Below are 241,283 nucleotides of genomic sequence, written 5' to 3'. Positions count from 1 at the left end.
TCAGGCTCTGACCAGGGGTTTAGTACCCTTTAAAAATGCTCCACCGCCGCATTCCCGTCTAAAGGGTAAAAACGCAAAAGTCTGCTTGAATGAAATGAAAAGTGATAACGCAACGCCACTTTTGCATTTTCTCTTCAGAATCGTTTCCGTGTAAACATAGCCTTAAAGTGGCCTTTTATTGTGGCCATGCAGCCTAAGGCACACCTGTGCAATAATCATGCTGTCTAATCAACAGACATGCCACGCCTGTGAGGTGGATGGATTATCTCGACAAAGGAGAAGTGCTCACTAACACAGATTTAAACAGATTTGTGAACAATATTTGAGAGAAATAGGCCGTTAGAAAAAGACTAAGATCTTTGAGTTCAGCTCATGAAAAATGGGGGCAACAAGTGTTGCGTGATTAAGTTTGTTCAGTGTATGTACATTATGTGATTTTTTTATGTTGTGTAACTTTTTAGGACCTTTTTATTTAATCAAAACTCTCCCAGCGCTCTACCAGCAAATTTGGTGCTATATATATCAGTACAAAAATGAAAAAAAGGTCTGCACTCCAAGAATACATTATTTGCTACAAACAGGAGATAAAGAATATACAAACGTGTCTTCGAGACTGACGAAGGCAAAAGCTGTAACGTTTGTACATTCTTTATCTCCTGTTTGTAACAAAAAAGTATTTTTAGAGTGCAGACTTTTTTTTTTGCATTTTTTGGACTTTTTATTTAGAATCTACAAAGTCGAATGTAATGCAAAAACACATAATTCCAAGGTGGCGATCAGTCATTTGTCAAGCAAGCCTCAGTGGTGTGGTCAGGGTTCCTGAACTCAGACCATGGGACCCATGCAGCACACAGCAGCCATTTGACTGACATGGCAGACCTAGACTTCAAAAAGGTTAGCCAAGCTTGTGCAATGAATAGAGATAGCGTTCAGAGACGTATAAATCATTGTTGCTTATGTTCAAATGACAATTTGAAATTGGCAATCTATGACAAGTTTGCTGCCAGACAGATATATCAAGAGGCTATATGAAGTCACATGGGGGCAGAGCTGTGCAGCAGATTGACACTAAGCATGCCTTCTGAGTGACAAAGAACTATAGAATTCATAAAATCATAGATAAGTTCCTAGAAATCTTTGTCATCCCTCCTGACCGTCAGAGTGCTTTAAGTGCTAAACACCAGATGACCCACCACAAGAAAATATTAACTTTTCGGAATGAAACATGAAGGCGAGTATCTTATATGTCCCAACATAATTATTAATGTTTTGGTAACACTTTATTTGATGGTCCCTTTATAATTTTCTGTAGACTATAAGTGACTTTGCAACTACATGTCAACATTAGTGTATACAGTAATTAGTAGACTGCATGTCTGCTTAATATTTAGTAACTTTTTACTATGATGATCCCCTAAATAACAGACATTCTACTGACTATTTAGTAACTTTGCAACTACATGTCAACTTTTTCAAACCCTAACCCTATCAGTCTACTAATACCACTAACACTTTAATGCGAGTTTGTAGACATGTGCAAAGTTACTTAGTGAGCAGAATGTGACCATCAAAATAAAGTGAAACCTTGCTTTTCAGTAATAAGGCACATATTCAATAAAAATATATTTAGCCTATATATAAAAACATTAACTGGGATAAAGCAATTAAGCAAGGGGGAAATGTGGAAAGGGATTATGTGGCCACAAATCACTGTCTGGAATTAGAGGGAGGAAGGTGAGATGATGAGCAGACATTAAAAAAGTATTTAAAAAAAATATTTAAAAATTATATATATATATATATATATATATATATATATATATATAAATTAATTTAAACATAAACAATTAATTTAATTTAAAATTAATTTAAACATAAAAAAATCAAAAAATTAAAAAGAAAATCTTGGAATTCAGACGACATAAGTTGAGATGTGAGGAAACAAATAAATAATTCTTCAAGCAAATTTAAACTTTAAGCAAATTTAAATTAAAAAGTCCTTAAAATAAATTTAATGATGATTAAAATCTGACCTAGAAACATGATAGGGTGAGACTATACTGCCACTTAGTGGACACGAACAAGACATTTCTCTATGAATGTGGCAATGTGCTTTTGGTAACTTATGCAAAAGGAAAAAATAACTGGTCACCGGCCTAAATGTTTCTACATGTTATACACAACACTGAATACTTACAAAGAATTATACACAGGCTGAGCATTACAAAGTGTTCTTACTGTTACGATCAATCTACTTAGCACCAAAGAAAATAATCAAATTATCAAATTTTGGGTTTGTTTACATAACAAAACATAGCCAAACCTTTGTATTCGTGTGTTCAATAACACCCCCATCCACCCAAGATCCATGTGCATAGTTTTTTTTACTTTATTTTTTTTAAAATTAGAATTCAAGTTACGAATACAAGCATCACAGTTCGTAAACAAATATTATTCAGCGAAAAATGAATAAACACCAAAATAAAGTTAATTTATAAAATAATTAAATTAAATCAATCAAAATAATAATACATAAATAGACAGACTTACAAACTTCATTATTTATAAAAAGAAAAATATTTTGCATAGTGCATTTAAACCGATTTAAACGCAGGTTCAGCATGACGTCAGGAATAACGTTTTCTGTATAAGATGAGTAATCTTTGAAAAAAAAAAAAAAAAAAAAAGAGTAATCTTTGAGGTGAAAGTTTTAACTCCCCTTAAGATCTCCAGCCTTTTCAGACTTGTTCATATAAACTGACATGCTTTCAAAAGTGTGTCGCTATTGTAGGCTATGCATATAATTGAGCTCACTGTCACTGTTATTTTGAAAAGTCGGAGGATCCTCCCAACTGACTGTACCTCACGAGTGTGTATGGTGTGCACGAGAAATTTACTTTCCTTCCGGATTTTGCCCTTAAGTGAGCAGGTTTGTTTATGTTTACTGAATCTACGCACGTTTTGTCGGGAAAAACACCTTTTGTAGTTTGGTCATGACTCATGCAGCGCGAGCTTCTCTAAGCACCATGCAGCCCTTTGACAACTTTCAAGTTCGTTCAGCTCGCCTCCTGTTCTTAATGTCCAAATTGGTTTATTGCAGGAAGATGTTGGTGGATTTTGAAGCATAAAGATTTTTCGCAAAACTGCTTGGCACTAAAATGAGGAGTCGCAGCAATTCTGGAGTTAAACTTGACAACTATGCGCGGATAGTTCATCAGACTATTCTGCGTCACCAAGTGAGTGTTTCATTTCTAACGTTACACTGACTGACTAAAGAGCTTGTTTTCACTAAACATGCCTTCATTCAATGAAGTTCTTATAAGTAGTATCACATTGTTGATGTTCTTTAGTTATTGGATCTGTATTTATGTACATTATATAAAAAAATATATCCCATTTTTGTGTTCTGTTAATAACAAACAACCAAACACTTTATAAAATGTATAATAAAATCTACATCATGTATTTCAGGGCCGAGTTTGACTAGGGTTTGGTGCAAAAATAGGGTCTGGAAAGTGACAATATCGACCAATTAGGCTACTCAAACTTGTAATTCTGTTAATTACTCATTTATTTATCTGTGCTAGTGTGCTTATTTATTTTCCATTTAATTCAAAACTCAGACTGAGTGTTTGACATAGGCTAAGTAAAACACATTATGTGATTTTACATGGTTACAAATAATACACCGTCCTTCATAAAGATAAAAAAAACCCCCATGAATATAAATTCCAGGGCAAAAATTTGTGAAATGTTAAGAAAGGTCAGCAAGATTGTAATTGTTTAAAAAAAGGCTCACCATTTATTTGATATAAATAAGGTAAAAATAGTGATAATGTGAAATATTATTGCTATATAAAATAACTTTTTTATATTTTAATATATTCTATTTAATTTATTCCTGTGATGGCAGAGCTGAATTTTAAGCATCATTACTCCAGTCTTCAGTGTTGCATGTTGCTTCAGAAATCATTATACAGTAATATTCTGATTTGCTGCTCAAGAAATCTTTCTTACTATTATCAATGTTGAAAACAGTGCTGCTTGATATTGTTGTCGAAACTGTGATAAAAAAAAAAAAAAATCAGGATTCTTTGATTAATAGAAAGATTGAAAGAACACCATATTTGAAATATATTTTTGTAACTTTAAATACGCCTTTACTGTCAATTTGATTTAATGCATAATTTCTGAATAAATGTATTAATTTACTTAATATCTTTCTTACTGATCCCTAACATTGAACAGTAGTCTACATAATATATAGTTTACCATATACTATGTATTTGTGTTATACTCTATGTGGTAAAGGTAATTCTTGCTTATTGATTAGTTGGATAGTGTGCAAACCGAGGGCAATGGCAGAGCAGATTTATCATGTAGTTATTAATCATTTTAACTAACTGTATTGGAAATTTGCAGGACCCTGTGACAGGCCTGTTACCAGCAAGCAAAGAGCAGCCTGATGCCTGGGTGAGGGACAATGTCTACAGCATCCTGTCTGTCTGGGCTCTTAGTTTGGCTTACAGGAAGAATGCAGACCGCGATGAAGACAAGGCTAAAGCCTACGAGCTTGAGCAGGTACAACCTGGGACGGGACATGTTTGTTTAGATTTTTTTTGTTTTATTAATCCATTGGAATTTTTAAGATATTTGTTCAGTAATCACATTTGTTCATTCACATTTTGTTCAACAAAACCAACAAACTCAATATGTTCGACTGCATGACAGTCTGTGATCACGCGAGCAAACTCTAGCAACCGTTGAATAATCTTCATTCGAATGATCTTAAATTAGACGCCACACCAAAATATTCACCTGTGGCTATTTTAGAGGCTATTTCTGTGCGTGTTTTTTGTGTGTTTTTTTTAAAGAATGGTCAGTTGTCTTTTCATGCCCCATGTGTGTATGTATCAGTGTACCTAAGCTGTCTCTTTACAGTGGGCTCAGAAGTGTCATGTTACTCTTGCCTGTGCTATTAAACGATGAGCCGAAAGGTCACAGTCGAGCCTGTTCCTTGTGTTGTTTTTGGAGGCAGTCTGTGTGCACTGATTTCTGTTTTTCTTCTTTCAGAGTGTGGTAAAATTAATGAGGGCACTTCTTCAATGCACCATGCGACAGGTACCATCAGCTCTTAACACTGACTGCAGTAATGGCAGCTGAAAACTCAATTTTCCACAAATGTGCAAAACATATAGTCTGTTGACTATAGGTAAAGTTGCACCTAGATGTCTACTAAGTCTCATTAGAGTATTAGTTGACTATAGTAGACTGTTAGGGTTAGGATTAGTTGAATAAATTGGCATGTACTTGCAAAGTAATTTATAGTCAGTTAATGTCTGTTGGGGAACACCGAAATAAAGTGTTAGCAGATTTTAAGCAGACAGTCTACTATTACTCTACTGAGAGTAAGCTGACATGTAAGTGCAACATTACTTATATAATCTCTGTTTGGGGACCATCAAAATAAAGTGTTACCTAATTTACAATATTAATGTTTGTATTGTATTTTTGATCTAATAAATGCTGCCTTGGTAAACATAAGGGACTTTTTTCAGAAACATAAAACAACTATTACAGACCCCAAATTTTTGATTTGGGTCTACTTAAAGATGTAGACTCAAATATACAAATGCACGTACATAATTATGTATCATTATCTGTCAGTCTTGAAAGCACCCACTTAAGGGTCAAGATTAAATGTGCATAACATAAATGACCACTTGTCTGAAGTGTTCTCTCTTGTCCCCCCACAGCTGGACAAAGTGGAGAAGTTCAAATACAGTAAGAGCACTTTGGACAGCCTTCACGCCAAGTATAACACTCAGACCTGTGCCGCGGTGGTGGGTGACCGGGAATGGGGGCATCTCCAGCTCGACGCTACCTCCGTCTACTTGCTCTTCTTGGCTCAGATGACTGCCTCAGGTACTCCAGAGGAGAAATGTAGTGAATCACAAGTAATAAAATAACTTTCTTTATCATTATGAAAATCAACAACTAACATGGCTGTTAGTACTCACTAACAAGCTAACATATCGATACTGGTAAAGTTTAAAATATATTGAGTTCGGGTACGAGCTAGTAACATAAGGCAAAGCTAATAACAGGTTGCATTAATACACGTTTTCACAGGTGAATTTCGCGTAAGATTCATAACACATACGGTGTTTTGCATGTAAGAGTTTCCACAATGAAAGCACTGTTTGTTCTGATGAGGACTACACTCTGGAGACATCGACACCGGCTCAAGGACAGGTGGGCCGCTCCAGTAGCAGCAGGGTGGTAGCCATGGTGGCGCGGGACTGTCGCCCAGCCAATCATTTAATTCGTCCCGAATGGAATAATGAGCAGAGTTTATTTGCCTACAGACTCGATTTTTATAATCTCTTTTTCAGAGTACTTACAGTACATTTTAATTATACATTGATAAATAAAGACACTTTAAACAAATTTGGACCTAAACAAAAACTACCTACCATACCTTGTACATGTCTAACCTAAAACTACCTAGTACATGTCTAACTAGATTTACTGTTCATTGACAAAACAGCAGTGTGAGGAGAGTAAGAGTCTGATTGGCTGCGGTCAGTTGACTTCAGCCCAGCATTACCTTCTCCCACATATATACTTTGCTGTGTCTTATGTCCTTTTAGGGCTACATATAGTGTACACTCAGGACGAGGTGGATGTAGTCCAAAATCTGATGTTTTACATTGAAGCTGCTTACAAAGTGGCTGTAAGTCTCTCAGTATTCATCATTTAGGTCTTATATATGTTTTAGCTTGTGAGACGCTGTGTGTCTGTGACTGAAAGTTTTCTCCCATTACTGTTCAGGACTATGGGATGTGGGAGAGAGGAGACAAAACCAATCAGGGGATCCCTGAGCTCAATGCCAGCTCAATCGGGATGGCTAAAGTGAGTCTAACAAAACAAAATAAACAAATTTACTGTCCTTCTTTTTGTCTGTGTCTCTCTCTCTTGCTCTCTCTCCGTCTCTCACACACTCATTTCCACTTAATGTTGTCAGTCCTTTTTTGAGCAGCTGAGAACTCTCAGACGTGCATGGGGAGGGGTTCACACTGTGTGTTCATGAACACTGTCTATTAACGTCTCTCATGAACATAGCCCAATGTAACCTCTACGTGGCCTCTCTGGTATTAATGTTCCTTCCCAACTTACTCTGCAAGCTTGTGTCATTTCTATTTGTTCCTCTTGCGACACTTTGCTCTGAGAAGAATGGTCTGGTTGTTCTCTGTCAGAGAAGATGGTACCATTTTAAGGGCAAGGAACTAGCCCTTAACCTCATTTAATACAACACTCAAAAAAATTATATGTTGGCTTTAATTAATTTTATTTCATCAACAGGTTCCACATAACTGAATTACGTTAAACAAACATAATTTGTTCATGTAACTTCAACATCATGAAATTAAGTAATTTCAACCGACCCAATTTAAGTAGTCTCAGCGTGAAATTTTAAAGGCTTCCTGACATGATTCATTAATCCATAGTATTTCATTTATTTTAGTGACGCATAATTAAATTGATAGACTATAGCTAGCTATTTGCTAACAGTAGCACATATTAGCAATAGAAAATAGAAATAGAAAAAAACTAGCAATAGAAACTATTTTAATCATTCGACAACCAAACAAAATGTTCCACTCTTCTCCACAATGGTAAACCGCTGTAATTTAAATAGTTCTAGTAATTCTAATGTAATTTTACATTAAACACAATTACACACTATCAAGTCTTCGCCTTTTCCAAATTTCTCAAAAAAGATAAAATAACACTTAATTTTAACATTTATTCTCTCTTAATTCAACCATATGCAAAGCATGCAGAGAACTACTGTAACTAGCACCGCAAAGTTTCAGTTAATGCAACACAAATCAATCATGTAATCCAACACAAACGGATTAAGTAAACTTAAATTGTACATATATTTAGAAGCAGATTGAACACAATCAAATTAAGTTCTGGCAAAATGGCAGTTGGCACGCACTATACTGCCACCCTCTGGATGTACGCAATTTTTTACTCAACATAAATGGTTTGTGTTTAGACAACAGTGTTGGGAGTAACGCATTACAAAAGTAATACATTACAGTAACATATTACTTTTTGCTGTAACGCAGTAGTGTAAGGCATTACTAATCAATTTTCAGTAATATTTTACTCGTTACATGTTCAGTGAGGCTTGTATTACAGTTGTATTACAGTGTATTGTCTGCTTTTACTTCTTAAAGGTGCCCTCTGGGATTTAAAATCAAATCATACAACATGTTCCATACCAGATGGGGGCAGTATACCTCCAGAAATACCTCCACGGCCACGCGCTCTCTCATGTCTTCAAACAATATGGGCGAGTGCTGTGTTGCTCTGTCTCCCTCGTGCATATTAATCAAATCAATTGACACGATAGTAAAAGGTTGGAAGACCGCAGTTTCACGTGGAGCATTTGGAGATTTTCAGAGATTAGAGACTAAATGAACAACATCTCAATACTAAATTATAAGGTCCGTCTCATAGACAAGTCGGTGCATTTCGACGATATGGGAAAATTAAAGCCCAGGCTATTATTTCTAGTTTTATGATATTCGATTTGTTCATATTACATTTTTTATCATTAGTTTGAATTAATTTGACCGACAGCATTCCCTGATGTGGACCACGCTAGCGTCTTTCAGAGCTGCCAACTCTCACAACACTTTTCACACACTCTCACGCCACACATCAATTTTGTCATGCACAGAAAAGGACACGGAGACCGATGTCAACTCTCAGATTCTGTTCATTTTATTATGCAATTCAAACAATAAATACAGTATTGGCGCTTTACACGACAGATCCCTAGCACACGTGAACCGATCATCTCTACTAGCTAATGGTAAAAGAACACGAACACTGTTAAAAGATAAAGTATGCTACAACTTACCAAAATGTATTCCTCATGCATAATATCGACCAATTATTGTTTTTTTAACTCTTCCCTGAACTGAAATGTAGTAGTGGGCTGTATTTTCCACACGACTGACGTCAGGTTCAAGTAAACACAAGCTGGCGCGAGCGCGACTCACTCGTGTACTGCAGTTTGGCTGGTGCTAACGTTGCCCGCCCGCATACCGCCTCCCATGGTCGAAACTGGTATTACGACACCTGCCGGGCCGGGGCTAGTAATTTAGCATGCTAATTCAGATTAATATCTCGGCAGCACTATAACGTGTCAGTTTTTTAATGACATCATCAACCTTATTTCTTCTCAATCTTTTGATGCGTGTAGCTCATTTTTGGGATATTTTAACCTCAATTTTTACAGATGGCACCTTTAAAGGCAACAGACTATGTGAAAGTTTTAAAGCAGTCTTTTAGTGCCAGTTCAGAGCGGTCGCGTCTATAACATTGTTTTTTCCTCATAAATGCGAACACGAAAACTAAAATAAAATGAATATTTTAAGTTCTATGGAGACTGGAGAGCCAACCCTTCCTCATCCGATTTGCGCAGTGTAATTAACAGAATTACAAAAAATCGATTTTGCCTCCTATTTTTTTTGTCACGCATGAATGTGTGTCTTTTCCCTAATATTAAAAATAAAACAGACTGATATTTGTCTAATGTCTGGAGTCCTTTAAGGAAGTATATACGTTTCAATACATGTATTTTCTTAGAATTTTTATTTCAAGTTTTGACTGCAAATGTCATCATGTCCATAATGCTGGACTTCCCCAATTTTAAATAATTTACCCTCAACTAGTTTTGTGGTGTCTACGTATTTTATAATGTTAACTTCAAATAATACTAATAGCCTAATTTATAGATAAGGCAGCATTGGATATGGACGGTAAGGAGAATAACGCTGGAGTTGGTAGAGGTTTGTCGCGATTCTGTAGGTTCGTTGATCTGAGTCGTGTGGCGAATCGTGATTTCGGTTTCATATTGCATATCGTTACAGCCCCAAAGTTGAGTTCTACTTAGTTATTTTGGTAAAAGTAACTAAAAAGTAATACATGAGTAATGTAACGCATTACAATTCTGGGACAGTAATATTGTAAGGTAATGAATTACTTTTAAATAACAGTAACAAGTAATACCTAATGTATTACAGTTTGGAAGTAACTTGCACAACACTGTTAGACAACACGTAAGGATTTTGTACTGTTAAGTTGAGACATAATTACAGAGAACTTAATACAAAAAAACACAATTATTATAAGTAAGCTAAATATAAATATATTATGTAAAGTGCACAACCTTCCTAGTTAACTTTTTTGAGTGAATGTACCCATTTTAATTCAGAAAAATAAGTATTAAAAATTAAATTGTGGCAACCTCAATGATAAAACACTCATCTCTGGCAGAGAAGGCTATCCCTAATTTGTAGTCTGTAGCCCTGAATTTCAATTCACAGTGAATAAATATAGGCTTTGTTCTGACTATTGAGTTGAGATTCTTGCTAGGACAAAATACTGTAACAGCCCATGAATGGACCCTTTGTAACTGCAGGCAGCACTTGAAGCCCTTGATGACTTGAATTTATTTGGGGCCAAAGGGGGACCTGACTCTGTGGTTCATGCCTTAGCAGATGATATCCAGCACTGTCAGGTGAGACTATAGATATTCCAGTGCTTTGGATTTCCCTATGTATTGTTTTTCAGCATCAGCATGCTTTATAAAATTATGATTACTGTCCTCCTACTACCATATATTTCTCTCAGTCCATTCTGAGCTCCTTGTTACCCAGAGCTTCGACATCTAAAGAGGTGGATGCTGGGCTCCTGTCCATCATTTCATATCCAGCCTTTGCTGTGGAAGACATGGAGTTAGTCAATATCACTAAAGAGGAAATCATCTCCAAGCTCCAGGTCAGATCTTGATCTCCGACATGAGGAACTTGTTTAACAGCCGTCTGTCTCTGACACTAGGGTGGTTTATTCCTTTTACTTGCATTTCTTGTCTGTAGGGAAGATATGGCTGCTGTCGTTTCCTTAGAGATGGCCACAAAACTCCTAAAGAGGTCAGTATATTCAATAGTGTTGGGCGATATGCTCCATTTTCATATCGTCCTATCGTCAGCCTGTGAGATCGGCGATACACGATATTATCGTGAGGGGGCGGGGCTAACTTATTTGATTATTAACTTGATTATTTAGCCTACTCATTAATTTGCTTGTTTTATTAGCCTACTTCGTTTTATATACGAGAATCTTTTTTCTATTTTGCTAGCAAAGGTGGAGTGTTTATTAATAGGATCAGGTTATTTCCAGGTATAGTGAAGTAAAAAAAAAGAGATCCTAATAATCCTTTTGTTTGTCAACGGGAAATTTACGGACACATTAGCCTCATGCCATTACATGCAGCATTTTGGTCTATTTCTGCACGAGATGAAAACACGTTTTAATAATTTCTTGGGTCAGAAAGAGTCGGAGTTTGCGATATGTGTCCCCCTACCAGTGCGTTCTCTGCGCACTTCACATGCGCACTTCAGTAAGCACGAAGTACGCGGGTTAATGTGTTTTAAATGCCGATAGAAACAAGAGCAAGGGCCAAACGTCTAGCTGAGTCGATCGGTTTATACTTATACTTATGACTTGACTCTGATAAAGGAAACGTTTACATGACCACATGCATTGTCAAGTTTATTCAACATAATCAGGTTAAGAACGTCGTCGCATGTAAACGCGCTCTATCTCTGAAAGTGAAAGTAAAAACGGACTGCTTTCGGCATCTGCATTAACGCCGCGTTCCCTCAGAGACGACGATGATAACGGTAACTATAATACTATTTTAGTGATATTATTATTAATACTATTTAGTAATTGTATTGTTTTTAGTGTTAGTGTCATTAAACGTTTTGTTAATGTGTTACAGAAACAAATACTGACGAACAACGATGCCGTTTTCATCTTGGATCTGTAGGAAATTTAATTTTGCGTCTGTTAAAACGAGCACACTTGATAATTTGTGAATGGATCACCTTGCGATTGAATTTTGATGTGGGATGTTTTTTAGTCTGTTTTAAAAACATTCTCTTAGAGGAGTCCTCATTAGTGCGTGTGTTGTTGCAATTGTTATGAGGTGATGTCGTTGTAAATTTAGGCAAGGCAAATTAATTGTAGTTCCTAATATTCATTTAATAACAATACTAGCTTTATAATAATAATAATAGGCCTAATAATAATAATTTAATACATTATGGTAAAACGAGCCAATTATCGTATTGATATCGTCAAAGGCATCTGCCATCGGCGATATGTCAGACTATCGTCGATACACGATACTATCGTCTATCGGCACAACCCTAATATTCAACACACAGTTAAATCAGCTCACTTATAATAAAAATGTTCTATTCATAATTCAATGACCTACGTAATTGTGTTTTGTAAATATAATTAAACAAATATTTTGATGGCTGCAACACACTCAAAAAAAAGTTGAGACAGGTAAAATAAAAGTGAAAAGATTATAAAAAAAACAAAACCATCTATCAAACATGATATTGTGAAAAGATTCAGGAAATCCAGAGAAATCTCTGTACAGTAGGGCAAGGAAGGAATTTTCGAGCTGTCATGCTAATGTGTTAAATATTGCCACACGGGCTCGGAAGCACTTTGAAAAACGTTCACTTTAACGCAATCTGCCGCTGCATCAAGAAAAGCAACTTAAATCTTTGTTATGCCAAATGAAAACAATACGTCAGTTCTTTGCAGAGATGCCACTGAGTCCTCTAGCCCCGAGATCATGTCAGACGGTCCAAAACACAGTGCAAATGTGTGCTGTGTTCTGATAAGTCCACATTTCAGCTTGTTTTTGAGAAAAACTGACATCAAGGTATCAGTTCCAAAGACAAAAGGGACCATCCAGACTTTCATCAGTGACAAGTGCAAAAGCAAACATACTGTATGTCATTGTATGGATGTGCATCAGTGCAAACGGCATGGGTGACTTGCATGTATGTGAAGGGACCACTGACTTAGAGGCATTGGGATTATACAGAGACATCAAGATGACATCTTTCTTGGGAAGTCCATGGTTATTAGGGCAGACAATGACAGGCCTCATTCTGCACATTCAACAACAGAGTGGTTTCGTTGACACTCTACACCTGCAGTCTAGATCTTGCTCTTATTGAAAATGTATAGCCCATCATGAAAAGGAGACAACGACAACCATGGATTGTTATGCAGCTGTCTTGTATTAGGCAAAAGTTCCTCTTTTATCTTAAATTTTCCTAATCTTCAATTTTTTATCTTCAATTATCTTCAATGCCCAAATGATTAAAAAGGTGATGCTGTGTTAAACATAGACATATATATATATATATATATATATATATATATATACTTATTGCTGGCTGCGACACATTACAAAAGATTTGGGACATGTTTTTTTTACATTTACATTTACATAATACAATTAAGTTGGTCTGGGAAAAAATGGAAATCTTTTCTTTGTATTTTTGTCAGTTTTAGTAAAGGTTTAAAAGAATGAATGAATCACAGATTCATGATTTTACTGCATTTTACAACATGTCCCAACTTTTCTGCAAATGGGGTTGTACAAATACTTTATAATATACAGTATATATATATATATATATATATATATATATATATATTATAGCAGCAAATACATTAAATAATAGATTGAATATGACTTATTACAGAAATGTAAATATGTAGCTGTGTAACTTTAGTCTTCTCTAAATATGCCTTAAATGAACTAAGTTGATCATAATTGTCAAATGCATGACCTTTTTTCCCAATAGGACCCCAACAGGCTGTACTATGAATCTGCGGAGCTGAAGCTTTTTGAAAACATTGAATGCGAGTGGCCACTTTTTTGGACCTACCTAATCTTGGATGGCATCTTCATCAACAGTCCAGAGCAGGTACCTACATTCATTATTTTTTAATCCATCTCATTCTTGTAATATAAACGATTATAATCAAAATTTAAGGGTATTTCTACCCTACATTTCTACCAGACAGGGTTTGCCAAAAGAGAGCTAGGATTAGCACACAAAGCATTGAGTGCTACTGAATTGTTTGTCTATTCTTTAGTGCACTTTGTTTTCTAATCAAACCTATTACATGATATATTTTGCATAAGTTTGTTAATAATTGTCACTTGGCTAAATATTTAGCTAAAGATACTGAAATCACCAAAATACTAAGAATCAGTGGCAAGGGCTAGTGCAGATGCTAGTGTGATTTCAGACATAGTGAAGATACTGTTGCAGGAAGTTTAAAGTTACATTTAGTTAGTTAGTTATACTAGTAAAGGCTGGAATACTCTACACAACTTCAGTACAGATTTTTGCCCCAATTTGCAGTCTGAAGGAGTCAATGCTAGTTAGATCCAGTCTGCAGGTTTTGGGCAGTTGGAGTTGAAAGATTCGCAGGCAGCTGCGTAGTACAGTATGTGATCCTCGGTCATTTAGTGTATGATGCACATTTTTGTAACCATTTACAGTCACATTTAGAATGCCTAGTGTTTTAAAATCTGATGGTAAAAGTTGTGTTGTTTATTTCAAGTGGATTAGAGAGAATTCAGAAGGCTTCTGGCAGCAACTGTAAAGACTTTAGCAAAGGCAAAGCTTTAAGAGTGACTTTCTGGAGGTTAAAAATATGTCAAACAAGATCATTTCTGTCCTCTCAGGTTCAGGAGTACCGAGAAGCTCTGGAAGGTATCATGATCAAACAGAAAGATGGTATACGGCTGCTGCCTGAGCTCTATAGTGTTCCTCCTGATAAGGTAAGACACTATTAAATTCATTTTTTAAAACAAAAAATGGAATATCAGTGAAATTTCACTTCATGTCAACTTAGAATTTCATGTCAAAATTCTGATGAAATTTGCTCTTTATACTTTTGATAACATAGTTTTTTTTCCCCCATTTTTTCAGGTGGATGAAGAGTATGTTAATCCTCACACAGTGGAGAGGATCCCATTGGGAAAGTGCCCTCTGAAGTGGGGCCAGTCCCTTTATGTCCTGGGCAACCTTTTGGCAGAGGTGAGAGGTTACAGGTCATGTCTTTGCTATACTTACAGGTCAAAGCTTTGTACCAAGCACTAGTTGCGTTAGACTTTCTCGTAAATATGTAATCTTAATCTATAATTATTCTTCATTTTAATTTCCATATTTTAATGTTGAGACATTTGATTGAATTAAAAAAATGTGAACTGAAAAAAACAAAAAAAACAATCATTAACTTAAAGGTTGAGTTTATAGAGTGCCGAAGTGATGACGTCACTTTGTACGACAACTCGGAAGATAGCGGCGCATATGGGTTCCCTCGGTCGAAAAGCAATGCAATTTCCCCATAGACTTTTGGAAAATCGCAAAAAATAAGATCTGTGTTCAACAAAGGGTTGTGACCCTTACATGTTTTGTCTAGCAAGATAATCTTTACAAGTTAATCCAAAATGTATACATTTTGAAGCCTATATAAAGATTTAAAAAAACACAATCAGACACAATAAAGTTTAAAAAAACACAAGCAGGTTATTATAACTGTGTGTTCTATGTCATAGATCAAAACGTGAAAATATTTAGAGGCTTTGTTCACCACAGACCTTATTTCAGGCGATTTAGCAAAAACCCATTCAAAAATCCCATAGGCTTTAGAGCGAGGGAACCGTAGTGCTAAAATGCTAACTCACTTCCGCATTTTGGCCTACAGAGTGACGTCATAACTTCGGCACTCTATAGACTAGACCAGATTATGCAAATACAGCATGTCCTCCTTCTGCACCAGTGGCCACCAACTGGACAAGGGTGGGAATTACAATACAAGTTAGAGTAGATCACCCTCATAATCTGTCAAAATGACGGACCGCCTTCCAATAAAAAAAAAAAAAATCAGTCAATGATGTAAAATATTCGGTTAACACAGTCTTTCGTATCAAGTTATATTTGGGGAAGTATGAAAAACACCTCTACCTTTCCTATCCTATCCTTTTCAGGGTTTTTTGGCTCCAGGAGAGATAGACCCTTTAAACCGCAGGTTCTCAACCATCCCTAAACCGGATGTTGTTGTACAAGGTATTTTTCAACATTTTTAACCAATAGCTGATGTGATGCATTGCATGGTTAAAATTCATCTGGATGTTTGCATTTTGTTCTGATAAGTGTCCATCCTTGCTGAGAATGAAGATATTAAGGCACTCCTGCAGAAGAATGGGATTGATGTGGAGACAGTGGCAGACATCCACCCCATCAGAGTGCAGCCATCTCGGGTTCTCAGCCACATTTATGCTAGACTAGGTAGGAAGAGGTACACCATAATAAAGTCTCACTTGATACTAGTATGAAGAAATACAAAAACACGCTATTGCTTTTGACAGTCAGCTATATTTTCAGTAGACAGACACAAATATTTGTTTCATGTAATTAGGGAGTGTGTGTGTTTGCCTTTCTCCAAGGGCGTAATGAGAGACTGGGGCTGACCGGCAGACCTTACCGTAGGATTGGCGTGTTGGGAACCTCCAAGCTTTACATCATCCGCAACACCATCTTTAGCTTCACACCTCAGGTTCTTCATAATGTGCTGAACTAGGCATGTTTGAGCCTTATGTTGACTTAGAGAGCCACTGCTTATCACCCAGCAGAAGTTAAATAAAAATAAGTTGGCGAGGCAGAAATTACTCACATAAAGCTTTTAAAATATACCCTAAATGTTCTCTCTTTCATTTCACATGATTTTACATTACTTCATGTCTCTGGGTTTGTCACGTTGCTGTACTGTAGTTCATAGATCATCAGCAGTTCTATCTGGCCCTGGACAACAAGATGATCGTGGAAATGTTGCGCACTGACCTGTCTTACTTGTCTTCTCGCTGGAGGATGACTGGGCGCCCTACCGTCACCTTTCCTGTTTCCCAGACCTTGCTTAGTGAGTAAAAACTAGTGCCTCTGATAATGTAGGGTCAACGAGAAAACAATATTAAATTTGAAGTGTGTAGGTTTTTCCTAATTTTTTGTGTGTAACTTCTTAGACCATGACCACACAGACTTGGAACCTGCTGTGCTGGCCACACTTAAGAAGCTTCAGGATGGCTACTTTGGAGGGGCAAGGTCAGATAATGAGGATGTAAATAAATATCATATCATCAACAATACACATTCAATGGCCCTCTCCGCTCACTTGCTGCTCTCAATTTTGCTAGGATCCAGACTGGAAAGTTATCTGAGTTTGTGACCACGTCTTGTTGTGCTCATCTGAGCTTCCTCGATAGTGGTAAGACACGCTCCAGTGTGGGCTGGGATGAAGATGATGATGTTGAGGACAGCTACTTTAGTGGTGCTGTGCATGACCTGAACTTCAGTGATGGTAAGGGGAAAGAATGAATATTCTGGCAAAGAGATTTTGTTTGAAATGGTCAGATTACTGATGTTGGTAATGTGAGTTGAAGTCCTTGATGTAGGGTTGTGATTTAAACAGCACACGTTGGTAAACTCTGTTCCTTTGTGTGCTATTGTTATGTCGTTCTGAGGACGTTCTGTCCTCATTTTACATTGATATTATGCCTAGGCTACATTTTAGCATAAATGTTCCCACATTTTATTTATTTTAAAGAGGTCATGATCTGGCTTTTTAAATTTGATTATATTGTTGTCTGAGGTCAACTTATGACATTCGCTTGGTTTTTGCATTCAAAAACATCTAAATGAATAAGTAATAAGCTATTTTGTACCCAAGTTGTGAGCCAACCTGAAAAACGCTTGGTTTTTATGGGAATCTCGCACTGAAGATTTGGAGGTAAACGCCCACTGCTGTGAGTGGATAACAGTTTTGCATATTATAATGAGTTTCAACTTACCTCGTCGATGCACTTGGGGGAAATTGTTTTGACATCGTCCAATGTTGTAAAATGGCAACCGGAATGATTCGACCCAGAGTCCGTGTGTTGCACCATTCCTGTCAGATCCAATATAGACGGCACATCACCGTTCATTACTCTTAATTGGTCTGCAAATCCAGTCTTGTTTACAAAACAATCCTTAGGGAAATGAAGCGAACAGACGGACGATGTTTTACCTCATCAGCTGGAACGTCATTAAAAATATTCTGTATTGCTAGGTAGCTCGATCCGGATTGTCATAATGACTCAAGAGGTAGGCATCTATTTTATTTAGCTATGCGTGGATGCGCGAATCAGTGGGCGGGGCTAAACCTGCCACGTTGATCTTCTCCTGCGGGGGTGGTGTTTTATCCTCTTTGACGTCATAGTTCCCCACTTTTAAAAACGAGTCGTTTGCTGACCCTGGTGTCAATAAAAGCTTTTATTGGACTAACAAGGATGTTTTCAGTTCTGAAACTTACAGGATATTCTTATAATACGATGACCTCTTAGATGTCAAAAGCTCAAGGAAAATTTGATTTCTCAGTTCATCACCCCTTTAATCTTTTGAGTCTGATCTTTTGGGAGAGTTTGTGTAATGGATTTTAAGTACACTAAATGACCTTAACAGTATTTATAATGTAGAATTTGCTGGACGAAACATTTAAACATCTCTGACCTTCAACTCTTCTGGTTTACTTTGGCATCTTAGCCTTTTTTCTCCACCATCATTGCAAAATGTGTTATTTTGATGTTGATCATTTGCAGTGAGCACTTGCAGTGTGAAAACCGCATCATGTCTTTAAAGATTCTTGCATTGTTTATATTACTTTATTGTGATTTTTTTTCTCTTCTTTTCCAAATTCCTGTTAAAAATTAAATGGATGATTGATTTATAAAAAATCCCCCCGAATAATCTGTGTTCTCAAGCTTGAATGATTCTCCAAGGAATGCATTTACCCTTAAGGTGATGATACAGGATGATGTTCCTTGGGCACTTTCCCATTGAGAATGGGCAACAAATTTCTATCTGGATACTTTAGATCAGTCGTGGGCTCTGTCTCACCTGGTTGCCGTTGACGACAAAATTCGCCAGCAACATTACTCAAAAAGTTGCCCCGTGTATCATCACGTTTAGACTGCAGGCTGTAATGTCACATAATGCATTGCAAACTGCTTTACTTGAGCATCTTGCTGCTCCACATCCAACCCAACAACCTCTCTTTCTCTCGTCTCTTTCTTTCTTATCCTGAGTTTTCTAACCCTTTCTTTCTCAGATACAGATGATCTAGCACAATACTTGGACCAGCTGTTAACTGCAACGGTGCCTCAGCGGGGACTCAGAGTCGAGGGAGAGGCGAAAGGACTGAGTCGCTTCAAGGCTGCAGCCATTAAGACACGTGAGATGGTGTCTCTTATGAACAAAGCAAAGGAGCTCCAAATCCACGGTGAGCTGAAATAATGAACTCTTACATGTTGAAGGGGAAGTTTTAGGGATGCAACAACCAACCAATAAGGCAAATAGTCAGCAATGAATCAAAAATTGATTAGTTGGGTCTTTTGTGCTCATAGAATCATTGAAGTAGCAAATATATTTTTTTACTTTGAAAAATAGCATTGCAAGATGCAGTGGAAAAAAGAGCAGGATGCATGAATGGGATGATGTTATATTAAAAGCTTAAAGGTGTGTAGTTCCACCTGACCAGGCTGCCACATAACTTGCTTCAAGAGCCTGGTCCTTTTTTACATGAATTCTATCATTGTATACTCGCCCTGTATATGTTATCCCAAACTTGTCAGCAAAAGATATATATATATATATACTGTATTTATATATGAGATGTTTTTCAAAATATTGTCCTTTACTTTCCACAGAAGACAGAATATAATACAGGTTTGGAATGACATGAGCGTGATTAAATCATGACAGAATTGTAATTTTTGAGTGAACAAGCAACAGTTGAGGCAAAAAGAAAAAAAAAACTGTTATTTGGAAGCAAATCTGTCAGGCATTTGTCTTACAAGGCAAAGAGTATACCATTTGCATGTCTACATTTCTGTTCAGTTTTGCCTTGTCTTTTTTTGTTCCTTGTCTGTTTTTCAGATGTGCACATGTATCTTCCCAATAAGCTTTTCCGCTCCCCTCAGCCTGCGCTTAATCTAAAAGATTTCCCGGGACCACGGACCAGTCATGTGTGTATATGCAGACTGACACACAAAGGATCTTTTAAAAATGCAAAACTGAGATGACAGAAAACACTTTAATATGTTTAATTGAACTTGGTAGAGTCCAGATGTGCCCTCTGATTGTAACCTGCCTCGGGACACTCGTGGCGGCATTGACTACAGTGGTCTAGTCCAAGTGCTTAAAGACACAGAGAGCCTTCATGATCAGGCAGACATCCTCTTTATCCTTTTCAAAGACAAGTAAGACCCTTGCCACATTTTAATCAGAGTTATGAGTGTGGACAAGAGTTGTTTTTATTTTGTATTCAATCTAATGTTTTGTGTGTTTTCTCACAGGGGAATGGATTGGGATACTCAGCTGCATGGGAACGGCACCACTGTTAAGAGTTTGCTTGTGGAGCTCTATGAGAAGGCAGGAGAATTACGCTGCTGGGATCTCATCCGTATGATTTCAGGCATGCTCCGCAAGAAAGTGGAGGAACTGGACTGGGTAAATACAAGCTTGTGTTAAAAGGAACTATAATACCGGCTATTAGCACTCTTTCTGTTAGATTGGCACTCTTACTTTACAGGATAAGATTATTTTTGTGAATTGTTCTGTATTTGCTTGATGGTCATGTTTGTAGGCTTGCTCAGATTTGCTGGCCCATCAGAAACACTTGACTGTTGGTTTACCGCCAGAGCCCAGAGAGAAGACTATCACTGCGTGAGTTTTCATATTCCCAGCTCAGGTGACACTAAAATGCTGCACAATATTGGTAGATTGTGTGTGTAATATGGATGTTTCTCTGCAGGCCTTTGCCTCTTGACCAACTTGCCTTACTTATTGATCAAGCCAGCGAGAACAACATCACCATCGCCATCCTCACACAGGTTACACGCAAAAACATATGTTGATTTTCCACTACTGTTCAAAAGTTTGTGGTCAATAAGATTTTTTAAAGGAATTTATATTCAGTAAGGATGCATTAAATTGATCAAAAGTGACACTAAAGATTTAAAATGTTACGAAATTTTTTTTCTATTCATTAAACAATTTTGAAAAACAATGGATCACATTTTCCACAAAAATATAAAGCAGATCAATTGTTTTCAACATTGGTAATAATAGGAATTGTTACTTGAGCACCAAATCCTCATATTAGAATGATTTCTGAAGTATCATGTGACTCTGATGACTGGAGTAATTCAGATTTGCCATCATATAAATAAATTTCATTTTAAAATATGTTCAAATATAAAAATATTTCACAATATTACTATTTAAACTTTATTTTTGATCAAATAAATGCTGCCTACAGTAAGTGAGCATAAGAGACTTGCAAGAAACAATAAAAATCCCCCAATATTTTAACCAATAGTGTATGTAAATATTTTAACCAAAAGCACACAGAACATTTTCACTTATTCTGTTGATTGTGGGGGGAAACTATTTGAACATGATAAATTGTGAGGTGATATAACTACTCTTATGTCAGTAGATGAAAGCATTATTAAATTAGCCAAAATATTTCATAATTCATGTTTTCAATGAAATTCTGGGTGCTGATTCCGTTCAGGCCTTGCTCATAAAATATTTTTTGAGGTTTGTTTTCAGTGTATATGTTTGTTTTTGTATATGTGTTAGGAGATCATAGTGTACCTCGCAATGATCATCAGAACGCAGCCCAGTTTGTTCAGTGAGATGTTTCGGCTGCGGATTGGCCTCATCATTCAGGTTATGGCAACTGAGCTGGCCCAATCTCTAAACTGCTCCGGTACTGCATTTATCATGTGTTCATAGTGCATTTTAGGAGGTTTGAGGATGTTTGTATAGTTTTTAATATATACTGTATATTATGTGTATTGAAGGTGAGGAGGCCACTGAGAGTCTGATGAAACTGAGTCCCTCTGAGTTGAAGAATCTTCTCCACCACATTCTGAGTGGCAAAGAATTTGGTGTTCAGAGAAGTGGCGAGTGACTTCATGAAAATAACAGTTTTCTGTACTATTGAGCTGGAAAATGTTAAATATATGTCAGTCAGTACATTTAGCAATGCATTTAGCATTCTCTGGTTGGTTTGGTTGTCTGAATGTGTGCATATTCTCTGTTCAGTTCGTTCAGTTGAGCCCGGCGCCAGTCCTGTCATCTCCATCCATGAGGTTGGCAATGTTGGTGCCACCAAGAGTGAGCGTGCTGGCATCAGCAAACTGAAGAGTGACATGAAGATGGTAGGTGACTGCTCATCCAGAACCAAAAACATTCAAGCCAGAAACTACAAAAGCACAATTATAAGATATAAAAATTAAACCATGTAAACACTATAGCCATATGTTTAATAGTGTTTAAATGTTTTCAGCTGGAAGATCACCGATTGTCATGGTCGATCCAAAGTAAGGTGATGTGTCTAATGAGCCGTGACTCAGTCTCATGTTATGTGGTCTAGTCTCAAATTAAGTTCAAAAACTTAAAAATGTAAAGAGAAAACCTGACATCAGATGCTCAATTTGGTTATGGGATGTGTTGGGAAATCCACTGTAATTTTAAATCTGGATATTGCATTAAAGAAAAATGTGCAGGTTTCACGGGGTCTGAAGGTGCATGGCATGGTGTTTAATTCTTTGGGTAATGTGAACATAATTGTGGAAGGAGGCTCAAAATAGTTTTGTCTTGTAGAAAGTTTGTAAAACTGTCCATCCCTGTGTCTGTCTTTTCCCTTTGTAGACATTATCAGGTCAATCTTTCGACACTGGAAGTGAGTGGACAATGGAGTCAGGGGTAAGTGCTTAGGACTTCAAAGCCATATTTACTTTTCCCTTTGATTTTTTGAAGGGTAAGATAAGGCTACAAAGAGTTGCAAAATGTGCAAATAGTCTGTCCCTGAAAAATAATTTAACTATTCGATGTGAACCCAGAAAGGGTTATCCTAAAGTTATCCTTTTATCCTAAACCCCAGAAAAGAGTTAGTATTTTTGCTCTTCTGAAGCAAAGTTTTGGTTAAAATTCAAAGTTTTGGTTAAAAGCCTGAAATAAGGTCTGTGGTTAACATTAATTTGTGAATATAATGTGATATTTTTATGTTTTTTTGAATGACATAAAGCACACCAGTTAAATCGAGCTTGTGAGTTCAAGTGTCTTGAATAAGACTGTTACTACTGTGGTGTAGTTTGTTTAAAGCCTAACTTTAGCATTTTAATTTTGCAGATTGTATTTACGCTTCAAAATTCATAAAAGGTGTTTACATTTGTGAAGTTTATATTGATGAACAAAATGTATAAACGTTTGTTTTTTCACAGACCTTATTTCCTCAGTAATTTAATGGGAAAATCCTCTGGTCTTTTTTGTTGGAGGGAACCAGGTTGATGCTTAGTTCTGGGTTGGCCTACAAAAAATGTCATTACTGCTTCACTCTGTCTTTTTAATAAACTAGATGTTCAACTTGTTACCACCACCTTTCTTTAATGATGTTCCTATATAACCGGATGCAAATACTTCTAACCACTCTATTAAACCAAGTCAAACTTGGTGTCTGTAAACCCCAGAATAATGAAGTCACATGCCTTCCTAATCACCAGATCAAAGTTTTGTGAAGTAGATTTTCATTTTATTTATCATGAAGAAACCATTTCTTCAATAATACAGTACATCATACCACTAACCAAGAAATTGGTCAAATTGTTGACCTTAGCAGAGGAGCCGGATGCCTTCGTTTGATGGGCTTGACAGCTCTGTGAGTGTCGGGGCGTCCCGGGACAGTCGGCAGGGCCAGTGGCTGCGCAGAAGAAGGCTTGATGGTGCTCTCAACAGAGTTCCTGTAGGCTTCTATCAAAAAGTCTGGAAGATTCTACAGAAGGTTGGAAGAATTAAAGCTGTGTTTTGTTAATATCATGAAATAGTTAGAAAAAATACTTGACCTTGATCATCCTCATTTTGCAATGTGGAAGTAAGCTATTTTCTGTGATTTGAGACCTAGAAAAATAACTAGTGCTGTAAATATAGGCTCTACAAATAAGTGAGTTTATAATTACGACAATGCTTTAAAATAATATTGCAATATCATGCATCATAATGAGCTGCTTTGTACAGCTAAAAATAACTGGAAGCCGATGATCCTGGAAGCCTGGTACATTCAAATTACAAATGATCTTGCCTGCTCCAATGTTAAAAATAATGGATGGTTAAATATTTTAATGTAAAATAGTGAAATATATGAATTTTCTGTTTTCTCCCTGCAGTGTCATGGCCTTTCAATAGAAGGATATGTGCTCCCATCTTCTACTACAAGAGAGGTTTGGGCCCTTTTAAAAATCCTTTAAAGGAGAACTCCGGCGAACAATGAACCTTCGGTCTAATAAAACATCGGTACATAGTCAACCGTTCTCTGAGATTTGTTCTCATGATAATCGAATGTAAAGAGTTTTATCTCTAAAAACTGTTTAGCGTATAATGCTAGTAATGGGGGCATTGACTAAGTAAAAAGAAATTGCTGGTTTATACCACCAAAAAGGCTCAAAATAGCCCCACACTAACACAGTAACATAAGGCTCCATACATGCAAAACGAAGCATTGAGAACTTTGTAAGTGTACAGACCGTTTAATAAGAAGATACTTTATGAAGACAGTTCACTTCGTGTATACAGACAGGAGCCATCTTAAAAAATAGTCTTGATAAGTCAAACCACGAACATCGTGCTGAGTGATCTGAACTGTATGAACGGCGTTCGGGAATCGACTTATCGAGACTATTTTTTAAGATGGCTCCTGTCTGTATACACGAAGTGAACTGTCTTCATAAAGTATCTTCTTATTAAACGGTCTGTACACTTACAAAGTTCTCAATGCTTCGTTTTGCATGTATGGAGCCTCATTATGTTACTGTGTGAGTGTGGGGCCATTTTGACCCTTGTTAGTGGTATAAACTAGCAATTTCCTTTTATATGCCCCCATATACTAGCGGTATAATCTAAACAGTTTTTAGAGATAAAACTCTTTACATTCGATTATCATGAAAACAAAACTCAGAGAACGATTGACTAGGTATCGATGTTTTATTAGACCAAAGGTTCATTGTTCGCCGGAGTTCTCCTTTAACATGTTGCACTAATTGCTTTCTTAAACTTTGACTGCAGATTTCCTTCTCCACCACTCTCACTCTCTCCAGATGACCCCAGGTGAGATTAAGTTTGCGGTACATGTAGAAAGGGTGCTGAACCGTGTCCCTCAGCCTGAATATAGGCAGCTGCTGGTGGAAGGGATCCTGGTACTTACGATGCTGGCTGATGTGGACATACAAAGCATTGGGAGCATCATCCACATAGAGAAGGTTGTTCACATCGCCAATGACATGTTCTTTAAGGACCAGGTATGGGTATTTAACAAAAAAAAGTATGGTATATATATTATGGTATGTGTTATCAACAATGTATTATTAACAAATATTAAAAAAAAATATCTTCTCTCTCTGTCCTGCAGAAGGATCTAGGTGCAGAGGATAGTATTTTAGAAAAGGATCAGTCTACAGGCATCTGCCGGCTCCTATATGATACTGCACCCAGTGGCCGCTTTGGCACCATGACTTACCTCACTAAAGCTGTGGCTACCTACGTCCATGACTTTCTGCCTAGTGGCGCCTGTACCGTACAGTGATACCATGAAGTTTTTAAATACTATAGTTTTTATTGTATAGTGAAAACACCTGTTTTAGAGCAGTTATTGAGATGTTTGTGTTCGGTGGATGATCAAAGAAAATATGTAACTGTTTTGAACAAGACTGAATAAACTTGTTGACCACATGCTTTGGAAGTTCAGTTTGATGGTGTTGTCTTGTCACAGTAGTCCTTTAATAGGTTCTCCATAGACCTTATAGTCAGGGTTGCACCAGATTTAATTTGTGACAGGATCATAAATGAGCTAGTGAGGACAGTGTATGGGTAAAATAAATTAAGCAAAAATTGAAACAAATGCAGATTATTTAGCTGAGGAAAGTAAAACAAGTATTGTATTTTAAAAATCATTTGTGATCTAGGATGTTTATAGTGCCTTTGTAAAGACTGTAGGTGTATCCCTTACAGCCTAATTTTCATCCATGTAAAATTTTATATGGTGTCTATCCTCCTGACTTAGGTCTATTCAGCATGAAACTCAGTTTTGTTCTTTTTAGTTTTTATTTGCAGGATAAAAATAAAGGTACTGCATAAAATATGATGAGTAGTGTGTTTACATCCACGACTAATGGGGAGGCGTGACTTGTTTATAGATGTGTTTTAGACTTTTTGGCATTTGTTGTCTTTACTGTCATTTTATGAGTAATAGTAATTGTAGATGTTTGTTTATACTTTTATACTTGAATAGAAGCCATTATGGGATAGTAACTTTTATTTATTTTGTTTAATATAATACATTACAACTATTGCATTTAATTAAAATTATTATTTATTGAATTATCCAGATATTTGTCAGTTTTTACTGTCCCAGCACGTTATCTTGACAAACATTACAGTAAATTGACAACAAATTCGGGCTTTTATTTTGAAATAACGGACGATCATATTGTTGTAACGTTCATTGTTGTTGGAACATTCAGCCATAGCGCACCTGAGCAAGGCTCTCTGTCGATTTATGAGGAGCTTTGATTTTAATAGTTCGATTTTAAATGAGTGATAAAAGCGACAGTAATAATGACAAAAGCAAAAATCGCAGTGTGGTGTATGTTTACAGTCCGGAATACATCCAGACATGTGACTCGCTTTCTAAAGTGCCAAACCGGGTGAGATGAGCTGCACTTCTCACACTCCCAAACACAGCACACACATCTGTCTTCTGCCAGATTTATGCTTCATACTTCACAGCATTACAAACAGAGACATAGCTAAATAATTCAAATGGAATCGCGATTGACTTTGAACTAACGAAAAAAGTACCATGTTTTGGTCATCTTCCGTGGTAAATATTACTGTGGTGTTCTTAAATTACAGAACTTTGGAATGTAAATAACGTTACTAGTAACGTTAGCCTACATGAATGTGTTAATCAATTAGTTAAAAATATATATATGGAATATATAAAGACTACATGAATGTGTTAATCAATTAGTTAAATATATATGGAATATATAAAGACACATTCCTGAATTTCTTTACTATTTTCCTTCTCTCACAGGCGAGTATGGTGCATTCATTGATTGAGGCGTATGGCTTACTGAAATACATGAGGTGCAGTTTACATCGTTTTCTTTTAAATATGTGTTTTTTAAATACGTAACTAAATAATGTTAACTGATGTTTATGTTATTGAAACTGTTTTGTGTGGTTTTTAGGGTGGTAAAGCCACATATGGCTTCAATAGAGGAGATGGCCGTGTTTCACACAGACTCTTACTTGCAGCACCTGCACAAGATCAGTCAGGACGGGGACAATGATGACCCTCAGTCTGGTGACTTTGGACTGGGTGAGACCTGAATTCAGATGATCAGTCATCTTTTTTTATTTAGATGATAAAAACATTTAGCTGTTTCCAGCAGGTTTTGCTCTTCTGAGAAGACATTTCACCAGATGTTTGCTGAATTTTTTCCCACAAGAGCATTATTGAGATCAGGCACGGGCAGATTGGCCTCGCCTGGCTTTTGCACGACTTTTGGCATCTTCATAAACTTATTTTCATAACTTTTTTTTTTTTTTTTTGTAAAGTTTTCAAACTTTTTGAATCCAAGGACCCTAATATATGATAACCCACGCCTAAAATATAAAGGCAACTATATATTTTCATGTGAAAAGACAATTATATTATTATACTATGTGATAAAATGTAATAATGTGAATATATAAGTTCAACATGGATTTTGCAAAGTTAAATAATTGGATTTTATATTTAAAACATTATCTGGAAAATATTTTCCCAGCAGTAATAAAATTTAAGTGGAGCGTATATATATATATATTTTTTTTCTACCCATTTTAATGTTTATAAACCTAATGTGATATTTTCAGTTCAATTCAAATTCAAAAGCAAACTTCCATGTGGGCTGCAAGATTTAAAGTAATTGTAAAATAACTCATATAATATAATTATACACACACACAAGTAGCTTTGTCATCATTATACCAGGGGAAGTCTCAGATTCAAGAACTACTGCCATAACCGCAATTTTTTTTTTTAAATTACTGAAGGTTTATCTTATAAAATTGAATTCCGTTTTTTTTTTCTTTCTGGAAAAACCTATTAACATATTTTTAAAAAAATTCTCCCTCAAATTTTTCGCAGACCACCTAACAACTTCTCCCAGAGCCCAGTTTAAACCCCTCTGAATCAGAACTAGGTTTCCGGAATAGTCAAACAAGCCAATGGTTTCCCCTGTGCTAGTGCATGCAATGCCCTCTTACTTACAGCAGCGGGCAGTATTATACTTGTATCTTGAATCATGTTTAATTTTTGCTCTGGATCACAGCCATGTGTAATTTAAATTCATGACAAACTGACACTTCATACTAACCTCCAGGGTTAGAGAATAGTGTTATTGTTTTTGAGGGGGAAATAAAGCTCTTGCCAAAGGATCTATTTTAATGTAGTTCAGTGTTTATTGTTCTTTCTCACCCTCCCACTCTGTGACACAGTATCTTTCCTCTCAGTTTCCTCTCTACACCCCATCCCATTGTCTCTCCGTGTTATCAAACCCCGCTCTTGACGCTCTTTTTTTGTGTGGTGTTGTTCAGGTTATGACTGTCCGGTGGTGGAAGGTATTTTTGATTATGCGGCCTCCGTTGGAGGAGCCACTCTGACTGCTGCCCAGAATCTGCTGGATGGAAAGTGTGATGTGGCCATCAACTGGGCCGGAGGGTGGCATCACGCCAAGAAGTAATACAGCACAACAGGCCTTTTGCCCACCCTCTTGTGTTTCACCTCCACATCAATCATTGAGATGCCTGTGTCATCTTTAGCATGCTTAAACCAAGTTCAAATTTTTATGTCACAGTTTGTTTGCTGAAGCTTTTTAAACGAGCTTAGTGTTTAGTTTTATTGTAAAATGTTTATTGTAGATGAATGTTTACATATGTGTACGACATTGTTCATCAGGTCACTGGAGCATCTGATTGAATATGTGTTGTTATGTAAGGGATGAGGCATCTGGGTTCTGTTATGTGAATGACGCTGTTCTTGGAATCCTCAAACTGCGGGAGAAGTATGAGAGGGTTCTCTATGTGGATGTGGACCTTCACCATGGCGATGGTAATAACACTTCCATAACAATAACCATAACAACCTGTTGTCGTTAATAGCATTTAACATCCTTCTTTTCCACAAATAATTCACAAATTGGCTTTAAATTTATATCTGAAGTCCAAATCCACATTAATATCCAAGTGTGAATGTTAGATCAGTGATGCAATATTTATATTTTTTGGAAATTGGAAATTTGTATATTCAAAAATGCATACAAAAAAATGAAACTCATAAAGGATGAATATATCTCTTCTACGATTAGCATTTTTAAAATTTCTAAATAAAACATCATTTTGAGTTTGATAGGGGCTTTTTTTTTTTTTTTTAGAAACCTCGTAGTCTGGCAAATTCGTTTTTTTTTTTTTTTTTTTTTCTTTCTTTTTTTTACAGTACTGCTAATAAAGCTCAAAGTCATGTGTTGCAGTCAATGCAATATTCTAAAATAAATTAAATATAACCTGGTGTATTTTTTTTTTAAAAAAAGGGTTAAATTATATTGTATTTTTAGAGACTTATTGAACTTAAGACTGTCTTTTGGGTTAGTTCACCCAAAAATTAAAATTCTGTCATTATTTACTTCATGTTGTTCCAACCCCGTAAGACTTTCGTTCATCTTTGGAACACAAATTAAGATATTTTTGATGAAATCTTGGAGCTTTCTCTCTCCTTCATAGTCTGCTGGGTAATTTCATCTGCCGGCCCAGAATAGTTAGTAAAGACATTGTTAAAATAGTCCAAGTGACTACACAAGTGATGACAATACTTTTTTGTGAGCAACCCCCCCAAAAAATAATGACTTTATTAAACAATTCATTTTCTTCTGTGTTCATGAGAGCGCCACGACACATGTGCGAGAACTGAGAAGATGACGCAGATGGGTATTGATATAGTGTTTAAAATGGTTCTAAAGTGTGCATTTCCTGGATGTTCGAATCTTGAGAAACCAACAAGAAAATGTAAACGTGCCTTACCAATGCTGCAAAATTAATGGCTTACCTTTTACACTTTTCCATCAAATTATCGTGAGCGTATACATTGTGGCGCTCTCGTGAACTCACTCAGAGCCCCACACAGAAGAAAATGAATAGTTGAATGAAGTTGTTATTTATTTCTATTTTTTTAGCACAAAATGTATTCTTGTCGCTTGATAAACTTAAGGTTGATCCACTGTAGTCACTTGGACTATTTTAATGATGTTTTGACTAACTACCATTTCTGGGCCGGCAAATGAAATTACCCAGCAGCCTATGGAGGAGTGAGCTCCCAGATTTAATTAAAAATATCTTAATTTGTGTTCCGAAGATGAACGAAAGTCTCACGGGGTTGGAACGACATGAGTAAATACTGACAGAATTTTCATTTTTGGGTGAACTAACCCTTTAAGACAGTGTTAAGTTTAATAAGTCTTTAAAATATGATATAATTTGCGCCAGGTTATATTTCATTTCTTTTAGAATATTTAAATTTAATTGACCCAAATGTTTAGATAGTAGCAGGTCATATTCCTTGTTTGTATTCATCTGTTACCGGTTGTGTTTATTTCTCAATTAGAGCACAAATCCATCACTTCCTGAATGCTTTTCCTTGGACATGATTTAATATCCTTCCCATTAAGTAGACTTCGGCATTGTTTCCTCTCCAGGTGTGGAGGACGCTTTCAGCTTCACCTCTAAAGTCATGACAGTGTCTCTGCACAAGTTCTCTCCTGGCTTCTTCCCAGGTTAGTTCTGCATGCCTCTACGCCTCAGTGAAGACCAGCACGTCTTTTAATTCCCTTAATTGACAGTCATGTTTCAAGCCATGCCAGAGCTGGAGCTGCAGGCTCCACTCCAGCGCCCAGAGTCTGATTACCCAGCTGATAATGGAGACTGGAGCTCTGTGGCTTCTCGGAGACTCTGAGAGTCCCTTCACTAGTTTAACAATAGCACTTAGAAAGGTAACTGAGCAAATGCTCTATGAAGACAAGATATTTAATTATTGCAGGATAACTGAATTATTATTTACTTAATGAGTAAGTGTTGGCTTGTTTGGCTTGGCAAAACTTTGGCTTGGTTTTTCCATGCAGTTGCTCTTCACAAATATGACACATTCAAAACATTAATTCATATGTGGCCACACTTGGAATAGATTTTCTTAACATTAAATGAAATTATAAACTCTGCTCCAGATACTTGTAGTGGAAATCTGACTGAATTGAGTAAAACACAATAAAATTAGATTAACTGTCAAAACAACCCAAATGAATCTCTTTAACTAGCTAGCAATAGTGTACATACTTTTTTTTAAAACATTCTACTAAAGCAAGTTGGAAGAGACTGATCACTTGCATTTCAACAGTAATTGCTCTTTGAGTAAAGCGGAGTCATACATGTTATACATTATTCATATACGTTAACGCATAGCAGATGCTCCGCTCTTCACCACAGTTGTAACCCCTGAAATCCAACCCTAAACATAACAACATTAAGCTCCTCCCCATTTTTCATCATCAAAACACATAAAATAACATTTAATTTCAACTGTCTCTCTCAGTTCAGTTATATGCATAGCATGCTGGGAACTGGAAGTCCCCTGCACAGTTTCAGCAATGGCATGGTAATAGCAATGGAATATTTTCATGCAGTCCTAACACAATTGGATTAAGCAAATGTCTGCTTTGCAAACTTCAATGAACTGCACACCATGAAATTACCTTGTGACAAAGTGTCCTATAATTCTAGTTAAGTGAATTAAGCAAGTAGCAAAAAAAACAACAACAAAAAAACATCTGTTTGAATATGTACTGTGCTTAAAAATGTATGTGCTTGATCTGAAAGTACAAAGTAAAAGTTTGGGGTCGTTGAGATATATCTTTTTAAGTTTATGCTCACCAAGGCTGCAAAAATACAGTAAAAACAGTAATATTGTAATATATTGCAATTAATAACTAAAATAAATGGTCTATTTTAAATCAACACTAAAGAACTTTTTTTTTTACCTTAATAATGTTTCCAAAATCGTTTCAGTGGTTCAAGTAGTCGTAACAGGATGAAAGGCACTTATGCCTTCGCTTTGCGGCCTTACATCAGATCGGGTAGCATTTCTGTAGTTTGAATGAGACATAAGAAAACTACAAATTTGACTTGCTCTACGGCAAGAGTTACAATATCTTTGTTTGTTTTTCTTTGTTTCTGATGTCGCAATACATCATACTTTCATAAGATCATGCAACATACTGTACCTTGTCTGTGGACTTCATTCCAAAGCCAGTGCTGGAAAAAAATGCGAGCGTGTGTGCGACAGTATGCTGCGGTAGGTTACATTATTTACGACAGCGGTAATGGACAATTTTGCTTCCAACCTTTTGTGCGACTGAAGAGGAAAAGTTCTTTAGTTTTAAAATGTAATATATTCCTGTGATGGCAAAGATTGATGGCATCCCATTTACGACTGGTTGGAACACACACACACACACACACACATTTCACTATCATATCTGACGTTTACGGAGTATTTGTGAATCAGGAGAAGAGTTTTCGGGAAGGTCTCTTTACGTGCAAATCACTATCATATTTACTCGTATATTTACGAATGTTTCATGAATGAGACCCTTTGTCATGTTGGAAGACCCAGCTTCGACCCATCTTCAATGCTCTAACTGAGGGATGGAGGTTGTTCCTCAAAATCTCAGTGTGAGTGGGTGTACAATTTTGTCTCTAGTGTCTTTGGACAGCTCTTTTGTCTTGGCCATGTTAGTAGTTGGATTCTTACTGATTGTATGGGGTGGACAGGTGTACGACCTCAAACAGGTGCATCTAATTTAGGGTAATAAATGGAGTGGAGGTGGACATTTTAAAGGCAGACTAAGGCTATGTTTACATGGAAACGATCCGAAGAGAAAACGCAAAAGTGGCATTGCGTTATCACTTTTTATTCTGCGTTTAGACAAGCGTTATGGGTGGGAAATCGGTGTGCATATGGTGACGCAAAAGTATGTGAAATTTGATGTAGTATGCACTCCAGGCGGCTAGGTGGCGATGTGAAGCACTGCCACACAACAACACCAAGTCCGCGCGCCAGCGTACAACCTTCACTGTCTAGTAGATTTTTGCGTTTTTACCCTTTACATGGGAATGCGGCGGTGGAGCGTTTTTAAGATTTCCACTCTGGAGGGTGGTTTCCCTTTTTTGCGTTTTTAAGCTCTAAAAACGCTGTCACCGTGTAAACGAAAGGCACATCCGATAAAATATTTTTACGTTTTCACCCGCGAGCATTCTCGTGTAAACAGGGCCTAACAGGTCTTTGAGGGTCAGAATTCCAGCTGATAGACAGGTGTTCAAATACTTTCAGCTGTATCATACAAATAAATATTTATATATATTTATACAATATACATTTATTGTGATTTCTGGATTTTTGTTTTTTAGATTATGTCTCTCACAGTAGACATGCACCTACGATGACAATTTTAGATCCCTCCATGGTTTCTAAGTGGGAGAACTTGCAAAATAGCAGCGTCTTCAAATACTTATTTTCCTCACTGTGTATATATATTTACATACATACTGACCCCAAACTTTTGAACGGTCAATGTAAATTATGCAATATAAGTTTTTATATATACATAAGTGATATGAATGACCAAAGAGATCAGCGTAAGGGCTATCATTATTATGTGTTTCAAAGGCACAGGTGATGTGACTGACACTGGGCTGGGTAAAGGACGCTGGTACGCTGTTAACGTCCCCTTTGAGGATGGCATACGTGATGATCGGTACTGCCAGACCTTCACCAGGTTTGTAAAGATCCATTAACTAGCCATCCAATCAAGTTTCTTGCAATGTTTTGTTTGTCCCTGTTGCTCATTGTTATTTAAACATAAGCATTATTCCTTTTTTTGTTTTTCTCTCAGTGTGATGCAGGAAGTAAAAGCTCTATTTAACCCTGAAGCAGTTGTGATGCAACTAGGAGCAGACACAATGGCGGGTGACCCCATGTGCTCCTTCAATATGACTCCCGTTGGAGTTGGAAAGTGTCTAAACTATATACTGGACTGGGAGTTACCCACTCTGCTGCTAGGAGGAGGTGTGCGTCATTGTTTTTGTTCAATTGTATTATGCCCTCAATCTCTTAAAGGGATAGTTCACCCAAAAATGAAAATTCTGTCAGTAATTACTCACCCTCATGTTGTTCCAACCCCTTAAGTCTTTTTTTTTTTTTTCATTTTTGGAACACAAAATAAGATATTTATGACTAAATCTGAGAGCTGTTGGAACAACATGAGGGTGAGTAATTACTGACAGAATTTTTGGGTGAACTAACCCTTTAATGTTAGCAAACAATAGGATTGTGAGTGGTAATGTCTTTTTTTTTTAATTTTCTTATAGATTTTAGATGCGATGTTAAAGAATTTAATAGTGATATTTGTTGGAAAACTACAGTAATGCGAACAATAATCGATTACAAAACCAAGGTTAATTTTCCTGAGGGGTGGTGAACAGTCTTACAAAAGTGAGAGCTTACAATAGCTACAGTAAACACTACATCAACACCAGTGTTGGCTAAAGTTCGTCAGCCTTCGAAAGGTCAAACAAATACATTTTGGTAACAGGGTAACAGCATTTTTTCGACAGCGACAGCACTGTCTTCTCTAATGAGGCTCAACCAGGTCCCCTTTTTTTGTTTATTCCGTGGGCGGGACAAAAACGCATTGTTGTCCAGACGAGTCGTTCGTTGTACAGTAGTTCTTGGAAAGTGTATTAGAGCTTCGTAACCTTGCAGATCTTTTTTTTTTTTGCTCAAACAGCAACATTGCACTCTAACTAACATGAAGTTGAAAAAGTGAAAAAACATAATAGGACTCCTTTAATATCTAAAAACAAAAATTCTGTCATTAATTCATGACGTTCCAAACATAAACATATAAGACTTGCATTCGTCTTTGAAACACAAATCCATATGAATCGAGCAGTTTCATTTGCGTATTAAGATGACCAGATTTAATTTAGTCTTCTATTCGTGTCTTATGCAATGTTATATGTAAATAAAAGCCTAAATGAAATGTTTATTCTGTTTAACCACTCGATTCATAAGGATGCTTGTACTTTCTGAAGCATGATAAAGTTCGGTTGTGTAGACTTTCAGTGGATGGGCAAAGATGATGATAGAATATTAAATTATTTTCGTTTGTGTTTAGATCTCATTGGTTTTGTACGACAGGAGGATGAGTAAATGATGACAGAATTTATATTTTTGGGTTAACTGAATCGACAGACGTTGTCAGCAGTGTTGCCTCAGTTTATTCTTCCTCTATGTCTTAACACTGACAACTCCATCTTCTGTCATTGTTGCCAGCTTTCTGACTCGGCCAAAAAGTTTATTAGTGTGTTGTTACGGCCGGGTTGGGGTTGGGCTGAGAGAAGAAAGTGAACTTTTGTGATTTTAGCCCATTTTGAAATGAGCTCTAAGCTGCAGACCTGCCTAGCCAAGCTAGATGAAAGGTAGTAATTACACTTAGTACAATGAAGCCCTTTTGCTTACTTCAATCTCGCTTCTCTCTCTCTCCTTCGCTCTCTGCCTATACAAATGTGCCTCTCTCAGGCGGCTATAACCTTGCCAATACTGCCCGCTGCTGGACCTACCTAACGGGGACCGTCCTAGGACAGACTCTGTCTTCTGAGATCCCAGACCATGAGGTGAGACCCTGTTCCCTCTCTTCTTTCAGCAGCTGTCTAAAATCCCAGTCTCTCCTCCTCTTCCTCTTCCATTCCTGCTGAGTCACCCAGTCTAATCAAATATGTCCAAGCACCTCTCAATAACCGGGTTTGTTTTCATGAAGCGGGGGGGTTGTGCATGTGCACACCAGTGAAGGGGTCTTAACAATTACTACTCTGTCCCTACCGGTTGACTGAGAGGGACTTGTGCTTTTCTCTCCTCAACTGTTTATTCCCTCTCTCTCCTCTTTCTCTTTCCTTAGAGAAAGAGAATGTGTGTACCCAATTCTGAGTGAGTCTTTTTAAGGGCTTTTTCATTCCTTTTTGAGGAGCTTCTTAGGAGAGATGAAGGGCTGGAAAGGCCTTCTGGTTGGTCCGAGAGAGTTTGATATCTCTCTTTTCTTCTGACTCACAAAGAAGGTCTTTTAATGTTTATAGAGAGCGCTTTCATGGTCACTGCTATAAAAGATTCCCTTGTTTCCTCTTACATGACCTCCTGCATCATGTTGACCTTTGACCTCTCCACAGGACACGCAAACCAAAATAAGGCTGTGTAGATTGGGGTGGGCGATATACCGGTAGACACGATTAACCGGTAGAGATTTTGGACTCAATCGATTTTGGACTCAATCGTCTCAATGTTACGCTCCTGTAATGTTGCAGTGCTTCACGGTCAACGAAGCTTATCGCTTACATGCATTTTAAAGTGATTTTAAACTGTTGAAGTGTAATTTGCGGCAAAAGAGAATTCATTTCAGTATATGCACACACTATCGATGAGTGAGACTGTTTCTCAGCACTGACATGAAGCTGCTGCTGATAGAGCACTTGAGAACTGAACTGAGTGCTTTTTGCCACCTAATTGGGTTTGAACAGATAAATACACATACCCATGTGTAAAAGTGACCATGTATTTGCAAGTAAACAGTCATTTTCTCTTAAGTGCAGTTGGTTTTAAAGGGTCACCCAAAAATGTAAATTCTGTCATTAATTACTCACCATCATGTCGTTCCAAACCTGTAAGGCTTTAGTTTATCTTCAGAACACAAATTAAGATATTTTTGATTAAATACTTTTTGTGCACCCGGACCCCAAAATCAGAACCGTTGCTACATCAGAATGCCGTCTCACTATTGGTGCTATATTGATGCGCATGTCACGTGAGCGTCAGTCAATAGTCGGCCAATAATTCTGGCATTGCCACTGTACGGCTTTTAGTAGGCAGATAGCGTAGGAGATCTGACAAAGAGAAGAAATTGTTGAATAAAGTCATTATTTTGGGGTTTTTTTTGTGCACAAAAAATATTCATAACATTTAATTTAAACCACTGTAGTCATATGGACTACTTTAACGATTTATTTACCTTTCTGGGCATTGATGTTGCTGTCTATCATGGTGGGAACAGAAAGCTCTCATATTTCATCAAAAATATCTTAATTTGTGTTCCGAAGATGAACGAAGGTCTTACTAGTTTGGAATGATACGAGGGTGAATAGTTAATGACAGAATTTTCATTTTTGGGTGAACTAACCCTTAAAAGTGAGAGCATCATTTTTTTACACAGTGAAACACTATGCAGTGTTTTTTTTTAAAATATTTAATTTACACATTTTATGTAGTATTTCTATTGCTTGAAGTTAGGTCTAATTAATTTGTGTCTTGTTTTATTGTAGTTTGTTTTGTCTGCTCTTTCTTTTTCAGTTTACTTGTCTTCAGTAAGCTTGAGAGGTTTGAGAGGATTTTTTTTAGGCTAGTGTTAGTTTTTTATATTATATTGAAAATAGTAATATGAATTTTGATATTTCAGTGGGATTAAAATTGATATCATAACCCAATTTAAGGCAAACATAACTATATAATGATATATATACTGTATATATATATATAATTATGATATAGGTAATATTTATGATATAGGTATTTTGGTAATTTCACCCACTACAGGTGTAGATAATTGTCAGGGTGTTTGTTGATGACAGTGATGGTCGTGATGATAAGAGAAAATAAGAGATAAAGAGATTTGAGCTTTCTGGAATACTTTATTCATATTGATAAATAAGGGATTTTCTTTCTCCTGTTGGCTACAAAACACATTAAACTGTAATGATGGCAAATCTGTAATATAGTAACTTAACCATTTAGTTCTAGCAGTTCTAATTCTAAACTTTTTGAATCATTTATTATGTTTAACTAGTGCCATTTTTTGGAAGGCTCTTAAATCCATGAAGTGGACTTCACTTATACTATTCACCATTCAGAGGCCAGGGGTCAGTAATTGTTTTTATTTATGTATGCTTCTTACCATAGTAGACAATGCTTACCAAGGCTCCATTTATTTGATAAAAAAAATACAGTTTCTTACCTGTACAGGTATGTTTTCTATTTGAATATATTTTAAATATTATTTTTTTACTCCTGTGATGCAAAGCTGAATTTTCAGCATAATTTCTCCAGTCTTCAGTGTCACACGGTCCTTCAGAAATCATTCTGATTTGATGATCAACCTTCCTTATTATCTTCACAACTGAAAATCAATAAATTTATAAGTGTTTTACTTCCACGTTTAATTCAAGTTGGAATGCATCGCTGCTGAATAAAAGTATTAATAAAAAAAAAATATTACTGACCCCAAACTTTTGAACAGTGTATATTTTTCCATCTACTGCATTTGATTGATTGATTGATTGATTAACACATGCTAAAATGTACATTAAAAACCTATATGTAATATGATTTTATAAGCTACTTTACAACCTTTGAAATCCTTTTAGGGACATGGTCCGAACATGGTGATTTGGAGTTGAAGTCTGTTTGTCAGTGTTGTCCATATTGTCCATGTTGTCCTATAGTCCAATGTGACTTTTATTGAAAATTGTGCGCTAGTCCTCTTAGAAGAATGCTTGTCCATTCATGGGATGAACACAGTTCATCTCAAATAATCAGTTTGATCAGTAACTTACAAAAAGTACATTAGAGGACTTTTGTTTTCAAAATTGCTGGCATATAAAACAGTAATCCATTCTATATGAAATTGAAAAATGGGCACTAACTCTGTATCCTGGCATTTTCACACTTTCAAGGTAAATTTTCACCCCAATAGTTTTAAAAAACATTTTGTAATTTAAAACTTTTGTCATTTTAGATTTCAGCACATTGTAGTGTACCTTGTGTTTTCTATTCTATTCTATTATTATATTATTATTCACTATAATTTTATAATCATTTATTTGGTCCCTAATAAGTTGACAGTTTTAGGACTGCCACTCGTTCTCCCCCTTTCTCATTCCTCTTTCTCTATAGCTTCTCTTCTGTTATTGTTCCTTCCATCGGCTTTTCAAAGCATGAAACTCTCTTCTCCCCTCTTAGAGAGAGGAACCCCCATCTCCTCACCAGCACTATTATTGTGTGTCCATCCCAGCCAAACAAAACACTATTTAACTGTAGTGTGAGTCCATAAAGACAAAGAAGGTAGAGGGGGAGAGAGAGTGCGATAAGGCTGTTAAAAGACAGAGAGGCATCCACCAATGGGGGTATAAAAAAAGATAGAAGAGTATTGCAGCATAGAAGAAGCTGGGAAAGGAGAGGTGGAACAAGAAGCACTTTGTACCTGTGCAATCTCGCTCTCTCTCCTCGAGCCGGTCCAGCTGCTGAGACTCAGAGGCGGCTCAGTCTGGGTCTGCCCTGCCAGGACTCCAAACAATGAAGACAGACTGGAGTGGAGGCATACAACGAGCTCATTCAGGCCCTGTCACTGACATAGAGAGATGAAAAAGTGAGGCTAATATAGACAGTCCTCTCACAAGGGAGAGACCCAGAAAAAAAAAAAAACGCAGGGCCTTTTATTTAGACCTGAATTGTTTCTCTTTAAGAAGCTGATGAATTGGAAAAGCTTGGTCCAAGACAGCCCTGATATTGGTCTAACTAAACTCCATTGTTGGCATTATAGGCAGCATCTTCTGTGACAGCTGTGTGTCAATCCAGTTTTTTTTTTTTTTTTTTTTTGTCAACACATTTCCACCAACAAATTGTCTCTCTTCAGTGTCTAAATTTGACCATGGCACGAGACTAAACCTAGGGAATATATAGCTGATTGAGATGTTGTGATGATCTCTAGATAATCATACTCTTTATTGTATTTCATTTTTAAATAGAATAGAAATTTAGCTATAGATTTAGTGAAGTTTTCACCTTTTAGATCTCCATACATTGTGAGAGAAAAGTGCCTGAGATTTGTGACTTGTGGAATTATATTTGTCACTGATGAAGTATGTAATTGAAGTTGTTGTGTAAAGGTGAAGTGTGTAATTTTTGTGCCACTAATGACACCAAATAGAATTCCTGAGAGGATTGTCACACACTTCTTTTGCCCTAATTTCACAGCATTGATTGCGGTAGAATTAGGCACACACTGCCATTCAGAAGTTTGGGATCGGTCAGATTCTTTGTGTTTTTAAAAGAAATCTCTTCTACTCACCAAGGCACCATTTATTTCATTAAAAATACAAAAATATTTTTGTATTTGTACAGTTAAACAGTAATATTATCAAATATTATGACAGTTTAAAATAACTGTTTTTTTCAGCATTATTACTCCAGTATTCAGTGTCACATGATCCTTCTGAAATCATTCTAAAATGCAAATTTAATGCTCAAAAAATGCATTATTGTTATCAATGTTAAAACAGTTGTGTAATTTTTTTTTCACGATTCCTTGAAGAATGGAAAGTAAAATAAATCTTTTGTAACATTATTAATTTCTTTACTGTAACCCGATCAATTTAACTCATCCTTGATGAAAGTATGAGTTTTTTTTCTCCCAAAAAATAAAATACTATACTGACCCCAAACTTTTGAACGATAGTGTTCAATGTTACAAAAGCTTTCTATTTCTGAAAAATGCTGTTTCTTTTTAGCTTTCTATTCATCATATAATCCTAAAATAAAAATTTAAATAACTGTTTTCAACATTGATAATAATGAGAAATGTTTCTTGAGTATCAAATCACCATATTAGAATGATTTCTGAAGGATCATGTGACACTGAAGCCTGGATTTTTTGCTTTGCAGGAATAAATTAGAGGAATAAATTAGACTTTAATATATATTCACATAGAAAACAGCTGTTTTAAATGCTAATATTTCACAATATTACTGTTTTATTTTTTTTAAATCGAGCGAGCAGTGAGCAGAAGAGACTTCTTTTAAAAACTTTAAAAAATCTTACCTATCCAAAACTTTTGAATGGCAATGTATAAAATTGCTGAAACTTTATCATGGTATGTTATGACTGTACTAAATTACATTACAGATTCAGGTTAAGAAGATAAACTTAAACACTGTTATCCTCTTTATAACAAGTTTAATAACCTTTTCAAAACCCCCAAATCTTAAACCCATCTTAAACATGTAAATACAATAACACAAGAATACACAATAAAACTGCATCAAGTAAATGTTTCAAACAGATTAAAGTCCAAAAGAACCACTATAAAGAACAACAATTAAACCAGTATCTAGACCTCTTTCTTGGGCTGGCACATTTAAGTCCAGAATAAAAAGTAAAAATAATGTTAGGCAATACATATTCAATTTTATTGGTGTTTGTGGTTGTTTGATAAGGACCATCACAAAAAAACGTGGCTGTTTGAAATATGTAAATACTGTTTGACTTCCTTCTCCGTGTCAGGGGCATGTCATGTCAGAAACAGGAAAACTTTGTTTTCTGTGCTTACTGTGATATTTCTGTTTTTCTGTAAGCACCACCTACTGTCAGAGAGTGAATTTAGATTTAATCCCTATTATGCAGCATTTACAGAGTGTTGTAATTTTTACAAATTTAATGCAAATAATGAAGCTAACGTGTGTTCTATAAATCCAAAAAAATTGTACTTGAATTGTATTTTGAAGTGCTCATGATATCAATACTGTACTCCTGAATAGTTTATAATTGTCTCTATATAATTAAAAGTGATGGAAGAAAGTATTATAACATAAAATTTGCACATCTCACCTTAATAGGTGAACCCAATGTTGCAGACTTTCTCAGTAAGCTCTTTTTTTTATTTTTATCTAAGAAAGACAAAGCTGAAAACAGAATAAAGATTGAACAGTTGGCATCTTGGCATAGTTCTTTACTGGCAGCATCAAAATAGCTGCATTATATAAACCGTTAAAGGGATAGTTCCCTCAAAAATAAAAATTCTGTCATTTCTGTCACATTGTTCCAATACATGTATGACTTTCCAATGGAACATAAAATATATTTTGAGAAAATGCTTCTTTTTTTCATACAAATGAAAGTAAATGGTCACTAAAATGATATGAGTGTGAGTACATTTTTGGGTGAACTATCCTTTTTACATTATCGGTACTGGTTAACAGTAAAGGAAAGGGTTAAATCTGCAAAACGTCCCTGTTGATGGCCAGTTTGGCTAGACTGGAAACTTGTAGCTTTGTTCTGGTCAAATCTTATCAGCGAGTGGTAGGAAATTTGCTATGTTTTTGTTTGAATGCTGTCAGAGACTCTGCTCGGCTTGCGGGTGGAAACAGCCCTCACCGCTCTGTGGCCAGTCAACATCTGTACATCCTCTCCTTTTTAAAAACTTCTTTTCACTTGTTTCTGGCAAGCTATTTTCAGCACAGCCCAGTGAAATAACAAACATCCAGAGCTCTGTTTCCCCCCTGCAGTCAGATAGACATTTGTCTCTCTCTCTCCCTCTCTTCTCTCTCTCTCGTTCTTTCATTGAACTTGATTTCACTGAAACATTTAGAGTGTGGTTACAATAAATGGACAGTCTGCATCATTTCCCTCAATTGTACAAGCAGTATCTCTTACAGACAAAATTCAGCATACCAGCGTATGACCGAGTGACCGAAGTACTCCACCCATGATCTCAAACACTTATCCAAAGAGTTTACAGGTTCATACACAGGTGTGTTGTTAACTCTTGAGCTCAGCCAACACACACAATCATAAGATGACTGCTCTGGTGGTTACGCTAGTCAAACAGTGCTAAAGGGATTGTAAGGTCTTCTGTCTTGTCTGAATAACTTGAGGAGGGGGTAAAGACCCCATTGGGCAGAGCAGGGACAGACAGCGCAGACCCTTTAGAGGAGCTGTGAGTGGATTGAGAAAAGTAAAGATGTGTTAATGTGGAACCGTTTTATAAAAGCAAGCTCCGCATGCAAATTGATTTGTATGGAGGTATAATAATGCACAGCTGGATAGTTCGCCATCACAGTTCAGCTGGTTTCTCAAGTTGTGATGTCACTACCTTTTGTGAAATGTTTCTTCATAACGTACACATGCTCTTATTGGCTGCCAACTTTTTCATACCGAGTTCAACAGGATGCTGTGAGTGCCAGTAGTGTTATGTTTGCATTGTCTGTAGTTTTGCCCTTTGAACCAGGTCTTGTACTTCACTGTAAAGTGCTAGACAGACTGGCTTGGCTTGGCTCATTACCGCCTGCACGTACTGTCTGTTTTAGAAGGGAAGCGTTTCAGACAGTGCAGATGCTGTATGTCCACCCATGTTATTTACTTGAGATAATAATAAAATACACCCACTGTTCAGTGCTAATGACAGCTTATGATTTCATAATACTTACTATATATAGTGTTACTTTACGTCTCTAGTCTCATCTATCTCGAACAAAACGTGTGATGCCACAACATTAACAATCAGTGTGGCCTCTATATCTCCTCCTGTGGGTGGGACTTTTTGTGCCGTTGCGTCTGGGAAGTAGCTGGCTCCCAATATCCCGGAGTGGAATAAATGCTGGAAATGAGCTTTGGGGAAGTCCATAATGGAGGTTGGGTGGTGTTGATGGTTAAGTGGTCAAAGTTCAAAAGGTCAGGAGATGAAACCTAAACTCACCTTTATGATGAGCCACTCGAGGAGACAATGAAGTGCCGGTTATATTTTGACTCTGAGGATATCATTCTGTCTGCTGTTATGGATGGAGTTATTGACCTTTTTATGTTATGTCTAATTTGTCTAACTCTACTTTGCTGTTTGTCATGTATTGTTTAAATAAGTACATTTTTTTGAATGTGAGATTATTTTTTTTCCTCAATCAGTTACCCTCATGTCATTTCAAACCCTTAAAGGGATACTCCACCGGGTTTTCATATTAAACTATGTTATTCCCTTAATTAAGACGAGCTGATGCATACCTCTCTCGTCTCAGTGCGTGCACTCTATCGCTTTGTATTGCCGCAAAACTATGTTAGCACTTAGCTTAGCCCAGTGCATTAAATATGGGCCAGAAAGAGAAGCGACCAAACACTTCCTCGTTTTCCCTATTTAAACACAGTTACTCGATTAGTGTAACTCGACCTAGGCTGGTGACACAAAATAAAACGTTGTGTTTTTCTAAGCGTTTAAAATTGATGACTATATTGTATGGTGGAATACCATAAAAAAGTGCTTTAGAGCACTTCAACTTGGCGCAATAATACCTTCACTTGTGAAAAGTCCTCTTACCGGCTCCCGCTTTGTCGCATGTCACGTTGGCTGCATTGACGGAAATAAGAGGCAGGGGGAGAGCGAGGAAGCGGGAGCCGGTAAGAGGACTTTTCACAAGTGAAGGTATTATTGCGCCAAGTTGAAGTGCTCTAAAGCACTTTTTTATGGTATTCCGCCATACAATATAGTCATCAATTTTAAACGCTTAGAAAAACACAACGTTTTATTTTGTGTCACCAGCCTAGGTCGAGTTACACTAATCGAGTAACTGTGTTTAAATAGGGAAAACGAGGAAGTGTTTTGTCACTTCTCTTTCTGGCCCATATTTAATGCACTGGGCTAAGCTAAGTGCTAACATAGTTTTGCGGCAATACAGAGCGATAGAGTGCACGCACTGAGACGAGAGAGGTATGCATCAGCTCGTCTTAATTAAGGGAATAACATAGTTTAATATGAAAACCCGGTGGAGTATCCCTTTAAGACTTTTGTTCATATTTTATTTATTTATTTTAATTTCATTTTGTTGACGATAAACAAACCAGAATGAGAACATGAAAACACATCAACTCCCCACCTACCAAACCCTCCCTATTTGCAATGGCTATGCATAATGGATACATAAGTTAACAAAAACAAAGCCACGGGAATGATAAAACATGATTTCCATTACACGAGAGTAGATGTTAAAACTTCATGCTTATTTGTACTCGGCTTTCGCTAAGCAAAACTAAGACGTAGCTTTACAGTAAACTATGCTTCTCCATCCATTTACGCTTCTTTCCATATGGTGGTGTGACTCCCCTTGTGTACTTGATGCGTCAGCACACGCGACGACTGCAACTACAGGACGACAACCGTCTGGATTGAGCCGAGTAGGGGACATCTCTAGGGTCTTCAAGTGGGCACCTTCCATCCTCAGTGTTTCGTCGACTAGCCCACGACACCTCAAGAGGGCTCGACAGTGACTCTGGTGTCCCAGAGTCACCCCCCTCTGTCCACCACTCAACTCAGCCCAGCTTACTGACCTCTACATCCATCCTGCTGCAGAGACCTAATCACAATCTATCCGTTTGACTAAGGCTGTCGAGCTGCACTGGTGCGTTATAATGCAGTTTCAGTGGCAACGGTTCTGTATGGCATACCACCTACCGCAAAACACAATATCTGGCCTGCATCACTCACGCAATATCCACAGGAATGTATAAAAAAACAAAAAACAACAGACTCTTCAAGTTTTCCAGAATTCTACGAAACCGTAGCATGGCGGCCTGTACACAGCCAGCTAGAATCTTTCCGTCTCAACCACAGCCAGTTGCTGCTCCTTTCTGCTGCTTCAGATAAGTTCTTTACCGTGCGACACAACTCTTGGCCACTGTATCCGACGTCTCTGAGGAACCGGATTGTACAGTGTGCCACAAAACCTTGACAATCCACTTCCACTGGATAAACCTGGACTCTCCATCCTCGCTGCTCTGCCTCAGTGGCCAGATGAGCATACTGCAATTTCTTCCTCTCATGTGCCTCATCTACATCAGTTGAACAATGGGGTTGATCCAGACCACAAAACAATAACTGGTCGTAAGTTAGTGGTAGCAATCTCAGGTGGAAAAATTAGCCATTGATCAAGGTCAGCCAGCAGCTTCCAGTTGCGAGAATTGGTGTTAACAACTTTTCTTGGTGGTTGCTCGCCTGGGCGGAGGAATATTGTTTTCTGCGTATAATGCTTTGCTAGACAAAGCGGCAACTTATTGGTCATACTACGCTCGCCTTCCAATGCTAAAGCCAGACATCGCAATACTTGGTCATGGCGCCAAGTGAACCGACCTTGGCTAAGAGCTACCTTACATCATGTCAGAATGTGCCTTAATGTGGCAGGTGATGAACACAAAGGACAAGAGGGATCCTCTCCTACCCAAAGGTTTAGGTTCTGCGGTGATGGGAGAACATCAAAAATTAGGGTATTCAGTCTGAGTCCTTATTGCGCAATATACTTGGAGATCTTCTCTTCGGCTATAGTCCATATTTTTATTGTAGAAATTTGTGCCGAGTTCACCCGTGCTGTGGATATTTCCAACATTATAATGTCCTGAAGTTGAATCAGCCACATGGATGTATACAGTGTTGTTGAGCTATCAGTTTTTGCAGATGTGAAACCGGCCAGCCAGACAATTTTTTGCAGTTTAGAGAAATCGAACTGAGAATCACCATTCAGTAATAATACAGACAGGATCACCGGTATAGGATATTCAATGATTTTCGATAAGGTAGCACATACCTCATTCCAAATCTTTTTTACCTTTTCACATTCCCCCACATCATATGGAAAAGGGATCCAAGTTGTTGGTCAGGACATTTATCACAGAAGGGTCTAAAGGAGTTGTCAATACTCATTTTTGAAACATGGATGATGACATTTCTGTCCCTCTACTGAATGCCATTTTTTCCAAAACTTTGATGCTTCAGAAAGTAAAAAAAAAAAGACGTTGTAAACCTATTCCAAATAAACCAAGAATTTTCTGAAGAAACACTTAGGCTTTTATTCACATATAAACATTGATCACCGCACATACATAGACCACATCAAATACGGTAAAAGGAAGCTGAACCTGTACTTGCTTGACACATGAGAACAAACCTAATTGGTTCTCACATGTCAAGCACGTTTGAGCATCCTTGGATTAAACCACTCGATTCATATGGATAATATTATTACAATGTCTTTTTGAAACATCAGAGTTGTGGTGGAATTGACTTTCAATGGAGGGACAAAAATCTCTCAGGTTTCATGAAAATATCTCCATTTGTGTTTCAAAGATGAACTAAAGTCTTATGGGTTGTGTTTGGAACAACATGAAGGTGAATTATTGATGACAGAATTAAAATTTTTGGGTGAGCTAACCCTTTAAATAAAAAAGTTCCAATGTTATCCTAATGTGGTCCAAACCAAACAGAGATGTGGACACTGCTGTTTCAGATTAAGTGGAGTTCATGGGAAAACAAGTGGCACACTGTGGTGTCCTGTGTGTGGGAATGCTTACTAAAAGCATAGTAACGAATTATGTATGCACACATCAAAATATACTGTAGGCCAAAGAGCTCACATCAGTTTATTATACAGATGCCACAAATAGACTAAAGTGCGATGTGCAGCACAACGTTTTTGGGTTCAACCCTTCATTAGTGCCTTGTGCTTCCAAGCATCCACCTGCACAAATGTACAAGCTTATTACCGTAATCATTATAATACATCGCAGACGGACTTCGCCACAAACATTACAACTACACGGAAATACACACATACATTCACATTCATTCATTAAACAAGCATTTAAAAATTCTAAAAGCTTAACCATAGAAATTCTTGTTAGACATTGATTAATCTCATAATTTAAAACTCAATTTAAGTGTTAATTTTCTATATTAATCTCAATAAGTGTTTTATCACAACAGAAATTTCCAATACCACTTGATTAAACACTGACCATAGACTGTAAAAAATATGGACAAAGCGTCTGTGACGTCACCCATAGACTCTCTGAAGAACGGGTTTGAGGCTGTTTATGGGGGGTATGGGTGGCGCCATACTGGAAAACCTTGGGAAATACAAAATACAAATGTTCAGAAAGGATACAGAGGTGGTATGATGTGTTGTGTCAGATCATGGCCGAGACGTCAAATTCACTCGGCGCAGCCCGTTCTCAGCTGTCAATCAAAGTTAACCGCCCTAATTGTCATACAGTTTATATGTAAATACGATCTAAACTAACGAGTTAGAAAAAAATTCACCCCCCTCACAGTTGTCAGGAACATATTGAAGATTACAATAAAAGTCCATGGGACCAAACTGTAGAAACATGAATTTATGCTGTGAAAATGGACATTTTAACATGGGGTATATGGACATTTGCTCCCTTTTGGGACCGGCCTCTAGCGGATTTTCTATGTATTGCAGTTTTTCGCACTTCCGGGTAGGCTTCATGTTTCAGATTAGAATGTTGCTGCTTGACACTGACATACAAAAACAGTTGAATTTATATTTAATTTATGTATCTATATTATATAAATTCAATTGTTTTTATATGTCAGTGTTTAATCAAGTGGTATTGGAAATTTATGTTGTAATAAATAGACATTGTTAAAGTCCCCGTGAACCGGAAGTTGCAAACGACTTTTCTCCAGTGTTGTGACGTATTTCCGAGAGAAACGGAATACTAAATGAGGCAAAATAGTGGGCGTGGCTTTTTTCCCCCAACTAGCACCTGATTGGATCTAGAAAAATGGGTGTTTCATTCTGAAATGGAGCTGTCAGTTGGAGGGGCGTGGTTATGGATGTTAAGGAGACACCCAAAGCGTAAAGCCTACGTCATCGGGCAAGGTCCTCCAATGCAGAAGGGAGGAGAATTTTCAAAATTAGATTAAAGATTACGAAGCCAAAAAATTTTTTTGTGTGGATTGACTTGCGTGTATGAATTGTTCACCACAAAACGATCAATTTAGGCAAACAGAGTAAGTATGGTCAATTTTGATTTCATGGGGACTTTAAAGCTCTTGTGTTTTTCCTCTTTGTCGCCATCTCTGTTTTAAATCTGCAATTGCAGTCATTAGCGGAATTATCGACTTTACGTGGATTGTACTTCAACACCCTCGACACCGTACTGTGCGGATGAACACATGTTTGAGGAGACTGTGAGGCTGTCAGTCGCCGCACTGATGACAATACTGGCATTCAGAATCACAGATTATTCTTTTTGGTAGTATGACCAACATAATAATTTTCACTGGAAAATGTCATCTGAACTAGTAAGAAACATCCAACTTTGTTCTGGTTCTGACATTAAATCGTGCTGATTAAATCTAACAATCGCTTATAAGTTATCATATCACGCAAAACTGTGCAAATATACTTTGTTCTCAAATTGTTAACGTCAGCATTGCGTGACTACATGTAATGTCCTTCCGATATGTATACTTGTTTTCGCATGGGTCCAGTTGAGGTCTCTTTTTTCTGAAGCCTCTCCGAAATCTGAACGAAGTCTTCTGCATTTTACAGTGGGTGAATCTGTTGTCTCTGGTGATTGTCGTTTGAACCTTCCTGGATCCGTCATCAAATTGATGCGTTTAATTATATCAAGTGCTGTGAGAAAAGGTTAAAAATCTCCACCTCCAACATCCTCACATGCAATAGTTTACTTGCCGAGACTCTTCTTTATGTGTACAAATGTCACCTAATGACGCAAAGACATGTTCGAATCTCCCGTGGAAAATACCACAGGTACCACTGGAATTAAAAACATTATTACAAGCTTACCGCTTTGAATCGAGCTAAGGCAAGCAGAGACATACTGGCTGGTTATGTATTTTCTCAAATATGTATTTTGGATAATTTGTAACCCCAAAAAGGCTACGGACTGCAGCTTTAAAAATGCATGTGAATGTCATTAAATAAGCATTCACAAAAAAAAAACAGTATTATTTCTTCATGCCTTCAGAATATATACATCTAAGTTCAGAAATCCTTTTACGTTCTCTCTGTAGAAGTCTTCGTTCCATATTCCCACCTCTACGAGTGTTATTTGCTCTATAGTTTCAAAGTTCATTTCATAAACTAAGTGCGTCATTTCACTAAAGTGACGAGCAATGGGACGTTTCTGGTCTTTTTTTCTTATTGCCCTTGTGTGCAATAATACTTGTCCTAATTTGTTCTTGTCTAGCCCACATATTGTTTTTTGCACTAATAAGACAACAAATAGATTGCATTAGTAGAAGTGCATGTAGCAGAATTTGTTTTTTTTACATGCCAGACGTTTTTGGATCTACGCACCTAAAGCCTTTTTTTCATTAACTTCTCCTGGATGAGTATTTGTCTAACTATGTGCGCACATACGCGTAAAAAAAAAATTGCACACATTCACATATGTGAATGTCGTATAATCCCTTACATGTTAGAGCACATTGGGACCGGAGGTAAGCCGGATAAACAAAATAGTAATTGAAAGCAGAGTTGAGCTAATGCATGTAACATGCATACAACCAAATCTGATCTCTATCCAGTTTATACACCAGACACCCCACCAACACAATGCAGACCGTGTTTTTCGAATGAGCAAGGCAACATGCCTGACTGTCTTTTTGGCCTGTTCCTAGAGTTTCCATTTCAAAATCATAATGAATCGCTAATTGAAGCATATTCATGATAGGGGAAACTTTAACTGCTTTTGGCTTGACTTTTTGATCTAAAGGATCAGGACACTGATAGAGCTTAGCTATTCAACATTGAAAAGAGTTTATGTATATGTGTGTGTGTTTGGAAGAAAGTGGAAGTATGACTAAATCTTCCCAAATTTACTCAAGTATGTGCTGCTTCCTAGCTGAGAAAAATTGTTCAAGGAAACCTTGATCGCATTAAAAGGTCATTAGTGAAACTGATTAGCAAATCTCTGTCCTAGCTTGAGAAATGTTGGCTTGCAGCATACACATAATGCTATTTTGATCGACGTATTCTGAATTTCTGTAATTAATTATTTAAAGGGAGGTCGTTTTCCCAAAAAGGAATATTCTGGCATCTTCTGTGCAACATACAGTCAAAGAAGATATTTTGAAGAATGTTTCAATTGGTTTTGTTTATAAAAAAGTCAATGTTGTCCTAATCAACTCAGAATTGTCCATTTTGATGCTAATTTGAAGTAATTTTTTTATCATCTCTAATCCAGTACTTCACTGAATACGGCCCAGATTATTCCCTAGAGATCAGCCCGAGCTGCCGACCAGACCGCAACGAGAGCCAGCATCTGGAGCGGGTCATCAGCACCATCAAAGGTAATTGCCATGACAACAACCAATACCTCACCATACACAACACCGGACCCGAATATCACCCTTTCTCCACACTTAATCCAATACCATTTCCACAGATGGAATTACTTTCGTCCATTTCAAAGCTGGTTAAAATAGTCAAAGTAACGGTCTGTTTATTTAGAAAACCATTGATGATAGATATGATGGTGTGCCATTCATTCATTTATTCATTCATTCATCCAGCTGTCTCTCTAGCCTCTTCAAGAACTTTGCGTCCCACCCCCCACGAGTGACCAGGGAGACCTTTAAACAAACCGCAGTTGTCCCCTGTGACTGGCTGTCCTCAGCTGTAGAAAAGAGAAACATGTCTGTTTGATGTTCCCAGTCGTCAGTAAACAAATAAGCAAAGCATTCTTAGGAACTTGAAGCTGAAGTCTCAGGAGAGAAGCTGGGATGAGAATGAAAACAGCCTAAACTAGGAACATTTGCACACATGTACGTGCAGGACACGCACTTATCCAAACTAATCCAAACTTTCCTTGACAAAGTGTCTGGTTAATCCCTTTGTTCACTCAAGGTTTTGTTCTTTGTTCTTCCTACAAGTACAAGTTATCACTGTGGTTTAGTGCATTTTTATTGTGCTGAACTCTCTCTCTCTCTGTGTGTGCGTGCATGCGTGTATTCGTGTTTATTCGAGGTTTCAGTAAACTCTTGCCTTTTCACCTTCTTCATGGACAAAAGTCTTAAGACTCAAAACATGTTTCAAAGCTATGTTGAGAACATTTCAAATGCCCCTTGGATGTAATAAAATAGTTTTTTCCTCTTGAGCTCATTCAAACATCTGTGTGAATGGGTAAAAATCTGGCAGGGAAAAGGGAAAAGCTGTGTTCAGAATTTTAATACATTGGCATTGTTTGTGAATAAGAAGAAATGTAATTTAGAGAAGCCAAAAAGAAAAAAAGAAGATATTTTGAAGAATGTTTCAACCGTGAAAGCCAAAGGGGTTAAAGTCAACTTTGGACCCAGTGATTTTCATAGTCTTCTTTTTTGATCGTGGATAAACGATGCTAGAATTTTGAATGTTCATTTTCGATTGAACTATCCTTTTAAAGGAATAAGTGTCCCTCTCGTGTTTATGAGAGAGACGAGAGTGACTGTTTGTGTTCTTATCACCTCACTCCTCATGGGATGAAGCTGACCTGTTTAAACCACCCTTGACTTGTGTTCAACCCATGGGTTTTAATGTGTCAGTACTCCTAGCCACATCTGCTCCACCTTAGCTTCAGTCTATGTGGTGTTTTAACTGACTAAACATTTCTTATTGAGCTTATCTCTCCGGCTCCTGCTCTGGCTAACGTCTTCTCCACTTTTCTCTTCTTGACAAAAGGCATCAGATCTAAAGGTCTACCTAAAGGTCCTTCAGAGGTCACCACCACCTCACCGTAAGAGAAGCAAGTACAGTCTGACACCTTCAGATCAGCTTAGTTAGAATCACACTTGGTTAGAACCCCATTTGTTGCTTTACGCATTAGCCCCCTTTCACAAATACAGTCTAAAATACCATTTAGAGATCATGTGTGAAATGGACATTTTCACAAATACTGGTGAATCAGTTCTGTAAATTTTCCGTGATAAAAAGTTAATTAATGGTATGATGCTATGTATGAGGAAAGATTACTGGGACAAGATCAGAACGCACTGATGTAAGAGATTTGCAAAGATGTCAAGCTCTGTTGGAGCTGTTTACAGTAAGCTCCACTGCTTTTAATTATTTTTCTGTGTAAACATGCACTGAACGGACTTCTGACCATTGCACCACGTCTCGCGCTGAAGACCCTGTCTTATTTTCCATTCATCAGCGATGCAGGTCTGCAGTTATATTTTTCATACTGTAGCAATAACAATAACAACTGTATTATAACTACAATATTTTGAATCTTGTTTTTTTAAGAGCAAATTTGCATTCTGTTTGATCATTCTCTTAAAGTTAAAAAAAGCTTGCAGATAATTTGCTCAGCCCCACGTCATCCGAGATGTCCGTGTCTTTCTTTCTTCAGTCGAAAAGAAATTAAGGTTTTTGATGACAACATTCCAGGATTTTCTCCATATAATGGACTTCAATGGGAAACAAACGGTTCAGGGTCCAAAAGACAGTTTCAGGGCAAACTTTTCAAAGAGCTTTAAACGATTCCAGACGATGAATAAGGGTCATCAAGCGAAACGAACGAATCTTTGAACGAATGAACAAATCTCGTTCATTTCTCGTTCATCGAGTTGTTGAATGAACCAAATGACACGAAAAAAGATTCGTTCATTTTGATGAACGAGTTCGCACAGGAGAGTCACCATTTGAGCTTATAAAACTTAAACTTTGTTTTTTTTTTTTTAAATGAGCGATCGTTTTGCTAGATAAGACCGTTATTCATCGTCTGGAATCGTTTAAAACCCTTTGAACAGTTTGCAGTTTGTACTGAAAGTGTCTTTTGGACTTTGAACCGTTTGGTTCCCAGTAAAGTGCATTATATGGAGAAAAATGCTGGAATGTTTTCATCAAAAACCTTTTCTTTTTGACTGAAGAAAGAATGACATGGACATTTTGGATGACATGGGGGTGAGTAAAGTATCAGCAAAAGTTTTTTCAAAAGTGAATTACTCCTCTAAGACTTGCGTGCTCCACTGTGTGTGAATCAGATTGCAAACCATTGCTCACGGGCAATATCCAGCCAATTAAATATGGAATGCTCATGATTGGGAGTTTCGCGTGAGCGCGAAAAAGTTCCCCGCGCAGATTTCGCTGGTGTAAAAGCTCGTCTCCCGAATTTGCCGCATTGAAACCAAGAAGCTTTCTGTTGGTCAAAATGACTTCTGTATAAGCTGTGCATCATGCATCTCCTACACTATTGACAATAGAAAGTGGACCTTTTTTCCAATGACATTTTACTGAAATGTCACTGTGTGACCAAACATTAAGTGTGAAAGAGATTTAAAAACTATGACATATTGTCTGTGTATGTCAACTCAGAATTCAGTCCTTAACACTAAATAATTGATATCGGTTTTCAGAAGATTTATTCATAAGAAAGCATCACTTTTACTCCTTTTGCTTCAGCATTGTTTATTTCTATTTGCAATATGGGTGTTCTGTCTATTTCCTAAACAGTATGGGACAAACATGCTTATTTTCTGCGCCCATGCGGTATGTGTAGCATGTGCTACGTGTTTGCTCTGTCCCGCAGCTCTAATTAAAAAGGGCTTAAGGCGCAGACTGCTCAACTTCCATTTTAAGGTTTCCACCCATCTCTTAAGACCACTCTATGCCAAGCTATCACACTTGAGCACAGATTCCAGATCAGTTTGACTTTTAATATCTTCTGCTTAGAGGGGGTCACTCCAGAGTGAAATATTGTACTGAGGTCAGCTTTCGAGATGACCTTAACGGAGCTACGTTAAGTGTACTGTGCTGCACGCAACACATCACATCCTCAGTTTTATGAGAATGGACAAACTCCTCTACTTAGATTCTGTATGGCTTCTTTAGGTTAACCAATGTGTTTATATAGGCATAATTTTGCCTTCTGCCATGTTGAAACGGGTTTTACGTGTGGTGTGTGAAATGCGCTATATGCAAAACCTCTAACTATGTCTCAGATATAATTGTTTTTGGGTGTTTTTAGCATTTTGATGGAGCAATTATCTGTCTGTCATTTTACTTGTACGTGGCAAATCTTATGTAAGATGCTTAGAGTACATTCCTGCAATTGAATGAGTTGAAAAGACAAGCATCTGCGCTGCAAGAGTTCAAAAGATTGGGGTCAGTAAGATTTGTTTGAAAGAAATTTATTCTTCAATTCAGTTAAGATGCATTAAATTCATTAAACACTGTTCCTGAAAAAAAATCACCAAAATTTCCACCAAAATTTTAAGCAGCACAACCATTTTCAACATTGATAATAATAAGAAGTGTTTCTTGAGCAGCCAATCAGCATATTAGAATGATATCAGAAAGATCATGTGACACTGAAGACTGGAGTAATGATGCTGAAAATTCAGCTTTGCCATCACAAGAACAAGTTACATTTTAGGATGTATTAAAATTCAATGACGCTTAAATGTGCCAGGTAACTGTGGTGTTATACTTGGCATGTGAAAAGGTGTAGGCTGGCATGCCACTTATTTTGTGGTAATTGTTGTTGTTAATTAGATTAATTAAACGTTTGGGATTACTTACTCCAAATATGTAAGTAATTGTTTGTGATGAGATTTTATTAGGCACTAAATTACACCACAAGTGCAGGGTTTTCTAAAGTCTCCCCTGTCGTTTTTCAACAAGCTTGCACACCCCCATATTCTCCAGCTTTCAAATGAGTAGCTCACATCAATTAAGCCATTTAATTAGCCATTTTCTGTTGTGCTCTCTGGTTGTTTACGGTCTTATGTCACGTAAGCGTTGCGTTTATTAGGGAAAGGAAATTGTGCGGATGAGAGGAAGTGAGCGAGTGCCGTGTGAGTGAGGAGAGGTACCTGAGGTCTCTGTGCCTTCCCAAACATGCGCTGTTCTGATAATACGCGATTGATTAACGCAGGTAATAAATAGAGAGGCTTGCAGTTGTTACACATTACCAGAATTTCCAAGCACATCTGGGTAACATTTACGACACTCAGCCTTGCGTTATAAAACGCTGAGAGAAAAAGGAGCAAAAAAAATGTGTAAACACCATACATGGCTGTTCTGATGAGCAAATACTGCTGAGTTTATGCATCTCAGCTTGAAAGCCATATAATTTTAAACAGTGGGTGTTAATAGAGACCGTACGGTTTGTGAACATTGTAGCCAACTACAAACAAACTGGACATTTTTGTTGATTCCATCCCTGAAAACAATCAATATTTGAAAGGAACATGCATATGTTGGCCAGAAAGATGTAGACAGGCAGTCATCGGACAGCTGCTAAATGCTGAATGTACATGCGTTCATAAACATTTACGGTTTCCTTATTGTGAAACCGCTCGAGTTTTAGGATGGGAAAAGCTTGCTCATTTCAAATCAGAAAATTAGTTCCAAGGGCCTTGGGAACCACAACCTTCAAAGTCAAAGGAACATGTTGTGCATAAAAATAGTGTTAAAAAAGTCTCTGTAAATGTATGGCTTCCGATTAAATCTCTCAAAATGAAGAGACTTTTTTTTTTTGAATGCAGTTTTGAAAGAGCCACAACGTTTCATGACAAATGGGCTATATGCACGCATAAGTTCCGCATTTGACGTAAGGATGCTCGTCCATTTCCGGTTGTGTAGATTAAAGCGGAGGAAAACCGGAGAAAACGGGATTATGGCAGAGTCTTCAATATTTACTGTCCTCCCGTCTTTGAAACGAAACGTACATCCGTTTAGATGTAATTTTATATATAGTTATGTTTATTTAATATAATTTTAAAAAGAAGCATAAACACAACGAGGGGTGTCTGTTTTATCTGTTTTTGTGACTAACGTTTCTTTATTATAACCATGGAGTTTAAAATTCAATATAAATTCTCGGTATTGCATTGGACTCTTTGATCGGCGGAAGTTATCGAGCATCCTTAATCCTTCACCGGAAATAACGCCGTGCATAGAGCCCATTGTGGCCTTAGCATTTATTGAATGTTTCTCAGCTTCAACAGTTAAAGGAGTAGTTCACTTAAAAAAAAAAAAAAAAAAAACTTTTGCTGATACTTTACTCACCCCCATGTCATCCAAGATGTCTGTCTTTCTTTCTTCAGTCGAAAATAAATTAAGGTTTCTGATGAAAACATTCCAGCATTTTTCTCCATATAATGGAATTCAATGGGAACCAAACGGTTCAAGGTCCAAAAGACACTTTCAGTACAAACTGCAAACTGTTCAAAGGGTTTTAAACGATTCCAGACGATGAATAATGGTCTTATCAAGCGAAATGATCACTCATTTAAAAAAAAAATAATAACAAAGTTTAAGTTTTATAAGCTCAAATGGTCGTCTTGCTCTGTTCTGTGATGCGCGCCCGTGACTCTCCTGTTCGAACTCGTTCTTCAAAATGAACGAATCTTTTCCAGAGTCAACTCGGTCATTTCGTTTGTTGAAAGAACCAAATGACACGAAAAAAGATTCTTTCATTTTGATGAACGAGTTCGAACAGGAGAGTCACAAACGCTCATCACAGAACAGAGCAAGGCGAGCATTTGAGCTTATAAAACTTAAACTTTGTTATTTATTTATTAAATGAGCGATCGTTTCGCTTGATAAGACCCTTATTCATCGTCTGGAATCGTTTAAAGCCCTTTGAACAGTTTGCAGTTTGCACTGAAACTGTCTTTTGGACCTTGAACCGTTTGGTTCAAGGCATTATATGGAGAAAAATCCTGGAATTTTTTCATCAAAATCCTTAATCTCTTTTCGACTGAAGAAAGAAAGACATGGATATCTTGGATGACATGGGGGTGAGTAAATTATCAGCAAAAGTGAACTACTCCTTTAATGCAAATTTAAAGGACGTGATTTTATAAAATATTGTGAGATTGAATTACATTTTTGGCTTGATAAAAAAAAAAAAACTTGCCTTGTACTGTATGGATTCCTATTGATTTCTTTTTAAAACCAGGATTTCCTTTAGTGCCTTAAATTCAAATTCATTAGCAAGCCATAATGTTATCAAAACACCAGCTGGTGAGAACAAAAAGGGACGTCCTGTTTCAGCTCAACTGTATAGTGTTTGTGTGAGTGGAAGGCACAAATCCAATGCAAATTGTGGTTTGTAAATCCATGTAAATTGATTTAGATTGAAAAAAATATTTGAATAACTTGTGCTTCCTCAAAAGACGTCATAGGAAATCCTGTTTTTTCCTGATTGGCAACCTCTCTGCTTTGTTACGATTCATGTCATTGTGCCATTTGATTCTTTTGTACAGATGTTTAAATATCTGTAGATATTTAGGTTTGACACTGATTTCATCTGTATATTTTTTATTTCATTACACCACTTGTCTCATCACTGTATTAATATTTCTCAATATGTTTTCTGAAATTCATTTTGACCCATTTTTTATTTTATTTGTCTGTACCCCTCTCTATCTCCTCCCTGCTTGTTTACAGGGAATCTGAGGAATGTAGTTTAGGAGTGGGTTCCCAGATCATGTTTCCAAATCAGGCCCTGTTCCTCTAATGAAGACAGTATGTCGGAGCCATCGCCAGAAGGGAGTTTGGAAAACATTACTTGAATGTTTCCAGGGAACATTGTTTTAAATGCAGAGATGGACCAGTTGGATCTGGGGAAAATGTGTGTATTTTTTACAAAAATTCAAAGACATTTTCAGATGAAACAAAGTGTGAGTGCAACATGTTGCCAGGGCGATATGTAAAAAAAGTCACTCTTTATGGTTGCATCCTTCTTAATGAAACCATCCTGTACCTTTACTGCAATATCTTGACCAGTTATGGATTGGATAAATCAACTTTAATGGGCAGACTGACCAATTTACAAGTTAAGCTGGCTTCATTCATTCATGTTTTATTTTGCTTTTGCTTTACCACGTTTATTTTCTTGTTTTATGAGTGAGCAAAAATGTCAAATGTTTTCAAGCTGTCTATCAACTTTTGATTTTTGTATACATTTTTTTCAGTTATATATTAAATTCTTTTTTTTAAAAGTAATTGTGTGTGTGTGGGTGGTTTTTTTTTTTTTCTTCCAGCGAGTGTTGTTCTTGTGTTTCAGTGGGGGCTGCCACATGTGGAAGTCCTGCTCTTTTCAGTATGATCTTTATAGATTCTTGGTTGCAGAGTTTTCTCTGAATGGCACATCAAGTGTGATTCATTAAGTCCTTTATTAGCTTTGAGAGATGGGGCTTATTGCATTTTAGTCCAATAAACGGATCCATGCTACCAAAAGAGTGCCGTAAAACTTGCAGAATTAGGTGGAGAGACGGGACTGATTTTCAACGGCTCACCCTATTAAAACCCTAATGTGGGTAGAACCAAACAGTCTACTCAGTGATACATGACTATTCATTTTTCCTCTGCGCTTTCTGAAGCACGTTCCTTTTGAAAAACTAAACAAGATTGAAAAATTATTTTGTTTGCAGCGCAAAATGAAACGTGACACCCTTATATCCTGTTGAATTATTTTTAATAGTTTAAAATATGCATATTGAATACTTGCAGCTGTGTTTTGTTCTAAATTTTTTGGTCAATGACATACTACTAATTCAAATCCATAAAAAAGCAATTCATACAATGACCAGAGAGTTTAATTTCTAAAGTAAAAATTAAAGTCTTATTAAAAGTAGAACATTTTACTTATAAATTAACCAGTTTTGTTTTCACATGAATATCTGAAATGGCCTATTACATAAATGTGTCGTAGCCTACATCCCAGTCACCTTGTGTCATTGTCCCCTATACTGCCTGAGATAAGGTTGGCACATATAGGCTATTGTTTGATCGTCGCGTGCCTGGACTGGTTGACGTTCGTATACTGACACCTGCTCATCTACTTCTATTTTTGACATCACAACGAATTTTATGCAAAGTGTTCATCTGTCGACGTTGTCAACCGTTCACTCTCAGTCTGATCTTCTATTCACCCCATTAAGCACAAGCAGATTGTGTCAGTACTGGACTGAAATGAAGTATTTGAGGAGTGTGGCCCATTACTCCATACAAAAGTAGCCTTTATGACATTCGTTCTTGAGATGTGGCAAACAAAGGAAATGTCAAAACCGTTTGTCCTCATTTGCATAACGTTTCCCACAGGAGAAGAGCACATCCCTGCTCCTTTACCCGCCACTTCCCTCCTAATCTACATGTGAAGTGTCTTCATGAATGACGACAGATGCGGTCTTTAAACCCGTTAAAACGGAAAAGAAAGCAGCCGTTTGGCGTCTGCTCTCGTCAATATTGAGACGAGCAGCTCAAGTTTCTCTGACTCTGCGAAGATTGACAAATGTGACAAGTTCTCATTTTGTCCTTTACGTTTTGCAGCTGTATTTTTATAGGGGAAATTATCAAAAATAACTTTATTTGAAGAAAAAAAAATATTTGTGGTTTTATTTCCATATTCTGTTTAGAATACCTGTACGACTCGGGATTAATTGTCCCAGCGATGTTACTTTATTATGGCCTGTCTTGTGTTTATGATAATTATTAAGTGGGCTATTAGCCTATGCAGGCACTTTAGCAGGGTGAAAAGAAAACATGGAGAATACTCCAGTCTGGCACACGGAGCCCATATTAATCGGCACCACTTCGATACCATTTGAAACACATAATGTTTCCACATTATTGACATTTAAAAATATATATCACTATGTTAATACAAATAAACATAATTTTTCTTCAAAATCACGGACTAGTGCCAGTAGTACAGTGAAGAAAAGTAGAAAAATACTGTTTTCGAACAATATAAGGCTGCGATAATGTTAACAGAATATTAATTTTGGAGTCATTTAAACCTTCAAATGCTGTCATTTTAAATGATCGGTTTGTCTTGACACTTCTTCGTCTTTTCTCAGTCCGCTTCCGCAGATGCTCCATCCCATGTTTGTGAGCGGACTCGGATCCCTCTTGAGAGCGTCGAGTGTGTGTATTTAGGCTAATGCCTTTGATTCAGTAACAGTTCATTGAGGGTGCTCTCCTCTCCTGCAGCAGGACTGGAAACATTTCTCTAACTTCACGTCCAGCGTCAACTGTTCTTGCCAAATACAGCACTGACTTATTTCAACAGCTTTGTTTTCATGCAGTACCATTTTAATCCATATAGTATTATTAAAAATTATTTGTAAAAAGTTGGTCTTTCGTCAAACTGGATTCGCAACACGAAGGCAAGTTGACCATTACTCGTGTAAAGGTAAGTTATTTTATGGGGAAAAAAAGTAAATTAAGAAATTATTTTATTTATGTATTTATTTTTACATTTCAGTTGTGCAAATAACTTTTAAATTAGCCCCATGTTTACGGTTTAAATGACGCACGAAGACAAATTAATGATTATTCTGAAAGATTTTGATAAAACTAGGCTATCTTTCATATTTTTTGTTTCTAATATTAACTACATTTTCCACACTCGTTAATGAATATTAAAAATGGATATATATATGACGCAATACATTATATCGCACTGTTTTCGTTTAGCTATAAGTGAGTGGTTGTAAACCATGCTGTTTAAATCAGTTGAATACATTTTAGCAATAATGTTCTAATCTTGTTTTGACTGTTTAACTGACACCAACCCGCAACATCTCATTGGCTATAGAGTTATCTGTAGTTCACTAGACAGATTGTGACATAAATGATGCTTTGGAAAATGCTTATATCTGTATGAACTTTAAATAATGTATTCTTAAATGTAACTCAACTCTTCATGCACTGAATATTTCACCAGTCATGAAGTTAGGCTATGCATATAACCGCAAAGTTCGGTTTTACATTTGTCTTGGTCTAATTAAGTTTTAGGTTTCATCGTGTTGTATGTGACTGCTTCCAGGCCATGAATAATGAATACAATGAGCTAAACACAAAGATCTGGAGATGAATGCCCTACAGCTGTCAATGTCTGGAAGAGGCGCTGAGATGAGCCTGTGTGTTGCTCATTGCTGGAGGTCCACTGCAGCTGCATGCCAGCTTTCACCAATTATGCCTTCCCTCAAAGGAATGGCTTAAAGTGGGGATTGAGAGAAGAGCGGAGCAGCACATATGATTAAGTGCCTCATTACTTGTCCTCCGTGTGTAAGAGCACATGTGAGACGCATAAGGGTATGGAGTCAAAGGGCCCTGTCACATACTCAATAATTAACCCCACATATGAGCGGATTATGAATGGCTCATCTCTACAAATGGTCTTGGAAAGTCATATGACTTGCTGCCATTCTGAGCTATTGATAAACTCTTGCCTTGTGATCTCAGTTAATGGCATAGTTAAACTAAAACTCATTATTCAAGGCTGATTTTTTTTTTTTTTTTTTTTTTTTTTTTTTTTTTTGCTTCAGACTGAATTTGTCCAGTTGGAGGAAAAATCAAACATTTTTGATTTTTTTTTTTTTTTTTTTTGAGTCTCCTAGTGACGAGGCACATATTTCTGCATGAGTTTTGTTTTCAGAATGACTTGAAAGTCTGGGTAGTATGTGACTCTCTTTTTCTTTTTTTGGTCAACTTTGTACTTTAAGTAGCTTTTCATCAACTCACAAACTCCCTCCAGTTCCCGCATGAACATCCCCAGTTTTCCTCTGGAACCATTTTCAAAGTGTATGATGGCTAATATTTTAAAATCTGTGTAGTGTATTCCAGCAGTCATTCTAAACCTGTATAAATACCTTTCCGTGGAACACAAAAGAAGATATTTTTACTAGACCTTCATATTTTTGTCATGTTTTCCTTCAGGTGTGTCCATCTAAAGAGCCTGCTGTGTTCTCACCATGAAAGACCGTGACTCTCTCTCCCTCCTGCACTACTCCGGTTCAGGCAAGACGAGCCCTCAGTTCGCTTCCTCTGCTCTCCATCCCAGCTCCCCTGTGCTGGGAAAGCCCCAGCCTTTCTGCCTGCAGTCCGGCCAGCATCTCATAGCCTCCATGCAGCTCCAGAAACTCAACAGCCATTATCAGAATCTGTCCTCTGCAGCTCCAACCGGACCCGGCCGGGGGTACGGCACCACCATGCTGGGCACAGGACAGATTGCCACCCCTGGTGCGGCTCAGGCACCCGGGATCATTGATTCTGATCCGGTCGATGAGGAAGTTCTGATGTCGCTAGTGGTGGAGCTGGGTTTGGACCGTGCCAATGAGCTTCCAGAGCTATGGCTGGGTCAGAATGAGTTCGACTTCATCGCGGATGTGCCAGCTGGCTGCTGACCCTCCAGGGTGCTACCAAATCTCCTGCGTCTTTAAAATCAAAGCATCAAATGAATGGCCATTAACTGTGCCTATAAAAACTGTCAGATCTGAACTGTCAAGAGCTGTTATTTACAGTTTTGGAGGGCAGACTGGTGTTGGTTTGTTCGGGAGAGTATGATTCTTCTTGTGGAGGAAGAATCTCAGACATTTTCAAAAGTCAGAGGACTAAGCTTGCATACCAAAACGGCCATCCTTAAGATGTTTTCCGCTGCCTTAGGGACGTCTATTTTTCCAAAGCTCGTTCACACCCTTATGAATCCCACATCTTGATATGTGGAATGGATTTTAATAGTCACTTCAATGTGAGGGTGAAGGAGGAAGAGATCCACAGCAAATATGGTTTGTAGAGAACAGGGCTACTCCTGCCCGCTGCCTATTGTCCTAACTTGGTCCGACACTAAACTGTGGGATGGTATTACATGTGTGTAATGGAAGGTGAATGTGAAACTGGTGCGCTCAGCTGAGCCCCCCCATAATTTGTGAGATTCCCTCGAGAAGCTGTGTCATCGCAAGCCTCGCTGGTCACAGAGGAACTCGACCTGGCTGAAGGTTTTCCATGGTTAAATATATTAATGAGACGTGTCCGTTTACCCCACAAGTCAACCTGCGTGGTCTGATGGCCTTAATTTGATATTTTTGTCCAGAGATAATTGATTCATGCACTTATCAATATTCATCCAAAAAAAAAGTATTGCCTACTTTTTTTCTCTCTCTCTCAATTTACTTTAGTTCTGTTCTTTTTGTGTTGTATTGTAGGCTGATCGAATATAAGTTAATTGTAATGTAGATCTATGCAGGCCATGTCCAAAATCCACTAATATGTTAAACATTGTGCGTGCTTTAAATGCATTTGATTACCCATTGAATAGTGCTTTCTGTCAGATGATTTTCTTTGTCATTTTACTTTACTGTTTTTGAAATTTGTGACTTACTGAACCTTAATCAAAGATTTTTCGTTTAGCACTTTTTTTCATCCATTTATTTTTCTACAGAAGTTATTACCATATTATATTTAAAAGTGTGTACTTTTCTGTTTTTTTTCTTTCTAAATGTGAAAAAATAAAGTAAAATCAAGCACATCACCTTGTTTTTCTTTCCCATAAAAAACACAAGCAAAACACTTGCACTGCTTTGTAATTTAAGAACAATAGGTAGGAAATTGGTAACAACTGAGATGGAATATAAACCTGTTTATAAAACTCACATGATCACATTCCTGTAACCATTCTCAGTTAGATCCAAAGACAGTAAATGACAAACTCTGTTCTGAAAAGAACTCTGTTCTTTTCTCTTCCTTTTTTTCTCTCTCTCTCTCTTTCTTCTTTTTCTTTTTAATGCACTTTGTAATATTATGGTATATGTATAGGGCTATGGACCATCTTGTGTGTCCTGAATAAAGATTATCTAAACCCCGCCCGAGCTAGGCAGTGAAGATGACTTACTGGTCAGTACTGGCCTCTAGTGGCCAGCGCAATAAATACATCAACCCTTGTTGAAACATCAGTTCATGGTGAATTTAATTCTCCTTAACTTGCATCTACACGTTACTCAAGACGAAATGCTTAAAATATATACATGATATTAATTTAATGAGCAGCATTCATAAAGCAAACGGACAACGACAAATAAAATGTATATCAATGACCAAGAGGAGAAACTGCATTCAAGACCCAAACAGTGCACAGAAAGGTTAAGGTATTCAAGCCATTGTTCAGTGATTAGTGGATGACTATCCTTTATGTTTCTGCTAGCACAGCAGCCCCGCTTCACATCCTGGAATTTTCAAGCAATTGTTTATTAATTTGAACAATTAAAACATAGGCCTGCCCTGGTTTCACAGGACTTAGATAAAGCCAGAATTAGGCCTTAGTTCAATTAATTTATTAAGTAGCTTTTATAAGCATGCCTCAGAAAAAAATATATAAAAACATTATGGTGTGCATCTTGAGATAAAACAATGGCACTGACAAATTTTACAGTTAAAACTCAAACATGCATCTTCGGTGAAACCAGCGCTGTTTTGCCCCATGGAATGTAGTAATAGGCTACCACAAAACATCACAATTTATCAAACCCACTGCTAAATGTCATTCGTGTAGATTCAAGGAACTGGCTTTTGTAAGAGATTTTACAAAAGTCTAAAAGGATGGAAATTAAAAACAAAACAAGAAAATAGAGCACAAGAAAAAAAAAATACTAATGAAAATAATAGGCTATTCCCAAACATGTTTTGCTTGAAATAATTTTATTTGAGAAAGTGTGGGACATAAAAGTAATAATAATAGCCTAATAATAAATAAATAAACAGCAGTAATTTCCTAATAAATTTCCCATTTTTATCATAGCCCTAGAGACCAAAGTAGTCAAATTAGTTAAAATTCACCCTGATGTACACTAAGTTGTGATATTGTGATAAAATAATACAATGAACTGAACATCTTAACAAAGACGATTTTTTATCCAATATAGTGATGTTGACATGACGTAGTAGCCAAGCCTAGTATAATGAGAAATGAGGGAGTACGACCTGTACTTGAAGAAACATAGTTATAACATCGATACAAATTTCGAAGAAGGCAAAGAGATATTCTGTATTAGAAAAACACAATGTAAACGGATGCATCGCATGTCACAGTACCAATGCTGGGTTTAGAGTGTGATTCCAGACCTCCCCGCTTGATGGCACTCGTACAGCTTCTAGGCGAAGCTCAGATTGTCCTCTTCGGCACCGGTAGTTCAGCTTATCTTCCGCTGACAGGAAGTGGCTGGTCCTTTTCCCCAGACTCCAACATGGTGAGTGCATTTCATTTACGAGACCCTTCCAAAATAATCCACTTTCATCAACGTTTAAATAGAGCAAAGTATTTAATTTGTGTTCCAAATACTGCTCTTTTATCCCGTATAAGATGAACAACACACAAATTGTCTTGTTAAAGTGCAGATGGAATGATTAAAAGTTTAACGGAAAATGCTGAGCACAACCGCGGTCTGTCTTTATCGGTAGAGTGGGTTCCCTGTTAGATTTTGGTCGAAATGTAAGTTTTTAAACGGGTTCGCTGGTTTTACTACACTTTTAATCTATAGATAGTGGTATTTACACATCTTGTACGTTTCAAATAGCACGCTTTACGTATTTAAGTAGCAAGAAGGAATCTAAAGGCCTAGCCTGGATGAGTCGGTGTCCATCATGGTGTAGGACTAACGTTGTATGTTATGCATTTATATTGTATGGGCTGGTATTCTCTTTAAAACTGATTAAATGGTTTCTTTTTCAGGCTCGAGGACCGAAGAAGCATCTGAAGCGCGTCGCAGCTCCTAAACACTGGATGCTGGACAAACTCACTGGAGTATTTGTAAGTGATGCCTTGCTTTCATAAAGATGCACTCAGTATTTTTGTATGTGTTAAAATATACGTAGAGCACTTCTGAGAGAAAAAGTTTATAATGTTGAACACTCGAATCAGATGAAGATTAGGATCTTTTAGAAGTTTTTAAAAAACGTGACACTTCATGTAATGCAACAAATTGATGGGGGTTGATTTTGTTTGGTTTCTATAGGCTCCTCGTCCCTCCACCGGTCCTCACAAACTGAGGGAGTGCCTGCCCCTCATCATCTTCCTGAGGAACCGTCTCAAGTACGCTCTGACCGGAGATGAGGTCAAGAAGATCTGCATGCAGAGGTTCATCAAGATCGATGGCAAGGTCCGCACTGATATTACCTACCCCACTGGTTTCATGGGTAAGTTCTGCTACAACAGTGGTTGGTTTTCTTCACTGAAATTTTATATTAGTGGTCTTTTGTGGACCTACTGAGGGTTTCTGCTGGTCTTGAATAGGTCACAAGTCTTTCTTTCACCCTTACTCAAATTAAGACTTGAAATAATCTTGAATAAGGCAGAAAGTCATAATTTCATGTTATTTTGCAAACATTATATCCTGTTTCCAGTATAAAAGTTTCCTGTTTTCCAGCATAAAATCTAAATCTTTAAATTGAGATATGCTTACTTGGGATGCAAATGTAAAATTAAGTCTTGAAATATTATGAAAACTTTACTTTGACTTGAGTTGATTTTTTTTGCCTGTTTGCAGGTTTTTGTTTTGATCATGAATTCACTTAGTGCTTGGTGATAAATGTTAACGGTAATTATCATGCTATGGTTTTCTTTGATAAAATGTTAACAAGAGTTTGTTTATGTGCCAAATATGGAACAAAACAGCTGTACTCATTTGAACAGCGGCACACAGACCTTTTATGCTGGTTACAATCAAAGTCGGGCAACAAACATGTTTAGTGTCTTAACCATATCGGCTGTTAGTAGGGGTGTAAATCGGAGCCTATATGATACGATACCAATTTCTTAAGCCATTGATTCGATTTTCGATTCTTCAGAATTTCCTGCGATTCGATTCAAAACTCAAATTCAAAAAGATATTTTACATGATATCTGAGTTTCAAATAAATCAACAAAAAAAATCCTTGTAATAATAATCCTTTTATTAATACATAAAAACCTTTTGTGGCGAGCAGGATGCGGCCGACGTGAGAGAATGGCATGAGGCTGGTGGCAATATAATAGTTTTATATTGAGCTGTTCTGTTCATAATAAATTGGTTGCTTTTAATTTTTCTAGGATGGTAATGCTAGTTATGTTTAAATGTTTTCCCTGGTACATTTGCTTATTTACAAATTTTTACAAACAGTACATTTGCCATGTGCTTATAGAGGGGCTTGTTTTTCTCTCTTTGTGATATCAGTCAACCTGTCATCCTGAGCTTTAAGAAAGAAGTTCAGAAGTGACTAGAAGGAGAGCAGCAGTATGAAAACAAACAGCAGCTACTGTTAGTGTTGGCTTAATAGCCTAGTTTAAATTATACACCTACTAACTGCGTTTTTCTTTTACCATATCCCGGTGAACGGTGCACTCCCTCTCAGTGTGTGTGTGTGCACGCGCACCTCTTCTGCATCAGTAAAATGTGATCGGTTAATTTGAGTGTCAAGTTGTAATCGCGTAGTGAATCAAAGGAAGATTTTATCAGCTAGTTCAGCGGAGTTAGCAGAGTTAGAAATATAACTCGTGCTGCATATTTATTAATTTTGCCTCAGCTACAGGATTATACATCCACTTTTAACAAGCAGGTTGTTCATTACCACGGCAAACTGTGTGCATCATGCTTAATGCGATTTTGGTGTTTAAAAACTACGTAAGAGATGGAAAGATGTAGGTAACTATACATTTATTTAAGGTTATTTCTATTTATTATGATATTGATAGAAACTGTTGAAAATTAATGCTTTCCCTGTTGTGAGCGTCCACTCCTGACTGAACAGTAGCTTTTGGGTACTGCGCTGCTCTGACTGCTGTGCCTTTCCCCCAAAAATATCATGTTGTTAACAAGCCTTTAGAAAATGTAATTCCTTTGTGGATCCTCTTGATCTGCTTTCTCCGTGTTTCTTTGACAATTCTCAGTGCTTCTGTCTCACTCACGCTGCACGACAGAACCACTATAAAAAAAATCTGTTACAGTTGACATTTTCTACCGCGGTAATGATGTATACCATCATACCGCCCAGTCCTACATTAATAAAATAAGACAGTTGTCATTTAACTGGCATTCACAATTGAGCATGTGAGCTGTAGCTTACCAGATGGTAAGACCACAAACGTCACATCGAGTAACTAATCCCTCAGTGTTATAACACTCCTTCACATAGTGTTTCCACTGTGCACCCATATTGCCTAGTAAGTGCCAACAGGATATTAATCTGCTGTGACTGATTTTCCAGCTCAGGTGATGCAGCAGGTTGTTTGAGATGTTGTAAAACATGAGCTGAGGTGACAAAATATGGTGTTAATAAAATGTTTTGTGAAATCTGTCCTTTCAGATGTGGTCAGCATTGAGAAGACTGGAGAGAACTTCAGGCTGATCTATGATGTCAAGGGACGCTTTACAGTTCACCGCATCACAAATGAGGAGGCCAAGGTGAGCGTTATGTTCTTGTGTAGTTCATAGAAAAAAATTAAGTGACAAGATCACATTAGTTTGATATATGACTGCAGATCTTCTGAGCTAATGCTGTTGTCCTCTTATAGTACAAATTGTGCAAGGTGAGGAAAATCCTCATTGGCACAAAGGGAATCCCACATCTGGTGACCCATGACGCCCGCACCATCCGTTACCCTGATCCTCTTATCAAGGTCAACGACACCGTCCGTATTGACCTGGACACAGGCAAAATTACAGATTTCATCAAGTTTGAGACCGGTTAGTAAACAGACTGTTTTAAACTGTCTTTCTCCTTTTGTTTTTGTGATTGAGTTGCCCATCTCGATTTCCTTTTTCCTTGTGTAAATAGGCAACATTTGCATGGTGACCGGAGGTGCTAACTTGGGGCGTATTGGTGTGATCACCAATAGAGAGAAGCATCCTGGCTCTTTTGATGTGGTCCATGTTAAAGACAGCACCGGGAACAGCTTTGCCACCAGGCTCTCCAACATTTTTGTCATCGGCAAGGTGAGCACAGGGTTCAGAAGTTTGGGATGATTAAACTGTTAGCAAGCAGTTGGCTCTGCTTACTATGTGCTGTAATGCTCAAAAGGATGACTTTCTGCGCGCATTTCTATCCAAGACAATTTATGATGTCGGGAAAAATTACTTTTAAAAGTAACTCGTTACAAAATTGCGTTATTCTCTAAAGAGTGACATTGCGTTGTCTCTTTTTATAGGAAGTAATGCATTGTTTCTCGGCTAGGCTTGTATGTTTTTAATAACAAACATTGGTCGAGTGGTTTTTGGATATTTTACTGAAAAAATCCTACATATTGTACCTTTAAGTTCCCATGTGCAGTGTTATGGCCACAAATCGGCGTTAAGAATCGATTTAAATAGTACATTGTTTGATTGGTGGTTTAATGTTCTAATACATGTTCTTAGTAGCGAGGATTTTCACGTGAATAAATACATAGCTCCGACTTTTACATGCATGTACTTTAGTGGTCCAGTTGCACAACTTTTCAGAGTTTCTGGGTTCTAATCCGTATCAAACCCCTCATCAAAACGGATAGTTCATCAGTGGTTGTATATCAAGCAGGGACACATTTGTGTGCAATCGTTTTGTGATTTCACCATAATGAATAGTCTCTCCGAAACTAATAGAAAAGACTGCGCTGGCCGCAACAGACATGCCCCACATGCAAATGTGTTCAGGAAATAAAAAAACAACATAAATTTAATACATTTTATGTATACATCTCCGTGGTTAGTCATGGGTCATGTATGGCATTAAATTTAATAAATGACATTAATAAGGCAATTAAATTTAATGTGAAGATACCTGCAGAAACCCTGGAAATGAATATTGCCTAGCCTGGAGGAAATGCAAATTCACACATGTACAATAGGAATAACTCAGTTGTCCACGTCTGTCGCCATGGTTACTATGCCAGTACAAGCGGAAACCTTTTAGCTTTTCTGGATTGAAGAATAGGAAGCAAACAATGTCCACTTTCCTCAGCAAAAAAAAATGAGTCATTTTGGGTTTTGGACTTGTGTAATTGGATTATTGAATGTCAGCAACAAATACATTGGTTAATAAAGTGAGAATGAATACATTGGTGTGTTTTTATTCAACATTTAATAACAGTTTTGCGTAATCGGAGTTTGCATTTAACTGTTTTTATTCATTAAGGAATACTGAATCTGTTTGTGCAAGTGAGATGAATAAACGCCTGCTTACACTATTAGTCAAACTACAATAACCTTGTTTGCACAGTGCACACGACACCTCTACACCTCAGTCCTAATTCCTCTCAACATGGGTACAGGAGACATGTCCGTCAATAAATGGGGAAACAAAGTAACTTTTATTAGTTTAAAAAAATGAACGGATAATTTGATTTTAAAAGTAATGCGTTATCTAATCTGATTGTTACTCCCCAACGAGGCACCTGACCATCTTGAAGTTTGCAAGTCCTTCATAAGTGGCCATATTTGCATCCTGAAAATCATATGTGCCAAGAGGCTTTTTTAAAGCAGTTTTACAGATTTGATCTTGCAGTATTACAAGTTTATCTTTGTACTAATGGGCGTCTCTGTCATCAGGGCAACAAGCCATGGGTTTCCCTGCCTCGTGGAAAGGGTATCCGCCTGACCATTGCTGAGGAGAGAGACAAGAGACTGGCTGCCAAGCAGAGCAGCAGCTAAGTCAACAGGACTAGCGTACACCTTGATTTCAAATAAAAAGTTATTTACAACTGCGAATTGTGGTGTTCTTTTTAAATGAGTGTATGGTTCTGCGACGGTTCTAATCCCTTTTTGACTCTTCGGCCCACTACGCAGTAGTTTGAATATTCAATTTCACATCTTGACTTTTATTAGTTGTATTTATTTAGATTTAATATTTTGAATTCTTGTAGCCCTTTGCCAGTTTTTCATAGGCCTTTTTTTTTCCTCTTTCCTGTAATATACTGCTTGAACTGACATTAAACTAGTGTGTTGAAAAACTAGTGTTCATAAAGAGCTTTCTCAACGTTGCATGCATTTTGCCATTTACACTCTCCCACTAACCATATATAAGCAATGTATTGTGTGTCGTGTAATCAATTTCTACACACTTATGGTCTTAATGCACACTTTGACCAAATGCAGGAACTATTTAGTGCAAGTTAAGTGCAAATACCGGAAGTGCTAGTGTTGGGACTCTTTAACTAGTTTGAATGGTGGAGTAAGTAGTTGTATACTTACTGACACCTGGTGTCTGGTTGCGGTATGACACTAAAGGAAGCCTTTATTGATGGCATCATAGAAATGCACTGTTTATAGTCAATCATGACTGTTTAAAACGCTTACAGGTTACTGACGTAATCTTCATGTTTTTACCCCAAAATGCTGACCCACTCATGTTGAACACTAACAGAGTCTAAAATGATGACATTCAGACCCATTAATAATATACACTATTAATAATATTACTTTGTGTAATCAAGTCTTCCCAAATATAATATTTAGCAAGTTCAGGTGTGTTTTAGACTGGAACTAATAAACTTTGCAGGACCGTGGAATCTCCAGGAACTGGTTTGGGAATGGGCACTCCTGTTTTAATCTAATGTTTAAAGGAATAGTTTACAGTCATTTACTCACCCTCAAGTTTCACATCTGTATGAATTTCTTTCTTTTGCTAAAGAAAAAAATCTAAATTATTTTCTATCTTTTCTTTGATCGGATATAAAATGTTTGGAGTATAAATACAGGCCCATAGTTTGTGGAAAAGCTGCTACTGATGTGTTCAGTTTTTAAACTAAAGGAAAGTTTAACTTTGATAATAAAAGAGTTAAATAAGCAGGATGGTTTCAGCATTGTAATCCTGAACACTTATTTTAGAGTATCTTAGCATTTGCAATGTTTGAATGAGTGTGTGTTTATGAACTAGAGCTAATATTTATATAGATGGTTCTACTTTTGGATCTGTTGTTTCTATAAGACTGGAACACATGTGTGTATGTTTTCCTCTTGTGCCACATAGCTGAGGCTCGACTCCAGAAGGCCATATGGGCCCTGCTGAGCTTCAGCCTGTTCCTCCTACAGCCCTTGGCCTGCTGGTCCACAGCAGCTCAGCACGGCTCACCTCAACACACACATTGCAGGGGCTGTCTGCCAGAACGCAATACAAACTAAAAACACAGACTCTGGTGTCCTTGAGTTTAAACATTCTGCGGCATTTGAAAGCATAATCATCCTGAAACAACTCGCCCATCTCCTTGTCCTGATGGACTTTCTGCTAGGTGTTTCTCTCATCTATGGAAGCCAATTTCTGCCACATACGGAAAAAAAGTAGGATGAATCATAATAATGGCATAAGAAGTCTATTATTACACTATTTGGACTTTTTACATTTGTAACTCAATAATTCTGACATAGCATCTCATGATTCAGACTTTTTGTCTTATCTGACTAGTATATTTTTAACTTGTATAGCTATTAGTCATAATTATATATTTTTGTAATAATTTTAACTTGTCATTATTATGATTTACCCACAGCATGATTTTGTGGTGGAAATTGGCTTACATGGTTATCACAATGGAAATAAATAATGACAAGAGTTGAAACTGACAGAAATTAATATTTATGACATTTAATATCAACATTGTCAAAAACTTGAATTTATTACCTAGATAAATCAATTATGACAAAAGTTTCACTTTTTATAACTTAACACATTTTTGACTTAAGCCAATTATAACATTCAGTGTCATATATTATTTATATTTGTACAGTTATATAATTATGATTTACCAAAGCATGATTTTTTTTCCTCATGTAGTTGAAATTACCTTTCCATCATACTGAAATAAATCACTTAAATAAATAACTTAAATAACTTTAGGTCAGATTTTGAAGCATTTACTCATTTATCACCAGGTGGTCCCTCATTAAGTTAATATATCAGTCTGGCAATAGTCCAGGGACCTGTTTGCAAAAAATATAATATTATGAAAATGAAATTTGAATCTTGCCAGACCTCACTCCTCCCTCAAATCAAACTTGGCAGATACAATCTATCGCAGGAGACATGAAAAGAACCATGAACAGAAGAGCAGAAAATAGTCCCTTTCAACGAAGCGAGGGGGAGGAGGGTTGCCATGAAGAAAAGGTCCACCAGGAGTGGTTCCTGTCATGCACTCGGGCCATGTGGAGTGGGGTGGGGAACCAGGAACAATGAAGACAGTCATACAGTGAGGCAAAACAAGGCCCAGATGTTTCCAATCAATTCCCTGTATGAGATAAGGTTTCATATGAAGCCATAGAGAAACATGCCTGATAAGATTATTTAACATGGAGGACTCTCAGTCTCTCCCCTTCTCTCATCATTTTTGACTGTACGCCCTCTTTCGTCGTCCAGTGTGGAAAGACTGGATGAACAAAACATCTAGGTGAGCCAAGTTCTAGTTCAGGGTGGGGGAGCTTGCACACACACACTAGACCAGATGTGTATTTAGGGATGGGCAAATGCAAGGTTAGAATGTGACTGGAGGAAAGGATTTTTATCCCTCTCATTGTTCTCAGGTTTGTTGGAGTCACTTGAAGCACTTTTAAACCTGATTTTTGCGAGCATGCGCAGAGCAAGGCTGCTTACTAAACGCATAGTTGAGTTTTCGTGAAAGATTCAGCTCATAGGGTCTGGTTGCACGAGTGGGTGAGGTCTCTCAGGCGCAGTTCATGAGAGTTTTGGGCTGTGATTTTCAGTGATATAGTGAACTTGAGGGCTGCAGAGCTCCTCACAGTGGACAGTCAATTACAATGCATAAAATGCCTCCACTGTACGCGCAATCCCGAGCAAGAGTCTCCGCCAACACTCTTCAGCGCCGGCGAAACACGCACTTTTAAAGGGAGTTTACCAAAACAGAAGAAAAGATGCCCTTCTGCAAGAGGACCGTAGTCCCTAAAGATGTGTGCAGAAGCGGCGGCAAGAGTCGCGGTGCGATGTTCACGGATCTGGTGGATGTGTGCGGCTTGACTCTGTGCGCGGTACTCCGGCAGCTGTCGGATTTATCCCGTCAGTCGGTGAGCATCCTGGAGGAGCTGGAGGGAGAGCTCGCCTCCATCTGCTACCGCTCCGGAGCTCTGGAGAATAAACTTATCAGCCTGCAGAAACACATCTCAGCACTGGCCACCAAGCCGCCGCTCAAACGTAGGAACTTTTCAGTACTCTTGCTGACTTATTGATGTGCGTGGATGACTTGTTTACTCACTTAATTGTCAAGTTCAAGGTCTTCTTAATTGATGTTTACATTCACCATGCAACATAAAACATCTCTTGACTTTCGTTCCTGGGCTGCTGAGCATATTTTGAGAACAATAGGCCTAACGTATTTATGAATTATAGAGGTATTGTGTTTAGTCTCTAAATGTAGGCTAGCTGCTTCTCCTCTGGCTGTAGGCTAATGTAAATATAGATGGAGGGATGATGGTCCATGGAAGGAGCAACAATGTTCTTTTGTTCACCACATGAACCTTGTGTTTATTTATTAAAACAACCCGTTGTCAAGATATTACCATGGTAAACTTTGGTTTCTGCAAATACATAGGCCTACCTTAGTTACGACAGTTATTTTTTCCTCTAAAGAATCCCAGGGTCAAATTTGACCCCCTCTGAAAAAATAAAAACGAAAATTAAGAATTCCCAAATTAAGGTAGGCTAGGCTAACATGCAGGTTGACCGTGGTGTTTTTTGTTTGTTTGTTTTTGGTGCCAAAGTAGGCAAAATACTTTTTAAATACAATGTAAAACCTACATTACCCTATTATAATATATTGAATATTGATGGAGTAACACCATTTGACTAAAAAGAAATGTTAAAGAATTTTGGGACACAATTTCTGCAAAGGTGTTGGTTTTCCTGGTTAATTTCTATCACTTTTGGCATTTCATAATATCTCACATATTTTATATCAAATTTCGCTATCAGTTAGTATATGGCCTAATTGCAAACAAACAAACAAACAAAAACAATTTCTTTTATTATGGCAGTAATTTTGTGTCAGTAGGCTACAGGTGTTTAGGAAAGTGCCTAAAGTTTTTTGTTGTTGTTGCCAACTTGCCATGTAGTGTTTTAGGAGAAAGTTCCATCATAGAGAACAATATCGTAATGTGCAATTTTAGAAAATCTAAAGATATTTTTGGTTCATACAAAATTAATTACATGCCAAAAGGTCAAAAGTCAGAACTGGTTCTGGAATTATACAGAAAACCTTTAATTTGATAAAACGTTTTAAATAGCTTTTTTATTGTATTATTTAGTCTTTCTGTAATTTGTCTAATTACTTTTTATGACCATTACCAGTTTTATATCATCAACAATAATTACCATGGTGTTTTGGAAACTATGGTTACCATAATACATTTATGTAAGAGAATAAATAGCTCTAGCATCTTTTTGTAGATTAATTTGTGACATGCTAGTTTTTACTATTATAACCGCTATAGTTAATATCTAGGCTGTGTTGGAGTGCGGGGAAAATGCTGTAAAATTGCAATTGTACATCACTGCCACAAAAATACTGAACAAACAAGAGATGGCCTTAATGTTTAAACAGAAGAAATCAGTGTCATTTGACACATCTATTCAAGTATTAGGATAATGAACAACACTTCTCTTCTTAATGAACAGTAAACAAATGCTTTGACCATACCACAAAGACTGTTTACCAACACATTCACACTTGGCTTTGTGTTTAACTTTCACATTACAATGCGTTGTTTTTAAATCTTTCCCATTTGCATTGGAGACGCATTTGGCATGTACTCCCCCTGACACCTCCCACATTGCTCTGCGCACTGACTGAATCAGGATAAACCCTGCCAACTTTCACCATCTGAAGATGTGCAGAATATTTCCTCTGTCCATTTCCTTTGTCTTATCAGAGAAAGCCTCTCTGTATTGTTTACCTTAACCCTGAGCCCGGCACATTTGGCAGAGTGCTGGAGTCCTTCTTTTCCTCCGTCCTTATCATTTTCCAGTGGCAGACCACAGTGGAAACAAAACGTGGAGATTATCCTCCAAGTTCAAGAGGAGATCACTGGTACTGTATTTGTTTAAAACTGTAATGGTGAAGCATTAGCAGTTTGAAACTCTGCCATGCTTTGACATGTTGAAGATAAATGATGTGGATCTCTGTATGTAGCGGATTCTTTGGCTGGGAACCTTCTCCACTGCGGTGTGGGGACAGAGGTCAGGTCCCTCTGGAGACTGTATGATGGGAACAGGAGGTGAAGGAGCAGACTGGACGCTTGTTTTTACAGTGATTGAACCAATTGCATTAAAACTGTCAGTTGATTCGGCTCTTCCTGAGTGAGTGTCAGTCAACTCCACTGATTACTGCCTCATTCCTCTGGCATTCATGTGAAAGTCACAAGACCACGTGTAGGTATGTGTGTGTTAAGGCAGAAAACCAAAGGAGTTCTGACCCTTAAACATGTTTTGGTTGTTTTTATGGGCTTTTTTTTGCCTTTATTTGATAGGACAGTTGTGGACAGACTGGGACTTGAACTTGGGTTTCCTGCTTACAAGGCTATGGCTCCAAACCTTCAAACATTTATCTCTGATTTTTTATAGTAAAGTAAATAATGAATCAGTAATTGGTAAATATTAGAGTTTTTGTTTAATTGATCTTTTTAGTCGATATAGGATATTGAATTGTGATTTGCTCATTTCCCATATTTTCACATCTAGATCACCAAATAAATCTTACTTAAATCTTTAAAAACACTAATAATTTTAAAACACTGTCATAGTCTTTGGCAAACCAGTTAAAATAGTTGATGTTAATTTTCATACTGTACTTTATCCACCACCTTATTTTGAAACGTGGAAGTAAGCTGTTTTCTGTGATAAGTGCAAGACTTCTGACTCATTAGCTGCTAAAAGAATAACAAAATGTAACAGTAAACGGTGAAACTTGCCCTACAAACCCATGTGTTTATCATTATGATAATTAATAAAATAATATACGCCTGGTTTCACAGACAGGGCTCAGATTAAGCCAGGGTTAAGCCTTAGTTCATTTAGGGCATTAGGTTTTTTAAACCACATAGGTTTCTCAACCATTTTAAGACAAAACTTTTCTGTTGCTTTTCAGTAAAAACAGCTCAAACATGCATTTCAGTCTAGGACTAGCTTAAAGGAGTAGTTCACTTTTGAAAAAACTTTTGCTGATAATTTACTCAACCCCATGTCATCCAAGATGTCCATGTCTTTCTTTCTTCAGTCGAAAAGAAATTAAGGTTTTTGATGAAAACATTCCAGCATTTTTCTCCATATAATGACTGTTTAAATGAAATGGGGGTTAAACAACACCAGACGATGAATAAGGGTCTTATCAAGCAAAACAATTGCTAATTTAATAAATAAATGACAAAGTTTAAGTTTTATAAGCTCAAATGGTCGCCTTGCTCTGTTCTGTGATGCACGTTCGTGACTCTCCTGTTCGAACTCGTTCATCAAAATGAATGAATCTTTTTCCGAGTCTTTTTGTTCATTCAACGAACGAATTGACTCAGAAAAAGATTCATTCATTTTGATGAACGAGTTCGAATAGGAGAGTCACGAACGTGCATCGCAGAACAGAGCAAGGCGAGCATTTGAGCTTATAAAACTTAAACTTTGTTATTTTCTTATTAAATGAGCGATCGTTTCGCTTGATAAGACCATTATTCGTCGTCTGGAATCGTTTAAAGCCCTTTGAACAGTTTGCAGTTTGCACTGAAACTGTCTTTTGGACCTTGAACCGTTTGGTTCCCACTGAAGTCCATTAAATGGAGAAAAATCCTGGAATGTTGTCATCAGAAACCTTCATTTCTTTTTGACTGAAGAAAGAAAGACATGGACATCTTGGATGACATGGGGGTGAGTCAATTATCAGCAAAAGTTTTTTGAAAAGTGAACTTCTCATTTAAGCCTTGTCTGTGGAACCGAGCAATAGAAATGTAATATATTGAATATAGTTATTCGCTATAGCATGAACATATTAAATAATAATATTTATTATCTGTGCATCCCTGCTTGCAAGAATTCAGTATCTCTGTAAGTTGATGACATCATTGTTTGACGAACATTAGTGGACTGTTCTTCCTAAGCACAACCAATAAGCAATTCGGAAGTTTTCGAAATGTACTCCTACATGAATAAACATAATTTATTCTGAGCTTTATGAGTTTGTCTCCCTTGCTGAACGTTTCATGCAACTGTGAATGGTTATGTGTAGAGTGTCATGGATCTGGTGCAGATTATGATTGTAAATCCTGAAGTGACTTTCATATTAATGTTTGAAGATTTATACAGACAGAACATCCCTGACTTTTAGAGGCGAAGTGTGAAGTCGAGCCATTGCTTTTTTTTCAGTGTCTTTTATAGTCTGCAAGATTAACTGGAATTTTAATAAGAGTGTGTGAGAGAGCAAGAGAGGATAGATGGAATGAGTGAGATTGAAGATCAGAGAAAGAGAAGATGGAAGGAGAAAGCGAGTGGGCCAGAGTGATCATGCTCAAAGACAAAGTAGCAAGTTTCAATTCAGCTTGAAATGCAAAAGAAACTTGTCTTATTTTTGCTCCCTTGGACTTGCCTCCTGAGTTGCCATAGAAATTATCCCTTTGCTTTAAATGAATGCCTTTTCATTTCATAAACTTAATGTCATCACCTTATTATGACACCAAGCACAAAATGAATCACCTTGTCTGGAAATAAATCCAACAGTTGCTCAACAAGTTGAAGAGCTTCCACCTCCAGAAACTCAGTCTGTTTCTTTCTACCTTTAATGTGCTCCTCGTTTCTTGGGCTAGCGGCTAAGAAGAATCGACACTGAAGATGTATCGCAGCTGTGACAAACTCCATAACTTTGGTTGTGTCTGTCTACCAGATGCCTGCAGACATAACTGGAGAAAAATTCAGCTCTAGCACATTCTCTCAAGCCAAGGTTGTGCTGTTCAGACTTTTTGTGTGTGTTTTTATGTTGAACATATGTAAGTCACTGCTCGCCTTTCCTGTCCTGGCGTCCCATCTCTAGGCAGTTGTGCAGCTCTTGGCGAGAAAGTGTTTGGCTCTGAGACTACACCATAGAGAGTGTGTGTAATACACTACAGTCCGTCCAGCTCTTACTATGACACAATAGTGTTGTAATGTAGCGGAGGTCGACATGCTTTTGGCCCCCTGACACACTAAAACATTACTAAAACAGAACGCTTTGGCTTAACAGTATAGTGTTACAAAATTCACTTGAACTTATAGTGTACTTCAAACCTTAAAAGTATACTTTTAGAAAAAAACTTGAATTGCAGATAGTAAAATGTTGAAGTATAATATTAAAATACACTTAAAGGCCACTTAAGAGACTTTCATTAACACTGAAATAATGTTACTTAAAAGTCGGCATGAAATCAAATTTGACAAAACTTCTTTTTACATGTAATACTGTAATGTTTATTATAAATAATTTATCTGTGCACTTTATTATTTTTTAAAAATTGATGTACCCTTATAATCTTTAATCAAAGACATTACCCTGCCCTCCCCCATCGAAACGACTTCTCTTCTATTTCGGTCACGTGGAATGACGAAAGTGTGCGGCCAGATCCGATGAGGGTGCGGCTATCGGTGAACCGCCTCTCAGAGAATCGCATTCAAATCTGCCTCCATTTTGTATGCAACGCCCAACCTTCAGCAATCCAATCAATTCCTGAAGGACGAAATCAAGCCCTGCCCTACATTTTTTTCCCCTAATTTTAGAAGCTGTTTCACTCGGATATACGTCACGACAAGGAAAAAATGACAATCTCAACTTCCGTTTCACGCCGACTTTAAAGTAAATTTTCATTCACAATGTTTTAATAATCTTTCAAGTACTCTTTTTAAAAGAATGCCAAATTGTACTGTTTCACAAGGGTACAATGTGTTAGCTGTGCCCATTACTCAATATTTTACATTTTCATTCTTGACATTAATATGTTTTGAAAAGAGGCTGGAAAATGTCACACACAATATTCACACACTGTGTGAATCCTATTATGTGTTTACTCTGTCTTCTCCTTTAAGATTCCTATCGAGAGAGAGAGAGAGAGGAGCTACATTTCCTCTGGGCCTTGATACACACACACACATATCCCAAAGCCACTGACATTTGAAAAGTGTTTGTGTGAAGTTAAGCAGCTGTGTACTGTTGCATCACACTGTAATGTATTTCATCATTTCCCTCCTCGTCTTTGAGTATGATTAAACGTAACTATTGTGAAAAGCTGTGCAAAAGCATCTGTTTATGTGTGAAGGTAGCTGGAGATGCACCAGAGCTATCTATACCGTCTCAAAAACCATCCACAAGCAGACTGAAACTATTAGCCACTTGTTACCATGGCAACCAGACAACAGGTCTTCTTTTATGAGTATACTGAGCATTAGCTTTGACTGAAGTGACCTCATGTTAACTCAAAGGGGGAATAATTCTTGGTCATGTTGAACTGTGATAGATCCGTATATAGCAGCTGCTATTACTACGGAGACATTTCAGACTGGGATTTGATTGGAGGAGATCTTTCCAAGCAATGCTGTTTTACATGTTGTGCACATTTAGTCTCAGTCTCTGTTCATGGTCTCAGCAGCAAGCAGCCAAAGAAAACAAAATCCCTCTGTTTATACTGTATGGACTTCAGCTGACCCACCACTCACAAGCATGAGATAATGAGGATGAATAAACAGGGCAGTGCTCGAAATGTCACAGTGCCTTTTTTATAAACCATCTGCATCTACACCTGGTGCTGTAGTGTTTTATCAGCACACAATGACTTAACAAGGAAACAATCGATATTTAGTTGGAGAATGGCTCCTTGTCAAGATCAACAAATGGCCTGAGCCTGGCAGTGTTGTAATAGGTGAGAAATGATTTCCAGATGTAGGGGAGCAAGTGGAGTGGCTTATAGGAGAGGAAAAACGTGGAAGAACAAAAAAGAAACCAAATGAATAGAAACGCTGTAAGATCCATATGATACACATTTGTTTTACTGCTAAACCTTAACAAATTAAATACAATACTCAGAGAATTTGAGTAAATCCAGTGCCTTATAGTAGCTAATCTCTTTAACAGTAGTTATTGGAGTCGTCATTGTGGTGATGAGTGAAGACTGCGGTAAGGACAGTACAACATCCAATCAACCAATCAGGTTTAGGCTTACAAGCAGGATTAGGTGCTTCTATATCAGTGTTATTTCCCACGTCATTTCTCACTGATTTTAGGAATAGGTTCGGCTAGGGTTAGGTTTAGGGGTAGGGATAGGGTTTTCAGACAGTAATGTTGTTCCAGGATCAAAATGTTGATCCAGGATAATGTCTTACTTGGTAAAATCCCGGATAAGACCCGGTTTGGTGAAAAAACAAGTCTATAATCAGAAACTTTGTTGGTCTGGTTCTTAAGGGAACACCTGGGGAAGCTGCTTGGTACACTTTACGCGGCACACACTATCCTACAAGCTGTCGTCATCACTTTCACCCTGACTGCTTTCCTCACCATCTTCTTTTCCCTCAAACATAGTAGATAATGATGATTTTATTAACATTAAAGACAGGGTAGGCAGGTTTTTTCTAAAATTTGTTTAAACTTTCGATTCTGACATGATGTCACTACATGCACTGCGCTCATCTACTCTCGGCGCTGGTAAACACGTCCCCCAGCCCCTATTGAGTTTGATTCGGTAACGAGATAGTCAACCGATTGCACGCATGTGGGCAGGTCCAGTAGCAGTGGGGTGGTGTCCATAGTAGTAAGGGAGAGTTGCCCAGCCAATCATTGCATTCGTTCCGAAGGAAAAGATTAGCTGTGTTTATTACAGCCCTGAGAGGACACTCGATTTTTATACTCTCCTTATTAGAGTATTTACTATTAGACTATTATATTAAGTATAAATACTTGTATGTGTGCAGTACACTCTAAAAAATGCTGGGTTGTTTTAACCCAATTTTGGGTCAAATATGGACAAACCCGAAATGTTGGGTTAAAAATGTAATGTAAAAATTGAACCCAACGGCTGGGTTAGTCCATATTTGACCCAAAGTTGGGTTAAAACAACCCAGCATTTTTTAGAGTGTAGGTTTTGTGGGTCCATGGATTCTGTGTCTGTCCCATATTCCACTCTGAGAAATCTGGTCACCCTACCCGGCCCTCCCATCTGTGTCTGGCGACTGATTACAATTTTCATTATGTTCATAATTACATTATATGTAATTTACACTTTATAATGACCATTAATGCTTGTTTTAGTTTGTTTATGTATTAGCATAGCATTCATATACACAATTAGCCTGATAGCTTAGCTTATACTTTATGCATTTACCCTTACATGCATTCACAACAATCTTTAATGTAATTTGTTAGTTTGTAAGTTTGTATTTTTGAACCACATACTACCTAATCACACAATAAGTGATGAGAACAAATTTTGAAAATGTGATGGCATTGTTTAAAATACATAGAGCATAGTGTTTACAGTGTGTCATGTTCAATGCTGCACAGTGCTACTTAGGCTTTTAATTGTATACTTAAGCCTTGGATATACATACATCATTTCACACTTGTCAAATTAGAAAATGGATTTGCACTGCTTTCAACCCCTGGGGTGTGAATCTCTGGAGTATCGTTACCACTGCTCTGAAGCTAAAAGGGTACAATGTGAATTACATTAATCCATAACAATTAAAGCCCAAATTGTATTAATAAAACTAGAGTCTACTTAGTTTTTTGTTTTCTTGTGAGTTGTACCAAATATCTCAGCTCTGTACGGGCAGGTTCATCAGTGTGTTCTGGAGAGAGAGGTGTCAGAGTTTAATAAGAGAACAGACAGTACCAGCGCTGAGGCTCACACTGAGTTTTAATTCTGGTGACATAATGAGGACCGTATGTGTGAACGCACCCCCGTGCTGTGCAGCGCTACAGGCCTCGTGCTCCACCCAATCCACACACACACACACACCTGCTTGGTCGCACTGTGTAAACATTTCAAGGATTATGTCTTTTAATTATAAAGTCATCACAGCATGATAATGCTTTAAAAGTGACTTTGCACCGAGAGTGCAATGATTTTGTTTAGTGGTTTTTTATTCAACATCTCTAGCCAAATCACCAAACCCACATTCCTCTGGTGGGTCCAGCGTGTTTCATGTAAACGGGTTCCAATGGCCACTAATTTCCAGTCTTTGGAGCACTTCCGACCACAACACAAACACAGGGAACAGAGGCGGATACCATCACATCACTCAGGATGCCAAATTCTACTGTGAATTTAGCGTGAAAGACAGAGGCTTGCTCTGTCCTTCAGCCAGACACCATGAAGTGTGTAAAATTGTATTATTACTGCCAGTGTTGCGATAAATTCAGGTGACAGGATGTGCCTCGGTTTTAAATATATGATTTTATATTTCCTACTTGGTTACTGTTCTAAACTTATGGAAGGGTAAATCAGCTTTGATCTGTTGCATGATTTATGCTTTATTACTTGTTTTGTTAATCAAGATAATCTTCACAAATGAACACAACATTTATGATTTTTGAAGCCTGAATACAATCTACGGAAGTAAAAAGCAAAAGTTAGGCTATAAACTAATTACACCAGTCGCATGACTTAAATCTCAACTCCATTAATCTTCTGAAAACCAGAAAACAAGATTTATACAAGCTAGAAAATTTGAGTTATAATAGTTTGCGTGAGCAGGATTATAAACACAACAAGGATGTAAAAGTGGACTAGTGAGTAGATGATTTCACCTGTTCAATGTGATGATTTTTAACAACTTTTTGTAGTCCTATTTAGTCGCTTGTTAGCAAACACCTTTTTCGAGACATGTGAAAGCTTAAAACGTGAAATTATTTTAAGCTAGTGCTTGCCATAGAACATTTTTCAGGATTTTAACCAAAAACTCACTCAGAAACCAAAAATGCTCACTAATTTTCCAGCTTTCCTGCAGCACTTTTTTTTATATCTGTTGATGTCCTGCTGAAATTGAATTAGTGGACTGCAATTGCACAGTCTAATGTTTGGCACGTGCTCATGATGGTTCATGTTTCTGCATGTGAACAGGTGATTTCAGTGATTTTCTATTGGTGGATCACAACAAAATAGAGTGAGCTTTACTCTGATAGAGAAAAACAATGCTAAATGGAAATAATAAAATGCAACTCACCATATAATTATGTATAGTTTAAATCAATAGCTCTGGGGGAGATCATCTTCATGTTGTTTTTAATATCAAAGGCTGTGCGTCCAATCAATCTCAAAGTAAAAAATTGTCTGTCACATGATGGAAGTAGTCGAATTAGGCAGATGGCAGTTTGGACAAATGTAATAATAACAAACTATGAACAAACTATGCAAGGTAAAATGAGGTTTGTTTGTTTTTTACCACTGTATTGCATCACTATTTGATGTCCGATGTAAAATCCTTTCTGAAACAAAACCATTTGAGAACTGCTTATAGATGTTGTAGATGCATCAGCACATGATGCGAGAAAAGCAGGTGTTTCATAGGGGTGATACAGTGTGAATGTGCTGTTTGCTTATTTTCAACAGTGTTGCCGTGTGTGTGTGTGTGTGTGTGTGTGTGTGTGTGTGTGTGTGTGTGTGCATTGATTTGAGGCTGACGCCGCAGAATGTGCTGCAGTGAGGATGGAGAGCCACCAAACTGATGAGAGAGAGCGAAAGGGAGAAAGTGTGAAAGAAAATGCAGCTGCATCCTCTCGTTCTGACTCACTGTGAACTCCTGTGTTAGGGGTGTGTGTGTGTGTGTGTGTGTGTGTGTGTGTGCTCAGAGTATGACGCCATACGTGAGGGAAAACGCACATTCCTGACTTGTCATTTATTCAGCATATACAACTTTACAGAGCATCTGTGGGCAGGGTGTGTGTTGTCGGACTCTACAGTGATGCGTTGGAGGAGACGGAGGTCTCCGGGACAGGGCAGGCAGGGGGAAACGGAGGCGCCGTTCACCATGCCCTTCTTCAGAGGTAACAAAGCTATTAGTGTGCTCATCATTGCATTACTGTAGGTGATGCCGTGTGATATCTGAAGGCACTTTGCATGATTTGTAATGTTCGGTGCATTGCCGTGTGTTTGCATGTGTACGTGTTGTAGTTTAACGTGCTGTTTACTGATGTGCTGCAGTCTCAGGTAAGCATTCCATAAGGCTTGCTCAGTGTTTACACACACACAGTTTACTATTCAGCCAACTCATTAGCTGTAAAATAAAAGTTATATATTAAATTTTTATATTATATATTGCTGTATATTATTTCATATTTTAATTTAGTTTAGTATTTTTATTTAATTACATAATTATAATGAACATATTCTTTATAAAGATATTTTCCCTGGGAAAAAATACTTGTACTGTTAATTGTAATAAATTAAAATTAATTAAAAAATAAATAAAAAATAATATATATATATATATATATATATATATATATAAAGCTATATCAATCAATTACAATATATATATATAGAGATATTGTAATTGATTGATATAGCTTTTACACAGTTCTGAGAAGTTTCACATACCTTGAAAATGTTGTCAGTGATGCAGTAAGGCCAAGAAATGTTTTAATTGCACATTTGATTCGACAGTATCTAGCATGGAATGGTGGTGAGTCTTTCCTCCATCTCTTACATATGTTAAAGGGTTAGTTCACCCAAAAATGAAAATTCTGTCAGAATTTACTCACCCTCATGTTGTTCCAAACCTCTATGTGTTTATTTGCTCTGCTGAACACAAAGGAAGATATTTGGAAGAATGTTTTAATCAAACAGATCTCTATGGTAGTCAATGGGGAATGAGATCTGTTTGATTAAAACTGTCCTCCAAATATCTTCCTTTGTGTTCAGCAGAACAAATAAACACATAGAGGTTTTGAACAACATGAGGGTGAGTAAATACTGACAGAATTTCCATTTTTGGGTGAACTATCGATTGAGAGCTGGTATATTGGTCTCACGTCTGCACTCTCAGTCTACTGTTTATCAGCCAGCCAGGCCTCAGAGTTCTGCTCACTGACTCAACATCTGCAATTCTTTTCATACTTGCGTTGTGGAATAAAACAGATAGAAAGCAGCAGAATAAAGCAGAGCATTGAGCTGTACCCTCTGGGCATGGGACATGGAGACCTTCAGCTCCAATCATCATATGACACTATCAGATGGGAGTATTGCAGCCCAAACTGATTTTTTTTTAGTTTTTCATGTGTTCACTCAGTAATGGACTGAATTGTTCATGTGGGTATTTATCTTTGGTTCGATTAAGCCATTTGTGAGTGAGTACATTTGTTTGGTCTATATGTTTAAACCTCAATAGGGCTGAGAAACGTGTTTTGATCAGTTTAGATGTTTGTGTTTTGTAGACACTGAGAGACGATTTGGAGAACAGGATGTTTTTGGCTTTCTGGGTGAGATTCTTGCATTTCATTTGATCCATATTTCATGAAATAGGGTTCTCAAAGTCTTCTGATTGCGGTCCAGGCAACGGCTCCAGAATGTTGAAGAGCTGAGATGCTCTTTCATTCTCCCTGTTTGTGTTGCTGGATGAGATTAAAAGAGAACTTTAGCGTCTGGTTAGTGCTGTGTTTTTTTATTATTAACTCAAAACAGACGGTTTCGTAATTGGTGGTTTCTGCAGACACTGTTGTTATTCATTGATAGGATGTTTTTAATGGAATTTAGCAGCCAGGTTTCATTAGAAGTTATAGGTCATTACCTATTGTCATCATTATCCATTGTGATTCTGTATATCCACTGTAATTTGGATTCTTGATCACATAACAACAACAGGCTCACTCACTACTACATTTTTTTTTTAGTTTATTAGAGTACCCATGGACCACAAGAGAGAAGAAACAGATGTACACTACTGTTTAAAAACAAAAGAGAGAAATTTAGCAAGGATGCAGTAAAGGAGTAGTTCACTTTTTAAAAAACCTTTTGCTGATAATTTACTCACCCCCATGTCATCCAAGATGTCCATGTCTTTCTTTCTTCAGTCGAAAATAAATTAAGGTTTTTGATGAAAACATTCCAGAATTTTTTCTCCATATAATGCTCTTCATTGGGAACCAAACGGTTCAAGGTCCAAAAGACACTTTCAGTGCAAACTGTAAACTGTTCAAAGGGCTTTTAAGCGATTTCAGACGATGAATAAGGGTCTTATCAAACGAAACGATCGCTCATTTAATAAATAAATAACAAAGTTTAAGTTTTATAAGCTCAAATGCTCGCCTTGCTCGGTTCTGTGACGCACGTTCGTGACTCTCTTGTTCAAACTCGTTAATCAAAATGAACGAATCTTTTTCCGAGGCAATTCGTTCATTTTGTTCGTTGAATGAATGCTTTTGGACCTTGAACCGTTTGGTTCAAAAACATTTCATCAAAAACATTAATTTCTTTTCGACTGAAGAAAGAATGATATGGACAAAAGTAAACTACTCCTTTAAATTAATCAGAGGTGACAGTAGTAAAGACTTTACAAAAAAAAAAAAAACTTTCAAATAAATGCTGTTCTTTTGAACTATTCATCAAATAATACTGGTATAATAGTAAAATGGTTTCCACAAAAATATTAAGCAGCACAACTGTTTTCAACATTGATAATAATAAGAAATGTTTATTGAGCAGCAAATCGACATGATGGGTCATGTGACACTGAAGACAGGAGTAATGGTGCTGAAAGCTCAGCTTGGCCATCACAGGAATAAATTGCATTTTAAAATATAGTAAAATAGAATATTTTAAATGAAATAATCTTACTGTTTTACTGTATTTTTTATTTTAAATAAATGCAGCTTTGGTAATTGGTAAGCATAAAAGACTAATTTCTAAAACATTACAAAATCTTACAGACCCCACAATCTTGAACGGTATGTCAATACATTCAAAACGTCTTTCGAGTGAATATTGGATTAAACATCACTAGGCATTTTTGTCATATTCAAGTAAACCAGCATACCTTTAAGTAACAGAAAGGCTTTGGCTGCTCTGAATTTTGCAGGGAAAGTAGGTTATGTAGTCTGGGACCATTTCTTTACTCAGTTTAAGTCTTCATAAACACTGAGGTCTGGCCAGATCTGTGGCAATGCTTTGAAAGGATTTTACAGAGAATAACAGTGTTTTGAATCTTTAAATGTTTCTGGTAGTATTTAAATGAGTGAGGTAACTAGGCATGGCTTGGAATTAGATTATATATGCGGTTCAGGAATTGTGGTTGTTCAACTTCTTGAATTCCTCATGTTGTGCTAAGGTAAAATAAGATACTTTTTTGCCCTCCTGACTAATGGCATTAGCTCATATTTGGCAGATGTAACTCAGCGCTAACCCCAGCGTTTGTTGTTAACATTGTTTATTTTTAGAGGTAACCGCTGAGTGTTCTGCTGCCTTACTGCCATGCTACGACATTCACGGGCATGCTGGGATACTTAAATCCCCAGGCCTGCTGTCAAGAAGACTCAATAGTGTGTGCCCAGTGTGAGTCTTATAGCAGATTTGTGGATTCTTTTATCGTGATTAATATTTAGATAAGAAAAAAAGCATCCTGACAGGAAGGCAGATCTGAAAACACGTCTACAGGGAGTCTGAATCATCTGCTCTTAGTTGGAAGTTTGGTCGTTCTCTCTCCATGGAAACAGACGGAGTGACTTTCAGAAAGTCAATAGGATGGTCGTCTGATGTGAAATCACCTGGTGTGAAAAAATTTCAGTAACCGCATTACATGCCTGATGTCTCCATGTTGTCTACATTAACGAACGTCAAGAGCCAAGTTGTGAACACTCATGCTTGTAATTACATCACCTTCCACTTTAAGCTCCGCCACTCTTCACTTTCCCCTCAATTCGCTATGATGTCATCCTCTCCATTTTGTTTTCATTGGTTTTTCATTCCTCAGTGAGTTAGCACTGATCAAGTATCTGGTTGAATAAGTGTGTAGATGGCGTGCCTATGTTTTACTGTATTATAGTGCTGATGTGGAAACGCCTCTATAACTTACGAGTGGGGGGTGAGAGCGAAGGTATAGAACGAGAGTCAAGAAACGGTGCTGATGGCCTGGCCCCACTTTCCAGGCAGGAAATGAGCACCGTGTGGATTGTGCAAGTCGTGTGTCTTTTTGCACGTGTGTTTGTGAGGCTCCAAGGCGCAAGAGGTGCATGGGCGTCCCCCGACGGCTCGTAATGCTCAGCAGATGTTTTCCACCTTCCATGTTCGTATTAATCCAGTCATGTGGACAACCAAGAAGCAATCTTTTCCGATACAGCTCTCTCTTTTCCAGCACAAAACAACCCATTGCTCCATTCTCACAGCGTTGATAGTTATCTCAGCTAGGCGGCCATTCCAGAGCAAATAGCGTTCTCTCCATATTTCTCTCACTCCCTCTTATTTCCCTATGTGTCTGCACTCCATTGTTCCATTATCTCAAATATAAACCTGTTCCAGCTATCGAATTGTTGCTGAAGTTTGCCCAGTGGTAAATAACCCTTTTAGAGCAGATGAAGTCCTCAATATCAATATGGTCTGCAGCAAATTACGGGTATTTATTTTTTGTAACAAGTCCATCAAGTTTCTTCACTGTTCGCTTTGTTTACATTCTCCAAGAGAGTTGAGGCAGAGGGCGCGAGGGGCACCAAATCGCTTTTTCAGAATCGCCTTTTCGTTAAATACTGTTCCAAAATGAGTTTTGTTTATTTTGGATAAGAGGAGAGAGTTGACCACCCAGTGTAAAGAGAATATGGAAACGTTTTTGTCCGTACACTAGAGGGTTTAAATTGATTTGGACGCGTGTCATTCTCTTTAAAATGTTTTCGTCTTTGTGATGGAATGAATTCATAACCATGTTGGGTTTTTTTTGCCTCAATACGTTCCTTTCATTCCGCTCATCCTTTGAGTCTGAATCTTCGTGCTGGCTGCTTGTCCTGGCACATGCAGGCTCATCTTGGATGCTGCAGGCCCACATTAGGAGCTTTTCCCTGACCACACACACCTCTCAATGGTGTAGAGGCCAAGCCCTATTCTTGCTGGTTAACCCAACTCAGCTTCTTATATCACTGAAAATATATTTTCACTTCTGCAGGGGAACAGTGGAATCACTCAGTGCAAGTGAGTCAGTCATATTGATAAAGCACAATTAAATGTTTATTCGCTGTTCTTTTCTTTTCAGATGATGTAAATATAATTCTTCACTGCTGCAGAAAAAATAAATCATGACGATACTTATTAACCCACCAAAAAATATGCGTGTGTGTACATTTGGCTGCGTTTTTTGATAAAAAAAAGTTAAAACAATAATATTTTAAAACATTATTACAAATTAAAATCACTTTTAAATAATTTTATGTATTTTAAAATGTAATTTATGCCTAATTTTCACCAGCTATTATTTCAGTCTTTAGTTTCACATGAAATTATTCTAGTATGCTGATTTGGTTCCCATTTCTTATCAATAACTTTTTTTGAATAGAACGTTCTTTTAAATAGAAATATTTTGTAACATTAGAAATGTCTTTACTGTCACATTTGATCCTTGTTAAATGAAACTATTAATAAAAAAATATATATATATATATAAAAATATCCATCTTACTGACTCCCAAACTTTTGGCTGGTAATAGTTGTTAGAGCTCATGGTAGACCAGGAAGATACTTGATAAAACCTTGCAGATAATTTGTTTAAAGTTACACTGCCTCTGAGTGTGAAATGAGTGTTGTGTTTATATTTGTGTCACTCTTCTTGCATGTGTGCAATGTTGCGGTCTCAATTATATCTTTATTGTGGAATCTCTGACTCGCACACAGATCAGTGTTAGATTCAATGGTGGTGACAGAGGGTTATGTGAGTGGGTGTGTGGGAAGGAAAGGCCTTTTTCAATATGCCTTCTGGCTGGTTTAAGGGACAGGCACACACACACACACACGCACACACACACGCACAATAAAGAGCATCACTTAGCATGTGCTCCATTAGCTGTAGGTCCGAGTGAAGTGTTTAGTATCATAACATAATCAGTATCGAGTGTGTGTGCGAGCGTTCATGCATGCGTGTGTGCGTGTGTTTGTTTGGACCCATGAGGAATATGTATTACATGAGTGCTGTTGCACTGTAATTTAACTGTTGCAGTGAGTAAGTGTGTCAGCACAATAAGCAATGGACGAACTGGTTTAGGTAAATACTGGAGAACCTCCAGTGGAATGTAACCTATCATCTTAAATTCTCCAGAAACCATCTCACTAAATGCGTGCCACAGCTCAATCTTGATCTGCACTCATAAACTCACGATTGCATTTCACAAAGTGCATGTTGACTTTTCTCTATATTGATAAATGGATCGATCAACTTTTCCCCCAAAATATTTTTAGTGAATAAATATTGAGTAAATTAATGTTAAATCATACAAACAACATCGGAGCCCATTGACTTCCTTCATTTATTTCTCTTCTCTTACAGGTTTGGAAGAACATTAGCGTGAGTCTATGACAGAATTTTTGGAGAAAAGGGCACTACTTAAAATGCTTATTTTGCGTTTTTTTTTTTTTAAAGAAACATTCAACCTGTCAATAAAACGGTGAAATGATTCATTTCAAATGAGTCATTTGGATGTTCTCTTGAGAACCACTGATCTAGAAGCAGTTTGAATCAGTCCTGCTCAAACACTCGTAATTACAATCACATGATGCCTCTGTGGACCAGTGTTTGAATTCTCAAAAACAGCTTTGCACTTGAGCAGTCCAAATCATTAAAATCACTATTTCTATGTGTTAGAAAGAATGAGACCAAATCGTACACATATTAAAGCAGAAGAAATAAAATATAATTCTTCTGAGAAAGTATGAATCACTGGTTTTGCTCATCTGGTTCTGGTTGGGAAAGAAAGGGAGGTTGGGAGATGGATATAGGAGGAGGGAGAGTGTCTGACAGACTTAATTGAGTTTATAGGCAGTTGAGACAGAGATAGTGGCATCTTTATATACTGGAGAACAGATCAGCCCAGTGCTTAACTGAAAGACAGGCCAGCTGGAAGCCTATGCACAGCTCAGTCAAAGAGTCACACCACCTCTATGTGTGTGGAGGAGGTCTAACTCCTCCTCTCGCTCGCTCTCCCCAAACTTGTGGGTCCTATATATACAAAACGGTATGTGTATATGTGTGTGCAGGCCTGAGTTTATAGCCTATATGTGTTTGTCTTACTATTGGGCTTTTGTTTAGCTGCATCTGTTGATCCTTGTGAACAGGTTAGTCCATTTGTTTGCATATTTGTCATCTGTATACGTGTGTGTGTGTGTGCGTGTTCTTGTTCTTTTCATATCTGCAGTATATAGACTCAATCAGTGTTGCAGCTCTGATTTGCTGAAATGTGCTGAAAGCAGTATACAGACTGAAATCCACACACTTGTGCATTATTTAAGGTTATGTTTTACATTGTTGAGCATGAGTTTATTGATTTAGAGGCTGACTCAGATTTGTGAGGTGTTGCATGATTGATGGATCAATCACTGTTTAACAGTCTTTGGTTTGTTGTTTCTTCAGCGCGGTTCATCTGTCCATCAGTCAGTTTTGTGGGCGGGATTAGGACACTAGAAGCATTCCTAGAAGCAATGAACAATGGCCATGTAAACAGCAGGTGTGTGTTTATATACACCTAAGGGCTCAACACTAGTGCCAACCGCTGATATGTGGATGTTTTTAAATGACTTCTCTATTTCTCTCATACATTACCTTCCCATTCTGCCCTCCATTCTTTTAGTTTGACTGCTTCAGTGGCCATTTGTTGATTAGTATACAGAATAAATACACTTTCCTCGCTGTCTTTGCTGAAAGCAGCATCCTCCCGACACGCATTACTCTCTGTGAAGCCCTTCAGAGCTTTGATAGTGTTGTGTTTTACTGCTTGGCTTCCTGAAAAAAAAGAAGAAGCTCAGTTTGAATCAGTGACAGGGACATCTCTTAGGATATGAACAGCATCTATCATTAGAGAAATGGATGGTTGTGTTTAAAAATGCCCAGTAGAATTGTTGCATTGTTTCCCCTGTTTGGATACACTTCGGTGCCACTAAATAGTTAATCTTTGTACTTTTCTTCTCCATAGAAAGTCAAAACGTTTCCGTAATCCAAGCCATTTAGTGTGTACAATTAGGATTTGTTCCCCCAAAATTGCTTGCTATTGTGCATTCATCTCTTAATAAATGTTTCATAGATGTTCTCCTCATAACAACGCCTTGATTAATGGGAGATTAAAAAAAAATTATTTCATGCATCATTTATACACTTATACCTCAGTTTTATGCTTCAAAAGAATACTTTCAGAAACATGTAGCAATGAAATAGATGATATTAAAAACAAATGATTTGACATCATTGTGAACATATTCATGAATTAATTGTGAGGACTCTTTTAGGACTCTAATTTACTGAGAAATCTGTTCTTTGGAGGAGACTAAATATTTGAACATTTCTGCTGGAGCACGTGCAGTTCTATTCACCTCCACTAGAGGGAATAACAACATTGCTTATCACTGCTTTGAACTCTTTGTGGTCTGCCTAAATTTGCCCTACTCGTGTCCTTTTAACTTTGTTATGATCTTTATTTTAAATCTCTGCATAATTAAACACCTGGTGTAACCAATGGGTGGTTTACCCTGCTATATTTGTAAAAGCTGTAATGTACAGAGAGATCGGGTGAACGACAGACTCAATGACATAGCTGACAACTTTTGAGTTTAGCTTGGAGGGAGACCTTTCCCTGGGTGGGGTCTCTGCCGTGCGCGCGCTACGCGGTTTGTAGCACAGTCTCTGGCTCGCCCTAGCTAGATTCCGGGAGATTTTAACTAATTTTCGACATAACTAGTCGATCATGAGTGGGTCAACAGGTACATACATAGATAAACTCATCTTCCATGCATTTGACCGACCAGGTTGACAGACACTTCAGCGTGAGAAATCGGGGGTGTGACGTGTGAAACCAGTCAAATGCGTGTGTCTCACGGCCACGGCCAATGCGTGAGAGTTGGCAGCTCTGCTTGGAAAGAAGCCCTTTTTACAGAGAGAAAGATTATGGTGCCTGCACTGCTGTTTACAGTGTGGAGAGGAAGACAAGAGAGTGAGAGGCAGAGAGAATTTGCCCTAGTAGGATATAGGTTGAAGTAGAGGGATTGAGTTTTTCCTTCCTTTTAAGGGATTATAAACCAGAATGTGGGGTTGTGCATGGAATTGTATTGGAAAGTGTATTTTAATACTGTATTTAATAGTCTTGCCATGAGGAATGCAGAAGAATGATGTCATGCATGCACACATGCTCATTATTATGTATATGTACACAGTGTCTGCAAGCATGCATTCACATTTTGGTACCAATAACATAACAGGAAATGAGAGAGATTATGCTACTTTTGTCCCCTCTTCTCTTTCCTCTAGTATGGCTCTTGGGATTTGGAAAGATAAGACGCAGTTCTACATCAAAAGCTGTCCAAGTTGCGGCTCCAACTGTTGTGCTGTTTGTAGAGGACTGTGCGAACCAGTGGCGTGCAGTTAGTGCTGTTCTGAAACGAGGATGTTTTTTTAAATGTAAATTCATCTTCCAGTTACACTTAATGACGACACTTTTTCACGTTAAATAAATAAGCATTTTTTGCACTATCAAGAAAACAACAACAACAATCAATACAATTTTTTTTCCCAGTATATTTCCAGTATTTAAAACTAGGCATGTGACGGTCTCAAATTTACACGTTGTGATAATTGCTGAAGCTTTTATCACAGAATACGGTATTATCACGATATTGAAATAAGTTGCAAAAAAAGTGTTGTCATAGTGTAACAGGTTTAATAACTTTTCTTGTAACTAAAAGAACTGAACATTTAAATACAATAAAGCACAAAAATCTATAGTAAACAAATGTTTTAAACAGATTAAAGTGCAAGAGATGGGTAACATTTTACAATAAGGCCTCATTAGTTAACGTTAGATAATGCATTAACACATACACATCAACAATGAGCAGTTAATATTCTTTGTTTGTGCCCATGATGTATCATGCATGTTCATTATCGTAATATATCGTATTACCGAATACCAACACATATCTATTTGAAACTTTTTAAAACACCGAAAAAGACAAGATAGTTCCGCGGACTTCATGCTTTTAGTTACTGTTTGGTGCTTTTTACTTGTTACATCATTACATCAGTTGGTGGCAAAAACGGGCTTTCTTTATGATCAATTCGTTGAATAATTCACATAACCAATTCATTAAACACTGATTGATTCAAGAACAAATCACCATGACTATGTTGATTAGTGATGGGCGTTGTGTAACGGTTCTGCTTTGGCCTTGTTTGAAATTGTTTTCATTGGTTGTGCAAAAACAGAAGTTGTGTTTAAAATTTAAGTTAGGCTACACCCATTATTAACTTCTTGTTTATTGAACTATTGCTCATCATTCTGTTTTTTTTCTGAACACTGTTGGGATTACCTGCAGCACTGCCGATATTCATGATGAACAGCAGGACTCTTGCTTGTGTTCAATTGCAACTGACTTTACTTCAATATTGTGACGTATTTATGAATGAAATGGAATACTGATCGAAAAATAAATAAATGAGAGGGCTTGATCTATAGCTCACAAGTTGGAGTGTAATGCTTAAAAGGTTAATTTACCCAAAAATGGAAATGATGTCATTAATGACTCACCCTTCATCGTTCCAAGCCGATAAGACCTCCGCTCTTCTTCGGAACACAGTTTAAGATATTTTAGATTTAATCTGAGAGTTTTCTGTCCTTCCATTGAAAATGTATGTATGATATACTTTCCTTGTCCAGAAAGGAAATAAAGACATCATTAAAGTAGTACATGTGACGTCAGTGGGTTAGTTCGAATTTTCTGAAGCATTGAAAATACGTTTTGGTCCAAAAATAACAAAAACTACAACTTTATTCAGCATTGTATTGCCTTCCGGCTCTGTTGTCAATCCACATTCACGAGTCTGCAGTGACGCTGGTGACGTAAGATGCTTCTGACGTGTTATCTGGTGCGTCCGTGTATTCGGGTTCAAATAAAAATGGCAGGGCAAAAAAATACAAGTCTTCCTCTGTGTTGAAATCCTTAGACATGTTTGAAAAAATTGTTTTGTTTACAATGTGTGTCTCCCCCAAACTGTGAACGAAGCTCTTTCGCACCAGATAACACGTCAGTAGCTTCACTGAACGCGGATTGACAACAGAACCGGAAGAGAATACAATGCTGAATAAAGTCGTATGTTTTGTTATTTTTGGACCAAAATGAATTTCCGATGCTTCAAAACATTCTAACTAACCCACTGATGTCACATGGACTACTTTGATGTCTTTATTTCCTTTCCTGGACAAGGACAGTAGTATATCATACACATTTTCAATGGAGGGACAGAAAACTCTCAGACTAAATCTAAAATATCTTAAACTGTGTTCTAAAGATGAACGGAGGTCTTACGGGCTTGAAACGGCATGAGGGTGAGTCATTAATGACATAATTTTCATTTTTGGGTGGACTAACCCATAAGAATGTTTTGCCCAAGACCAATGACATCATCAGAAAACCAATGGCGTTCAGATTTTGACTAAAGGTTACAAAGACAATTTTTTTTTTGTTTACTAATAAAGTAAATGGGGCTAATTTGATTACTTGTAGACTTTAATAAAATACTAGCAATTTATATGTTTGCAATGTGAAGTTTCGGCACTGGGCACAGATGAAGGTGAAGCAAGGATCATCTCAGTTTAGAGAAAGGCATGTAAAAGTGAAGGAGGTGTGCAGAGATCGTATAAAAAAGAGAAGTTCTAGCTTTGACATCTGAGAGGATTAGAACTGCTCCAGAGGTTAGAGTGGAGGGCATTCTTTCTTTGGGTTTATTCATCCCTTTCTTCTCTTCTCTCATGTTTCTTCCTGCCTGTTGAAAAACTGAGAGGCTGACTGAAGGACCAGGTGCTGTTGCTGTAGGAAAGTTACACAGTGTAAAGTCTTCCTGGTTGGCTCTCTATGCACCGCACCCACCCAGGACGCTATAGTGGCTGCACACACCAAGCTACTAGAATCAGATCAGATGTGCAGCTTTTAGATTGATATGATCACATTCAGAATCGCTGCACTAGGCCTGAACTAATTTCCAGCTTTACGGTTGTGTTTTGCCTCTAGATGGTGTAGTTTGTGCGGCTGAGGTTTATATGTGTGTGCATCTGAGGTCTTCAGAGTTTTGGCTCGTCTTACAGTGACTGCGCTCACTACCTCACAAGCACCATAAACCCATCCATCACCCCTCCATCTCTGCGGTACTCATCTGTTTCTGCTTAAATACATTGTGCATTTTCTTTTCTGTTTGAGTTTCTAAGGTTTTAGCCTCATCATATAACACCCTCCATCGAAACAATATTGTTTTAAGTCTTAAAGCAACAAAGGCAGCCTCCTCCGCGTTGGGAATGCCGTCTGACTCGGAAGGCAGGAGCGTTTTATTCATTTACTACAAACAAATCTTCCGGCGGCTCCACATAGATTCTGGGTTTTCTTCGTAATTAGTTTTGGTCGGGTCCTCCATATTCTTTCTTTCTTCAATAATGTCTGTGTGCTGAGGAGCTTTAGGAGGCCTCAACCCCCTCCCCACTAATCTCTCCACAATATTGTTGGGAAAAGGCTCCAGAGGACGGAGTGAAAAGGAGGGAGCAAAACCAGGATAGGAGGAGTAAAGTGGGCGTTCCCTCCTCCGAGGCCCAGTTCATGGGGTTTTCACAAAGTCTGCCATGAGTTAAAAAAAAAAAAAACAGAGAAGTAAAGGGGGCTCTCTATCCTATTTCTCCTTCCGTTTTTCCTCTTCACTCCACCTTCTTTCCCTCCCACCACTCTTTTATTTTCTCTCTAAGCCCCCTAAATGTGACTGCGTTCTTCTGCACCCCTCACCCTCTGTTGCAGCAGAGCAGAACAGCTCATGCTAGTGTCCTTTTCCATTTGCTTTGTCAATTTGTCCTGTGGGAATCCTGGTCTATGATCCAGGTGAGTGTTGAACAGGTAACCATTGTTTTGAATTTACTTACAGCCAATGTTACTAGAAACTTACTTGTCAGAATGAGATGAAACACTCTGAAAGCTTTGCTTCCAGTGGCCAATTTTGTTTTCCTGCCAATGGAGCTTGCAAAATCTATGTGATGTGTCCTGGTAATTACTTCCACAGGGTGACCAATTACGTTTGTGGCGTTTGATGAAGCTTATTGATGAGGCTCTGAGAGAGAAGCGTAGATTTTCAGTCATGTTTTTATGACTGATGACTGGCTAATGACATAATATTCCCAGCATCTAGGCCTTTGGAGAACTTTGTGTATGGAGTTGATGATTGGCAGCCAGCATATTGTAAGATCCAGAGGGAAGAGAGATGTCATGAGAGATCTTCTGTGCTGCTGGAGTAATGAAACCTGCTGTGCTATCAGAGTTTCGCCTTCCTTTCTCTTTCTGGTTCTCGTGTAGGAATGAAGTAATAGTGATTTTCAGGCGACTCTGCAGGTTTTACAGAAGGTGCTGGAACTAAAAATGTTGACGCAGCTTTTATGATGATTGAGCAAGCAGAATATATTATGGTCATAGAAGAGAAGAAAAGCCAATTGAAACCGATGTGGTATGCTGGAAGAGATGGCATGTGCTACTGACACACAGTTTCATGGGGAAAATCTGATCATCCTTCTGTTCCATGTCTTGTAACATTAACTCGTTTTTATTAGCACAGTTCTGCTGGTGGTGTGATCACAGAAACACAGCTTACAGATTTTCCCTAAAGCATTTTACTCTTTAGCTGTTTCACTTGCTGTTAGTGTCAATGTCAATCAAGCATTTATATGAAGCTTAACAATATTGCTGTTGTCACATCTAATCATAGTAACAGTTGGTTGACGTGGTGCACAGGGTCACAATGCAGCTGGAGTCACTGCTGTCATTAAAGAAGTTGTTCACTTTTAAAAAACCTTTTGCTGATAATTTACTCACCCCCATATCATCCAAGATGTCCATGTCATTCTTTATTCAGTCGAAAAGAAATTAAGGTTTTTGATGAAAACATTCCAGGATTTTTCTCCATATAATGGACTTTAATGGTAACCAAACAGTTCAAGGTCCAAAAGACACTTTCAGTGCAAACTGTTCAAAGGGCTTTTAAGCGATTTCAGACGATGAATAAGGGTCTTATTAAGCGAAACGATCGTTTAAGATAACAAAGTTTAAGTTTTATAAGCTCAAATGATCGCCTTTCTTCTGTTCTGTGATGCTCGTTCGTGAGTGACTCCTGTTCAAACTTTTTTCTAGTCATTTGATTCATTCAATGAACGAAATGAATGAATTGACTCGGAGAAAGATTAGTTCATTTTGATCAACGAGTTCGAAAAGGAGAGTCATGAACGTGCGTCACAGAACAGAGCAAGGCGAGCATTTGAGCTTATAAAACGTAAACTTTGTCATTTATTTTTTTAATGAGCGATCGTTTCGCTTGATAAGACCCTTATTCATCGTCTGGAATCGTTTAAAGCCCTTTGAACAGTTTGCAGTTTGCACTGAAACTGTCTTTTGGACCTTGAACCATTTGGTTACCAGTAAAATGCATTATATATGGAGAAAAATCCTGGAATGTTTTCATTATAAACCTTAATTTCTTTTTGACTGAAGAATGAAAGACATGGACATCTTGGATGACATGGGTTTTTTTTTTTTTTTTTTTTTTTAAAGTGAACTACTCCTTTAAGAAACAGGTCCAGTTTCTTCTCATACCCACAATTATTAATGTGGAAAAAAATGACAATGGATGTGATGAGGGATAAGCTTTAGACAGGGCTATATGTTTTTATGACAAATTTCTGTGAACAATGTTTATTTAACAATTTGCATGTGGTACTGCTGGTGGCATAGAACAATAATTGTTGAAATGTTTAAAGTTTAAAATGCTGTTTGGCAGTCCATTTCACAGTTAAGAAAAAACTCAAGCCTCAAGACACAGCCTAAATAATTACTGGAAAAATGTATATATTTATTGAGTGTAAATGAGCTTTATTTTGAGGCAGAGGCAATAGGCAAAACTAAACGTACAAAGTGGAGCGGTGAGTCACAGAAATTAAAAAGACAGTAACGTTATTCCTGCAAAATCAGTCGGCAGACTCTTGTAGTCAGAAGTCTTGTTTATATGAGTGAAGTATTGGGTGAAGTGAATAGTACTGGTTTTCTCTTATTTTCTCTTTTGCTGTCTCTCTGAACAGTGTGTCTTTTGCTAACTGTTAGATCCTTCTTACGATCTCTTGTGTGTAAAAGTGTATGTGTGTGTGCTTCTGTGGTTCAGAGAATGAGTGTTTCAGTAAGGGTGAATGTCATTCTCTGACTATAGAGATCACATACACAAGGGCATAGTTGAGAAAACAGACATTTATCAGCAGTCTGTCATCAACGGGTTTATGTAATGGAGTATGTGAGTGTGCGAGTGGAGGGGACAGATCAGGATTCCTCTTGCATAACTAAATGACTGGGGCACCTGACCTGACCCCAATGATTGTGCCAGGAACTTCTGGTAGCACACAGATCCATCATTTCTAAGCTCCAGCTAGTTTAGTGAGGAGGATTGCTTCTCTGTGGAAATGTGGTTTGATAAAACATCTCAGCTAAAGATTTAGATCAGGGGTTTTCACATTTTTGGCCTGGGGAACCCCAGGTGGACAACGTAAAATTAAGAGAGACAGTGTTCTAGTAACTCAAACAAGAGGACATGGGTTTTATTTTGAAGAAATAGTGTGCGCATCCAGACACTTTTGGCACATGCTCGATCAAATAAAGCATAAACTCAAAATAAACAAAAATCGGCACACTGCTACTTCTGCTCACAAGAATTTATTAAAAAGAGCAAAGTTTTTTTTTTTTTTGCATTTGTGTTTATTTTGCTCCTTGCATTATTATTATTATAATTTTTTTTGACATGGTTTTGATTCCCACGGAATACATAAACAGCCATTACTCTCAGTTATACGTTTTTTTCAGGATTCTTTGATGAATAGAAAGTTCAAAAGGACAGCATTTATTTGAAACATTATAACATCATAAACATAAATAAATAACAATTAACATTGTAATATTATACAGTCAAGGTCAGAATTAATGGCACCCCTGGTAAATATGATCAAAACTGGCTGTAAAAAATAAATCTGCAGTGTTTATCCTTTTGATCTTTCATTCAAAAAATGGGCAAAATCCCAACCTTTTGGAAATCGCATTATAAAATAAAAGTTTTTCTCCAAAACACGTTGGCCACAGTTATTGGCACCCCTAGAATATTTTACGTGTAAAATATCTCAGAAGGATATTCCCTTTAAATTTTCCTTTTTTTTTAGCACACAAAGGTGACTAGGAACAGAAAATTGTCCAGTCATGACTTCTTGTTTCACAGGAGTTTAAATATGAGGAAACACAAAGGCCAAATCCCCTTAATCATCCATCACAATGAGTAAAACCAAAGAATATAGTTCTGATATGCGGCAAAAGATTGTTGAGCTTCACAAAATAGAAAGTGGCTGGAAGAAAATAGCTAAAGAATTGAAAATCCCCATTTTGACCATCAGGGCAATAATTACGAAGTTATAATCAACTAAAGATGTTACGATTACTGCCAGGAAGAGGACGTGTGTCTATATTGTCTTAATGGACAGTGAGGGTGAAAGTTTGAGTGGCCAAAGACTCTTCAAGGATCACAGATGGAGAATTGCAGAGATTAGTTGAGTCTTGAGGGTCAGAAAGCCAAAATAAATAAATAAATAAAATAAATACAAATAATAAACCTACATCACCACATGATGTTTGGGAGGGTTTCAAGAAAAGTCCTCCTCTCTCCTCCAAAAACAAACTCCATCAGGTGTCAGACACGACTGGATCTTCAAACGGCACAGGGTTCTGTGGTCAGATGAAACTAAAAAAAGAGCTCATTGGCAGCAAACACACTAGATATGTGTGGTGCATACAAGGATAAAAAGTACCCCATGTGTACAATTTAATATACCATTGGATCTTTAATGTTGTGGGCATCATTTTCTGCTGGAGGTCCTGGACTTCTTGTTCAGATACATGGCATTGTGGATTCTCTCAAATATCAACAGATAAAAAATCAAAACCTGACGGCCTCTGATGGAAATCTTATTATGGGCCGTGGTTGGATCTTTCATCAGGACAGCGATCCAAAACAAAAATCAAAATCAACTCAAAAACTAGTTGCTGTGCACAATGATTAAGCTTCTGCCATGATCATCCTAGTGTCCTGACCTGATGAGTGGAGTGAACTGAAACGATGAAGCACTAACTTGGATCTGGGAATCTGAAGGATCTGGAGAGATTCTGTATGGAGGAATGGTCTCTGATCTCTTGTCAGGTGTTCTCCAAACTTATCAGGCATTATAGGAAAAGACTCAGAGCTGTTATCTTGGCAAAGGGGGATTGCAAAAAGTATTTAATAAAAGGTGCCAATAATTGTGGCCAATGTGTTTTGGAGAAAAACTTTTATTTCATAATGTGAATTCCCCCCCACTTTCAATTCTTTTACTTCAATGAAAGGTTAGATTTTTGCCAATTTTTGTAATGAAAGATCAAAAGGATAAACAATGCAGATTTGTTTTTTACAGCCAGTTTTGATCATCTTTACCAGGGGTGCCATTAATTCTGACCATGACTGTAAATGTCTTTAGTGTCACTTTTGATCAATTTAACGCATCATTGCTGAATATAAGTATTAATAACAGACACCAAACCTTTAAGCGGTAGTGTATTTTATATTTACAGTAATGTCCCTATATTGATTGATTGATTTATTTGTTTGTTTTTAGAATAAATTGGTCTTTAAAAATGATATATAATATATAGCTGCCTTTTTTATTTAGGAAGCATGTCAGTCGTTAGAGGATCATCATATTAGGGGGTTTGTGGCATAGGGTTTGAAATCGTTGATCTAGATCATTGATTTTCTGGGAAGAACTTCTCTTTTCAGAACCATCTGCATTATTTCCACCTATTCATGCCCAACGATCCGCTTTACAAGTTCTTGTTCTGTGTCCCACCATTTTGAGCATCACAGACATGACTCAGAACCCATATTTCCACCTTTCAAAGATAAGATTTGATCATCCATCAAGCCATAAACAATAGTCAATTATAAGGGAATCAATCCACAGCTCTGGGTCTACTCTGTCAGTGGTTTTTGTTTGCATGTAGCGAATCCTCCTGTGCTTCCGTGTCTGGCAGCAGGACAGCTGTCCTCGTTTGTACAGAGACTTTTGATGTAGCGTTTTGAGCCGGTCCACCCCACTTTCCCCATCCTATCATAGCGTGAGCTGAACGACAAAACTGATGTCCCTTTAAACCTCCCCTGCTCTGCATGCACAGTCGTCCTCCTTCTCATTCAGATAAACTGAGCAGTTTAGCTGGAATTACAATCCCCTAATCCAGCGCTGCATGGAGGAGTTTAAAAGAGACGAACCAACGGATTAATCTAATGATTGAAATGAGAGTTCAAAATACATAAATAGATGAAAGAGAGTCTGAAAATGAGATTAAGGCACTAAAGAATGGTTTTCTATCTAGACGATTGTTGAGCACGGGAGAGTTGGAGAAGTGCTGCTGAAGCGCTGTTGGGGTGTGTGTGTAATCCAGTGGGTGGATGGACAGTTAGGGGTTGTAATCTGCCATGTTCTTCCTCTTCTATATGCCGCCAGCAATCGAGTCGGATTATTAATCCACAGCCAATTATTCCAAATCTCAATCTGCGGCCAGATGTCCAGTGCTCTAGATTCAGCCCCTCGATGATAAATCATGGACAGACATACACATACTACACACACATCTCAGTGACCGTACACCTGATTTCATGCTGTAAAACAGGAGCTACAGGATTGGAGCTGAATGATATTGTGGATTTGCAGCACTGATCTGAACACACTGGATGTGCGCTAAGGTACCGTAAAACCTCATTTACCCCCTTTGTTCTGTTTCCTGGGTCTATGAAACTGTGTTTTTCACCGTGTTTGTGTGGGGGAAGTCACACATCTAGATATAGCAAGACGGTAGTTTATTTGTTCTGTGGTGTAAATAGACCTGATTTGGTTAGCTGTTGTCATCTGAGGGGTGAGGTGCTCGCCTCGCACACACTGGCAGGCTTTAGGCGAGATGAGCGGTTCACATTCCAGAGAGGAAGTGTGAAGCTACGCATAATCCACTGATGGACCCCAGGAGATGCTTTTATCATTCTTAACTGATTTTTATTAACTCCTTAAAAAAACAAAACTCTAAAGCAGGTGATTTCAGAGTTTAGAGGGACAATATGAGAGGAAAAGCTCAGTGGAAGAGATATTCAGCAGACGATATCTTAGTATTTATTTATGATAGGATTTATTAATGTTGTGAGTTGGCTTTTATTTTTACATTTTTAGTTTTCATTTTCATTCTTGTTTGTTTTAGTCATTTTTCTATAATATTTCGGATAGCTTTAGTTTTAGTTTTGTGTAACTGTAGAAGTGTGAATTTCACAGGGTCACTCACTCTTGAAGGTGTGTGGTCTGAGAAAAGGACGAGAAGAAATGACAACGGAGCGGCTCTGATCTCATCTCACACTTTCTCTTCTGTCCAGTGAAAAACAATAGGATCAGTGCAGCTGTGAAGCCAGCTGTCACTTTCAGCTCGGTCAGTCAACAGTCAGACAGCTGGTACTGTACGAGCTCTAATCGTCCTTACTGTTTCTCCACGTCTATATGACATCTCAAGTCTTCTTTTCTCTCTTCTTATATAAGCACAGTCCAGTTAGACTTGAAAATCAATAGTAGCAGATTCAGCACTGGACACATTTGAGGTGATTATGTGAGCCTTTTTTTACTTCAAACATATTTAAAGGGGTCATGAACTGGCTTTTTAAATTGTATAATATTGTTTTCTGAGGTCAACTTATGACATTCTCATGGTTTTTGCATTCAAAAACATCAAAATGAATAACTAATAAGCTATTTTCTACCCTAGTTTTGAGCCCAGCTGAAAAACACTCGGTTTTTATGGGCGTCTCGCACTGAAGACTTAGAAGTAAACGCCCACTGCTGTGAGTGGAGAACAGTTTTGCATATTATAATGAGTTTCAACTCACCTCATCGGTGTATGTGGGGGAAATTGTTTTGAAAACGTCCAATGTTGTAAAATGGCAACCGGGATGATTCAACCATACATGTTCGACCCAGAGTCCGTGTGTTGCACCATTCCTGTCAGATCCAGTATAGATGGCACAGCACCGTTCTTTACTCTTAATCGGTCAATAAATCCAGTCTTGTTTACAAAACAATCCTCAGTGAAATGAAGCGAACAGACGGACAATGTTTTACCCTCATCAGCTGGAACGTCATTATAAATAAAGTTTATCCATGCAGTCCTATTGGAAACCATAGGAAGCTTATGCAATGTGCGAATCAGTGGGCGGGGCTAAACCAGCCGTGTTGAAGTAGGCGTTGATCTTCTTCTGCGGGGGTGGTGTTTTATCCTCTTTGACGTCATAGTTCCCCACTTTGAAAAACGAGTCTTTTGCTGAGAATGGTGTCAATAAAAGCTTTTATTGGACTAACAAGAAACTTACAGGATATTCTTATAATATGATGACCTCTTAGATGTCAAAAGCTCAAGGAAAATTTGGTAACACTTTAGAATACGGTTCCTTCGTTAATGAATAACTACACAAGAACTAATGAGTAACACAATATTAACAATCTAGTAACTATTATTAACTATCAAGAAACTCTGATTAACGAACTAGTAAGTAATAGCGCACAGACGAAAGTGGTAGTTCACTATTAAGTAATCAATATACATTTTTTTAATACTTCCCAGAGAACTACTGAAAAAGTTTATTAACAATTTAGTAACTACTATTAACTAAAATAAATTCTTATTAACGAATTAGTAAGTAATAGCTCACAGATGAAAGTGTTACTAGATACTTCTGTGGCAATTACTAATTATTTGGATTCGTATTATAAAGTGAAGATCATTGGAACTAACTAGTAATTACTCAAGTGTTACTAAAGACATTTTCTATACTAAAGTTCACCAAAAATCTCAAACGTTTGCACAAATCATGACTAGATCATGTAGTAACACTTCAGTAATTACTAGTTAGTTCCATCTTCACTTTATAATACGGATCCAAATAATTAGTAATTCCCACAGAAGCATCTAGTAACACTTTCATCTGTGAGCTATTACTTACTAATTATTTGGATCCGTATTATAAAGTGAAGATGGAACTAACTAGTAATTACTCAAGTGTTCCTACATGATCTAGTCATGATTTGTGCAACTGTTTGAGATTTTTGGTGAACTTTAGTATACTTTTAGAAAATGTCTTTAGTAACACTTGAGTAATTACTAGTTAGTTCCTATGATCTTCACTTTATAATACGAATCCAAATAATTAGTAATTCCCACAGAAGTAACACTTTCATCTGTGAGCTATTACTTACTAATTCGTTAATAAGAGCTTCTTTTAGTTCATAGTAGTTACTAGATTGTTAATAAACTTTTTCAGTAGTTCTCTGGGAAGTATTAAAAAAATAGTATATTGATTACTTAATAGTGAACTACCACTTTCGTCTGTGCGCTATTACTTACTAGTTCGTTAATCAGAGTTTCTTGTTAGTTAATAATAGTTACTAGATTGTTAATATTGTGTTACTCATTAGTTCTTGTGTAGTTATTTATTAACGAAGGAACCGTATTCTAAAGTGTTACCGAAAATTTGATTTCTCAGTTCTTCACCCCTTTAATATCAGATGATTTTGACCCTCATTAAAATCTTGCTCATTTGCATATCATCTGGATGCAAAAATGAATCTGTTTTCATTTGATATAACGAGGTGAAAAGAACAGCGAGCGAGTGCTGTGATCAGTGAGATGTGAAACCATGTTTTGTGTGATGTTTCAGTTAGAGTCATCATTGCGCAAGAAGTGTTCACCCAAATTCTGTCATAATTTACTCACCCTCATGTCAGTCCAAACCTGTATGACTTTAATTTTCAAGTAGGCGGTTCTAGATTCTTTCTCTGCTATTCCCTGGCACTTAAACAGCTCTATAAAAACAGTCAGTGTGACTCCATACCAATGTTAGTGTTGGTCTGCACAGACGCAGCCATTCATTCAATTTAAAATGTTTATCGCACTGAATTTTCGTACTGAAATTCCTCTTGGTGTGAACAAGCCTCACCCTGCTAAAGGTCAATTCACACTGCACCGACAGATGCCGACATAGGTAACAGATACTTTGCTGGATTTTGTCAGTGTGGGATCAGTGTGTTACCCCTGTTGGTGTTTTTTGGCGTCTGTCAAAGCTTGTTTTCGCCAATCAAACATGCCGAATCGGCACTTCTCGGGTCATGGAATGTCTGAAAAGTGACTTCCTGTAATCTGGTGATTGTCTGCATTGGTCGGCGTAATGTCGGTGCTGAATGAATTTGTCTTAACCAGAAACGTTCTCAGAACTTTGGCTAACGCTCTGGCAAGGTTCCCTAAAATTTATGAACAAACGTTATTCCAGACAGTGATGTTAAATTGTTTGTTTAAAGTTATCTGGTCTTTAATAATGTTAGCACAAAAACATTATTTATAAATCGCTCATGGAATTTTTTTTTTCTACAACGTTTCAGTTGGATGTTCGTCTAACATTTGTTTCTACTTGTTTCAGAATGTTTAGAGATCATTCAAAAGTAACAATCTCTCATGTTTGCAGAATTATAAAATGGAATGTTTCCTTAATGTTCCTATAACCAAGCTTTAAACTTTCAGAGAACATTTCAAAATAACGTTTGCATAACTTAATGGGAACGTTAGCAAAAAGTTTTGTTAGCTGGGTAAAGTCATGTTTTCTGTACAATATAAAACAGCTGATATATGTCATTCAGTATTTGGTTTGTCTCTTTTTTTGCTTTAATGGCAGCAGAACTCCAGCTGCATGACCTGATGATCATGTTCTCTAACATGAGATTGAGATCATCCAAAAAGCATCTTGCTCTTCAATCAGACTTTATGCACAGTCACATGATCTATGACTATGTGATTCAACTATTTGATAAGTTCCCAAGAAATGTGCGAGTATATTATTAATTTTTCAACATGTTTCTTAGTTTTGAAATGTTTCAAAATCCTAAAACATCCTGTTGAATTCCAGGCTTAAATTAGAATCACAGATTTTCAATGTGGTGTCGTTCTCTTGGACCCCCCTGTATATAACAGGCACATAAGTATTCATGAGTGCATATGAATGCGTATGAATAGGTCATGAAAATTCTTTTGTATGTGTAATGGAGCAGTGTGTGTTTACTCAGGTAATGTTATTGTCAGTGTGTGTGTTTGACCTCAGGTTGCCCTGTGCAAAGTGCTCAACAACTGAGCCAGTCTTTGCCTGAGCACTTCCTCTGCCCCTTCCTTCCTCTCCCTCCTGTTTTTAAAGGAAGACTGTTTGATCACTGCAGAGGGTCCTGGAAAAGTTGACGTGGTATTTGAGGTGAAAGAGTAAACCTGGCTGGCGTATGTCTGGGTTTGAGGGCGAGAGTGCCTCCAGGTTGGAGGGGGGTGTATTATAAATGTTTGAGAGAGCTAAAAGATATTTGAATCCTTCCACTCCATTGGAAATGTATTATAAATTGTGGTTTTATTATGTCGAAAAACATAGAAAGAACTTTGTGTGTGTGTATTGATGTAGGTAGTTTTTTTTTTTTTTTTGGTTAAATTTTATATGGACGTGTAAGGGAAAGAGTATGTTTTAGGTGTTGTAAATGACAAATGACTTTGACCTTTAAATATAAACATTTTTCAATTTAAAATAGATTTAAATTAAGTATAGAGACTAATTCAAATTTTGTTGGTGTTACCTTAGTGTGTTACCTTGAATTGGTTGCCACTTGGTATAGTGATTGTACATGTTCAATCAGCATTTGTCAAGTTATTGAATGTCTGAGAAGTGACAATGTAATCCGATGATTGTCCATGTCATGTTTAAATTTCATTGATGTGCACTAGTTGCTGTGAGGGCTAGGCTTAGGGGTTAGGAGATTTTAAATTTTAAAGAACATTTTAGATTTTAATTTATAAACGTCTGAATGTCTATGAGATGTCCTCACTAATATGAAACAAACCTGTGTGTGTGCACATATGCAGGTAAAATTTCATGATGACTTCAAGTAAAAAAAAAAAAAAAAAGAAAGAACTTCTATTGAAAATTCCTTCAAATAACAATAGAAAAGTAATGGCCAAACAAGTTCCTGACCACTCAGTCTGGATTTGTGTAGGCAAACCATGGGTGTAATGAAGGGGAGAAGCACTATGACCTTTACTTGCAGCTCTACTTGTAATGATGTCATGGGGGTTGTGCTGACATCATATCACAGTGTGTGTGTGCGTGTATTATCAATCTGCACAAAGCAGGCTGTGGTCACTTGAGTGTGTGCTCTGCTGATTAATCATTGTGCTGCTGCATGCAGTGTGTGTGTGAGAGAAAGAAATGTGTGTAGACCTCTTTTATGCCATGTCTGCTGTTCTTATAAATATTCTATTGCTGAGTTTTAAGCCTCATATGGAATTATTCTCTTATATCTTTTGCAAGAAGGCAGCTGCATTTGTGTTAAATTGCGTAGTATGCATCTATCGATCTCACTGCATCTGTTGGTCTGTGTGAGCAGGTGAGTGTACATATTTGTGGATGTGACCTCTGTGTGAGCGTGTGTGTGTGTGAAGGGGCGGGCATGTGATGTTTACCAGACAGATGTCTGTGATGAATTGATAATGGAGAACAGTGTTGTGGCTTTGAATGCTAAACCTCCAGTCTGCAGAGGGAGGGACCTGCCCTCTTCACTGCAGTGTGTGTGTGTGTGTGTGTGTGTGTGTGTGTGTGTGAGTGAGCGCACAGCCAGTCAGCAGATCAGACAGCAAGCTGCTCTCACACGCAGCCTAGGCTCATAACAGGATTTTACACTCGTTTATTATCCTCCTCTATTTATTATCTGTCCCTCATTTCCCATCTCCTCCTCTTCAAGAAAAAGTGGGTTGACAGTCATCTGTCCTTGGGAAGCATCCTTCCTCCACCAATCACACATTTTTCAACACACACATCATAACCTGTGTGTTTATTTTTGTCGGTGAGATCGCTGTCGTCGCCTTACAGCACCTTTCTCACCATGAGTCTTCTCTTACTTGCGTTTTTCCTTACAGCGTCTCCTCTCTCTCGCTCCATCTCTCCTCCTCTCAATATTCCTCTCCAGCTCTCTGCCTCTTGTCATTCTCATCTCTCCCTCTCTTTCCCCTCACTCTCTCCCTTTTTGCCGCATCTTTGCTCATCCTTCTCTCTATCATTTCACCCTCATCTCACACACATGACTGTGCTTGAGTGTTGCGAAAGCAATGACCATTTAAAACCAATATGATGAAGTCTCACTTACAAAATATCTGAAAAATGAAAAAAAGGTTAAAGTTGGCATGGAATGGAAATTCACCCTATCTATTTTCTAAACCCATCTTATTGTGAATTATGTTTTTCTGTTTTGTTTTTTTACCTTGTGAAACTTTGAGTTAAGATATTGTAAATGGACATTCCATTGAAACTAAAGACTTCTCTCTGGTGATGCTGCACTTCTCCAGTCATTTAGTCTGCTTAAACCCTGCCCTGTTCTTACAATCCACTGCAAACTCACATTCAGATCTGCCTCCATCCAATCAACAACCAGGGGATAGAACCAAGTCCCCATTCTACATTTTTGTCTTTTCATTATGCGTTTCACATATACATAGCCTACGTCTTGATACAGAAGAAAACTTATTGCTACTTCCGTTTTTCTATCATGGTTCTCAATTCAAGTTTTTATTCATAACTGATATCATAACAAATGTTTTTAGTTTTATTTTAACATTTTAACTAACACATTGTTCTGCACAAATATCAAACACTTTTCCGGACGAAAGTCAAATCAAGACAGATTTATGAATACAACGCTTTTCACAAGACACATAGTTTCAAAGCAGCTTCACAAAAAATCATAATGTTAATTTTTTAAAGCAGGCTTATCCCACGATGTCATAAAACTGACGCTTTTGACCATACGCCAATATCCGCCGTTTTAGGGTACCCTTTAACATCAGTTATATGACACTATCTAATCCTAACCCTACCCCAGACCTAAACCAACCCACGTCATCTAACTGGGTACCCTAAAACATCGGATGTTGACGTATGGTCAAAAGCGTCAGTTAGTTGACGTCTTGGGATGAGACTGTGTTAAATTTTTAGCAGGTTATTTCATTTTGCGATGATACAAGCAATTAAGCAGTTGAGATTTGCTATATCGCTTAATGTATAAATTTGGAAATTGATTTATGTACTGTATGTAGGCTACCGTATGTGGATCAAGTTGGATATTATATATCCAATAGAGCTGTTGAATAATATAGTTTACATTTTGCGACGATGTAAACAAGCAGTTGAGAAAGTATTGAATTGAAGAATTGTTTGTGTCCATAGACTACAATTAAAAACATCAACAACAAAAAACACTGAACCTTACAGACTTTCATATGCAAAAAAAAAAAAAGACATTTTTTTTTTTAAATATATCCTTTTGTGATCCAAAGGTCATAAAGGGTGAATAAATTATGGCAGCATTTTCATTTTTGGCTGAACTCCTTTTAAAAAGACCGATTGAATGGTTTGGTGATGGTCACAGTGTAGCATGTGAAAATGCTGTTCATGCTCTCTCGCCCCACTCTCTTTCCCCCTCCAACTGCAGCAGCTCCACCTCTCCTCAGAATCACTCAGCGGTGATAAAGCATCCACTCCCTCCTCTATGTACACCCTCCCTCCCTCTCTCTCTGCATCCCTCTCCTCGTTTCGGCATTCCCTACATCCATCCGTTCAGCCTTCCCTGGCTCTCAATGAAATGAACGTAGAGCCTGTACTCTGACTGGCTGGAATGGAACTGGATGGGGCGCATGCTCTCTTTCTCTCTCTCACACTCACACACATACACACGCACCCTCACACACTCACGTTCACGCAAACAAACTGACTCGGTCTCTCCGACTGCTCCGTATCAGGCGGGCAAGCTGCCGTGCTCACGCGCATAGACACACCAACTCAGTCATTGTCAATCTGTGTGGCTTCAACCTTGGGATGAGGTGATGTTTTGGGACAGGAAAAACGGAACTATGGGCAATTCCCAACGCCGGGCAAAAGGGAGGCATAAAACCAAGGGGGCAACAGGTAACGGGCACGCGCACATACCTGTGTCACAACTAGATGTGTGCACAGATTTGCTCGCACATGCACTCTGCCACAGATTTATTTGACTGTCACTTCAGGTGTTGTGCATGTCATCGTGTGTGTGTGTGTGTGTGTGCATGTGAGAGGATATCAGTGTCTGTGACTGGTTTCATGCGACTAATCAGTGTTCCTGCTGTAGTCTGGGTCACCGTTGGGTTTCAAACCACTGTTATCACTGTGAGCTCATTTGCGTTTTCTTCCCTTTATCCCCCCCAAAAAAAAGGATCAAAGAAGTGGCAAGCCTTGAGAACTGTGTAGCCCCACACGGACAGCCAGAGTCAGAGAGGACCAGAGAGAATGGAGATGAGAGGGGAAAGGGGTGGTGGTAAATGGATTGGGAGGAGAGAGGTTTAAGACAGATGAGGAGTGATGGCAGTTCAAGAAGACGATCAGGACGGGGAGATGAGAGGGAGCAGGGGAGTGTGGAGATGTGAGCTGTCACTCTGTCTCTTATCTGTGAATTAGAGAGGACACGCGCATGCACACTATATTGGTTCAAGCAAACATATGTCTATAACACTATCACGCTCTCTCAAGAACATCCTAGACATAGACAAACAGTGTTTATGGGGCTTAAAACAAGGCGCTTTCATGGGATATTTAAGGAGCAGAATCAAAAATACCTCTCTTTGTCTTGCAGTGTTGGCGTTTTTGTGTTGCTTGGCTGGCTTCTAATTCTGAATTCAGTGTTTTTGTGCTGGATCGTTCCCAAATATGTCTTAATTTATGAATCCAGCATTCATCGAGTGGCATTATTTTTTCCTGGACGGCGTTGAATCAGTGTTGTGTCAGGATAAAGGGATTCTGTTTGTCATTCTTATTCTGAATCTTATTTGATGTCTAATTCTGAATCCAGTTAAGTGTTTTCTTCGTATAGCGATCTAAATGGAAGCTAATTGTGACTTTTTATCCTTCAATTCTGACTTTTTTCCTAGGAAATCCCAAGATATAAACTCACATTTTTTATTTTATTTTTTCTTGTAATTGAGAGTTTATATCTTGTCATTCTGATTTTTTTGTCTTCCAAAATATCCGAAATTCAGACTTCTTTTGTCAGGATTGTGAGATAGACTTTACGAGTTTTGAAGTCCCATTCTGAGGGAAAAAAGTCAGCTCACATTGTATTACAATTGCGAGTTACAGTATGAAGTCAAGAATTCCTATAGATATAAACTTGCAATTGTGTATAATAGTCAGAATTGCGAGATTAAGAAAAAAGGTCAGAATTACACGATATAAACTTTTTAACATGCAACTGCAAGTTCAGATCTCGCAATTCTGACTTTATAAATCACGTGGCAGAAACAAGCTTCCATAGTGATCAGAATAAAGTGATTATTATTTAATTTCTGTTGCAAATTCTGATTCTGGATCCAGTGTCTGCTTTTTCAGCGTACTGGAAGGTTCTGATTCTGGATCCAGTTTCCAATACGCATTAGCTATATTTGGACGATTCAGAATCTGTAATGTGGAAGTGACATTGTGAATTTGTACTATAAAACTGTTGTATGAGATCAAAGTTATTGATGGTGTCAAATATTGAACTGCAAATGACTAGCGATATATGCGTGAGTTTGTGTAATGTCTGGAGTTCACAGTGCTCTACACGTTGCTTTCTATACACACATTGTTTTCATTCATACTTTTTCGCCTACAGTGACATCATGCTCTCAGAGAAGGGCCGTACCCTGACATTAACAGACAGAGAGAGAGAGCTGTGTGTTGCTGTGTGAGACTGGGCAGTTGTTGTCATGGCAACGGACAGGTGGTATTGCCAGTCAATTGAAAGCCTGTTTGATGCTGCCTGTATAAGTGTGTGTGTGTGTTCCCACACTGCTTCAGTGTTCCTGTGTCAACCCCTGTCTTAGATCAATTTACCTCATAAAACCACATAAATGATCATAAAATCAACAGAAATTCTCAACATTCAAGCAGACGCATCTGGTGTTCTTAACAGAAGTGTGTGAAAATACTTGTGACTTATGCACATCCACACACTGAAACCTGAATTAGTACAGCATGTGCCGTAGTTGAAAGAGTGGTTTTCTCACCGCCGGTTTATCAGATCTGATTGTTTTTGTACAAAAACAGTTTAATCTGTTGTGAATATTTGTGTTTTTGGTTTTGTGTATGTGAGATAGTGGACCTAATCCATGTGTTTTTGACCTTGTCACAAGCAGCTTGGACACATAAACACAGCTGTTGGTCAGATTGTGCAGCAGTCATATATATTCTCTCTCTCACACACACAAAACAACAACTTCTTACTGGCCCTGATATTTTGAGTATTTCTTTTCAAGGTCATATTAATTCGTTATTTCCATCAGCACAGGTCATTGTGTCTCTTTCCATCTCTCAGTGAAGCAGCACCTGTCTCAAAAACACGAAGACATCAAGATTTTGTTTTTCGAAAGAATCTTTTATGTTCACCAAGGCTGTCTTTATTTGATAAAAATACAGTAAAAACCAAAAATATTGTGAAATTACAATTTCAAAATAACATGATCACATGATCCTTCACAAATAATTCTAAAATGACATTTCTTATTATCAATGTTGGAAACAGTGGTGCTGCTTAATATATTTGTTGAGTAAAATTTGAAGTACAAAAGAATGTCTTCACTACCACTTTTGATCAATTTAATGCATCCTTGCTTGAACAATATACACATATTAGAAATCCTAATTACGTTTTGTCCTTAGAAGACGGATTTACCACAGCAGATGTTTGTTGTGCATATTATTATTTATTAAGTCTTTATATAAAATTACTATCCACGGGCAACAAACTCCCCAAAGCCAATTTTCACTCCTATTTGTGACTTGGTAACTGTTTTGCTTGAGTAGTTAGTTAATGTTCAGTGCTGTTGGACTTTATAACTGCTGTGATTGCCTGTGAGCGTTTCCAGACGTCTCATTGGTTGTTTGGCTGTCACCTCCAGCAGCACAGGAAGGCACTCGTAAGCATGGGAAGGAAAAAGCAGTGCTGCGTTGACAATAGAGTGGGGAGGGGGACGACCTAAAACACTGAGTGCTCATGTATCCTGCCTCTCTCTCGCCTTCCCTTCCTCTCTCACTCACTCCCAACTCACATTTTGGTAACTCAAGAGCTCCATGCCACTAGACCATTCCTTCCTCTAACTCTCCTTCCTTCTATGGATGGTATTATGGAGAGACTAGATGTCTTCCGAGGAAAAACAGGTAGGGTTAGCGATCCTGTGTTTTCTGTATGTTCTTTCTAGAGGCATGACTGACACAGAGCACTTAATAGGATCATTTCTTAAATATTTTAGACCCACCGTGACTGCTGGAAGTGTAAAGCGCTCCATAGAGCGACAGGGAGGTCGGACAGTAATGCAGGAGGACGTCTGTCAGAGGGTTTCTTTGAGATAGGAGATCATCTTCTCTCCTGAAGCAGGATTTGTGAGCTTACACCGTTTGCATTTGTGTTGCAAAGGTTGTAATCTGTCATATTTAATTTGAGTTTGAGTGTTTATGCTGTTAGTCTGCACTGTTGATGAATTAAAGACAGTATGCTTTGGTTGACAAATTTAATGGAATATGAATGCTGCATGTGAATGCACTGTTTTGTGCGCCATTGCATGAGTGTGTGAAGCACACCTTGGTCATGGAATCATAACACACCTCTGTGAAAGTGATCCTGGGTCGCAGAGATTCATAACAGTCTCACACACACACAAAACATGCTGAAGCTCAAGACATTGAGCTGGTGCCCATTTGCCAGTTTTCACTCTCCCTTGGGTTCATATTTCAGCACCGAATTCCTGCTTAGTCCCACAAATGCGGAATAATAACCATGACACACTCTCTCACTGTATTTTACACAGGCACACACTGCCAGTTTTAAACACAGACCCGCAAACATGCAGAAACTGAACACATTTATTCATGACAACATACACAAGCAGTTCACACACACACACACACACACACACACACACCCTCATATAGAGGGCTTTCAGAGCCCACTGGCTAATTATGCATGTAAAATGAATAGGAGAGAAAATTAAGCTTCACATAATTTTTTATGCAAACGAGTTTCTAAATGAATTCTTTGAGTCCAGGCGGCCACAGAGCCTGACTGACAGTCTAAATGGCTGAGAAGAGGGAGCTGAAGTGAGGGTTAAACTACTGTATCTGCATATGTGTGTGTGTGTGTGTGTGTGTGTGTGTGTTGTGCTTATGTTTTCCAGTGTGCGTTCAGACTTCTGCCAAACCTCTGTCTTTATCAGTCATCTATTGATCCTGCCACTGACAGATATGTTCCAGCAAAAGCCAGCTGCTTACAAGCACAAACTCTCTCTCTCTCTCTCTCTCTCTCTCTCTCTCTCTCTCTCTCTCTCTCTCTCTCTCTCTCTCTCTCTCTCTCTCTCTCTCTCTCTCTCTCTCTCTCTCTCTCTCTCTCTCTCTCTCTGTCCATCCCTACACTTTTTTAAAAAAAGAACTATTTTTATTTTTATAACAATAGTCTTTATTTCTGACTTTTCACACTTTGCTTCTTTACACATACCTTGTCTTGCACATGATCTTTCCATTTCTGTCTCTCCTTGCACCTTCTCTCCGTCTTGAGCCTGTATCGTGATTCGTGCTAGAAGCTGGAGGAGATGGACAATATTATTTGAGCAGTCACTATGATACTTTTTAGAGATTGGCATGGGGTACTTTTAACACAGTCTCATCCCAAAAAGTCATATAACTGACGTCTTGGGACGTCTTTTGACCATACGTCAAAATCCGCCTTTTTAGGGCCCCCTTAAACGTCGGTATATGGCGATCCCGGGCCGTCATACAACTGACGCTTTACCTTTAACGTCAGTTAGGTGAGGGGTTAGGTTTAGGGTTAGGTTTAGGTCTGGGGTAGAGTTAGGATCCCATAACCTCATCTACCGACATTTAAGGGGGCCCTAAAAAGGCGAATATTGACGTATGGTCAAAAGACGTCCCAAAACGTCCGTTATATGACGTCTTGGGATGAGACCGGGTTGGTACTTTCAATAAGATCATCTTTCAATGCAAATCAAACCAGCTATTAGGCTAACTGAAGTAAAACCATGCCAATCTCTAGGTGTGGTGGAAGGTGAGTGATGATGTGGGGATATTTTAATTCCAAAGGTCAAGGGAGCTTTATCAGGATGCATATTATCCTGGATCCATGAAATAACCGGCTTTAAAAAAAAAATCTGCCTGACTCTATGGGAATTTAACATAGGGGTGTCCTGACTTATGCATCCTGTATTTTGAGGAAGAACATTTATTTATTTATGAGACATTATTCATTCACGAAGAAAATTGGTGTACTTAAAAGGTTTGATTTTTTCCTTTTTTTTTTTTTTAATTAATGCATTAAGATCAATATCCAAAAGATGTTTTTTTTTTTTTTCTCTTTTTAGGCAACTTTAGCATGGGTGTCCAAACTTATTCACATCACTGTATTTACACCTCAGTATGTCAGTGTAAGGGCAGAACTTGTTCTTTTGTGTTGGACAAACTTTAGATGCCTAAATCCTGTTGTCAGCACATTAGAGCTGTGCCCTCCAGACTTTGTCTGTCTTTGACCTCTGTGTTCAGGCCCATGTGAGTCCTTCCCGGAGGAACGAGCTGACAGCTCACTCTCTCCATATCTACTTCTCATGTTACTCTCATTCATCTACACCTCACAGATCTCTTTTCATCACAGAGTCTGTGTGCTAGCTGTGACAGGAAGTGGATGAAGTGCACTTTCCGGTCAGTATTGTTGTTGGGACAATAGATCCTGGAAGTTATCTAAAGAGCATTGGTCTCTATTCTTCTTTATTGTCTGTGTATAAACTGTTTGTCAAAGTATTATCAGTGGTTATTACACGGCTCGCTGAAATACTTTATTTTAATTAGTCAGTTGAGGCATACTGAGGTTGAATATGTTTGTATAATGACTGTTAAACTGACCGTTAATTAACTGTTGTCCCGGGCAACAGTCTTCCTACATAGCTGTGCTAGTTTTATGTCTCTCATTTCACTCTGCGGTCTCTTTCTTCTCATGTAATGATGAAGTTATTTAAACTCAATTACTATTTATTTATTTATTTATTTGGTAAGTAGCTGAGTAAAAAGAGGAAAAACTTACAGTCAGCTTGATATTATCTTCCCTTAATTTAATAATAATGTGCATTTTATGGGATGGCAAGGGAACCTTTATCTTTATTTTCCCAGAAAATATAATTTTAAACTCCAGATTTGTTAAATCTTGACAGGCAGTCAAATTCGCCACTGGTTCCCTTGAGATTTTCCTATGGGGTTTTATAATGGTGTTTTTCAATAGGAGTAAAATAAAGTTTGTGGTAAACATAATTTGACAATTCTTTGCTCTACAATGTTACACACAAGCATATCGAATGTTTTTAACTAAGAACGTCTGGGGTGTGAGTGTGTGTGAAGTTTACTCTGTAGAGCAAAATGTTCGTTTATCGTCAAATTACAGTATATGTTTATCACGGACCCATTATAAAAACCCCATGGGAAAATCTCAAGGGAACCATTGATCAATTCGTCTTCCAGGTTTTGACGTTATCCCTGCACTACTCTGTCGTAATGTAGCAGCACCATCTTAATTCATTTAGTTTGTTTTTGTCCCGCGGCAGATTTTTAAATACTTTTGCATTTTTGCATGAACAAGATATTAAAAGATTATTTTGGATGCTTTTATTTTGAGCTTTCTTCAAGCTGCATCTGACAACTCTGTTGCTAGAGTTTATTATAGACCCAAGTGTGACATGTAAAGCATGTACTGTGTCAGAAAAAAAGAGCAAACCATGTACCCTTAGGCGGGGTACAACAGCTTGCCACTGAAACAGTACCCTGAAACACACAAGGGGATGAACCTTTCTTCCATGAACCTTTTAGGGTAGATAAGGAACAAAATTCCTTCAAGGTACTGCTCCAGTGACAAGTTGTTGTACCCCTAAAGGTTTTCTTAGAGTGTACACACACAGTGTAACGTGTGTTTTTTGAGCAAGTGCAGCATGCCAGATACTACTGTAAATGAGAATAAATGCTGTGCCTGTGAAAGCTCAAAGAAGCCTGGGATTTGTTGCCCAGTTTCAAGTCAGGTTAAGTGGATATTACAGGACCCAGAGCCAAAATAAACCAGGTCAACAAATGACATCATAATAAAGCTTTCCTGTGGGATTGTTTTAGATTTTTGTGTCGACAAGGCAAGGGACGGAAAACAGAGCTCATCTTAGCCAATCACAACAATCAAAACGTTTTTTTCATGTAATGCAAACTACTGATTTCACATGAGTTCACATTTCTTTTTGTTGTTGACAATAACTAGTGGTTGCACCAGAATTAAACATAGTTCCCTATCGTAGTCACTTCGAGTTACGTCAGAAGTGACGGAGATTGGGGGTTTCGCATAGAAAGCCAATCCTCTTCGAGTATTAAAACACGAGCCAATGGCATGCAATGCCTTGGGGCTGCGGAAATTTGCATAGCGTACTCCGCCCTACTCCGTGAGTATAAAAGGAGGAAGTGAACGCAACCGCAGTATGTTTTCGCTTCGGAGCCAAGAGAACCTCTTCACTCCTGAAAGCACTGTTCAAGACTCTTCGAGACGAGCGTCCTCTTCAGTGTTGGTGTGACGGCGGTACCCAGCGAGATTCTGCATCGCCTGCGATCTGAGCAGTGGTCTGCCAGACTTTGCGCTTCTCCCTGGTCGCTTCAGCGCTGAAAGAGTGAATTTCCTCCTCTCATTGAAAGAGCTGCACGCGCACGTCTTTTTAAAGACGGTTCGCCCGTGCTCTTCTGGGTGTGATTGATTTCTGTCGTCATCTGATGGTCACGATCGCTGCTTTGTATGCCTGGGCATTTCAGCATGCAGCAGCAGCGTTCGTGGATGACTCATTTTCCTTCTGTGGGAACATGACCATCTCTACACTGAGGTCGAGACTCAATGATCTCACTTGAGTGAGAGTCCCGGTCCCCCCCGCTCGATCGGTTTCCTCCATAGGGGGCCCGTCGACCCGGGGACCTGGTGATTTACGGTGATGGTGTGGGATAAGCCCCGACGATTCCTCGGGCCACACCTCCCGCCTCAGTGCGAGAGCCAGCGAGCGTTAGTTCGATTCAGTCGGTTGCTTCTTCGGTGGCACCGGCTGCTTCGGGCAGCGCTCCAGATGATGATGCGATGTCGATCACAGCATCACTAGGCGGGCTTGACTCCTCGGGAAGTGAGGATGCGGCCGCGTTGCCTCCCTCGGGAGCGTCAGCGCCGCCGTGTCTGATCCCGCGATGATGGCCGTGCTATCTCGGGCGTCCGTGAGCATCGGGTGGGGGTGGAACTCCGCCCCTCCCCGATCTCTCGCGGCTGAATAATTGGTTTTTGGGTAACGCTGCCGCCTTACGGCCACGGCCAACCCCAATTTCCTTTTTTCCCCGAGTTGCATGCGGAACTGACACGCACTAAAAAATAAATAAATAAAAAAAATAAATAAATAAAAAAAAAGCGTGCTTAGTTCCCCGCCCTTCCTCCCCTCGGCGATGCGGCTGTCTGTGGGTACGCTGGGGCTCCCCCGGTCAACCGGCGGTTGCTCTCAGATGCCCCTCCAAAGCCTATGGGCTCTCGTCGTCTATGGCGGCGCGATTCTGTAGAGCGGCGGGACAGGCAGCCTCCGCCCTGCATATGATGAGCACCTACAAAGCTAGCTGCTCAGGAATGTGCACGAGGAGGTGACGGACCAAGCGAGCTGCGAGCCTGTCGCCTACCTTGTCCTTAAACGGGTCACGGAGGCGGTCGCTCGCTCCCTTGGTCAGGTGATGCCCACCGCTGTGGTCCAGGAGCATCATAATGTTCGGCGGTGCGGTCCAGGACTTTGCCCAGCACTTCTCGACCGCCTAGGAGCAGACGAAGGCGGTTTCTCTGCCCCGACGGCCAGCTGCTGCCTCCAACCAGCCGTCGGCTCGGACGCCTCCGCCAGCTCGCCGCCGAGGACGCCCCCCTGCGGCTCCCTTCCCTCCCACGCGGCCCCAGCAGCAGCCTTCAGCCGGTTCGCGTCGCGGAGGAGGCCACAGGTAAGCGTCCCAAGAAAAGAGCCCCCCCTCAGGCCGCGTGCCCCGCTAGATGCCAGGCGAAGCGATGTTCCTGAGGCGGGCCGCTCAGTGATAGTGTCATGGTTTTTCTCAGGAGGCGGTGGCAGGGCCCCTCCTTCCCCGGTGGAGGGCCGGTGGAGAATCTTTTGTTCTAGCTAGCTCCCTGAGCTGGTTGAGGAAAAGCTGACACTGTCATTGAGCACACAGACTGGAATGAGCGCGCACGACGTCCAGTGCGTCGCCCCGTTCATTCCTCTCTGTCTCGGAGGGCGCGGAAGGGTGCGTGTGTCGTCCCCGGGCTACGCCAATCCCTTCCCCCTCTGTCGCCAGACCCCCGGCAGAACAGACCCCCGTGGAACGCTCTGCCTTCCCTGGTCTCTTCTGTCGGGGAGCGGGTTTCGACGGTGCATCCGGACGGGGTAACTCCTGCACGCATGCCGGTCGACCCGCCTCGCTGCCCCTCCGGGGGGACGTCTGTGGTTCGCATGACCCCGTTGGCTCACTTCCTGGAAGCCTGGCTAGCGCTTCCCGGGGTTCCCGCTGGGTCATCAGAACGATCGGATTCGGCTACGCGATTCAGTTCGCACGGTCTCTTCCCCGCTTCAGGGGAGTTCGCTCCACGATGGTTGGTGGCAATGCCCCAGTCTTGAGAGCGGAGATTGCGACCCTGCTGGCGAAGGGTGCAATCGAGACGGTCCCTCCAGCCGAGGTGAGGTCCGGGCTTTACAGCCCCTACTTCATTGGCCTTCGAGGGCCAGGCATACCAGTACGCCGTTCTCCCATTCGGGTTAGCTCTGTCCCCTCGCGTCTTCACGAAGATCGTCGAGGCAGCCCTTGTTCCCCTTCGCGAACACGGGGTTCGCATCCTGAACTATCTCGACGACTGGCTGTTACTAGCACACTCTCGAGCTCAGGTTTGCGAACACAGAGACCTGGTGCTACGGCACCTAGCCCGTCTGGGCCTTCGGGTCAACCGGGAAAAGAGCAAACTTTGCCCCGTGCAGAGGATCTCTTTTCTCGGCATGGAGATAGACTCGGTCGCCATGTCCGCGCAGCTCACGAACGAGCGCGCGCACTCACTGCTGGCTTGTCTTCGACAGTTCGAGGGCAAGAGTGCGGTTCCACTGAAACTATTTCAGAGGCTCCTGGGGCATATGGCATCCGCGGCCGCGGCAACGCCGCTCGGTTTGCTTCATATGAGACCGCTTCAGCTGTGGCTTCGCGATCGAGTCCCGAGGTGGGCATGGCATCGCGGCTCGCTCCGAGTTCCAGTGACTCCGACGTGCCGCCGATCCTTCTTCCCGTGGTCGAACCTCAGCTTTTTACGGACAGGGTCCCTATTCAGCGAGTTTCCAGGCATCTCGTTGTCTCCACGGATGCGTCTACCACGGGTTGGGGTGCCATGTGCAATGGGCATGCAGCCGCCGGTTCCTGGACAGGAGCCCAGCGCCTCATGCACATCAATTGCCTCGAGCTGTTGGCAGTACGGCTCGCCCGGCACCGCTTCCGAGCGTGCTCTAGGGCCAGCATGTGCTTGTCCGCTCAGACAACACTACGGCAGTAGCGTACATCAACCACCAGGGGGGGTCTACGCTCGCGCCGGTTGTCGCAGCTCGCCCGCCACCTCTTGATATGGAGTCAGAAGCACCTGAGGTCCCTTCGTGCAGTTACATTCCTGGAGACCGGAACCGGGCAGCCGCGAGCTGTCCCGGGCCCGTCCCATCTCCGGCGAATGGCGACTCCATCCCCAGTCGGTCCAGCTGATTTGGGACCAGTTCGGGGAGGCACAGTTAGACCTGTTCGCCTCTCGGGACTCGTCCCACTGCGCCCAGTTATTCTCTGACCCGCGGCTCTCTCGGCTCGGATGCGCTGGCGCACAGCTGGCCACGGGGCCCACGCAAGTGTGCGTTCCCCCAGTGAGCCTCCTTGCACGGGTGTTGTGCAAGATCAAGGAGGACGAGGAGCAGGTCTTGCTGGTAGCCCCCTACTGGCCCACCAAGACGTGGTTCTCCGAACTCTTGCTCCTCGCGACAGCACCTCCTTGGCCTATTCCTCTGAGACCGGACCTACTCTCTCAGAGACGGGGCACTCTGTGGCACCCTCGTCCCGATCTTGGAGGCTGCACGTGTGGCTCCAGGACGGGACGAGGCAGGTTTGAGTTCGCTGCCACCTGCGGTGGCGGCAACCATCACTTCCGCAAGAGCGTCGTCCACGTGACACCTTTATGCGTTGAAGTGAAACCTCTTCGTCAATTGGTGTTCTTCTCGCTGAGAAGACCCCCGGAGATGTTCGATCGGAGTCATGCTTCCTTCCTGCAAGAGGGGTTGGAGCGCAGGCTGTCGCCCTCCACCCTTTGGATTATGTCGCGGCCATTGCCGCGTCTCATGATGCAGTGAAAGGTAAGTCTATGGGAAGCATGACCTGGTCATCAGGTTCCTGAGGGGAGTGAGGGGGCTAAATCCGCCCCTCCCCTCCTGCCCTCTGGGGACCTCTCAGTAGACCTGGGTGCTCTGCAGAGGCCTCCCCTGGAGCCTTTGCAGTCGGTAGAGTTTTTGCCCTGTCCTATGTGACAGCACTCCTGATTGCATTGGTATCCATCAGGAGAGTAAGGGACCTGCACGCACTCTCTGTTGACGAAGTGTGCCTGGAGTTCGGGCCGGCTTACTCTCACGTATTCCTGAGACCCCGGCCTGGATATATGCCCAAGGTTCCTACCACTCCCCTCCGGGACCTGGTGGTGAACCTGCAAGCGCTGCCCCTGGAGGAGGCAGACCCAGCCTTGGCACTGCTCTGTCCGGTACGTGCTCTCCGCACCTATGTCGACAGAACGCAGTGTTTCAGGACCTCGGACCAGCTCTTTGTCTGTCATGGGGGGAGCCAGAAGGGAAGGGCTCTCTCAAAGCAACGGCTGTCCCACTGGATAGTGGATGCCATTGCTTTGTCTTACCAGCAGCAAGGCCTTCCGTGCCCCCTTGGTGTGACGGCCCATTCCACTCGGAGTGTAGCCTCCTCTTGGGCTTTAGCGCACGGCGCCTCGCTAACAGACATCTGCAGAGCTGCAGGCTGGGCGACACCCAACACCTTCGCCAGATTCTATAATCTGCGAATTGAGCCGGTATCCTCTCACGTACTCGTTTCGGCCAGTTCTGGATCCGCTCAGGTGTCTTCGCTTGCTCGCCACTCCACTCCCCGGACTGGATAAGTGCGATATTTCCTCAGTTCTTCCATTGAAGTCTTGAGTCCTCCAGCACCGACGATGCGGGCACCACTGCGTTGCTCTGGATGCTAGCTAGGTGCCTCCATGCGCACGGTTCCCCATGGTAACCGTCTCATGTGTATTATCCACTGTAAGCCTCTCTGAGCATGTGTCTTCCCTTGGCAAGCCATCTGCCACCCCTGGAGTTTAAATCAGTAGCCACCTGCGGTTGGTACTCCAGTGTTCCATATGCGTTCCTATGTGGCCATATGTGTATTCTTAAGTCCTCCCTTCGGTAGGCAGCTGGTAGCATGTCCCCTTCGGGATATGTTTCCCAGTGTACCTTGGTAATCCTGTGTCAAAGTCGGATCCCCAAAAAAAAAAAAAAAAAAAAAAAAGAGGTAAGGCTCGGGGGTTCAGTCTTTCGCAGGGCACTGGAAGACAGCTTGAAGATGGCGTGATGGCACAGACCCCCAATCTCCGTCACTTCTGACGTAACTCGAAGTGACTACGATAGGGAACGTCTCGGTTACGTATGTAACCCTCGTTCCCTGAGTAGGGAACGGAGACGTTACGTCTCCCTGCCACTTCTGCTGTATCGCTGGGTAGAGGCCGAGTTCAGTCTTGGCTCCTCAGCGAAGACATACTGCGGTTGCGTTCACTTCCTCCTTTTATACTCACGGAGTAGGGCGGAGTACGCTATGCAAATTTCCGCAGCCCCAAGGCATTGCATGCCATTGGCTCGTGTTTTAATACTCGAAGAGGATTGGCTTTCTATGCGAAACCCCCAATCTCCGTCACTTCTGACGTAACGTCTCCGTTCCCTACTCAGGGAACGAGGGTTACATACGTAACCGAGACGTTTTCTTAGCCGAAATGCTGGTAGCCAGTGTGATTCATTCCTTGTTTGGACATAAAGCTTCACCAAATGAGAGTTATAATGGTGCTAACTGCTATAAGCAGGAGATCAGGCTTTGGCTCTGACACCACAGTATGACTGTACAACATTAATCCCCATCAGCCACCACCAAACTCGAATAAAAGCGGAAATTGGACAAAAGTTCACAGCATTTGAGTGAGCTCATTCTGTTTTTCTGGGGAGAATGTCTCTTGCCTGTCGTTTTGATTGAGTAATTTCTAGCCCACTCATGCTTGGACACTAACTCTCTGCTTCAGAGCGCTGGACTTTCTGTTGGGAATTTCAAACATTTTGTCAGCTTGTATACAGTACGTACATATATCTGCTTCATCCTGCTATCTGCTTTCTCCTTCACACAGGCTGTCAGAGGTTGTACTGTCTGTTCTTTAAACTCTTTTTACTGCTAGTGACACAGCCTTTTCCTTAAAGTGATTTTCTCATCGGTTTAGCATGTATCCCCCCTGAGAAGAGGACCTGTGAGAAACACATTATCCCACTTTGAGTGAATGTGTGATCTGATTCTGCTACTTAGGCTATTTACAAGGTGAAGACATTTAGAACCAAACTCTCCATGTAAATCATATGGGACAGTGTATTTGCCAACCATGCTTTTAGTGTTTACTGAAGTACTGTTCATGTGTGTTTCATTCCAGTGCTGTAAAGGATGTGTGGCTATCAGATGAAGGATGTAATTTCAGATTTTGACATAAATAGTGTGTTTAGCTACTATGGACTAACATTTAAAATTAATAATAATAATCAACAATACATTTATTGTGTACATATGTGTTCACATTGTAAAAAAATACCTTCATGTAATTACAGCTTAAAGGTGCTATATGTATTTTTTTGCGGCCTCTATCGGTGATGTTTCAGATTGCAACCAATTTTTACAAGAGTGCTTGTGCTCTTGCGTGTGCTAGAACACAAGAGCGAGCACTCATGGTACATGGCCACACTTAGACTTTCAACACACCGGAGAAAGCATCACAAAACATGCTGGAAACTCATGTAAACTCCCACTGCAACGTTACAATAATAGGATAATTTTATCAGCTTGACTGAACTAATGCTCCATGCTCGTACCATGATAACGTTACATTTGTGGTGTTATCTAGCATAAGGCATTTCACTAACTATTCGTGTATCTTTCACAATCAGCAATGTCAACATAGGTGAATGAATAATATGATAACGAAAACGGTTAGTGAACTAAACTGAACAATTTCAGTGTAACAGTAAGTTCGTAGGAAGTAACATTACTGTACTGAACATGTCTGGAAATGTGTATTATAAACAATATGATAGTAGTGGGATGAGTGACGTTAGTCAGTAGATCTAGTACATGAAATAGAAGTTACATCCTAAAGTACCTACTTCTTGTTATCCTGGAACAGTCTTTTGTATTCATTTCATGTCTCATATACAGTATGTTGTAGTTTACCTTGCTATTTCATTAGTTTACCATTATTTCAGCATATCTAAAAACTTGTAATTTATCACAATACAATTAGCGGAGGTCTCTCCATAAATCAAAAGTCGATCCGATTCACGTTTGGCCTGACGAGCTTCTGCAGATAAATGTTTGTTTTTTTATGTTTATGTGGAGTAAGTGTGTGTTGGAGTGTGTGTTGTGCCTGGAGGCAGGAGTTTTTTGGGTGTTATCAGACTCCATGTCGTCAGCTCCAGTGCCGTCGCATAGACTGTATATAAAAAGGCGAGAGGCTCGGGAGCGCGCATGCACGTCACATCTGATGGATTTTGCAGAAAATCCGATCCGGATACTTCACATAGAAATAGGAATACTGGCCTTCAGAGGTAATAGCAAAACCCGACAAGTGGATCATTGTAATGTGTGATTACAACCCCTTCACACACAGGCACTAAAAAAGGATTCATTCAAGGATTCACAGAAGAAAAGTTACATATTGCACCTTTAAATAATTTGTGTTATCCCATCTATAATTACGATTGGCCCTTCCCTTACACTTTAACCAACCCGTAAACTAAACCACGAAACCTGTCCCTAACCTTAACTCTATGTTCTCAAGTGCAGAAATTGTTTCCATAGTGCAGAAATAAAGGTATGGGTACAGTACATGCAGTAAAGGCTTGTGCACACCGAGAACGGTAACTACAATGAGACATATTTTAGTGCTCACATGCACCAATGGATGACAAGCTTCTTTTTATAATAAGCATATGCTGCAGTTATGTCATCTGCCACTTTAAATGCTTTAGCTCTTTAAGGTTGGGTGGATTCTGATTGACTGTCAACTTTCCTTATATTATATTAGAAAAATATTGAAAAGCAATCATTATATTCATATTCTGTTTGTTTGTTGTGCACAAACACACTTCAGCCATGTGTCATTTTGAATAAAGGTCAGGCCTAATAAAAATGAATCACTGCCATTTTATTCTGTCAATAAACAGAAAAACAGCTTTTCCAATCAGTGCTGCAGCCTCTTGTCAAAGTGTTTTGTAATGCCTGTCTAATATTCACTCTTATGAATAATGCAACCACATTTGGGACTCATCTGCAAGACAGTTTGTACTCTTTATGTTCAGTGGAACATGAGTAGATGGATAAGGCCGAATGGTATATGAGGGGTAGAGTATTGGAGAGGACGAGAGGAGGATCAGGGAAAGATTAACTGCACTAGGCTAGTGGTCACATTTCCTTTCCTCTGCACACTTCCTCTTTGGGAAGTGTGTGAGCTTGTGCATGTTTGTTTATCAGACACACTGACACATAGACACACTTTCACTAATAGTCTGTCTTTCAGCACTTGTCGTTCACACACGCTCACTGGCACCGGAGGAAACAGACGGGGAGGGGTGAAGCGGCAGTCACACAGTCAGCACTGCTGGGAGCAACACTGCAGCATATGCAAACACATCACAGCCTCACAACACTCAGTGCCATGTTTCTGTGGAAAACATGTGGAATGGAGGAGGTGTCATGGATTCTGAGTGTGCTAACTCATGTGGTGAGATTGTGGCCATGAGAAAAATTATGCCTCTGTTGTGTGTGAGAGTAGAGTCCATCCAATTCTACATCCATCCACTATTCTACATCCATCCTATTCTATTCTATATCCATCCTATTCTATTCTACATCCATCCATCCATCCGTCCATCCCATTCTACATCCATCCTATTCTATTCTTCATCATCCATCAATCATATTCTATTCTACATCCATCCATCCATCCATCCATCCATCCATCAATGCTATTCTATTCTACATCCATCCATCCATCCTATTCTACATCCATCCTATTCTACATTCATCCTATTCTATTCTACATCCATCCATCCATCAATCATATTCTATTCTACATCCATCCATCCATCTATCAATCCTATTCTATTCTACATCCATCCATCCATCCGTCCATCCCATTCTACATCCATCCTATTCTATTCTTCATCCATCCATCAATCCTATTCTATTCTACATCCATCCATCCATCAATGCTATTCTATTCTACATCCATCCATCCATCCATCCTATTCTACATGCATCCTTCCATCAATCATATTCTATTCTACATCCATCCATCCATCCATCAATCCTATTCTATTCTACATCCATCCATCCATCCATCCATCAATGCTATTCTATTCTACATCAATCCATCCATCCATTCATCAATCCTATTCTATTCTACATCCATCCATCCATCCATCCATCAATGCTATTCTATTCTACATCAATCCATCCATCCATCCTATTCTACATCCATCCATCCATCCATTCATCAATCCTATTCTACATCCATCCATCCAGCAATTCATCCATCCTATTCTACATCCATCCTATTCTATTCTACATCCACCCATCAATCATATTCTATTCTACATCCATCCTATTCAACATCCACCCATCCATCCTATTCTATTCTACATCCATCCATCCATCCATCCATCCATCCATCCATCCATCAATGCCATTCTATTCTCCATCCATCCATCCTATTCTATTCTACATCCATCCATCCATCAATCCTATTCTATTCTACATCCATTCATTCATCTAATTCTACAATCTACATCTATCCATCCTATTCTCTTCTCCATCCATCCATCCATCCATCCATCCATCCACCCATCCATCCTATTCTATTCTACATCCATCCATCCATCCATCCATCAATGCCATTCTATTCTCCATCCATCCATCCTATTCTATTCTACATCCATCCATCCATCAATCCTATTCTATTCTACATCCATTCATTCATCTAATTCTACAATCTACATCTATCCATCCTATTCTCTTCTCCATCCATCCATCCATCCATCCATCCATCCATCCATCCATCCTATTCTACATCCATCCATCAATCCTATTCTATTCTACATCCATCCATTCATCTAATTCTACATTCTACATCCATCCATCCATCCTATTCTCTTCTACATCCATCCATCCATCCATCCATCCATCCTATTCTACATCTATCCATCAATCCTATTCTCTTCTCCATCCATCCATCCATCCATCCTATTCTATTCTACATCCATATAAGAATGTCTCTCCCTTTAAAATGTAAATACCATCTGCCTTCTTTAGCAATAACAAGTAGCAAATCATGGTTTGTTTGTGTCGTCAGTTGAGTGAAGTGAACTCTTGTACATAATTTCGTTATTTGGACTAAGTATGATGTGGCTGAAATTCATTTTGAAAGTGTCTTAATTACATTTGTCCAAGGTACAAGCTATCAAATGTAGCTGTGATATGTCTAGCCCATCTTCCCATTTCAATCGAAAATGCATCAACACAGGAAAGAAAAGACAGCTTTGTCTTCAAAATGTAGTAAGATATAGAGATCCAGTATAAGAGTTTTTCACTCTGTGCTCACGGCTGCTCCATCACACTGTACATACAGTCACCTTGGATATAAAGACAACAGAGAGACACATTTCCATAAATATGAGCTGTGTCCATGGTACTGTAGGATGCAAGCCTGGCTTATGCTTTATGTGTTGATCTCATACTTGCATCTTAGTTTCCAAACCTCAGCCGAATGTTCCTTTGCAGATGTGGCAGCTGAGAACGGTTGTTAGTGTTTTCATCATTTGCTGATCGATTTAATTAATTGAGCGTCTGTTTTATACGATCACTTTGAGGACTGAGATTGCTTTTGTCTAGTACACACCATCTGCTGGTGTAAATCACCTTCATTCACTGCAGTGTTTCACAGTTTCTTATTGGTGCTTGTCCAGGTGTGGTGGTGATGTTGTTATGAAACAGCCCTTAACTCCGTCAGACATTTTTAGATCACTATCGCCTCACGTTCGGTGCTGCTATGTACATTCTCAATGTGCAGCCAGTAAAAAACCCATCAAGGGCTCTAGTCCTGCTTGACGGTGTGGAAAGGGTTCAATCTCACACATCAGTGAAAGAAAAGAGGGCAAGATTGGGTGAAGGTAGAGAGAGAGTTTGGATTGGGATTCATGCCACTACAATTATCCTGTGAGAGTAATTGCTTTTGGCAGCACTCTCTGTACGATCACAGAGCAAAAACAAGATTTGATTCCTGCGTGTATGTGAGAGAACTGTGCAAGCCGATACGGGTTGGTGAGGGTGTTAGTGCACTAACACTCTTTTACAAGAGTATTCTTTTTTACTCATATTGGATATGTGCAAGCTTTTATCATCATGTTTCTAAACATACGTGATGTGTAGTAAAAATAATTTTTTAATTCCCCTCACATTTGGGTGAACTATTCCTTTAATTATAAATAGTATACATGTTTACACCTATCCCTCGGGAGAGTTATGTCTTATTGAAATATTAATTTAGTAAATTACAGTATATTAAAATATATTCATTGTAGATATTGGAGACATATATTAAAATTATACAGCTGAGAACTTTGATGAAAACTATTTAAGTTCAAACTGAATTATTTTAAAATAGTGTCTGCAGCTAAATTTGGCTGGTCTGAGCACAGTTTGAGACATTGTTGAGATCTCTTCTGAACCCCTAGATGAAGGCATACTGTATGTGAGATTACTGAGTATTTTTGGAAGGCTTTATTTACAAAGTATTCTCAACTTTTGGCACTTTATGTGCTGTTTATGTGATGTTGTAGCAGCAGACAAGTCTGACAAATATCCTCCGGATACATTATGCACAGTGAGAAGAGTTGAGACAAAATGCCTATAAATGTTAAAGTGGGTAACAGCAGCAGCCTGGTCGTTTCTCTTTGTGTATCTTGGCCGTTGTCTTTTAGCTGGATATGCCACTTGGAAGAGCAAACAAACATGAAAAACGAATACATTATTTAGAGTTTCTGGAGGCAGGCCTCCTATAACCAAAATATACAAAATATGCTTTGAATCAACACAGCATGATATAATTATGGCCTGCATGACATGCTATTTCTGCATGTGAAAAAGCCAAAAAATAGCTTCTGTCATTAGAGTCGTCATGTAGAGACATCATGCCATGTTTAATGTCATGTTGTTCAAAGATTCAGCCCATGCACGTTAATAATCCACTAACTAAAATGAGAACATTGGGCTAATTAAAGGCACACTATGCAAGAATTGTACCTTAAAGGACAACTCCGGCGCAAAATGAACCTTTGGTCTAATTACATATTGCTACCTAGTCAACCGTTATCTGAGATTTGTTTTCATGATTGCCGAATGTAAATTGTTTTATCTCTAAAAACAGTTTAGCCTATAACGCTAGTATAACGCTAGTATATAGGGCATAGAGTAATGACAAATAAAAATCGCTTGTTATTACCACTAACAAGGCTCAAAATAGCCCCACACTAACACGACAGCATAATAAGGGTCCCTACATTCAAACCGAAGCATTGAGAACTTTGTCAGTGTCCAAACAGTTTAATAAGAAGATATTTTATACACACAGTCAACTTCGCGAATACAGGATGAAGCCATCTTTGAAAAATAGTCTCTACCAGTCGATCTACGAATGCCACTTGCGCGACACTTGCGCGCATTTCAGACGTGATACTCGGCGATGGAAAAAGCAAATAAGTGTAATTTGTGGGTGGGACGGGTGGGGCATGTCCTCTCTATTCATTCCGGTGAAATCAAAAGAGTATGAATTGAATTTTTTATGAATTTTTTCACAACTCATGCGTTTAAATTATATTAAGCCTGCATAATTAAGGGCGTGGCCTCTTGAGTGACAGGTGGATTGTGGTCGTTTGTCTGCTGTCTGTTAACGTAACTCTCAGCTAATTGCAGCAGTTGCTGTACTTGCCATCTCTGTCGTGTTCGTGGTTTTTTCGGGATTATTTCATACAATTTAATACACGCATACCTTCGCCCACTCCGTTGGATTTCGTTATTGTCGAGTATGGAGAGAACAATCAGCGAAAAATAGCACCTCAGCTCAACCCACATCCTGCCAAGGGCTGACGCGCTGCCAAGATGGTTACGGCTGGCCCCGCCCACTTTAGGGTTCAAAAACGCTCTTCAGAAACCCACGGGTGACATCACGGACACTACGTTAGGGGTGCACGATATATCGAATCAATATCGTTATCGCGATATCACGTTGCTCGATATCCATATCGAAAGTGTCGCGATATTTACGCAATATTTTGTTTATGATGCGTCTGGTCCGACATGCACCGTTGCATTTCCCCCCGACTCATTTCTTGATTCTCCTTCTCCATAAACAATATTAAATCAAGAGAGGTTTAACTTTTCATGCTACAGATTTCCCACAGTGGTCAGAAAGAACAGGAGAGACTCTTTGTTTTTCGCAATATAAAGTCGCTACTCGCTCCAAAGCTAACCGCCGTCACTCTCTCACTTCTCCCTTGCTCTCCAACCACATAGTCCCACACACACAAACACACACACACACTTGCCGGCTCGACGCGCACACCAGCGCACAAGTACATCAGGCCACGGTCCACCTGGCAACTTCATGCGTTTTCACTGAATCGGATAGCTATCTGATTTATCAAAAAAATACGATCTTCAATTCCCGCACTATATGCAGATTTAATGAAGTGCACGTCACCGAAAGGAACAGTTATGAGCTGCGTTTTATGATCATCAGGTAAAATAAGGTCAGTTCGTTTATTTACTTTTAATGAAGATAACTGTGAAAAGCGTCTGCGACTTACTTTTACTTTGATAGTTTGCGCGTTGGCTTGATGAAAAGTAAATGTTCAGCAGCTGCTCATCTGCGGTGATGCGTGTTGTAGTCGCGCGCGTCGTCATATCTAGCCATAACATGACAAGCCTGTAACGTTCTCATTTGTTAGCGTTTTTGGAAGGAGTACATTTTACATATGTGGTTTATTCAATAACGAGATGCATTTACATTTGTCCAGTTTCAACTGAAATGCGGCCCAGACCACCTCCTGAAGTGGTTTAAGCGATTAGATTCAAATACGTCACAAATACGTTTCACAGGGCATTACAGCTGGTCTTTTCACGATCAGATAGCTATCCGGTCAAAGAAAACGCATATAGTGGGGTTTATGTTGCATAGTGTGTTCTGTAGACTTGCTATTTATTTATTATCTTTTACACTGTAGTGTACACAACTAACATGTCCTGTTCTGTTGACATATTATTTAGGCCTATTTATTAATGCTGTACCAGTCCAATATGACTGTCAGTTGAAATAAATCTTATGTTGTAAGAAAACTTGTTTTATTTATTAATCTTTTTGATGCGTTTTCCAATAACTTTTGTAGTTTTACATCCGTTTAAAAATATCGAAATTAATATCGATATCGCAATATTCATTATCGATATCGCAATATCACATTTTTGTCAATCTATGGTGCAGAGACGCTCTGCATGAGAGGTATTTACGACAGCAACGTTAAATAAAAGTACTTCGCTGTTTGACAAAAATAGGATTCCTACATAGTGTGCCTTTAATGGCAGTGTGTGAATGAGTACAGTGGAGTTCAGATGCTGCAGCAGGAAATGGAAACATGGAAAGATTTTACACCTAACATGAGATTGTTTCCTTAATCTTACTGCGGTTGACCACTATGGAAGTAAGAGTCAGTTGTTTTTTTCTTGTTTTTTTTCTCTGTGGATTGATTGTATTTTACTGATACCCCAAAATCAAATGTAGATGTAGGTTGGCTGAGTCTAGATTTGTATCTTAAAAGTATTGTGTGTCTGATCCAGTCAGAAGACTTACTGTGAATGACTTCTAGAACATCAGCCCAAGCTAACTAGTCGTTCACCTTATTTTCTCATTCCTATACAGCCCTCCTACACCGTCAATAAAGTTAAAAAACAACAACATTAAAAACATCATTGGACTATGTTTTACAAGAAAACACTGTTTCATTCTTTATAAAAAAATGTAATGTTTTACTTGCTATTTCTTTGTAATTCATTGTGAAGTTTACTAGCCATTTTTTAGTGAAAATTGTTTATACACCAATTTTTTTTTATATAGCCCCTTCTGTTTGTCCTGATGCTCAACATGTTGACTTTGCTTTGAATTCCATAAATCTTTATGCTTTGAAGATCAGTCAGAGTTGCGTAAGAGGAAAAAAATAGCATATTAATTTCCTCTTGGAGAACTAGTGCTGAAGTTGTAATTAAGTGTGCTCAGTTAACCTCTCGGGAGACAAGTGAGCGTTCTTTTTCATCAGTGTCGTTTTCTATCTCTCTGCTCTCTGGCAGTAAGCTTTAAATGAAGATGTCTTGTTGGTATGCAGGATTATAAAAGTGTAAAAAAAAAAAAAAATCAATCATTTTGCCCTCACCATTGCATTAAAACTTTAATGTGAGACATGTCTATCAGTCACAAATTAATCTCTTATTCTGATTCTTTTTTGTTTACCAAAATAAGTTTCACAGGTCAAATATTGAATAATATGACATGTTAAATATTGAAATAATATGACATGTTCAAATATTCATATATGACATGTTAATGCATTTGGTCAGACTAGTTCTGCTACGCTGCTGCTTCAGAGCAAGTGCGTAGACATGTAGACATGCATGCTGCGGTGAGCATGTAAAATATAATGCTGCTGCTGCTGCTTAAAGGGATACTCCACTTTTTTTTGGGAAATATGCTCATTTTACAACTCCCCCAGAGTTAAACTGTTGAGTTTTACCGTTTTTGAATCCATTCAGCCGATCTCCGGTTCTGGCGGTACCACTTTTAGCATAGCTTAGCATACATCATTGAAGTGCACAAGACCATTAGCATTTCTCCCAAAAAAATGACCAAAGTGCTTCAATATTTTTCCTATTTAAAACTTGACTCTTCTATAGTTACATCGAGCACTAAGACAGACGGAAAATGTAAAGTTGCGATTTTCTAGGCTGATATGACTAGGAATGCGTAATAATCAAGAAACTTCACGGCCGTACCATGAGTGCAGCAGGCGTAATGACTACACAAACTTAGTCCCGGTCACGTTGGAAGCTGGGCACTATTTTCAGGCGCTGCGTCATAACATTACGCCTGCTGCACTCATGGTACGACAGTGAAGTTTCCTGATGATAATTTTCTTGATTATTACGGAGGAATGAGAGTATAGTTCCTAGCCATATCAGCCTAGAAAATCGCAACTTTACATTTTCCGTCGGTCTTAGTGCACAATATAATTATAGAAGAGTCAAGTTTTAAATAGGAAAAATATCTAAACACTTTGGTCATTTTTTTCTGAGAAATGCTAATGGTCTTGTGCACTTCAATGATGTTTGCTAAGCTATGCTAAAAGTGGTACCGCCAGAACCGGAGATCGGCTGAATGGATTCAAAAATGGTAAAAGTTCTGCTCTGTATTGGCCCAAGTTGAGGAAACAGTTTCCAGAGAAAATAAAATGATGTTTCTTCAGAGGCTCTGATGAAGGAACTAAAAAATACTTTTGTGTTCATTTGTACAACCCCAAATAAGAAAAAGTTGGGACATTTTGTAAAATGCAATAAAATCAAGAATCCGTGATTTGTTCATTCCATTTAACCTTTTATTAGCTGACAAAATTACAAAATAAATAGTCAGTGAAAACATTGGAAAACTTTTAACTTTTTAACTTTTAACTGTTAGTTTAAAAAAGGTTAAAAAGAATGAACAAATAACAGATTCTTGATTTTATTGCATTTTACAAAATGGCCCAACTTTTTCTGATTTGGGGTTATACATCCGAACACTGATCAAAAAAACTCAAATCGCGCGTTCGTACTTCCTAGCTCATTTTCTCATGGGCGAGCCAGATTCTCTGAGTGGGCAAAGCAGAGAAAAGGGAGGTTACCTTTCCTCTGTATGACATCATAGAGGGGAGATTCAAGATCAGCGCATCTGAGCTTTTTATTTTCTCAAAGGCAGAGAAAAAAGCCAAAGCTCAGTTTACACCGATTGAAATTTCTAGCCACTGGGGGAACATATTCAGGCTAGGGGAACACATATTAATGTTAAAAAACCTCAGAAAGTGAACATTTCATGTCATGAGACCTTTAAATGCTTGAGTTCTTTAAAGTCAGTGGATTCTGCTGGAAAAACAACGTTCTGAAACTAATTCCAACGATATCATTCCTCTTAGGTAGTTGTGGTGTGGAGTGTGGACTTCCCTATTCTCATAGAATTGGAACAATTATTAATAATTTATTGTTTTCATCATTATAGTTATCATCCTTGGTGTGAACGGGCCTTAAGTCTACAGATGCTGCTGCTCTACCATAAACCAAAAGAGAAAAAAACATTGTTCGCTCTATTAATGCATGCTCTTTCTGTTGGGTCTCCAGTATAATTTGTCAGACAGAAAAACATATTAGGTTTGTGATTCATTAATTGTCATGGTTAAAGTATCGCAAATCTAGTGTGCAGTTGCTTGGTTGGATGTCTCCAACTCTCCTGCTGCCGTAGTAGGCATATATATATAAAAAGATATGCAAATTATATCAGTTTTTATTTATGTATCTTTTTTCTCCCCTCCTTTCTGCATCTCTCTCTCTCTCCTTTTCTCTTGCTCTCACTTCCTCCTTCTATCTGTATCTCTTGTTCTTCTCCCCTCCCTCTGACTCTCTCTCTCTGCCAGCCGCCACCAACTTGGACTCAGAGAGCAAACGAACGGCCCACTTCCAATCGTCATGGCAACAGCATGTGAATGTGTTCGGCTCGTGGAGTAGGCCGGAGTGTGTGCAGGAACTGCACCAGGAGGCTCAGCTGAACCTACAGAGTCTGCTTCAAGGTAAGAGAGTCAGCTGCAGGCGCTTCGTCTGTGTGTTTCGGTGCCACCGTCATCCCTGCCTGCCTGAATCTGCCTGTGTGTTTTCGTTTTGTTTTTGTGGGTGTGTGTTTTGATTTTCCTTGCATGCGTGCTCTCTGCGAATATCTTCCACATCCATTCCCATTCTGTGTTTCCCAATGCGTGTAAGAGAGCCACTATTTGTTTTTCTTTTCCTCCGAGCATCCTCATGTTTTCCCTCCCCTCGTCTCCCATCGTTCCCCCTCTATTTCTGACTCATACTTCGTCCTTCCTTGTGATCCATTAGATTAATTTCCATCTGTAGAGAATACAGTCTCCCTTTCTCTTTTGGCTTTTTCATTCGCTGAATGAATATGTCAATGCTCTTGACTCTTGTCACTGTGTGTGTGTGTGTGTGTGTGTGTGTGCGACTGTACATGGTTAAATTTCCCTCTTTTATCTCTTTCTTGTTTGATGTCAGCTATTAATATGTTTCTGTGAGGTATGAGATGCTATTCTGGTTTAAAATCAGATCGACTGGGCAGCTGTTGCTTAAACAATGTGAGTGGGTGGTCAGTGTTTATGAATGTGTGGCACTGTGCTATGTGCATAAACAGCAATTTGCCACTGCATATGCCCGTCTGCCATTCAAGGATGTAGCCAAATTTGAAGACTGAATGGAGCAAGAAAAGTTTTAAGGAGCTGTATGCAAGAAATTCATTTCAATTAATCATACATTTTCCCTGATATGTCACTAGACATTAAGAATCATGTTCATTTCAAATGCTTACATCTCTGACAACAGTAGTCCGGCCAGGATTTTGTCATTTAAAAAGTGAAGTCGCAGCCCTTGACTGATGTTGATGTTGTCAAGTTTTGTTCTGATGCGTCACCCTCCACCGATCTACCAATCACGGATTCAGTAGTGTTGCAGCATTTGGGTTGCCAGCTCTTCTCTAGTTACCACAGGTGCAGATACAAACATGTTGGAATCGGATAAAAAAAATCTAACGTTGCGAAACTCCCAAAAAACTCACAGTGAAGGACTTGTCACTTGCAATTGGAAGCTTCTTGTAGCAGCCTAAGTTCCTGCTGGAAACTGCAGCATATCTGGTCCTCGAGTCATGGAGGAAGGCGGAGATACACCCTAATTTGAAAGTGATTGCAGTACCAGTTTTGGCCACAATCTTGCATACAGCTCCTTTAAGACTTAGAAACCCATTGACTATTCAGACATTGAATAGTTGAACATTCTCCCCCTCAATGTCTATGGTGGTTACGGCCTGACAGAATATCTTCTATTTGCCTGGTCAAGTCAAGTCAAGTCAAATATATTTATATAGCGCTTTTCACATTACAGATTGTATCAAAGCTGCTTCACAATATCAATCAAGACAACTTAACAGTGTTTGTTTATTCATGGAAAAAAAGAGAATCAAGTTTGGTAGAGCTGATCAATGATGGGTCATTTAATTTGAATATGCCTGGTACACATTGTACGATTTTGGGCTGTCCTAGACTAAAGATGACCTTCTGTGGTCGCGACTCCTAAACGGTGGTCCAGAGAGAGTGAATCAAAGACAACCAAAGGATTACATCATGCGACCAAAGATAGCCTGCAATCATTTTCTGACAGTGATCATCTTAAAGTGTGTTGGATGCTACAATTTATGTCTGCTGAATAGCCAATACAACTGCAAAATGAAGTGGCATATTGATCAACCTGACATGGTGTTAAAACTTAAAACTACTTGCCTCCATTTATAAAATTGTCATGCCAAATTGGCCTCTTCTCCCTAGCCATGACCGTGTCCATATTCTCCTTCCTCTTTTTTCAGCGCACATAATAAACACAATTTCCGAAGTGCGATCCATCTTGCTTTATTTGTTTACCAGTAGCGCATGCTGATGACATTTTATTCTTCCATACTAACTTGCGCCGTAGTCTGCGATTCAATAGTTGTCATCATCGTACAGTCCACATACATGGCTTTTGTTTGTTAGATCCATGTCGTACAGAGTGATTTGTAATGATCTTATAGGATTGCTGAAATTGCACTGTCTGTAGCAGGCATTAGATATTTATTTCCTGCACCTTTCAGAACAATGTAATTCGGACATGTGGTAAACACAGGACTTGTTTTGGAAAGCTCAATTAGTTGCAAAAGTACGTCACATTTTATCTAAAGGCTAATTGGCAGCTTATGTGGTTGACCATGAATATGTGCCTATACATTTGTATATTGATATACTGTAGTTGGTTGCTTTGATCTTTTTTGTTGCATGTTCCCCTATTTATAATTTCCTAAAAATTATTATATTATAATAGATTTTTTTTTAATATACTTTTAATATATTTAAAGAAAGTACCATTTTTGTTAGTAGTATCATCAGCATAACAGAGAAAACTAAAGCGTGTGTGTATGTGTGTGTGAGGATAGCATGAACAGCAGTGTATTGAAAAAGGGAATACATTTCAAATATTTTCACTTGGGTTAACTTTCGCTGTCATACACTCTAAAAAATGCTGGGTTGTTTTAACCCAATTTTGGGTCAAATATGGACAAACCCGAAATGTTGGGTTAAAAATGTAATGTAAAAATTTAACCCAACGGCTGGGTTAGTCCATATTTGACCCAAAGTTGGGTTAAAACAACCCAGCATTTTTTAGAGTGTACTCATTATGTTTGCAAACTAAGAGACCCAGTAACATTGAAGAGATAGGCATTCATAGTGCTTAAGCTTCTGCCCAGACACAAACTGCCCAAATTGACAAGAAAAGGGGTATTGTTGCTCTTGACCTCTTCCACTTCTCTACTGCATACACAAGACAAGGAGTGACCCATATTTAATAAATGGTTGGTTTTTTAGTGAGCATCTTGTTAGGCAATGCTTTGAGGTCATTCATGACCACTCATACACGCTTGAGTGGTTGGCATCTTGTCTAGACGAGCCATTTGATTGGCTGATATGAATGGAGATTTAGAGTCCCATTAGTTTTACTGACTGGCCCAAGATCAGGTCAGGGAAGGGAGGGTATGTTTGAATGAAATACCTTCTCTTCTCACTCACTCACACACACACACACACACAAACTCATTCTCCCTGTTGCTTCTACCCTCTCCCATACTGTACATCATCTTTGAAGTTTTGATATGGTCTTTGAAGCCTACCCGTCCACAGAGGCTTGTGTGATCCAACCACTGTTTTGGTGAGTTCTGACTATCTAGTTGACTTTTTTCTCTCTTGGTTGGAACTTAGTTTAGTATTTAGTAGTATTCACTTACATAGCTGCATCCGTTGTATCTAACCTTGTGCATACATTTAAATTAGCATGATTAACTTTGCTGAAATTTTTAAGATCACAACACCGTTCAAAAGTTAGAGGATGGTACGATTTTTTAATGTTTATGAAAGACGTCTCCTGTGCTCACCGAGGCTTCATTTATTTTATTAAAAATACAGTAATATTGCAAAATTTTATTACAACTTAAAAGGAACGTTTTTTTCTATTTTAGTATATATTTTAAAATATCTTTTGCAAAGCTGAATTTTCCAGTCTTCAGTGTCACAGTGAAATCATTCTAATATGCTGATTTGCTACTCCAGAAATATTTCTTATTATTATTTCTTATGGGAACTGAAAAGTCTTTACATATAATGCATCCTTACTGAATAAAAGAACCCAAACTTGAATGGTAGTGTAGATACAGTAGGAAGGTTATTGCTTTAATATAGCACAGCGTTTGGAAAAGTTAGGTTAGTTATGTATATTAAAGAGGAATTTGCTGTGTGGTTTGTGTGTGGAATGCTTTGCATGTTGGTCAGTGTTTGGCAAAACACTTGGTCTTGTTACAGCTGCAGGAAACTATTCATAACGTATTCCATAACACAACCCTCTTTTTTATATTTTACTTTGCTTTCCATGGGATTTTACACATCAGATTACATGGTTTGGTCCATCAATCTTAGCAGAGCATTCAGCAAGTGTTTCCCTGAGTAACTTAAGGTCTAACCTAGTTCACACTACGTGATTTTAAGCCCGATTTAAGCCCGATTTGCAAATCGTTGAGTCGCCGACAAGTCAGGGTGTTATCGCGTGCAAATCGCGGGCGATTAGCGGACGATTAACGCTCGCCAATCAGTTAGTGTGAAAGAGCCAACAACGCATCAAAGACAGCTCGCAGACAGCTCGCAGACAAGTCACCGAGCTCAGAAAAATATCTAGCATGCTAGATATCTCGAGCAGTCGCGCGACTCAATCTCAGTGATGTCATGAGTACAGCCAATCATAGCAACGCATGGGTTGAGGACACCAGGTAAATCTTACTTTTTCTTTTTTGCATTTTTTTTTCTCAGAGCAGATCGTCGAGCAAACAGTGTGCAGCACTAGTTTCTGTCTGACGTCCATATTCGCGTGTTGTGTTCTTCTCTGCAGTTTCGCGTCATTTCTGGTTCGTTTTATTGCGTGGTTTTTCGTTACAAAACATGGTTTCTAGACCAGATAGAATCGTGTTGTTGTCAACTCATTATTTGTTTGATTATTTTCAGGATTTAGACCGTATTATAGTACTGAAACAGCTCTCATTGAGTCACAAATGATATGCTCTTATCATCCGATCGTGGTTGTATCTCTATGTAGTGCGTTGTTAATACTCGTGTAGTGAGTTACCTCCTGTTGTGGATCAATCACGTTGTGTTGTGTGGTGTGAACAGAAACAACTTGAACACTCATGATTTCACTGAGAGCAAGTCATGTAGTGTGAACTGCACAGTTCAGCCCGACATTTTAAAATCATGTAGTGTGAACTAGGCTAACTGCAGGATTGTCTTTCTGTGTATCTCATTAGAGTGGCAATTTGAAAGCCATCTGGTCAAGTATCATTCCTGGAATAGAACTATCTTCATTCGGCATGATAAATCAAATCCCAACAGATATTGAAAAGTTGTGCATGTGGCAATGCACAGCTGTAGGCTGTAGATTTGCTGTAGTCTCACTCTTATTTTAGTGGAGGTTTAAGATTTCAGATGTGTGCTCTGTTCTGCTCTGTCCCAGCATGTGAAGAGGACTCTATACTCAACGAGGCTAAGCTTGGGGCTTGGGGCTATTGTTGACTCCGGAGGTATGCCATTGTCTTAGACAGCCCACCATTGCTAGGCAACCCCGAGTCTTAGAGTGCGGCATCCCAGTTCGGAAAAGAGGGATCAACCCCCCCACAATCACAGACCCAGACCATATTATTGAGGACTATTATTGATAGGCTGAATGCTTTTATACTAATATTAACATTTTATACTAAAAATAACATTTACTCTTACCTTACCCCTCAAACTAACCCTTACAGAATCCTGTCATCGACATTTTTAGAGTTAAATCACAACATGATTTGGCCGATTTATGAGCCTTTCAAGTAGAGGACAACTTAAATGTCCTCACAAGCCGGCCCTATTTGACATTTGAAGGCATTGATAAGTGAAAGTTCGACTCTCACGAGTATAGCCAAACCAGTACACAGTTATTGATCTGTAAAGGATAGAGACTTGGATAAGTGAAGGACAGTGTTTGTGTGTGTGTGTGTTTCTGAGTATATAGTGGGAGGGGTGAAAGAAAATGTTTTGGGGGATTAAAATGGCTACAAGAATGGGGTGGGGTCTTGTGAGGGGAGTCCTTGGAATGAATGCAATGGTAATCATTCTGTTTACAAGAGCCCTAGGGAACATTTCTGACAAAGAGGGAGAGAGATTTCATTAATTGATTTCAGTGTGTGTCTTAGTGCTGCTAGCTGCTACCTTTAAAACTAGCATGTTGTGTCTGTGTCTACTCAGATTTTGAGGAGCAGTTGTATGATAACAGAGTGACAGGACAGACATTCAGACACCCTTCCTCTCAGAGCTCGGAGGACACTTCAACCACTCTCAGCCGATCCCCTTCCTCACTCAACAACAAGAAGACGGAGTTCGTTTTTGTGGTAATGCTTTCTTTTTAGCTCTTACACTAATGAAAGTAGGGTTTTACTGAGCATTTTGAGGACACTGTATTTTGAAACTCGTTTGTTTGCTGAAAAAGCATTAATGTTTTTTATAAAGTTTGCAAATCTAATTAGATGTGGTTTGTCCCCTGAGTGGAAACAGCTACAGGCTTCTCTGAGTTGGTGGTTTTGAGTGCGTAAACAAACAGTGGTTTAAAAATCCTCCAAAATAATACACTAAAACATTATAATATCCCAAACTCAGTGTTTGAATATAAAGGAAATTATTTATTAGTATAAATGAATTAACTATGGATTATCATTCTTTAGTACCAGATTTACCAATTCTGCTATACATGCAGATTTATACTTAATACTTTAGTATATTATACTTACTAAACCTCAAAATCCATATTCAGAAGTGGTTAAGCATTTGAATTACTACATAATTCATTAAAAATACAAATTATTTCTCTCTTTAGCCTGCAAATAAGCAGGTGTGTGAGGATGAGACTACAACTTTAGGGGTTCGGGCGCAGGACCCGACCCCCAGCGGTTCAGAGAAGTCCCTTCTTGGCTGGAATGCCTCACTGAGTCCAGCTGTTGCAGTGAAACCTCGCTGGTACCTGGGCCGACATACTCCAGCTCACCTTGTACCCATTGAGATCACAGGTAAAGGTGACTTGGAATACCGTCATGTTGAGTATATTTGTATGCTATAAAGTCTTTTTAGAGTCTAACAAATACAACCTGTTTGAAGGTGTCATTGACATGTTAAGAACTTCGTTGCTTAATGGTTTACAACATTTCCCCATTTTATTAGCTGTATTAAAGTTTTTTTAATGGAATGTGTGTGTATTATGGAGTATGATTTTTTAAAATTGTGTACAGCTGATGTTCTGTACAAGTTTTGGGGGAAAGAAACTCAAGCATGACAAAGACTGAACAATAGTGTATCCCCAATAAGAAAGTTCTAGGTCACTTTGTTCTGGATGTTTTTGGTCTTGCAAATCATACCATCAACATCACCACAGGCAACCCCATTTCTTAATTATAATGTTCTCTTTCTCAAGAGTTTACACGTCAGATTAGATTGCTTGCATTCACATTTTGTATTTTAAATGTTAAAGCATTTGCTCCTTTCTCAAACTTTCACCCTTTTTTGTGTGTGTTTAAAGCTTGTGTTGTAGTGGTGCTCTTGCTCTCCTTCCCTCTGTCTCAGCTCTTAACTGTCACACACCCATCTCTCTAAATCTCCCTATTGACTACCTTCCTGTTCCCCTCTCTGGCCTGGACACAGTGGAGAGTTGGTTGGATCCATAAACACAGATAATGCTGAGTTTAGGCAGCCTGGAGTCTGATTCCCAAAGTGGTGCTGTTCTTCACCCGCTAAAGATAATGAACAGGTAGCTGTTGCCATGGCAACATGCAGCTCTCCCTCCTTCGCTTCGCTAGGAGGTGCAGAAAAAGCTGCATAGAGTGAGAGACAGACAGAAAGTGAATGAGTGAGAGAGAGAGAGAGAATTATAGCCGATGGGTGGGAGCAACAGGGATGGAGGACGAAAGATTTTGTTTTTTCATGTTTTGTTGGTATTTTCATGAATGAAGCCAGCTCACGTGTTGGGAGGTTTCGTTGGGTTTTTTCGGGTGTGAGGATGTATTTCTCCAATCCATGTAAAAAAACATAGTGAGAACTGGGCTTAATTAGCACATTATATTCAGTTCCTTTCATCATTGTAGAATGGTGGACCATTTATCACAGCACTCCCTCATGCACCGGATGTTTAAAATTATGAAACACCTAGCCCAGATCTTGAAAACACATCAGTGTTGTATTATCCCACAGAAAGGAAAGAAAGTTCCATAGATCTTCCATTGGGTAGTCCTTAGTCAATGCCCAGCTCTTGTTTTGATGTATTATCCAGTGTCCATTGTCTGATTTCATTTCTCCAGATCAATCTGGCACCATCTATCTCATGTTGGCTATTGCTTTTATTCATAATATACTTTTTTCTTCATAAATTTACCAAAATGCTTGTCATTGCATACTCAAGTCTGATTACGCGGTCATGGCTAATGTTTTTCAGCACAGTCATAACATGTATAGAATAATGTAGCTTTTATGCAACCATTTTAAGGTCATAAGAATAATTTTCTAAATAATTTTTAGTAATTAATAATTTTCCAATTTATCTGACTGAAGACTGTCAGTTAGCCTGACAGCTGGTATCTCATATCTTGCCTCAGGCCAGAGCTTTGATAAGCACTCTGCACGGCACAGCGAACTGCGGGCCCCCTTTAGAACTGATTCAGCGGTCAACCCAAAAACCGTTCGCCGCCCAAGGAGTGTGGTTGCAGGCCCTGATGTCACGCTGCACTGCCAAGGTGACTAACAGGAAGTTAGGCAAGTTACTGACAGGGTCTCAGAGTGCAAAAAGAAATAAACAGGAAAAGGACAATGGGCACTGACCAATGACTTATATCTAGAGTAATTTGTAAATTTAAAATCTAATGTTTGTTACAGCCACACAGAAGCTTTGACAAACTGTCACAGAGATTGTAATTTATTTTAGCTAACTATGTTCTGATTGAAATTAATCTTTCTTGAATCTTTCAAACATTCTACTTGTCTAAGAATGAAAAACTAAATTCTCTTTTTAAACTATTTTTAAAAAACTATTTTGTCTTTAGGTGACAGCAAAATTCTTGCTGTTGATCTAATACAAGGTGCCTGTTCCCCTGGATCCTCTCAACCCAGATCTCTGGAGCCCACCACCGAAAACACGGGACAACAGCATATTCCCCTTCGGAAGACACAGAGCGACCTGGAGTACAGTGTTCCCCCATCCCCGAAGACCCCATCAGGCATGATGGATCATGCCACTCTGATGTGCCCAAGCCCCTCCTGGAATGGCCCAAAAGGTTCCACTTTCTCTCCTTCCTGGAATGACTCCTACAACTATGCTTTGGTTACAAGCTCTGCTTCCAAGCAGCCAATTTCTAAAACTGGAATGCTAACACCTGGAGGTGAAGGAGGTGGTTTAATCTGTCCATCCCAGACCAGTTCAGGCCTCTCCATGAGCTCAGGGTCACACTCCAGTTCTTTCACCTCCATCTCGGAACCATGTGGGCAACGGGTGTACAGTGTGTTCACACAGGGGAGTGGGGTTGCCATAGGGAAACGGAATGACACAGAGGGGGCTTCCAATGCAGTCACGGGAAATAGCAAAAGTGAGCAGGAGAAGAGATCAGCCCGGTCCAATATATTCAGGTTCCGTGAACGTTCACTTTCAACACCAACAGACTCTGGATCATTTTGCTCAGCAGATAATATATGTTCCCCAGGTGAGGCTGTCCCTGTCGTTCCAGAGGGTGAGAGTTATGCCCTGCTATATCCGAGCAATAGCTCGGAGGATAGCACGAGCACTGATAACGTCTCTGTGACCACAGGTTCAGACTTTTTTCCAGATAGTCGACTGAGGTCCCGCTCACGCAGTATCTCACTAAAGAAATCTAAGAAAAAGCCACCGCCTCCAGTACGTAGTGTCTCCCTGATGAAAAACCTATCAGAGGTTGGAGGAATGGGCTCCTACCACAGTGAAGGGCGTTTCAGGGATGGCAGACCCAAGAGTCTCTTTATCCCTCGAGATCACCATGTTCAAGATTCATTCCAGCCTGAGTTCCTGATTGCCAAACCTGAGGACGACACAGATCAAGCCCACAGTAGTTTGGAGACATCTTCTGATATTTCTCAGCCTGCTGACAGGGAAACAGAGCTTGGATTTCCTCCTCACTGGCAGCTCAATGAGTGGAAGTCCAACAATGATCCCTACCGATCACTGTCAGGTTCAAGCACAGCCACAGGTACCACAGTGATTGAGTGCATGAAGGTGCGGGGCAGCTCAGAATCCCTGAATTCACCCTCAACCTCACGAGCCACGTCTCCATCCCAGCTCTCAATCGAGGCTGAGACTAAGGTATCCCCCTTCAAGCCCCCATGTCTCATGTCTCCATCCAGTGGCTACTCAAGCCAGTCTGAAACTCCAACCCCAACTATATCAAACACCCTCATCACTGGACCTTCTCCAGTTGGCTGCAAGATGCGGCCAAAGATTCCAGAGCGGAAATCTTCCCTCCCAGCTTCTGCAAAGGATAAATCACGGTCACGTCTTTCATTTGAACTACCTGCAAACTCTCAACTGGATTTGTCCTCAGTCAAACCCAAGCCTAAAGCCAGCCGACGCCATTCTGACACATCAACAGCCAACAAACCAGGCAAACTTAGCCCCAGTCAGTCTTCTCTGCCTATGGTTACCACAACAGACTTGAGAAACATCCGCCTTCGTTCAGTAAGCCGCTCGGAACTTGAGGACAGTCCTGATGGCTCTTCTGACATTATAGAGGAAGAGCAAATTCGAGATCTCAGCCCTCCTATCACCCCCTCTAATACAAAACAGTCAAAGCCACCAGTTGCAATGAAGCCGCCTCTACCTAAACGACCCATGAATTTGATGCTTAAATCTCCCTCATCCTCCCCTCTGGCACCTGAATCTCCTCCATCTTCCCCTGTGGACCGACCCATGCCTGTGGGTAACATCTATATGGTTGTAAGAAAGCCCAAACCTAAACGAACACCTCAGTCGTCACTCAGTACATCTGTAATAGCCCCTCAAGAGCCACTCTGCAGCTATGTACCTCCTCTCCCTGAGTTTGACCTGGAGCATGGGATTCCCATTGAGGAAGATCTTCCATCCCCAAGTAGCCCAGAGAGAGAGAACAAAAGTAAGACCCTTCCAAGTAGAATGACAATATCCTGTTTAGCAGAATTAGACAAAAGAAAGCCTAAGGTACCTCCTCCAGTGCCCAAAAAACCCAATGTCCTTCTTCTGCCCTCTCCAAGCAGCCAGACCAATGGCGGTGCAGAAAGGCAAACTCTACTTTCCGATAGCATCTCCCATTCGCCTACGAGTCCATCGGCATCTGAGATTGAGGGAGATTTGCTGAAAGATGAAGATCAAGATGATCCTGCAAAGCTAATTTTACATGGAAACCATACATATTCTGAAAGTTATGAGACCTTTGAAAATCAGGAGACTGATGTGGTAGTTGAAGAGAAGAGTTTAAAAGATTCAGATTCTCAACAAATTATGGAAACTGAGACACTTCCAGCAGAGACAGTAAAAGGTTAAATATTTGTTTTTACATTGTCAGTTAAACAAATACTGTTTTATTTAGATAAAGGCCGTTTGTGGCTTAATTTGTGTTCTTTTAAATATGCTGCTCCACAGAAACTTATGCAGAAACAGAAGTATCGGAAGAGAACAACTCTGCAGTTGACAAGACCGAACTACACATTACAGAGGAAACAGATGATGATGTATCTGTCCACACACCCACAACTCATACCACTGAGGACCTCTTCACCATCATTCACAGGTACAGAACTTGTCAAACATTCACACTGATTAATTTAACTATTTCTGTCAGACCAAAGTTACTCACAGTTTAGTGTAATCTGACATAATGAACACACATGCGGATATGGTCTGTTACCTCATGTTTTCTAGTGCAGTGGTAACAACTTAATTACATTTTTTTAATATAAAAGTAATCATGTGGAACCTTTTAATTTAAATCATCTTTGTCAATTAAAGGTATATTTGACCCTGTTGTACGTCACATGTAGGCTCACTATTGGCTGACGCTGGTCATGTGTGTGATTCGTGTGACGTACAACACAGAAGTGCTGTGCAGTCACACTATAGAGGATCCAGCTCTCAGATTTAATAAAAAATATCTTCATTTGTGTTCTGAAGATGAACGAAAGTCTTACAGGGTTGGAACAACATGGGGGTGAGTAATTAATGACAGAAAATTTGTAACTCAGAAGATCTTGATTGGTTTGATTGAGCTTGCTCATGAGTCTTTGTTTTGGGTTGAAGATAAGCTCTGCAGGGCAGTGGCCAGATTTGAGGATCCCTGGCGTAAACTTTAACAAAACATTTTTATTGTTCTGGCTTTCCTAGGTCAAAGAGGAAAGTTCTAGGTCGCAAGGAACCAACAGATTCTTTTGGAAGCAGGCAGTGTCTGGTCTCACCTGTGAAAAGCAGTAGCACAGACCTCCGAACTCTGGGCCTCGGGACCACACCTAGGTCAAGCTCACGAAATGAAAACTTTATGGCTCTTCTCCAGAAGAGGAGCAGCAAAGCCAGCAGTGGGACCCGAGTTTCTGCCATGGAGTTGCTGAAGAGCACAAACCCCTTGGCACGACGAGTCACTGAGTTCTCTCAGTCACACTCAGATGGGAGCGTGACAAACACACCAAAACCAGCTCAGCAGGACCAGTGATTCCACTTGTCGAGAACCACATGCTGGCTCTCAATATGGCTGGTTTTCCTTATGCTCCACTGCCCATCTAAACGGTTTAATTTACAAAGACCTCAAGCTGAAGGAAAGTGGGTTTGAGTTGTTGCTTTCAGACAAGGGGATCACACTGATGATGTAAAATTGTTGTGGAGTATAGTCAGTATTAAAGGAAACTGAAACCACCACTGATACAAAATTCTGGCATAGAAATCTGCTATTTTGGAAATATGAATGCGATGATGAAACTCTTGAATGGAAACTGCTTCAAGAAATATTTTCAACACTGTTCACTATTTTAGGTGCCCAGCCTATTTTTGTGGCCAAAGCCTGCTCTGCCCATTTCAGTGGTGGACTAGAAAGTGTCTTAGTAGGATAATTGTGTTTTAAAAGACTGCACAAACTCGCACAGAGAGAGAGAGAGAAACATTCCACAGAGGTTGTAAGCAAGGTCTGGTACCCATAAAAAATGAAGCACTTTCACCAGTACAGGAACTAGTTTACATGACAAAAAGCTATATTTGTTATTTTCCCTTTCTTTTTCGGTGTTATTTTTTCAAAAGATATGAAAGGCCATATAAATGTCTTCTTGAGTTTATTTAATCTGTACAAAACTATGTATACGACATATAAATATATATATATATACAAAAATGTAACTGCTTGATCAAAGACGCAAGGGACACAAAGCTGTCCATATCTGTGACAATTCTTGGGAAACTGCCTATTATTTTATAAGCTCACAGCACACAATGGATTGAAGTGGTAATATTGAACCATCATCATGCAATATACATGAACCACATCTAACAATCTTCCCTCACTAACAGAAGTGTAAACAGACAGCATATCGATACAGTATGATTGTGCCCAACATACAACAAATCAAAATTGACATAGACAAAACATACCTTAGAATAGAACATTTGTGGACGAAATGAGGAAACAACAGTAAGTTAACTACAGAAGAGGGGCATTGGTTTGGTGCTGGCCGTACATTGTGTCAAATCTCTCAGGGGTTTCTTTGCAACTCAAACCCATCTTGGCTACTGGTCAAACTGTGGCTACTTCACAGAGAGATTTTACTCGTCAACACAAAGTATCAGGGACGAGATTTGCTAAGGCCTAAGGACGGTAAAATATGACAGGATTCATACATCTCTCATTCTTGCCCCCACAAAAAATTAGACAATTCCAGATCATCTCACAAGACAGGATCATTCAAACCCAAGTGCAAAGCTTCTCACTTTGTCCATTTCAGACTATGCATCAAAGCTGAATCAAACCTGCCTATCTGTCTGCACTGACAGTAAACGCCTGTGAATGTTAAGAAAGGGTGTGGCAGAGCTCAACACTTTGTTTAGATTCAATTTTTGACCAAAAAGATTTTTTTTTAATGGTTGCCCTCCATGCAACTGCAAGATCGGATTGTAGATCGATGTTTGAATGCACAAAAACTTTGCAGACTTTGATCACTTGTGGTAATTTACTCAAGAACTCGAGTGGGTCATCTGTGGTAACTGACCACCATCCTACTTTAAAGGAATTTTGGAGACTACTGCAGACCGAGGATCTACAACAGGCAGCCGCAGAGACTGAAACTTCAGAGACTGCTTCTTCTTACCATTCCTTATGAAGCTCCCCTTCCTCATGTGATTGTTCTTCTGGCTCCCAATCAGACAATGGACAGAAACCTGGTGCTATTGAGCCAGAGCGCCCTCAGCAGTCCAGGAGAGTAAGTGCTTGGCAAAAATCTGTTCTAACTCTAGATATTCATCTTCTCAGACTAGTCGTTCAGGTATTCCGACAATATGAAAATCATAACATGAAAAAAGAAACAGAATACCACCACATTAAAATAGTGTGTGACACTTGTTTTAAATATTTAGTGAATGAAAAAAAAAAAGTCAGACAACCAGTGTTTATTTGCCTTGTACTCTGGCGTGAAGCCTCTGTGTTTTTAAATGCCTTGGTATTGCACTTCCGTAGAAGTATGCAGAGTTTCTTTGACTCTTTTTAGGATTTACTACTCTGATATTTATCACTACTCTTGTGTACTCTGTGCTTAACCCTATCAATGTCAACAGTACTCTCACAGGTACACGAAGAGGAGAGAGGGAGGAACAGTGGAAGGAGAAGGGGCAAAACAAAATAGAGAAATGTACCTTAGTGGACTGTTAGAAGCCCTGTGCATCACTAATGTAAATCCCACGGAGGAGGATCCATTGGACAGACATACTTTTGTTATAATCACATTAGTAGCAATTGACAAACTGACATGAAAAAGTGACAAATTCCTCTCTAGAGTTTCACTAACTTCACTCAAACCATTTTCTGCTCATCTCCTTTTTCCTTGCATAACCAATAGGGGTTCATTCTGAATCACATTTTGAAATACAGAGTGAAATGTCCCAACTAAGGGAGAAAAAAAAGGGGGTTTCTGAACAAGTTTGTTAACCATTTTGCTGTCAAGTGAAACTTTTAATCAATTCCTGTCATCGCAAGTTGACAACTCCCCGCATCACGCATTGCCAGATTGGATGGGAAAAGCTTTAAAAATTGCAGATTGCCCTGAAGGAATGGAAGGGTTCCTCAATGAAAATTATATTTTTGTTATTTTTTCCTTGGAAAGACATGTTAAAATGTGCATATTTTAGACCTCACCCTCCAGAAGAAATGAAGGTTGCTGTGGGATCTTTAATCAGCTGCAGTATGTCTTGCCAATGTGGTAAAATGTATATCATTAAAATAAATTATTTTTCTTGCATAACAGTCCCTGCAGTTGTGGAGTTTTTTTCTTTTTAAAACTACGATATACAATTCCTTTTTCTGGTGTTCCTATCCATAAGATTTTGAGGTCTTGGATCAGATTTCCCTTTCAAACTGAAAAGCACACAAAACATTATCTATTAGTAATTCTACAACAAACTTATGTAATGACTTCCATTATGATAAACCTGAGCAATATTGCCCCCTTGTGGGTTTATTTTTACTATCCGTTTCTGCTTTATCAAACCTCTGCAGCGAAATAGCAACGACCACAGCCACCGCGGAAGTTTCATAAACACCTGTTTTTCGCAGGGCACTGGAAAATGCTTCTGATCCATTAGCCTATATCGTGTGCCTACAGCAAAGGTCACTAAGGTACTTTGATCTAACTTCAATTTTTATATGTTGAGTAACCCAGTTCTTTTAGGGGTCAGTAAGATGGCTGCATTTATTTGATCACAAATACAGGAAAAACAGTAATATTGTGAAAACTTATCATTTAAAATAATGTTTTCTATTTAAATTTTAATGGAATTTATGGAACATTATGCGTATAATTCATTCATTCATGTGATGGCAAAGCTTTTTCAGCATCATTACTCCACATAATCCATCAGAAATCATTCTAATATGCTGATTTGATACTTAAGAAATATTTATAATTATTATTATGTTGACAACAGTTGTGCTGCTAGGCAACCCGTGACGTTCCGGGGCTGTTCACTTCCTTGGAATCGGATTTAAATAAATCTGCAGTTGTCAGGTGGTACAAGTAAGAGCTCTGTAAGTTATTTAAGTTCTTTATTATTCTAATGTTATGTGCTTGAGACATGAGGTAATTAAAGACGTCTCTTTATGACATTTGCTGAATCTGTTTTGAAGGAGGCGTGGCTTTGGAGATGCTCTGAAGGGAGGGATCTTATGATTTCAATGCTAGCTTGCTATTGCTAGCCGCTCCAAAATTGCCTACCCTATCTTTAAAGGGGTCATCGGCAGCCCATTTTCCACAAGTTGGTATGATTCTTTAGGGTCTTCGTGTAAAGTTTGTAACATACTTTGGTTAAAATTCCTCAATGGTTGTGTAAAACAACACCCTTTTTTACCTCCTCAAAAACAGCTCTGTTCACAGTGACCCGTTTCGGTGAATGTCTCTTTAAATGATAATGAGCAACTGCTCACCCCTCTCCTCTCTTCCTTGGGGCATGTTGACACACAAGACATGTAAAGTGATGCCATGACAACTTACTCAGGTGAAAGTATACAAATGGCTAAGGGTGGAAATATGCTAATGCCAAGGTGGTAATCCATCAGCCGGAAACTGAAGCTTCCTCTAGGGGCCGCCATTGTAGCAGACCATCACGTACTGTTAGCATTCCATTGACTCCCATATATTAATGTTCCAATAACGGATTTGTTTCAGATTTCAATTCACATTTGTTTTGGCACAGCTACTAGAAGGCTTACAACTGTCAGACAGGTTGCTCAGGTCACACCTCCGTCGTCAATCTCAGTTTGAGCTTGTGCTGTACAGTCAGCCATCAAGTGAGTGCTTCTAATTGGCTTCACTTTTCTCCATTGAAGTCTATGGGGTTGCTTTGTCCATTTCTTTTACTGTGTCTATGGCTAATACGGGAGTCGGGACAGTCCTTCAGTGGTCGTGGGAGGAGCATTAGCAATATGATATCATATTGCTCAGAAAATTCAAACGGCTTCATTATTGAGAGTGTTTAGGCTTTTTGAGGATTAAAAAAAGGACCGAATTGATTTTTTCCCATTGTATGGTGGTTGTGTCTAAACACTGCAAAAACACTAAAGTGAATTTGGCATCCGATGACCCCTTATCTTGTAGATAGGCTATGGGGATACATTTTTCGGTTACACTTTACAATAAGGTTCATTAGTTAACATTAGTTAGCTACATTAGTTAACATGTACAATATGTGAACAATACTTCTTCAGCATTTATTAATCTTAGTTAATATTAATTCCAACATTTACTAATACGTTATTAAAATCAAAGGTTGTATTAGTTAACATTAGTTAATGGACTGTGAACTAACATGAACGCACAATGAACAGCTGTATTTGTATTAACTAACATTAACAAAGATTAATAAACACTGTAACTAATGCATTGCTCATCATTAGTTCATGTTAGTTAATGCATTTACTTATGTTTACTAATGAACCTTATTGTAAAGTGTTACCCTTTTTTTCAGTATTCTTAGAAAGTACAAAAGAACAGCATTTAGTTGAAAGAGAATGTAAAAAATATTCAGTACTTCCTTGCAAAATAAAAGCATTCCTTTCTTTTAAGAAGTAAGAATGATTAAAACAATGTTGTTGTAGTAATAACTGAAAGAAAAACTATACTTTTTGATGAAAACAACATTTGTTCAAATGAAATGTCTTTAAGAAAGCTTTGCTATTGTTTTGCATATGGCTGGTCTGTACAGAGTACAAAAAGTTGGCCATTTATGAGCATGCATTAATTGTCTTCACAGAGGACTTTGAGCATACCTTTTGTAAATTATTTGACAGTACAGTAATATATTTTTTTTTGTAAATGTGATATAAACTATTACAGGGGCCATAAAATGTTAAAGGCAGATCTTTTTTTAAAGATTTATTTTATTTTATTTCTTTCGTTGTTTAACACACAAGATGACGCACTCACCATCAACTATTAAGAAATATGATCAAGTCATAGTAAGTCATAATACTTATTCTAGCATTTCAATCAGATCAAATAGGTGATGGAGCAAAGTTCAGCTATCATACTGCAATTACTACTGAGATAAAAGCTGGACAGACTTGAACCTTCAGACCTTTTTATGGCATGCGCAGTTAAGGATGTTGTAATGGCAGGATAAGTGAGACCTGATCCCAGCCCAAACTAATGCATTCCCAGTGCTTCCTGGTGCTGATCAGAGAAAAGGCTGAGAGCTTGTCAAACTCTGAGCAGCCAGTGGCACATTTCCTGTTGTTGACAGGCGAGGAGAACAGCAGAGGCTGCGCTGAGCTGCGTGCAGGGACTCGCATTTTATCAGCTGGGGTGCACACAGACACTCTTTCACAGGAAGAGCTGCTATCACTTCTCAGATACACAGACGCAGAGGAAACATTGACACTGAACCTCTTACCAACGGCCCAGAAAAAGGAGCTGCTCCACAGGTGGACTGACTCCCTCCATCAAGAGTCTGACTGAAGAAAACAAGTGGGAACTGCTTTATTATTTGTTGGGTTTTCAGCTGATCTGAGTGTAACCGGGAGGTGTTATGGTTTTGTTCCACATGGGATCGGATAAAACCTCATCTATACTCATGCAGGCTGAGGATCCTGTTCGCCAGGACATGCAGTTCTACTATGTGGTGAGTGGAGGAATTACCTACAGTCGTATGCAGATGTGTACTAACGCAGCGTCAGACTATATGATAATGTTTTATGTTCAAAAAGTAAAAAACTTTGATGCTGTTATAGTGCAGAAGTATTTATATTTTCCTGCACAGACACATTATCAATAACACAAGTGCCTAGTTATTAGCAACCTACATAATGGTTGTTCCACTGAATTATTTATATCTCTTGTCTGTAAATGACTGCAAATATGAATTATTTACAGCATCAGCATAAACCAATATTAATATAAGCCTATTTAGGGTCAGCAGGATTGGTAAACATGCGATTAAGCAGGTTGTTTGTATATTTCTGCACTTTGATTCATGGGTTGATCTCCAGGAACAATTTAAAAAAGGATATAAAACTAATATCTACAGTTTGTTGTACATACTAAAGGCTTTAAAAAAGCAAAGATTTCGGTATGTAGATATATGTTTGTAAATAAAGTAGCCCGTACGCATTGCAGTTTGGCTGCTAATGATAATTGTGGACAATCCAAAGATTGCAGGTTCAGCTCTGGATGTCCTGCATGTGAACCGAAGAGATGAAAACCCTGGCACTGTTGTTCTGCACCAAATTGCTCCACACGGACCGTCCTTGCAATTCTCGCGAAAGGTTTCTGCTAAATGACCTGTAATGAAGTTTAAGATCAATTCAGAATGAAGGCTTTGTTTCTAATGCTTGATTTAATTGGTTCTTCACCCGTTGGGTCGAGCCAATCTGAACAGTGCAAATTTAATTAAACTCATTGGGACATCACATGAGCTAATGAGCCAATATAGACTACACAGTTACCGAAATCTCAGGATCTGCGTCAGCTGATCCCACCATTTAGTTGCTCTTGGTGGCAAAGGATTAGGAAGTTGCTTCAAAAACAGTGCGCAGTGGAAAAGTACAAAGATTTGATGGATTGGCCAACATCTTGGACAGTGTGCAATATAATGAAGACCATATGCTATGAGTGTGAGTGTGGGGGAAGGGGTTCCCTTCTATTTCATTATGCTGTCAGCTGTCTACTGATAGCCATCGGCATACGTTAGAAATAGGACAGGTGCAAAACCAGCATTACTGTAAACATCTGCGCTAATTTACGCCCCGTGTCCAACAGCATTTCTCATATTTCAGTTGTTCTACCAAAAATAATGAACATTATGGCATTGCAAAGAGCTTTTATTGTGCTTTTACTAGCAAAGGTAAAACATGCAAGGGTCTATTCTCATGGGAGACAAAACAGGGCCACCCGTTTTTACATACTAAAGAGCTTCTGGATAATGATTAGAGTCATTATCTGGCGCTGCACATTCCTCTAATGCTAGTCAAGGTAAACAGATCCATGTCTCTGTCAGTGCTTAATCAATGAGGGGCTTCTCATCTCCACCTAATACTTTATAGATGTGTCAATAGAATTATTGCATACAGCCAAACATACTTAAAATCGGGATATGGTAATGCTGGAAAACTATTATTGCCAACAGATTGTGTCAGGGGATAAATACGTAAAATATTTGCTAGAACATTGGAAAACTCTCTATTGGGGTGTTGGAAGGATTGGAGCCAGACAGAAGAGGATTAGATTGTCTCTCTGTGTCTAGATTTACAGTTTGAACCAATAAAAGTAGCACAAAAAAAAAATGACACAAGTTCTTGCTTTAAAGGGATACTCCACTTTTTTGGGAAATAGGCTCATTTTACAACTCCTCCAGAGTTAAACTCTTGAGTTTTACCTTTTTTTTTGAATCCATTCAGCCGATATCCGGTTCTGGCAGTACCACTTTTAGCATAGCTTAGCATACATCATTAAAGGGGTCATGAACTGGCTTTTAAAATTGTATTATATTGTTGTCTGAGGTCAACTTATGACGTTCTCTTGGTTTTTGCATTCAAAAACATCAAAATGAATAAGTAATAGGCTATTTTGTACCCAAGTTGTGAGCCTTCCTGAAAAACGGTCGGTTTTTATGGGCGTGTCGCACTGAAGACTCGGAAATAAACGCCCACTGCTGTGAGTGGATAACAGTTTTGCATATTATAATGAGTTTAACTCACCCGTCGGTGTACGTGGGTGAAAACACTATGGGGAAAACGTCCAATGTTGTCAAATGGCAACCGGAATGATTCGCCCATACATGTTCAACCAAGAATCCGTTTGTTGCACAATTCCTGTCAGATCCAGTATAGACGGCACAGCACTGTTCTTTACTCTTAATCGTCTGCAAATCCAGTCTTGTTTACAAAACAATCCTCAGTGAAATGAAGCGAACAGACGACGATGTTTTACCCTCATCAGCTGGAACGTCATTAAAAATAAAGTTTATCCATGAAGTCCTGTTGGAATCAAGAGGAAGCTTATGCAGCGACTGTCTTCTTCTACAACCAGCCACTGCACAATATTCTGTATTGCTTGGTATAACGATCCGGTTTGTCATCACGAGGTAGGCATGTATGTTAGGCTACTTAGCTATGCGTGTAATACGCGATTTAGTGGGCGGGGCTAAACCGGCGGTGTTGAAGTAGGTGTTGATCTTCTTCTGCGGGGGTGGTGTTTTAACCCCTTCGACGTCATAGTTCCCCACTTTGAAAAACGAGTCGTTTTCAGAGGCTGGTGTCAATAAAAGCTTTTATTGGACTAACAAGGACGTTTTCAGTTCTGAAACTTACAGGATATTCTTATAATATGATTACCTCTTAGATGTCAAAAGCTCAAGGAAAATTTGATTTCTCAGTTCATCACCCCTTTAAAGTGGACTAGACCATTAGCATTTCTCAACTCTTCTGTAGTTACATCGTGCACTAAGACCGACGGAAAATGTAAAGTTGCGATTTGATATGGCTAGGAACTATACTCTCATTCCTGCATAATAATCAAGAAACTTTACTGCCATACCATGAGTGCAGCGGGCATAATGATATGACGCAGTGTCTGAAAATTGGCTACCTTCCGTCAAAATACCTACACAAACTTAGTCCCGGTCAAGTTGGAATTTATCGAGCTGGGGACTATTTTCAGACACTGCGTCATATCATTACGCCTGCTGCACTCGGTAGGTACGGCAGTAAACTTTCTTGATTATTACACAGGAATGGGAGTGTTCCTAGCCATATGTAACGGAGGCCAGCTGGTAGTTGCTGTGCGAGTAAACCTCACTCCCTTGATCTCAATAGGTGCTACAGAAGAGTCAAGTTTGGTCTTTTTTTTTTTTTTGGAGAAATGCTAATGGTCTTGTCCACTTCAATGATGTATGCTAAGCTATGCTAAAAGTGGTACCGCCAGAACCGGAGATCGGCTGAATGGATTCAATAACGGTAAAACTCAACAGTTTAACTCTGGGGGAGTTGTAAAATGAGCCTATTTCCAAAAAAAGTGGAGTATCCCTTTAAACAGCCAAACTCTACATGGGTTAGATTAGGAGGTTTAGTTTCACAGATACAGTTCAAGAGAGGTCCCTTGATCAAAGATGATTTATAAGCTCTTTGTGTCTTAATGCAAGGGTTCTCCAAACTTGTTTTTATAGGATCCATCTAGAGAGGTGTAGTTTTTCTTAAATATCTCTTAAATTTCCTCAAACACAAAAATGGTTTGATGAAATATGACTGGTAGAATGCAGTTGTTCTCTTAACTTATCCTTGTCATACTATTAGATTGGCTATGCTATGCTTATCAATTTCATGTCATTATCATAAGGCTTATGGTAAGCTACAAAAGAGTATAAACATGAACAAAGACACATGTGTAAGGTATACAGACAAAGAGGGAATATGCCTATATGTTTTTTTTACTTGATAGCACGTGCCGATGCATTGCAATGTAATATAATGATGCCCTGAAATGGAACTTGCCGTTCAGTAAGTGACTCATGTTGATTCAGTAGCCACTCTGATGGAATCAGTGATTTTGTCCAGTGAAGGGTTCATCAGACTGATTAAACTGAGAGGGTATAGCCAAATTCCTCATTACATTTTTTTTTTTTTTTGCTTCCTTGAAGGGCACCCCTGCTGAGAAATCGAGCATTGCTGGTCACCGGCTCAAGGCATGTTTTGCATGCTGGGGCCATCATGAGATGCTGGTTGCTGATTCTTGTTTTGAGATGTACACAAGCTCTTTTTATTGATTTTACCTAATTTGTGTACAGATCATTTGAAACAGGAGGCAATTCATTTGATGCTTTGAAATGATTTACCAGTTTAGCAGTGACTAATTAATAATGTAATCATAACTAAAACAATTAAAAATTTCAGTATTTCAGCAGAGGGAGCAAAAGAAATTGCAAAGTTATAATATAATTCAGTAAATACAGCCCATTCTCACCCCCAAGGCGTCACTTAACTGAAACGTCAAATATTGAAGCATGGTCAAAGGTGACGCCTTGGGGTAAGAATGCGTTGGTAAATAATGTTTTAACCTCATATTGTTTTTTCCTTTTAATACATCACAAATGTGTTAAATATACTGTATTCAAGCAAAAACATTGCTTGTCCCTAAAACACTCCTTGCACACAAACAGTTGGCCACTCAACCCAGCAAGACCATGCTGGTGAACCAGCTCTACCAGCTCTTTGCTTCAGAACAGCATGCTGGTCCATAGCTATACCAGCACTAGCCATAAACCAGCCTGGACCAGCATGAATTAATTTTTTTAGCAGGGACTGTGAAAAGGCGACGCCACACGGAGGGAAGTTCTCAGTGAGCATCTGAACTCCTTCAGAATTAGCAAAAGAATTCCTTCAAAATTAGCAAAAGCTTTGGTCAAAAGATTCATTTTATTTCAGATCCAAATTTAATGAATGCGTGTGATATTTAATGCTTGCTTGAAACATATTTTAGTTTGTTTAAATAAGTTTTGCAGGTAAGAAATAAAGTAAATGACTAAATGTGTTTCAAAAAGCCACATTATAAGACACAATTGCTCTTCCCATTTCAAAGGCTTAGTCTTTCGAAATAAGTATATGGAAGCTCACTTGGGATTGAAATTCGCTTTCTTTTTTTAAACGATTCATCAAAAGAATCTGCGCATAAGAGTATTTGTTCAATCAGACTGCGCAGTTCATGTTGTAGTTTGTTTTTACGTGTAGCAGTGAAAATTTGCAGCCATATTGCAGTAAACGCTGCTGTGACCTCTGAAATTCTGGTTTAAAAATACACATTCTGTCAGCTAAACATTAAGTTAGTACACTGTTTACTTCAGAATATTGTAGTTATTCAGAAGTAGTTAGTCAGTAGTTAGTTATATCATTATCAGTATTATATTATGTCAGTACCAATATTTGCTTTCAACCATGCACAAAAAAAAAAAAAAAAAACAACTTTTGGATGTACCAATGAAACACACACACAAAAACAGATTTTGCACATGCATAATATTAATTTACACGTCAAATTGATTAATAATCGATTAATAAAATATACATTCTGACATTAGAGGCTTGTGATTTAAAAATATACATTCTGACATTAGAGGGTTGTGGTTTTAAAAATAAACATTCTGACATTAGAAGGTTGTGGTTTAAAAATAAACATTCTGACATTAGAAGGTTGTGGTTTAAAAATAAACATTATGACATTAGAGGGTTGTGGTTTTAAAAATATCTGAATATTATATTTTTCGCACTGCCATCATTTGCTGTAGCCTATTCACAAACTGTTTGATGTTCATTGTGTAGCTGCTCCCTGAATCGTTGCGCTTATTCATTTGTGGATGTTAACTGAATCTGTAAGTCTTTTGCCACTCCCCCTCTCACACTGCACCCTGAGTGGCCACTCCCCCTCCAAACAGCATCCTGAGTGGCCACTACCCCTCTCACACAGCAGCCTGAGTGGCCACTTCCCCTGTCATACCTCACACTGAGTGGACACTCCCCCTCTCACACTGCACACTGAGTGGCCACTCCCTCTCCAAACAGCATCCTGAGTGTTCACTCCCCCCTGTCACACCTCACACTGAGTGACCACTCCCCCTTTCACACTGCACACTGAGTGGCCACTTCACAAGCCTATTCACAAACTGTGTGCTCAAGCCTATGGCTCAAGCATAGCGTTTTCTCGGAGTTCACTGTTTTGGCTCGGTCACTCCTCAATTTATCCCGGAAGTACCTTGTGTAGCTGCTCCAGCCAAGGTCTGATTCCTCCTGAATCTTAGCGCTTATTCATTTGTGGACGTTAACTGAATCTGTAAGTCAGCTACACACTGTTTAATTCTGAATATTATATTTTATTCTGGTGCACTTAACGTTTTTGCTTTCTCAGAGTTTAGGCTCCTGTGTCATATTTAGCAACTCAAATAAACCAAAGCAACAATTACTAAAAACACACAAAAACAGATTTTGCACGGGCATTGCAGTTAATTCAATAACTGGATAATAACTAGGTACTAAGGGTAGCCTAAACCTAATCTTAACCCATGTAGTTGCCTTATACCCAGTACTTTCTTAGGCAAGTACATTGTAAGTACACATAAGTCCACATACTGGAAAATAAAGTGCAACCAAATTTTGATATTACTTTCTCGGCATGAACTCATCATCTCAAACTTTGTGCAACTCACTTTTCCCCTCTCAGTTACCCACAGCTTGAAAAAAGCTGTTTTGAAGTCAGCATGAGATGTTATTGAACCTATTATGAATGATTCATCCATGCATAGGCTATGTTTCTTTTTTAATTTAAAAAAAATATTTTTTTTATTCTTAACTCAATATCGACTTCCCTCTGGTGATGCCGGATTTTTCCAATTATTTAGTACAATTGACAGCAAGCTCACATCCAATCAACAACTGATTGTTAAAACCAGTTCCGCCCTACATTTATTTTTCTTTTGATAATCACTCAGATGAGATTCACAATATGGAGGAAAATCTATCACTGCTTCCATTACATCACTACTTTAAAGCACACGGCTGTACTTCAAGGCTTGTCACCAACTTCTGTGGTGAGCTATCACATGACTTGAAGTATTTCCACTTGAGAGGTTTTTATCATATGATTGATGAACATAAAAGAACAAAGGAGGTTTGACGTTCTAAGAACTTCCATTTCCTCCCCTCTTCCTGGTACATTTCACTGTCAACCCCATTGAAAGGTATGCCCACTAAATGTTGGGAGGTTTACTGGAGGACACCAATGGCCTTAACTATGATTTTAATTGGAAATAATACTACTGTATTATCTGAGGGATTTGAGGAAAGGCCATTGGAATGTGAATGTTCAAAAGTCTTGTCTTATAGAATCAGCTTCTCTGTTGTTTGGAATTAGAAGAGAGTGGCTTAAGACCTTTGAGTTGCATCACACACACGACTAAAGTTGCCAGATAGAGTTTAAAACCTACTTTTTGTCCTCTTGAGAGTTTACAGTCCTCTGGACCATAATCGGATGTAATTGAAGTTTCTGACCTAAAGAACAAAGAGGTTTTCTTTTTACAAGTGTTTTAATAGACTGTGATGCACTCATAACTGCATCATTTTAAACCTCAAAGCAAATTCAATCTTCTTTATTTGAAGTTCAGAAACAGCATCTTCAGACTGTGTGTCACCATCTCATGTCACAAGCCTCAGCACGCTAAAAGGGAATCAGTTTATGTGTTTTATTAAAAAAAACTCCATGAGAATAAATTTGATAGCTAGCATTGAATATACTTGACCAGCAGAGCTAAGCAATAATGAAAGTCAAATGAATCTAGAACGTAGGGCCAGAAGTCAAGAAGTGAACGCGTAAATGGAGTGCACTCAACCAACATATCTAACAATCAGTTTTACATCACTGGAAGCCGATAGAGAACACTAGTGTAATTGTCATTGCTGATTGATTGACTGATCAATATCAAGCTGAAAGAGGCATTCCAGCTTATATGATTGCAGCCTTCAGCAATATGGTTATGATGTCTGTCATGATTGTAACCTAAATGTGATTCCTATATGGCAAGATTGATTATCGATGCCATTTCTTCCTGTTTGCAAGGGTCATCCATGACGTGAATAAACCTGTTACATGATGCACAGATATATTTGGTTGTTGTTGTTTAGACACTTTCTATCTAAAACTGAGTACGGTCAGATTGGGCTAAATGTAAAATCAAATTACCTCAAATGTAATTTTTGTTGTTTGCATGTGATGACCTCGAGGTAAATTTCGCAGTTCATAGTGACAAACAGGTGTTTAGGAATAAGTGGTGTTTAGTGTTTGGGTTGAAAACACACCATCACTGTTCTCTGAGGTATTATTAATGGTTAATGTCAGTCAGTGGTTGGCGATCTCTTTCAGAATAATGAGCAGAAGAGTAGAGAGCTGTACCGATGGGTGGAGAATGTCCTGTTTAGAGAAGAATGGCATCTTTGCTGAATGTTTTTCCAAATGGCATTTCCTCTGCATGACCTCTAGGGATATTTTGAAGAACAGATTCATGTTAAGATAAAGCAGAGTAAAAGGCCTTTGATAAAAAAATGAATTACAATTCAAAACAACTGTGTTCTTCTTGAATTTATTTAAAAATGTAATTTATTCTTGATGCAAAGCTAAATTTCTCATTATCATTACTCCAGTCTTCAGAGTCACATGATCCTTCACAAATCATTCTAATATGCTGATTTCCTGGTCAAGAAACATTCTTATATCAATCTTGAAAATTGTTATACTGGTTAATATTTATGTGTGAAGCATGATATTTTTTCAGGATTGTTTGATTAATTAAAAAAAAACAGCATTTTTTTAAAAGCATTTATTCAAGCATTTATTTATTTTTTTATTCAATCAATTTCATGCGTCCTTGTTAAAGGAGTAGTTCACTTTTCAAAAAACTTTTGCTGATAATTTACTCACCCCCATGTCATCCAAGATGTCCATGACTTTCTTTCTTCAATCGAAAAGAAATTTTGATGAAAATCCAAAAACGCGTTCATCAAAATGAACAAATCTTTTTCCGAGTCAATTCATTCGTTTTGTTCGTTGAATGAACCAAATGACTCAGAAAAAGATTTGTTCATTTTGATGAACGAGTTCGAACCGGAGAGTCACAAACGTGCATCACAGAACAGAGCAAGGCAAGCATTTGGGTTAAAAAACTTAAACTTTGTTATTTATTTATTTATTTATTTATTTTTATTTAACAATCAGACATACATACAAACAGGCCAACATAGTGCAGTAGTGGGCAATCTTGTAAATCCATAATTCCAGTAGTGACAAGAGTGATTTAAGTGTTTGATCTAAGTGTGTATGTGAGTGGGTGTGAGTGTGGGTATGTGTATGTGTATGTGTATGTGTATGTGTAAACAAAGTAACCATTTATTATTTATTTTTATTACCATTGTCATTACCATCACCATCCCAATCCCCACTACCACCATACTGCCCATATTGTGTTGGTATATTTTTATTTCCATCCTTCCTCCTATGTAACAATTGCCATTGTCAATCCTGTACAAAATAAAATATGATATAATAAGATAATATAACATAAGATAACCTTCCCCTACATCTCATCAGTCCCTATCTTTTCCTATTTTTTTATTTTTTATTTGTGTGTGTGTGTGTGTGTGTTATGTCTAAAGTGCATTAAAAGAGGGAGTACAGTGCGAGAGTGTCTTAAATTGGTCCAGGGATACTGTCCCGTTGAAACCACTTCTCGCCTGTCTTGCCTACCTTGGTGTTTGTGAGGTTTTTCCATATATACTTATTCCTTTTTTTTCCCTATTCTATGTTGTGGTGCATTAAAAACCCATGAAGAGATAAGGGGGAAGTTATTGCAATAGTGATGATAATGATACTTAATTCTAGTTCTACATTCTACTGTAATTCTACAGCATTGACAACGGCAATATTGATGATAATAATAATAATAATAATAAATGACAATGATAATGGCAGTGGTGATCACAACGGTTAAAGCAAAAGACAGCGACAACAGCAATTACAACAATGAAACAAAAAATAAAATAAAAGTGAAAATAGTAATCATAGCCAGCCCATTCTCACCCCCAAGGCGTCACCTAACTGACCATGCTTCAATATCTGACGCTTTAGGCGCCCTTTAGCGTCAGTTAGATGACGCCCTAGGATCGCGTGTACCCTACCTAACCCCTACCCCAGACCTAAACCTAACCGCGTCCTCTAACTGACGCTTTCCTTTAGCGTCAGCTAGGTGACGCCGTAGGGTCGCGTCATGTAAGTGACGCTAAAGGGCGCCTAAAAGTCAAATATTGAAGCATGGTCAAAGGTGACGCCTTGGGGGGAGAATGCGTTGTCATAGCAGTGACAGTAAAGATAGTAATAACAATGATGACAGAAACAAGTTCAAACAACTAAAATGAATATTCGTGGGTTGATTAAGAAGGTGGGAGGGGTCGGAGTTAAGAACAGAGAAAGGATTCATAGCTGTAAGAGGTCAGAAAGTGTTGGACGGCAGAGGTCAGTTTCAGATGTGTAATTATGAAGGGGAGATGCAAATTCCATTGCAATGAAGTCTGTTATAAGATTTTTCCAGATGTTAATGTGTAATTTATTTCTAGTTATTTATTTATTTATTAAATAAGCGATCATTTCGCTTGATAAGACCCTTATTCATCATCTGGAATCGTTTAAAACCCTTTGAACAGTTTGCAGTTTGTACTGAAAGTGTCTTTTGGACCTTGACTTTTGGTTCCCACTGAAGTGCATTATATGGAGAAAAAAGCTGGAATATGTTCATCAAAAACCTTAATTTATTTTCGACTGAAGAAAGAATGACATGAACATCTTGGATGACATGGGGGTGAGTAAATTATCAGCAAAAGTTTTTTCATAAGTGAACTACTCCTTTAAATAAGATTATTAGTTTCTTTCAAAAAATGCGCTTATGACTTGCCACAGATGTTAGTATGGATCTGTTATGGTAAATGTATTGATTATGGGTGTGTAGTGTGTGTGATTTGTGTGAGTGTGTGTGTAACACCAGTTGAAGGCACAAGACAAAGATGAGGGTATAATACAATGTGGTAAAACTCAGACAGGATAACCACAACTAACATTAACGAGAACTGACAAGGGGCTCAGCAGAACAGGGAGTATAAATACACAGGGTGAAACCAGGAAACTAGACACAAGTGGAAGAAGATTAACTGATCAGGGATTAACAAGAAAAGGTGCAGACAAGACAGAGCATAATTGTGTCTTTGCTGTGTGTGATTGCTCTCAAGTGTGTGGTTGCTCTGCTGTTCTATAATTTTGTAGCATCATTGTTGATGATCAGGGTGAATCAGGCGGTAATAAAGAGGTCAATAAAGACGTAGGCCTAATAGAGAGGTCAACCCATAATATTGTTGATTTGCGCTGAATATTGCATAACGCATAATATTGTTGAACAAATACTGGAGACAGAAAGAGAGAAAGTAAGAAAAAGAAAGAACAGGAATATCTGAATTAATGCTCAGCAGGGCATTCTCCTTTTTCTCTCTTTCTTTCTCCAGTGTTTGTTGATCAGACACTGCTTCTCATTGCAAGAGAAAATCATACCAGCAGCAATAAACACGTATCAGCAGCAATAAACACGTAAACACGGATCATTGCCCCTGCTTATGACTGCATTGCAAAGTGAACGCTAGTCGCTATACCTTTCCCCCTTCAGCATGTCAAGACAGAGCTTCGACTCTGCAGAGGACATGATCCGTTCTGAGAGAAGTATGAGGGTAACAGGAAGAACAGGCAGGTGTCATAGAGTGCCGAAGTTACGATGTCACTCTGTAGGCCAAAACGCGGAAGTGAGTTAGCATTTTAGCATTACGGTTCCCTCGCTCTAAAGCCTATGGGATTTTTGAATGGGTTTTTGCTAAATCGCCAGAAATAAGGTCTGTGGTGAACAAAGCCTCTAAATATTTTCAATTTTTGATCTATGACATAGAACACACAGTTATAATAACCTGCTTGTGTTTTTTAAAACTTTATTGTGTCTGATTGTGTTTTTTAAGATCTTTATATAGGCTTCAAAATGTATACATTTTGGATTAACTTGTAAAGATTATCTTGCTAGACAAAACATGTAAGGGTCACAACCCTTTGTTAAACACAGATCTTATTTTTTGCGATTTTCCAAAAGTCTATGGGGAAATTGCATTGCTTTTCGACCGAGGGAACCCATGCGCCGCTACCTTCCGAGTTGTCCTACAAAGTGACGTCATCACTTCGGCACTATATACTGACGCTTTTGCCAATGCGTATACATCCAACGCACATGGCACCCTTTAGTGCCAATATGAGACGCTTCAGTTATGGATAGGTTTAGGTCTGGAGTAGGGTTAGGGTTAGACCACTAGGAGGCGCCTTCTGGCTCAAATATATCTGCGTCTCATATTGATGCTAAAGGGTGCCAAGTGCGTTAGATGTATACGCATTGACAAAAGCGTCAGTATATGACGCCTTGGCATGAGAACAGGCTGAAATGTCATGATTCATAAATGACTCATGATTTTTTTTTTTAAGAGTGAAGGCATTTTTATTGTGCTGAGATGTTATAGTCTATTATTTTTAACTATTCTGTATATTATTTTTTTAATGCCAGTGAAATTTGATATGATGTGGTTGAAATGTATTTTTGATGGTTCATGTGTTGTTGGACTTGCCAACCTTGACCTGTAGTGGGCAGTGCAGTCTATAGCTTTAAGTCAGAGTTGGCTTCCACTAAAGCCATTACACAAACATTATAACCAATAACTTCATGACTTATCTGATGAGAAGTGTAAATATATAAATCAGATTTTGCATAGACATGATTAGTTCAGATATGCATCACTCTTCCTGCATCATCTGAGCAACCGCAACAAACCTGCAGACACACTGGATTTTACTCCTGTGCGCTCTATTGGGACAGGTCTGTCCTTGTTCCTATCCATCCTGTATCAGGGTCATACAACCCTATATATTCACTTAACAGCACTATGTAACGGCCAAAACAGGAAGAGCGCATCCTTGATGCCAGGTCCAGAGGTCAAACACATGAAACTGTGGGGCACTTCTCTCATGGCCGGATATGATACATATCTCATGTGTATGGAAAACTGCTGAAACAGTCATCACTTTTGTTTCAGTGCAGAATCAGAGTCCAAAGTTTTTCACGGTGCGTTTCTGCCAATGATTTATTAGATCTCATTAATAAACACAAATCAAAATGAAATGTTCCTGTTTTTTCTTACTGAAGCACGTCACTGAGGACGAATAATTTATGAACGTTACTCGGTCCTCCCTAAAATCAGCCAAAAATTTTTTTGTTCAGCCCCCTTTTTAAGTGATGAAGGCTCTTTTGGCAGTCCTGATGTTGTGAAAACAGTATGCCTGTGGACGGATGGTATAAGTGAGGAAGACATCTGGACTGTTTTTTTATCCCTGATGGAGAGGAAAGAATCCCCGGAGAGCTCAAGCTCATCCAATCTCTGCAGATGGTAAATTAATGGCAAATCCAAGACATACCGCACACAGCCTCACACCACATTCCAAATGCATTATTCATTTATCAACCTGAAAAAATATGTCAACTATTGGTGGCACCGTAGTTATTTTAGGCCAAACAGGTCTAATCCCTGGAGAAAAGCTATCCGTTGGCACTTGCTGAGCTGGCACAGGACCCCAGTCAAAAGCACACGACAGGGACAAATATCCTCCAAAAATTAGTCAACATCTACGTATGAACTATTTGTGATTTATATGTTGCTAGTAAAAATATTATTCTATCAGAAAACAGATGAATAGCAATCTGGAGAGATGGTGTAGTTCCGATATCTACCAGCAGGGGCTCACAGCTTCATGCGAACCAGGTCCATTCTTTCTAGGTCCACGTTTGTCTTTAATACTTGCTTTTTACCTCAGACTGGTCCAGTTGTCTATTACTTCCCGTGTGTTGTGTGGTCAGGCTTGACTGAATACTATTTCAGATTTTCCAGGATCTCCTCTTATAATGTGCTCAATCTGTCATTCTGTCAGCACAGAAGTGCTCAAATGGGATAATTTGCTGAGCCATCAGGCCCAAACAAAAATCTCAAATACACACTCACTTATGCACAACATGGGCACCACTAGAGAAAATGCTTGTATTTTGCATTCTTTTCTCCTTTATGAATTATGCTATGCTATTACGTGTGGACTAACTGTTCCCACAGTTATGTACTACCAAGTTTTATCATAGTGTTAGGGTGAAGTCATGCCTCGCCTAGAGCACCAAGTGAGTCAGAACTGCCACTGGTGCCCCTTCAAAACAAACTGGTGCATGTAGACGTTGACGCTGGCACATGAGCCGACATGAGCGCCACAAGTGCAAAACCTGATGATCATGTTATCCAGCATCATAAAAAAAAGAAATTGAGCATTTTATTTAGGAAGATTGCATTAAATTGGTCAAAAGTGACAAAAATTAAAGTTACAAAATATTAATATTTCAAATAAATTCATCATTGGATCCTGAAAGGTTATAGCCTGGCTGCGCCCTCCTACGCACTTCCGCTCAATTTCATTTTACTTCTATGTGGAAATGAAATGAACTAGAGTCTGGTTGAACCAGGCTAGAAAGGTTATGGTTTCCACAAAAATATTAAGCAGCGCCACTGTTTTCATTATTAATAATAATAATAAATGTTTCTTGAGCAGCAAAATCATCATATTACAATGATTTATGAAGGATCATGTCACAAGACTGGAGAAATTATGTTGAATATTCTTCAATTTTAATATATTTTAAAATTTACTTTACTCCAATAATTTACAGGAAAAATAGCATTTCTTAATATATTAAAATTATAAACAGATATTTGGAATTTGTAAAAAAAAAAACCTTCTGATTTTACTGATTTTTTATCAAATGAATGCAGCCTTGGTGAGCATAAGAGATTATATACACACACACACACACACACACACACACACACACACACACACACACACACACACACACACACACATACTGGTACGGGTGGTTTATAAGGACTTTTTCCCCAAAAAAGTCCCATCATGGTTTATGGGGACCCACCTTTCCCTTTGTCATAGAGATTAATAAGAAATATTAAACTGCTCCTTATGGCATGGGGTAAAATTCTGACTACTCAGAATTTCATTCTAATGAAACAGTCTGGAAATATGAAGACCTGACAAACTACAGCACTATGAGGACAGGGCAGGAGTGGGCGTTTCTTGGTTTAATTATGATTTATGAGGACCACCCTGGTTTATCTGGACATCACTCACATACACGCACACACACCCATCTGACCCTTAATTATGAGGACAACCCCGGTTTATCTGGACATCACTCACATACACAAACACACACAGCTAACCCTTAATTATGGGGACTAACCTGGTTTATCTGGACATTATCTACTAGTACACACATTATTATAGATGAGCATCATAGTTTAACTTTATCCATGGCAGTGCCACATCACTTAAGTCTGTTTCAATACCAGCATAAAATAAATAAATAAAATAATAATTATTAGCAATTGTTCAACCTGGCTTAAAGTTTAAGAGAGATTTCAGAAAACTAACCTGAGTTTGTAATGTGAGATTAAGCAGGTATGAAGTGAGTGAAGAGCAAAGAGAGATGAGGGAAAGTGAAATAAATATGGAAATATTTTAACATTAAAAATTAAGAAATAAAAAAAACAAAAACAAATGGAAAGTTTACTACTTAACCATCACTGACAAATGACAAAGTTTTGTCTAAAGATACTTTTGAATAAAGCTAAATATTTCCAGTTGATTGGGTTTGGGTTTTGTTAATGTGAAAAGAGAAGATTGTTTAAGACTTAGTTTTATATCTAAATGAACATTGCTGACCATTTGGTTTTAACTGGACATTAGTAACCATATGAATCATGCATACACACACACACAACCCTGACTAACCCTTGATTATGAGGACATTTTGGGTTTAACTGGACCTCAATCACACACACTCAAACACACACAACCACCTGACTAACCCTTGATTATGAGGACATTTTGGGTTTAACTGGACCTCACTCACACACACACACAACCACCTGACTAACCCTTGATTATGAGGACATTTTGGGTTTAACTGGACCTCACTCACACACACACACAACCACCTGACTAACCCTTGATTATGAGGACATTTTGGGTTTAACTGGACCTCGATCACACACACACACAACCACATGACTAACCCTTGATTATGAGGACATTTTGGGTTTAACTGGACCTCGATCACACACTCTGAAACACACACAACCACCTGACTAACCCTTGATTATGAGGACATTTTGGGTTTAACTGGACCTCGATCACACACACTCAAACACACACAACCACCTGACTAACCCTTGATTATGAGGACATTTTGGGTTTAACTGGACCTCGATCACACACACACACACAACCACCTGACTAACCCTTGATTATGAGGACATTTTGGGTTTAACTGGACCTCGATCACACACACTCAAACACACACAACCACCTGACTAACCCTTGATTATGAGGACATTTTGGGTTTAACTGGACCTCGATCACACACTCTGAAACACACACAACCACCTGACTAACCCTTGATTATGAGGACATTTTGGGTTTAACAGGACCTCACTCACACACACACACACACACAACCACCTGACTAACCCTTGATTATGAGGACATTTTGAGTTTAACTGGACCTCGATCACACACACTCAAACACACACAACCACCTGACTAACCCTTGATTATGAGGACAAACTGGGTTTAAATGGACATCACTATTAAGTCCACACATAGCAGGAGTACCTGTATTAGAGTAAAACCAAATCAACTATTCAACATTAAAGAGTGAATTCACGAATGATTGTGCATCTTTTTGCTGCCACTAAACCTGTAAAAGTAATACGCACACGAAATGAAGTGCTACCATGTGCTGTAGCTAACATATATCAGCCAACATATACAAATGTGGTGCAAAATGAGCCTGGTTGGAGAAAAGTCAGTGATCAAAGATCAGCAGGTTTTACACTTCACTGAAGACTAGTTAAAGGGCAATTAGATGAAGAAATGCAACTAGACAGCCAATAAAACTAACAAAATTAAACTGAAAGGGCATTTTTTTTTTATTTTGCAAATGGTAAAAAAGGCTCAACAACTGAGATCTAATAAGCACATAATGCCTTCCAGTAAATGCATGTATTTGTACATTTCTTTCAAAACAGTGTTTAATAAAAGTATATAAAAGGATGTCTTGAACAGGCAGACATTAAAGGTGGTATCAGCGATACTGATCTCTCTAAGAACTCTAAGAAGATTTCTTTTTCAACATCAAACCTCGGTTCCTCACGAAATGCCTTATATTTTGGGCCATTCTTTCTCTCAGGACAGGGTCCTCTGCAGTCTTGCACAGCTCACACTCTGCCTTTGTTGCTAGGTGTCCCTTTGAAATATGGAAATGTTTCACAAAAGCATTATCTTCATTTGGGCTCCATGGCCTTTTCGCTATTCTCCTTGATTTGGTCTCTGTAAAACAAACAAACAAACAAACAAACATATACATACACATATGTATACCTATATGTATGTACATGGAATAACTTTAATATACCCAAATGTTTAAATACCTCTGGAGTTCTCAGTTTCATCCTGATTCATTTGTCTTTTTCCTGAGGGGTAAAAAGCAACAATTAAAATGTATTCCAGCCCAACAATCCAAACAGTTTCGGACCATGTGAAACATCAGCAGATAAGCACACAGGGAAACTAGTCTCTGGTCCTGTGCAACACAAAAAGGACCACATTTACACTGTTAGCGGTGTACGAAGATCAGACCCCAGTTCCCTTTCCCTACTACTGTTACAGAGTAGGCTTCCACTACACCTCCTCTTCACCACTGTAGGACACTTTCACCAGAATATTAACCATCATGAGCTCAACATCCCATCATGCCGCTTACCTGAGACCGATTACAAACACCTGCAGCTCATGCACACTCACCCATATAAACCCCGTTCACTGACTGTTTTATCGACCTCTGATTCTTCTGCTGCCTGCCTTGACCCGGACTGTTATATCGACCTCTGATTCTTCTGCTGCCTGCCTCGACTCGGACTGTTATATCGACCTCTGATTCTTCTGCTGCCTGCCTCGACTCGGACTGTTATATCGACCTCTGATTCTTCTGCTGCCTGCCTCGACCCGGACTGTTATATCGACCTCTGATTCTTCTGCTGCCTGCCTCGACTCGGACTGTTATATCGACCTCTGATTCTTCTGCTGCCTGCCTCGACCCGGACTGTTATATCGACCTCTGATTCTTCTGCTGCCTGCCTCGACTCGGACTGTTATATCGACCTCTGATTCTTCTGCTGCCTGCCTCGACTCGGACTGTTATATCGACCTCTGATTCTTCTGCTGCCTGCCTCGACTCGGACTGTTATATCGACCTCTGATTGTTCTGCTGCCTGCCTCGACTCGGACTGTTATATCGACCTCTGATTCTTCTGCTGCCTGCCTCGACTCGGACTGTTATATCGACCTCTGATTCTTCTGCTGCCTGCCTCGACTCTGACTGTTATATCGACCTCTGATTGTTCTGCTGCCTGCCTCGACTCGGACTGTTATATCGACCTCTGATTGTTCTGCTGCCTGCCTCGACCCGGACTGTTATATCGACCTCTGATTCTTCTGCTGCCTGCCTCGACCCGGACTGTTATATCGACCTCTGATTCTTCTGCTGCCTGCCTCGACTCGGACTGTTATATCGACCTCTGATTCTTCTGCTGCCTGCCTCGACTCGGACTGTTATATCGACCTCTGATTCTTCTGCTGCCTGCCTCGACTCGGACTGTTATATCGACCTCTGATTCTTCTGCTGCCTGCCTCGACTCGGACTGTTATATCGACCTCTGATTGTTCTGCTGCCTGCCTCGACTCGGACTGTTATATCGACCTCTGATTCTTCTGCTGCCTGCCTCGACTCGGACTGTTATATCGACCTCTGATTCTTCTGCTGCCTGCCTCGACTCGGACTGTTATATCGACCTCTGATTCTTCTGCTGCCTGCCTCGACTCGGACTGTTATATCGACCTCTGATTCTTCTGCTGCCTGCCTCGACTCGGACTGTTATATCGACCTCTGATTCTTCTGCTGCCTGCCTCGACTCGGACTGTTATATCGACCTCTGATTCTTCTGCTGCCTGCCTCGACTCTGACTGTTATATGGACCTCTGATTCTTCTGCTGCCTGCCTCGACTCGGACTGTTATATCGACCTCTGATTCTTCTGCTGCCTGCCTCGACTCTGACTGTTATATCGACCTCTGATTCTTCTGCTGCCTGCCTCGACTCGGACTGTTATATCGACCTCTGATTCTTCTGCTGCCTGCCTCGACTCGGACTGTTATATCGACCTCTGATTGTTCTGCTGCCTGCCTCGACTCGGACTGTTATATCGACCTCTGATTCTTCTGCTGCCTGCCTCGACTCGGACTGTTATATCGACCTCTGATTCTTCTGCTGCCTGCCTCGACTCTGACTGTTATATCGACCTCTGATTCTTCTGCTGCCTGCCTCGACTCGGACTGTTATATCGACCTCTGATTCTTCTGCTGCCTGCCTCGACTCGGACTGTTATATCGACCTCTGATTCTTCTGCTGCCTGCCTCGACTCGGACTGTTATATCGACCTCTGATTCTTCTGCTGCCTGCCTCGACTCTGACTGTTATATGGACCTCTGATTCTTCTGCTGCCTGCCTCGACTCTGACTGTTATATCGACCTCTGATTCTTCTGCTGCCTGCCTCGACTCTGACTGTTATATCGACCTCTGATTCTTCTGCTGCCTGCCTCGACTCGGACTGTTATATCGACCTCTGATTCTTCTGCTGCCTGCCTCGACTCTGACTGTTATATCGACCTCTGATTGTTCTGCTGCCTGCCTCGACCCGGACTGTTATATCGACCTCTGATTCTTCTGCTGCCTGCCTCGACTCGGACTGTTATATCGACCTCTGATTCTTCTGCTGCCTGCCTCGACCCGGACTGTTATATCGACCTCTGATTCTTCTGCTGCCTGCCTCGACCCGGACTGTTATATCGACCTCTGATTCTTCTGCTGCCTGCCTCGACTCGGACTGTTATATCGACCTCTGATTCTTCTGCTGCCTGCCTCGACTCGGACTGTTATATCGACCTCTGATTGTTCTGCTGCCTGCCTCGACTCGGACTGTTATATCGACCTCTGATTCTTCTGCTGCCTGCCTCGACTCGGACTGTTATATCGACCTCTGATTCTTCTGCTGCCTGCCTCGACTCTGACTGTTATATCGACCTCTGATTCTTCTGCTGCCTGCCTCGACCCGGACTGTTATATCGACCTCTGATTCTTCTGCTGCCTGCCTCGACTCGGACTGTTATATCGACCTCTGATTGTTCTGCTGCCTGCCTCGACTCGGACTGTTATATCGACCTCTGATTCTTCTGCTGCCTGCCTCGACTCGGACTGTTATATCGACCTCTGATTCTTCTGCTGCCTGCCTCGACTCGGACTGTTATATCGACCTCTGATTCTTCTGCTGCCTGCCTCGACCCGGACTGTTATATCGACCTCTGATTCTTCTGCTGCCTGCCTCGACTCGGACTGTTGTATCGACCTCTGATTGTTCTGCTGCCTGCCTCGACTCGGACTGTTATATCGACCTCTGATTCTTCTGCTGCCTGCCTCGACTCGGACTGTTATATCGACCTCTGATTGTTCTGCTGCCTGCCTCGACTCGGACTGTTATATCGACCTCTGATTCTTCTGCTGCCTGCCTCGACTCGGACTGTTATATCGACCTCTGATTCTTCTGCTGCCTGCCTCGACTCGGACTGTTATATCGACCTCTGATTCTTCTGCTGCCTGCCTCGACTCGGACTGTTATATCGACCTCTGATTCTTCTGCTGCCTGCCTCGACTCTGACTGTTATATCGACCTCTGATTGTTCTGCTGCCTGCCTTGACTCGGACTGTTATATCGACCTCTGATTCTTCTGCTGCCTGCCTCGACTCGGACTGTTATATCGACCTCTGATTCTTCTGCTGCCTGCCTCGACTCGGACTGTTATATCGACCTCTGATTCTTCTGCTGCCTGCCTCGACTCGGACTGTTATATCGACCTCTGATTCTTCTGCTGCCTGCCTCGACTCTGACTGTTATATCGACCTCTGATTGTTCTGCTGCCTGCCTCGACTCGGACTGTTATATCGACCTCTGATTCTTCTGCTGCCTGCCTCGACCCGGACTGTTATATCGACCTCTGGTTGTTTTGCTGCCTGCCTCGACCCGGACTGTTATATCGACCTCTGATTCTTCTGCTGCCTGCCTCGACTCGGACTGTTATATCGACCTCTGATTCTTCTGCTGCCTGCCTCGACTCGGACTGTTATATCGACCTCTGATTCTTCTGCTGCCTGCCTCGACTCGGACTGTTATATCGACCTCTGATTCTTCTGCTGCCTGCCTCGACTCGGACTGTTATATCGACCTCTGATTCTTCTGCTGCCTGCCTCGACTCTGACTGTTATATCGACCTCTGATTCTTCTGCTGCCTGCCTCGACTCGGACTGTTATATCGACCTCTGATTCTTCTGCTGCCTGCCTCGACTCGGACTGTTATATCGACCTCTGATTCTTCTGCTGCCTGCCTCGACTCGGACTGTTATATCGACCTCTGATTCTTCTGCTGCCTGCCTCGACTCGGACTGTTATATCGACCTCTGATTCTTCTGCTGCCTGCCTCGACTCGGACTGTTATATCGACCTCTGATTCTTCTGCTGCCTGCCTCGACTCGGACTGTTATTATGCAATGCAACATATTGATAGTATTATTAATAATAATAGTATCAATATGTTGCATAACTACATTCCTGTAATAATTTATTATAGACATTCAACTGCAAATTAATGTACAATCATTCTATTGATTGTTGTAAACAAAAATCCCCCTTCCGTGTTGATACAACTGCTTTCACTAACTTGCACTGGTGTAGACGACAGAGGACGCAGAGGTAGGCAATCAGCAGGAGGATTGCAAGTAACCGCAGGAACTTTGATATTAACATTTTTTATAAGGCTATACCCTTCTTGTTTTGAACTTCATGCATGTGTATTGAATGTTAGACAAGTTCATAATGATAACGAGACTGTTTATCGTGGTGATGTGTAGCCTACAGAGGCTTCGCACAGACAGTGAATGAAACAGATCGGCAGAGCGCGTGCGATTACCTGCGTCTGTCTTTGAAGTCATATGTATTCATGGAAGCTTGCCGTGCCGTGTCAAAGGAATGCAAAATAGTTGTCGAATCATCCTTTTAACGTTCACGTTACGGGTATTTACCATAAATGCGCGTCAGCAGCAGCGCTGATCAGCATCCCACAGCACTAGGAAGCCACGGGGAAATAAAATCAGTGAGTCACGCATTGAATCAATGCCATTTGCCCATGCGACGCATTGCTGCTCAGCTGAGCCTTAAGTGGAACTCAAAGTTCAAAATAATTAACACCTTGAAGTTGTTTCATTACATCTATTTTAATGAATCTAATAACTATTTTAATGAAATTAAAATGAATTTAATGAATATTTTTTGAACGTGTTCGTTGAATGAATGGTTTAATGAAATAAAGTCCATTGTCGTAACAATTGGTGAATCGATTTTTTCAACACAGCACTAGTTATATCGACCTCTGATTCTTCTGCTGCCTGCCTCGACTCGGACTGTTATATCGACCTCTGATTTTTCTGCTGCCTGCCTGCAAGGATGTTTGCCAATTGGTCACCGCAACTAATTCTAGAATCAACCAAAGTCTTAATATCTAGTGGCCCTTTCATGGCTTCGTCGTGCACAAAGCAGATATATAAAACATGTGAGGAGGAGAAGGCTGACATGCAGATCTTGTCTATAAAGTCAAATAAATCCAAAACACATTACATTATAAACATCAACGTACCATTTCCTTTCCAGTGCATATTGGTTCTACAGCTTATCCACAATAAAGCAGCAGCTGACACATACCCAAAGCAACAGCTTTTCCTCAAACCCTAACCCTAACATGACGGTCCTCGTAGTGGAGAACTGTCCTTACATTTCAGGTCAGTGTCATGCCCATCCCCCAACACACGAGTTATGAAAATGTATGAACCGAGCAAGGTACATTTTACTCGAATTTGAGACGTCACAACAGCGTCTTTAAGACGACAGTCCGCGTCAGCCAGTCGAGTATGATGCCCAACCATCCTACACTTAAAGGGTTAGTTCACCCAAAAATGAAATTTCAGTCTGTATTTACTCACCCTCATGTTGTTCCAAACCTCTATGTGTTTATTTGTTCTGCTGAACAAAAAGGAAGATATTTGGAAGAATGTTTTAATCAAACAGATCTCATTCCCCATTGACTACCATAGTAGGAAAAAATACATACAATGGTAGTCAATGGGGAATGAGATCTGTTTGATTAAAACATTCTTCCAAATATCAGCAGAACAAATAAACACATATAGGTTTGGAACAACATGAGGGTGAGTAAATACAGACTGAAATTTCATTTTTGTGTGAACTAACCCTTTAACATTGCCTGTGTCAAAGAGAAGAAAACAATGAAGGAACATGCTTACTTTCTGTTTCACTGATGAGGAAGGATTCACACTGCATTCAGTCACAGCCACTGATGTCTCGTCACACAATTCCTGTAATTATGAGAAAGACAGGTACAACACTGAGGCAAGGATGTTTGCTAATTGGTCACTGCAACTAATTCTAGAATCAACCAAAGTCTTAATATCTAGTGGCCCTTTCATGGCTTCGTCGTGCACAAAGCAGACATATAAAACATGTGAGGAGGAGAAGGCTGACACACAGATCTTGTCTATAAAGTCAGATAACATTATAAACATCAACATATCATTTCCTTTCCAGTGCATATTGGGTCTACAGCTTATCCACAATAAAGCAGCAGCTGACACATACCCAAAGCAACAGCTTTTCCTCAAACCCTAACCCTGACATGACTGTCCTCGTAGTGGAGAACTGTCCTTACATTTCAGGTCAGTGTCATGCCCATCCCCCAACACACGAGTTATGAAAATGTATGAACTGAGCAAGGTACATTTTACTCGAATTTGAGACGTCACAACAGCGTCTTTAAGACGACAGTCCACGTCAACCAGTCGAGTATGATGCCCAACCATCCTACACTTAACATTGCCTGTGTCAATGAGAAGAAAACAATGAAGGAACATCCGTTCACTTACTTTCTGTTTCACTGATGAGGAAGGATTCACACTGCATTCAGTCACAGCCACTGATGTCTCGTCACACAATTCCTGTAATTATGAGAAAGACAGGTACAACACTGAGGCAAGGATGTTTGCTAATTGGTCACTGCAACTAATTCTAGAATCAACCAAAGTCTTAGGCTGAATCCCAATTATCCGTCTTACCCTTTCCCCTTCCCCCTACCCCTCAGCCCTTCCCCTCACCCCTCACTCCTACACCCCACCCCCACCCCTTACCCTCACCCCTACCCCCCACCCCCACCCCTTACCCCTTCCCCTCACCCCTACCCCCCTCAGTTTTGCACGTTCACGTGAGAGGAAGCGCCATCCCAATTTTCATTTTGATCTAGGGGTAAGGGGAAGGGGTATATACCACTTAAGACCAAGAATTTTCATGAGCTTACTTGAAACCAAGGGGTAAGAAATGCACTGCGCAACTGGCAACGATGGCATTGCCTCTCCTTCACTCTGGATGGCATACCATCCAGAGTGTCCCATAAATTGAAGTTTTTTTACTTACATGATTGATAAAAAAAAATATGACAGTCTTGTTTTGTGCTCTACACAGTTATGTACATATAGGCTATATTTGCAACTATGTTGTTTATTGAAACGTTTTTAAAAATCGCTACTTTGCTACGCTAGGCTATGCTAACGTTACATTGCTGATTTGCACAATCAGTCCCACATTTCAAGATCACCCAAAATTTACGGTATTCAGCTTTGGCTTTCTACAGTCGCCATTCATTATGTGTACATTATTTGACACTGACACGTACGTGATCAGCTTCTCAGATGATGCATTCAGCTTCAAACGGATCCCGACTGAGACGAAAACACGGGAATATTAGATAAACAATCCATTCAGATTCACAGATTTAAATGAATGAATTCAGTCCGATTGAAACAACACCTTGTGCATGTAAACATAATGAATAGTGAAGGCAGAAAGCAAAAGCCGAATCCCGGACATTTTCAGCGATCCCGAAATCCGGGTGACATGTCCGGGAAAAGGAGGACGTTGTATGGTCACCCTGGAGACATCAATACGTGCTTTAAATATACTGTCCTGTATTTGTTGCTGACAATCGCAAATAAATCTCCAGTACCAACGCAATCGACATAAGCATACTTGCAGACGGCATCTTAAAAGTTACGAGAAGTTTGTGATCAACACTTTTCACCCCTGGTGATAGACGCCAAGGACGATGTAAGATGACGTAACCGAGTGGTGTCTCATTTCATAGGGGTATGTTTGCACTAGCGCTTACCACTCGATTTCGAGGGACAAGGCCTAAGGGTAAGACGAAGGGGAAGGGGTAAGACAGAGAATTGGGATTCAGCCTTAATATCTAGTGGCCCTTTCATGGCTCCGTCGTGCACAAAGCAGACATATAAAACATGTGAGGAGAAGGCTGATACATGCAGATCTGGTCTATAAAGTCAAATAAATCCAATACACATTACATTATAAACATCAACATACCATTTCCTTTCCAGTGCATATTGGGTCTACAGCTTATCCACAATAAAGCAGCAGCTGACACATACCCAAAGCAACATCTTTTCCTCAAACCCTAACCCTGACATGACGGTCCTCATAGTGGAGAACTGTCCTTACATTTCAGGTCAGTGTCATGCCCATCCCCCAACACACGAGTTATGAAAATGTATGAACCGAGCAAGGTACATTTTACTCGAATTTGAGACGTCACAACAGCGTCTTTAAGACGACAGTCCACGTCAACCAGTCGAGTATGATGCCCAACCATCCTACACTTAAAGGGTTAGTTCACCCAAAAATGAAATTTCAGTCAGTATTTACTCACCCTCAGGTTGTTCCAAACCTCTATGTGTTTATTTGTTCTGCTGAACACAAAGGAAGATATTTGGAAGAATGTTTTAATCAAACAGATCTCATTCCCCATTGACTACCATAGTAGGAAAAAATACATATACAAATATCTTCCTTTGTGTTCAGCAGAACAAATAAACACATATAGGTTTGGAACAACATGAGGGTGAGTAAATACTGACAGAATTTTCATTTTTAGGTGAACTAACCCTTTAACATTGCCTGTGTCAAAGAGAAGAAAACAATGAAGGAACATCCGTTCACTTACTTTCTGTTTCACTGATGAGGAAGGATTCACACTGCATTCAGTCACAGCCACTGATGTCTCGTCACACAATTCCTGTAATTATGAGAAAGACAGGTACAACACTGAGGCAAGGATGTTTGCTAATTGGTCACCGCAACTAATTCTAGAATCAACCAAAGTCTTAATATCTAGTGGCCCTTTCATGGCTTCGTCGTGCACAAAGCAGACATATAAAACATGTGAGGAGGACACGGCTGACATGCAGATCTTGTCTATAAAGTGAAATAACATTATGAACATCAACATATCATTTCCTTTCCAGTGCATATTGGTTCTACAGCTTATCCACAATAAAGCAGCAGCTGACACATACCCAAAGCAACAGCTTTTCCTCAAACCCTAACCCTGACATGACGGTCCTCGTAGTGGAGAACTGTCCTTACATTTCAGGTCAGTGTCATGCCCATCCCCCAACACACGAGTTATGAAAATGTATGAACCGAGCAAGGTACATTTTACTCGAATTTGAGACGTCACAACAGCGTCTTTAAGACGACAGTCCGCGTCAACCAGTCGAGTATGATGCCCAACCATCCTACACTTAAAGGGTTAGTTCACCCAAAAATGAAATTTCAGTCTGTATTTACTCACCCTCATGTTGTTCTAAACCTCTATGTGTTTATTTGTTCTGCTGAACAAAAAGGAAGATATTTGGAAGAATGTTTTAATCAAACAGATCTCATTCCCCATTGACTACCATAGTAGGAAAAAATACATACAATGGTAGTCAATGGGGAATGAGATCTGTTTGATTAAAACATTCTTCCAAATATCAGCAGAACAAATAAACACATATAGGTTTGGAACAACATGAGGGTGAGTAAATACAGACTGAAATTTCATTTTTGTGTGAACTAACCCTTTAACATTGCCTGTGTCAAAGAGAAGAAAACAATGAAGGAACATCCGTTCACTTACTTTCTGTTTCACTGATGAGGAAGGATTCACACTGCATTCAGTCACAGCCACTGATGTCTCGTCACACAATTCCTGTAATTATGAGAAAGACAGGTACAACACTGAGGCAAGGATGTTTGCTAATTGGTCACCGCAACTAATTCTAGAATCAACCAAAGTCTTAATATCTAGTGGCCCTTTCATGGCTTCGTCGTGCACAAAGCAGACATATAAAACATGTGAGGAGGAGAAGGCTGACATGCAGATCTTGTCTATAAAGTCAAATAAATCCAAAACACATTACATTATAAACATCAACATACCATTTCCTTTCCAGTGCATATTGGGTCTACAGCTTATCCACAATAAAGCAGCAGCTGACACATACCCAAAGCAACAGCTTTTCCTCAAACCCTAACCCTAACATGACGGTCCTCGTAGTGGAGAACTGTCCTTACATTTCAGGTCAGTGTCATGCCCATCCCCCAACACACGAGTTATGAAAATGTATGAACCGAGCAAGGTACATTTTACTCGAATTTGAGACGTCACAACAGCGTCTTTAAGACGACAGTCCACGTCAACCAGTCGAGTATGATGCCCAACCATCCTACACTTAAAATTGCCTGTGTCAATGAGAAGAAAACAATGAAGGAACATCCGTTCACTTACTTTCTGTTTCACTGATGAGGAAGGATTCACACTGCATTCAGTCACAGCCACTGATGTCTCGTCACACAATTCCTGTAATTATGAGAAAGACAGGTACAACACTGAGGCAAGGATGTTTGCTAATTGGTCACTGCAACTAATTCTAGAATCAACCAAAGTCTTAGGCTGAATCCCAATTATCCGTCTTACCCTTTCCCCTTCCCCCTACCCCTCAGCCCTTCCCCTCACCCCTCACTCCTACACCCCACCCCTACCCCCCACTCCTTACCCCTTCCCCTCACCCCTCACTCCTACACCCCACCCCTACCCCCCACTCCTTACCCCTTCCCCCTACCCCTCACTCCTACACCCCACCCGTACCCCCCACTCCTTACCCCTTCCCCTCACCCCTACCCCCCTCAGTTTTGCACGTTCACGTGAGAGGAAGCGCCATCGCAATTTTCATTTTGATCTAGGGGTAAGGGGAAGGGGTATATACCACTTAAGACCAAGAATTTTCATGAGCTTACTTGAAACCAAGGGGTAAGAAATGCACTGCGCAACTGGCAACGATGGCATTGCCTCTCCTTCACTCTGGATGGCATACCATCCAGAGTGTCCCATAAATTAAAGTTTTTTCACTTACATGATTGATAAAAAAAAATATGACAGTCTTGTTTTGTGCTCTACACAGTTATGTACATATAGGCTATATTTGCAACTACTGTATGTTGTTTATTGAAACTTTTTTAAAAATCGCTACTTTGCTACGCTAGGCTATGCTAACGTTACGTTGCTGATTTGCACAATCAGTCCCACATTTCAAGATCACCCAAAATTTACGGTATTCAGCTTTGGCTTTCTACAGTCGCCATTCATTATGTGTACATTATTTGACACTGACACGTACGTGATCAGCTTCTCAGATGATGCATTCAGCTTCAAACGGATCCCGACTGAGACGAAAACACGGGAATATTAGATAAACAATCCATTCAGATTCACAGATTTAAATGAATGAATTCAGTCCGATTGAAACAACACCTTGTGCATGTAAACATAATGAATAGTGAAGGCAGAAAGCAAAAGCAGAATCCCGGACATTTTCAGCGATCCCGAAATCCGGGTGACATGTCCGGGAAAAGGATGACGTTGTATGGTCACCCTGGAGACATCAGTACGTGCTTTAAATATACTGTCCTGTATTTGTTGCTGACAATCGCAAATAAATCTCCAGTACCAACGCAATCGACATAAGCATACTTGCAGACGGCATCTTAAAAGTTACGAGAAGTTTGTGATCAACACTTTTCGCCCCTGGTGATAGACGCCAAGGACGATGTAAGATGACGTAACCGAGTGGTGTCTCATTTCATAGGGGTATGTTTGCACTAGCGCTTACCACTCGATTTCGAGGGACAAGGCCTAGGGGTAAGACGAAGGGGAAGGGGTAAGACAGAGAATTGGGATTCAGCCTTAATATCTAGTGGCCCTTTCATGGCTCCGTCGTGCACAAAGCAGACATATAAAACATGTGAGGAGAAGGCTGATACATGCAGATCTTGTCTATAAAGTCAAATAAATCCAATACACATTACATTATAAACATCAACATACCATTTCCTTTCCAGTGCATATTGGGTCTACAGCTTATCCACAATAAAGCAGCAGCTGACACATACCCAAAGCAACAGCTTTTCCTCAAACCCTAACCCTGACATGACGGTCCTCATAGTGGAGAACTGTCCTTACATTTCAGGTCAGTGTCATGCCCATCCCCCAACACACGAGTTATGAAAATGTATGAACTGAGCAAGGTACATTTTACTCGAATTTGAGACATCACAACAGCGTCTTTAAGACGACAGTCCACGTCAACCAGTCGAGTATGATGCCCAACCATCCTACACTTAAAGGGTTAGTTCACCCAAAAATGAAATTTCAGTCAGTATTTACTCACCCTCATGTTGTTCCAAACCTCTATGTGTTTATTTGTTCTGCTGAACACAAAGAAAGATATTTGGAAGAATGTTTTAATCAAACAGATCTCATTCCCCATTGACTACCATAGTAGGAAAAAATACATATACAAATATCTTCCTTTGTGTTCAGCAGAACAAATAAACACATAGAGGTTTGGAACAACATGAGGGTGAGTAAATACAGACTGAAATTTCATTTTTGTGTGAACTAACCCTTTAACATTGCCTGTGTCAAAGAGAAGAAAACAATGAAGGAACATCCGTTCACTTACTTTCTGTTTCACTGATGAGGAAGGATTCACACTGCATTCAGTCACAGCCACTGATGTCTCGTCACACAATTCCTGTAATTATGAGAAAGACAGGTACAACACTGAGGCAAGGATGTTTGCTAATTGGTCACCGCAACTAATTCTAGAATCAACCAAAGTCTTAATATCTAGTGGCCCTTTCATGGCTTCGTCGTGCACAAAGCAGACATATAAAACATGTGAGGAGGAGAAGGCTGACACACAGATCTTGTCTATAAAGTCAGATAACATTATAAACATCAACATATCATTTCCTTTCCAGTGCATATTGGGTCTACAGCTTATCCACAATAAAGCAGCAGCTGACACATACCCAAAGCAACAGCTTTTCCTCAAACCCTAACCCTAACATGACGGTCCTCGTAGTGGAGAACTGTCCTTACATTTCAGGTCAGTGTCATGCCCATCCCCCAACACACGAGTTATGAAAATGTATGAACCGAGCAAGGTACATTTTACTCGAATTTGAGACGTCACAACAGCGTCTTTAAGACGACAGTCCACGTCAACCAGTCGAGTATGATGCCCAACCATCCTACACTTAACATTGCCTGTGTCAATGAGAAGAAAACAATGAAGGAACATCCGTTCACTTACTTTCTGTTTCACTGATGAGGAAGGATTCACACTGCATTCAGTCACAGCCACTGATGTCTCGTCACACAATTCCTGTAATTATGAGAAAGACAGGTACAACACTGAGGCAAGGATGTTTGCTAATTGGTCACTGCAACTAATTCTAGAATCAACCAAAGTCTTAGGCTGAATCCCAATTATCCGTCTTACCCTTTCCCCTTCCCCCTACCCCTCAGCCCTTCCCCTCACCCCTCACTCCTACACCCCACCCCCACCCCTTACCCTCACCCCTACCCCTATCCCCCACCCCTTACCCCTTCCCCCTACCCCTCACTCCTACACAGTCACAGCCACTGATGTCTCGTCACACAATTCCTGTAATTATGAGAAAGACAGGTACAACACTGAGGCAAGGATGTTTGCTAATTGGTCACCGCAACTAATTCTAGAATCAACCAAAGTCTTAATATCTAGTGGCCCTTTCATGGCTCCGTCGTGCACAAAGCAGACATATAAAACATGTGAGGAGGAGAAGGCTGACACACAGATCTTGTCTATAAAGTCAGATAACATTATAAACATCAACATATCATTTCCTTTCCAGTGCATATTGGTTCTACATCTTATCCACAATAAAGCAGCAGCTGACACATACCCAAAGCAACAGCTTTTCCTCAAACCCTAACCCTAACATGACGGTCCTCGTAGTGGAGAACTGTCCTTACATTTCAGGTCAGTGTCATGCCCATCCCCCAACACACGAGTTATGAAAATGTATGAACTGAGCAAGGTACATTTTACTCGAATTTGAGACGTCACAACAGCGTCTTTAAGACGACAGTCCACGTCAACCAGTCGAGTATGATGCCCAACCATCCTACACTTAAAGGGTTAGTTCACCCAAAAATGAAATTTCAGTCAGTATTTACTCACCCTCAGGTTGTTCCAAACCTCTATGTGTTTATTTGTTCTGCTGAACACAAAGGAAGATATTTGGAAGAATGTTTTAATCAAACAGATCTCATTCCCCATTGACTACCATAGTAGGAAAAAATACATATACAAATATCTTCCTTTGTGTTCAGCAGAACAAATAAACACATATAGGTTTGGAACAACATGAGGGTGAGTAAATACTGACAGAATTTTCATTTTTAGGTGAACTAACCCTTTAACATTGCCTGTGTCAAAGAGAAGAAAACAATGAAGGAACATCCGTTCACTTACTTTCTGTTTCACTGATGAGGAAGGATTCACACTGCATTCAGTCACAGCCACTGATGTCTCGTCACACAATTCCTGTAATTATGAGAAAGACAGGTACAACACTGAGGCAAGGATGTTTGCTAATTGGTCACCGCAACTAATTCTAGAATCAACCAAAGTCTTAATATCTAGTGGCCCTTTCATGGCTTCGTCGTGCACAAAGCAGACATATAAAACATGTGAGGAGGAGAAGGCTGACACACAGATCTTGTCTATAAAGTCAGATAACATTATAAACATCAACATATCATTTCCTTTCCAGTGCATATTGGTTCTACAGCTTATCCACAATAAAGCAGCAGCTGACACATACCCAAAGCAACAGCTTTTCCTCAAACCCTAACCCTGACATGACTGTCCTCGTAGTGGAGAACTGTCCTTACATTTCAGGTCAGTGTCATGCCCATCCCCCAACACACGAGTTATGAAAATAAAGCAGAAATGCAGACTTTTTTTTTTTAATAATCTGCATCATATAAAAAACTAAAATTCATGAAATACAGAACATGGTTGACTTTCAGTGATAAAGTCTTTGAGAGACTCACCCTTAAACGCCAAGGCCAAGAGGAATCCCCATAGTTGTATGTGACCTCTTCATCTGGAAAGATATGTCTTATACTAAACAGACACAGGTGTGGCCTTCCATCAACAATGATTGTCTTGACTTTGCAATTTGGATTTTTGTCATCATTCACCAACCGAAGTGGACCAAGCGAAGTGTCCTCTTTTGTTGCATCTATGTGGTGATAAAAAATAGTGCAGTAAGAATATAAGGTTCTAGTTGAACATTTGGGTTAGGCTATCCTTGGCTGGCCTATTTAACCTATACTCAAATACACATTGTGAAAGTTAACTTGACTTCCTAAGAATTTAATAGGTCAGATGATCCACATAAGGTAAAAAATAATAATACCCCAGATGAACAATAACCATGTTATTAGAGATGAACCGATTACAATTTTCTAGGCCAATCCCAATTTCCGATTTTTCCTTGAGTTTGACCTGCCGATTTTAGCCGATTCTGATTTCATTTTTTCAAATCACTTCACATTACACACAAATATTTATTTTCTATCTTCTCTTTAATTGAACATTTTGCATAGAACATTTTTGAAAAGATAATTGCTATAAAACAGAACTATATCAAGTTCTCCTGGTGTGGAAAATTAACACACATCTGAAGTGCAGTGTTATGGAAGAACCATTTCCTTTTCACATCCAATAAACAACTAGAAAAAAATGATATATTTAATATAAATAAAATCGGCATATGTCAGACTGACTGGCCGGTCGCCGATCACGGCCGATCACGTGGAAATTGGTCGATTCCGATCACCAGCCGACCAATCGGTGCATCTCCACATGTTATTGATTATCTCTAACTAATATGTTCCTAATGTTATGAGAACCCTAGCAAATCTGCTATTGTAATAGTGCGGCATGATTAACCATATCAAAATTGTAATCACTATGTCAAGCTTATGCGATCAAAATGCTGCAATTTTATGTAAAATAAACAATGGGCTGTTAACGCAATTAACCCAGCATCTGTTATTTTTTGTCATCCTTTGGCTAGTGTTACATGATAATGCTCTCATGCGATTGCTTAAAACCATTCACGCGAGACAAGTCAAAAGAAAGCGCGCATCCGACTGTGACTCACAGAAAGACGTGTGCCAGTATCATGTGCATGCACAGACCGCGCGCCAGAATACAGTACAATTCATTTTTTTCCAGAAATCAATGGCTTATTGATCATTATAGATGTTATCAATCATTTAGTTGTTGTTGCTAGTTTGAGTTGAGAAATACACATTTCAGAATTATCACTAATCTGTGTGTGCATTTTGCTTTAGAACCAAGCAAGTCGACTCATGAAACTATTTGTTTATTATATCGCATTTGCAATATTGACCTCAAAAATTCCAATATAAAATTTTCCCCAAATCATGCAGCCCTATATTGTAATAATAATAATCATCATAATCATAACTAAAAAGAAACAGCCAGCTTACCAATAACGTGTTTCATTCCATGTGAAGTTGAACAAGTAGTTGCCTTAAACATCTTTAACATGTTTACTTTGAGAGAGAATCCCACGGTATTCAACAACAAAGGTGGATGGTTCAATGTGCTCAAGTGCAAACACACCTCTCCCTAAAAGGGCAAAATAATATAAACAATAAAATTAAATGAATAATAAAAATAAAACATGAACCCAAGAGCACCTATATGTTACACAGTTAAACAACCTATCATTTTAAAGAGTTAAAACCTGTAAAAATGTGTACTGTAATATGAGGTGCAGGAAATAAATTTAAAAAAAAAATTAAGCATTGGTTTTCACTGTGATATTAATTGTAAAATTGTGAAAATTGACATCCCTACTGTATACATAGTTTTAAGTATTTATTTAAAAGTAACAATAATAATAATAATTATAAAAATTGATTAATCTCTTAACCTTTACGAAAATGAGCAGCTTAAATGTGTGAATGTGAAAGATCATGTCCAGACTGCCAGCAATAGGGGTACTTTTCATTCTTTCAAATGCATGTCTTGTCTACTTTATGATTTAATTTGCCTGCAGTCTGAACATGGTCAAATTGCCTTGTGGTGCACAATCAATTTACCTTTGAATGTGTTGATTTGTCGTCCCTCAATGAAGGCTTTGTCTTTATCCGACAATATGTGTTCTTTTGCATCCTGCTCAGGTTTTATTCGCTTCTTTCTTAACATGTTGACTGAAAACATTCCAGAAAACATAATTAGTATGTAGCCTATAAGCTTCATAATATACAGTTCATTATCGTCAGACTGTAGTCTATATCAATATATACAACATTTCAAGTCAAGTCACTTCACACATAAATAGGTTTTTAAGACTTGTTACTTTTGATAAGAAACAGTCACTGATTTCAAATTCAGTCCATTTTAATAACATTTTATCACTCCTTAATGTGGTGCCTCAGATCAAATAAAGCCAAACTCGTTACGTTAGAAAAATTAACTATAGAGAGAAAGTTTTAGAAAATGTTACAGGTATTACACCTATTTAAACATTAAAATAATCAATAAAAATAGAATCGAAAGAATGTGAATTAAAATTGAATGGAATCATAAAATATCTGCTAATATCCAGCCCTAAAATAAATCAACTAAAGTTAAATAGTTTTGTCACATAATTCTATTGACAGTAACGTTACATTAACGAAAGTATAGCCTACTTTTACATTATTTTTCGTTTCTGCTTATTAATATATTTCTGTATCTTACTGTATTAAACTGTAAATTCATCCACTCAACTTTACCAGTCATCGTGATGACAACATAGATTTGATTTATTTCAAAATAAGTCTATGAACAACAAGAGAATTTCGTTTGTAATAAACAAAACAAAAAAAAGTGAATAGCATGTGCAAGATGTTTGGGGACGCCCTTTTTAAATGCCTATGGACTGATATTAGCGGCCATGTTTAAAATAATGTAACTAACGTTATTTAAAACTGACTCATAACACTTAACTCCATAAAGGTAGAATATAAATAAACACACTTACCTTCCTCGTGATAATCTCCCGCAATAGCTCGTCAACTTCGCTCGAATTCTGCTAATTAATAATCTTCTCTTCTGATTAATCACACCGTCACAACACACAGGCGATAGAGATCAAATGCGCAGGCGCGGCGCGCTGACTTTGACGGACGTGAAAAGCAGCCAATCACTGACGAGGATTCCAGCGTTCCACCAATGAATCGCGCTTGGGCGTGGTCTGGGTGTATGAAATGTGTATGATACTGCAGTACCATCGAATTTCACATAGAGGGAGATTATACACTCTGAGCATACACTGATACACACTGAAAAACGGGTACAACGGATTTATAAGGACATATTGAGAAAAAGCGGGAGGTGGTTTATCGCTACCTTATAAGCCTTTCTACATTGCTCGACTTATGAGGACATTAGTGCTGTCCTCATAGTTACGGTATGTCCTCATAGAGTCGGTATGTATCCATGTGTTTTGTCCTCATAATCCGGTCGCACCAACGCACACACACACACACACACACACACACACACACACACACACACACACACACACACACACACACACACACACACACACACACACACATATATATATATATATATATCTTACCAACCCCAAATTTCAAAGTAGTGTCAACCTTTTGAATGTTTCCCACACTTTTCCCAACACACTGAGCACAAAAACTCTTAAGGTATCTTTGCCTTTGGCTGAAAGGATATCGTAAAAGTGGAATTTGTGTAACAGATAAAACTTAGATTTGTGAGGTCAGCACATAGTTGAAAGGTCAAGCTTTATTTGTCTTTGCTCATCACGAGGTAGCCAGTTTGTGAATGTATAGTGTGTTTGAGTTCATCACTCCACCTTCTGCCTGAAGCCCTCATTTCTCATTTTTCTTCCTTTCCCCTCCTGCTGTCTCGGTCACTCTGTTTCTTCATTATCGTGCTGTTTTTAATATTCCCATTGCTGTGAGAACAGGATTTCAACACGAGTGAACTCATAAACACATGTAGAAGGAAAAAGGAGTAGAATCCCAGCAGTGGGAGGTGGGAAGGGAGGATAGACTCCAGTGTTTTTGATGCTGATGTTGAGTGACAGTCTGACAGGGGAACTGGTTCAAAGCTCTGCTGTATCAGTTTCAGGCTCCTCCCCCTCTGCCTTACGTCACTGTGCGAGTGTTTACGTGAAGTTTGCTCTTGGCTGCACTCTGATTTCCAAGAGTACATGGCAGATGGAGAGGACAGACCTCCCTCTCGCTCTTTATCCTTCTCTGCTTCTGTCTGTCTGTTTCATGCTCAGGTCGGACCGGTACATGTCTGAAGAGTACGAGGAAACTGCTCATATTCACAGTTTGTGTTTCTGTCAGACGTCTCCTAGACTGCAGGTAGAGTGATTGGTGTGTGAGTCTGTATGCAAGTCAATTTACATATTAAATGAGCAAAGTTTTGTCTAATTGTGGTTACAGGACTAAAATGAATGTGTTGAATACATTGTTTGAATGTAAATGCAATGATAAACAGTATGTGCTTGGGAAATAGCATTGCTCATAGTGTTTACGCCACTTTTTGCCACATTGTTTTTTGTGTTTTTAGATTTTTTTGTGTTTGTTGTTGCGCGTGTGCTGCTAAATCTGGATTTCACGTGATTAACTACCAGCTGCTTCACACTGTTTTAACTAAAGATGATCAGTCTGCTGTACAGTAGCCTATCTAAGGGGGACGTGACAATCAGTTTTTGAATATTAAGTTATTTAAACATTCAGAATACAGTGCAATTTATGTGATTTGCATGGTTTCAGTTGTTTCTGAATTAATTATAATTATATATTTTTTATTTTTAGTGTGCCTTGAAGTTAAAAATGTCTATATTTTGTGTACGTCTGGTGTAATTTTATATTATTCATTGTATTATATTATTTATTTATTATTAATGTCGAAAATCATGATTTCAGTGTCATTACCATTTTTTTAATTACATTTTTCGCTTTTTATGAAAATATGCTTTGTTCAAGTCAAATGAAGTAATCCTAAAAGACAACATTTGGTAAAAACAACATAAAAAGCGTTAAAATTTGTGTACATTTTGCATATTTAAAGGGGTGCAAGGAAAGTTTTATTACTATTGGGTGCATTTTTTAATGTCATTAAATCACAATTTTTGCAGAAAATATCAGGAATTGTTTCCCCCCCCCCAAAAAAAAAAAAAAAAAATCAAATTTCAAAATTACTGATGTTTAAATGAGCTCACACTACATTATTTGTCACTGACAGTTTTGATATTCTTGTGTAGGAGATGGACCTTAGCAAAAATACAGCAGTCTCTCTCTCTCACTACTACAATAGCATTGTGTCTGTTTATGAGACTTTACCTCCTCTGCAGTAGAATTGTGTTTAACATTTTTTCATGTCAGTTTCAATAGCCTTAAAATATAAAACAGACCTCAAATTCCTTTGGATTCAGTTTTCTTTTGTTGACTTTATCCGATCAGGTACATGAATAAAATCACTGATTAGACAACCAGACAACATTACACACAGAATGATGACTCTCTGAGAAACTCTGTAGAGAATAATGCATACTTAATTTCGGTGTAATGGAGAGATGCTGTCAGCCTAAGTTCGAAACATTATGGTTTTCTAATTGTTTTGGATCTAAGAGGTTATTCAAAAGGGATGCTCTGTGTGTGAGGAGGACAGATATTGTGTTTCCCTTTTTGTTATTTGACACAGTATAGCTTAAATGGATAATTCAGAAGGGCTGACACTTTTTTTTCTGTTCCCTAAATGCACAGATTGGTCGGTCTGGGGTTTGGTGTGTTGCTCAAGAGCAAAGAGGTTCTCTATAACTTTCCATTGTATGGACGGGATGCTTAACCACTTGAAGCGGTTTATATATTATGCGCTCACAATAATGCACATTCACATGCGTACCGGTGCACCCGAACAAGCAACTCATTTAAATGCTTACCAGATGTAAATGAACCTGGATAAACAATAGAAGTTTATCACACATATGCATATAGTCATCGTCACAAGAATAATCTGATTGTGTTGCTTTGATAGGAACACCAGGAAAGGTCCTGAACTGTTATACAAACACTTTGAAATTATTTAAAAGGGGCATCTGGGAACCATCAGCATGTTTTTAAATACAAGTATTTATGTGGAAGTTCTCATAAGGGACCATGAGCCAGGTTTCAAGGATCAGGAGACAAATATGGTCAGGGCTCAAGAAGTACATGAAGTGGAAATTGGACAAGAATTCTGAAAGAAAATAAGAGCATGGACTGAGAAAGACTTTTTAAGGAATAAGCTATTGTTTGCTCTGGATGGCGATGAAAAACTCTTCAGAGGGAAGTGAACCAGTTTCTCAAAACTGTTTACTTGATTGTTCTAGTACTCAAGAGCGGTCTTGCAACAATATTTATTGGGGGTCTGATGTTTTTGTCTGGGTCTTGTCATGCACTCAGGTATGTCTCTGCACATGGTTTAGTTGTCTCAGATATGAATGCATGAATATGATTTACACATAGATATTCAAAACTATTTACACTGTTTCAGCTTGGCATAGCAGTAAATTTCAAATTCAGAAGGCACTAAAACAACCAAAACACTTCATACGCGTCTCAAATCAACTCATTCTTCCATAACACAAAGGTTTTCACTCAACAGACATACGTTGTCACTCAATGGCCTAAAAAACACCAACAACACACTAAAAATGCTGGGTTGTTTTAACCCAATTTTGGGTCAAATATGGACAAACTCAAACATTGGGTTAAAAACGTAATTTAAAAATGTAACCCAATGGCTGGGTTTGTCCATATTTGACCCAAAATTGGGTTAAATCAACCCAGCACTTTTTAGAGTGAACAGGCAGCATTATACATTTTCTTTTGTAAAAAAAAATCTTTACAAAACAAGAATGACTCTCTCAATTGTTTAGAATTCACTGCAGTGTATGTTATATATGTGGTCTAAGTTTACATTACAGTACAAACATATATTCCCTAGTTTTCCTCTTTTGTATAGATGGTAATGCCATTGAAAACATCTGTGTATGTATTTAGCTACATCTAATCTTTTCGTAATATATTTCAGTATGGTATTAATGTAGAAACGTAGCAAATTGTTGTGTATTATGTTTTAAACTTAAGTTTTGAAAAGAGAATATAAGCATGTTCAAATTGGCCAGAATAGAAAATAAATTGTGTAATTTGAGAGCATTTTGCACCAAAGCAATGATAAATAAACCAGAAGTTAGCACACATAGACATAGACTGCTGTTGTGCTCACTGTGTGTCTAGTTTTGAAAAAGTGACCTAAGTAATAGGTCCTAGCTACAACTAAAAAACATGGAGCGACGGCACGTCACACATAGGGTTTTGTCTCATTCTCAACTCTCTATGGTCTCCTCTTCTTAGCGGTTTCAAGGTTAGGAGGGTTTGATTGTTGAGGGTTGGAATTTTTGTAGTGGATACATTTTATGACCACCATCTGCTGAACCTTTTAGAGCTCTTTAGCTATAAATTATTTTTTATTCAGAATGGAAGTGATGGTACTCTCACTGTTCTCTTGTGTGGTTCAGTGTTGTTTTTAGTTGAATTTTTACACCGAGAAATATAGGGTACTACTATCCTATATTGACAGTATATCCTATAATCACTTTTATATCCAGTGAGTGTTGGGTGTAATTTATTACTAAGTAATTAATTGCAGCAATTTAATTACTCTTCCCTTGAACACGTAAAGTAAGGGATCTTAATTTGTCTGTAATTTAATTACAGTTGCTTCCGATGTGTCACACCCTCCCTGTCTAGGTTTAGGAATGCCAATGACAAAAAACAACAACAATTGGATTGAAATATCCCTTCTGAACCTGCTCACACACAAGCACCACAGAATGAGATAGTTTAAAAAAAAAAAATTATATTCACACAGAAATAAAAAACAGGAATTGTGAATCTTCAGGAAGGGTTTTAGGCCAAAATAACAATAGGCACAAAAGTGGTTCTAACTAAAGAGGAATTAAATGTAACTTAGAAAATGATTAATCAATCACCAATCAAGCCCTGTACAGAGAGAGAGGGAGAAAAATAGAGAGACAACGAACTGCACATAATAACAGGTCACAACATCAATAAATCAGAGAAATAACAAAGAAAAAAACACATTATGCCTGGGACGTAACAGATGCAATTGCATTAAATACTATAACCCTAACTTTTGGTCAGTTCAAGGATAATTTATGCAGCATTGTATTATTTATTTAAAATAATTAAAAGAACAGTTTCATGGCTATCCTTGTTGAAATGGTCAAGGCTAATATGGGATTTAGAATTTAATTAGTCATTTTTATTTTTATTATTAGTACATGTTGAATATGTAATTAATAGCTAGTAATTATTTACTTTTTTAGAGTAACTTACCCCACACTGTTTATATCCTATAAACACTTGATCACAACTGGAGTGGTGTGGAGTGTGTTTTGTCTTATACTCAAATTTGCCTATGTTTGAACGAACTATAATTATCTTATAAGCATGCAGTAAATTTAGCCTGAATCATAACATGACTACATAAAAAAAAAACTTTTTGACCAAGATCCCTTGTACGTCATATAGGACGTATGTTGAGTTTGTTATGGCTGCTTGGTTTCTTGAAGGCAAGTGTTTCTCACAAAAGCGTTTGTGTCCAGTAAATGAGCACAATGCTCCTGATGATTGATGGTGGTTTGGGTTTCAGTGGGCTTTGAAGAATGGTGTAATGGTACATGTGTTTGTGTTTTGCTCTTCCCTTCGTTCATGGCCTTTTCTGTTTTGTTTTAAAAGAAGGGACAGTGTATGTGAAAAAGAGAAGGGTAGAGCAGAGGAAGGGGAAAGTGTGCCTTATATTGATTTGAAGGCTCTCTCATCTTCCCACTCTGAAATGACACGACATTAATGAACATATTGCTCAGCCAATCAACACAACATTAGCTTTTCTGTTGTTTTACAAGTACAGTTTGCAACTTATATCTCACGGATCCTATAAAGGATTGTATATGTATAAGGGATGCTAACAGTTAATATAACATTAACACCTCCTTTGTTTGAATACGAATTTACAATAATAAATCAAAAAGAGATGGCCTCACAAATAACAGTTTACAGTTACTTGCAATCGAGATACTGGTATCAACAGGATATTTGATGGATGACATGCTGTTTTCACTGATCTCAAACAGCACAACCTGTGTCCTTTTTCTCAACACCGGTTGGTATGTTGCGTGACCTCCTTGAGTGGAAAGTGACCTCCCACGTGGACACAAGAAAACAGATTACAGACACTCCTGCTTTCAATTAAACATTAGTGAGATGACAATTTGCACGTTCATTTAATCATTCAATGATTGAGGCTTTAGAACCAGAGAATCAAGCTAAATTGCCTCATGTGGAGGTTCAGTCAATTCGTAATTGGTTTTGGAGGCACAGATTTGATTCTAACAATTTAAGGCTACTTAACACATTTGGTACTCTAAAATTGGATATGTTGATCTCTCAGTTATAGAGCAGGACAAGACTTTGTGTTTCATAGCATTATTTATTCTTACATTATTCTGGTAGCATCAAGGTTGATCAGCTGCACATTTTCTTTCAGTAATTGTTTTAGCTTTCAGTTCTTCTCATTGTTGTCATCACATCAGATGTGCCAACTCACAGGATGTGAGCTGTCAGAGGAATTACATTAGGTCAAAAAATGTCCTCTAGCTATTGTATGTTTACCCAATACAGTCCTGCTGCCAAGTCTAAAAGTAGCCATCCTTGAACCCAAATTAAACAAAGAAGCTCAAATAGCGTGTTTTGCATATAGCATGTTTTAAGTGCTTAGACCTTTAGGCTTTTTGTGTTTTAAGTATCCCATGCAGGACCTTTTAGGGCAGACTGTTTTTATCTAGACATGTTCCTATTAGGGAGAAATATCTAAAAGTGTGAATATCTAAAAATGTCTCTTGAAGACTGTAGGGAGTGATTTTACACCCTCTAACCCCAACTTTTGCTGTACAATATTTAATGGATGGTTTGTAAGAAGTGTGCAAAGCACTTTAACTGCACTATATCACTTTCGGCAGGGTAAATCCTGGAGATATGCCTTGTTGCAGAATTCCAGCTCTGATCAAAAACACATGAATCAGCTTCCCTTTAAAATGACAATCAGGTGTGTTTGAGCTGGGTCACAACCAAACTCCGACAAAAAAAAAAAGGGAGGCTGAGACTGAAAATAATGCTTTCAATGTTTCATTTCTGCTTTCTTTCTTTCCCTGCCTGTCTCTTTCTCAGGGCGACCATACGTGGGCCACCATGCTGGGGCAGAGCGTGAGGCTGCTGCCGGTTGCCATCCAAAGCCTCTCAGAGCTCGAAAGAGCACGTCTGCAGGAGGTGGCCCTTTACCACTTGGAAAGAAGAGACTTGGACTTTAAGATCAGCATTCCAAGAGGTACATTTCCTTTACAGTGAGATGCTTGTTGAAACACCTTTTGTGACGATTCGTAATAAGTAGTGCATTGATTTAAATGCATGATAAATTGCAGAGTCACTCAGTCAAGAAATGATTGTTTCAGACAGATGATTATCAAATACGTCAAAGTCAATTCATAGGTATTTTGGGGGGGATTTCCAAAAATAAATTCTTCAGATAAGATTCTACTATGAGGAAAAGGCGAATGTAAGATAGAGTACAGCAGTGCCGCACCAACACAATACCTAGATTGTTAAACACCAGAGTTGGCTCACCTCGACCTAAACCTAGGTTCCAGGCCGCTTTGTCATGGACAGCAAGGAAACAATAGTTCTAAATCCAATTTATAAAATGAAATTAACCGTATTATTGTGCATAGCTGTAAATAGACTAATATATTTTGTTGGCTGTGTCTTCAATCTGTCACTTGGCAGAAGCAGTCAAATTAGGCAGATGTCAACATAGATTGGGTGACATGACAGATCATCTCTGAAATCCATAAGCATGTTATGTATTGTTATGTTAATAATTTTGTACATTGTTGAGCCTTTGCTTTGGTTTTAAAGATAATTTAGTGTACGTATTATGAACATTTTTGGTTCTGTTGAGTTTTGAGTCATGAACCAGTTTGTTGTAGACAGTTAAACATTAAAGGGTTATTTCACCCAAAAATAAAAATTATCCCATAATTTACTCACCCTCATCAAGCCATCCTAACCAGTCTTATGTGTTTGTGTTTTGACTTGAGGTATCATGTGAGAGTCCCCCTTTTTGTCCTACCATGGAAAACCACATTGTTTTGTAGGAAGTGGTATTCCCAGCACGTACAAGCAACTTCACATGGTCAGATCAGGAAAGGTCATCCTCTATTCGCAATAGAAGTTTTCAACTGGTCATCTGTGAGAAGAGCTCATGCGGCACTCTAGCTGACCCATGGGGAAGCAGCCACCACAATTTATGGGAAAATTTATGTAACGTTTTCCTCCCAAAAGAGAAATCCGTCAGATTGAGCCTGGTGGTTTACTCAGGCGCTCCTCTTGGAATTGTCATCAACGTGTTTGGCAGCTATTTTTGGGAAAGATGAATGTCCTTTGGAGAGTTAAATTAAACTTTGTGAAAGACACTTAAGAGAATTCAGAAAGCATGTCACGAGGGATTGACCTCTGCGTTGTTGTTTTTTTTTTTTCTGGTTAGCTGGTGGCTATTTGAAAGTTACATTCTTCAAACTTGCTGCACTCTGTTTGAAATATTGTGATTCTTAATCTTTGTAAACTCTAGCTGTATGCAGGCTGAAGCTGTTGACTTGTCATTTGTTTTGTTTCATTCTCTTGCTCCTTTACTTTGTTTTCAATCTCTGCTTTGGCCTGAAGAGATTATTTATCCTAAATCAGGCAAATATCTCTGCATGGTCTCTGTTCATTCCCCTAATCATCCCTCTGATGGGGGCTTTAGCCCATGATGACTTGGCGTGTGGGGAAGGTTGGGGGCAGTTGCCATAGAAATAAACTCTCATTTCCTGCAGTCATGGGAATATGACCCCACCTAAAGCCCCTCTGCTTGTGCTGCAATCCCTTTTTGTTTTCTCTATCTCTCTGGACATCTCAACAGCATCTTTTACATTTTTCTCCTCAGTTCCACAACTCAGACCTATTTACGAATTCATCTGATTCAAACCAGTCAAAGTATATCTTTTTAGCTTCAGGGCATACCAAAATGCCACCAACATAACCTAACTTCAGGAGGAAAAGGTTTGATGGTGTAAATACAACTATTGGTTTGAGTTTAAAATGTTGTGGAGGAAGTTTTAAACCCACTACAGGGAATCGCAATTCACTTCCCACTTTTACTGTTCTCCTGAGGGCTGTATAGACACACAGAGTACATCAGGGCTATGAAAACACACAGACAAATGTATTTTAGTTTAGCTACTTATTTTCAGCTCTAAATTTGGAAAGAATACTCTTTCTCTAGCAAAAATGAAGGATAATTGTGGCTGTTTATCAATTCAGGAAATGTTTTTGCTTCCAATTTTGTGGTTCTCACAGCCTTCACTGAATGTGAAGGTATTATTTTGTGCTTGCCTTGTCAGATCTGTCCCTATTCTTGGTGCTAAATGGGTTTTGCTTCACTATCAGCCATCTAAATGGAACACATTTTAATTTTGGGAATGGAAGACTTGCTGTTACATGCATCCGTTAGGATGTTTGTTTGTTACTGAATGTGCCGCTAGCTATTTTATGTGTTTAAATGCGTGATAAACATATTACATTTGGTATGCATATCAGAAGCTTTAAGCATTAGAATTTAATTTAATTTAATGGCATTTATAAGTTTGGGGTCAGATTTTTATTTTTATTTTGGTAAGAAATGAATACTAATTCAACAAGAATGGATTGTTCCAGACTGACACCGTTCTTCTGAATTTTTTATTCATCAATAAATTATGATAAAAAATAAATATAATAATATATAATATATTTTTACTGTGGTGAGCATAAGAGACTTCTTTCAAAAACATTACAAAAATCTTACCAACCCCAAACTTTTGAAAAGTATTGTCAACATTTCATTTAGTAACATAATATATTTTGTGTTATGATGTATGTATTATATGATATATGTGATATAAAAGATTACTGTGATTATTTATCACAACTTAGTTCACCCCATAATGAAAATTCTGTCAGTTTTCACTCATATTCTTCCAACCCCGTAAGACTTTCGTTCATTTTCGGAACACAAATTAAGATATTTTTGATGAAATCTGAGAGCTGGATCCTCCATATAGGCTTCTAAGGGATTGAAACTTGCCGGCCCAGAAAAGTTATTAAAGACATTCTTAAAATAGTCCAAGCATCTACAGTGGCTTAATCTTAATTTTATCAAGCGACGAGAATACTTTTTGTGAGCAAAAAAACAACAAAAATAACGACTTTATTAAACTATTAATTTCCTTTTCGGTGGGCCTCGAGATAGTTCACGTAGTGTACTATTAGAATAAGAAATACTATGTTGTTTCAACTTAACAAAGTAGGTGTTCATGCTCGACTTATTAAGTTTAGTTAACGTTATTTTAGTTAAGTTGGATATTTAAGTTATCTCAACAAATTTTAAATAGTTTAAACTAATTGCAACAACATTTTACAGATCTATACACAACACCAACCATAATCTTGTTTTGTTTTTTGTTTTCTTTCCAGAGATTCGTAAGAGAAGGAAATCACTACGGAGAAAGTTTGACTCCTTCTCAAAAGAAAAGAAAGAGCGAGGTAAGAGATGATCATATAACATTTTTCACAAATCTTTCCTGTGCACAGATGGTCTTGTATCTCTGATAAACAACCAATATATACTTAGTCATGTCTTCAAGTGATCTCTTTCATTTTAAACCACGATAAAATGATAATGAAACTTATATTTGTCCACTTATACAACTCTAACTTCATGATGTCCTTGTTAAATCATTACAACTTTAATAATAGTAATAAAAACACTACAAAGTATTTTTTGTGAACATGGCAGAATATAGACTTATAGCAATTACTTAAAAATGGTGGCTCGCGCTGTGAATCCTCAGAGTCTGGTTGCCAAGACTGTTTGGTGGGTCACAGTTCTTGCAAATCTCCCATAGGCCTTTAAGACACACAGCTTTAAGACTTTAAGACACAGGATACTTTACATTAATGTAGCTTTACTCTCAATAATCTCAACAACCCTGCAATGCCATGTTCATTGCTTTCTATTTAGGAGTTCATCTTAGTTTTTGTCTAGGGATAATTTTATAGGCACAAATACTGGATACTGACTCACATGCTGAAAGCATCTAAACGATTATGAAACTGATAACAATAATGTGTGTAAACAGTAAAACCAGTTTACGTGAGGATTCTCAAAGACTCGAGAGCTGCTTTTTGCAGAATTTTTATACAGAATTTGTTAAATATTTAATAACTACATTATCAATTGAATGTTTAGGGTTGGTAAGATTTATTGTGGGTTTTTTGTGGTTTTATTCAATCTAAAATACAGTAAAAACAGTAATTTAACAAAACAATTTAAAAATAACTTTTTTTTTGCTGTCAAACGATTAATCGCGATTAATCGCATCCAAAATAAAAGTTTGTGTTTACATAATATAAGTGGGTGCACTGTGTATAATTATTTTATATAATTTTTTTTCTTAAATTTACATGCATGTGTGTGTATTTATATACAAAATAATTATACACAGTGCACACACATATTATGTAAACACAAACTTTTATTTTGGATGCGATTAATCACGATTAATTGTTTGACAGCCCTAGTTTTAATATATTTTAAAGTCTCATTTATTCTTGTGATGGCAAAGCTGAATTTTCAGCATCATTACTCCAGTCGTCAGTGTCACACGATCCTTCAGAAATTATTCAGATCCTTATGCAAATTTTCTGCTCAATAAATATTTCATATTATTCTCAATTTTAAAAACAGTTGTGCTGCTTAATATTTTTGTTTCGAATCATGAAACATTTTTGTCAGGATTCTTTGATTTTGAATAGAAAGTTCAAAACAACCAAATTTATTGTAACTGTCTTTAAATGGACAGCATTTATGTGGCGCTTTCACAGACCCAATGCCCACCAAAGCGCTTTACATATTGCCTCACATTCACCCATTCACTCACTCATTCATACACCTTTGATCAATTTAATGCATCCTTGCTGATTAAAAGTATGAATTTCTTTTTAAAAAATGTCTTTTGCGCCTGGCGCAAATCTAAAAGAGGTTGATTTGAAATAGCGTCATTATTCATAGTTGTGGTTTGGGCGTAACGGAAATAAACCAATAAGAGCGCCATATCACATTCCCTTTAAGAGCGTGATGAACGAGGTGCGCTTGTTTCATGGCGCAATTCTATTTTAACGGCGCATTTACCAGACGCGCTTCACAATCGGTTCACAGCCGAGGAGATCGATGTTCTCGTCAGGGCCGTAAAAGAAAGAGAACTGACTTAGGGGATGGGAAAAACCCACCAAAATTAGCTTCGGTTAAACATGCATATAATAATTTGGGTAAATGTGTAAGCTTTATTTTCCCATCGTCATGGACACAACAATGATTTCCCTCATGTTTATATATTTTCCTTATAATAATGTATCATTTTCAAAAAGTAAAATGCATCTGTGTAGATGAGAGAATCATCCACGGTGTATGCGCGTTGTTCACACTCTGTATTAGGCCAAGCAGGCGCGCTTAAAATAGCATCTGAATGTACGTGCAACGAGCCACTGACTTTAGACCATTTTTTTCTGGTCATTGGCACAATGTTTTCTTGAACTGCAAAATAGCACTATGGATTGTTTGCGCCGACACACGCCTCCTTTTTGCGCCAACCCGCCCAGGGAGCGCAAATTAATTTCCTAGTTTACCGGCGTGCGTCTGTGGAGGAAAAAAGCCCGCTTTGCGCGAGTGCAAAATAGGAATGATAAATGCGTCAGTGAATAAAGTCATTTGCGCCGGGTGCAAGATAGAGCCCATTAACTTAATAGTCTACTAATACTGTAATGAGAGTTAGTTGACATGTACTGTAGTTGCAAAGTCACTTATAGTTAATGGGCTCTATCTTGCACCCGGCGCAAATGACTTTATTCACTGACGCATAGCCTATATCATTCCTATTTTGCACTCGCGCAAAGCGGGCTTTTTTCCTCCATAGACGCACGCCGGTAAACTAGGAAATGAACTTGCGCTCCCTGGGCGGGTTGGCGCAAAAAGGAGGCGTGTGTCGGCGCAAACAATCCATAGTGCTATTTTGCGGTTCCAGAAAACAATTGCGCCAATGACCAGAAAAAAACTGGTCTAAAGTCAGTGGCTCGTTGCACGTACATTCAGATGCTATTTTAAGCGCGCCTGCTTGGCCATAATACAGAGTGTGAACAACGCGCATACACTGTAGATGATTCTCTCATCTACACAGATGCATTTTACTTTTTGCAACTGATATATTATTATAAGCAAAATATATAAACATGAGGGAAATCATTGTTGTGTCCATGACGATGAGAAAAATAGGCATAAAGCTTACACATTTACCCAAATTATTATATGCATGTTTAACCGAAGCTAATTTTGGTGGGTTTTTCCCATCCCCAATGTCAGTTCTCTTTCTTTCACGGCCCTGACGAGAACATCGATCTCCTCGGCTGTGAACCGATTGTGAAGTGCGTCTGGTAAATGCGCCGTTAAAATAGTATTGCGCCATGGAACAAGCGCAGCTCGTTCATCATGCTCTTAAAGGGAATGTGATATGACGCTCTTATTGGTTTATTTCACGTTAAGCCCAAACCACACATGAAAAATGAAGCTATTTCAAATCAACCCCTTTTAGATTTGCGCCAGGCGCAAGAGGCATTCCCGCCGGTTAAATAGCAACAGCGCCGGGATCCGCCCACAAAGTTGCTTGCGCTTTGCGTTTTGACCAGTCTATGGTTTTGACACTTGCGTTTCAGATCGTTAAAATAGGGCCCATAGTATTTAACTTTGCTTGAAGAGCTCAAACTGATCTCAGAGCTGCTCGGAGCGCTGCTAATGTAGCACTGATTCCTCAGTCAGTTGGATTTGTTTGACCGTGTTCCTGGCATTCTGCCAAACGCCTGCCACCTGCAACCACAGTCTGGCACTTGTTTTCAGCATGTGCGTCAGCTCCACGTTCAGGAACAATGAGACTGAAAGGGAGGGCTCAATGAAGGACTATGCTGATAGGGTGGAGGGAGGAACATCTTTAAAGAAGACTCAATCCCCATATCCATCCAGCTTATCAGAGGACTAGCGGCCAGTGGACCAGACCAACCTGACCCGCCACCAGGTCTTTAAGCCTTGGGGCAGCAATAGAAGAAAAGGGATTGTGAAGAGGGGAGGGAGGAGAGGACATGAGAAGAGAAGACAAGACAAGACAAGGCTGCTTTGCGTTTTGTGTTACTTTGCCAGCCAAAACAGATCAGCTGTGAGCTCAGTGTAGTCCTTTTAGTGTGTTAAATTTGCTATTTAAAAGTGCTTTACATAAACTCGTCTTTGTACCTCCCCATCGATATAAATAGCTTGGATGGGTTAAGTTAAATCACAGTTAAGCTGCTTTAAAATAACATGTTAAATAAAGTTTTTTTTAATTAAAATAATGCATGTGAGATCCTCCTGCAAAACTCAAGTGGATTTGATTTTTGAAGTGCTAATACGTCTCATGTTTTAATTAGTTCAGCAATCAGTCGATCAAGTAAAATGTTAACAGTCTTAAAGGCTTAGACCTAATAATGGACAAACTAGTAACAGTTGTTTTTATCATTGCAATTTCTGGCTAAAAGACAAGCTAATTTTGCACATTTCTTTTTTCATATGGATCATACTGAAGCTAAAGATATCTGAAACATTATAGTATTTATAAATACTTTCAAGTCATGAAGTAAAAATCTAAATGTGATTTGTAGCAGATGGATCTTAAATGCAACTTTATTAAACATATGCAAATTTATTTAGCATATTAAACGTGCAGTTTTTTTAATAAAAAACACATGGACAATCAAATATTAACATATTTTTGTATTATTAAGGCAAGATACTGTATGTGAATGTAAAACTTTGAACTGATTGATATTGATATACTTTCTCCTGCTGATTAATCACAGTAGCCTACATTAACACAACTGTTGATGAAAGGTTGTTTAAATATGCAAATAATGCATTTTCTCATTAAATATGCACTAACTAACTTACTTTTCCAGAACAGAAATCTGAACATTGGATAATGCCAAGCAATAAAATTAACAGAAAAAAACTGGAATGTTTGGTGTAAGTGCTTCTAGAGTGGTGATTTCTGACTGTGTTCAGAAGAAGAAAAAAAAACTCATTTAGAGAAAACTGTGTTTATAGATTATGTTTTGTAATTGAAATCTACAGACACAAATAGATACATTTTAATAATCAAACACTTAATTGTTTAATTTGGATGTTTTGTTTCTATTGGTCTAAAAATAAAAAAAATAAAAGATTAAAGCAAAGTTATGAAGTTAAAGTTAGGAAGTTATGGAAGCAAAATTGACCAGAGCATGAAAAGCAATAGTTCTGCCTGTAGTGTCTAGTGTCAAATTGCAACACACTTCCTATTGGTGAATGATAAAAGTATACCTTCTTTCTTAAAATTTGACGTTGATCATATATAGAATGTAAGCAAGTACAAAAATAGTGCTGTTTGTAAATGAACAAGAAGAATAGACTGCTAATTGCACATATCAAATGTCATTGAGTCATTATTTACCAAGATAAAGACAGATGTTATTTTTCACACACTCCCTTCATGAAATGTAGTGTAAAAACTAGAAGTGTCCTTTAAAAAAAATGGACATGTTTCTTATTAATTGATTTGGAAACTATGGAAACTTTAAAATGTGCACTTAAATAAGGATGAATTAAAAGGGGCAAAAGGCCTACTGTTAAAATCATTTGTTTGTTGTCTCTCCCACAGAGTCTGCAGCCAAAGCATTCGGTATCCCTCTCGCCCAGGTAATCGCAAACGATCGGGCACACAAGCAGCGTCAGGACGCTCTGAAAGAGAGCCGACGGGACTGTCTAGACCTGGAGGCCAGTGTTCTTCACTTCCGGGCCGAGAAATCGCAGCAAAATGGTAACCGGCCACTGGGCAATTCAGCCTTTTCACCTGGTGCTGCCTCAACAACAGCATTGGAAGTCCACAGCAAACCTCCCACATCAGCGTTCATGGACAACACCTCACGCTCACACAGACGGGTAAGGGAGAAACAATGTGTCCATATTTCTTTAGAACTACTGTATACCAAACTTCCTCACGAGAAAGCTCACCAAAAGTCATATTTTCTTAAAGCTGTGGTACATTAAAGCTACGCTACTGTACAGTATGTACGTTTGACCCTTTAGCAGCTGAAGCTTAAAACGAATCGGTTACCTAACATAACCTCGCTTCTCTCTAGATGAGGGAACGAGTAATACGAGAGAACCTCTCGTAAGAGAACTACAAGTTACTTGCAGAGGTACATTGTTTCGGTCATTATGTGAGTTATGCTTCAGGTCTGCTATTCAAAGATGAATCTGATGGCTTGATTACAGATGAACGCTTTAGCAGTGTGAATGTCACCAACAAAACTCTCCCAATAATGAAAGACGGATATAGGCTATTTGTCTTATGAGCAAGTAGTTTATATTTCATTGTTTTTTGTGTTTGGCAACACTTGAAATTAGACATAACGATTGCTATTCATATCGGACAAGGGTGGTAAGTAACTTGGCAAGGCAAATATGGGAAAATAGTAACTGGTATTATTACCAAAAGACATTGTTTTGTGAAACTAGTCAATGCACAGCAAATGTGAGGCTATGCAATGTTGATTCATGTTTTATTACATGTACTGGTCTTTCTCCTTTTTTTTTACAAACTCTTTTCGATTCAAAGTTCACTTGTGGCTTTCAACTGCATAGTAGTTGCCTTGCTTTGTTGCTGTGAGAGATTGTTGCTGATCTCATACGTGAGCAAATAAGAGGAAAAGACACTATATACACAAATATAAATCAGGGCCAACAGGAACTGCTTGATATCACTAACCTGCCATTCAAAGAATGTGGTCGATATGGTACATCTCACAGATAACATTCTGGCTGAGGCTTATAACCCAATATAAGCAACTTGTTTATAAAAAAAGCAAAAAAAAAAAAAAAAAAATACACAAATATAAATCAGGGTCAATAGGAACTGCTTGATATCACTAACCTGCCATTCAAAGAATATGGTCGATATGGTACATCTCACAGATAACATTCTGGCTGAGGCTTATAACCCAATATAAGCAACTTGTTTATAAAAAAAAAAAAAGAGAGAGAGATACAGATTCACTGTTTTCATTTACTCTGTCAAGAATAAAATTTATTAAAAGAGGAATATAAATACAAAAAAGAGAAATACTTTTTGAGGAATCACATTGTCCTTGGTCTTTTGAAATACTGTAAAACAGACTGGTATGTTCTATATCTAAAAAGTTATATAAAGTTAATTGTCAGGAAGTGTCATCAATTTATAATGAAAAAAAGAATAATAAAAAATTAAAATATAAAATTCAAATGAATTTTCATAGAATTTAAAATAAAATAAAACAAAATGAATTTATATTTTATTTGATCATTTCAGTCTGATCTTGAGTTTATTCTGCACATTTCTCTGAGTGATCATTTAGGCTTTTAAAAAAGACAGTTCTAACAATATTTGATTAAAAAAACTAAAAACTTTTTTAAAATAATTGATGAGCTTTAAAACACTGCCACCGTCATTGAACCGAATTTAATCAACAATTAACTAAAGTAAAGAAAAGAGTGACACTGTTGTCTTCTGTAGAGCTGAAATTGAAGTCCTTTCACTGTTAATTATTGAACTTTTAGACTGTTATTTTCCTGTTTATTACTGTGAAGCTGCTTTTCAACAATCTGTATTGTACAAAGCACTATGTAAATAAATGTGACAGACTTGACATAGAAAAATATTATGACCAATTCAATAAATAAAACAGTGTTAATTAGTTCAAGCTACACAAACACAGACATCAAGTAAAGTGTAGATTATGAATATTAATATGAGGAATATCATAAACATTATGGTATTCCTCATATTAATAATGGCTAAAATGTTTGTTCAGCGTGATTCAGGTTATTGTTTGATGCCGTATGTGAGATTTCCATACCTTTCTCTATGACTGGAGACAACATCTCTGTGGGTGGCTACATATCAGCAGGAGGGAATGAGATCTATGTCTGTGTCTTTGCCAAATCAAACTATCCATTCTGTCCACCCAAACATGGAGAGAGAACTGACATTCAATCATCATAGTGTTGACATTTGAAAAGCTTTTCTAAAATCTGTGTACATTTCTTTTGTATATATAGCATAAATAGATTTATTGTCTTCATTTTTTCTGTCTAACTGTCTTTGAGCTCCACTGATCAGTGTGAAAGTGTTTCAGGTGTTTATCAGTTTTAATAATCCATAAATGGAGCTGCAGGCTTTCGCTCAAATTTATGTTGTCATTCTGACATCGTCTATGCCTGATGTACGCCATTTGCCTGAACCGTCATTCCTGTGACTATTGACAACTGACCTTAATAACTAACTATCTTTTATTTGTCTCTACATCAGGGAGGAATGTCTGTAGACTGCATCTCTGATCTGGTTGAGAGTCAGTCCAGACTACTGGAAGCTCTGCAGCTTTCTCACCCTAATGAGCTGGAGATGAAAAAGGCTGCTGGTCGAACACAGGCCAAACTCAGTCTCAACCCCATCTACAGACAAGTTCCTCGAGTGGTTGAGCGCTGCTGTAACCACATCCAGACCTACGGTGAGCTGCAAAACCCCATTACAGCCCAGCATGTCCAGTCGTTAAGTTTAAATTGGCACAGGAAGTTGAATTGAAAATTGAGTTAGATTGGCAGGCAAAGAAATTGACTGAACTGCAGTTTGAAAGAGTAGGGAAATTTCAATAGGCTTTTTCATTTGATTATGTCTAGTACTTTTTCTCAATCTTTAACCGATTAAACATTTCTCTATATGAAGTTTAATTAACAAATGAATGTTAAAATTAACCCATCCATCAAAACAATTTCATACAGCACTACAAATTATAGACCACATTGTAATAAGATAACTTTATATTATAATTTTAGCTCCATCCCAACAGGGAACAACTTTCAAGACTTTTGCGTTCCCCAGAGAAACTTTGCGTTCGCTCGCAAAACATTTGCATTCCCCCTAGAAACTTTTTTTGTGAGTAAATGCAAAGTTTCTCAGGAGAATGAAAACATATTGCGAGCGAGCGCAAAGTTTCTCAAGGTAAGGAAAACAGAAGATTTACGAGAGAACGCTAAAGCATTGACAATTTTTTCCGCCGTTTTATATATTTTTTCCATCCTCATGTTCCTTTAGGGGCTGCATAAAGTTATGGCAAGGTTCTTTTTAAGTTATGTACAAATGTTCTTCCAGTAACATTAATAGAATGTTCGTCCAATGTTATTTGGTCGTTAATGATGTTCTTAAAATAGGATTTATGTATTAAATCCTTCATGGAACATTTTTTTTCTGAAGCATTTTAGTTCGACTTTTGTATAAGTTTTTTTTTTTTTTTTTTTTTTTTTTTTTACTTGTTTGTTCCAAGAAAATTCAAAAGGAACATTTTCATAATTTCTGCAAAATTACAAAATGGAATGTTCTCATAACGTTCGGTAACAAAGATAAAATGCTTTAAATACATTTAAAAAACTGGCGTTTTGAAAAACACGCCACCTTGAAAACATTCAGAATCAGATCACATTAGCAAAAAGTTTTTAGAATATTTTTTTTAAATTTTGAAAAAGTAAATTAATTTGTTGTGGAAAATAAAGTGATATTCCATCAATAAAGTTCATTAATTAAAAATAATACAATACACAAATTAAATACAAAATTCAAACATTGTATTTTTAACATGTTCCTGGAAATACCCTGTATGTTTTGTGCATGCTCATAAAAGCATGTCTGTTTGTCTACTTTAATTTTTTTGAATTTCATTCCATTTTAATTCTACTTAATTAAAATTAGGATTTTGCCTTAATTTAAAATCAAGAATGATTGGATCTGATTTGAAGACCACTTTAAGTGGAATATTTGGGAGTAGGAACGCCATGTTAGAAATACTGAATGTAAACCTATTTTTTTTACAGTCTATGATGTAAACCCAAGTACTTTTAGAGATTTTTGTTCTTTCCCTGAAACATAAGTGAACTAATTTGAGTACATCCGCAGGCTCATAACACACCCTTGGTTTAGGTTACAAATAGAAGGTCACCCAGATGAGACACCACTCAAAAACAGTTAAATAGATATCAAATCAGGAAGATGAAATATGAGCCCAGCACTTATTTACACACTCTCTTTCTCTCTCTCTCTCTCCCTCTCCCCAGGATTACAAACTTTAGGGATTTTCCGTGTAGGCAGCTCCAAAAAGAGAGTCCGTCAAGTAAGTTTGTTAGTTCCATCTGCTCTCTAGAGTCAGTTTACATCACTGCACCTTACACAACATTTATCTCTCGCATGTGGCATGCGCCCCCTGTCTTTCATATCTAGAAACACACTGCTGTCAATATGATACTGACACTGTTTTATCTGTTTATGCAATGACAGTCTCCTTAACAGTGAATGTTTAAAATACTGATCATAGCATGTACAGTGTCTTGTTTTCATAGCTGACCTCAGACTGATTGTGATTTGTGTGTGTGTGTGTGTGTGTGTGTGTGTGTGTGTGTATTATGCTGTGTTTATACAGGAACAGGATACATGGGATACTTGAGTCTTGTGTGTGGTGGCAGTTTGCTTGCTGATGTTTTATGCTTGTGTGTTTTCAGCTGCGCGAGGACTTTGACATTGGGATAGATGTCGTGTTAGACGAGGAACACAGCGTCCATGACGTGGCGGCATTACTGAAGGAGTTTCTGAGGGACATGCCTGACCCCCTGTTACCACGAGAACTCTACCAGGCCTTTCTGCACGCTAACCGTATGAGCATACTGTCAGAAAAACAGGCATTCACAAATTATTTAACATCTATTTGTATACGGGAATCAGCATACACAGTTTAATGGTGTAATTCCATAAATATCCATCACACTTCTCATTATTGTATTAGCTGTCATGACATACTGTACGCTCACCTTACGGGATGTTTTGTGCCTGTCCCACAGAGCTGAGAGGGGCAGATCAGTTGACATACCTGCAGCAGTTGTTGTACTTGTTGCCACCCTGTAATTGTGACACTCTGCTGAGGCTCCTGACCCTCCTTCATTTAGTACAGGAGAACGCAAAAAGCTCAACTGGACCCAACCAGCAGGAGGTATGGTATAGTTGTCATTTATGGTACAGATGAAGAAAATGTATTGTGTAATTGTTTTATTATGTAAAAACAAGGGATGTATGAACAAGTGTGGTATGAGTGGCAATGTCATAGCTGGACATGGTTTATAAATATTTAAACTAAATTTAGTTTTTCTGATAGCTATGTGCCTAAAGAGACCATTCCAATTCAAGGATTACATATATTATATGCATACTGTCTAATACATAGACACACACACAAACACATTGGGTTTCCATGTTTTAAAGGGACTTTCCATAAACATAGTTTTTTTTGACTGTATTCTATCCCCTACCCCTAAACCTACTCATCACAAAAAACTTTCAGCACTTTTACATTTTCAAATAAACATCACTTAGTATGATTTATAAGTTGGAAACCAAAAAATGTCCCCATGAGGATTTTGGATCCTGCCATCTGATTTTGCCATCTTTGTGGGGGTTATTATTTTTCTGCCATTCTTTTTGTTGTTATTATTATAGTTATTATTTTTATTATTAAAATAATTCCTTAATTTCCATTACATACTCAATGCATGTTGGTTCTAATTGTGGTTCTTTTTTAGCCGCATTAGTTTATAGTATTAGGGCTAGGGTTTGCATATTTGTGACATTAAAACAAAATTCATAAACTGGACTGGACACACATTCAAAAAGTCTCAAAAGTCTGATATATTCATGTCTTTGAGCTGAAGCTGGATATGAAGGGTATGCACTGCTGCCCCTTATATACATCCACTGACATATAGCTGAAAAATAAATAAATAAAATACATAAATCCCCTCAGCAGGATTGGAACCAAACCCCTTGTGTAAACCAACAAACTATTGTCCTGTAACTGACAGTACCAGATTTAATAATGCCAGTACTCAATAAATGATATAACACTCCCACCAGACTGTCACTATTGGTCGAATCAAATTTTAGAAATCAAATCAAGGTTCTGACCTGTTTTTAAATTGGTGTTGTGATTAGATCTCAGGTAACAAGATGACAGCAGCAAACCTGGCGGTGATCTTTGGGCCCAATCTCCTCCAGAAAGAGAGAGGATCGGAGAGAGAGCTCAGCCCTCAAGCTCTGGGCATAGAGGACAGCACTGCCATCATCTCTGTCACCCTAATGCTCCTCCAGAACCACCAACACCTCTTCATGGTGAGAGAGAGAGAGATCAGTGGAGGTGTGGAATGATAAGAGAGAAAAGAGGGAATACTATTTGGTCACTCAAAACAAGAAAAATGTTGTTCTAAACTCACATGACTTGCTTTCTTCTGTGGAACACAAAGGGGAAAATGCAATGGAGACTGAAGCTTTAACATTTCAAAAGGCCACCAGAACTTCAGAATTTCTCCTATTGTGTTTCATGGAAGAAAGCCATATGTGCAAATGATAAAATAATTACATTTTTTGGTAAACAAATTAAGTTTCAGATGTTTTTTTCTGGGTGAACAGAATAATGGATAACATTGTAGGGCTAGATATGTTTTTGCATGCACAGAGCTTGAAAGATGACTTTGTTGAATTATTTCCTGCACAGGTGTCTGCTGAGCTGCAGCAGGAGGTGCTCATGAGCCTCATTCAGACGGACCCTGACGTCATTGACTATCTGCTGCGCAGGAAACTCAGGTCAGCTGAATGAAAATAGATCCAACAGAAGAATATGGGATTTTATTAGAGCAATAGTCGGGCTCCGGAAGTAAAAACTCATTTAATTAATTTTTAACAATAACCTTTAAAGGGATATTTCTCCCAAAAATGACAACGATTCCATAATTTACTCAACCTCAAGTTACTCAACCTCACCTCATCCTAGGTTTATGTCTTTCTTCTTTCAGCAAAACACAATCGGAGATATATTAAATAGATATCCTGGCTATTCTAAGCTTTATAATGGGAATAAAATAGAGCTTTTGAAGCTCCTGAAAAGCGCATCCATCATAACCGTAATCTATACGGCTCCAGGGAGTTAATAAAAGTCTTCTGAAGTGAAGCGATGCGTTTTTGGAAGAAAAATACCCATATTTAATAACTTTATGAACAATAATCACTGGCTTCCGTTCCGTCCGCAAGTTTAGTTCTGGAGAATAGAGCAAAACTAAACACCGGCCACGAATTAGCAATGTTATAAAATTAGTATTATTAGTAATGTTATAAAATAACATTTTATAAAGCGAAATGTCGGAAGAGCTTGAGTTTGTTGACCAGCCGAGAGGCGTCTCACCTAAGCTTACGCTACTCCCACATCCTACATCATGCGTCGGGTCAGAGGTCATTCTCCCGACGGAACTAGACTCGCGTACAACCGTTACCAGAAGCCAGTGATTATAGTTCACATCACGAACACATCACTTAACATCAGAAGGCCTTTATTAACCCCCTGGAGCTGCTTGGATTACTGTTATGATGCCTTATTGAAGCTTGGAAGAGATATGATAGTTTTAAATATAACTCTTATTGTGTTTGGCTGAAAGAAGAAAGTCATACAATGAGGGGGAGTAAAATATGGGATCATTTTAACTCTTTAAATCCTTACAAATCTACTGCAAGCTAACAAGTTTTTAATAGTACATGCTTTTGTTAAAGCCATCAATCCTATTATTTTTACCTTTGTGGAATTCCTGGTAAAATGATTCTGCAAATAAATTGCCTCCAATCAGAGAATCGCGACAAGCAAACTGCTACTAAACAACTTTTTAGCGCCCACCCACTGACGCACTGCGAATGATGTAATCTGCTTGTTAAATCATGACATATTTAATACTGTATCTATGCCAAGTGAGAAAACAACTGCCTTAATAGCCATTTCGTACGTTTACACGCAGCCAATTTTCGGGTTAGGTCAGGTTAAAGTCACTATTCGGGTTTCTGAAACATTAGGAATAACCCGTTTACATGCGTGAGCAGAGAGAGTTTCTCCTGTATACATGGAATTGCAATATCCCGAGGTAAACGGCGACGCACGGTTAGCTTCTAGACGTATGGACAACCTTAAGACGCAATATGCGTCATTTACGATTCTTCTTTCTGTATCCAAAGACAACAGCAGCACACGAATAATGAATAGTTCTGGGCAGAAAGCGATTGCCTTTGTTTTTGCGCTTTGATGCTGGTAACGTTACAGACCTCGCTCCAAAAGTATGCTGTGCTGTGTCTCGCCAACGCATTCTCATACTAGGGCGTCATAAGTTTAGGTCTGGGGTAGTGTAAGAGCCAACTGTAAGTCTCCTATGGTTTTATGGTCTCATTCATTATTTTTACTGCACTCAGATTGTAGGTGGTGGGCGTGTCTACCGGGGCTTGGGCGGAAGTGATGTGGTTCTTGCATGTATTTGTTTGCTACACCTGTGCACCTGAGCATGGGGGCTTGGACAGAGAGGGAGTGAGCCTGGGAGCGAACACTTTCTGTTGACCGCACTTTATGCACTCACACTGCACTTATGAAATGATAACTGGCTACCAGTTGTATTTTATGTGCAAGAAGCAATAAATGAGTGGATTGCTGTGTGAAACTGTTTCTGCGCGTCGCAGTGCATTCATTCTCCCAGTGTTTAGTCTCTCGCGGCTGCAAATAGAATTTTGCCTGGTCTACAGCCGCTACAGGTAGGTTTAGGGTTACACCACTAGGAGGCACCTTCTGGCTCATGTATATCTGTGTCTCATATTGACGCTAAAGGGTGTCATGTGCGTTGGATGTAGACGAAATGTCAGAAGCGTCAGTGTATGACGCCTTGGGATGAGAATGGGCTGGTCTTGCCTGGTCTTCCGGTATACTGCACGCGGATTATTGTATGCACCGAGAAGTTTCTCTACTCAAAAGACCAAGATTCCTTTGGAATAGCTGATACGCGTTTACATGACCAAAAATTTGGGTTAGAAAAGGGGTACCCCAGGTATAATATCCCAGTTTTTTAAATCCAGGATATGAGCATATTCGGGTTTTTTCCGGTGTTTACATGGCCGTTCGTGACCGGGTTAATTGCTAATATCCCGGTTTTGAACTGGTTATTGGCTGCATGTAAACGTAGTCATTGTTGTACTTGTACCCTAGTTTTTTTGTCCGATTTTCAAATACTTTTTTTGCTTCAAATCAAAGTTATTGATGTTGTGATTTTCCACATTGCTGGTTGGTTTGTTTTATCCCTTTACCTCTTTAATGAAAACTACTAGACTGCATTTTTTCCTCACTCTTAACACTGAGTCTAAAACATGTCTCCTTTGTGACCGCAGTAGTAGCAGCCTTACAATACAGACGGACTCTGGTGGACGGAGGGACACGCAGGCATCTCTGGACTCTGTGGGTCAGTCCAGTGATGACCTATCTTCCCTGGAGCCACTGTGTCCTCTTTATCCAGAGACATCTGCCATAGGAAGTCTGAGCAGTGAGGTCTTCCTTAATGTCCTTCATCTTAACACTAACAGGAAACGTGAGTAGTGCCAAGTTTTCTCAATGAGGCACTTGTTAGACTAGTAATATTTACTTCCTACTTTTGGGATTCTGTTTTCTCCCTCAATTGTAATTATGAAATTATTATCTACACTACCAGTCAAATGTTGGGATAAGTAGGGAGTCAGTAGAAACTGAACTGAATATAGATCAAGGAATGCATTCTTTGCTGAATTAAAGTATTCATTACTCTTAAACAAATCTTCCAAACATTTGAATGGTAGTGTGCTTTGCCTTGTGTAAATGAATGCAAGCAAATATTGTATGGATATTCTTTTATGCTTTGCATAACAGGCTCCTCTGAGGTTCCACCCAAGTCCATCGTTAAAATGAGGCAGTTTCATTCCCACCACAACCTGCTGAGTCTGACCCAGTCTTCCGCTAATGCCCAGAGTGATGAGCTCCAGGACCAGAGGCAAGGTGTTTCAAGACAGACCTGCTCAGAGGAGCGCCTTCATTTCAGTCTGGGGCGGCAGGACAGTGGCTCGCAACCACAGAGTCCTAGAGAGAGGGGCATCTGGGTTCGACAGAGCTCCAACGCCTCATCCACGACGTCAGACGACAGCAAGCCGCCAAGCAACTTCTGGGACTTTTTCACTGGCAAGGTGTCAGGCTCAGAGACTATAGTATGACCCATAGATGAACAGATGTAGTGTGGGTGTTGTGTGTGTGTGTGTGTGTGTGTGTGTGTGTGGGTGGACCGGTACAATTGTAGAGAGAGAACTGGCAGTAGATATAATCCATCTGTGGACACTATACTGTTTATATATAATCTTAACTAACCCCACTCTTCTAGAAAGAGAACATGTTAGATTATCAAAAGAATTATTATAAACCTGTCAGAACTGCATATATAGCATAGGCTGTAATTAACCTTTTATAAATAGAAAGCAGCTTTTATATACATGAATCCTCAACATGCACTCAGCAGAAACTGACATCTCGTATTATATTATACTTTCTGAAGTCCTTTTCTGATGTATTGGCAGCTGATATTGCAGGCTTGGTCTTCACTATTATTGAAGCTTTTATATATCAAGTTAAATACATGTCCTTTTTTAAAATAAAGTGTATATAGTACATTTGGTAGCTTTGAATTCTTTTGAGCTGTACCCTTAAATGTTGTACGTGTTGCTTTTCAGATACCTGTTGTCAGGAGAAGCCCTTCGCTGCAAAACTTCTTCAACGACCATTCACAGTCTCAGAAAAATTAGGTGGAGTGGAAGACTTTCTTTGAAGGATGGGATATTTTTGATAACTTTTTACCTTTTGGAGAACATACTCTGAACTCATGGCATCATTGAACCACAAGGGGGTGATACTGGTGTCAACATTACATTGACATTAAACTTGCATTTGACTAGATCTTGTCCAAATATCCTGTCTGAAATGATCTCTATTAATTGCTGGACTTACTGTTGTTTTGGATTAAAGGCAGGATTTCCACCAATAAGGGTGAAAGTGTTCAGAGTGAGCATTGCCATTTCTATAGCTGGCAAGTCTAATAAAAACTCCAAACTCTAAGGCAATCAACCTACCAAGCTTAAATGCAAGACTGACCAAGAAATACACATTAACATAGATGAAAGGGCAAATATTGAAGTATGAATTTAAGGTCTGACCTCAGAGGTGCCAATTTATGTGTGAAAAGATTCTTGAATTCATTCTCCTTCCCAACCATTCTTTCACAATTTGAGCATCTTGATTGTCATCCTGGGATATGGCCATGTGTCTCTCACATGGTTGTTTAAGAAATTAAAAGTGTTGCCAAACATTGCAGTTACTGGCAAGGAGCGGAAATCAAGTCTTGATGGTCAGTTTCCTTCTAAATTAGTTGGGATATACCATGGATAAATAAGAGATAAAACATATTCATCATTTTATATTCGAACGTAGGCTAGTTAGTTGGGTTTATGTTTACAATAATGATTTCATAATGGCGACAAGTCGAGTCGAAGGAATTTTTTTCTACAGCACTGAAGGTGTTGATTTGGATCAGCACTGAGTTTTATGTAAATGACACTGATACTTAGCGAGTTTTAAAAAGCGATTGCTACATTCTACATTTCTATGATTGCAGTCTTCATTTAATGTGTGTACAACATTAAAACGACTCTTAACACGAACGTAATATATTTCTTAATCTATAAAACATTTTTAATTAGCATCAAAGAATGCACCTTTAAAATGCATTTCCACTAGATGTCAATCTCTAAGCAGGAGTATTAGAAAGAACTAGCTTCTTTAACTCTTACTCTAGCCCCGTTTCCCAGACTAAAATGCATGTTGAGCTGTTTTAACTGAAAGCAAGTGACATCCCAGATAGCACAAGTCTATTTGAGGTAATGTTTACATCTGGAAGAGTATTTTTAAGAGTGTTTGCTCATCTGCAATACGTCTGACATTTCCTGTCAGATGTCAAATAGACGTTTAGAAGACGTCTTTAAGATGTAATGATTTAGAATACATGTTAAACTGACATCTTCTAAACATCTATTTGACATCTGACAGGAAACATCTTATAGACGTATTGCAGATGAGCAAACACTCTTAAAAATACGTCTTCCAGATGTAAACATCACATCAAATAGACTTGTGCTATCTGGGATAGTCTTGTGATGCACATAGTCTAAGGCACTTAATATAGGTACGTAAATGTCCTATTTGGACTAAGGCTGTCTGTGAAACCAGGCTTAGATGTTTGCACAATATATATTTTCCTTAGAGTGATTACATCATGATGGCACAATCTATGATTGCTTGAAGTCACATGGGTGTTGCCCAGTTTAATGACATCATAAAGAAACAGAGACCATATGAACCTCCTTGAGGTGGTTGATGTGTTTTTGTTTGTTTTTATTTGGGACAAGTTGATCCAGTCCCATCTTTCATCCACACTGTCCACTCCACTCCAAAACCAGATTATTCAGCTGGTTTACTTTTTTTTTATACATTGCTTTATCGAAAGTGCACTTTTTTCAAACCCAGTATGGAATAAACATATACAATGTTATGGGAAGAGGCAGAATGAAACAACTAATGCTAGCATGATGTAGCATTAGATTGTGTTTTGTCTCATGTTTTAATGTAGTTGATGTCTGTCTGCTAATTTCAATGACTAGTAACAACTTCTCGAGCTTGCAGCATTAATTTGATAATTCCAACATTTTCACCCTTAAATTTTTGCTTCAATCATCTCTCCACATAACATACAACAGTCCTGGTGTCCAAATAAAGGACTAATTAGCAAATGTATAAAAATGGAAATGTCAAAGAAAATGTAATATAACATTTATAATTACACATAAATAAACTTATATGATATAAAAGAGCAAAAATAAAATAAACATTCCTTCCCCTGTAGCTACTAGATCACAAGCCAATTTAAAAAAAAAAAAAATCAAATATCCAGTTATCTCAGCTTAGAGAAGCCTTCATTCAAATGTGATGATGACATCTACAAACACTCTTACATACCCTGTTTGAGTGTGTGTTTTACATGAAATGACACCATATGTCAGTTTAATTCAACATATAGTTGTCTACTTAAAAGACGCAATGCCAGTAGGTTCTCTGACAAGCAAGAAGCTTAAACCTCTTTACAGACATTGTGATGTCTCGTTTAAAAGACCTTTTTACATGCTTTATAACAATGTTAAGAGTTGTTATACCATGCATGCATTGATACCAAGTAGACTTTACAGGATGAATGGAATAATAATCAGCAGCAGTGTCAGTTATGACCCCTCACAGATTAAAGCAGATTTGTCAAACCAACAATCAAATAAAACCAGTGTAGTTTACATAGGAAAACTGAAATGAAAAAAAAAAAAAAAAAAAAAACACCTTTTCATTCTCATACCATCTACTTTAGCCACAATACAACAAGCTAGGCAATTGTGTGTTTGAAACTCTTTCAAGAAACCTGGAATATTTTACTGAGGTACCTCGCTTGTACATACTTTTCGCCTTACAAGATTTAGGCTCAAAAACCTAATCTGACTGGGTGTGCTTATTTTTGCCTATAAAGCTCGACTAATTGTCTTGTAAATATTTACTAGCTGTAAGCCGACTGGGAGAAGTAACTCATCCTCCAGGCTGAGCAACATCCACAAAAAGAAACAATCCTTAACCAATCTAACTATTACAGAGCCATGCAGTCTAGGTCACCACTTAAACCTCACATTCACAGGCAGACCTTCTTGCTCCACTTCCCTTCTAGGTCTATATTCAGTTAAAAATGTTATTAATTAAGAGGGCAGAGGAGACGACAGAGATCTAGAGAGGCGTTACTGAGATTAAACACAATAGATGCAGCCAATTCAATTGGCCTAATGAATCAGAAGACTTTATGATGGAGTGCAGAGTCATATTATGTTTGAATTATCCAACATTTCTACTGAAAGAGGCTAATCCACATTCATGTCAGACAATCTCACAGTGCCACAGTGGTAATGAAACGTGAGTGGAAACGTGTGCAGCTTTTGGTTTCAATAAGATAGGCATTTATGAGCTTCAACATATTCAGAATAATAAAAAGCCCTGATTTCTACCTCCATCTGTGAAACTCAACAGTTAGAGCACTATTAAGTGCGCACTATATGACATAATCAGGCTGTACACTCACTTCGCAGTGCACAAGAACTGGCAGAATGTTTTACATTCACTGAATACTGAAAGAGCATTCTTAAGCCAAGCTACATCCTTTATACACACACTTCTCTGGTATCCACAATCCTCCCTGCTTAACAGAGTAGAGCTCCCATCAATCCACAGGCCTGCATTACAATAAGCCCTACATGAAATCAATCCTGAAGTTCTTAAAAAACAAAAAAACACTAACCATTCATGCTAATTTAAGCCCTGTCAGGTTTTTTCATTCAGATTGAGCAGCTCTACTCCAATGACAACATGAGTTACTGGCTCTGCAAAACAACACATTTAGTACTAGCTGGTTGACATGGATGTAGCATGATGAACGTCATGTTAGACATTGCAGATAAACATCTGAGGGTGAAGAACGTTGTGCGGCTTTCTGGAGGCTATCACGATATTGTGCCAAAACAGACCATGACACATAACCCAGCGATGATGAATGTGATGTGCAGAGAAGTGAACCAGATTATCTTAAATTAAACTTGTTAATGTGTGTGGTGGAAAAACGAAAACAAAAAAGAAGGTTTGTACAGTGTCCATTCTCAGGCCATCAAGATGCTCTTTCACATGTTTATATGTGCGTTTTTGTGTGTGCCGAGCAACACCAAGCAGGCGAGTGAGACGACAGCGAACCAGACGGCGATTACTTCTGCCTGGTGATTACTGTGCTGTGTCCAGGTCACTCTGGCATCAACTGCTCCTGTCTGGGGCCCGATTGATGCTCCAGTGCAAAGCTCCACTGACAAGCCTGAATGAAAAGGGACTTGACTGAGAGGGGATGGAGCATAGGGCCAAGCTGTGTCAACAAAGCCCAAGCCCACGATCTGCCTCATCCGGTCTCTCACAAATCACATCCTTCCATTCCATCAGTCACTCCTGCTGGCTCAGTCTCTAGACTGATAGAAGAGTATATACCCTGACTCTGAGTTTTTGGAGATGTCTGATGTCAGACCATAGAATTCCTCAATCGCTTGGGCATCTATTTTCTGTGGGGACAAAAAAAAGAGGATAACTGGATACAAAGGAAAACATGTTTAATATGGTGTGCTAATTGCGGACTTAAAAAACTCGCTTGACGCATGAAAACAAACCTCATTGTTTCTCACAGAAGCGTAAATGAGCATTAGAAAAAACCTTTTGGGTCTTGCGCGTGAAGCAACTGTTCATCATATAAAGTGATTGGGTCTCTTCAGACTGTAATTAACCATATATAACCATTCATATATGAATTAGGTTTACATACATTTTATAAACTTGGTGGGACAAATCCCACAGGTTCCTTTAAAGGAGAACTCCGGCGAACAATGAACCTTTAGTCTAATAACACATTTGTACCTAGTCAACCGTTGTCTGAGATTTGTTTACATGATAATCGAATGTAAAGAGTTTTATCTCTAAAAACTGTTTAGATTATAACGCTAGTATATGGGGGCAAATAATAAGTAAAAAGAAATCGCTAGTTAATACCACTAACAAGGCTCAAAATAGCCCCACACTAACACAGTAACATAATGAGGGTCCCTACATGCAAAACAAAGCATTGAGAACTTTGTAAGTGTACAGACCGTTTAATAAGAACATATTTTATATTTTCATAAGACAGTCCACTTTGTGTATACAGGCAGTAGCCATCTTTGGAAAACAGTCTTGACAAGTCGAACCACGAACGTTTTGCGCCGGAGTTCTCCTTTAAAAACATCTTCAAAGAACAAAAGTTTTATTGATTTGGAGCAAATGGAGTAAGGGATATTTCAAACAAAAATGGACATTCTGTCAATTTTTGTCAAATACATTTTTTTTTTTTGAAAAATAGTTTTTTGCCTATACACAATTCCAAAAATATCTTTTGTGTTTAACAGAGGAAAGAAAGCCATACAGGTTTGGGACGACATCCCTTTAAAGGTGAAGCATGTGATACCTGCCCAACTAATAACACAGAACATAACTGCAAAATCACATTAGGGTCAAAGAAAACTGAGATATTTGCCATCACTGGAAGTGGTGAAATGACAAAGATTCACCTTTAAGTGACTTCTGAAGCATCTGCATCACGTTTTAACTGAAAATGTCATATCTCTCATTACAGATGTGCAATTGGGAAGACATGGGATAATGGAAAAACAGACTCTGCTTCCATTTGACATCCAGAGACTTACAAGAGTGCTTGGTAATTCTAAAAAAATAATATGGTACAACAACCACTTCATGTTCTGAGAAGCACCTGAGAGTTTGTGTTCATAACATGCGAGTAAATATTTGTCTGGGTTACCGTGTAGCAGAGCGGATATCACATCTGTGTTTTAAAATCAAATTGATTTATACTATAAATGCGCATGCTGGTGGTGGAAAATCTGTCTCAATGTTGAGTCAAGGTACATTTTTAAGCCAGTGGTGTAGAACAAACCTAAACAATCATGTGTCACAAGGATGTAATGGAAAATATGGTATTGGCTCGGTTTCAACAAAAAACGCTCTTCATATTCCATATCAAGATTAGTAAAATGTTTTAAGCATCAAGTGAATCTTGCCAAATGAATGAAAGTCTTTGTCTCATTAAGAAAAGTGTTCCCATCATTCAGATAACTCCAAAGTATGTGGGTCAATGTGAGGAGGACAACTCCAGAGAAGCATAAACAGCAGCTGCACATCACCTGACAGGGAGGGTTAATAGATCTGCTACTGTGCAGCGATAGACATCCACATACCTCGAGCTGCAATCATACAATTTTCGCTAGACACGGCAATCTAAATGTGGAAATGAACACTGCAATGACAGTTTGCTGAACTGAAACTGATTCTTCAAGGTCTTGGGTGTTTGTCTTTTTAGATACTTCTACTTTATTTGTTCTCTTCTTAAACAATGAAACTAAAGGACTATTCTGGGGTAAATACAACTTAAGCTCTATCAAAAGTATTACTTCGGAAATTGATTTCACCTCTCAGAAAACAAAGTAGTATGTGCACATACATTTGAAGTCTATGGGGCAACTTTTTTATTCAAAAAAAGAATGCATGTATGTTTTTATTTTGAGCAAAAATAAGGAAAAGGTCTAAATTATTTTATCTGGATACAGACAGGATGTTACAAATTAGTTAACCCAGATTATTACATTATTAATTTAACTAGAGCAACAATTATACACGACTTACCTCTACAATGTCATCATCAAACAGAAGCCAGAAGCCGTGACTCTTCACTATAGTGATATAATGACCTCGATTTGGCCCGCTACAAAAAAAAGCAAACCAAAAAGATATGATTAACAGTGAATAAATTAAAATTGTAGCCTGTTAACTGTCAGTGTTAAGGTAGCAGACACTTAGTGTACTTTTTTATTGACATTACATTACCATGGAAAAGATTCTTAAAAACATTTTAGTTCAATGCTTCAGTTTCTGTGATATCATCCTAAATTTGAAACACAACTTGGTTAGACATATTGCTTTGATTTTGCTTTGAATCCAAATTATTTTGTAAAACATATTTTCTGTATAAAACATTTTTAGTTCAGTACATTTGCTTTACAGTAAAACTCAAAAATGAAACTTCTGTCATTCTTCCAGTTCTTCCAAACCTGGAATTTATTTCTTTAAAACCAAATTCATTTCTTTTCATGAACAAAAAAGAAGATATTTTGAAGAATATGGGTGATCAAATAGTTAATGGGCCCTATTGACTTCCATAGTTTTTTTTATTCTTCTATATTATGTGGAAGTCAACGGGGGCCATCGACTGTTTGGTTAAAATATCTTCTTTTGTGTGAATTTTCAATTTTTGTGTGAACTATGCCTTGAACTTTCACTTCTGCAATAATCTGCTGAGTCTCTTCTTTAAAAAGAGGCCAACCGTATGTCTGTATTTAAGCTTTCATAAGTCCATTCAAGTCCAGATCTATGCTCAAAAAGGCAGGAGAGTTACTGGTTTAGTGAAAGACCAGAATTTTTTTTAATTAGTAAGTGAGCCAAAGTCATGATGCAACAGAAGTAGCAACTTTTCTTCCAAACAGATTATGGGTGGATGTTGGGCTTCTATCCATCAGTTGTTGATTGGACTGAATGCAAGCTTAAGCCCTATTCGCATGGGATTCGTATTATCTGGTGACCTGTAGTAATTTGTAATAATTGCGGAGTTTGTCTGTGATGTTAATCCCGTGCGAATCGGCCATGTCTGTAATTTGTAAAGTAAAAATTCCCCCGCAAATTACCTAGTATATTTCGCCGAACACCGATGTCCTGTGATAATATTAGTCCCGTGCGAATCGACATCTCTGTGCTGCCGGATCGTATATCATTTATTCAAGGTTTTTGTTTCATCTGCGCCTTTTTATCCATCTTTCGCGGAGAATAGAGGCTGATTTGGAGTGTTTTGATATTATTTTGGGTGCGGGGTCATATCGCTAGTACAACTATACAATTTGAAGAAAGAAAAACCTATACCATCAGAAGAGCAAAAACAAAAAGAACGATTAGATGGAATGACATGTTTAGCAGGATATGGTAAGGACAATTCTTCTGTTTATTATATACGACAATTCACCATGACGTCACAACAATAATAGACGTTCTTCCGGGTGGCAAAAGCCGAAGCGTCCCTATGGCAACACTAGTAAATTGCATGGAGGGAGACACACCGCCGGCAGAAGCCTAATCTACATTTCAACAGTTGACTCAAAAACAGACGTGGTGGAAATTCGGACATAGATAGTTAACATGATCATTAAAGCTTAGATTCTTTGATCTAGAGACGTGCACTCCCAACGCACTAGACCGCGGCGCGGGACTAGATCTGATGGCCGAGTGCGGGCGGTAATGCGCTGTGTGTGCGGATTGCAGGAGAATAAAACGATTCGCGGGACTCCCGCAAACTAAAAATATCTATGAATAAAACAAATAAAAACGAATACATTTGTATTCATCTGTTGCAGAAAAGCAACAAGAACAACTAAAACAAAATAGAAATGACTTACATGGCAGAGTTTCTTTTTATAACGTGACTGCAGCGATGAGCGATGTAGCCAATCACAGACATATGTGTTGATTTATTGAACGCATTGGCCAATCAGAAGCATTTACGATGAAGAAGCATTTACTCACCGCTCAAAAGAAAGTAACATAGAAAGTAATAGAAATAACTAAGTTAGTTGAGAACGTCAGTTATATAACGACCCACGTATTAAAATGGTTGGGTTTAAATCGGGCTCAGGCTCATAATTAGAAGACGACATGCACTTTGATGACGTCCACTCGCTTTAACCTCCTCACACACAGGTTCTGCTGGATAGATTTACTTTTTTCTGAAGGAAATCGATAAAAAAAACTTACACCTTTTGCTGTATATCTGGTGGCGCAACCCCAAACACAACATATTTTTGCCATAGATTCAACTTTGATCAACAACAATGATTTTAACTGTCTAACTGTTCAGTTGCCGGCTGGATCTCTTCAGTTAGTCAATGGAAGCCGCTCGCGTTCTGCCACCCGGAAGTATCGCGGTGCCTATTGTTTACAAACATTCTGAATTGCCCTATACAGCTAGACATAATAACGACAAGACATTTCAAAGCTATAGCCTAATGATATCATATCCGGGAGATAAGTCAGTAAATTCGAGTAAAATCACAGGCTTCGCTTATCCCGCGCGAATGCGCCACACGAAATTCAGACATGGGTGGGTAATTTCAAATTGACATGTGGTCCCCAGGTAATACTAATCCCGTGCGAATAGGGCTTAAGTTGAATGCAAGACTAGTTGTCAGCAGCTCTCCAATCAAACATCGACTATGTTTACATGGACAGCAGTAATCTAATTCTTGACCTTATTCTGAATAAGACAATATTCTGATCAAGGTGTTTGTATGAGTTGCTTTTAGAATATTGCTTTCATGTTCCCAGTTTACAATGTTCCCAGTTCATGTTTCGATAATGCGACCAAAATAGGAATACTTCACGTCTTAATTCAATTTGTGTTAACTTTGAGTATGACTTGAGTCGGATTAAGAAATATCTGTTTACATGGTAGTTTCTTAATCAGAGTATTGTCTTAATCGGCTTAATGCCGGAATTGTTGTTCATGTAAATGTAGTTTGACTGGTTAAATTGACTGTGACATTCGAAACCTACCTCCCACAGTGCACCACTACAGCCACCAGGTCGTACAATCGTTCGGGGTTGGTCGCATCTCCAGAAGTGTTAAAGAGCCTCAGCTCCAGAGGGAAGACTACACGATAGGAGAGCTTGGTGTAGCGATGAAGCTGGTCCATATACTTAAAGCGCTTTAAGTGCAGGGCAAGGATCATGGGTAATTTCTTCACCCGCATCCTGTTAGGAAAAGGAGAGACAGGATCAATTTTAACTTGAAATTCCGTTTCCATTCTCAGACTGCCAATTTCCTGAGTAACTGTAATTGTTAAACACTTCAGGATTAAAATGCCCCTCTTTGTGCACAGAACCAGCACACTAATGGCCAGATTTACTAACAGCTTGTGCCACAGCAAACCCTCTTTTGGCATTAAAAAACAACTGTCAGGTCTTAATAAAGACACACAGTCAAAAATCAGCACTGAAAAAAGGCGTTGACAGGGTTGTTATTATTGCGGCAGACCTTTTTGCAATGCATTTGTAGGAGTTTCCCTTTTAGATGCAACATTCCTGGGAGGAGAGAATTTAAATTAATCATGCAAGATGATTTACAAAGTTTGCGCTTGTCAATTATTCAACGCACAAAAGAGCCAATCTATAATCAGACACTTATTTGTGCAGCTCTTGGTAGATTGCTTTTTGTCATTATGGAAATGATCCGACTGCATCCGTGTTCTTTAATTTGCTATTGGAGCTTTTTTTGGAATTGAGCTCTCACTCTAATTTGCCCTGTTTAGTAAATCTGGCCCTAATGCTGATAAAAGATGCATTCAAGGAGGAAGAAAATACTGAATAGACAGGGTTGGTCCAAAGCATCAGGCTTACATAGGTTGAAAGTGAATATCACAGCAAATGCATCTCATGCCATGCCATTCAATTGCAACTACAAACCTTTTCTGAGCCTCCTGTTTACTTCTGCATTGCTCACAGTAGTACTTGTATTCACTACATAAGGTCTCTGTGTTGCTGAAACCCCTGAAAACGCACAGACAACAAATTATTCTTCCACATTAATGAACACTTAACAAAGAACTTGCACCAACTGGTCCGTGCCATTTGAGGTTTGTAGCTTTACCTAAGACAGTGTGTGATGGAGGTGTTCTGCTCCACATCCACTGAGAGGTCTAGGAAGTCTTCATCTTTACTGCTCACCTGAAGCATTAGAGAACAAGAGTACCCATCATATAAAAATAAATGTACTTGTTCTAATTTGTACTCCTGTTGTCTTGCTGCAGTTGGATTTTCAGCACACACATACAGATTTCATTTCTCAACTGGGATGTGCAAGACTGCGTATTTTAAAGTCAGCAAGTTACTGGCTTGTCTGAATGACTAGTCAGTTGTGGAAGTCCGGGATAATTAGGCTGACTTGTTTCTAAGGGGGCTTTTCATAATACATCTTGTTCTCAAATACAACCAAACCCTGTCCCAAATGCCACCCCAGGCCCTTTTAGTGATCCACTGTGTAATAATACATCAAGTCTACACACTTTAATGATGTAATTTCACAAAGACTGGAAACCACATCCGTTGAATCAACAAATGAATTATCAAATGAAAAACTAGACCCCTTATAAGTCTACTAGATCTTAAGTTTAACAGAAATTGCGATATGGCTTGATGCGATTATAAAACTGCTTATTGAATTTATGCGCTGTGTGTTTCAGAGTGAAGTGTGGCACTGTGTCCCACTTCTTTTACATATGAGCAGCTCATGATCTGAAGTTTTTGGTCTCTCCGAGTAGCTCGGTTTGTAGTGAATGCTGTTCCACATGAACTCATCTCTGCACGTGCTCGGAGTTTGGGTCACATGTAACATGCATTTGGGAATGTTGTGAACGTTGGGGGTCAAAAAAAAACGGATGTGTAACATTAGATCCATGCATTGGGTGCTAATATAATAAAACTGTTGCTGGCTGTGTCATTAATGTTAATTAAACAATAAAAGAAAAGTGGGAATCTTTCTTCTACGTCTCTTCTACGTATTCAACAATCGAAACATTTAACAGACTTCTGTTTTTTCCCGAAACACACTGTTTAAAACTGTTCTCCCGTCACATCCATACAATCTCCCAGATTCTGATTAGTCAAAGCCAAAGAGCCAATATCATGGTCACAATAACTCACTTTAGGGTGTTACTCCACCTCCTCTGACTCACCGCTTCACAGTTCAGGCACCGTGTCTCATTGGTCAGTGTGCCTTGGAAGATCTCGTGCACCCAGGTCTGCTGGATCTTTTCCTCCGCGTCACCCTCTCCTGTGCTGCTACCGCTTCCACCTCCTCCACTTCCACTCCCACCATTCTGTACTACCTTTCCATTCTGCTGCCTCTCCTGGCTCTTCTCCTCCTGAAGCAGGTCTGCAATGGTGTTGAGCAAGTAGTTGAGGAATTCATGTGCATCTTGCTGCATGTAGTTGTCAAACAGCTCTTTAGGGAGAGTAGAAGGAAGTGTTGATAACATTAAGTAGCTGCAAGTCTAACTTATAAACAGTGATTCAATCATTTAATAGCCGTTCATTTCAATACATACACAGTCTTTCCTGCATAGCTAATCAGGCGTATATCTTAAAGGGTTAGTTCACCCAAAAATGAAAATTCTGTCAGTATTTACTCACCCTCATGTTGTTCCAACCCCGTAAGACCTTCGTTCATCTTCGGAACACAAATTAAGATATTTAAGATATTAAGATCGCTCCTGCATACTAGTCCATAGGCTTCTTGAGGGAATGACACTTGCTGGCATCGAAAAATCATCAAAGACATCGTTCAAATAGTCCAAGTGACTACAGTGGCTCAATTTTAACTTCATCAAACGACGAGAACACTTTTTGTGCGCAAAAACACACAAAAATAACAACTTTATTTCAACTATTCACTTCCTTCTCTATGAGCCTCTAGTCAGTTAAAGTAGTGTGATTGCGTAGAGCTACGTCACACGTAGGCTCACTATTGGCCGACGCTGGTCATGTGTGTGATGCGTGTGACGTACAATAACAGAAGCTTACGCTATTAAACTAGTAACCTGACTCGAGGCAGAGGGAGAAATAAACGAATAGTTGAAATAAAGTCGTTATTTTTGTTGCTTTTGCGCACAAATAGTGTTCTCGTCATTTGATAAACTTAAGATTGAGCCCCTGTAGTCACTTGGACTATTTTAACGATGTCCTTTAATGACTTTTCGAGGCCAGCAAGTGTCATTCCCTCAAGAAGCCTATGGACTAGTATACAGGAGTGATCTTAATATCTTAAATATCTTAATTTGTGTTCCGAAGATGAACGAAGTTCTTACGGGGGTTGGAACAATATGAGGGTGAGTAAATACTGACAGAATTTTCATTTTTGGGTGAACTAACCCATTAATCTTTCTTTCTTCGTTAATCTTAATCGTTCTTTCTTTTTTTTTATCTTACTGACCCCGCGGTTGTTTATCTAGACAATGTCTTGGATCTTGGAATCTATGTCTAGATTGTCTACATTCAAAACGTTAACAAACATATTATCTGTATAGCAATTTCCTTTCACAGATCTCCGGCGTCAAAATAACATTAACCACTATAACAGTCAGTCAAATCCCGTACTGTAGGACGCATGATCTTTTCTCACCATTTTCCTTCCTCAGTCTGGAGATGAACTTCTTTGGTGGAATGACTCCCACTTTCTTCTTTTGAGTTGCAATGCTGTTGAACAGGTCAGCCAGGCAGGTGAGCAGGTTCTCTTTGCGCCGCGGTTGGATCTTATAGGCCAGCACTTTCTCCCGGAAGGGCCGGCAGAAGTACAGTGCCTGCAGCACTGAGTTACAGTAGCAGGTGTTGCCAAACTGAGTGACCAGATTGTGATTGGACAAAGAGCAAATCAAAGAGTGATGAAGGACCATGTAATGACATACATGCACATATAATTATTACATCTCCAATTACTGTCTCTGAGAATGAATGCAAACCAGTGCTGGAACTAAATTTGAGCTAAATTTAAAAAACATTGAACTACACTGAGCTGAATAATGACACTTATCTTATGCAGAACTGCTTTACAACTTAAATTGAATTTGTTTCACAACTGATCAATTTTGCAACATTACCAATTACTTTCCTGTTTGTTTGTTTGTTTGTTTGTTTGTTTAAAAAAAAAAAATCCATAAATGAATGTGATTTGAGTTGGATATGTGGAGCGGATTTATTATTTTATTTTGCTGCCTTTAATACACGCTTGCCAAATCTGCCATTAAGGAATTACACAAAGTCAAACACATCCAAAGTGCTTCACAATGTAAAAGTAATATGGCAAAGTCATTTTCTATTTATAGCACACACACTGACAAAGACAACCCTGTAAACTTACATTTACCAGTCCAAAGTAGTGTTCATTAACAGGGAACTGTTCCGGTCCAATCTCCTTTTCCAAAGCAGAGGCATTGGCGCCCTACCGAGAAAAGCCACAATGGTTATCTTGGCAATTTACTCATGGGGTCTCAATAATAAAAGTGACCAGGAACACCCTGCACCTATTCGGGACTAACAGGAACATCCTGTTTGTGGAGGGTGATGTAGGCTTGGCATGAACAGGAAGCACTTTCTGGGCAAGTGAACCCACTCTGTGTCACCAGGGGAGATCATCAAGACAGAGCTGTAAGTGCTGTCAGTATCTAAGGTGTAATGTATTAGTTTCTCAGATGTTATAAGGCCTAGATCAGTGTTTTTTGTTCAACTAGTTATCCGAAGACCCTCTTCCCTCCGTATAGATATTTCTGCTGTAATGAAGTTAAGCTTTTTGTTATGAAATTCCTTTATTTCATTTTTAGCATTTTAGTTTGAGGATTTAGATTGTTTTGATATTATTAATCATTTATTAATTTAAAATACTTTTGAATCATTCTTTTAAGTATGCTGTTTCTGGGAGGATCTGATTCATCACGACTTGGGTAATCTTTATGAAAAGGCAACTACATATGTCTGTCAGTGTCAACCCAAGAATGGATGACTTTGATCCGAAGCCAAATACATTCAAATGTAGTGAAGACTAAAATTATGTACTGCAGTTTTTACATAACTCGTACATAGCTAACGTTACTGGCACCCAGAGGTGGCTAAGCTAAATCAACAAGCAGCAAAGCCATGTGTCTTATCGCTATAACTGATTATCAGTAACTGCTGGAAAATAAGGAAGTTGCCACATAAATATCTGCTATTTAAAGCAGTTATTGGTTTATATGGACTAATCTGTTTTTATATCAGAATCCCCAATAGATAGCATCCCACATTATAACATTTTAATTTATAACTGTATTGTGTAGCACAGCAAATCCTAAATTTTAATATTCATTGTAAGTTACTGTCTGTACACACTCTCTTTCTCGTGTAACAGTTTAAGAAAAACCTTTCAGCACTACTACAAAGATATTAAGTAAATTGAATCAGCTTTCAGTTGTGTCCTTCAAATAATGTTACAACAACAACAACAACAACAACAGCAGCAGCAGCAGCAGCAGGAACTAGTACCATGAATGACCTTAACGTTACCTCTTTACAAAACGCTTGTATAACGTTACATACAGAAAGCGTCCTCATGAATGATATTATCTGATGGTAAATAAAGTTGAGTCGCCCGTCTAATCAAACATGGACATTATGTGTAGCAGCTCGCTAATACGCTAGGCTAACTTACATATAAAACCCTTGAGCAGAATATCAAATTATCGGCCAAAAAATGCTTAAAAGTCCGATTAAATACATCACCAAACTTGTACTGCGTCCATAACCACAGAAAGAGAGGTGTGCAAACTTTTTGTGACTGTGCTGCCATGTCATGACACGGTTGTTTATCTGTTAGCTGTTGAGCTAGCCCTGTTAACTTAGCAGGCTAATCCAAACACAGGTTAGACGCAGTGGACGGGACAACACTCACTTATGCGAGGGAAAACTCACCATCGTACAAATCGAGGCGATCTTTCGGACTGTCATCAGTATTTCCATCCGTATGCCGCCATATTGGACCGAACCCCTATTTAAAAGTGTGACAGCCGCACAGGCTGAAGTTCCGGTGGATCCTTCAGTCGGTCCAGCAGCTCGTAGCGGAATGAGGGAGTGTCGCCTACCGCGCGCAGTGGAGCAGCTGCGCACTACACAACATTACTAAACATACTGTGGCGACGACCTCTGTTCACATTAACTTTATTAAAAAACTAAACACTGGGAAATGGTGCGTATTCAGAAAATTAAACAACAATCTCACGCGGAAAAAGAAAGAATAGCTTTTACAAAGCACATGGTGAAGAAAAAAGGGTATGCAAATAACAAAAACGTCAATTAGGCGTTAAAATATATATTTTTAATTACATATTTTAGACTGTATAATATTTAATTTATGCTAATAATAGCCTACTGTGAATGTCTTACTTAGGCTAGGCTATATTTTGCATTTGTGGATATAAAGAAAAGTAACTTAGGTAAAATTACAAAATTAAAACACATGTTAATTCGTCATGATTTTTTTCCATGCCTGTTAAATCTTGCGAACAATAGCCAAATGAAATATAGGCCTATTAATATATCGACTTGTGTAAAACAAACATTTTTGTTTTTAAATAAAGTATTTCAACAAGATGTATATATATATATATATATATATATATATATATATATATTCCAATTCATGCTTTTGAATATAGAATAAGTTCGGGACAGGCTATAATTTTATATTTTAACCTAAGAAAAGCATAGTGAACCGATTCAATAGAAACGCAAACTAGTAAGGAATAGCCACGCGTTGTATTCTTTTGATGATTTCACACACTATGGTGAAGGCTTAATTATATGTTAATTAATATTCATATATTAGCCTATTTTTCTAAGTAATGCTGACGTTGCTTAGTAATCTTCCTGTGGTGTAACCTCATCATGACCTTGACCTTGACCATGCAACTCTTGTTCATAGTAGATTCTATGCATCCGCCCTTCTCCTCTGGTTTGTCAACTGATCCTCTAACCGCAGTCATTACCGTGGCAACACGAGCACTGAGTCAGTCAATCACCTCTGATACGTTGTTTCTTCAAAGTTTAAACATTATATGGCCTGTCTGTCAATGATCTCAGAGGTTTTTGTCTTTGCATAACTCATTGTGTCAAGAAACATCAATATGGGCCGCAATCCTCACAGGTGTGTAAGTATTGAGAGATACTGAGTTAAAGCTTGCAGTTGCAAAACTTGGTGCTCGCAGGGATTGTAGCCTAGAATGTGAAACTGCAGGGTTTACAGGAATGGTCATTTTGAGGTGCTTTACCTTCAGCGGGCATATAGTGTTGCTATGTGGTTGCCACGATGTTCTGAGTGATTAGTGCGTTGCTATGCAGTTGCTGGGGTATTCTTGGTGGTTTTTAGTGTGTTGTTGCTGGAGTGTTCTGGGTGTATTGATCTTGTTGAGTTAAACCGGGCTCAGACTACAGGAGTTTTAAAACCTTACCGATTGTGAACTCATGTTGCATCATGCAAAGCCGGGGACACACTTAACAACAATAAGGCCCATTATGAATGTAATTTGATAGGCTAACTTACTTATGTCTGATCAGGAGAATCATTAAACATTTTTTTCTCTCGAATCTCAAACATGCACACTACAAGATTTGAAATTTGTAGCGATCACATCACACACTACAAGATTGCACCTTGTGACTCACAGGGAAGCAGGTTACTTACTTTGTGTTTGTAACACTTAGCAAGTGTTACATCTCCATGGTCAGTTTTTTAGTGTCACAAGACTGTTTTGTTATCACATGCTGTATTCTGCCATACCGTAACCAACCTCACTTGATAAAAAATTGTTTTTCACTTGTTCACAAAATTCACTTGTTTCAAAGAAAGGAATTTCTGGAACACCCAACAGTGGAGAGTAACGAAATAGCCTACTTAATTACTGTACAGTCAGGTCCGGCTCAAGCTTTTAAAATAGGTGGGCCAAGTGAAATTCCTGATGGGCCAAGACTTTAAACATTATTCCACATAACAAAACTTTATTTTATAACAAAAGAGGCAGGTCTTGAAAGGGACTATATATTTTCTATATTTACAGGGCTTAATTAATTAAGGGCCGTTTACAGATTCATTCCAGGTTAGGTTTTTACTTACCCTGCAAAAATGTTCACTGGATCCACCACACACACAAAAAAAAGAGTTTTATTACTGTTAGTATTTTAATATATATAAAGTCAAGTAAACCTTCAGTTATAAAATATGAACAACTGAACAAATTACAAGCAATAGCACAAATAAATACAATCAAGGACTGAGGGGCCTGGGGGTCCCTGGGCTTGAGTTTATGTTGGGACCCTGCCTACACTAACCTCAACTAGAACATCATTGTGTAGCACAAAATACACAAAAATGTGCTTTGAGGTTCCTAGAACAATTATTATATGCTATAGTCAAGTTTAGAGGTAATAATAAAATACAGGATGTGCTCTCTCAGTTGAGAGAAGATAAAAACCCTGAAATAACACTGAACAATAAAGCCAGAGATGAACAGTTTTTTAATGTATATGTCATATCTGTGTCCTCTTATGTCAGATTGTTACAATAAATGCAATAGAAAATGTGTGTTTGCTGCTCCTGGAGCTGCTTAGATTGTTCAGAGCTCTCACTCAGATTCTGTTCTGGCAACTGTAAACTACAGCTCAGAATCTGGTCTGCAGTTGGTGTGTTTGGAGTCAATAGATCGAAAGACTTTCAGCAGATTTTGACGACAAAATTGAAATATTGAATTGCAGCATAATGCCGCTGATTAGTAGTTTACTTAGACAACTATTTGCTCACTTCATGCGCAGAGAGGGGACACCTCAGAGAGAGCACAGCAGTGTGCAGCGCAAGAATTAGCGGCAGCAGAGAAACTTCCAGAGGAGTGTGAGGCCTTCGACTTCATTGCCAATGACAGGAAGTGCAGGAGGAGACCCCGCAAGGTAGTCCACAGTCCGGATAAGTTAATGGAGGGGGGAAGTGAGCTTAGGGAAGCTAGAGAAAAGAAAAGGAAGAAGAGAAAACGTGAGGAACGGAAGATCACAGAGCCAATGCCACTTCTTGTGAAGGTCAAACCTCTGTCTACTACAGTCAGAGGTTCCTTCCTAAAGCCAATAGAGGGAGAACCACCAATGGTTACAAGCCTCTCCGGACACCTCGCTCTACCAGCCGCTCGCTTCAAACCCCTGCCGCCAGTGGCGAAACCTCCGGTGCATTCTCAGAAGCCAGCTCCAGCACCTGAGGATGTGTTATCCCTACCATGTTCTCTGCTTCAAGTAGATCCTCCCAAACTGTTAGCGGTTCCTCCATGTCCTGTCCTATTTCCCTCCGATACTCTTCATCCCAACTGCGTCATCCCAAACGACTTGAAGCACACAATGAAGTTGCTGCTCTGAGACGTCCTCCAGCCAGAAGCCTTAGCTGTTTACTTCCCCGTTTGAGCCACAGGAACAACTGGTGGACACAGAGTACACAGGGAGGACCATCCAGGCCAGTACTTTACTCAAGTCTGAACGCCCCCGAAACCCGGAGGCTGAAATGAAACCGAGAAAGATGGTTGCCTGGTTGGAGTAGGACAATGAGGTGCAGGAAGAAGCGCGGTTGAGCGAAGGGGTGGAGGTCCAGGGCCCCACTTCTACACACAATAAAGTCGTTGCTCTGCGACATTCTCCCAGCCGAAACCCTCAGCCGTTCACTTCTTCCTTGTTTGAGTCACCTTCACAACTCAGCCTGGTTGACATAGAGGATGAGGAGAGCGAGTATGTTGAGTACAGAGGGAAGACCATCCGGACCACTGACTTACTCAAGTCTAAACGCCCCAAATGGTAGAGGCTACAATAAAACCGAGAAGATGTTTGCCTGGTTGGAGATGGACAGCGAGGTGCAGGAGGAGGCATGGGCGGATGAAATGGAGGAGGTCCAGGAATTTAAGGAAGAGGAAGGTGACCCCAGTGAAATGGGAGGATATAAAAGGCCATTCAGATGATGACTCTCAGATCGATGACCTCACGCTTGTATATAAATGACCCCAAAGCTTGTATATAAATCCTCTACTGACGGCCCTGAGAATGAGACCCAGCACAATGTGAACGTCCGGAAAAAGTGCAAAAGAAAAGTGCCATTTGTTCCTGGGTGGAGGAGAAGGTCAAGAAAAGGAAGGAGAAAAAGAAATACTCAAGGAGAGGGGGCGAAGAGAAAAACAGTTGCTGCTTGAACGCTACATGAACGATCCGAAACTGAAGCATTTGTGGATCAAAAAGCACAACCGCAACTACAACTCCTCCTAATGCAGATCATCGTCCCTCTTCACCGTTAACCTGTGTAAATAAAAAAGTGTGCAAACTAAAAGTTGAAAGATCCATGACTCTTCCTGACAATTAAGACAAGTGTAATATGAAGTGAATCAATTTGAACTAATTTGAATAACTGTTTAGAACAGCTGCAGCAGGAAGTGAATTATTCAATGCAATTTATAACAGTGGAGTTCACATCATTATTTCTATGATGGAAAACGTTTAATGTTTCTCTTGTCTGCTGTCGGCAACAATACATGTCTCATTCAGAGCCAAAGACTGCTCACTTCATGTGGTCATTTAAATACATGTGAAAATAAATATATTTAATTTGTCTAAAAAAAGTTGTGTTAATGAGACAAGTAAAACTACAAGAATGAAAAGCAAAGGAGGTGGCATCCTTCTTTCAACCAATTCCATCAAAATAGCCAAACATTCGCATTTATTTTAGGAAGCCATATGCAAGATTGTGGCCAAAACTGGTACTGCAATCACTTTCAAATGACTGTAGAGCGGTGTATCCCCAGGGTGGCGCATCAGAACAAAAGACAACATGACAACATTAACATCAGTTGAGGGCTGCAACTTCACTTTTTAAATGACAATATCCTGGCCGGACTACAGTTGTCAGTGATATAAGTATTTGAAATGAACATGATTTCTTAATGTCTAGTGACATATCAGGGTAAATTAATGATTAATTCAAATACATTCTTTGCATACAGCTCCTTTAACTTAGCAAATGACTAAGCCTATTTATGAATGGATAGCCAAATAACCCTTTCTGGTCATTTGATTTTTAAACAATGCAATGAATGCAGCAATGCACTACTGTTTCAAATGTTATTGTACACTTTTTTGTAAAGAAGACAGTTAACGCAATACTGGCAGTTTGCAGTACACTAATATTGCATTATATGGATATAGCTGATGGCTCTATTGATTTATTGATGTGATGGATTACTGACCGGGCCTATGGGGCCAGTGCCCAGGGCCCCTTAACTACCAGAAGCCTGGGGGGCCCTGGGGTTTAAGGCTTGCGCATTCCAGTTTGGTTAAGAAAACCCATTAACAATGAAAACAAATGTTTATTAATGTTGTAATATATATGTCCCATAGCTTATGGGCCCTATGTGAATATAAAGGCATACGTTTAATATTACGGTATAATAAACGTTATTATATTTTAATGATATGAGTAAAATTATTTATGTATATGTATGTATGTATGTATATTATTATGTAATATAGTGCATATATTTAGCAAAAAAATATCATCTCTATGTGCCTAGTTAATTTTAATTTTCTCCTTTGGAGATACCTGGCCCCAGGGCCTTTACAAGTCATAATCCGTCCCCCATGTGGCTTTTGACCTTTTTTTTTTTTTTTTTAAATTACAGTTTATGCTTTTGACAGATTTATATGTTTTGTCAGCATGGAGCCTGGACAGGGAGAATGAAAGACAACCTAGGTCACACTGGCACACACACACACACATACACACGTGTTTGGGGACTAAAACTTGTCTCTACAAGGACAAGGATTTCAGGTATTGCCATCTTTGTGGGGACATTGTCCCCATGATGTAGTGATTTCCTGGACCACACACACACACACCTACAAAAAGTGAACGTGCACAGTAGGAGGTCCATTTTAAGGAGGTATTCCAAGCTCATTCTACTAATAAATTCTAATTTTGTTGTTCTAATTCAATCAGGTTTATAACATAAAGCAAGAGAATGCTGTTTTTAATTACATTGACCCAATATACAATTTCCTACAGGTTTGACATCCCGCAGAAGCGAGTTAGCATTTTAG

The 241,283-nt window shown here is 38.8% G+C and overlaps 7 protein-coding genes, 2 long non-coding RNA genes and 1 pseudogene across 27 annotated transcripts; 7 read left to right on the top strand and 3 right to left on the bottom strand.

Annotated features, from left to right (window-relative positions):
* The first annotated feature begins 2,690 nt into the window (after positions 1-2,690).
* Positions 2,691-25,811, top strand: phka1a (phosphorylase kinase, alpha 1a (muscle)). 7 transcript variants are annotated; one of them, XR_016155192.1, is made up of 34 exons: positions 2,691-2,929; positions 3,101-3,236; positions 4,423-4,581; positions 5,074-5,121; positions 5,757-5,925; positions 6,654-6,736; positions 6,835-6,915; positions 10,508-10,606; positions 10,720-10,866; positions 10,965-11,018; positions 13,773-13,895; positions 14,666-14,761; positions 14,913-15,020; positions 15,974-16,052; positions 16,140-16,274; positions 16,433-16,542; positions 16,758-16,902; positions 17,006-17,084; positions 17,177-17,340; positions 19,129-19,299; positions 19,956-20,044; positions 20,139-20,278; positions 20,375-20,528; positions 20,665-20,744; positions 20,833-20,911; positions 21,666-21,795; positions 21,890-21,991; positions 22,134-22,249; positions 22,378-22,411; positions 22,743-22,796; positions 23,710-23,871; positions 24,254-24,307; positions 25,181-25,381; positions 25,492-25,811. XR_016155192.1 is itself a non-coding variant. In XM_089128797.1 (34 exons), the coding sequence occupies exons 2-34, from the start codon at positions 3,159-3,161 to the stop codon at positions 25,663-25,665; spliced, it is 3,705 nt and encodes a 1,234-aa protein (XP_088984923.1). In that variant the 5' UTR covers positions 2,691-2,921; positions 3,101-3,158; the 3' UTR covers positions 25,666-25,811. The 7 variants fall into 7 exon arrangements, 5 of the variants coding, with proteins under 5 accessions (XP_088984923.1, XP_088984925.1, XP_088984921.1 ...); XR_016155191.1 differs by having other exon boundaries at positions 23,707-23,871; XM_089128797.1 differs by having other exon boundaries at positions 2,691-2,921; positions 22,378-22,416; positions 23,707-23,871.
* Positions 25,812-26,570: 759 nt separating this feature from the next.
* On the top strand, positions 26,571-58,464 carry hdac8 (histone deacetylase 8). 2 transcript variants are annotated; one of them, XM_039668797.2, is made up of 11 exons: positions 26,571-26,785; positions 27,178-27,230; positions 27,335-27,465; positions 28,728-28,869; positions 29,129-29,241; positions 30,878-30,955; positions 33,901-34,009; positions 34,127-34,299; positions 35,815-35,909; positions 51,107-51,212; positions 51,435-51,592. In XM_039668797.2, exons 1-11 carry the CDS (start codon positions 26,672-26,674, stop codon positions 51,482-51,484), a joined length of 1,164 nt encoding a protein of 387 aa, XP_039524731.2. In that variant the 5' UTR covers positions 26,571-26,671; the 3' UTR covers positions 51,485-51,592. The 2 variants fall into 2 exon arrangements, with proteins under 2 accessions (XP_039524731.2, XP_039524732.2); XM_039668798.2 differs by lacking the exon at positions 51,435-51,592 and adding an exon at positions 58,297-58,464 and having other exon boundaries at positions 26,572-26,785.
* On the top strand, positions 51,109-63,228 carry cited1 (Cbp/p300 interacting transactivator with ED-rich tail 1). Of its 2 annotated transcripts, none has more exons than XM_089128829.1 (2): positions 51,109-51,212; positions 62,575-63,228. In XM_089128829.1, exon 2 carries the CDS (start codon positions 62,610-62,612, stop codon positions 63,039-63,041), a length of 432 nt encoding a protein of 143 aa, XP_088984955.1. In that variant the 5' UTR covers positions 51,109-51,212; positions 62,575-62,609; the 3' UTR covers positions 63,042-63,228. The 2 variants fall into 2 exon arrangements, with proteins under 2 accessions (XP_088984955.1, XP_039524709.1); XM_039668775.2 differs by lacking the exon at positions 51,109-51,212 and adding an exon at positions 60,906-61,045.
* A 2,480-nt stretch (positions 63,229-65,708) lies between these two features.
* On the top strand, positions 65,709-71,337 carry rps4x (ribosomal protein S4 X-linked). The gene is made up of 7 exons (XM_039668801.2): positions 65,709-65,876; positions 66,359-66,436; positions 66,642-66,822; positions 68,968-69,065; positions 69,176-69,347; positions 69,439-69,596; positions 71,184-71,337. The coding sequence occupies exons 1-7, from the start codon at positions 65,724-65,726 to the stop codon at positions 71,283-71,285; spliced, it is 942 nt and encodes a 313-aa protein (XP_039524735.2). The 5' UTR covers positions 65,709-65,723; the 3' UTR covers positions 71,286-71,337.
* A 2,804-nt stretch (positions 71,338-74,141) lies between these two features.
* On the top strand, positions 74,142-153,481 carry nhsl2 (NHS-like 2). 6 transcript variants are annotated; one of them, XM_039668802.2, is made up of 8 exons: positions 74,142-74,772; positions 138,228-138,380; positions 144,204-144,346; positions 144,829-145,018; positions 146,594-146,731; positions 147,038-149,530; positions 149,635-149,782; positions 150,373-153,481. In XM_039668802.2, the coding sequence occupies exons 1-8, from the start codon at positions 74,496-74,498 to the stop codon at positions 150,692-150,694; spliced, it is 3,864 nt and encodes a 1,287-aa protein (XP_039524736.2). In that variant the 5' UTR covers positions 74,142-74,495; the 3' UTR covers positions 150,695-153,481. The 6 variants fall into 6 exon arrangements, with proteins under 6 accessions (XP_039524736.2, XP_039524737.2, XP_039524741.2 ...); XM_039668805.2 differs by lacking the exon at positions 74,142-74,772 and adding an exon at positions 85,272-85,615; XM_039668804.2 differs by lacking the exon at positions 74,142-74,772 and adding an exon at positions 112,605-112,932.
* A 2,902-nt stretch (positions 153,482-156,383) lies between these two features.
* arhgap36 (Rho GTPase activating protein 36) lies at positions 156,384-219,828 on the top strand. Of its 5 annotated transcripts, none has more exons than XM_089128767.1 (13): positions 156,384-156,849; positions 199,830-199,986; positions 203,208-203,276; positions 208,505-208,785; positions 211,193-211,391; positions 212,989-213,044; positions 213,430-213,580; positions 213,766-213,914; positions 214,910-215,086; positions 215,469-215,557; positions 218,159-218,355; positions 218,670-219,001; positions 219,518-219,828. In XM_089128767.1, exons 1-13 carry the CDS (start codon positions 156,757-156,759, stop codon positions 219,587-219,589), a joined length of 2,022 nt encoding a protein of 673 aa, XP_088984893.1. In that variant the 5' UTR covers positions 156,384-156,756; the 3' UTR covers positions 219,590-219,828. The 5 variants fall into 5 exon arrangements, with proteins under 5 accessions (XP_088984893.1, XP_039524742.2, XP_088984892.1 ...); XM_039668808.2 differs by having other exon boundaries at positions 156,385-156,849; positions 218,670-218,980; XM_089128766.1 differs by lacking the exon at positions 156,384-156,849 and adding an exon at positions 193,704-193,895 and having other exon boundaries at positions 218,670-218,980.
* On the bottom strand, positions 174,134-181,164 carry LOC148998419 (uncharacterized). The gene is made up of 4 exons (XR_016155335.1): positions 181,093-181,164; positions 180,457-180,528; positions 174,425-174,466; positions 174,134-174,323 (listed from the first exon to the last, which is right to left on the bottom strand). It is a non-coding gene; the product is annotated as an uncharacterized LOC148998419 (long non-coding RNA).
* On the bottom strand, positions 188,922-193,078 carry LOC148998418 (uncharacterized). Of its 2 annotated transcripts, XR_016155179.1 has the most exons (5): positions 192,521-193,078; positions 191,595-191,705; positions 190,977-191,118; positions 189,507-189,697; positions 188,922-188,994 (listed from the first exon to the last, which is right to left on the bottom strand). It is a non-coding gene; the product is annotated as an uncharacterized LOC148998418 (long non-coding RNA). The 2 variants fall into 2 exon arrangements; XR_016155177.1 differs by having other exon boundaries at positions 191,595-193,077.
* Positions 219,829-221,214: 1,386 nt separating the features above from the next.
* Positions 221,215-235,275, bottom strand: usp12b (ubiquitin specific peptidase 12b). Its single transcript, XM_039668809.2, has 9 exons — positions 235,092-235,275; positions 233,509-233,589; positions 232,774-232,987; positions 231,329-231,597; positions 230,245-230,321; positions 230,061-230,144; positions 229,152-229,349; positions 226,182-226,260; positions 221,215-224,017 (listed from the first exon to the last, which is right to left on the bottom strand). The coding sequence occupies exons 1-9, from the start codon at positions 235,137-235,139 to the stop codon at positions 223,916-223,918; spliced, it is 1,152 nt and encodes a 383-aa protein (XP_039524743.2). The 5' UTR covers positions 235,140-235,275; the 3' UTR covers positions 221,215-223,915.
* Positions 235,276-237,930: 2,655 nt separating this feature from the next.
* Positions 237,931-239,636, top strand: LOC148998417 (uncharacterized; annotated as a pseudogene).
* The last annotated feature ends 1,647 nt before the right edge of the window (positions 239,637-241,283 follow it).

The sequence above is a fragment of the Pimephales promelas genome, chromosome 1, assembly GCF_988280905.1.
Source record: "Pimephales promelas chromosome 1, fPimPro1.hap1.1, whole genome shotgun sequence".
NCBI classification, from domain to species: Eukaryota; Metazoa; Chordata; class Actinopteri; order Cypriniformes; family Leuciscidae; genus Pimephales; species Pimephales promelas.
This window is presented reverse-complemented; position numbering and strand designations above follow the sequence as displayed.

What these genes read in the sequence shown, in the direction of transcription:
- phka1a (XM_089128797.1), top strand. Translation starts at nt 3,159, where the DNA reads ATGAGGAGTCGCAGCAATTCTGGAGTTAAACTTGACAACTATGCGCGG. An exon ending in TCTGGAAGATTCTACAGAAG is followed by an intron (nt 23,872 to 24,253) that starts GTTGGAAGAATT and finishes TTCTCCCTGCAG; the next exon opens with TGTCATGGCCTTTCAATAGA. An exon ending in ACATGTTCTTTAAGGACCAG is followed by an intron (nt 25,382 to 25,491) that starts GTATGGGTATTT and finishes TCTGTCCTGCAG; the next exon opens with AAGGATCTAGGTGCAGAGGA.
- hdac8 (XM_039668797.2), top strand. Translation starts at nt 26,672, where the DNA reads ATGAGTGATAAAAGCGACAGTAATAATGACAAAAGCAAAAATCGCAGT. An exon ending in CACTCTGCTGCTAGGAGGAG is followed by an intron (nt 34,300 to 35,814) that starts GTGTGCGTCATT and finishes TGCCTCTCTCAG; the next exon opens with GCGGCTATAACCTTGCCAAT. An exon ending in GGTCATCAGCACCATCAAAG is followed by an intron (nt 51,213 to 51,434) that starts GTAATTGCCATG and finishes TCATTCATCCAG; the next exon opens with CTGTCTCTCTAGCCTCTTCA.
- cited1 (XM_089128829.1), top strand. Translation starts at nt 62,610, where the DNA reads ATGAAAGACCGTGACTCTCTCTCCCTCCTGCACTACTCCGGTTCAGGC.
- rps4x (XM_039668801.2), top strand. Translation starts at nt 65,724, where the DNA reads ATGCTGGGTTTAGAGTGTGATTCCAGACCTCCCCGCTTGATGGCACTC. An exon ending in TCACAAATGAGGAGGCCAAG is followed by an intron (nt 69,066 to 69,175) that starts GTGAGCGTTATG and finishes GTCCTCTTATAG; the next exon opens with TACAAATTGTGCAAGGTGAG. An exon ending in ACATTTTTGTCATCGGCAAG is followed by an intron (nt 69,597 to 71,183) that starts GTGAGCACAGGG and finishes CTCTGTCATCAG; the next exon opens with GGCAACAAGCCATGGGTTTC.
- nhsl2 (XM_039668802.2), top strand. Translation starts at nt 74,496, where the DNA reads ATGCCCTTCTGCAAGAGGACCGTAGTCCCTAAAGATGTGTGCAGAAGC. An exon ending in CCTACAGAGTCTGCTTCAAG is followed by an intron (nt 138,381 to 144,203) that starts GTAAGAGAGTCA and finishes GTGTCTACTCAG; the next exon opens with ATTTTGAGGAGCAGTTGTAT. An exon ending in AGACGGAGTTCGTTTTTGTG is followed by an intron (nt 144,347 to 144,828) that starts GTAATGCTTTCT and finishes TTCTCTCTTTAG; the next exon opens with CCTGCAAATAAGCAGGTGTG.
- arhgap36 (XM_089128765.1), top strand. Translation starts at nt 193,743, where the DNA reads ATGGAGAGGACAGACCTCCCTCTCGCTCTTTATCCTTCTCTGCTTCTG. An exon ending in CCAAAAAGAGAGTCCGTCAA is followed by an intron (nt 213,045 to 213,429) that starts GTAAGTTTGTTA and finishes GTGTGTTTTCAG; the next exon opens with CTGCGCGAGGACTTTGACAT. An exon ending in GGCCTTTCTGCACGCTAACC is followed by an intron (nt 213,581 to 213,765) that starts GTATGAGCATAC and finishes CCTGTCCCACAG; the next exon opens with AGCTGAGAGGGGCAGATCAG.
- usp12b (XM_039668809.2), bottom strand. Translation starts at nt 235,139, where the DNA reads ATGGAAATACTGATGACAGTCCGAAAGATCGCCTCGATTTGTACGATG. An exon ending in GTAGTGGTGCACTGTGGGAG is followed by an intron (nt 226,261 to 229,151) that starts GTAGGTTTCGAA and finishes TTTTTTTTGTAG; the next exon opens with CGGGCCAAATCGAGGTCATT. An exon ending in TTGATGATGACATTGTAGAG is followed by an intron (nt 224,018 to 226,181) that starts GTAAGTCGTGTA and finishes TTGTCCCCACAG; the next exon opens with AAAATAGATGCCCAAGCGAT.